This window comes from Zea mays, chromosome 10 (assembly GCF_902167145.1).
Source record: "Zea mays cultivar B73 chromosome 10, Zm-B73-REFERENCE-NAM-5.0, whole genome shotgun sequence".
In the NCBI taxonomy this organism is placed as follows: domain Eukaryota; kingdom Viridiplantae; phylum Streptophyta; class Magnoliopsida; order Poales; family Poaceae; genus Zea; species Zea mays.
Window position 1 is genome coordinate 57,670,498 of NC_050105.1, and position 288,358 is coordinate 57,958,855.

At 48.2% G+C, this 288,358-nt stretch overlaps 1 protein-coding gene and 1 long non-coding RNA gene across 2 annotated transcripts; both read right to left on the reverse strand.

The window, feature by feature from the left end:
- Positions 1-82,719: 82,719 nt before the first annotated feature.
- LOC100502402 (uncharacterized) lies at positions 82,720-85,405 on the reverse strand. Its single transcript, NM_001347344.1, has 6 exons — positions 84,766-85,405; positions 84,129-84,549; positions 83,842-83,970; positions 83,539-83,604; positions 83,289-83,354; positions 82,720-83,126 (listed from the first exon to the last, which is right to left on the reverse strand). Exons 1-6 carry the CDS (start codon positions 85,140-85,142, stop codon positions 82,905-82,907), a joined length of 1,281 nt encoding a protein of 426 aa, NP_001334273.1. The 5' UTR covers positions 85,143-85,405; the 3' UTR covers positions 82,720-82,904.
- A 33,818-nt stretch (positions 85,406-119,223) lies between these two features.
- LOC103641104 (uncharacterized) lies at positions 119,224-120,264 on the reverse strand. Its single transcript, XR_002265889.2, has 3 exons — positions 119,690-120,264; positions 119,423-119,620; positions 119,224-119,338 (listed from the first exon to the last, which is right to left on the reverse strand). It is a non-coding gene; the product is annotated as an uncharacterized lncRNA (long non-coding RNA).
- Positions 120,265-288,358: the final 168,094 nt, after the last annotated feature.

A 288,358-nucleotide genomic window follows, 5' to 3' on the forward strand; every position in this document is an offset into this window, starting at 1 on the left:
AGTCAAAGGTGAAGAAGCTCCAAAGTCATTCCTAAGGGGATGCAGAGCTTAGCTCCAAAGTCATTCCTAAGGGGATGCAAAGCTGAAATACCACCTAAGTAAAAGGTGAAGAGACTCCAAAGTAGTTTCCAAGGGGATGCAGAGTCTGGGTCGTATATTCGTGTGGTTTCCTACTTTCGGCACGAGTGACATTCTGCATCATACCATCATATCATATTGCATAGCATCGCATCATACATCATTTTGCATCACTAAAAAGACGTGGAGAAACAAAGGAAAGTTGTTCTCTCCAAAAAATCGACCGGATTATGAAAAGGAATATTACAGCACATGACATGTCTTCAGCAGATACATTATACTCCGTGAAGCTGATCTTTGTCAGTAGTGAAATAAGGACAATCTTTTTTCTTTGCGAAGCATGAAAAGAAGGGAAGGTGTTTTTTCACCAACAGCTGAAAAATGGTACGTACGAAAGTTTCATGCATCACAAAGAAATATATTACATTAATGTACATACAGAGGCCTAATGTTTGGTTCTTACAGAAAACTAAAGCTAAATACATCCTCAAATATACAAAGATTCTATGGAGGAACCGCCCAAATTTTTCCAACTTAAGTGCCTAAGTCCCGCCTTAGAGGCTAGACCACACTTAAATGGGAATAACACGTCAGTCTCTCGGATCAAGTCCGACGAGGCCACTAACATGATCAAGTACCACGTACTCACTCGATGGTGAGGCACAGAGCAAATACAATAAAGCATAAAACCATACATTAAGGAGTATTAAATTTATTACATCATCATCGGAGTTTTAGCAAAAGTAGTCATCATTGTTCGGAATGCAGCGGAAAATAAACTAACGATAAATAGACGGAGGGATGGGGAAGCCTGTCCCATCACTCCTCATGCTCCTCCTCAGCCGAGGTAGGGTCCCACTCGACTGTCCAACCCGGTGGCAAGATGGACGGCCAAGCCACTCCAGCAACCATGTCCTCCAGAGAACCTGTAAAATTTTGCCACAAGCAAGGCTGAGTATACTAATACTCAGCTAGACTTACCCGGTGTGAGGAGTCTACTCCTCTACCTCTAGACATGCAGCTGTTTGGCTAAGGGGTTTGGTTGCCAAAAGCACTAGCTGAGTTTAAAAATCAAGTTTTAGCTTTGTCAAGTTTTAGTGTGACTCTCTTAAGACTAAATGTATACTATCTACTCATTCATGGTATCAAGCAATTTAGCAATCAACATCTTTTGCCACATCATCACATTTCCACTTGTTACTCAATGCAGTACAATGGATCAAGCAGTCTCATTAGCTGCGAGAGGCAGACGATTCGAATCGAGTTTTTATCCTTGCAAGGTAAACCTAAACACACGACGTGGCGAGGCACTCCGTCCCCACACATATCAACCGTCCCCATCGATTCCCCGTCAGCAGATCAGGGCTCACCGCCTTGGCGTACAATGCCTCACTGACCCCGAGTGCCGTCGTGCAGTGACCACACTTGTACCCACCATAACCGGAATGGGAGACCACGTCTGAGGTCGCATGAGGAGTAAAGTCTGCTGCCAGGTTCAATCAGGTACTAGGCTTACCGATTTTCCATATTTCTCGGCATGTGCTTAGTACGTTCAAACGCTTGACACAGGTATCCGCACGTTAATCCTTATTCCAATTCCATCTCGTAGACTACACATCCCCATGGATCCGTGTCCACAGACCAACATCAGTATGATATGAAAGTGGATACAACCAATTTCCTGACCTCGCGCGAGTGCTAGAAAAATCACTCGACTTCTACCGAGTTCCCTAATTAGCAAAGCAGCTATTCGACCTAGCATACTAGTATCCATCTCAAAAGGTGTCCTGAGTCATGCAACTAAGGTTCCAAACAACTCCTACATGTAAGTGCACAATACAAGCCTACAAACATTAAGTGCAGTAAAATAGCATATAGAATAGGTTATGCATAAAACCGGGGCTTGCCTTCCAAAGCTGGGGCAGAAAGATCCTCTGGGGTAGGCTCTGGTGCTGGATCTGGGGCTACCTCCTGAGCAACTCCTTGCTCCGACACGAGGATGTATTCTCCGTCCGCGAGGTTACAATCTATAGAATGCAACGAATAAGATATATGCATGCTAGGATATGTAGAATTTATTAACAATTATGCCTAGTGAAGAAAAACCAAGTTAGTTAATAACTTAGGGTTTCCTTGTGATAAGAGGCTCTTAGGGGTTTATGCTTACCAAATTAGGTTTGAGATTTTGCCTAAGCATAATGGATTAAGACTTGGGTTTCCCTTTAAATGTTTTAGTAGGTGTCGGCGGTCCGGTTCCAACAATTGGTATCAAAGCCAGGTTGGCCCAGTTCATTCTCAGACAAATCTCGGCTCACAATGTGTGAGGGGGAGATTGTTGGGAATAGTCCCACATTGTCTGGTGAGAGTGGAAATGCATGGTTTATATGGTTGAGGGTGCAACCCTTATCAGGCTAGCTTTTTAGGGGAGTGTTGGCCCAAGAGACCTAAAACCCGCTGCTATACGTGCGGGCGCGTGTGTCGCGGCCCGACAACCTGGGTGGGCGCGCTGTATGTGCGGGCGGCCCCAACGGACACGCCATGTGTCGGCAGTCCGGTTCCAACAATAAGGGGTTTTGCTGATTTGGTTAGGGTAACATTAGTCTCCACTATTAATTCCCCTTTTCATTTTCTATTTATGATTTTAGGGTGGGTTTGAACTACAACAGTGATTTAAATTTTTTCCAAAAATTCTGTAAAAATTACAGTGGTTTACTATTGGTCACTGTAGTCTGTCCTATAAATTTGAGGTCCAGAATAATTAGAATATGCTCTGGACAAAAATAACAAAAGTTGGGGCAAAGGGTTCACTTTGCACTACAACTCTTATCTAGGGGTGGGTTCTGCACTAAGAGTCATTTATGCTGGTATCTATAGGTAATAACATGCTTCTGTGCCAAAAGTCACAGAGGGCTACTTAGTGGTTTATTAGTTATGATTTGCTAAAGTTTAATGCTAAAAAGACACTTACAACTAACTTGTTATTTGAAAAATGTCAAACAACAAAACTCATAATTTTTCTATGTTTATAATAACAAAACATTAGTTATCCCAAGGTTTGGGGTGTTTTCTCTTCAGGGTTATTTTTCTAGGGTTTTTCTAAGTTTTCCTTGTTTTTCTAAAATAAAAGGTATCTCATTTCTTTTGTGCTAAACAAAGGTCTAACAAAATTTTCTAATGAACTATACTGGATATGGGAGCTAACAAAAATGTGGATGCTCCCTGGTTTTTGTTCTAAACTACCTATTATATTTTCTTTAACTTTAAGCTGAAAATGGTTTAAATGGCAAACTTTACCTTAATTGGGTGTATAGAGGGGTTTATTATTTTTAAACAGGTTAGGAAGTGATTAATTACTTCTCTGAATTTTCTTAATCACAGTCTAATAGTGTAGCTATTTTTCCCTATTTCATTTAGCTTTTGACCAGTTAATCATTTAAATCAAAACTTTGAAGTTTTCTGCAACACTTAGGGGTTTTATATTTTTCCTAAGTAGTTTACATTATTTAGGATCTAGCAAAATTGGTTTGACTCAATTTGGGTGAACAAAACTGAAGTTATGAATTTTTCAAGTTCTGCTTGTATTTAAATCAGAAATATTAAAAAGGTTTTCTGGAAAACCCATTTGCATCGAAGACCCTAGGTTCTTTCTAAATCAATTCCATCATTTATACCCCTGCGCCACTATCCATTTGAGTCGCTGACACTGCAAAAATCCCCCCTAGCCTTTCCCTCTTCTCCCCCGAGGTCCCTCCCCTCTTTTAAATAGTACCCGCAGGAGTAAACAGGGCGGCGCGGCTTACCGGCGGCGAGGGAGGTCTGATGAAGGGCGGGGTTGGCTCCGGGAGGTCCTTGCGGTCACAGCAAGGTACGGCTCGACGGCGGTGGTGGCCGGAATCGGCCGGTCCACATGCGCAGGCGGGTGAACTCGTCGGTGGCGAGTGCTCCGGCCTAACCACGGCGATATAGGTCAATCCAAGGGCACGGGGAGCTTCACGGGGTGCTGATGAGTCGACTCGTGCAAGGAATCGAAGAACAACTCACCGTGGAGCTCGGTCTACGTTCACCGGCGGTCGGGTGAAGTCCGGCGACCTTGATCTGGCGTCTCCGGTGAAGCAGAGCTTGATTCCTCGCTCTCGGAGCTTCACCGAGGCACGTAGAGTCTATCTCAAGGCTTGGACAGGGTTGGGGATGGCTCTGCTGGCCGCTCTATGGTGGCGGGGGATCAGGTGGCCGTTGGCACGCCGTCTGCAGGGCAAACGCCGGTGATCTCTGGCTCTAGTGAGGTTGAGAGCACGCGGGGGAGTATGGTTGAAGCTTCGGTGGGCTTTATAGGCGCGAGTGCGCGCGGGAGACACAGGCACGGCTTGGCGCGGCGCGGGGCACGCGGGGTCGGGCGCTGGGCGTGCGCCGGCGCGTTCAGAGCACGTCGATCACGTGGAAGTGTTCTTCTGCCCTTGTTCAACAGCTCGCCGAGATCGCAAGCTTGCGTATCTTGGAAAAAATCCGGCGCAGGCCTCCTCCTAGCACCTAGGGCTGTCTCTTGTATGTGAGTTCCCATGGCAGATATGCCCTAGGTAGGGAGATTTGCGGACGCCAAATCTGGCTTGTCCCTCTGTCCACCTCACGACAAAAACCATGCCAAATATTGTCAAACTTCTTGGGCTCGGTTTCAAACTTTTCCAGTGGGTGCCTTAGGTGGTACGACACCTTTTTGGTATACAACCCAAGTGGTTTTGGTGCCATTTACTAAGTGAACACGGTGGATCTTTAAATTAGGTTCAAAATCTAACTTAGAAAGAATTAGAGAGCTCTAGTGTGCTCTCTCCTTAAGGGGGTGAAATTGGGGTCTTCAAGGGGTCTTTTTGCAATGCTCCCACCCTGCATTTGTTAGGTTACAATGTCACTAAAACTTGTTTAAGGACTAAGATCATGCTTTGGCAATTTGGTTAACTTATCCACTGATCCTTGGCTTGGAAGTCTAGTGCTCTTAGGTGTCCTTAGGGTTTAAGCACCTTGGGTCCTCATGACCATTGTTCCAATTGGGTGGTTAAAACCCTTGCCATTAGCTTCTCTTAGCTAACCCATGTTTCACAGGTTTTATGTTCTTCTTCTCTTCCACATGTGATCACAGTCATTAGTGCATAAATGTAACCACGGTCTTGGTAACACCTGGGGTGTTACAGCCCTCCCCCCTTAAAAGAATCTCGTCCCGAGATTTTAGGTAGAGTCCTTTAGAGGGGTGCCATGAAGGTGTGCTGGTGTGTTGTTCCTTCCTTTATCCAAGTTTCTTTAGTTAACTGTTCTCCGAATGTCATTCTCTTTGCAACTTCAGAAGGGAGCCCTTTTTAAGTTATTTTCAAAACTTAGTATACCTTAAGTATAATTAGTTTCAAAGGGCAGGTGGGGGTGGGGTTTTGGATTACGTACCGACTCCTTTGGGCAGAAAGTTGGGGAAGCGAGAACGTAGAAAATCCTCAATCTCCCAGGTAGCTTCTTCTACTGAATGGTGACTCCAGTGAACCTTATACATTCTGATCGACTTTGCCTGCGTTGATCTCTCCTTTTGATCCAATACCTTGACAGGGTGCTCTTGATAATACAAATCTGGTTCTATCTCAATTTCTGGTTCAGGTAGTACTTCAGTGGGTAAGCGGACACATTTCCATAGCTGAGATACATGGAACACATCATGAACTACTGACATGTGGGGTGGCAACTCCAATTGATATGCTACGGGTCCACAATTTGCTTTGATCTCATAGGGCCCAATGTAGCACGGAGCTAACTTGCCCTTGATTCCAAATCGCTGAACACATTTGGTGGGTGACACCTTAAGATAAACATGATCTCCCACTCCAAACTGTAGAGGCTTCCTTCTCTTGTCGTGATAGCTATTTTGCCTGGCCTGAGCAGCTTCTAGGTTCTTCTTAATAACTCTGACCTTCTCCTCTGCTTCAAGTACCAAGTCTGGTCCAAATATTTCCCTCTCTCCTGCTTGAGACCAATTTAGCGGTGTCCTACACCTTCTTCCATACAAGGCCTCAAAAGGTGCCATCTGCAGACTGGACTGGTAGCTGTTATTATAAAAAAATTCTGCCAAGGAAAGGCACTTGTCCCAATTTTTACCATAGTGTAGCACACAGGCTCGCAAAATGTCTTCGATGATTTGATTCACTCTTTCTGTCTAACCATCTGTCTGCGGATGGTATATTGAGCTTCTTATTGCACGGGTCCCAAGTGATTCTTGGAGCTGCTCCCAAAAGCGTGCCACAAACAGTGCTCCCCTGTCAAACACAATGGTCTTCGAAATTCCATGCAAACGCACTATTTGATCAATATAGATTTCTGCATACTTCTCTGTCTTGTGGGTGGTATGCACTGGCAAGAAATGCGCTGTTTTGGTCAACCTATCCACAATGACCTAGATGGAATCATTGTGTCGGGCGGTATTGGGCAATCCCACGATAAAATCCATGCAAATATCCTCCCATTTCCAAGATGGTATGGGAAGAGGCTGTAAAGTGCCCGCTACCTTCAAATGACTGGCCTTGACTCTCTGGCAGGTGTCACATTCAGATATATACTTAGCAATTTCCCTCTTCATTATGGTCCACCAGTACAAAGATCTAAGGTCATGATACACCTTGTTACTGCCGGGGTGCATGGAAAATTTTGAAAGGTGAGCTTTATCCAATATTTTCTTTCTGAGCTCGGGGTTTTTGGGAACAACCAATCGGTCTCCAAACCAGAGGATCCCTTTGCTGTCCTGACGGAAGCATTGGTATTTTTTAGCCTTCTGTTCGATCATTTCCTTGATAACTTGAACACCCTTGTCTCCAATCTGTGCCCTGACTATTTGCTCTTGTAGGGTGGGCTCCACTGAAATATAACTTAAGGCACCGGAGGAAACGACTTCTATTTTCAGCTTGCACAACTCATCACACAGGGTGGTGATCCTTGCATCCATATTCATACAATTGCACAGGGCCTTTCCTGCTTAAGGCATCTGCCACAACATTGGCTTTGCTAGGATGGTAATGCACCTCCAAATCATAGTCCTTGATTAGTTCTAACCATCTTCTCTGCCTCATATTAAGATTAGCCTAGGTGAAGATATATTTGAGACTCTTATGATCAGTGTAAATATTACAGTGAGCTCCCATCAAGTAATGTCTCCAAATCTTGAGAGCATGAACCACATCTGCTAACTCCAGATCATGTGTGGGGTAGTTCTGCTCATGGGGTCTGAGTGCTCGGGAGGCATAAGCAATGACTCTATGGTCTTGCATCACGACACATCCCAATCCAGTACTGGAAGCATCGCAATAAACCTCAAAGGGCTTGGTGCTGTCAGGTTGAGCTAGCACTTGTGCTGTTGTCAAATGCTGCCTCAGTGTATGAAAGGCATCCTCACACTTCTGACTCCATTCATACTTGACTCCTTTCTTCAACAATTCAGTCATTGGCTTGGCAATTCTGGAGAAATCCGGAATAAATCATCGATAATACCCTGCCAATCCTAGAAAACTACGGATCTACCGTACTGTGGTAGGAGGTTTCCAATCCATCACTTCTTGTACCTTCTCAGGATCAACTGATATCCCATACTGAGAAATTGTGTGACCCAAAAATTTAATTTACCTCAGCCAGAAATCACATTTAGACAACTTAGCATATAGACGATGATCGCGCAGTCGCTGAAGCACGATGTGTAGATGCTCAGTATGCTCGTCTTCATTCTTGGAATAGAGCAGAATATCATCAATGAAAACCACCACAAATTTGTCCAGCTCTGGCATGAATACTGAGTTCATCAGATACATGAAATAAGACGGGGCATTGGTCAACACAAAAGACATCACCAAAAACTCATAAAGCCCATATCTGGTAGAGAAAGCCGTCTTGGGAATATCGCTGGCACGGATCTTGATCTGATGGTAGCCCGAGCGAAGGTCTATCTTGGAGAACACTTTGGCTCCCACCAACTTGTTGGAACTTTCTCTCAGTTGCAAGGGGATCCAACAAGGGTGAACAGTGACGCTAACAGGGTTCTCGCGCAATATGGCAATAGCTCTGTTAATCTCGCCTCTCACGGGCACTGTGCGGGGGTATTTATAGGTATCTGAGCGCCCAGCGTCTTGTGTTAAGGACGCATGTGCCCTCAGACACCTAAGTTATCCCCAGAATATTCCCATAAAGCAGGGTTACAGACTGTAATTACAGGGATGCCTTTACAAATTAGGCCCGTAACACGCTACGGCCACGCAGGGCCCGTTACAATGGGCTGGATCACACGTGGGCCTCCGAGCTGGATGGGGCCGCACGGTGGGATGACCTCGTCGTAGGCCTTCGTCTGATGTCGTATGGGGCGAAGGGTGTCCCTGCCCGTTTTATCTCCGTTGGACCAACGACTGTAGCGAAGGCCTCGAGCGAAGGGTGGCGTCTTTGCCTTCGCCCCAACATTTGCCCTCCGAGGGACCAGTTCAACAAAGTCATCTGGTGCCGAAGACGTCGCTAGATGGCGGAGACGCTGCCCTCGCTCGAAGTGGTTCCGCGGGGGTTTTTGACATGACCGTTGATTGACACCGTACTGTTGGACTGCGGATTTCCCGAAGCGCCGCGCCCTTTGTATAAAAAGGGGCGGGGGTCGGCGCGTTTTGAACTCCACTTTCCACGCTCCGTGAAAACCCTAGCCGCCTTTTCCACTGTCTTGCTGCTCGTCTGCCCTCCTTGCTCTTGTTCGCCGGAGATCAGGCTCGAGTGAAGCAGACCGCCCGCCGCCGCCGATGGTACGTAGCGATGCCGACCTCTTCTTCTTCTGCTGCCGCTACGCCGTCGGCCGACGCCTCGTCTGAGGAGACGCCGAGTACTTTGGTGGCGGAGGAGTTGCGCGCCGGCGATACGGTGGATTTTGGTGTGTCGCGGATGTCGTCGGTCCGCGTGCAAGATATGCAGCGGCTGGGTTACATTGGCGGCGGAGTTGCTCGCGTCCCAGGGACGGAGGAAGTTCCCGAGCCGGAAGGAGAGTTGGTTGTGTTTGAGGCGTTCTTCGCCGCCGGTCTCCGCCTGCCTGCGCACCGATTTGTTAGAGAAGTGCTGCGCAGATTCAATGTTCAGATCCATCAGCTGACTCCGAATGCCGTGGTGGCTCTGTCGAAGTATGTTTGGGCGACGACTTCGTACGGCGGACAGCCATCAGTCGAAGTCTTTGCGAAGTACTATTGCCTGCACTGGCAGAAGAGGATGATTGGAGATGAAGTTGCCCAGTTTGGGTCCTGTACGTTTACGCCGAAGACCGGCAAGACCACGATGGAGGTAGTCGAGTTGGTTCCTTGCGCCCGCAACAAGTGGGGCAATTGGAATGAGTTTTGGTTTTACGCCGTGGAGGGTACCGTCGAAGACCATGAGGGGCTCCACGTGTCCGAGATGTGCTCGCATTTTTACTCAGCATACCCGCCCTTTGAGGTGGCGGAGGAGGATGCGGACGAAGGGGCCCTTCGGTGCGCCGCCGGCCTGAGCAGTGGGCGCGATTTGGTTGAAGAATTTGTGGCGTACGGGGTATGGCCCTTGGCTCATGGCTGGGCGTTGGGCGAAGTGTGCCCTCGCCAGATGCCTTCCCATGGTGGGAAGCTGGTGCGAAGTCCTGCCTTCGCGCTGGATCTGCAAAGCCGCGATCCGGCCGCCTTTGTGCGTGAGGCGGAGGATGGGGCGGTGCGGATCGTTGGTCGGTACATGCCGAGGACAGAGGGCCAGCGTAGCTGGGATATCCGCGGGTCGAATGACCATTTGAACAGGGTTTTTGAATTGAATCGACTGCCGTATAACGGCTATCCCGGCCAAGACGATGTGGACCGCCGTGGGAAGAAGTCGGTGGTAAAGTCTGGAGACGACCCTGCGCCGGCGGCCGCCCCATCCTCTAAGAAGAGGAAACTAGGTACTGCTATGGGAGGACTTGGGGTTTCCGATGGTTTTGCTAGAGAATTGATGAGGACATGCACGGCCCCGGGGGAAAGGATGTCTTCGCCCGAGCTCCGGGAGTCTTCGGCGCGGATGCTAAGGGTTACCGGGGGTTGGTGGCCTAGGAATGTTCCTATCCCCCGCGCGGCCGGCGAAGACTTTTTTACATCTCGCATGGTTCGTGAATGGAAAGTGTTTCCTTACGGGCGGAATATTGCTGCTGTTGTGTCGGCAGTGATGGACAAGGATCGCCAGGGAGCTGCACAGAAGCGCCAGGCGGTTGTCAGGCTTCATGAAGCCAGGCTGAAGAGGCAGCGAGGGGCTGCGAAGGCTGCTGCTCCCGGTGGAGGCAAGCCGCCGCTGGCGGCGAAGTCGGCCGTTCCTGCATCTAGCAAGGCGCCGGAGGCTGCGGCTGGCGCCGGTGGTTCCAGGCCTGCGAAGGCTGTGCCGGTGTCCAGCAGGGTGCCGGAGGTCACGAAGGCGGCCCGAGGGTTGCCGTCGCCGGGCAAGGGCGTCGCCGACTTCGCCACCGATATTAGTGTGGACGACTATCTTGGTGGTAAGCCGTTGGCTCGTTTTTTTTTCTAAGTTCGTTGATACGTCGCAGGGTCGGACGAAGGCCAACTTGTTATTGTTGCGCCTGCCGCGGCGACCACGGCGGCTGCCGTAGTGCCGAAGGCGAAGGGCGGTGCGCTTAGTGCCAGAGGCGAGATGCCGGCACTCGCTGCTGTCAGGGACGAGGCGGGCGCTGTGTCCCGCCGGCTGAAGGAGATGAAGGAGGCACTAAGTCAGGTACGTTGAGCTAGACTTCGGTTTTTTTTATCGGCTTTGTTGGGGCCACAGTCTTACGTGTGTTTTGCAGGCGGCTGACTTCGCAGACCGCGCGGCGTCAGGGGCCCTCACGACAGTTGTGTCTGCCGAAGTCGAGAGACTTCGGACGCAACATGCTGACGCCGTCCGGGAAAAATCGGCCACCGACAGTAAGTGCCGCAAGCTGGCGGACAAGGTGGCCGCACTGGAGGGGGAGAAGACTGACCTCCGGTGCCAACTAGCGGGGGAGAGGAGGGAGGCCAATGAGGCCCTCGCCAAGGCGCAGGCTGCGCTGGCGGAGGCCAATTTGGCGCGGGTGGAGGGCAATCTTGCCAGGGAGCGCGCCGAGCAGTTGGAGGAGCGGCTCAGCGCCCTGCAGAGCCATGTGGAGAGGGACGAGGCCGCGACGCGCACGGAGGCTGAGCGGACGCGCAAACAGCTTATGGATTCATACCATGAGCTGGGCGCGCGGACCGGTGACTTCGAAGTGTCGGACCGAGAGCCCGGACTTTGCTGCCTGGAGTGGGTACAGGAGGAGTTGCAGGCACTCCCCACTATCGTGGAGGGGTTTATGTCTTATGCTTCCCTGGTCACCTGCGAGGGGGCGATGAACGCGCTCTCTCGCGAAGGGTGCCGGCACTATGAGGTCTTCGACCAAGCTGATGAGGATTTCGAGCGAGATATCTACAAGGTTGAGGACCCTATAGTGAAGGAATCCGCCGGAGCCATCTACGACCGGATGTGGGGTCCGCACGGTCGAGAGGTGGTCAGGGAGCGGGCCGAGACGGCGAGGGCTCAGGTAACGTTTGGCTTTTGTTTGATGTTTGTTGGATGTGGGCTATGTATGGGTTTGCTGAATTTGTGTGCTGTGTCTCAGGCGGCGCGTGGCGAGAGGGTGGATGATTTTGGGCCGTTGAACAGCGTGCTGCCTGACCCGGAGTCGAACCCAACGGAGGCTGTGCCCGAGGCCGCCCTGGAGCCGCCCCCGGAAACTGCCGAAGGCGCTCCTGATGCCCCCGCAGCCGCTGCGGCCGGCGGAGGCCCGCCCCCAGAGACCGCCGAAGGCGCCCCTGTCGCCCCCACGGCCGCTGCTCCGAGGGCTGAGGATCCTGCGACGGTGGCGGCAGAGGCAACAGCGGAGGCGACAGCGGAGGCTCCCGCGACGGCTGGGTCTTCACAGGTGGCGTAGTGGGTGTGGGTAGTTAGGGAATTTTGGATATGTTGCTGAATTTTGGTTGCTGCGCAGGTTCAAGATTTTGGGCCTGCGCACGCAACCGCCACTACTAACTTTTTGGCGGCTTCGACCGTGGATGATGGTAATAAATATGATGGGTCTGCATCTGAGTTTTTTGATTTTGCTGACTCTGGGAGCTCGGTTGAGTGGACTGAGGAGTCGTCGGAGGAGGACTTGGACTACTTTGCGGCCTTGGATGTGGCAGCGGCGGAGGCTTCACCGCACGCTGCGGACACAGAAGATGCGCCTGGTCTGAGTACCGGGCGCCGGCGGCGAAGGGCGGTTGCGAAGCGTAGAGTGAGTGGGGCGGAGGGCGGTCGGCTTCGTGTGAGTAGGGCTGGCCGGCAGGCACTGTTGTCCTTGCCAGCTGCCGTGAGTATAGGTGAAGGGGAATTGCGAAGTCTTTTTGCGGGTGAGGAGCTTAGGATAATGTTATTTAATTATAGGGAGATGGGAATTATTCCAAAGGTTGAGCCGATGTAGAGTGTGGTGCCCTCACTTGTACATGTGTAAAGGCTTGTATGATGAAGTTGGGTGCCCCCGCACATTTGGCTATGCTTGCGAAGGCGTTACGTACTTGGTCAGGTGTATTTGTTATGCTGGACTGGTGCGTATATAGTCGGTCTTGGCGCGGACAGTTTGGTGTGGTCGTTTTTGCTTTTGTTACGCTTCGTCCGGCTGTGCCCTCAGGCAACTTCTGCGCGGATGGTCTTTGCAGTAGACTTCGGTTTTTCGCACTTGCTGTGCTAGTCCGGCTGCACCCTTAGGCGACTTCTGCACGGCTAGTCTTCGCGGTAGACTTCGGTTTTTCGCACTTGTTGTGCTAGTCCGGCTGCACCCTTAGGCGACTTCTGCACGGATAGTCTTCGCGGTAGACTTCGATTTTTCGCACTTGTTGTGCTAGTCCGGCTGCACCCTTAGGCGACTTCTGCATGGATAGTCTTCGTGGTAGACTTTGATTTTTTGCACTTGTTGTGCTAGTCCGGCTGCACCCTTAGGCGACTTCTGCACGGATAGTCTTCGCGGTAGACTTTGATTTTTTGCACTTGTTGTGCTAGTCCGGCTGCACCCTTAGGCGACTTCTGCACGGATAGTCTTCACGGTAGACTTTGATTTTTCGCACTTGTTGTGCTAGTCCGGCTGCACCCTTAGGCGACTTCTGCACGGTAAGTCCTCGCGGTGGACTTTGATTTTTCGCACTTGTTGTGCTGATCCGGCTGCACCCTTGGGCGACTTCTGCATGGAGTTGTCGCACGCGAGGGTGGCTAGCGCTGAGCCTCGCGGTGACTTCGTATTGGTCGAATGTCGAAGACCGTCGTCGCGGTCTTTTTTCGACGCATGTTTTTGCGGGGGATTTTTCACTTGTATATTACATGGCTCCGCCTCGTTAAAGACCTCACCCCCCAGGAGGAAAAGAGTGCGGGCCAGAATAAAATTGTTTTTGCGAATTACAAGGGCGAATCAGCCCTGATGAGTCAAACAAAAAATTTGCGGAGGTTGTCGATGTTCCAGGAGTGCTCCAGGTCTTCGCCGCTTGGCGTTGTGAGCCTGTAAGCGCTGGGGGAAGCTTTCGTCTTGACTATGAAGGGGCCCTCCAACCTGGGCTCCAGCTTGCCCCTGGACTCTGTCCGAGCTGTTCGGACGAGTACGAGGTCCCCTTCGTTGAATTCCCTTGGGATGACTGCATGGTCGCGCCATGCTTTTGTCTGGGCTTGGTATTTGTTTAGAGCTTGTAGGGCGAAGACTCGGTCTCCATCGATGAGATCCTTTGAAGTGGGTTCGTCCACGTCGGGGACGGCTGAAGGAACTGTTCGCGGGGACCCATGTTTTATTTCTTGTGGGGTCATGGCCTCCGATCCGTATAGAAGGCGGAAAGGAGTGAACCCGGTCGCCCTGCACTCAGTCGTGTTTAGTGCCCAGACCGCCTCGGGTAACAAATCGGCCCACTTGCCCTTTTTTCGTCGAGGAGCATCTTTTTGACAGCTGTGAAGATTTTTCTGTTGGCGTGTTCCACAACTCCGTTGGACTGCGGGTGATAGACTGAGGCAAAGGCAAGCTTGGTGCCGATGGAGAAGCAAAAATCCTTGAAGTCTTGGCTGACAAACTGCTTGCCGTTGTCGACTGTTAGTTCAGACGGTACTCCGAAGCGGCAAACAATGTTTTGCCAAAAGAATTTTTGGGCAGTCTTTGATGTTATTGTGGAGACAGCCCTTGCCTCGATCCATTTGGTGAAGTATTCGACAGCGACGAAGGTGAACTTAAGGTTCCCCTGAGCCGTGGGTAGGGTCCCGATGATGTCTAGGCCCCAGCGCTGGAGAGGCCATGTGTGGGCGATCAGCTTTGTAAATTGCGAAGGGCTGCCTGATCGAGGGGAAAACTTCTGGCAGGCTTCGCAGGACCTTGTGACCCGATTTGCGGCGCAGATCATTGCGGGCCAGTAGAAAACCTTAGCGGATCACCTTAGCAGCTAGGGCCCTTGGCCCTGCGTGAGAGCCGCAGGTACCACTGTGGACTTCGCGTAGGATCTGGACACCTTCGGTTTCGGTGACGCATTTGAGCATTGGCTGACTGACCCCCTTCTTGTAGAGTTGGCCCTCAATCAGTGCGAAGTCCTGGCTTCGATGTTTGAGGCGCTTGGCCTCGTTGATGTCGGTTGGGTGATAATACCCCTGTAGGAACAGAGTTATTGGTGCCCGCCAGTCTTCGGTCATGATAAGGTTGACTATGTGGTGGCCCTCGCTGTCGTTGGTTATTTGGAGCCCTTCAGGGCTCCGGACGGCTGGTGTGCCGATGACATGGTAGAACACGTCGGAGGGCAGGGACTCGCCTCTGGCGGCAGCCTTGGCCAATGCGTCGGCCTCTTCATTCTTGGCCCGGTCCACATGCTGCAAAGTGAATCCCTTGAATTGTCTCTCGAGACTTCGAATAGCCGCGAGGTATTGCATGAGTGCGGGGTCCTTTGCTGCATAGTCTTTCTCGACCTGGCCGGCAACTACCTTGGAGTCTGTTTTGATGATGCAGGTGGTGACCCCAAGGGCCCTCAACTTGCGGAGACCGAGGATGACTGCTTCGTATTCTGCTATGTTATTTGTGCATCTGTCGGATTCCAGAGCGAAGCTGAGGCGAGCCGCATATCTGTGGTTGACTCCGGTTGGCGAAGTGATGACTGCCGCGGCGCCTGCCCCCGCATGGCACCATGCGCCGTCGCAGTGGATCGTCCAAACCTTCTCTGTGGACGGGTCCGGCTGTGTTATTGGCCCAGTCCAGTCGATGACGAAGTCTGCCAGGACTTGTGACTTGATGGCTGTTCTGGGCTCGAAATTGATGTGGTAGCCGGAGAGTTCGGCCGCCCACTTGGCAATCCTCACCGATGCTTCCGGGTTTCTGAACAATTCGCCGAGTCCCCTATCTGAGGTGACCCAGACCTTGAATGCTTCAAAATAATGGCGCAATTTGCGCGAAGACATAACGACTGCGTAGGCAATCTTCTCCAGCTCTGCCATGTTGCATTTGGACGGCGTCAGCACTTCGAAGACGTAATAAATTGGGCACTGCCTGATCACGCCCTCAACTGTCTGCTCCTGCACCAGTGCCGCGCTGACCGCATGCGGCAAAGCCGCAACATAGAGCAACAGAGGTAGTGAAGAGTTGGGGCTTGTAAGGACTGCCAACTCCGACAGGTACTATTTTAATGAGGCGAAGGCCGCTGCCTGCTCTGGTCCCCAAGCAAAGTCTTTTGCGCCACGGAGTGTTTTGAGGAAAGGGAGACTTCGCTCAGCGGATCTGGAGATGAATCTGTTGAGGGCGGCCAATCTCCCCGTCAAGCGCTGGACGTCTCTGGCGGACTGCGGAGGCGTCATGTTTATGATGGCTTGAATTTTGGTTGGGTTGGCCTCGATGCCGCGGTGTGATACCAGGTAGCCCAATATTTTGCCTTGGCGAATGCCGAAGACGCACTTTTCCGGGTTTAGGCGGAGTCGTGCGTCTCGCATGTTCGCGAATGTCTCGGCGAGGTAAGTGAGATGGTCCGCCTTGCTCTTGCTGGCGTCGACGATGTCGTCCACATATGTGAATATATTTCTGCCAACTTGCCCGTCGAGCACTGTCTTGGTAAGCCTAGAGAAGGTGGACCCGGCGTTCTTGAGTCCCTCTGGCATTCTGATGAAGCAATATGTGCCGAAGGGTGTTATAAAGTTGGTGCTAGCTTTGTGTTCCTCCTTCATGTATATCTGGTGGTAACCGGAGAAGCAGTCGAGGAGTGACATGACTTCGCATCCGGCCGCGCTATCGACTATTTTGTCGATCCGCGGCAACGGGAAGTTGTCCTTTGGGCAGGCCTTATTGAGACTGGTGAAGTCGATGCACATTCGCCACTTCCCGTTCTTTTTTTGCACCATCACAACGTTGGAGAGCCACGTGGGGTAAGCCACCGGCTCGATGAATTTGGCTTCCAGGAGGCGGTGCACCTCTGCCTTGGCGGCCTCTGTCTTCTCGTCGAACATCTTGCGAAGCCGCTGTTTTTTCGGCCTCACCGAAGGGTCGATTCCCAAGCTGTGCTCAATTATGGATCGGCTGACCCCGACCAGGTCGAGGGCTGACCAGGCGAAGACATCTTTGTTCTTGGATAGGCAGCAGAGGAGCTTCTCCTCTTCATGCAAAGTGAGGCCTTCGCTGATAGTGACTGTCTGCTTGGGCGTGGCCTGGTCGAGGGGGACAGTCTTGGTCCCGTCGTTGCTCTGCAGCTGTGCCTTGTCATGCTGTTTATCGGTTGGGCTGGCGGGCGCGGGGACCTCGCGCTGGGCCGTGAGGCAGTGCACGTTTCTCTGACCGGGCACGAAGTCCCGCTCTATGTTGCGCGCAGTGTGTTGGTTGCCGTAGACCGTAATAACGCCTAACGGACCTGGTATCTTCATACATAGGTACAGTCCGTGAATGGCTGCTTCGAACTTATTGATGGAGCCCCGGCCCATGATGGCATTGTATGGATATACCATATCCATAATATCAAAGGTTACTTGCTCACTTCGGGCATTGGGTGCTACACCGAAGGAGAGAGGCAACTCTATTTTGCCGACAGGAAAGGTGCCCTTGCCGCCGAAGCCATACAACGGGTTGTCCGAAGGCTTGAGCAGGCTGTGGCTTATGCCCATGCGATCGAAGGCGTGGAGGAAGATGATGTCCGCCTGACTGCCATTGTCGACTAGGACTTTGTGCAGGTCCCAGCCTGCCACGCTGCAATTGATAACCATGGCGTCGATGTGGGGGGCGCTGCGCAGGTCGACGTCTCGTGCGTCGAAGGTTAGCGGTATGTGGGACCACTTTGTCTGCACGACTGGGCCAGTGACGGCGACGTGGTTGATGCTGCGGTAGTGGTCCCGCTTCTGCCGCTTTGTGTCGAAGTCAATGCTGGACCCCCAGTTATCATGTGAATGACTCCGCGATACGGCTGATCGGCGAAGTCTTCCTGCTTTGGGGCGTGGGGGATGTTTTGATGTTGCTGGTGTGGTGGTGGGGGTGGGGGAGGTACGATTTGTACTTCCTGATGGTGTTGGTAAGCGTGGTGCGGTGGATGCGGGGCGGGGGCGTGGATATATGGTGAGGGGGTTGCTGGTAAGTGTGTGCGACAACTCTGGGGTTGTCGGCTGGCTGCGCCCGTGCCATCCTGTCTCTGGTGGCCTTCGTTTCTGGGCAGTCTTTGGTTTGGTGGGCGCAGTCTTCGCCATGGAAGAGGTAGTAGAATCGGCGCGGCAGCTGCGCACGCCCCCGACCCCTACTGCGAGTTCCATTTCCGCGGCCCTGGGGGGATAGTCTTGGCGATGAGGGGCATCAGCAGCGGGGTGCTGGTTGGCAATGTTGTGCACTTGCTGTTGATTGCGGTCGTCTCGACCGGAGTCTGGCTGCGGAGTCCTCGTCCACGTGCGGCTGGACTGTGGAGCATCTTTGGGCTTCCTTTGGGACTCAACCTTGCGCTGGTGGAGCTCTTCGGATTTGGCGTATTTTTCAAACAGCTGATATAATTCCTGGAGGTTCTTGGGCGGATCTCTGATGCAGTGGCTATAGAGGACGCCGGCGCGAAGGCCACTGATAGCGTAGTGGATAGCGATCTGGTCATCGACTGAGGGCAGCTGTGACTTGAGTGTTAAAAATTTGTGGTAATACTCCCGCAGAGTCTCCTTTTCCAGCTGCTTGCAGAGCGAGAGCTCGGCCAAGGCGTCGGTGTCTGGGCGGTACCCTTGGAAGTTGAGCAGGAACTTGTCCCGGAGGCTTCTCCAGGAATCAATGGACAGCGGAGGCAACCTGGTGAACCAGGTGAGAGCTGGGCCTTCGAGGGCGATGATGAAAGACTTGGCCATTGTGGCGTCGTCCCCTCCGGAAGATGCAACGGCGACCTGATAACTCATTATGTATTGTGCTGGGTCAGTGTTGCCGTTGTACTTGGGATAGGTCCCTACCCGGAAGTTAGCGGGCCAAGGCATCACTTGCAGGTGTGGCGCCAGGGGACTTCGCTCGTCAAGGTAGTTGACCCCTTGGAATGGCGCGGCGTGCGGGAAGGTGTGGTCGCGCTGGGGGAAACGCGGGTCTTCCGGTTGTGCGCGCTGTTGCAGGGGTGGCCCATGCTGCAGGCCGAGGTGGCCTTCGCGCGTGTCTTCCAGTTGTGCGCGCTGCTGCAGGGGTGGCCCGTGCTGCAGGCCAAGGTGGCCTTCTCGCTGCATCAGCGCGATCTCCCGCTCGAGGTCCTGGGCCTTCTGCTCTTCGTCGCGTATCATTTGCCGCACTTTGGCTAGTGCGGACACGCGCTGGCGCTTGGCCTCCAGTATCTCTTTCTGCCTCTGGAGATTGCGGTTCTTGAGGCGCAGGGCGCTCAGCTGTAGCTGTTCTTCCGCTGAGACGCCGAGGACTTCACCGTCCTCGGTGAGGTCCGCGCCCTCCAGTGGGGCGAAGCCTGGGGGTGGCTGCGATTGTCCTTCAGGGCCGCAGGTGCGGAGAGTGTCGTCTTCGCAGGTGCGGAGAACGTCGTCTTCAGTGGCCTCTTGGTGGGTGGATTGGGTGAGGGCGAGGGCCTTGCCCTTTCTTGCAGCAAGTAGTGCTGCCTTCACAGCCTCGTCAGCCTTCGGGTTAGCTTTCTTGGGTGCCATCGCGGGTGGTTTTCTCGTAGCACGAACGGTGGGCGCCAAATGTTGGAACTTGCTCTCAGTTGCAAGGGGATCCAACAAGGGTGAACAGTGACGCTAACAGGGTTCTCGCGCAAGATGGCAATAGCTCAGTTAATCTCGCCTCTCACGGGCACTGTGCGGGGGTATTTATAGGTATCTGAGCGCCCAGCGTCTTGTGTTAAGGATGCATGTGCCCTCAGACACCTAAGTTATCCCCAGAATATTCCCATAAAGCAGGGTTACAGACTGTAATTACAGGGATGCCTTTACAAATTAGGCCCGTAACACGCTACGGCCACGCAGGGCCCGTTACAATGGGCCGGATCACACGTGGGCCTCCGAGCTGGACGGGGCCGCACGGTGGGATGACCTCGTCGCAGGCCTTCGTCTGATGTCGTATGGGGCGAAGGGTGTCCCTGTCCGTTTTATCTCCGTTGGACCAACGACTGTAGCGAAGGCCTCGAGCGAAGGGTGGCGTCTTTGCCTTCGCCCCAACACAACTGATCAAACAAAACATCAATGCGGGGCAATGGATACTTATTCTTGATGGTCACCGCATTGAGAGGGCGGTAATTGACACACATTCTCAAACTCTCATCTTTCTTCTTTACGAACAAGGCTGGACATCCCCATGGTGAAGTACTTGGGCGAATAAACCCCTTGTCCAACAACTCTTGCAGTTGCTTTTTCAATTCTGCCAGTTCCGCTGGAGGCATCCTATAGGGTCTCTTGGATATAGGAGCAGTCCCGGGTTGCAATTCAATTGCGAACTCTATGTCTCTATCGGGTGGCATCCCTGGCAATTCATCCAGAAAAACATCTGGGTAGTCACAGACCACTGGGATTCTCTCAACCGGGGACTCTACCATAACGAAGGCACAGGAACGGGTACAACCCTGATCGGGCAGATATAATGTGGTCTCACCACAAGTAGGCGAGTGCACCTCAATGGCCCTTGCTGCAATATCAATTACTGCCTGATGTCTTGTTAACCAGTCAGTTCCCAATATGATATCCATGCTATCAAAACCCAAAATGAGGAGGTTGGTTTTGATTATCAGACTACCAAACTTTATAGGCACATTCTTGTTGATTTGATAGGTGGCAACCCTGCCTCCTAGTGTTGAAATTGTAATACCCCCATTTGTGTGATGGAAAGGTAGCTGACATTTGGCACTAAATTTTGTACTGATAAAACTATGTGATGCACCAGAATCAAAAAGAATAATTGCAGGATATTTCAAAACTGAAAAGATACCAGTCATGACGGGTGCTCCCTCTGGAATGTCAGCCATGGTGGTGAAGTTCAGCCTGCCTTGCCTCACTTGCACCTTCTGCCTCTTGCCTTGGTTCTGGTTGGCATTCTGTCCCCGCCTCTGCTGGTTTCTGGGGCAATTCTTAGCATAATGTCCGGTGTTATCACAAGTGAAACACCTATTGTCATTGGCCTAACGGTACTGCTGCTGCTGCTGATTGTTCCTCTGCACTGGGGGCTGAGAGCGGTTGGGTGCCTGCTGCTGCTGTTGGGGTCGAATCACCCAACGTCCTTGTTGCTGCTGGGGTCCCCTATTCTGGGTGTCAGATACAATCCTGAAGCGTTGTGGCTGAGCTGAAGGTCCTGCCACAGGGGTCTTCCTCTTCTTTTCCGCCTGGCGGGCTGTAATGCAGTCCTCCTGTGAAATGGCCATGTTGACTAACTCATTGTAACTGTTGGCCCTGACGGTGTTGAGACGGTCGCGGAGCTTAGTGCTGAGCCCCCTCCTGAACCTGTCCCTCTTCTTCTCATCGGTGTCTGCATGATATCCAGCATACTGGCACAGGTCATTGAAGGCCTGAGCATACTGTAACACTGTCCGATTCCCCTGAGTGAGTGTCAGAAACTCATTGAGCTTGCGGTCCATAATGCCTGCTGGTATATGATGCCCCCTGAAAGCTGTCATGAACTCTCTCCATCCACCTCATGGTCAACTGGCTGCATAGCAAGAAAGTGGTCCCACCATGTCCGCGCGGGTCCGCGAAGCTGCTGGGTGGCAAACCTAACCTTAGTCACCTCTGAACAAACTCCATTGAGTAGTGGGAATTTGGATTCCACTACCCTCAGCCATACATCAGCATCAAGTGGGTCCTCTGCCCTGGTGAACAACGGTGGCTGGGTACTGAGGAACTCCTGATAAGTGGCTGCCGCCGGGTGACACTGATGATCGCCACCACCATAATGCTGAGATGGCGGCTGATGCTGCGCCAACTGTCGCAGAATCTCGTTCTGCTGAGCCATCAGCTCTTGCAGAGTAGGAGGCGGTGGCGGTGGTGGAGGAGTGCGCTCATTCTGCCCACGACGCGCTCTTCCTGCCATCTGAAAAATCAGGGATATTCTCAACATCACATTTCTGAGGTTCAATGTTCAATCGTGGTGAAAGAGTCAAAGGGGGGTAAAACCAATATATATTCTTGCATAATTTATAAAAGATTCCACATGGCATAAACTTTTCTTCTTAAATTTAAGCTGACATCATTCATCATCCATACTTCCAAAAGAGTTTGTCACGATTACATCAATATCTCAAAAGACTCAACTCTATCTAGCCTAGTACCCCAAGGGTCCAAAAGCTAAGCTAGCCTCGAGGAGTTCTACCGCCATAGACTTCTAACTCTATCTCTGCGACCTAGTGAGCAAACGAGGCAACGCTCGACTCGGGGGAAGGTGGTCTCCCTGAGCCAGCAGTGTCCAAGCTGGAGGCAGGCTCCTCTCCTCCCTCGATGTCGACATCCTCGTTGGCCTCCATGTCCTGGATCTCTTGGTGGTGCATATCCAGATGCTGGTTAGCCTCCGCGAGTTGCTGCTGAGTGTTGATAAGCTGATCCTCGAGAACCTTGATGGTGTTCTCCCTAGTTCCCACTAGCTCCTCAAGCTCTTGGATCTCATTTGACAATTGTTCCACTTGTAAGTCTTTTTCCACCATCTCCGTGGACAAGTCTACCACAAGTTCCTCCCTGTTATCCAAGGTGATCTTGGTAGCCTCCAACAATGCCATTAGATGAGACATTGCCTCTCCTCGCATCACTTGCAGATGATACAGGGCATTCATGCACCGCACCGTCAAGTGAGCAGTCTGACCTGGGTAGATAGCCCATATATCCTTGGCATGCTCCACTCGGTCCTTCCACATTGGGTCGTCCTCCTTCTCCACCGGGAACAAACCAATAGGGTGAGTGGACAGCTCCAAGGGGTGGAAACCACAGAACGTGGCCAGTCCGTGAAGAGCAATCCCCTCGATAGTATCCTCAGCCCTGTATCCAAAAGACTCAGAGTCCAGCGAACGCCAGCTTGGCTATAAGGGATGAGGCTCTAGGGTCATCCTCACCCTACAGCGGGGCACTCGGTGCTTCTCAAACAGCTGCACCGCGTACTGGGGAGATGTCGTGTAACCAGCTCCCTGAAGTACCTCCCACAAAATACGGGGGAAACCCTCTCGTGCAAGCCCGTCCGTGTGGGTCTGTGCATTCCCTTCATCCGCGGATCCGTGAGAAGTCATCTGTGTACGGTTAAGCGTATGTAAAAGAAGAAAAAGAACTATAAAATAAAAAGGGATCACAACTCAGCCTCTCTATAACTACGACAATGGCACTGGGTGCACTTAATCTGTCATTATTGTATATTAAAGTTCTTACCCAATTATTAAGTAGTTTAAATAAGGATGCATGCATGCTCGTCCTAAACATCCTCATTTCAATTTAGAGGGATTAGGGAAGAACTCCCATCCCTTATAGTAGCCTGTAGGGCTTACTCAAATAGCCACCTAGCTACCCCTCGATCATCCTAAGGTCTCACGTCCTAGGTCTATCCTGATCGTCCTACGATCTATCCAACATTTGTTTCTGTCAAGTTTTACTTAAAAAAAGGATGGTATTTATAGTTTATTGATTCCTCTGTGGTGGTACGAGCTCCAATACCAGCTGTGGCGGAACCGCCCGAATTATTCCAACTTAAGTGCCTAAGTCCCGCCTTAGAGGCTAGACCACACTTAAATGGGAATAACACGTCAGTCCCTCGGATCTAGTCCGACGAGGCCACTAACAGGATCAAGTACCACGTACTCACTCGATGGTGAGGCATAGAGCAAATACAATAAAGCATAAAACCATACATTAAGGAGTATTAAATTTATTACATCATCATCGGAGTTTTAGCAAAAGTAGTCATCATTGTTTGGAATGTAGCGGAAAATAAACTAACGATAAATAGACAGAGGGATGGGGAAGCCTGTCCCATCACTCCTCCTGCTCCTCCTCAGCCGAGGTAGGGTCCCACTCGACTTTCCAACCCGGTGGCAAGATGGACGGACAAGACACTCCAGCAACCATGTCCTCCAGAGAACCTGTAAAATTATGCCACAAGCATGGCTGAGTATACTAATACTCAGCTAGACTTACCCGGTGTGAGGAGTCTACTCCTCTACTTCTAGACATGCAGCTGTTTGGCTGAGGGGTTTGGTTGCCAAAAGCACTAGCTGAGTCTAAAAATCAAGTTTTAGCTTTGTCAAGTTTTAGTGTGACTCTCTTAAGACTAAATGTGTACTATCTACTCATTCATGGTATCAAGCAATTTAGCAATCAACATCTTTTGCCACATCATCACATTTCCACTTGTTACTCAATGCAGTACAATGGATCAAGCAATCTCATTAGCTGCGAGAAGCAGACGGTTCGAATCGAGTTTTTATCCTTGCAAGGTAAACCTAAACACACGACGTGGCAAGGCACTCCATCCCCACACATATCTACCGTCCCTATCGATTCCCCATCAGCAGATCAGGGCTCACCGCCTTGGCGTACAATGCCTCACTGAGCTCGACTGCCATCGTGCAGTGACCGCACTTGTACCCACCTTAACCGGAATGGGAGACCACGTCTTAGGTCGCGTGAGGAGTAAAGTCTGCTGCCAGGTTCAATCAGGTACTAGGCTTACCGATTTACCATATTTCTCAGCATGTGCTTAGTACGTTCAAACGCTTGACACAGGTATCCGCACGTTAATCCTTATTCCAATTCCATCTCGTAGACTACACATCCCCATGGATCTGTGTCCACAGACCAACATCAGTATGATATGAAAGTGGATACAACCAATTTCCTGACCTCGCGCGAGTGCTAGAAAAATCACTCGACTTCTACCGAGTTCCCTAATTAGCAAAGCAGCTATTCGACCTAGCATACTAGTATCCATCTCAAAAGGTGTCCTGAGTCATGCAACTAAGGTTCCAAACAACTCCTACACGTAAGTGCACAATACAAGCCTACAAACATTAAGTGCAGTAAAATAGCATATAGAATAGGTTATGCATAAAACCAGGGCTTGCCTTCCAAAGCTGGGGCAGGCAGATCCTCTGGGGTAGGCTCTGGTGCTGGATCTAGGGCTACCTCCTGAGCAACTCCTTGCTCCGGCACGAGGATGTATTCTCTGTCTGCGAGGTTACAATCTATCAAATGCAATGAATAAGATATATGCATGCTTGGATATGTAGAATTTATTAACAATTATGCCTAGTGAAGAAAAACCATGTTAGTTAATAACTTAGGGTTTCCTTGTGATAAGAGGCTCTTAGGGGTTTATGCTTACCAAATTAGGTTTGAGATTTTGCCTAAGCATAATGGATTAAGACTTGGGTTGCCCTTCAAGGGGTTTTGCTGATTTGGTTAGGGTAACATTAGTCTCCACTATTAATTCCCCTTTTCATTTTCTATTTATAATTTTAGGGTGGGTTTGAACTACAACAGTGATTTAAATTTTTTCCAAAAATTCTGTAAAAATTACAGTGGTTTACTATTGGTCATTGTAGTTTGTCCTATAAATTTGAGGTCCAGTATAATTAGAATATGCCCTAGACAAAAATAACAAAAGTTGGGGCAAAGGGTTCACTTTGCACTACAACTCTTATCTAGGTGTGGGTTCTGCACTATGAGTCCTTTTTGCTGGTATCTATAGGTAATAACATGCTTCTGTGCCAAAAATCACAGAGGGCTACTTAGTGGTTATTTAGTTATTATTTTCTAAAGTTTAATGCTAAAAGGACACTTACAACTAACTTGTTATTCGAAAAATGTCAAACAACAGAACTCATAATTTTTCTATGTTTATAATAACAAAATATTAGTTATCCCAAGGTTTGGGCTGTTTTATCCTCAGGGTTATTTTTCTAGGGTTTTTCTAAGTTTTCCTTGTTTTCCTAAAATAAAAGGTATCTCATTTCTTCTGTACTAAACAAAGGTCTAACAAAATTTTCTAATGAACTATACTAGATAAGGGAGCTAATAAAAATGTGGATGCTCCCTGGTTTTTGTTCTAAACTACCTATTATAGTTTCTTTAACTTTAAGCTAAAAATGGTTTAAATGGCAAACTCTACCTTAATTGGGTGTACAGAGGGGTTTATTATTTTTAAATAGGTTAGGAAGTGATTAAGTACTTCTCTGAATTTTCTTAATCCCAGTCTAATAGTGTAGCTATTTTTCCTTATTTCATTTAGCTTTTGACCAGTTAATCATTTAAATCAAAACTTTGAAGTTTTCTGCAACACATAGGGGTTTTATATTTTTCCTAAGTAGTTTACATTATTTAGGATCTCGCAAAATTCGTTTGACTCAATTTGGGTGAACAAAAATGAAGTTATGAATTTTTCAAGTTCTGCTTGTATTTAAATCAGAAATATTAAAAAGGTTTTCTGGAAAACCCATTTGCATCAAAGACCCTGGGTTCTTTCTAAATCAATTCCTTCATTTATACCCCTACGCCACTATTCATTTGAGTCGCTGACACTGCAAAAATCCCCCTCTCCTTTCCCTCTTCTCCCCCGAGGTCCCTCCCCTCTTTTAAATAGTACCCGCGGGAGTAAACAGGGCGGCGCGGCTTACCGGCAGCGAGGGAGGTCCGGTGAAGGGCGGGGTTGGCTCCGGGAGGTCCTTGCAGTCACAGCGAGGTACGGCTCGACGGCGGTGGTGGCCGAAATCGGCCGGTCCACGTGCGCAGGCGGATGAACTCGTCGGCGGCGAGTGCTCCGGCCTAACCACGGCGATACAGGTCAATCCAAGGGCACGAGGAGCTTCACGGGGTGCTGATGAGTCGACTCGTGCAAGGAATCGAAGAACAACTCAATGTGGAGCTTGGTCTACGTTCACCGGCAGTCGGGTGAAGTCCGGCGACCTTGATCCGGCGTCTCCGGTGAGGCAGAACTCGATTCCTCGCTCTGGGAGCTTCACCAAGGCACGTAGAGTCTATCTCAAGGGTTGGACAGGGTTGGGGATGGCTATGCTGGCCGGTCTATGGTGGCGGGGGATCGGGTGGCCACTGGCACGCCGTCTGCAGGGCAAACGCCGGTGATCTCTGGCTCTGGTGAGGTTGAGAGCACGCGGGGGAGTATGGTTGAAGCTTCGGTGCGCTTTATAGGCGCGGGCACGAGCGAGAGACACGGGCACGGCTTGGCGCGGCGTGGGGCGCGCGGGGTCGGGCGCTGGGCGTGCGCTGGCGCGTTCAGAGCACGTCGAACACGTGGAAGTGTTCTTCTGCCCTTGTTCAAGAGCTCGCCGAGATCGCAAGCGTGCGAATCTTGGCAAAAATCCGGCGCAGGCCTCCTCCTAGCACCTAGGACTATCTCTTGTATGTGAGTTCCCATGGCAGATATGCCCTAGGTAGGGAGATTTGCGGATGCCAAATCTGGCTTGTCCCTCTTTCCACCTCGCGACAAAAACCATGCCAAATCTTGTCAAACGTCTCGGGCTCGGTTTCAAACTTTTCCAGTGGGTGCCTTAGGTGGTATGACACCTTTTTGGTATACAACCCAAGTGGTTTTGGTGCCATTTACTAAGTGAACATGGTGGATCTTTAGATTAGGTTCAAAATCTAACTTAGAAAGAATTAGAGAGCTCTAGTGTGCTCTCTCCTTAAGGGGGTGAAATTGGGGTCTTCAAGGGGTCTTTTTGCAATGCTCCCACCCTGCATTTGTTAGGTTACAATGTCACTAAAACTTGTTTAAGGACTAAGATCATGCTTTGGCAATTTGGTTAACTTATCCACTAATCCCTGGCTTGGAAGTCTAGTGCTCTTAGGTGTCCTTAGGGTTTAAGCACGTTGGGTCCTCATGACCATTGTTCCAATTGGGTGGTTAAAACCCTTGCCATTAGCTTCTCTTAGCTAACCCATGTTTCCCAGGTTTTATGTTCTTCTTCTCTTCTACATGTGATCACGGTCATTAGTGCATAAATGTAACCATGGTCTTGGTAACACCTGGGGTGTTACAGATTCAGTCTTCCTTCAACACTTTTTCAGCAACTTCGTGTAATAGTCTGTCGACGACTTCGTCAACGACTTCGTTAGCAATTTTCATTATATCTAAAGCTTCTTTCAAGGCCGAGTCAGGGTCGAGATCATACGGCTCTAGTGGTGAAAGTTCAGTTGCAATAAAGAATATGCTGGTTAATTCCGAAGCTGAATCTTAGTAAAAGTACCTATAAGCCTAGCGCGCTCAGCAGCTTCTTCAGCCTGCTTAGTTTCTTCTTAGGCGTCGTGAGATACTTTTTCATTTTTCCTAATTGCTTCATCAGCCATTTTACGACCGCCCTTCATCCACACATCGGAGTAGAATCTACCGCCCAGCGTAGAGGCCTCAGCCGAAGGGTCCTTAATATCTTCCACCAAGAAAACAAATTCCAACTGAGTGGCAGCCTTAACGTGCTCACAACCGGCTTTTTCTAAGGTCGTTGCGACCCCCCGTGCGCTAGCAAATGCGCAAAAGTCTCCTCGGTCACTTAAGATTTCGTCGAAGGCTTCGACCTCTCCACTGATCCACTGGACGACACCATCGGTGTAACACCCCTGGTGTTACTAACACTAAAACTAGAGCATGACATCATGTGTATTGACATTTCATATTGTTTGTTACAGCTAGAATGCATTCACTAGGTAAAAATTTCAAAGAAATTGGGGTGATAGGGCTTGGTGTGCTATAAACCCTAGGGTGGGATACTTAACCCTGAATTAGGACTTATGAGTGAAAGTGAAGCTTAAATGAGTAAAAATCTCATGAGACATGAGAAATGATCACAAGGTATCTGAAAGGGAAATGTGCCCTTGGGCCATTTCTAGTATATTTTGGTGATTAAGTGCCCAACACATATTGAGTGAGTAATCATATGACAAATGATGGTTGAAGTGCAAATCGACAAGAAGGTATGGTTCTAGACTTAGTACATTGGTTTTTGTGTACTAATATATTTGTCTAAGTGCTAGAATCAGGAAAAGAAAAGGATTGGAAAAGAGTTGGCTGTGTACAGCCAACTGCTGCTCAGTCTGGGTGCACCGGACAGTGTCCGGTGCGCCAGGCTGGGCTCTGGCGAACTGGCCACTCTCGGGAATTCGTCGGCGGCGTACGACTATAATTCACCGGCATGTCCGGTGAGCCAACAGTCGCCAGCGCAACGGTCGGCCGCGCAATCCGCGCGCGACACGTGGCCCCAGCCAACGGTTGGCTGGGGGCACTAGACAGTGTCTGGTGCGCCAACCAGCAGGAAGATCCAACGGTCGGCTGCGCCAGGAATGGAAGGAGATCCGCACCGGACATGCTACAGTGGCTGTCCGGTGGTGCACCGTACTGTCCGATGCGCCACCCGACAGAAGGCAAGAATTGCCTTCCAAGAATGCTTCCAACGGCTCCTAGCTGCCTTGGGGCTATAAAAGGAACCCCTAGGCGCATGGAGGAGATATCCTAGCATACTTTGATCATTCTAAATCTTCCACACTCCGTCTCCGCGCACTTGATTGACTTTCTTAGTGATTTGAGCTCCGTTCTAGTGGTGAACTTGTTGCGATTCATTCGAGCTCAAGTCTTGGCTGTGTGTGTGCGTATTGCTGCGGATTTGTGTGTGTTGCTTCCCTCCCTTACTCTAGTGCTTTCACTTTGATCTTTATTGTAAGGGCGAGAGACTCCAAGTTGTGGAGATTCCTCGCAAACGGGAAAGAGTATAAGAAAGAAAACAACTGTGGTATTCAAGTGGATCATTGGGTCACTTGAAAGGGGTTGAGTGCAACCCTTGTCCATTGGGACGCCACAACGTGGAGGAGGCAAGTGTTATACTTGGCCGAACCACGGGATAAATCATCGTGTCTCTTGTGCTTGTTTTCTTTGTGACCATTGTGTTTCACAAGAGCTTGGTCCTTAGCCACTTAATTCTATTGTGCTAACACTTAACCAAGTTTTGTGGCTATAAGTTTAAGTTTTTACAGGATCACCTATTCACCCCCCTCTAGGTGCTCTCAATTGGTATCAGAGCCATTCTCTTCACGCAAGGGACTAATCGCCTGAAGAGATGGATCCTAAGGGAAAGGGGATGGTGGTCAACGACAAGACAAAGGAGTCCATCGTCAATGATCCAAGAGATGATAAACCATCTGACTCTGGCTCGAGTCATAAGAAAAGAGACGGGAAGAAGAAGAGGTGCATTAAGAAGATCGTCTACTACGACAGCGACGAGTCTTCTTCTTCCCCAAGAGACGACGACGACGAGAAAAAGAAACCGGTTAACTCAAACTTTTCATTTGACTATTCTCGTATTCCGGTTAACTCCAATGTTCATTTACTTTCAATTCCACTTGGAAAACCTCCGCACTTTGATGGAGAAGACTACTCATTTTGGAGTCACAAAATGCATAGTCACCTATTCTCTCTCCATCCAAGTATTTGGGAGATTGTTGAAAACAGAATGCTTTTTGATAGTACTGACAATCCCGTCTTCATCAATTTGCAAATCCATAAAAATGCACAAGCTACCACTGTTTTGCTAGCATCCTTGTGCAGGGACGAGTACCACAAGGTGAGCGGCTTGGATAACGCCAAGCAAATTTGAGATACCCTCAAGATTTCTCATGAGGGGAACGAAGCCACCATGATCACCAAGATGGAGTTAGTGGAAGGCGAACTAGGAAGGTTCGCAATGATCAGGGGAGAGGAGCCAACGCAAACGTACAACAGGCTCAAGACCATGGTCAACAAAATCAGGAGCTACAGAAGCACTAGATGGACGGACCACGACGTCGTCCGACTTATGCTCAGGTCCTTCACTATACTTGATCCTCATCTTGTGAACTCAATCCGTGAGAATCCTAGGTACACAAAGATGACGCCCGAGGAAATACGCGGAAAGTTTGTAAGCGGGCGTATGATGATCAAGGAAGCAAGATACATTAATGAGGCATTGAATGGCCCAATGCCCATCTACGAGCCTCAAACCGTTGCTCTCAAAGCAGCAAGCAGCAGGGAGGCGCTACCTAGCAAGGTAGCACAAGTTGAGGCGGCCGGGCTAAACGAGGATGAGATGGCCCTAATCATAAAGTGCTTCAAGACCGCATTGAAAGGACGCAAGGAGTACTCAAACAAGAACAAGGCAAAGGGAAAGCGCTCCTGCTTCAAGTGTGGTAAGACTGGTCATTTTCTAGCAAATTATCCCGATAACTCTAGTGATCAGAAACAAGGGAAGGGCAGGAAGAAAGAGAAGAAAAAGAGCTATAGGAAGGCAAAGGGCGAGGCACACATCGGAAAGGAATGGGACTCGGACTGCTCATCTTCTGATTCCAACGACGAAGGACTCGCTGCCTCAGCCTTCAACAAGTCCTTTCTCTTCCCCAACGAACGCCACACCTGCCTCATGGCCAAGGAAAAGAAGGTGAGTGTTCGAGATTCCCCCAAGTACTCTACTTCTAGTGATGAGGACTCTAGTGATGATGAAGTAGATTACACTAGCTTGTTCAAAGGATTAGATAGAGCTAAAGTAGAAAAGATTAATGAGTTGATTGATGCCTTGAATGAAAAAGATAGACTGCTAGAGAGACAAGAGGACATTTTGTATGAGGAACATGACAAATTTATTAGTGTCCAAAAGTCTCTTGCCTTAGAAATAAAGAGAAATGAATTACTATCTACTGAGTTATCTACGTGCAATGAAGCTGTGGCTAGCTTGAAGAGTATTAATGATGATTTAAATGCCAAGCTAGAAGTAGTTAACAAATCTAGTTCTTGTGTAGAGAATGTTGTATCGTGCAATAGATGCAAGGATTTTAATGTTAATGCTTGTGATGAACATTTAATTTCCATTTCCAAATTAAATGATGAAGTAGCAAGTCTTAATGCTCAACTTAAGACTTGCAAAAGTGATTTTGATAAATTAAAATTTGCTAGGGATGCCTACACTGTTGGTAGACACCCCTCAATTAAGGATGGGCTTGGCTTTAAGAAGGAAGCCAAGAACTTAACAAGCCAAAGGGCTCCCATTTTCAACAAGGAAAAAGGGAAGGCCCCTATGGCTAGTTGCATTCAAAAGAATCATGCGTTCATTTATGATAGAAAAGTTTCTATGAATACTCATTATAACAGGAGTTATTGTGCTTATGATCCACATGCTATGATTGCTTCAAGTTCTACTTTTGTGCATGATAGAAGTAGGCCTAGGAAGGGAAATGTTATTCATCATGTGCCTAAGAAAATGCATAATGAATCTGCTACTATTTTTCATGCCTGCAACACTGATTTTGTACTTTCATGTAAAAATAAGAAAGTGGTTGCTAGGAAGTTGGGGGCCAAGTGCAAGGGAGATAAGACTTGCATTTGGGTCCCAAAGGATATTGTAACTAACCTTGTAGGACCCAACAAGAGTTGGGTACCTAAGACCCAAGCCTAATTTGCCTTGCAGGTTTATGCATCCGGGGGCTCAAGCTGGATTATCGACAGCGGATGCACAAACCACATGACGGGGGAGAAGAAGATGTTCACTTCCTACGTCTAGAGCAAAGATTCCCAAGATTCGATCATCTTTGGAGATGGGAACCAAGGCAAGGTTAAAGGTCTAGGGAAGATAGCTATTTCTTCCGAGCATTCCATATCTAATGTGTTCTTAGTTGAATCGCTCGGGTATAACTTGTTGTCCGTTAGTCAACTATGTAATATGGGCTACAATTGCTTATTTGTCAATGTAGATGTGTCTGTCTTTAGAAGGATTGATGGTTCATTAGCTTTTAAGGGTGTACTAGACGGCAAACTCTATTTAGTTGATTTTTCGAAAGAGGAGGCCGATCTAGATGCATGCTTAATTGCTAAGACTAGCATGGGCTGGCTGTGGCATCGCCGTTTAGCACATGTTGGGATGAAGAACCTTCAACAACTTCTAAAGGGAGAACACGTGTTAGGTCTAACCAATGTAACTTTCGAAAAAGATAGACCTTGTGCAGCTTGTCAAGCAGGTAAACAGGTGGGAAGTTCTCATCATAGCAAGAATGTGATGACCACATCAAGACCTTTGGAGCTACTTCACATGGACCTCTTCGGACCCGTCGCCTACCTCAGCATCGGGGGAAGTAAGTATGGTCTTGTTATTGTTGATGATTTTTCCCGCTTCACTTGGGTATTCTTTTTGCAGGATAAAACAAAAACCCAAGGGACCCTAAAGCGCTTCCTAAGGAGAGCTCAAAACAAATTTGAGCTCAAGGTGAAAAAGATATGGAGCGACAACGGGTCTAAGTTCAAGAATCTTCAAGTGGAGAAGTACCTTGAGGAGGAAGGAATCAAGCACGAGTTCTCCGCTCCCTACACACCACAGCAAAACGGTGTGGTAGAGAGAAAGAACAGGACGCTTATAGACATGGCGAGGACGATGCTTGGTGAATTCAAGACGCCCGAACGATTTTGGTCGGAAGCTGTGAACACAGCTTGCCACACCATAAACCGGGTCTACCTCCTCAAGAAGACGTCGTACGAACTTCTACCCGGTAACAAACCCAACGTTTCATATTTTCGTGTATTTGGGAGCAAATGTTACATTCTTGTGAAGAAAGGTAGGAATTCCAAATTTGCTCCCAAAGTTGTAGAAGGGTTTTTGTTAGGTTATGACTCAAATACAAAGGCGTATAGAGTCTTCAACAAATCATCGGGTTTGGTTGAAGTCTCTAGCGACGTTGTATTTGATGAAACTAATGGCTCTCCAAGAGAGCAAGTTGATCTTGATGATGTAGATGAAGATGATGTTCCAATGGACGCAATTCGCACCATGGCGATTGAAAATGTGCGACCAGAGGAACACAAAGAGCAAGATCAACCTTCTTCCTCAACAACGGTGCACCCCCCAACTCAAGATGATGAACAGGTTCCTCAAGATGAGACGTGTGATCAAGGGGGAGCACACGAAGACCAAGTTGTCGAAGAAGAAGCACCACGAGCCCCTCCCACTCAAATCCAAGCGACGATTCAAAGGAATCATCCTGTCGACCAGATTTTGGGTGATATAAGCAAGGGAGTAACTACTCGCTCTAGATTAGCAAATTTTTGTGAGCATTACTCGTTTGTCTCTTCTATTGAGCCTTTCAGGGTAGAAGAGGCCTTACTAGATCCGGACTGGGTGTTGGCTATGCAGGAAGAGCTCAATAACTTCAAATGAAATGAAGTTTGGACCCTGGTGCCACGTCCAAAGCAAAACGTTGTGGAAACCAAGTGGATGTTCCACAACAAGCAAGACGAGCACGGAGTGGTGACAAGGAACAAGGCTCGACTTGTGGCAAAAGGTTATACCCAAGTCGCAGGTTTGGACTTCGAAGAGACTTTTGCTCCTGTGGCTAGGCTAGAGTCTATTCACATTCTATTAGCCTATGCCGCTCACCATTCCTTCAGGTTGTTCCAAATGGATGTGAAGAGCGCTTTCCTCAATGGGCCAATCAAGGAGGAGGTGTACGTGGAGCAACCCCCTGGCTTTGAGGATGAACGGTACCCCGACCACGTGTGTAAGCTCTCTAAGGCGCTCTATGGACTTAAGAAAGCCCCAAGAGCATGGTATGAATGCCTTAGAGATTTTCTAATTGCTAATGCTTTCAAAGTTGGGAAAGCCGATCCAACTCTTTTCACTAAGACTTGTGATGGTGATCTATTTGTATGCCAAATTTATGTCGATGACATAATATTTGGTTCTACTAACCAAAAGTCTTGTGAAGAGTTTAGCAGGGTGATGACACAGAAATTCGAGATGTCGATGATGGGCGAGTTAAACTACTTCCTTGGGTTCCAAGTGAAGCAACTCAAGGACGACACCTTCATCTCCCAAATGAAGTACACGCAAGACTTGATCAAGCGGTTTGGAATGAAGGACGCCAAGCCCGCGAAGACACCCATGGGAACCGACGGACATGTCGACCTCAACAAAGGAGGTAAGTCCGTTGATCAAAAGGCATACCGGTCTATGATAGGTTCCTTGCTTTACTTATGTGCCAGTAGACCGGATATTATGCTAAGCGTATGCATGTGTGCTAGATTTCAATCCGACCCAAGGGAGTGTCACCTTGTGGCCGTTAAGCGAATACTTAGATATTTAGTAGCTACGCCTTGCTTCGGGATATGGTATCCAAAGGGGTCAACCTTTGACTTGATTGGATATTCAGACTCCGATTATGCTGGATGCAAGGTTGATAGGAAGAGTACATCAGGGACGTGCCAATTCCTAGGAAGGTCCCTGGTGTCTTGGAGTTCTATGAAACAAACTTCTGTTGCCCTATCCACCGCTGAGGCCGAGTACGTTGCCGCAGGACAGTGTTGTGCGTAACTACTTTGGATGAGGCAAACCCTTCGGGACTTTGGCTACAATCTGAGCAAAGTCCCACTCCTATGTGATAATGAGAGTGCAATCCGCATGGCGGATAATCCTATTGAACACAGCCGCACTAAGCACATAGACATCCGGCATCACTTTTTGAGAGACCACCAGCAAAAGGGAGATATCGAAGTGTTTTATGTTAGCACCGAGAACCAGCTAGCCGATATCTTTGCAAAGCCTTTAGATGAGAAGACCTTTTGCAGGCTGCGTAGTGAGCTAAATGTCTTAGATTCGCATAACTTGGATTGATCTATAGCATACATGTGTTTTATGCCTTTGATCATGTACTTTATGCATTTCAATCTATTTGGTTCATTTGTGAGAAGACCTTTTGAAAGGAGTAAGTTGTACACATGATCCTCGGACCTCATAAGTCCATTTGCGAGTGATGCACTTATTTAGGGGGAGGCATGCTACAACTTGACACTTTGAGACTAACCTTGTGTATGAGTTTACTTGTTTGAGTCTCAAAAGTGGATTGAAAGGGAAAGGTGGACTTGGACCATGAAAGACTTCCACTGCACTCCGATGAGAGGGTAATTTACTCCAAGTTCATCTCCATACTCATATTGCCTTTTTGCTCTTAGTTGACAATTTTGGTGAGGCAATGGGGTTAAAGGGCCAAGATTGATCCCGTTTTGGTGCTTGATGCCAAAGGGGGAGAAAATAAGGCCAAAGCAAATGGATCAGCTACCACTTGTGAAATTTTTGAAAAAGAGTAGAGTAGAACTTTTGATTTGTCAAAATAACTCTTACTTTTCAAAATTTGGTCTCTTGTGGGGAGAATGTTTGATTATGGGAAAAAGGGGGAGTTTTTGGCTCTTAATCATTCTTACTCTTGGATTATCTCTCTTTATGTCTAAACATGTGTGTTTAACTTAGAGATAGGAAAATGAATTTGATTTGTAAAAACAAACCAAGTGGTGGCAAAGAACGATCCAAATATGTCAAATCTTGTCAAAGACTATTTTTGTTCTCAATTGCCTTGATGTTGCACTTCCATTTGTTGCTTTTTGATGTGTTGGCATAAATCACCAAAAAGGGGGAGATTGAAAGGGAAATGTGCCCTTGGGCCATTTCTAGTATATTTTGGTGATTAAGTGTCCAACACATATTGAGTGAGTAATCATATGCCAAATGATGGTTGAAGTGCAAATCGACAAGAAGGTATGGTTCCAGACTTAGTACATTGGTTTTTGTGTACTAATATATTTGTCTAAGTGCTAGAATCATGAAAAGAAAAGGATTGGAAAAGAGTTGGCTGTGTATAGCCAACTGCTGCTCAGTCTGGGTGCACCGGACAGTGTCCGGTGCGCCAGGCTGGGCTCTGGCAAACTGGCCACTCTCGGGAATTCGTCGGCGGCGTACGGCTATAATTCACCGGACTGTCCGGTGGTGCACCGGACTGTCCGGTGAGCCAACGGCCGCCAGCGCAACGGTCGGCCGCGCAATCCACGCGTGACGCGTGGCCCCAGCCAATGGTCGGCTGGGGGCATCGGACTGTCCGGTGTGCACCGGACAGTGTCCGGTGCGCCAACCAGCCCGAAGATCCAACGGTCGGTTGCGCCAGGAATGGAAGGACATCCGCACCGGACATGCTATAGTGGCTGTCCGGTGGTGCACCGGACTGTCCGGTGCGCCACCCGACAGAAGGCAAGAATTGCCTTCCAAGAATGCTTCCAACGGCTCCTAGCTGCCTTGGGGCTATAAAAGGGACCCCTAGGCGCATGGAGGAGATATCCTAGCATACTTTGATCATTCTAAATCTTCCACACTCCGTCTCCGCGCACTTGATTGACTTTCTTAGTGATTTGAGCTCCGTTCTAGTGGTGAACTTGTTGCGATTCATTCGAGCTCAAGTCTTGGCTGTGTGTGTGCGTATTGCTACGGATTTGTGTGTGTTGCTTCCCTCCCTTACTCTAGTGCTTTCACATTGATCTTTATTGTAAGGGCGAGAGACTCCAAGTTGTGGAGATTCAAGTGGATCATTGGATCACTTGAAAGGGGTTGAGTGCAACCCTCGTCCATTGGGACGCCACAACGTGGAGTAGGCAAGTGTTATACTTGGCCGAACCACGAGATAAATCATCGTGTCTCTTGTGCTTGTTTTCTTTGTGACCATTGTGTTTCACAAGAGCTTGGTCCTTAGACACTTAATTCCATTGTGCTAACACTTAACCATGTTTTGTGGATATAAGTTTACGTTTTTACAGGATCACCTATTCACCCCCCTATAGGTGCTCTCAGTATCACATTTGATGGACTTTAGTGACACCAAAACCCTAAAGTACTCAAAACCCTAAAAGAAACCCCAAGAAAAACCCTAATTGAAACCCTAGGGGGTTAAATGTAAATCCTTGGCACTTTTGTACTAAAGTGCAAATATCAAAGTAATAAAACATTACAAATCAAGTACTTTTCACTTTTGAGGATTTCCAAGTTGAATGATGAAGTTTGGACTTAATTGCAAAATACCCCATGAACACTATGTGGTTGAGTTCTGAAATATAGTGTTTTGAAGCCAACTTTGGAGCTCTAAATCTCTAATTCTACAAGGATTTTGCCCTAGGTCAACACATCAAATTTATAGAGCTATGATAGGAGTATAACTTTGCTTAAGTGATTGAGCCTTGGTGCTGTGAAAAAATTAGAGTTAAATAGACTCAAAGTATTGCTGTCAGTCACTCATACAGTCTGATACTGGTCTGAGAGTGAGTTCTGATGAACTTTGGACTCGATTCAAGCTCAAGGGAGTAAGTAAATGAGCAAGGTCTCTATAGTTGAATTGTAGTTGGTTTATAGGGCTACAACATTGATACAGATGGATTAAGTAGTTACTACATGAAAATCAAAGATCCAGGCTCCTGAAATTGCTCTGTCAGGCGCCCTGATAAGAAGTCTGATGGTACAATGTCTGCAGAAAGATCTTTAGATACACCCCCTCGCCGCTGGTGACCTTGCGCCCGGATTCGTGCCAGTCGCCGTGATTCGTGCTAGGCGCGCAGTGGATATCAATGAGGAAGTAAAAAGATCTCACGGGGGAGTGGATTTGGTCGCGGGGTGAAGCATATCACCTGCGCCTATAGCCGTGCAACGTGGCCGGACCGCCGGTGTCGCCGTGGTACTCTGGCGACCTCAATTATGACACGCCGTAGCTCTTTACCACGTAGGAGTAACCGTGGCACGCCTAGGCTTGCCATATCAGAACCATTGCACCAGCAGACGCCACGACTGAGCCGCCAGTGACCTCCCCTCTCTCCGGCCGCCAGCGCGCCTTTGCAAAATTGGATGCCACCACCGATGGAACCTATAAATTGCTGCCCCGGTGAACTCTGCTAGGTATTTATGCATCCAACACACCCACCCGTGTTTCGGATTGTCCACCAGAGAGCTCTAATTTAGAGTTTCTCCCAATTCAGTTCTCCGCGCCGCCGTGAGTGAGCTCGCCGTGGCCAGCCTTCTGCAGGTCCGTTCACGCCCTCCTCGCTCTCGTTTTAGCACCCTTGTGTGCTATGGATGCTCATCGACCTAGCCAATTGAACTAAACCACCTTAGATCGCAGGGAACGCCTCGGTTTGTCCTCAGTTCGCGCCATCACCGTGGACAGAGAGATTGGGAGCTAGAACTCCGAAATTGGTTGAGGGATTAAGGTCGTTATGGGTGGAAGTAGGTGTCAGCCGCACTTGAGTGTCGGTCATTGCGTTTTCCGGTCGGTACAGGCTCGCCGGAGCCACTGCTCCGCTGCCGTGGTCGGGGATCTCAACCTGCGAAGAAACAGAAAAGGGAGGGGCCTCGATGCAAATGTCAGTGACACATAGGAATAGTGCGCATGATTCTTTACGGGTTATTTAAAAGATCAAGGTCCTCTGCGCAAAGTGGACACCGCAGGCGCGTGCGGGGGCGCGTTACGCATGTCGTGGGCCGACTTGGGCTAGTTTCAGCTCGGTACTATTCATCATTTTCCCTTTTCCTTTTCTGCCAGACTTGGGAAATTCATAGAAAATTCTAGAAAATGCTAAAAATATGGGACCAATTTTGCTAGACTCCTAAATTCCTATAATATTTAATAAAAATAGTTCCAAGAATTTTAGTCCAAACCAGGAATTATTTAGTATTTAAGAAGGCCAAAACCTAGTCTTTTCAAATTTTAGAAATTATTTGATGACTCCAAAAATCATAAAACTTTTTGGATAAACTTAATTTGATAATTAGATCCCATGGGTGAAGTTTGACATGTGTTGGACATTGTTTAATTCCCAAACCCAAAACCCTAGCTCCTTAGGGTAAAATTGTCTAACCCTACTAGGGTGTTGACCTAGAAGACCCTAGTTTTCTTGGTAAACCGTGAAGGAAAGTTGTATTCAAGATACAACTTGATGTATCTCTACTATCATTGCATTTTCATACGCATCAGATGAGCATTCATGGTTATATATGGTTATGTATAGAAAACGAGGAAGAAATAACTGTTGAAGAAGAGGAGACTGCACCACCAGTGGAAAATCCACCTGCCGGGAATTATTTTTATTTTGATATCTGTGGAACAGAGCCCGACTCCCCTACAACACAAGGCAAGCCCCGGTGCATTTGCCACCTCCTTGCTGTTTTAAAATCTTTATCACCTTATATGATGCATTAGGCGATAGGAGTTGTGTGCTAAACCAATTGCTACATTTCCTTCCATGGAACTATTTACCATTCATTGATTACCTGTTTTATCAAAAGGTTTTCTGATGCTTAGTCCTGCTTTAGAACAACAAATGTTTTGTTTTAAAAACAAAAGGTGATGCTTCACAGTGGATGGGATGTTTTCAAAAATAAAACCTGATGGTGGATCCATCATGGCCATGATGGGTTCAACATCGGACAAGATGTACCTCTGCCAGGTACCAAACTTTGGGTTTTTAAATGATAAAGCTGAGACAGGGCGGGTGACTTGCACGAGAAGAGAGTCTCAGTGTATTGTCTTCGTCTGAGTCGATTAAGGAACGTACCGATGTGGGCCTGATGATCGAGGACCTTTTAACTAGTCACATGCCTCATCATGGGTAAGCTTTGCCTCAGGCAGACTAGTACCAGAAAGGCCAACACGCAATGGGAGTTGATAGATGGCGAGAGTAGCGTGTACCCTACGTGGCAAGAGGCTGGACGATGGTGTATCTGTGCTCTCGGTTGGCGTGAACCCGGTCTGGTCTTAAGAAACCTGGTGGCGAGTTGACATATGCAAGGGTTAAGTGCTACATATGTCGTGTGATTGGAGATCCCTAGCTGGGTACTAATTGATTCGGATCGCCGTTACTTCTCGGATATGAAGACTTGGTCACTGACTTACACGTAGCATTCCAGTGAACTAAAAGGGTTGATAAAATACGGCTAGTGCAGGTCAAGTGCTTGAACTAGGTAGAAAGAACTCTAGTTACAGGTAATAACTTAACATGCTAATAAAACTGGATTTTTAAGGATCCACTTTTAGTAAGCATTTCTGCAAAACAGAATCTTTGATACTTGATTAGCCTTACCTTGACTCCCTCAAACCATCTTAACCTTGAGAGTCTTTTCTTTTGACCGGTAAGACTTGCAAAAGTACACTCCGTACTCAGGGTTTTGAAACCCATGTTGTTGTAGGTGAGGAAACAACAGACTTTTGTTGTTTTTGTTCTAAGGTGGTGCCCAAAGAAGAACCTCAGCAGTGAAGCCGTGGGAGGATGTTGGCCTCCCACTTGGAAAACAATATACTTTTATGCGGGAGGGTTTTTGCCTCCCAAATCTGTAATAATAATACTTATGCACTCATATATCCTGGTTTTGTAATGATAACACTCTCTCAATATATATTTGAATGAATGTAAATTAAATTATTGTAATATGCTTCCGCTATTCTTTCCTCTGATGTGATGTAATATCTGCGTGACGGGTGAAACGCTCTTGGGCGAGAAAATGAGGATACAATACCGAATTTGTCGAGTGATTATGTGCATCTACAGGGATGTCCAAGGTCCTTAGGATAAGGACAACTGCAGGTGGGCCTAATATCTTGGGAGGTTCCGTCACAATCGGGGTCATCGCTGCGGATGAATTTTTGCTCGGAAGAATAGGCTCCCACCTTTGTAAAACTGTTCTTTAAAGTTTTGGCGCATTCCAAGGATATCTCGTAGCATCTTTCTTTGGCATCGCGGAATTCTTCGACATTCTTTTGCACCCTTAATCTTTCAATCTCACTTATTTCGTGCTTCGCATTTGCAACTTCAAATTTTTCATTCATTTCCGCAAGCTTCTTCTTCAAATCTTCAACTTCGGCCTTGTGAGCTTTGGCCTGTACACTAATTTTGGCTTCTCTAGTTTTCAGCATGTCCACTAAGGAAAACAATATCCTATCCTTCTCGAGAGCTTCATTCTTCAGTGAAATGACCTCTGTACGAAGATTCCCAAGAGCTATCTGACATCTCTCGTCTTCTGCTTCCTTTTGGGCCTTTAAAGCCTTACTTAGAATTAAGCCATATAAATAAAAATACATGAGAACATAACGATAGCAAGAAAAGCTACAAATATAGTTTATTTTACAATAAAAGTATATATACCTTCAAACTATTATAAGCAAGGTTGTCTACAAGGTCATCCTTCAACATCGCAGACAGGCCGAGCTCAAGCTTCGGGCATCCCATGTTCTTCATCATTTCCCGGCAGACAGAGATCTATTTATTATCTCGTAGGCAATAAAGAAAATCATCCTCATCAGTGCCACTGTACACCAAGGACCCTTGAGGGTACTTCAGATCCTTGGCATATTGTCTAGGTTCGACAATCTGCTCCTCTGACAACTGCTTCCCCGAAGCATGTCGCACAATGAACTCCAATTCTTCGGCAGGTGCTCCGGGGGCAGGAAACTTTGATTTTTCAGAAGCACCTTCTTTTTCCAAGACCAGTGGTGCGGTTTCCCAAGGTCTTGCCTTGGCAAAATCTGAAGGTCCAGCTTTAGAAACAGCTTGTGTTGTACCAGCTTCGTCAAATTTCTTTAAAATCTCGCCTTCTGTACTAGGCGCTTCAGTAGGAGCAGGAGTTGTTGCCTTTACCGATTCCATGACAGCGTCTAGCACGCTGGCCGTTATCCTCTTCCTTGGAGTTGTCGCAGGGATTCTTAATGCCTTCGACAATTCCTTCTCGCGCGGTGGACTCAGGGCCTTCGGCTATTCTGCCGCCTTCATCAGTTTCGACTCTTCAGTCGGCCCTGTTTTAGCTTCAACAGGCATAGATCGACTTGGCTCAGGAATAGAAGCAGATCTTTCAATTAGCTTCAGCACTTTGGTCATTTCAATGCGCTTGGGCCAGTGCGTCAAAATTTTAACCTTCTTTGACCTCGGTGCACTAGAAGTCGATGAGGTAGCAGTCTTTCTTTTCTTTCCCTGCTTTCGTGAAGGATAACAATAATCCGGATATACGAATCCAATGACATCAAACACCATGTTCAGCCATTTCTTGCCTCGAGCCTCGAAGGCCGTCGTCATGGCATCATCTTCAGCCTTCGAGTAGGCTCCAAGCAATTCATCGCTGGTTGCTTCTATGGCGTCTAGCCAGTCATCATTTGGCTCAACAAACTGACTCCTGAATTTGAAGGTGTACTTTAGGTAGATTAAACCACCTTGCCTAGAGCCAGCATCAGCCTCCTTTGACATCTCCCACCCATTTGCAAGTGGCCATACTCTATAAGCAATGTGCTCCTGGACCAAGTCCCTTGTGCCTATGTAAGTACATACTGTATTAAAAGCCGCCTAGAATGCTTGTATATCATTCCCAAGGGTAGTGGATGGTCTCCTAATGTCGAAGCAAGACCATATAGGACGTTGAATAATCCCCTTGATATCCTCCCTTTCACCCAGATCATTCTTCACGTAGAACCATTCTTGCATCCAGGCCCCCGCCCATCTCTTCCGGAATGTGGGAACCGGATAGCTTGCCTTAGAGCGAGGCACGAAGCTGTAACAACCGAAGTTGTTGTGATACTGCTCCTTTCCGGTACCCTTCATCTCGTAAGACAACTCATGGATGTTGCAGAAGCATTCGCATTTGGCTCCAGTCCCTAGCTCCTCATGGCCCATATAAAAATCTCCATCTTGATAATAGCTTCAGGAGTAAGTTGATGAAGGTAAATTTCAAAGGTTCTCAGTACTTCGACCAACAATTTATCCAGAGGGAACCGAATCCCTGCCTTCATGAAACTTCTCTAAACTACCACTTCATCAGCTTTGGGTAGAGGGACATTATTCTCCCCTCCAGCTCTCACAATTGAGATATCACGAAACTACCTCCCCCTCATCGCATCAATCTGCCCTTGCTTAATAGTCGATTTCCCAAAGACAACATGGCTTGGTCTCCAGGGCCAATTATCGGCATCTTCATTCCCACTTTCTACATCGAAACTTTCACTGTAGCTAGAGTGCTCAGATATCCCAGCCAGCATTTCGTTTGCAATCTTGTCCGTGTTAGTTTTTTCCATAGCTTCATAAAACCCGTACAGCACCGTATCAACAATTTTCTTTTCATCAGCCATTAAGTCGGTGGTTGTTGAAATGCCAAAGCTTGAAATCCAATTAAACTCGACAAAACAAGAAAGTTCAAAACGACAAGCGCAATGTGAGCAACTGAAATGGCACAAGAAATGCTATTAATGCAAGCTCCTACCTATATGTTCAGTGCCCCACAGTTCAGTGGGTCCCGCATGTCAGTGTCATCCGCTATTCTAGCGAAGGAAAGGTGTTTTTTGGACCTTCGACTAAAGGCCTTCGTTCACGTCGCAGTCTAAATTTGTTACAAAGAAACAAATCAATGATGTGAGGGGCTACTGTTGGGGGCCTTCCTCCTCCGAAGGTCCTCAAAAACGTAACTGTTGGGGTCCTTCCTCCTCCGAAGGTCCTCAAAAACGTAACTAACCATTTGTCTCAGTATGACATAAATTATTACAGGAGGTTTCAGCTTCGGAATAGAGATCTTCTTCTACGACAAGAGTAGAGGCATAACCTGAAGGTGACAAAAATGGGCGACGAAGCTATAGTCAAGGGACTTCGGCTCGGGTTGATGACGAAGACCAAATACAACAGTGACCAAAAAAGGATAAAGACTATTTAGTCCTTAATGTTCTGTATTATAATTGTAGATTGTTAACAAGGACATAAATGTACTTTTACTTGGGCTGCGTCCCATACCTTGATGAACAGTAGCATCGTACTGTGGAGGGCTAGATTGTATTTACTTTCTCGCATCCTCGCCTTCGAGCAAGCCGAAGGTATCAATGTAGTACTAACATTATTGATATTCATATATTGTTTATGGAATGTAAGAATAAATAAATCATTAAGATATGATTATCATATTTCCTCTCCCTTTGCATTTCCTTTCATATATTAATATGATGAAGGTATGTCCTTCTCGACCTTCGTCTGATGGGCATTATATCCTTGAGGAAATAATGCTTCGAAGAATGAAGGTTCTTAATGGTTGACAATTGTGTTGCCTTGTTCTCGATTCACAACATTTGAGAACAAGTGACCAATAGATTTCATACGTAAGAATCAGGATCGGTTAAGGGCAGACCTATACCAGGGTTTGGTGGATAGATGTTAGATGGAGATATTAGAGCAGAGAAGGTTGGGAAGCGAACTATGTTGTCGACGTCATTTATTGGCGGTCCACGTGACATGAGATGTTGGTATACGGATGCTATGGCTATGGTATTCATATAAAAAGCATAACTTAGAAAAAGCATAACATAGAAAAAGCATAACTTGAATGGTATTCAGCCAAATTTGGTCAAACCAATTTTGCTAGACTCTGCATAATATAAACTACCAAGCAAAAATAGTAGACCCCATGTTTCTTGTATTGCCTTTTAGAGTTTTGATTTAAATAATAAAACTGCTTAAATCTTGAAAATAGGGAAAATAGTAGTAAATCTTTTTGACTGAGGTTGAGAAAATTTATGAAGATACTTGACCAGCAGTTACACGGTTTAAAAATAATAAGCACCCCAGTACACAAGGTTAATAAAAGTTTATCCTCTAAAACTTGTTTTTGCTCAAACTTTTGGAAAATGAAAAAGGGTACTAAAAATAGGAACCAGAGAGCAATCCTATTTTTCCTAGCATGCCTAAGTGATGCAGTTCATGGGAAAAATATGTTGAACCATAGTCCAGTACTGTTCTAGAATTTATTATTTATTTTAGATATTAAGTATTTAAGTAAAGATAAGGGTAAAATAGTAGGACCTATGCAGTAAGGTTAAGAAAATTATGGTAGTCACTTAACCATTGTTGAACCATAAAAAAATAATAACCACCTCAGAAACACCAAGGTAAGTGGGTTAAAGAAATGAAGTTAGGTTTATGTAATTACCTTTAGGAAATAAAAAGAGAAACAAAAAATGGAAAATAGTGAGCAACCCTAATTTTTCCTGAACACCTAAGCCATGTACTATGGGAGAAAAATATAAAAATGAATTGAACAGTAGAGCATGCTCCACCCCCGCCCCATGAGAAACTTTATAAAACTTTAAGAAATCATACAGCCCATCCCCTATGAGTAAAAATGACCAAATTGGGAATGATTGCTCCGCGCAAAGAAGAAACTAGAAAAATTGGAAAATCTGTTGTTTGACATTTTTCAAAAGGGGTGTTAGTTGTAAGCACCCACTAAGCCCCAAAACTTTAAAAAATCACCATTAAATAACCACTAGGTTTCTTTGTATAAAATTTGGCACAGAAGTATAATATTACCCATAAACATCAGCAAAAATAAGCTTTAGGGCAGAAGTCACTTCTACACATGGGTTGTAGTTCAAAGTGCCCTCTCTGCCCTAAACCTTGTCATTTTTGTACAAGGTAGCCCCCTTCTGCTCTACTTTCCAAACATTTAGGAAAGCTTAATTAAGTCAGTAAGAATCCACTGTAATTTTTGTAGAATTTTTGGGAACATCTAGAGCAGAGGCGTAGTTCAACCTACCCCCCATAAAAGCATTTTAAAGTAAAGTATGAAAGAGACTTTAAATTTCGAGCATGCACAAGGGGTATATATGTTGCATACATTCTCATGCATTTGCATTCATTAGATTGTAATCTCACGAACAGAGAGTACGTGTTGATCCAAGAGCAAGAGGCTTAGCAGGAAGAAGCCCGGGAACCAGCTCTCGAGCCCGTCGCCGAGGAACCTTCCGCCGCACCCGCATTTGAATGCAAGCTCCAGTTTTATGCACAACCATTATATATGCTATTTTACTGCACTTAATATTTGTAGGCTTGTATTCTGCACTTAAGTGTAGGATTTGCTTGAAACCCTAGTTGCATGAATTCATGATTTCTTTGAGATGAATACTAGTATGCTAGGTCGAGTAGCTGCTATATGCTAATTCAGGATCTCGGTAGAAGTCGAGTGATTTTTCTAACACTCGCGTTAGGTCAGGAATTAATTGTATCCACTTTGATACCGGAAGTATGATTGTGGTAGACACGAATCCATGGGGATGCCCTATCTACAAGACGGAAAACGGAATAAGGGTTAATGTGTGGTACCGTGTGTCAAGCGTTTGAACGTACTAAACACATGTCAGAAAATATGGTAACCGATAAGCCTAGTACCTGATTGAACCCGCCCACAGACTTTCCTCCTCATTGGTCCTGAGACGGAGTCTCCCATGCTTGCTATGGTGGGTACAAGTGCGGCCATTGCACGGTGGCAGCCGGGGTCAATGGAGCATTGTATGCCAAGGACGTGAGCCCTGATTTGCTGCCGAGGAATCGATGGGGATGACTGATGTGTGTGGGGACGGAGTGCCCCTACATGTCATGCGTTTAGGTTTACCTTGCAAGGTTAAAACTCGATTCGAATCGTCTACTTCTCGCAGCTAATGAGACTGCTTGATACGTGCTGCTGCATCGAGTAAGAAGTGAAATGAGGTTTCTTGTGATAATATGTTGTTTGCACTAAATGATTGTTACAATGTATGCTTAGAAAGGAGCAAACATTGCGTTAAAGAGTACCATAGAACTTTGAAAATCTAAAACTTGGTTTTAGACTTAGCTAGTGCTTTGGCGAACCAAACCCCTCAGCCAAATAGCTTCATGGTCCAGAGGTAGAGGATATACTCCTCACACCGGGTAAGTCTAGCTGAGTATTAGTATACTCAGCCTTGCTTGTAGCATCATTTTTATAGGTTCACTACAAGACATGGTTGATGGTGTGACTTGGCCAGCCACCCTGTCACCGGGTTTGACGGTCGAGTGGGATGCCGCCTCGGCAGGAGAGGACCAGGAGGAGTAGTGGGCTAGGCCTTGCCCTATTCCTCATTATCGAAGTTATTTATCGTCCGCTGCAATATTAAGAACACTATTATCTTTTATCAAACTCTGATTTGTGTAATAACTCAAGTACTTTAATTTGTGGTTTCATGTTTTTCATTCTCTCTAAGTCTCACCATTGTGTGAGCTAATGGTACTCGATCCTTGTTAAGTGGCTTTATCGGACTAGATCCGAGGAAATTACAGGTTCTTCCGATTTAATTGTGTTGTTGCCTTCAAGGCGTGACTCGGGCACTTAAGCTAGAATAATCTAGGCGGTTCTGCCACAATCCACTTTTTCTTTGCTTTTTCCTGTCAATGTTAAAGAGAAGATCCTCTACCTGCAGAGGCACACCCATTAGATTAATCTTGTGGAACGTCCTCATTACCTTTCCGACGTGTCGGATTGTTTCTTCGTCTTCGGAGGATGATGTTGATGGTTGATTATCTTCATCATCATCACTTTCTTCTTTTTCCTCTTCTTCGCTTGAGGAATTTGGAGTGGGAGCCTTCTTTTTGCCTTTTCTTTCATCATATTCAAAAGCATATGGTCTTGAAGAAATTGTCTCCTCTTGTCGACCCATTTTTTGCGGCATCTCAAATGCCACAATTTTCCCAATCACAATGGTCGGGGTCATTGTACTCAAGTCCTCCATGTTGTGAAGAATAGTGATGATGCTCCCGTATCTTTGTTGTGGTAGTAGGGAGATAATCTTCCTCACAATGTCTGCATCACCTAGCTTATTAATGCCAATAGAATTGAGCTCATTGATGATTAGATTCAAACGAGAATACATATCTTTAACAAGCTCATTATCCTTCATAGCAAAAGAATTATACTCATTTAAGACTAGGCAGTGTTTTTGCTCATGGACATTGGATGTGCCATCATGGAGCTCATGCAATTTTAGCCAAATCTCATTAGCAGTTTTAAATGTAAAAACATGATTGAAAATATCCATGCTAAGAGATTCATACAAGCAATTTTTGGCTCTAGCATTTAAATGATTTTCTTTTTCCTCACTCGTGGTGGGTTTCTCGGGATTCTTGGGAGGTTTCATCCCGTCACGAGTGACTCTCCAAACACCTAGATCAACGACCTCTAGGTAACAAGCCATTCTAGCACTATAATATGGGAAGTTAGTGTCGTCGAAGTGTGGTGGCCTATGGGTATCCATCCCCTTTCTCTAAAAGGCATCGACGATTTTATCGGTGAAGCTAAAACATTTCAAATGAGCCAATCTAGGCTCTGATACCAATTGAAGGAAACATGTGACGCCTATGATCGGGGTGAATTAGGACTTCTAAAACTTTCTCTAAACTAGGCCACAAATAAATCCCTAGAGCAAAATCTATGCAAATAAACAATCTAGAATGTGCAAACTAGGTTTTGTCTAAGTTTTGCTATCTCTACCGCACGATCTAAGTTTCAATTCTAAACAATCTAATTATAAAGACAAGATTGAAACTTAAATGCTTAATATAAATGCAGAAGCTAAAGAGCAAGGTAGAAAGGATGATGCCGGTATTTTTACCGAGGTATCCAGAACCACGGAAGGTCCCCACTAATCCTTGTTGGTGCTCCTACGCAAAGGGAATCCCACATGAGGGCTAAGCACCATGGTCGAGTAACTCCGTAGAGAGCCGCATGCCTTCTCCACGCGCAAGTGGCGCTCCACTTCCGGCTCCTCTCGGACGCTCCCCATCGTATCCACTATCGAGCTTCTGCCAAAAACGTCTTGGGCCTCGTTCCCTCCGGTACACAGTGGCGACCGTGACACAAACTCGATTGTCATGGTCTCACAAGACTCTCGCCCCACTCGGTACATTTACAACGGCTCATGTAAGAGCCGACGGGTTGTGTGGTTCTTCTAAACTCACTCAACTAACTAGGATTCACCTAGAGCAAGCGCTAATGCAGACTAACTAACCTAAGCACTTCACAAAGCACCTACGCTAATCACCGAGTGATTCTATTAAGCACTTGGGTGTTTGAGCACTTGGAAATGTCTATACTATGCCTTGGTATGATGCTTGGGCTCCTACACTTTGAAATGGTCGGTTGGGTGGAGTGTATATAGGCTCCAACTCAATTGTAGCCGTTGGAGAAAAGTTGTTGCTCCGCGGCACACCGGACAATCTAGTGGAGGCACCGGAAATTCCGGTGCCCTTGTCCGGTGCACCTAGCCGTTGGATCTGACACACAAGTGACCGTTAGCGCTGCAGGCTTTACACAACGGACAGTTCGGATGCCACACCGGACAGTCCGGTGGCTTCTCTCCGCTAGTGCCATCAGGAACTAGTCGTTGGGCTACAATTCCCTGGTGCATCGGACAGTCCGGCGTGTGGCACCGGACAATCTGGCGTGTGGCACCGGATAGTCCGGTGTCCTCGACCAGACAGTCTGCCTGTGTCAACACTTTTCTTCATTTCTTAGACTTTGCTTGATACTTGTTGATCTTCACTTGTGATCTTCATAATGTATTCTTTTGAGGTGTTGCTTTGCTCAATGCCTTAGTCCAAGTAACTTTAGCATCATGTGAACTATTAACATAAACACTAGCAAATACATCAGTCCACAGGTTATGTTGATCATCAAACACCAAAACCTTATGAGTTCAAATGACCCGGGGTCCATTTTCCTTACATGTGGAACTTGATCTTGGCACACATATGAGATGCATCTGGATTTGTCCTTAAATCCATGTGTGACAGAAGTCAGATTATGATATCTTGGTCGAAGGTTTAATATGATTAATAGAATACTCATAATAACATGGTGTATCTTTTTTGGAAGCCTGTCTCGAAAGAACCTCTAGGGTAAGCTTGCTTGGTCTAGAGAAATTTTGGGATCGGTAACCGATCGAGAAGTTTTCTCGGGTGTGTACGAGTGAGGACAAAGTGCGCACAAAAGACTTATGTTGGTCTATGGGGATGGTCTATGTTCCTAGAGGGCTACCAGAAATAAGTACCACCGTTCTAGGAGTGGATGAGGTGGTACACTCGACATGAGAGGGAGTGTTGGAATATAATATAAGTGAATTGTCCATCTTCTCCTATTAACTTAATCTTTTGGGGTTGAATGGGTTGGTGCATGAAACTTAATAAATTCCAACATGATCTACATTCATCTTTTTCTCTATAAGTATGGTCCTTCTCATATTTGTTGTTCTCATTTCTTCCCTGCCAAATCATGTTGTGAGTTTGTTTTTTCTAGTAAAAAGATAACCTGTGGGATCCGCTTATTTATTTGTTTCTATGGTCCAAGTTAACTTGATTTAATTTCAATTTTTTATTCCATTGATTTAGTGATGTTTTGTTATTTATTGTGTTTGGTGTTGTTTTCTCAGCTATATTGATTATATTTTTCTTGTGTTTTTATATTTGGGTTTTTTAAGGTGATAACCTTAGTTTTGCCGGTGTCCTCATTTTTACTCTTAGACGTGTTTTTTTGTTCATTTTTACTCTTAGACGTGTTTTTTTGCTCAGTTTCTGTGTACGTTTTGATTGTAGAAGTACATATGTACAACGTATCCGTTTATTATTTTAATGTTTTATTTTGCTTTTATGCTAGTTTGAAAACTCAAATTCTCTCTAGGATTAGAGAAGATTAGGGAAGAAACAATTTCTTACCACTCCGAAAGATTTGTGTAGTTTGGGAGCCATAAAACCGGAGGAGATTGGAGGGGCCAAATTGCCCTTCTTATTCAATTTTGAATAAGAAGAAGAATTTAGCCCCTCCAATCCTCTCCGGTTTTCTCACTCCCAAACTAGTCCTTAACATGTCAATGTGTCCTTGGATAAAGGATATGCAGATAATGGGCACGAAAATCTTCTGAAAGACCGAAATAACTCCCTCACTACCGTAATCTAGCTCTTTACCGAGTGCTCGGCACTTTCACGAGTGTTTTTTTGTCGGGCACTCGGCAAAAAATTATTTGTCGAGTGCCACACTCGGCAACGAAACAATCTCAGCAATTACAACGTTTATCGAGAGTACGACACTAAGCATAGGTAGACACTCGGCAACGACCTTTTTGCTGAGTATCAAACACTCGGCGAACGGGGACGCTCGGCAAAGGGCCATAAATAGCTAGGTTTCTACACATAGTGTGTGATAATTTTCTCGAAACATTTTCAAATTTTTATCACAGCCTCTGCTTATGATATCATGACATGTGGACAAGTTTCATGATTTTCTGACTTTGTTTGTGTTTTATACAATTTTAAAACCACTGGATGGCAAGTTCATGGTCTTGTTTTGTGAGCATGGTGCTCGAAAATTCCGATTTGCTCCTAAAATAGGCTACAACTTGTGCTAAATAACATGAATATTATTTTTGCATTCATTGTTTTCCATTTTTCGAGTGACTTGCAGTTCAAATCTGAAAAAATTCAATTAAATGAACTAAATATAAAGGTATAGCAGACACTTTGATAATTGGGCAAAAAATGGAACATCATAGTCTATATACTGTAGGAACACACCACAAAAAATTTGATGGAAAAAAGAAAAATACTTTGCTGAGTGTCTACCAGAGGACACCTGACAAAGTATAATTAAAAAAATTAAAACAATCTTTGTCGAGTGCATGTCAGTGAGCACTCCGCAAAAAATACTTTACCGAGTGTCAGATCCGTGACACTCGGCAAAGTATATTTTAAAATTTTTTTAAAAAATCTTTGTCGAGTGCTAGATCGCGGGCACTCGGCAAAGATCATTTACTTATCCTTGCCATGTCCCCCACGTTGTCTTCACTCTTTACCGCTGTCACGCCCATATGCTCCGACACGCTGCTGTTGTTCTTCCCCAGCTCCGGCCATCCATGACCCCGCCATTCTTCTCTGGCTCCGGTCACCCCATCTCCGTCCTTTGGTTCGCATCCGGCCACCGAAGGTGATAATAGAATCAATTTAGTGTTTTTGTTATTGTTATATAATTGGTTTAGTGTTTTTGTTATTGTTATACAATCAGTTTAGTGTTATTGTTATTGTTATTGTTATAGATTTGGTTTAGTGTTATTTTTATTGTTATAGAATTGGTTTAGTGTTATTGTCATTGTTATAGAACCAGTTTAGCGTTGGTATATTATTATTGTTATTGTTATAGAATCGTTTAGTGTTATTGTTATAGAATTAGTTTAGTTTTATTGTTATAGAAGGTGTAGTGTTATTGTTATAGAATTGGTTTAGTGTATATGTGTGGATGTCAGCCATCGTGCTGCTACTTTTATTTGCAGGTTTTGGAAACCTCCCCGTGCAGGGGAGGTGCTGCCGAATATTTTTGTTGATATGCTTGTGTTATTTTTTTGCAGAGGTATTCCTTGCTGCTGCGCGAGAAGCTGCACACGTCGTGTCGCCACTGCACCGATCTGCCACATCCCCGCCAGCCTGACTCCACTGCCACCCTAGGTATTACCTCGATTTCCGTTTCATGATCGTAGATCACGTAACTGTCGGTGTTTAGCGTCCGACCGCACACCAAGAAATACCCTTGCGGTGCTTTTGGGTAGGACGGTGTTGTTGATTGTAGCTCAATGGTTCGTGCTTGGAGCACGAGAGAGAGACATATGATTTTCTGCAGGTTCGGGCCGCTTTGAGAGGCGTAATACCCTACTTCCTGGGGTGGGTTTGTATGTGTGGTGTGTTACAAGTGGTGTCTCCTGAATGGAGAAGGGCTAATGAGATAGATGAAAATGATGGGGTTCCCCCTAGGCCTTATATACACGACCGTGGGGCACTCCCTACATACACGGTGATGACTTTCTTCCAATATATCTCCTAACTAATAGCGAACCGATTTAACCAATCTTCAGAAAAACTCGCCGACTCTTCCCTGAACCATCCCGACATCTGTGGGTGCCAGGCGCAGGAAAGTCGGACAATTTCTTGGGGTAGTGCACGATCCGACGTACAATCTGGGCTCGAGTCCACTGTCTTCTCGGGTCAACCCATTCCACTCGTAGTCTTTGCCCGACCCACGACGACATGACCTTGCGGGGTAATTGTCTCGTTGCCTCGTGCAAGGATCTTTCGCCTTCTAGTGGACCTAGGGGATATCTGTCCCCCTCAAGCCCCTAATCTTTGAGTTGATTCTGAAATAATCTGCCTAAAGATTCTTGGTCCGGCCTATGGGTTTGTTGTGCGGCCTAATTTCTGTTCTACTGTTGGGTGTAGCCCCCGAGCTTTGAGTGGATTTTAGAAATAATTCATTCAAAGGTCTTCATTTTCATGCTTTTGAGATCTGCATTTCGACTTCAAGGTACTGTAGATCTGTTGGGTGCACCGAAGGTGCACCCAATGGGTGTAGCCCCCGAGCTTTGAGTGGATTTTAGAAATAATCCATTCAAAGGTCTTCATCTTATGCTTTTTGAAATCAGCATTTTGGCTTCAAGATACTGTAAATCTGTTGGGTGCACCAAAAGTGCATCCAATGGGTGTAGCACCCGAGCTTTGAGTGGATTTTAGAAATAATCCATTCAAAGGTCTTTATTTTATGCTTTTGAAATCAACATTTTCTGAATAACCAAGAGACGCCATCTATCCATGCCTTGTTAGGTCTGAAATCAATTTATCGGTGACAGGTTGGACATCTGGCTAGTTGAGACAGATGGCCTTCGGTTGGACATCACCCTGCTCTGTGCTTCAATGCTCCTAGTGACTGGACTTGCGCTTCAGTAATCACTATTGTGCTTCCTCCTGTCTCAGACGATCTCCTCCTTTCGTCGTGGTACATTCATTGTGTATATTTTGTAGATATTGTTCCTTCACGAAGTCCTGGAAATTCTGGGCGACACACCCGATGGGTGTCTTGGTACGTAGAGTGTTTATCGTGTTGTCCTAAAGTAGTAACTTGATGTGATGAAGAGGTGTAATCATTTTCCTGAGCAGTTGACTCAGGTCCAATCGGTGCCGTGTTACGTGAAGCGGCGCCAGTTGCCTGACTTCTTTTCAGGCGGCTTGAATTGCTTATTGAATTCTTGCGACTATTCGGCGAGCGAAGTAGGAAGTGAACGGTCACTCTTCAGCCCCTTTAAATAGTCCACTTGCCCTGGTTGTTTACTTCACTTGCTCTTGATCGTTCACTTTCTTATTTCTCTTCTTCTTCACTGCTCCACTCTCCACAAGACCATGGGTAGTGGTAAGAGAGGCAAGGGCTTGCCTCGCGTGCCGATGGCAAGCGCAAGCGTGCCCCAAGTCCTCTTTCGGAGGATTTTGGTGACTCGAAGTACTCAGAGGAGGCTTCCTCCGAGTATGATCGATTGCCCGCTCCCGCCTCCCCAGTGGCGTCGTCTAAGGACTCGGATGACTCCATGGGGATGTCCACCGCGGCCCAAGCGTATTGGCACTCCATCGAGCGTGCCGAGCTTGGTGGATCGGATGACTTAGAGGAGGTCTCCTCGGAAGAAGTGGACTCCTCTGACTCTTCCAAGGGCTGGAGCAGCGGCAAAGGTGACGATGGCGAGGACGACGGCAGCAGCGGCGATGACGATGGCAAGGATGGTGGCGGTGGCGACGGCGAGGGCGACGGTGACGGCAGTAAGGGCAATGGTGACGGCAGCAAGGGCGATGGCGACGGCATCAAAGGCGATGGCAATGGCGACGGCGACAAGGGCGACGGTGACGGCGGCAAGGCCAGTGGCATAATGCTGCTGGTTTAAATATTAGTATAGATAGCAGTTGTTGTAGCAATAAGTAATAGTAAGTAGTAGTGGATTAGAGTAGTATTAGTATAGCGTAGTGTAAGTAGTAGAGTAGTGTAATGTAATGTAATGACCAGGGGTGGAAGAGGCCGACTCATAATGAGTCGGTTTCAAGTTTGTGACGAACTCCCCTTTATGAATAAAGAATGCAGTTCTCTTGCTTATCCACTATTGCATGCTTTTTTTGTTTGTGCGTTTGAAGGATCGTTGGCATTTTAGAGGTAATGCCCGAGTGATGATTGTGATCCTTGCTTTTCCGAGTTATGATCTGGCACTCTTTGTGCTCGACTTATCGAGCCAATTCATATATATGCTGACGTGTCCTCTTGAGTTCCGAACCCTAACTCCTGCTTTTTTCCTCCACCGCTTCTCTATTTCCTGAACTCTTGAGCCCACCCACTTCACTTGAGAGATTGCGATGGCCCCCAAGAGGAAGAGACAGAGTCTTCTGCTCCAATCATTCGCCCATTGATCCCAATAGCCAGCTTCCGTTTGCCGGTAATCATATGTCCGTTATTTCTGAATCCGGTCTCTTGTACCTTGTGGAAACCGGGGTTCTTCCGCCGGACCTGTGTTCTTAGCGAATCTAGTGCGGGGTGACCGTTCCAAAAGAGGACACTCATGAAGCTGTCGTCTTCGTGCCTTTCCTCATCCGAGGGCTTGCTCTGCCAACTTCTCCATTTTTCCGCGACCTCCTTGACTTTTACGATATGAATCTCACACATCTAAACCCCAACTCTATTCTTCAAATTGCCATTTTCATGCACCTTTGCGAGGCGTTCCTTAGGATTCTTCCTCACTTTGGGCTTTGGAGAGATATCTTCACCACTGTCGGCCCGGTATGGCCGGAGGACAGCATCAACTTGTTGGTGGTGCCAGTTTAGAGCTTTGTCGGGGCAGGAAAATAGAGTACCTTGACATCCCTCTGAAGGACAGCATTAAAGGATGGTGCCTTGAGTGGTTTACCATGGAGAACCACAACAAGTCTCTCCCCCTCGGTCGGGGAGACAACCTGATGTCTGCATACCCAGCTGGATAGAGTCCCCCACTGGTTCAGAGTTAACCGAGTCCAAGGTGCTGCTTGCTGAGATATGCTCGCTGAAAGACAAGAGACTGACTGCTGAAGCTATGGTCACTGACTTTGTTTTCAAGAACATCTAGCCCCTGAAGGATAGAGCTTACCCAGCTTATCTGTACATCGAGGTCAACGACCCTACCCGAATTACCAATAGACAAATTCCTGATGAGGACCTGCTGAGTCGAATTGACTTGATGCTAAGGGTAGGGTTTCAAATGTTGGTGCCCCTTGCCTTATTCTGCTTGGAATCTGCCCCCACAGAGTCCCTTTTCTGATTTTGTTTCCAATCCTCATGTTCGAGTTGGCAGTCTGGGCCATAGAGTGCGGCCCTCCTTAGAGGACATTGAGGCTTTCATTGCTCCCTTCTAGAATCTTCCCGAGGCTAAGAGGCCGACTATGATATCCCAATTTTATGAAAATAAGTTAAATTTCCTTTTCTCTTTTCTTTCATGTTCTGTGGCATTGGGGTTTGGAGTTTCAGAAGGCATTCCTCAAGGAAACAGTAGATCTTTTGGCATTTTTTTTCCGCTGGGGCTGGGAGCTCAGATGGGAGAGTGTGTTCGGGCCTTTGATCTCGATCCGATGGATGGGGGCCCCTCCCCAACCCTAGCCGACCCCTCTCCTCCCAATTGTTGCAGCCCCCCCACCCTTTCGACCCCTTTGGCCGCTGCCCCCCTCCCTCTTCCTCTCCTCCCCTTGGGCAGCCGCTGTCTACCCTCTCCACGGCTTCCTCCTCCCTCTAGATCTCCCCACGCAGCAAGGATCGAGAAGAGGAGGAGCATGTTGAATTGAAGAGGAAGAGAGGATCAAGGAGATGTTCTTCCCCATCTCTTCTTGCAGAATTTCTTGGAGAAACCCTAGGTATGGATGGGATCCTTGTTCCTCCCTGTAATTATGTGCTTTTGGAGGTTGTGGATCATGGGGATTAAAGGATTAGAGGTTAGATTAGATGTGGGGTTTGGTTTTTATCTCGAATTTAGTTTTCTGCAGAATGGCAGATTCAATAATTTATTTTCATGCCAGTTTTCCTTGGTCTTAGTGGCCTCAAAAAAATAAAAAGTTTTTATATGAGTCATAGATAATTTGTAGATCTTTCTGTAGCCGCGAAGAACATCTCAATCAGACATCAGATCAGAATGTTATTGCAGTTTGATTATAGCAGTTTTTCAGTCTTATAATTCTATGCAGAATCTGTTCTCTTAAGATTTAGGCAATTTTATCAACAGAATTAAACTTTAAGTTGGTAAAATAAGTTGTAGATAATTTCATAAGCTTTCCAGATTGTTAAAGAGTGCATTCATATGAATTTTGAAACTCTAGTTATGTTTGTTTTACTGTGGTTGTTTCTGTTTGCCTGACAAAAAATGAGCGGGTCTGTTCACTGGTATGTTTCATCTAGTAAATAGCCGAACTGGCTCTTCCAACTATGGAGACTTTTGTAGAGGAATAAAAGTTCTTACTGCCAGCAGAAGTTCATGATTTTTGGTTGAGTAATTTGAGAGATATCGAATTTTGAAGTTAACTATGCTGCTGTCTGAAACAGATTCAGTCAGTTATCTTGTCAGATGTTTTAGAATTTATAGATTGCAGAATTTAATTATCCATTGAATACCGAAGTTGTAGAGTATTTTGTGTAGATACTCCTAGAGTATTTGTTTGATATCACCACTGTTATAATTTTAAAGATACAAAATTAACAAACAGCACTGCTGCTGTTTGGCATGTGGTTCAGGGTGAGAGTCATTCCACCGGATCTTGGTTTCAAGTGTAGGAGCGATTTGTTGATTGTTGGCAAATGTTTGTGAAACATTTGTACTAAGTTTTATGCCCCGCAGCAGGTGTCTACACACCGGATCATGCCTAGTACATTTTTCTTCTTCGATGAAGGCAAGTGAATGTAGCGGTGGTTGCTACCGTTTTGACTTGTTGTTTCATCTCCTACACTCTAATATTCAGAATCATCGAATTCTTTCATAATTGAAACCTATGGTGATGCTTTACTTGATTGTATTATATTGATGATTAATCATATATTGATGATGATGATGATTTGAGTATGACCCACGAGATTAATTCACACCCATGAGGGTAAATGAAGTATTATTTGAGGTTTGTATTGTATCTGAAGGTAAACGGAGTATTTTTTGAGGTTTGTATTGTATGTGAAGGAAGTGAAGTATATTGATAAATGCAGCATGCCATATACATTGCATGATTCACTTGCATCTAAAGTTTTGTCGTGACCTATGGTCTAACCGTACCGGTACAACTTAGCATCGTACGTTGCCCGAGGAGGGGTACGATGTGGCTTCATACCCTTAGAGATATGAAGGCAGAGGACATATGCATTGCATTCATATGCATTCATTGAAGTGATATTTGCAGATGGTGTGGTTTTACACTCTAAGAGGTATGAAGGCAGATGACTTACACATTGCATTCATATGCATACATTGAAGCGATATTTGCCGGTAATGTTGACGCAGGGAAGTGTTATACAACCTATTGTGGTTGTTCGAGGAAATGAGATGGCATTGGTTATTTTGGGACTGTTGAGTTCTATATCTACAAGTATTTCTGATTTCAATTGTGATCCCTTTAAAATGTCGATTAATCCAATTTTTTTTGGTTTAAATATCTCGTCAAAACAATTTACTTGCTGAGATGTTTCATCTCACTCTTGCATTACTCAATGCAGGTACTTGATTCATGTTGGGAATGAGGGAAGTAGCAGCACGTCCACCTTCACTCTCATAATAACGCTGCTCAGGAATAGCCATGATTTAATTAGAAACTTGTTGTCAAAGGATGTTTGTTTTTTAACTAGTCATGCACACTAGTTAATTCAGTTCATGTCGTTATGGTTATCTTCCCATTGCTAGCAGATTATTAATGTCTAGTATGTTTTCTTATCGTGATATCTGTTTATACTCTGTTGCTTCCATGTTTATGCAAATTTTCAAAGGAGACGTTGTCGAAATTTTATATATGAATGTTAGTTGTGTAGTTTAGTAGCATTTTGGGGTGTTTGTGGATCCCGGGGTGTTACACAGACCCACTTTGAGATGCCGACCAGTACTGACGATGCTGAGATGAACGTTGTTCTTAGCATGCTGGCTGGGGAATCATCTAACTCTTCCTGCACTGAGCCAATGGTGGTTGCGATTGGGCAGAACCGTGGTGAAGACGAAGAAATTCGGAAACCTGAAGGTGCTCGTCGCAAGCGATCACGCCAAGTGAACCATCCAGCTATGCCTGACGAGGAGAAAAAGAAGAAGAAACGACTCGGCGATAATCATGCTTGGAGCAAGATGCTGACCCCTCCACATTACTCCTCGGTGATGGCCTGAGGAGCACAATCCTCGAGGACAATGTCAGAGGTTGTGACGATGCTCGGGTTGGCGGTTGTGTGCTTGATGAGGATGAGGAGGAGGGAGAAGAGGAAGTCCCCTTAATTCGCAAGAACAACCGTCGCAGCAGGAGCAGTGATATTCCGATGCAGGCCTTATCAGCACTTGTCAGCCTTCAGGGGTTGTCGATATCTGATTTTGACCATGCATTGGAGGAGATCATTCCTGAGAACCTTTTATCGAAGCCTCCTGAGGTTGAAAATCCCATCATCCGTTCAGAGGTCCTAGATGATGTTCCTCTGTCGTGCGATCCTGCCGGGCAAGAGGTAACCCAGACAGTCTCTCGTGCTTCATCGACCTTGGAGGGTGGTCTAGCTCGCGAGGACATATTGGCCCTCAACGCCGCCGATCAGAGTCATCCGGCTCCTCTGGGCATGGCCGAGGGGGCTTTAGCTTTGGAAGTGGTCGCTAAGGGGGGGGCAACCCCCGAGGGTGTTGGGGCAGGCTCCTCTTCAGCTGCTTCTATGAACGTTCACGTCGGATCACCGCTGGTCCAATCTGAGGAACTCATGGTGACACACTTATCTGCTGCTCTCGCCGGTCTGGTCACTTTAGAGGCCAGTGACCCGGACGCTAGGAGTCTTCCGCCTGCTGGTGAAGCTGAGGTCTCTCCAAGTCGTGCCTTCACTATAGTTCCTGTTGACATCCCCTCAACAAGCAGTGCACCAATTCTTCCGGCTTTGGGTCTTCCCTTATTCCTCTCCAATCTTCAGGTGAATCAGCTTTCGTTTCTTATCGTTCATGCTAGCAAACTAGCTTTCTTGTTGATTTTTTTCGTAATCGCAGGATGTTCTTGATTCTGTATCTGCCCAACTGAGGTCCTGTGGAGCTCCTGTCCCCGACCAAGTTTTGTCTTTGATGCAGTGGAACCCTCTGCTGCTTCGAAAACAGATAGAAGATCTGAAGGCCTCAAACCTTAGGTAGTGAGCTCGTGGTTTCATTTTTTGTTTTCATTGCCCTACTTATCTTATATCTTGTGCTTTTTCTGCTACTTTGTTAGATTTGGCTCGGTGATGATCTGATACTGAGGAGAAGTATACCCAAAGCCAGGCTGACTTGAATGAAATCTCTGCTTTCTTGGACAGTGCTCGCGCCTTAAATTCTTCTCTAAATGCTCAGCTTTACTCCGAGAAGATGGCTTATGAGGTAAACTCTCTTGGCTGCTTTTGATTTGCTTTCCTGGCTTCGATGCTCAGTGTTGTTCTTGCTTGTAGGAGGAAAGGAGAGTGCTCGTTGCTTCTCGTGACAATCTGGACAGACTATACCGTGATGCTAGCACTTCCTTGACTATTCTGGAGAAGAGTCATCGCTTCACCATGTCGGACTTGGACCATCACCGTGACAAACTGAGGGCGTCCCAGGCTAAAGTGTCCCGACTTGGTAAGCTACTGTCTACCAAAGATTCTATCATCAAGGAGCTGTGTGCTTCCAAGAAGCTTGTTACTCAGGAGCTGGAGGCCGCCCGCCTCAATATCAAGGCCTTGGAGGATGACCGCGTCGTTATGAAGGCAATGTGCGACAAGGCCATGGATAAGGTTGTTCGTGCCGGGGGATCCTAATGAGGAGGCCTGGCATCGTGGTGCCTGAAGATATTGTCGCTGATGTTCTTGCCGCGCTTGCTGTCGCAGGCCGACCATCCTCTTCTGCTACTCCTGCAGCCCAGGCTTCCTGCAAAAATGCTCCAGCGTAGTGATTCTCTTGAACTGAAAACACTTTTTCATTGAGTTAGTCCGTTTTAGAGAAAAATGTAGCGTGAATTCTATGTGTATGTAATTGCTATGTTTGAACTGATTGTTCCGTCAGCAGGGTGCTGAAAACACCCATGACAATGCAAGCGAGTTATTTTTCTTTGAAGTGCTCCCGATTCGAGTTGGCTATTTTGTTACTAGGGTATAGTGATCACCCTAACTTGTGTACGTATGAGCATGTCACACCGACTTAAGGTGTTTCCGACTTAAGCTGATTGCTCTATTAGTAGGGTATAGTGATCACCCTAAGTCATGTAAGTGTGAGCATGTCGCACTGACTTAAGGCGTTTCCGACTTAAGCTGATTGCTCCGTTAGTAGGGCAAAGTGATCACCCTGTGTCGTGTTAGAGTGAGCATGTCGCACCGACTTAAGGCGTTTCCGACTTAAGCCGATTGCTCCGTTAGTAGGGCATAGTGATCACCCTGAGTCGTGTAAGCGTGAGCATGTCGCACCGACTTAAGGTGTTTCTGACATAAGTCGATTGCTCCATTAGTAGGTCATAGTGATCACCCTGAGTTGTGTTGTGCTGATTTCGGGTTGAGCCCAATCTAAGTCAGTTGTCAATCAGGAACTTGAATGCCTTGGAAGATGGAAGCTTTATTGATGATGAAACCTTCTACTTACAAAGTACAACTTGTCCTCAAGAGTTTTGAGGTACTGCTAGGGGTAGAATTTCTTGAGGTGCTCAATATTCCATGAGTTCCCCACTTCGGTGTCATCCATCTGAGTAAGCCGGTAGGATCCCGGTTGTGTGACCTCTGCAATGATGAACGGTCCTTCCCACGGTGGTGACAGTTTGTGCCGTCCCTCCCCCGTTAGAATTCGGCGGAGGACCAAGTCTCCCACTGCAAAGGATCGATGTCGCACCGCTTTATCGTGGTAGCGCCTCAAGGTCTGCTAGTATCTGGCCGACTGAATTACCACATCTAGTCGTTCCTCCTCCAGCACATCGTTGTCCTCAAGCCTGGTTGCTTCTGCTTCGACTATGCTTTCAAAGGTCAACCTGGGCGCCCCAAAGATCAGATCGGCAGGTAGCACTACCTCTGGCTCATACACCATGAAGAATGGTGTGTTTCCATGCAAAGCTTGACTTCGCTAGGTTCGCAGGCTCCAGACCATATATGGTAGTTACCTGATCCATTTTCCTGCAAGCTTCTCGCTTTTATCGAACACCTTCTTTCTGAGTGCATCAAGTATCATCCCGTTGGCTCTTTCCACCTGCCCATTAGCTGTTGGGTGTGCCACTAATGCGTACTTGATCTGAATGCTCCTCTGCTCGCAGAAGTCAAAGAAATCCGAGCTGGTGAAGTTAGACCCTAGGACAGTGATGATGCTATTAAGTATTCCAAACCTGAATATTATCTCCTGAATGAACTCCACTGCCTTTGTTGAGGTCAAGGAAGTGATTGGCTTGTATTCCATCCACATTGTAAATTTGTCGATGGAAACCAGTATGTGAGTATATCCTCCGTGAGATTTCTTGAAGGGCCCGATGATGTCTAGCCCCCATCATGCAAACGACCAGGTTACAGGAATAGTCTGCAACTGCTGCGCTGGTAGATGTTGTTGCTTTGACAAGAACTGGCATGCCTCGCACTTCTAGACTAGCTCAGCGGCATCATTCTTCACAGTCGGCCAGTAAAACCCGGATCCGAAAGCCTTTCCCACCAGAGTTCTTGATGCTGCATGTACGCCACACTGCCCGGCATGAATCTCATCTAATAGCTGTCTCCCGGTAGCCGAGTGGATGCATTTCATGAGGACTCCTCCTGCACCTCTTCTGTACAGCAGGCCCCCTATGATGGTATAGTGGGCCGACTGTCTTGCGATGCGCTCTGTTGAGGCCTTGTCATCCGGTTCCTCCTCATTTCTTATATATCTGATGATCGGCTCTCTCCAGTCATTGGGATCTGCCTCTGTCTGACTTAGAGTGTTGCATTCCTCCATCCGATCTGTGTCAATACTCGGTTGCTGTACTTCTTGGACGAAGACCCCATGTGGAACTTGGGCCCGACTGGATCCTAGTTTCGACAATGCATCAGCCGCTGCATTGCGATCCCTTTCCACGTGGTGGAATTCTAATCCTTCGAACTTGTCTTCCAATATCCGCACGGCTGCACAATATTTGCCCATTGAGTCGGTCGAGTAGTCCCAATGTTTGTTTATTTGACTTATAACTACCAGTGAGTCGCCGTACACCATTAGCTTCTTGATGCCGAGTGAAACCGCGATGCTCAGCCCATGGGTCAGTGCTTCGTACTCTACTGCGTTATTGGATGCCGGAAACAAAAGCTGGAGTGCATACTTTAGTTGTACACTTCCAGGAGCGATAAAGAGAATCCCTGACCCTGCTCCTTGCAGTCTCAGCGAGCCATCAAAGTACATTCTCCATATTTCAGCGACCTCTGGGCTTTTCGAGACTTGGTGCTCAGTTTATTCAGATATGAAGTCAACCGGTGCCTTAGTTTTTATCGTCGTGCGGGGTCGAAACTCTATGTCATGAGCTCCGAGCTCGCATGACCACTTGGCTATTCTTCCAATAGCTTCTTTGTTGTGAAGAATATCACCTATCAGAAATCTTGTGACTATTATGACTTTGTGGTCATCAAAGTAGTGCCGGAGCTTGCGAGCGGTTAGAAGTATCGCGTATGTCAGCTTTTGAACTTGAGGACACCTTATCTTTGAGGGCCCAAGGACTTCGCTGATGAAGTAAACTGGATGTTGTACCGGGTATGCGTGCCCCTCTTCCGCCCGCTTGACTACTAACACAGTGCTTACCACGTGATTTGTGCAGGAGATATATAGTAGCAGGTCTTCCGCTGGCTGATCGGGCGTAGCTCGGCGTGGTGGCATGAGTACTGGTGGAGTGGTCAGGAATTTCTTCAGCGCCTCTAGAGCCTCCTGTGCTTCTGTGGTCCACGAAAATTTGTCCACCTTCTTGAGCAATTTATAGAAAGGTATTCCTTTCTCCCCTAGCCTTGATGAGAATCTGCTTAGCACTGCCATGCACCCAGTGAGCCTTTGCACCTTTTTCTGTGACCATGGCACCTCCATTCTCATGATGGCCTCAACCTTCTCTAGATTTGCCTCTATTCCCCGATGACTGACAATGAAACCGAGTAGCTTTCTGGCTGGTACTTCGAATACACATTTTTCTGGGTTTAGCTTCCACCGGTAGCACCTCAGGCTATTGAAGACTAGCTGCAGATCCTCGATGAAGTTTTTTGAGTTCCCTGTCTTGATAACCACATCGTCGACGTAAGCCTCCACCCGCTTGCCCTAGTGATCGGCTAAGCATGTTTGGATGGCTCTATGGTAAGTTGCTCCAGCGTTCTTGAGGTCGAACGACATGTAGGTATAGCAGAAAGCTCCAAATGGTGTGATGAAAGCGGTCTTCTCCTCGTCTTCTTTTGCCAAGCTTATCTGATGATACTCGGAGTAGCAGTTTAGGAAGGAGAGCATAGAACAGCCAACAGTCAAGTCAACTACCTGATCTATCCTAGGGAGCCCGAAGGGATTCTTCGGGCAATGTTTGTTGAGATCAATATAGTCGACGCACATGCGCCAATCAACTTTATTATTTTTTAGTACAAGAATAGGGTTTGCTATCCACTCAGGGTGCAGTACTTCTCTAATGAATCTTGCTGGCACTAAGCGAGCTAACTCGGCACGAATAGCTTCCCTTTTATCAGGCATGAAACGAAACAACTTCTGTCGAATCGGCCTTGCCTGAGGATACACTTTAAGTTTATGCTCGGGCAGTTCTCTTGGGATTCATGGCATATCCACAGGTTGCCATGCGAATACATCCCAGTTATCTTGTAGGAACCAGACGAGCGTGCTTTCCTATTTGTCATCGAGGCTGGAGCTGATGATGGTAGTCTTGCGTTCATCAGAAAATCCCAGGTTGATCCTTTTAGTTTCTTCAGTCGGCCGTATTGAGGTCACGTCCTAAGCTTCATTTGAGGGGATCATGAGACTTTCCTCCCCCAGCCTGCTGTTCGCTTGTGCGGGAAGGGCTACCGGGGGCCAGACAATGAGAGCTGCTTGGATGGCGCCCCAAAAGCACTCTGCAACGCCTTGGAAGTCGGCGCGCACAGTGATAATCCCGTGAGGTCCCGGCATCTTCAGTATCATGTACGGGTAATGTGGAATAGCCATGAACTTCGCCAGTCTTGGTCTTCCAATGATGGCGTTGTACCCGCAGTCGAAGTGTGCCACCTCGAACCTCAGGAACTCGGTTCTGTAGTTCTCTAGGGTTCCAAAGGTGATAGATAGGTATATGTGTCCAAGTGGGTACTCCCCTTCAGTCGGCACGATGCCGAAGAAGGGAGTATCTGACTCAATGAGGTCTTCGACAACGACCCCCAGGGCCTGGAGTGTCCGGGGGAAGGTGACATTAATGCTGCTTCCTCTATCCACCAATACTTTCTTTACCCAGCTTTCTTGGATCCCTAGATCAACGAGTAGCGGGTACTTGCCGAGATGATCAAAGTTATGCCATTGATCAGCTCGGCTGAAGGTTATCTCATGCTCCGACCACCGGTAAGGAGTTGGGGCATTGGTGGTGGCCACTAGGACCTGTAAGTCGTTGAGCTTTTGCTGCCTCCTGTTTTCTTGTGCTCCATGACCTCCGAAGATGATGTTGACCTCCCTATCAATGCGCGGGAAAGCTTCGCCCCTCCCCCTTCCTGATGTTGAGGCTACCTAGGCTCGCCAGGCTCTCCTCGTGGCGGGGGAGGTGGTAGCGGCTGGAATGGTCGGCCGTGCCCGATGGAGTACTTGAAGTCTCTGTAGTTCCACAGGGTGTGGCGCATGTCCTTGTGGTACGAACACTAGGAGTCGATGATTTCATCCAGTGTTTGTACCCCTCCGCGGGGTGCGCCGCAGGCCCAAGCGGTAGGTGGCCCAGCGGTGTGCACCTTCTCACGGGGCCTCTTCTCCCAGCGCCTGTCCGGATGCTGGTTCGCATTCCGTCGTGGCACGGGTGGCACGGATTTCGTGCCCATGATGAGGTCCTAGGCCCGTTCATCCGCGGTGATGTAGATGTCTGCCTCCCAAAACAATTGTTCGGAGGTGGCTGGTGCTTTCTGGAGTATGGCTCGGACAAAGGCCGAGTCGTTGGACCCCCGGTAGAAGTTTTCAATTACGGCCGCCTCAGCGACTTCGGGGATGCGGTTCCTCATTGTCTGAAACCTCTTGAGGAACAACCGGACGGTCTCATCATTCTGGCGCCTGATGGATTTGAGGTCCCATGGCTGCGCCGGCTTATCGGAGAGGGACAGGAAATTGGCGATGAAGCGACGACTAAAGTCGCTCCAATCGTCGATGGTGCTGGGGTAGATGTCAGAGCCACTGCAGCGTGTCTTGCCCCAGGACATTGGGCAAATATGTCGTCATCACGTCCTTCATTGCCCCGGCGGCCCGGGCAGCAGTCGTGTAGACAGCCAACCAGTCACCTGGGTCCTGCTTAGGCTCGTACTTGTCGACGTTGGAGACCTTGAAGTTGGGAGGCTACTAGATGGCCTGGAGTCATGGAGTAAGCGCGGAAACTCCGCATGTGTCCTCCTGCCGATGCTCGTGTTGTCAGTCTTAGGGAGGGGAGTCGGTAGTAGGTCGTCTGGACCATCCCTAGAATGACCCACTAGTTGAGGCTACAGCCGACTCAACTCGGGTGGCACGACTCCGTGCTGGTACGCCGTGATCCCGGTCGTACTCCTCCCGGTGCCTTATCTCATTTTCATGTCACCGGTCTCGAGAAGCGGTGATGAAGCTCCGCGTGTCTCGCCGGCTATTGATAGCGTGACATAGGTCGTTCGCAGGATGAGCGAGGGGTAGAAGGTGATTAGCTGCCTGAGTAAGCAACCGCTGGTAGCCTTCCGCGTCTGGGGTTCGCGGGAGACCGTCAGCTATCTGATCCAGTACTCCTCCTGTTAGAAATATGCCCTAGAGATAATCATAGAGATGAGCATATTTCTTTGTATCCATGATACATATATTGCTTAATTGAATATCCATGGAAGACACCTTGTATTGATTAGCAATTATGTGAATTGTTTGTGAGATTCTTTACTTATATGGTTATTCTAAATGATGTCCCTAGTCAGAGTCGATGACTAGCACATGTATTAGTTGATGACTACATTTCACAAGTCATGAACATGGAGATGTTAAACTAATAATGTGGGCGCATGTATGACATGAGGCTGGACCGACCCAACGTGAGATATTGTAATATAGTTCTCTTCTTGCAACATGAATATTGTATCCTTAGACCTGAGATTGTCGCATGTTCTCAAGATGTGAATTGACTTACTTAGGGACTATCAAACGCTATCCCGTAACTCGGTAGTTATAAAGGTAGTTTTGGGTTTGTCAGGAAGCATGCTATGAGGCATGGTCAGTCAAGATGGAATTTGTCCCTCTCTTTGTGAGAGAGATATCTCTGGGCCCCTCGAGTGATTGGATCAAGAAATGCATGGCTGTGCTAGGGTTAAGAGTTAACCATTGAAAGGATTCCAATTCACAGTATCGAGAAAGAGAGGTCAGCTTAGAGCCAGACCAAATATCATGAGACAAAGGGAATAACATGTACGTAATGTCGCAATGGTTCGTCTGATATGATCTTTACGTACACATAGGAGTTGACATGTCTTGCTAGAGGCCGCTGTCAATTATTGGGCCAAGTAAGAGTACTCGGGCTATGTCTATTTGTACGTGAACCTATAGGGTCACACACTTAAGGGGAAGGAAGCCTAATTCGGATTAGATCCGAAATTAGACTGGGCTTTAGGGTTAATGATGGGCCTCGACGTCAGAAGCCCACCATAACGCCTATATAATGAGGGGCGGGGGCGCGGTTAAGAGATAACCTAATTCACCACCTGCAAACCAGCAGCCGCCGCTCGCCTCTCGTCCTCGCCAAGCCGCCGTCGCGAACCTAGTAGTTCGGTACGCGGCGCTTCCTCCCTGTACGTGTGGATACCTCGGAGGTGCTGCATCTGGAGCACTTGGACGAACCGTGCGAGGACGTGAAGGACGCCGGCGACTGCACGGCACTGCTCGACGCGTTCGTCTACATCGAGACGTCTTCCGCTGCTCCGCGCGTCTAGTGGTAATTCCATGACCTATAACCGCAGTAGTTCTTGGTATTATGGGGTTGAAAATTTTGTTTTGCGCTAGTGTAGCCTCCCCGTAATCCTACAGTGGTATCGGAGCCAGGTTCTGCGTAGTTTTAGGTCTGGATCTAGGTTCATGAGATGGATCTACTTGATGCACGGTTTGATTAGATCAATTGGTAATAAAGGGTTGAAGTAGATTACATTGGATATGACTGGAGAGATCAGTTCGTCCTTCTCTGTTGTATGCGCGACTTGCCCCTACCAGCTGGAATCACCATCGGGGCTAACTGCGTACACAACCAGCAGATTGACGTAACAGATCAACGTCATGAGTGTAATCTTCTTCGGGTCGAAAGTCTCGGATTTGGGTTGATTTGATCAACCGCATGAGATTTCCAGTGGAATTTCCATACATACGATGCATGGAATCCTGTGAGGACATCTTGTGATCGGTATGGCTATTGTGTATATGATGCATGTTAATAAATTATTCATGACCTGCGTGTCGTGACCAGGGCAATACGGCTGGAGCCACATGTATTGTCCAAATTTAATGTAATGACCTGCGTGTCAACATGTGATGATCCAAAGCGTATATGTAATTTGTTTACCAGCATATGTTAGATAGGTCTTGAAGGACTCATCACCTGGAGGATGGCATACCTATATCATGGAGATGGAGATCATCGTGATGGACAGATTATTGGAGATGGGGATCACCATGTGATAGCAAGCCATACCGAATCACAACTGTTGTGTGAATGCCATTCTTATTGTTCTACTTGTTTATATTGCATATATGTCCTTGCGTGCGATGTTATAAGTAGGACGATCCCTCATAAATGTTTAAGCTTTAATTCCTCTCCAAACCTTGCACTATCATAAGTCTTGTACAATTGGTGGTGGGTCTATGAAATTAGGGTGCCACCAGTTTTCCTTGACTAGATAGGTTTGTATCGGATACGAACTGCAGAAAGGGTTGGTTAACTTAAACAAAGTCAGCTTAATGGTTAAGGACTTTGAGGCATAAGGTTGGGAGCCGAGACATAGAGATGTCACCCAACAACAGGAGTCATATATATGATATGATTAGCAAGGAGTTGCTTACCGATCTACCTTGTCTTCTAGCGGTGATGCTAAAGCTCACTAGTAGACTTGTTAGTTGTGGGTTCTGAATCACTAAGTATCAATCGAGGGATATTGATTTTAGTGGGAGTAGACTATTAAATGTTTAATATGATTTACTCTGTCATGGATATTTTTGTCTTAGTATTTTGCATTATTTTGTTGTAGATAAATGGCACCTAGCACACCAACATTTACTTTGCGATCAATTCTTGAAAAGGATAAGTTAAATGGAACAAACTATACGGATTGGATCCGTAACCTGAGAATTGTTCTCAGGGCTGAAAAAAGGAAGACGTTCTAGACACCCCACTACCAGAGGATCCTGGTGAAAATGCAACTGCTGCAGCTAAAACCGCTTACAAGAAAGCAATGGATACTAATCTTGAAGTGAGTTGCCTAATGCTTGCTTGCATGGAGCCTGAGCTACAGATGCAGTTTGAGACAAACCATGAGGTACACGATATGATCGTGGCGCTCAAGGATATGTTCCAGACTCAGGCTAGGACTGAAAGGTTCAATGTGTCCAAAGCCTTTCTGGAATGCAAGCTAGCAGAAGGCGCAGCAGTTGGGCCACACGTAATCAAAATGGTTGGTTACAGTCAGAGGTTGGAGAAGCTAGGCTTCCCAATAAGCCAAGAGTTGGCCACTGACTTCATTTTAGCATCTCTTCCGCCCAGCTATGGAAACTTCATCACGAACTACCATATGCATGGGGCGGAGAGGGGCCTCAATGAACTATGTGGCATGCTGAAAACTGCAGAGGGGGACATAAAGAAAAGCGCTGGCAGCAGCGGCCATGTGATGGCGGTCCAAAACAAACCCAACTTTAAGAAGAAGGGTAAAACTCAAAAGAAGAAGGGCAAGGCAAAGGATACAGTATCCAAGCCAAATCAAAAGCCCAAGGCTGGACCAGCTGCAGATGCAGAGTGCTTTTATTGCAAAGAACTTGGTCACTAGAAAAGGAATTGCAAGCAGTACTTGGCCTCTATTAAGGATCGCGGCGGTAAGGGTACAGCCGCAGCAGGTACACTTGCTATTCACATTACAGAAATTTTTCTTGCTGATTCTTATATTAATTCTTGGGTATTTGATATCGGATCGGTTGCCCATATTTGCAATTCGATGCAGGGAATGATAAGAAGTAGAAGCGTGAAAAGAGGAGAAGTTGATTTCCGGGTAGGCAATAATGCAAGAGTTGCTGCGTTGACCGTCGGGACGATGCAACTCCACCTCCCATCAGGATTTATTTTGGAGTTAAATAATTGTTATCTAGTTCCTAGTATGAGTCGAAACATTATGTCTCCTTCATGTTTGATGAAGGATGGTTATTCATTTGCGAGTGAAAACAATGGTTGTGTGATCTCTAAGAATGGCATGTTTGTGGCTTTTGCATCCATTATGAATGGGTTATTCATTTTAAATCTTGATGATGCACCTATCTGTAATATTAGTGCTAAAAGGCCTCGGCCTAATGATTTAAGTCCTACCTACATGTGGCATTGTCGTTTGGGTCATATAAGTGAGAATCGCATGAAGAAGCTTCATTCTGATGGGCTTTTAACTTCATTTGATTTTGAATCATACGAGACATGTGAAGCTTGCTTACTTGGTAAGATGACCAAGGCGCCTTTCACGGGTTTACCGGAGAGGACATTAGATTTATTGGAACTCATACATACTGATGTGTGCGGACCAATGAGTACGACAGCTAGGGGAGGATTCCAATACTTCATAACCTTCACTGATGATTTTAGTAGATATGGGTATGTCTACTTAATGAAACACAAGTATGAATCCTTAGAAAAGTTCAAAGAGTTTCAGAATGAAGTAGAAAATCAGCGTGGCAAGAAAATTAAAGCACTGCGATCAGATCGTGGTGGTGAATATTTGAGTCATGAGTTTAGCAATCATCTAAAGAGTTGTGGAATTGTTCCACAGCTTACGCCGCCTGGAACGCCTCAAAGGAATGGCGTGTCTGAGCGACGTAATCGGACTTTATTGGATATGGTTCGATCAATGATGAGCCAGTCGGACCTACCTTTGTCGTTTTGGGGATACGCTCTAGAAACAGCAGCTTTCACACTAAATAGGGTATCGTCTAAGTCCGTAGTTAAGACACCATATGAGATGTGGACTGGGAAGACTCCCAGTTTGTCTTTTCTGAAGATTTGGGGTTGTGAGGTTTACGTCAAGCGACTACAGTCGGATAAACTCACTCCAAAATCGGACAAGTGCATGTTCGTGGGATATCCAAAGAAAACTTTAGGATATTACTTTTACCACCGGTCAGAGGGAAAACTGTTTGTCGCCCGGAACGGTGTGTTCTTAGAGAAAGAGTTTCTCAAAAGAGAGAAAAGTAAACAAAAGGTGTATCTTGAAGAAGTTCAGGATGAGCCAGTGGGACAAGATTCAACAAGTGATGCTAATGTAGCAGAACAAGTTGAGACGTCTATGGCAAGAGAAACACCACCACAACCACGAAGGTCAGCAAGGCTTCGCGAGGCACGAGGAGAAGTGCTATTGTTGGGCAATGGGGAAGTGTTGTTGTTAGACAACGACGAACCTGCAACATATTCAGAAGCGATGATGGACCCAGATTCCGAGAAATGGCATGTCGCCATGAGATCCGAGATAGATTCCATGGGAGAAAATCAAGTTTGGAACTTGGTTGACCCGCCTGATGGTGTTAGACCTATAGAATGCAAATGGATCTATAAGAAGAAGAAAGACATGGATGGAAATGTTCACATCTATAAGGCTCGACTTGTTGCAAAGGGTTTTCGACAAGTTCAAGGAGTTGACTATGACGAGACATTCTCGCCAATAGCGATGCTTAAATCTATTCGGATCATTCTAGCTATTGCCGCATATTTCGATTATGAGATTTGGCAGATGGATGTCAAAACAGCTTTCCTTAATGGAAACCTAGATGAGGACGTGTATATGATACAGCCCGAGGGTTTTGTCGATCCGATCAATGCTGGAAAGATATGCAAACTTCAGAAATCCATTTATGGGTTGAAGCAAGCATCTCGGAGTTGGAACATTCGTTTTGATGAAGTGATCAAAGGGCTTGGTTTTCATCAGAATGAAGAAGAAGCTTGTGTTTACAAGAAGGAAAGTGGGAGCGCTGTTGTATTTCTGATCTTGTATGTGGATGACATATTATTGATTGGGAATGACATTCCTATGCTGGAGTCCGTCAAGGCTTCACTGAAAAAGAGTTTTTCTATGAAGGACTTAGGGGAAGCAGCATATATTTTGGGCATAAGGATCTATAGAGATAGGTCGAAGAGGCTTATAGGATTAAGTCAAGATACGTACATTGACAAGGTTTTGAAACGGTTCAACATGGAACAGTCCAAGAAAGGGTTCATACCTATGTCACATGGTAAACACCTTAGCCAGATGCAATGTCCTGCAACGGCTAATGAGCGGGAGCGCATGAGTAAGGTACCATACGCCTCAGCAATTGGTTCAATCATGTATGCCATGATAAGTACACGCCCATATGTTTCATACGCTATAAGTGCTACGAGTAGATACCAGGCTGATCCAGGTGAGGATCACTGGACAGCGGTAAAAGGCATTCTTAAGTACTTAAGAAGGACTAAAGATATGTTCCTGGTATATGGGGGTAAGGAGGAGCTCGTTGTAACTGGTTACACCGATGCTAGCTTCCAAACTGACCCAGACGAGTTAAAATCGCAATCAGGTTTTGTGTTCACAATAAATGGTGGTGCTGTTAGTTGGAAGAGTTCCAAACAGGAGACTGTGACTGATTCTACAACAGAAGCCGAGTACATTGCAGCTTCTGAATCTGCGAAGGAAGGTGTTTGGATAAGAAAGTTCCTCATCGAGCTTGGTGTGTTTCCTAATGCATCTAGCCCATTGAACCTCTACTGTGACAACAATGGGGCTATTGCGCAAGCTAAGGAGCCAAGGAACCACCAGAAAAACAAACACGTAATGCGGAAGTTTCACCTCATACGGGAATTCATTAGGCAGGGTGAGATAAAGATATGCAAAATACATACGGATTTGAATGTTGCTGATCCTTTGACAAAACCTCTTCCACAACCTAAGCATGAGGCACACGTGAGATCTATGGGTATTAGATATCTTCTAGATTAACTCTAGTGCAAGTGGGAGACTGTTAGAAATATGCCCTAGAGATAATCATAGAGATGAGCATATTTCTTTGTATCCATGATATATATATTGCTTAATTGAATATCCATGGAAGGCACCTTGTATTGATTAGCAATTATGTGAATTGTTTGTGAGATTCATTACTTATATGGTTATTCTAAATGATGTCCCTAGTCAGAGTCGATGACTAGCACATGTATTAGTTGATGACTACATTTCACAAGTCATGAACATGGAGATGTTAAACTAATAATGTGGGCGCATGTATGACATGATGCTGGACCGACCCAACGTGAGATATTGTAATATAGTTCTCTTCTTGCAACATGAATATTGTATCCTTAGACCTGAGATTGTCACATGTTCTCAAGATGTGAATTGACTTACTTAGGGACTATCAAACGCTATCCCGTAACTGGGTAGTTATAAAGGTAGTTTTGGGTTTGTCAGGAAGCATGCTATGAGGCATGGTCAGTCAAGATGGAATTTGTCCCTCTCTTTGTGAGAGAGATATCTCTGGGCCCCTCGAGTGATTGGATCAAGAAATGCATGGCCGTGCTAGGGTTAAGAGTTAACCATTGAAAGGATTCCAATTCACAGTATCGAGAAAGAGAGGTCAGCTTAGAGCCAGACCAAATATCGTGAGACAAAGGGAACAACATGTACGTAATGTCGCAATGGTTCGTCTGATATGATCTTTACATACACATAGGAGTTGACATGTCTTGCTAGAGGCCGCTGTCAATTATTGGGCCAAGTAAGAGTACTCGGGCTATGTCTATTTGTACGTGAACCTATAGGGTCACACACTTAAGGGGAAGGAAGCCTAATTCGGATTAGATCCGAAATTAGACTGGGCTTTAGGGTTAATGATGGGCCTCGGCGTCAGAAGCCCACCATAACGCCTATATAATGAGGGGAGGGGGCGCGGTTAAGAGATAACCTAATTCACCACCTACAAACCAGCAGCCACCGCTCGCCTCTCGTCCTCGCCAAGCCGCCGTCACGAACCTAGTAGTTCGGTACGCGACGCTTCCTCCCTGTACGTGTGGATACCTCGGAGGTGCTGCATCTGGAGCACTTGGACGAACCGTGCGAGGACGTGAAGGACGCCGGCGACTGCACGGCACTGCTCGACGCGTTCGTCTACATCGAGACGTCTTCCGCTGCTCTGCGCGTCTAGTGGTAATTCCATGACCTATAACCGCAGTAGTTCTTGGTATTATGGGGTTGAAAATTTTGTTTTGCGCTAGTGTAGCCTCCCCGTAATCCTACACCTCCGACTTCACTCGGCGTGTTCATTGCTCAGGGAAAATCGGGGTACAGGTTACGAGCGAAGACATGGTTCTCTTGCCGTAGCCTAGCATCCTGCTCGGCTAGCTCTCGCTCCCGGTCTTGAGCTTGTCGGCGATCACGGCGGCGAGAGTTACGGCTTTCTCGGTGCACTCGCTCATCGGGAGTTTCTCCCATCTCTAAGGCTTTGTCTCGGGATACTGGCTGCGCCAGATCCTGCTCCCCGGCTTCATGATGTCGCTGCACGTTCAGGCGTCTGTTCCTCTGTCGCCGTGCTTCGCGCTGGGGAGGCTCCTCTTTGGCAGGGTAGGCTCATCATTGGAGACGGGTGCTGACTCCAATCTCCCCTGGATGAGGAGGATGTCGGGGTAGAAAGGAGACGGTGCAACGACGCTCTTCTTTCCGTCCTCCTTTGAGGGCGAATGTATCGAAAAGGTGGCTCGACGTGTTCTCATCCCCTGACTTTGGACGTTTGTTTCCTTCTTTCGAGTGATCCGCGTCCACTTCTTTTTAGGCGAGGTGGACAACAGAGTTCTTCGGGTAAGCGAGATCCCGACCGGTCTATCTTTCTTTTCCCAAGGGATCTCGACCCTTGGCCTGTGAGGGATTGGCCCTGTTTGTTTCTGCTTCTGACAGCTTCTGGCCACCAAAAGCTGCTGCGGACTGCCAAACACTCAACTTTTCAGCCAGCTTCTATAAAATTTGTTGGGGCAAAAACCATCCAAAATCAACATAAACACATAATCGGTTGAGTCGTTGTAATAGTAGGAATCCGTCACTTTTTAGATCCTGAGCCCTATGAACAACTTTATCTTACTCCACACGTAATCGTAATAATACTCAGATTCTCCCCAAAGCCAGATTCTCCCTACAGCTGGATTTTCAGAAAAGCTGGTCAGAAAAAAGCTGAACCAAACAGGCCCATTGTCTTCCCCCAAGCTATGGGCGATGGCGCCGCCCACTGTTTTGCTATGGCTTCCCTCGGGGTCCCCGAGGAAAGCTTTTTCTTAGGTGGATCCGCTACACGCTGCAGAGTTCCCTCTTCATCTGCTATGCACGAGATGGTTCCAAACAGAACATAGCTTCTGGGCAAAGAGTGATCTTGCTTTTGAAGGTGATGGCCATTGAGCTAGCTCTGATCAACGACACACCCCCTACCTGGCGCGCCAGCTGTCGGTGTTTAGTGTACGACCGCACACCCAAGGATACCCTTGTGGTGCTTTTAGATAGGACGATGTTGTTGATTGTAGCTCAATGGTTCGTGCTTGGAGCACAAGAGAGAGAGAGACAAGCGATTTTCTACAGGTTCGGGCCGCTTTGAGAGGCGTAATACCCTACTTCCTGGGGTGGGTCTGTATGTGTGGTGTGTTACAAGTGGTGTCTCTTGAATGGAGAAGGGCTAATGAGATAGATTAAAATGATGGGGTTCCCCCTGGGCCTTATATACACAACCGTAGGGCACTCCTACGTACACGGTGATGATGTTCTTCTAGTATATCTCCTAACTAATAGCGAACCGATTTAACCAATTTTCAGAAAAACTCACCGACTCTTCCCTGAACCATCCCGACATCAGAGGGTGTCAGGCACGGGAAAGTCAGATGGTTTCTTGGGGTAGTGCACGATCCGACGGACAATCTGGGCTCGAGTCCACTGTCTTCTCGGGTTGGCCCATTCCACTCGTAGTCTTTGCCTAGCCCACGATGAGATGGCCTTACGGGGTAACTAGCCCATTGCCCCATGCAAAGATCTTTCACCTTCTAGTGGACCCGGGGGTTATCTGTCCCCCACAGTAACCCAGTTAGGTGTCTCCCGTTCATAGAGATACGATGTAGATATGCAGATCTTGGAATATCTACAAATGTATGTATTTGGGATTGTCCATGTTTTTTGGACAGCCCACGGTTGTGTAAACAGTGTTAGTTTCCATGCTATACTCCAGTCCGAGATAGAGTTTCATCGTCACCTCCTTGTTATTCTCCGAACAGTACACTCTCCCTTCTAGGATGTGTATCCGGAGAACAAGGGGGATGTGCTGCCGAATCTCTGTCTTGGATCGGAGTAGAGCATGGACACTAAACCCGTCTACGCAACCACAGGTGGGATTAGGATCTATCCTCACCTATTAGAAGGTACGAATGTAGTATACATGCATTACATGTTTATATTAAACTATACTCGGTTATATATGTTAGACGATGGAAGACCGTGAGTGGATGTACACGGGCCGTGTAGGAAGGAATGATGTCACCCCTAAATGGATTAGAAAGACAGATGCTTTCGTGGAACGGGCATTTGGTGAAGCTGCTAAAGGAGCGAGTCTAGTCCCATGCCCGTACAACAAATGTGAAAACAGGAAAAGAAAATAAAGAAGGACATGGTAGAACATATTTGGAAAAATGGATTTATGCCAAACTATACTCGGTAGATCTTCCATGGTGAAGCGCATCATATGAGAGAGGAAGTGGTGAGACAACGCGTCAAGGATTATGATGATGATGTTGGGGTAGCAGATATGTTGAACGACTATCACCAGACATAGTTCACTAGAGGAAGTATGGAGGACAAGCCAGAGTCGACCGCAAAGGTGTTCTACGACATGTTTGATGTGGCACATAAGTCACTTCACGGCCGAACAAAGGTTTCTCAACTAGATGCCATTGGGCGTGTAATGGCGTTCAAGTCGCAGTACAACATGAGACGAGACACATTCGATGGTTTGTTGATAGTTATTGGTAGCCTGCTTCCGGAGAATCACGTTCTGCCAAAGAGCATATACGAGGCATAGAAACTCCTCCGTGCACTAAAGATGACGTATGAGCAGATACATGCTTGTCTGAAGGGCTGCATGCTATTTAGGAAAGAATACGCGAAGGCAAAGTACTGTCCAAAGTGTAAATCGTCTAAGTTCATGGAGGTAGACTTTAGTGATGGATAGAAGAGGCAGCTCGACATCCTCGTGAAAATCATATGCCACCTTTTGTTCATAACGAGGATCCAGCGTCTATACATGACCGAGGAATCCGTGAAACAGATGACATGGCACAAAAATGGCAAACGATACAATCCTGACAAGATGGTGCACACATCCAATGGTGAAGCATGGAAACACTTTGATGCCATTCACCGTGAGAAACTCGAAGAGGCCTGTAATGTACGTGTTGCGCTAGCCACAGATGGGTTCAATCCCTATGGAATGACCACTGCCCCATACACGTGTTGAACTTATCTACTACGCGAGTCTTAGGGATGAAGAGTCATGACTTCCACATATGGATTGAACAGATTCTTCCTGTGATGGTTTGAGGTTATGTCTGTAACCATGTCTAGCTAGAGCTTGCTGAGTTGAGCTATTTATTCCGCCAACTTTGTGCAAAAGAGTTATCTTGGACCGTGATTGCGGACATGGAAAGATTGACACCTATGTTACTATGTAAGCTTGAGAAGATATTTCCACCTAGCTTCTTCAATCTGATGCAGCATTTGATTCTTCATCTCTCGTATGAGGCAAGAATGGGGGCGTGCAGGGACATTGGTGCTATCTAATCGAGAGATGTCTAAAGACTATTCGAAAGAAATGTAGAAATAAATGCAAAATCGAGGCTTCCATTGCAGAGGCATACATTCTAGAGGAGGTGTCAAACTTCACAACAACTTAATGTGGTGACAAACTGTTGAGCGTGCATAATCCACCCCCTCATTACAATGATGGCGACAATGAATTGAACCTCAGCATATTTCGAGGGCAACTCAGAAGCGCAAGTGGTTTGACCACCAAGAACCTGATACATGAAGAGTGGCGCCATATCATGCTATATGTATTGACCAACCTTGAAGAGGTGATGCCATACATGGAACAATTTCTTCATGAATTCTGGCGACGATCAAGGGACCGAACTCCATAGGAATATGATACTCTTCTTAGAAAGGATGTGGGAAATGGATTGCCTGATTTCATTTCCTGGTTCAAACATAAGGTATGTGCTTAGTTTTTCATTTGAAGTTGCTCTTACGTGTGAATACTATAACAATCTAGCGTGTTTGAACTTGCAGGGCCAAAGAGATCCGTCTATGAGTGCCAAGTTGAGATAAGTAGCCAATGGCTTTACCTATAGGGTCAAGAAATATTCTCGGTATGACGTTAATGGATACCGTTTTCGCACAACAAGCTATGACCAAATTCGGCCCCATCGAAAAACCACGTGTTCTAGAGTCTTTACGCACGGGCTTGACGAGGTCGAGTATTTTGGACGAATCCAATAAATATATGAACTCAATTTTCATGGTTCCAATCCTGTTACTCCAGTGATATTCAAATATCATTGGTTTGACACTAAAGTGACGAGACGGACACATTCTAATCTTGGGCTAGTCAAAATTCGACAAGATTCCACCTTACCAGGAGACGATGTCTATATCGTGGTCCAATAGGCCACATAAGTGTATTATCTCACATATGCGTGCCAAACGAAAGAACATCTTAAGGGTTAGGATGTTGTGTATAAGGTATCACCACATGGTAAATTACCTGTTCCAAACGATGAAGATTATAACTTAGACCCGGAGACATATGACAGAGAGTTCTTCCAAGAAGATGGGCTAGAAGGGCGATTTGAGAAAGACTTAACCGAAGCTATCAGAATGGAAGTAGACATTGAAATGGTTGTTGATGAGGAGGATGATGAGGTGCAAATTCAGAATGACTTAGAAATACTTGAAGGCAATGACATTAATGACAAACTTGCGTCTTGAGATAGTGTTGACTATGAAATGGTTAATAGTGATGATGAGACTTATGATCCGGCTAACCCGGACACACATCAAGATTATTTTTAATCAATGTAATACATATTTTATTTATTTCGCATCTGTTTTTAAATACATCTTTATTATATGTGCTTATTTGCTTACTCTTAATTGAGGTTGTTGGACAAAGATGGTGGATGATGTGATAAGGACGAGGAGGGGGAGGAGGAGCACCAGTAGAACAGTGGAGGAGGCATAGCAGGACGACGACGCTCAGTAGCAGGTGGAGCAGCAGATCGCTGTAGATGCACCACAACAGGACGACGATGACGCTTAGCAAGACGCCTCAAGTTCAGGCGCCTCAGGTTCGAGGAACGTCTACTTGCATGGTCCCGCGAGTCTCCCTCAGCGACCTATACTTCGAGACAGGCGGTCGCTGATTCGACCCGATGGGGAGAGACATGTAACTTTAGATGTTCTTGCTGCTTGTTCATATTATGTATTCCAATTCATAATAGAAACTAATACTATTTCTTTATCATTTGGACATGTCTTGGAAGGTTGTGGAGAATGCAGGGGAACACGACCGCAACCCTAATGGCATTCTCAGCCATCTGTGCAGGGAACACTTCCCTGGTCTGATTGAGTATGCTGGAGTGATGGGCCCAGCCTACACCTTCGACCACTACGCTGTCACCCCCAATGAAGTAGATCGGGATGACAGGGACATCAACAACAAGGCGAAGCGGGTGAAGCAAGAGCTATGGGTAAGTCTTCCTATATTGTAAAATATGTCGCATTCGTTGCACATTCTTGAAATAATATATAGATACATCGTCTTTGTATGTAGGATTTCTTCAGATGTGAGGCTAGATACGAGGCCAGGGCGGATGTGGTGGCTACCACGAGCTGTAATAGGTTCGTCATGGACATGCACTGCGCGGTGTGAATCCAGGCCATCGTCAGTTACCACGGCTCCGTCCTTGGGGAGAAGGTGACCAAGCAGGACACCCGAACCATGTCATTGACTCGGGACCAGTATTTGTAGGTAAATACATAACTTTAATATTCTTGATAAAATTTGCTTAATTTTGTCTTCTGATGTGTTGTGTACTTGTTTTACTTTATAGATGATTCCTTATTGGTGCACCATGCATCCTGAGTGCTGGGAGCAGATGGTGGATAGGTGGTGCTCGCCTGAGTGGGATGAGGCGCACAATGCTAGCCAGGAACGACGTCTAATGATGCAAGGTCCCTCCCACCACCAAGGCAACTGCAGGCTCGACAAATATGCAGAAGAATGGGTATGCCCTCTTTTTTATTTAGGTATATAACATTCGATTAGGCATGTGCTTTTCTTGCAGTCGGCGTCACATGGTGGCTAGCCTTGCTCCATCTTCTCGGCGTATGCTATGGCCCACAAGGGCTAGGCGATGTCCGACGTCCCCTACAACCCGGAGGACAGGCCCGAGGCGTATAGCAACCCTGTCGTCTACAGTTGCCTAAGTGAGTACACTGCCATGACACAAGAGGTCCATGGGTCAGATTACGATCTAAGGACTGAAGACATCGACAGAGATGTCCTCATGAGGGTCGGAGGACGAAAGAGGTATGGGAGGTACTGGATTGCCTATGGGGCAATCCACTCGTCGTCCACTCCCACTCTGTCTCAGGGGCGAGCAAGGAGCACGAGCGTAAGCTCGGCCAAACGACCTCGGCAGGACAGCTCGCATCATCGAATACAGTAACTCTAGGTTAGTGCTCCCGTATCTTGTCATTCCTTGAGTTATATACCTTCTCTTTGATTTATTATAACATTGTGATGAAATATTACAGGCCCAACTAGAAGAAGAGAGGAGGGAATCACAGGAGATGGAGGCGAGGATGATGGCGGAGCAGGAGGCAGAGCGGATGGCTCGCTTGGCAGATGAGCAGAGGATGGTGGATAATGTTCCAGTACATGCAGAGCCATGGCGGCGCACAAGGTTTTGCTCCACCACCTCCCGTGTTCCCTCCAGCTGACACTGCTTAGTTCCATACTCCTGTGAGTATCGAAATTCTAGTCATGCATTATATATATTCATCTGGTATAACACATGCAATCTCTTCTCTGTGGAGGGACAATCTGCTGCATCCAACAACCCTCATGATCGCCCAGCCCATCGCCGCACCAGTCCAGCCGCCCACCTCGCTGAGTTTCTTTGTGCACATGATCTTATCTTTGTTGGTGTTGTTAATACTTTGTGAGATAACTTGGTCTGAACTTATTGATGTTGGTAATGCTTTGTGAGATACTTGAGACTTATGTTTGTGAGTGTTGGAGACTTATGTTTGTGTTCGAACTTGTTTGATGTGGTGATAATTTATGGTCTTTGTGAGATATGTGATGTATATGTGATATCTATGATGATTATGTGATATTTGTGATGTATATGTGATGATTATGTGACATATATTTTGTTTGTTTGGATGGAATAATAAAAACAAATAAAAAAGGGGTATTCTGGTCACTTTGCCGATTGTGACACTCGGCAAATAGGTACTTTGCCGAGTGTCAAGGCTATAGCACTCGGCAAAGAAGGCACACCCGGGAACCGGTAAAGTTTCTTTGCCGAGTATTGTAGCCTTGACACTCGGCAAAGAAGCAACCTTTGCCGAGTGCCTCCTAGTCCACTCAGCAAAGCAACTGACAAAGAGGCTCATGGTGCTCCCTTTGCCAAGTGCTAGTTGGGCGGGCACTCAGCAAAGAGGAAGCCTTTGCCAAGTGGTATCTAAAACCCTCAGCAAAGTAACTGGTGAAGGGCCCACGGGGTGCTTATTTGCCGAGTGTCTGTACAGTAGGCACTTGGCAAAGAGTGAGCCTTTGCCGAGTGTCACCGTGACACTCGGCACAGTCTCCATCACCGTCACCTGGCACCGTGATGGCGACTTGTCTTTGCCGAGTACCTAGTGGCACTCGGTAAAGTCTTTGCCGAGTGCCTGACAAAAAATATTCGGCAAAAAAGGCGTTGCCGATGTAAAGTTCACCGAGACTTTTTTGCCGAGTGACACTCGGCAAATGCTTCACCGAGTGCTTCAGTCACTTGGCAAAGTAGCTGTTTTCGGTAGTGCCTCTGCCAAAGTTTATTTTGTTGTATATACTCCATAACGTCAGCCATATATAGATTGCTATATATATGATCACTAGTAACTGCATTATACGATGTGAGTTAGGACTTGATCTATTGTGACTACAGCTAGATCAACTGTCAAATTATTGTAATTAGTAAAAGCCAGCTCCCGGATGATACTACACGTCTGCTACCGGAAGGCAGGGCCTCCAAACGGTGTCCAGAAGTCGAGCGGCGGCGTCGTCGTCGTCTCGCTGGCCACCGCAAAGGTGCTCGATATCGGAACCAGGCACAGCCCTCGGCCAGTGAGTTCTCCATTTGCTCCCGCTGCCTCACCACCTCCGTCCCACAATACCTTGTGAGGGGGCACTTCTTGCTGCCTATTCTTCTTTAGGTAAGGAACACTGAGTGACTGCAAAATAACACAAAAGAGCCGATTTCAAGACTAGTGAGCAAAATGCAAGCAGCTGATGGTAGAACAAAATCTCTACATGTTCATGATTAAAGCCACACACGAAGGACCAGATAGAGAGCTGATGAAAGGCAGCTAGCTAGCTAGATCAATCGCACTTACACCAACTTGGTCGTGCAGGAATTTGATGTACTCGATGGTCTCGTGGAGCACCGATGCCGTATCCGTCTGTGCAGCGCAGCACGTACGCATGCGCGCACGCCGCGAGGTTGATGGATCATTCATTTTTATTTTTTTGCAAAGAGAAATTATAGTTTGTTAAAAAGGTGCGGGTCTTTGCAACCCAGCAGAGACTTGGGTGCGTGTAAGTGCAGGACCATTAATTAACCAAATTAAGACCTGGGTCACATACCTTTCCAAAAGGGGAGACTAGTTGCTGAAGCGCTGTGATTCTGTCACCAAGCTTCTCTTTCCTCACCTGAAGCATATATATATACAAAACCCAAGTGGATCGAGCATACATGCATGAATGAGTGTGCAGTACAAAAACTTTATGAAAGGGAAATTTGTATTCACTCCCATACAATTGGTACGGTCTTGGAGCTCAAGTTTAAGGAAAACAACTCATAATTCCAGCAGAACAAATTAATTAATATATCGGTGTTTGACCTGTTGAAATAGGATCTAAATAAACTAATTGTTGGCACCTATATACCTTGAAGGTAGCAGGCAATGGTGACGGTGTCCCTGTCCTCGATTTTTTTAGCCGCGGCGTTGGATCGGTGCTCGTCTTATTCGCAGTGATGCTGCTGGAGTCTCCGCGGGCACCTTCTAATAATGCGCTCTATGTACATGCATAGAAGAACAAACTCAAGGTCGCGTTACACGCTCAATAATCAGGACTGATCGCTAGCCAAAAGCCCACAACCGCACATGCATGCAGAGGTTACAAGAAGTTCAGGTAACTGAAAAAAAAAATTAGCAAGAGACTGTGTATTCGACCTTGACTGCAAAATTCGCCGGCATAGACTGCGCGGACGGTGGTCCGGCGGCACTCGCTGGTAAGCGGCTTGTAGCCCCCTCCGCCGCGGAAGCAAACACGGCAGAGGCGCTCCAAAACGGCGTGCTATTAACGAACTGCAGAGCGTCGTCCCTGATGCTTTCAGGCGGCGCTTGGTTCACCGCCTGCTGCTGGTACTGCTGGAAGCCCGTGGCAACTGCCGATGGCTCCGTGAGGCTTCTGAGCAGTGAGGAGGAGGTCCGGAACCCGCCGGAGGACGAAGTCGGCGACGACGAGAGCAGCTCCAGCCCAAGGTTGGACAGGAACTGGTGGTTTGGATCGTCGTGGTGGGAGTCCGGTACCATCGTGCTGGTGTTATTCGATGAGGGGCTCCTCAGACTGAGGTGATGAGCCTGCTGGTCGCTTCTCATGTATTTAGCCATGGAAAAAAACAGATCCATCCCTAAGATGGTCAGTCAGACATACATACATACATATGATCATGAATAAACTTTCAAGAGAATAGCACAGTATACATACATACGTATATAATTCCTGGAGTAGTAATAAATTATACAAACAGAAAATCAGATAGAAAAAAGCAAATTAAAGTTTATGAGACCTGTTTATGAGACTTACAAGTAGTAAGAAGGCTGGTTCCAGCTGCTGCCGGCGTGACCAGACGCCACTGGGTGCGGCGGCATGGCGACCACGCCTTGATCGCCGACGGCGGCGCCGACTGCAGACTCCTGGAAGGTTATGGAGCTGCCGGCGGTGGGGAGCGAGTGGATGGAGCCGGGAGACTCCGAGGAGGCTGCCGCGTTGCCGGACCTGGACCTGTTGCCTTCAGCTGCAGTAGTAGCTGCAGCAGACGACCAGCCGGCGCCGCCGAATCCATCAGGTAGCTGGTCCGGCGAGCACGACACCGTCGTGGTCCACCAATCGCCGGCATGTCCGTGAGTCTTGCTGCCCGTGGTGGCAGCAGCTGGTGGGTGGATCATCTGGTGATCTGCCATATCGATCTATATCTATCTATCTACAGATACATGGGCGGGGTCCGATCGATGTGTTATATGGGATTGAGATCTTGCTTTGGCCAAATTCTTGGCAGTTTAGTTAGGTATGTAGCTAAGCTAGAAAGGTATAGTAGATAGCTGTGGTGGAGCGAGAGAGAGAGAGAGAGGGGGGGAGGGAGAGAGAAAGAGTGAGTGAGGGGCGGCCGGGCATGCGATGCAAGAGTATGTAGTGGCGAGTAATGGGTGTGGCATGTGGTAGTGCGCGACTAGCTAAGTTAGCTCTCTACGTGTGGTGTGGGTTATATGGTGGACGACTACTATCGTAGCCATGTACGAATTCGAAGTTGAGTGCAATGAAATGTTGGTTTTTTTGTAAAATGCCGTCGAGCCGTTTAATTAAAGCAGAAGACAAAGATGAGGACGAGGAGGAAGAGAATTTAGGTTTTTTGACCAAGCCAGCAAAAAGAGAATGAAAAGGTTATTATATTTTAGGTAGCCAGGTATGAGACGGCGACACCATTATCGTATGCTATCTCTCGCGCAGCTGTTTAAGTCTGTCTCCGGCGGCGGGTAGTGTAAAATAGAGGACGCGAAATTATAAATATGATACTATTTGACGCTATTTACAGTGTGAAGTTTGAAATTTAAGGTGGGATAGAGGATCTGCTGGAGACAGCCCAATGATTACGTGTTGAACCCTCTCTCGTTACTACCGGACACAGCTGTTTTCTCGAGTGCTTGTCACACCCGAATTTAAGGGATAAACCCGGGTGCGTCTCATATGTGCGTCAAATAAGATCGACACATAAATGACTCAATGTATAGAGATAAATGTCATAAACTTTATTACATAACAAAAATTTCTTACAAAATAACTGATAATAAATAAAACAAACTAATATTATTTCCTTGACGCCATCAAGTCGACTGGGAGACGACACATAGACCACGTCAAACTCCTCGTAGTAATCTTCCTCTGGGCCACCTGCTCTTCACCTGTGTAGGGGGTTTATCGCAAGAGTGAGCTCACAAAAGTTCATTGCTCAATAAGTGTGGAAACAGCTTAAACAACTTCTTTGCCAAGTGTCTGAAGCACTCGGCAAAGCCTGGAAAACACTCGGCAAAGGCTTTCTCGAGTGTGACACTCGACAAAGAAAGCTCGGCGAACTATACATCGGCAACAACTTCTTTGTCGAGTACTTTTTATCGGACACTTGGGTCAACAGGTACTCGGCAAAAAAGTCGTCGTCACGGCGACTTGTAACGGTGTCGGAGCCTTTGCCGAGTGTCCACTGTATGGACACTCGGCAAAAAGTATCCCTTTGCCGAGCGTATTAGGTGACATTCGGCAAAGAGTTTCCATATTTACCGAGTGTCCACCAGACTTGCACTCGGCAAAGAGATCGCCAGCGGGCCCCTTTGTCAGTATCTTTGCCGAGTGCCAAGGCAAAGAAGCTTTATCGGTGCCTAGGTCTTCCTTCTTTTTCGAGTGCTATGATATGGACACTCGGCAAACTACTTCTTTGTCGAGTGTTACACTCGGCAAAATGACCAGTATACCCCCTTTTTATTTGTTTTTGTTATTCCATCCAAACAAACAAAAGATATGACATAATCATCACATATATCACATATACATCACATATCTCACAAAGACCATAAATCAAACAAGTTCTCACAAAGCATTACCAACATGTTCGAACACAAACAAACATAAGTATCCAACACTCAAGAACATAAGTCTCAAGTATCTAACAAAGCATTACCAACATCAAACAAGTTCATATCGGGTTATCTCACAAAGTATTAACAAAACTAACAAAGATAATATCATATGCACAAAAGTATCTCATTAAGGTGGGTGGCTGGACTGGTGCGGCGATGGGCTGGGCGATCTATGAGGGTTGTTGGATGTCGCCCCAGATTGTCCCTACACAAAGAAGATATTGCATGTGTTATACCAGATGAATATATATCATGAAGAACTAGAATTTTGATACTCAGGAGTATGGAACTGAGCAGGGTCAACTGGAGGGAACAACGAAGGTGGTGGAGCAAAACCATATGCGGCGCCAAGGCTCTACATGTACTGGAACATCTTCGCCATCCTTTTGTGATCTGCCAAGCGGGCCTCCCACTTTGCTATCATCCTCGCCTCCATCTCCTGTCGTTCCCTCCTCTCTTCTTCTAGCTGGGCCTGTAATATTCCAAGCCAATGTTATAATAACTCAAAGAGAAGGTATATAACTCTAGGAATGACGAGTTACAGAAGCACTAACCTGGAGTTGTTGTATGCGATGATGTGAGCTGTCCTGCTGAGGTCGTATGGCTGGGCTCGAGCTCGTGCTCCTTGCTCGCACCTGAGACAGAGTGGGAGTGGACGACGAGTCGATTGCCCTTTTGGCAATCCATTACCGCCCATGCCTCTTGCCTCCTCCGACCCTCATGAGGACATCTCTGTCGATGTCCTCGGTCCTTGGATCGTAATCTGACCCATGGACCTCCTGTGCCATGTGTAACACCCTAAATTTGGGGGTATAAAATTTCTTTTCTAATACCTACCAAATTTAGGTGTTACCTATTGTTTCTCTCTCTAGTTTTCCTCTCTCTTCCTTTTTTATTAGGATTATGTCTATTAGGTGGGAGATTAACTATTTGTTTACTATATCAAAACCTATGTGAGTCATGAAATGTTGCATCATGCTGAGCCTAAATTATTCTTTTGTTTGATGCACATGTTTGAATTATTTGAATTTGAATTGTGGTTGAATTTGATTTGAATTCCATGGAGAAAATAAACAGAAAATCATTTGGAAATTCTCGAAAATAGAAAAAACGATTTCAGCCCAGCCAGCCTAATCCGACCTAGCTAGGCCGCGCGTGCGCCCGCTACGCCTGACAAGTGGGCTCCACCTGTCAAAGCCAGCCTTCGCCCGCGCACTCTCTCCCTCTGCTCGGTGGGGCCAGCTTGTCGGCGCCAGTTCCTTCGCTCACTCGCTCGCTCCCTCTCGCTGTCTGGTGGGTCCGCCCTGTCAGTGTTGATCGCCTGTTCGCGAGCCCTCTCTCACTGGCCTGCGGACCCCACCCGTCAGCTATCTCCCCTTCCCTAACCTCCTACCCACGCACCCCTCCGTGGACGTGCCCAAGTCGCTCGTTTCCCGGCCACCTCCCCACGTGCCCCGACCTCCTTTTGAGCACACACCCCACTCACTCACTCCCCTCGCCCAGTAGTGCCCCTCCGTAGACCTCTCACACCTTGCCCTCTCATAGCGCATTCCCGTGGAGCACGGTCGCCGTCCCGTCGTGACCTCGGATCCGTTTTGCGGCCACTATCAAACTCCTGTCGTAACTGTTGCTCCGGTGAGCTCTGCCTCCTCTCCAGCAACTCAAGACACCCTTTGGTTTTCCCCCATCCCCTCTATTTCCTCTTGCTCACACTCACCAGACTCTCGCCATGCAGCCGTGTCCCTGTCACCGTCGACCAGGGCCCCCGCGGTGCTCTCGTCGTCGCTCAAGTCCGCTGTCGATCGAGTCCGCTGGGTCACCCGAACCCGCCTGAGCCCTTTCCCAGCGCCCTAGACCCTCGTCGTGCCCTCACCTCCGGCGAAACTCCGCTGCGGGGTCGGGTGGCACCGCCGCTAGCAGCCAGGGAGACCCTACCTAGGCTTGTCGTGGGATCCCAGTCATCCATCTGAGATCAGGTGGCCCAGATTCAATTACCGCAGATCTAATCCTACCCGTCCGATTCGGATTCGGCCGCTCGAATCCACTCCCTCACCCGCGCCCTGCAACTGGTCACGACCGGTTAGTCCGCCTCGCCCCTAGGCCACTGACAACCCTGGCCCACCTGTCGGCGCTCGCTCGCGCGTCCGCACGCTCGTGCTCAGATCTGATCTTGGTCGTCCGTCTGCGATCGAATGGATGAGATTACCTAGTACCCCTTCGAGTGGTAGTTTTGTTAAAGAGACCATCGGCTTTTTAGGAATCAACCTGTCGTCCCTAGTTTTCGCGCGCAGGCCCCTGAGTTTTTGCAGAAAAGCCCCTGACCTTTTATTTTATCGCAGAAGTAGACCTAATTTTGTATTTTGAATTCTAAAACTTGTTTATTTCATATCTTTTGCATATGAACTCCAAATTGAGTGATTCAAATTGCAAAATGTTCATAAGATTATTCTCCATCTGTTTAAATTATAACCTTTCACTGTATGCATGTATTAATTTTATGTCTAGACTATAGGTTAGTTTAAGTGATGGTTTATTTATTAATAGGAAAATAAAAAGGAAAACCCTAATGGTAATTAGGTGATTAACTTTATGAGGTTAACATCATGTAATGTATAAACCCATCCCTGGCATAATTTTTGTAATTCATTAAGATAAGTGAGCTAAGCTATGTGATCCCTGAGATAATCAGTACTAAGAGAACCACGAACCTCTAGGTGTATTAGTCCAACCTAGAACCTAGGTTTCCCTCTTGTGTTTATACTATTCTTTCGAGCTTATGTTCACTTGATTGTACATGTTTGGTGTACTGTTTCTTTGTTGTTGTCCAAATGTGTTGAATGCATGATAACTTTGCGTAGACAACGAGCAGTCCGTGGTTCCTTAGTGTTTTGCTGGAAACTTCCCTGAGCAACAACCTGGTGAAGGCAAGTGTCCTTTGACCCATTATGTCCTACTTATTTATAATTCACTATCTCGCATTACTTAATTAATACCTAAGGATTGACTAGCTTTGTATTTACCTTGTCCTTGATTACCTTTTGGGTTATTATGGTTAGCTTCATGCTATTGCTTTACTTTAATCAATGAACATGATGTGAATGTTGATGATACGATGATGTTATCTTAATTATGATGATGAACTGTGATACTTTAGGAGACTCAGGCTGTTTCCTGAGTACCTCTCCGTAAGGACCTATTCGTTGAGAGACCACCTGGGATAACAGTACAACCATGAGGGTGGAATGGGATGCCCTTAGCTGATTAATTAGAGGAACTTGAGGTATAGTCGGCTTCGTTGTAGGGCCGTCAATGGGGTCCGGGCACAGTACTTGCTCTGCCGAGGCTAGATGCTGAGGTTCTTTTGATTTGGTTTTTGTTAGTCACCCTTCCTATGGGGAGAAGTACTGTGTTATATCAAACTAGAGAAACCTAATGGGTGGCTATGACCTCTGGGGAATCTTTGTAAAGGCTACGTAGTGTATCCCTAGCCATTCACCTTGGTAGTGAAGATCGGGTCTGGCAAACCTAGGCTACATGCGAACACAAGGTTGACTTGTCCCTTGTGGTTTGGGTTGATGATGAGTGATTGTCAACGGGTAGCACTCTGGGTAGTCAGTGGGCTGACCAGAGTGTGAGATTATGCTTGTGCAACCATGTCGGTCGACTTGTGGTGTGCAGGTGTGAAGCATAGGAACGGTGGTCGGCGTCTAAGGTGAAGGTCATGCGGGCTCGTGCTGATGGACCGGTAGCGGTGAAGGGCGAGTGTTGGGTCTTGACTAACGAATCAGAGCCGCCAGGTGACCAACCGCGGTGGCTGATGCCTGGGACACACACTTGCGTGAGGACATGGTGGAGTAGATCGCATTGCCGGCATGGTCGAGGACTGGTAGGACACATGTCTGATTATGGAGGATGTATACGAGGTGCGGTGCTCATGGCAGGTTTGGTGGTTTGGGCCTCAAAACCACCCAGTGCTATGGATGGCGGGTTTTCCTGAGTTTGGGCCTAAAAACTCGGCGGTGGCGGTTCCGGAGGGAATCGGTGGCGGCACGCGACGTGATCGTGGAGGGTGCGTCAAGGCGAAGCAACTCTATGTGAAGGACATGGTCGTTGGATCGAAAACCTAGGAGTTGGTCAATTTTGTAACACCTCAGGTGTTACCATGGCTAGTGCACACCTTGGTACTAAGGACTGTGATCACATGTGGTAGAAACCTAAGGAGAACATAAGAACCTTGGAGACCATGTGTTAATCAAGATTGTTAATGACCTAAGAGCATCACTCAAGCTTTTGTGCACTTACTACCTTGGGCAAGAGGAGGGAAGACCCTAGACCTCTCTTGAACCCTATCTTCGAAAACCATGGTTGAGAGGGGGAGAGAATAGGCAATTGTGCAAACCATGAGTTAATCTTTAACCAAACTTTAAGTAACTTTATAACCAGCAATTGTGGGAAGAAAATGTTGCAAAAAGACCCCTGGAGAAACCCCAAATCCATTCCTTAAGTGGAGAGAGAGCTAGAGCTCTCTAATTCTCTCTAAGTCAAAAACTACACCTACACTAAAGATCAACCGTGATCACCTTGAAGATGGCACCAAAACTACCTATGTTCTATACCAAAAATGTGGCATACCACCTAGGGCACCCACTAGAAAAGTTGAGCCCGAGACCTTGACGTTTGACATGCCTTGGCATGGTTTTTGTCGCGAGGTGGGCAGAGAGACATACCTGATTTGGCGACCAAAGATCTCCCTACCTAGGCCATATCTGCCATGGCGACTCACGGATGAGAGACAGCCCTAGGTGCCAGGAAAAGACTCGCGTCGGATTTTTGCCAAGATTCGCACGTTTGCGACTTGGGCGAGCTGTGGAACACGGGCAGAAGAAAAGCTCCACGTGTTCGACGCGCTCTGTGCACGCCAAAGCACGCCCGCGCGCGCCCCGCGTCGCACCAAAGGCCAGCCGACGCCATGACCCGCGCCCGCGCCTATAAAGCCCACTCAGGCGTCGACCACACCCTTCCACGCACGCTCAAACCTCACCGGAGCTCAACTCACCGTCGATTGCCCGTGCACGGCGTGTCCGTGGCCACCCGAGCCCCTACCGCTGTAGACCGGCCAGCCCAGCCTTTCCCAACCCCGTCCAACCATCGAAGACGAGTGAGCACACCTCGGTGAAGCTCCCCGAGCGAGGAATCGAAGTCTGCTTCGCCGGAGAGGCCAGCGCACGGTCGCCGGAGTTCACAACCCCGCCGGAGTGTGTGGACCGGGTAATCCAATGAACCATTTTCTGATTCCTTGTGCACACAGTCTCTACATCACCCCGTGAAGCTCACTGTGCCCATGGATTGAACTAGATCGTCGTATTTTGGCCGGCACACCCGCCGCCGACGAGGATACCCGCCTGCGCACGTGGACCGAGCGATTCCGGCCATCCCCGCCGTCGAGCCGTACATCGCTGTGACCGCCAGAGCCTCCCCTAGCCAACCCTACCCCTCGCCGGATCTCTCTCGCTGCCGGTAAGCCGTGCCACCCTTTTCTTTCTTGCGGGTACTGTTTAAACCTAGGGAAGGACCGCGGGGGAGAAGGAAAGAAGTCTGGGGGGTTTTGTGAAATGTCAGAGACTCAAATGAATAGTAGCGCGGGGGTATAACTGAGAAAGTTAGTTTGGAAATAACCCAGTGTCCTCGGTGTAAACTGCTTTTCCAGAAAACCTGTATTAAATCTGTTTTAAATTTGAATAGAACTTTAATAATTCATAACTTCTGTTTTATTCATTCAAATTTGGTCAAACCAATTTTGTTAGACTTTAAATAATGTAAACTGCTTAGGAAAAATATAAAACCCTTAAGTACTACAGAAAACTATAAGGTTCTGATTTAATTATTGTTTTGACCAAAAGCTAAATAATAGGGATAAAAATAGTTGCACTATTTGACTAGGGTTAGAAAAATTTGGAGAAGTTTATATCCACCTACTGACCTGTTTAAAAATGCTAAACTTCTCTGTCCAACCCATTAAGTTAGTTTTTGCCATTTAATTTACAATATGCTTAAGGTTAAGAAAAATAGAAAAGATGATTTAAAGAAGGAACCAGAGGGCACCCCTATTTTTGTTAGAGTACATATTTAATGTAGTTTACTAGAAAAATCCATTATACCCTGGTTTAGTATAAAATAAGTAGGATCCCTCTTATTTTAGGAAAATAAGGAAAACTTAGAAAAACCCTACAAAAATGACCCCAAGGTGAAAACACCCCAACCCTTGGGATAACTAATGTTTGGTTATTAAGAACCTAGGAAAAATCTAAAATCTGTTGTTTGACATTTTTCAAATAACAATGTAGTAGAAAGTGCCTTTTTGGCATTTAACTTTAGAAAATCATAACTAAATGATCATCCCTTAGCTTCCTGTGATTTTTGGCACAGAAGCCTATTATTACTGTTAAATGCCAACAAAAATAACCCTTAGGACAGAACTCACCCCTAATTAAGAGATGTAGTGCAAAGTGACCCATTTTACACAACTTTTCCTATTTTTGTCTGAAGCATAGCCTTTTATTTTAAACCTCAAATTCCTAGAACAGGCTATAATGACCAATGGCAACCCACTGTAATTTTTACAGAATTTTTGGAAAATATTAAACCACTGTCGTAGTTCAAATCTACACTAGAAACCATAAATAGAAAATAAAGAAAGGGAAAATGACTAATAAGAATTAGTGTCATCCTCAAACCCCTTATAACTTGTCCACTGAAATATATAAAGGCAATACCACTTCACTATGCCTAGCCCTAACAAAACCTAAACCTGGAGTGATAAGTGTAAACCACTAAAAGCCACGTATGACCCAGAAACCCTAAGTTACTCATTAACTTAGTTTCTCTTCTCTTAACATAATGTTATTAAATTCTGCATAATCATGACATACATGTTCATTGCATTTCGATAGACTATAACCTTGCTGACGGAGAGTACGTCCTCGTGCCGGAGCAAGGAGCTGCTCAGGAGGTAGCCCCGGATCCAGCACCCGAGTCTGCACCAGAGGATCTGCCTGCCACAGCCTTGGAAGGCAAGCCCCGGTTCTATGCATAACCATTTATATATGCTATTTTACTACACTTAATGTTTGTAGGCTTGTACTGTGCACTTAAGTGTAGGAGTTGTTTGAAAACCCTAGTTGCATGATCTCAGGAATCCTTTTGAGATGGATACTAGTATGCTAGGTCGAGTAGTTGCTTTATTTAATTAGGATCTCGGTAGAAGACGAGTGATTTTTCTAGCACTCGCATGAGATCAGGAATTGGTTGTACCCACTTTTCATATCATATTGATAGTTGGTTGTGGACACGGATCCATGGGGATGCGTGGTCTACGAGGTGAAATTGGAATAAGGATTAACGTGCGGATACCTGTGTCAAGCGATTGAACGTACTAAACACATGCCGAGAAATATGGTAAATCGGTAATCCTAGTACCTGAGTGAACCTGGCAGTGGACATATCCCCTCACGCGACCTGAGACGTGGTCTCCCATTCCGGTTATGGTGGGTACAAGTGCGGTCACTACACGACGGCAGTCGGGGTCAGTGAGGTATTGTACGCCAAGGCGGTGAGCCCTGATCTGCTGACGGGGAATAGATGGGGACGGTTGATGTGTGTGGGGACGGAGTGCCCCTACATGTCGTGTGTTTAGGTTTACCTTGCAAGGATAAAAACTCGATTCGAATCGTCTGCTTCTCGCAGCTAATGAGACTGCTTGATCCATTGTACTGCATTGAGTAACAAGTGGAAATATGATGAGTTGATATAAGATGTTGATTGCTAAGAATGTTTGCTACTATGTATGAGTAGATAGTACACATTTAGCCTTAAGAGAGTCACACTTAAATTGACAAAGTTAAAACTTGACTTAGAAACTCAGCTAGTGCTTTTGGCAACCAAACCCCACAGCCAAACAGCTGCATGTCTAGAGGTAGAGGAGTAGACTCCTCACACCGGGTAAGTCTAGCTGAGTATTAGTATACTCAGCCTTGCTTGTGGCATAATTTTACAGGTTCTCTGGAGGACATGGTTGCTGGAGTGACTTGGCCGTCCATCTTGCCACCGGGTTGGACTGTCGAGTGGGACCCTACCTCGGCTGAGGAGGAGCATGAGGAGTGATGGGACAGGCTTCCCCATCTCTCTGTTTATTTACCATTAGTTTTATTCCGCTGCACTTCAAACAATGATGATTACTTTTGCAAAAACTCTGATGATGATGTAATAATTTAATACTCTTTAATGCATGGCTTTATGCTTTATTGTATTTGCTCTGTGACTCACCATCGAGTGAGATTGTGGTACTTGATCCTGTCAGTGGCCTTGTCGGACTAGATCCGAGGGATTGATGGGTTATCCCCATTTAAGTGCGGTCTAGCCTCTAAGGCAAGGGCTTAGGCACTTAAGTTGGAATAATTCGGGCAGTTCCGCCACAGCTGGTATCGGAGCTTGTACCACCACAAAGGAATCAATAAAATATAAATACCATCCTTTTCCGAAGTAAAACTTGATAGAAACAATGTTGGATAGATCGTAGGACGAGCAGGATAGACCTAGGACGTGAAGTCTTAGGATGATAGAAGGGTAGCTAGGTGGCTAAGTGATTAGGCCCTACAGGCCACTTTAAAGGATGGGAGTTCTTCCCTATTCCCTTTTCATTGATGTGAGATCGTTTGGGACGAGCATGCATGCATTCTTAATTAAGCGAATGGATAATTGAGTAAAGACTTAAAAACAAAATGATGACCAACTAAGTATCCTAATACCATTTTTATAGTTGGAGAGAAGCTGAGTTTTATTTTTCTTGTTCTTTTTATAATTCTTTTTCTTTTACTTACGCTTAACCGTACACAGATGACTTCCCACGGATCCTCAGATGACGGAAATGCACTGTCCCACGCTGACGGGCTTGGACGAGAGGGCTTTCCCCGCATTTTATGGGAGGTACTTCAGGGGGCCGGATACACGACGCCTCCTCAGTACGCGGTGCAGCAGTTCGAGAAGCATCGAGTGCCCCGCTGTAGGGTGAGGATGACCCTGGAGCCTCATCCCCTACAGCCAGGCTGGCGTTCCCTAGACTCTGAGTCTTTTGGATACCGGGCTGAGGACACGATCGAGGCGATTGCTCTGCACGGGTTGACCACTTTCTGCGGATTCCATCCCTTGGAGCTGTCTACCCACCCCATTGGCTTGTTCTCCGCAGAAAGGGAGGACGACCCAATGTGGAAGGATCGGGTGGAGCATGCCAAGGACATCTGGGCTATCTACCCAGGTCAGACTGCACACTTGACCGTACGGTGTATGAATGCTCTGTACCATCTGCAAGTGATGCGCGGAGAGGCGATGTCCCATCTGATGGCACTATTGGAGGCGACAAAGATCACTTTGGACAACAGAGAGGAGCTTGTGGTTGATTTGTCCACTGAGATGGTGGAGAAGGATTTGCAGGTGGAGCGGCTATCCAATGAGATCCAAGAGTTGGAGGAATTAGTGGGGACCAGGGAGAACACCATCGAGGTTCTCGAGGATCAGCTCCTTATCGCTCAGCAGCAGCTGGCTGAGGCTAATGAGCACCTGGATATGCATCACCAGGAGATCCAGGACATGGAGGTCAACGAGGACGTCGACATTGAGGGAGGGGAGGAGCCTGCCTCCAGCGTGGACACTGCTGGCTCCGGGAGGCCACCTTCCCCCGAGTCGAGTGTTGCCTCGTTCGCTCACTAGGTGTCAGGGATAGAGTTAGAAGTCGGTGATGGTAGGACTCCTCGCAGCTAGCTTAGATTTTGCACCCATAGGGTACTAGGCTAGGTAAAGTTGAGTCTTTTTGGGACCATTGATGTAACCATGATAAAACTCTTTTGGAAGCATGGTTGATGAATGATGTCAGTTTTAAATTTGGAAGGAAAGTTTATGCCTTTTGAAATCCTTTTTGTTTATGTCGGAATCTATCAATTTTCCTCTGACTCCTTAACCGCGATTAAACCTTGAACTTGGAGATATGGTATTAAGTATATATGTGATTTTTCAGATGGCCGAGAGACAGCGTTGTGGCCAAAATGAGCGCGTTCCTCCACCGCCGCCACCGCCTCCCACTCTGCAGGAGCTAATGGCTCAGCAGAATGAGATCTTGAGGCAGCTAACTCAGCGTCAGCCACCACCTCAGCACTATGGTGGTGGGGACCATCAGCGTCACCCCGCAGCAGCTACCTACCAGGAGTTCCTCAGTACCCAACCTCCATTGTTCACAAGGGCAGAGGACCCACTTGATGCAGATGTGTGGTTGAGAGTAGTGGAATCCAAATTCCCGCTACTCCATGGAGCTTGTTCAGAGGTCACTAAAGTCAGGTTCGCCACCCAGCAGCTTCGCGGACCCGCAAGGACTTGGTGGGACCATTTCCTTGCCATGCAGCCAGAGGATCGAGAGGTGGAATGGAGAGAGTTCAAGGCAGCTTTTAGGGGACACCACATACCAGCCGGGATTATGGACCGAAAGCTCAACGAGTTTCTGGCACTCACTCAGGGCAACAGGACAGTGTTGCAGTATGCTCAGGCTTTTAATGACCTGTGCCAGTATGCTGGGTATCATGCAGATACGGACGAGAAGAAGAGAGACAGGTTCAAGAGGGGGCTCAGCACTAAGCTCCGTGACCGTCTCAACACCGTCAGGGCCAACAGCTACAATGAGTTGGTCAACATGGCTATCTCCTAGGAGGACTGCATCACAGCCCGACAGGCAGGAAAGAAGAGGAAGACCCCTATGGCAGGACCCTCAGCTCAGCCACAGCGCTTCAGGATTGTGTCTGACACTCAGAGCAGGGGACCTCAACAGCAGCAAGGGAGATGGGTGATCCGATCGCAGGAGCAGCAGCAGGCACCCAACCGCACCTAGTTTCCAGCTCAGAGGAACAATCAGCAGCAGCAGCAGTATCGCCAGACAAATGACAACAGGTGTTTCACTTGCGGCAACACCGGACATTATGCCAAGAATTGCCCCCGGAACCAGCAGAGGCGGGGCAGAATGTTAATCAAAACCAAGGCAAGAGGCAGAAGGTGCAAGTGAAGCAAGGCAGGCTAAACTTCACCACCATGGTTGATATTCCAGAGGGAGCACCCGTCATGACCGGTATCTTTACAGTTTTGAATTATCCTGCCATTATTCTTTTTGATTCTGGTGCATCGCATAGTTTTATCAGTGCCAAATTTAGTGCCAAGTGCCAATTACCTTTTCACCACACCAATGGGGGTATCACAATTTCAACACCAGGAGGCAGGGTTGCCACCTACCAAATCAACAAGAATGTGCCTTTAAAGTTTGGTAGTCTGATAATCAAACCTAACCTCCTCATTTTGGGCTTGGATAGTGTGGATATCATATTGGGAACTGACTGGTTGACCAGAAATCAGGCTGTGATGGATATTGCAGCTAGGGCCATTGAGGTGCACTCACCAACTTGTGGTGAAACCACACTATATTTGCCTGACCAAGGTTGTACCCGTTTCTATGCCTTCGTCATGCTAGAATCCCCGGTAGAAAAGATCCCAGTGGTCTGTGACTACCCAGATGTTTTCCCAGATGAACTGCCAGGGATGCCACCTGACCGCGACATTGAGTTTGCAATCGAATTGCAACCCGGGACTGCTCCTATCTCCAAGAGACCCTATAGGATGCCTCCCGCGGAATTGGCAGAACTGAAAAAGCAATTGCAAGAGTTGTTGGACAAGGGGTTTATTCGCCCGAGTACTTCACCATGGGGATGTCCAACCTTATTCATGAAGAAAAAGGATGAAAGTTTGAGAATGTGTGTTGACTACCGCCCTCTCAATGCAGTGACTATCAAGAACAAATACCCACTGCCCCGCATTGATGTTCTGTTCGATCAGTTGGTAGGAGCCAAGGTATTCTCCAAGATAGATCTTTGCTCAGGTTACCATCAGATCAAGATCTGTGCCAGCGATATTCCCAAGACGGCCTTCTCAACCAGATATGGGCTTTATGAGTTTTTGGTGATGTCTTTTGGGCTGACCAATGCCCCGGCTTATTTTATGTACCTAATGAACTCAGTATTCATGCCAGAGTTGGACAGGTTCGTGGTCGTTTTCATTGATGATATTCTGGTCTATTCCAAGAATGAAGACGAACATACTGAGCACCTGCACATCGTGCTTCGGCGACTGTGCGATCATCGTCTTTATGCTAAGTTGTCTAAATGTGAATTCTGGCTGAAGGAGATCAAATTCTTGGGTCACACGATTTCTCAGGATGGGATATCAGTTGATCCTGAGAAGGTACAAGAGGTAATGGATTGGAAACCCCCGACTACAGTGAGGCAGATTCGGAGTTTTCTGGGATTGGCAGGGTATTATCGACGATTTATTCTGGATTTCTCCAGAATTGCCAAACCAATGACTGAACTGTTAAAGAAGGGAGCCAAATATGATTGGAGCCAGAAGTGCGAAGATGCTTTTCATACACTAAGGCAGCACTTGACAACAGCCCCAGTGCTGGCTCAACCTGATAACACCAAGCCATTTGAAGTTTATTGTGATGCTTCCGGTACTGGATTGGGATGTGTGATGCAAGATAACAGAGTAATTGCTTATGCTTCCCGAGCACACAGACCCCATGAGCAGAACTACCCTACACATGATCTGGAGTTGGCAGCTGTGGTTCATGCTCTTAAGATATGGAGACACTACTTGATGGGAGCTCACTGTAACATCTACACTGATCACAAGAGTCTCAAATACATCTTCACTCAGGCAGATCTGAACATGAGGCAGAGGAGATGGTTGGAGTTAATCAAGGACTATGATTTGGAAGTGCATTACCATCCGGGCAAGGCCAATGTTGTGGCAGATGCCTTGAGCAGAAAGGCCCAGTGCAATTGTATGAGCATGGATGCAAGGGTTACCACCCTGTGTGATGAGTTGTGCAAGCTGAACCTGGAAGTTGTTCCTTTAGGTGATTTAAACTATATATCGGTAGAGCCCACATTACAAGAGCAAATAGTCAGGGCCCAGGTTGAAGACAAGGGTGTTCAGGTTATCAAAGAAATGATCAAGCGAAAGGCGGAGAAATACAAGTGCTTCCGTCAGGACTGCAAGGGAATTCTATGGTTTGGAGATCGATTGGTTGTTCCCAAGGACCCTGCTCAGAAAGAAGATATTGGATGAAGCTCACCTTTCCAAATTCTCCATGCACCCTGGTAGCAACAAAATGTATCATGATCTCAGATCTTTATATTGGTGGACCAGAATGAAGAGGGAAATTGCCAAGTACATATCCGAGTGTGACACCTGCCAGAGGATTAAAGCTAGTCATTTGAAGGCAGCAGGCCCTTTGCAACCACTTCCCATACCATCTTGGAAATGGGAGGACATTTGCATGGACTTTATCGTAGGATTGCCCAATACCTCCAGGCACCATGATTCCATTTGGGTTATTGTGGACAGATTGACCAAGACTGCTCATTTCTTACCAGTGCATACCACCCACAAGACAGAGAAGTATGCAAAAATTTATGTTGATCAAATAGTGCGATTGCATGGTATTCCAAAGACCATTGTATCTGACAGAGGAGCACTGTTTGTGGCACGCTTTTGGGAGCAGCTGCAAGAATCACTTGGGACCCAGGTAATGCGAAGCTCAGCATACCATCCCCAAACAGATGGCCAGATCGAAAGGGTAAACCAGATTTTGGAAGATATGTTAAGGGCATGTGTACTGCACTACGGAAAAGATTGGGACAAGTGTCTTTCCTTGGCAGAGTTTTCTTATAATAACAGCTATTAGTCCAGTCTAAAGATGGCACCTTTTGAAGCCTTATATGGGAGAAGGTGTAGGACCCCGCTGAATTGGTCTCAAGCAGGAGAAAGGGAAATATTTGGGCCAGACTTGGTACTTGAAGCAGAGGAAAAGTTCAGAGTCATTACAAAGAACTTAGAAGCTGCTCAGGCCAGACAAAAGAGCTATCATGACAAGAGACGGAAGCCTCTATAGTTTGAAGTGGGAGATCATGTTTATCTTAAGGTATCACCCACCAAGGGTGTCCAGAGATTCGGGATTAAGGGCAAGTTAGCTCCTCGCTACATTGGACCCTATGAGATAAAAGCAAGTTGTGGACCCGTAGCCTATCAATTGGAATTGCCACCTCACATGTTAGCAGTTCACAATGTGTTCCATGTATCTCAGTTGCGGAAATGTGTCCGCCTACCTACCGAAGTGCTACCTGAACCAGGCCTTGAGATAGAACCAGACTTATCCTATCAAGAATACCCCGTCAAGGTATTGGATCAGAAGGAGAGATCAACACGGGCAAGGTCAATCAGAATGTATAAGGTTCAGTGGAGTCACCATTCAGCAGAAGAAGCTACATGGGAGACTGAGGATTTTCTACGCTCTCGCTTCCCTGACTTTCTGCCCAAAGGAGTCGGTATGTAGCCCAAAACCCCACCCCCACCTGCCCTTTGAATATAATTATAAGAAGAACTTAGATAAAAAGGGTAGTCTAAGTTGTGGATTTAACTTAAAAAGGACTTCCTTCTGAAGTTGCAAAGAGAATGACATTCGAAGAGCAATTAACAAGAGAAACTTGAGTATAAGAAAGAGTAGCCCACCAACGTGCCTTCATAGCACCCCTCTAGAGGACTCTGCCTAAAATCTCGGGACGAGATTCCTTTAAGGGGGGAGGGCTGTAACACCTCAGGTGCTACCATGGCTAGTGCACACCTTGGTACTAAGGACTGTGATCACATGTGGTAGAAACCTAAGGAGAACATAAGAACCTTGGAGACCATGTGTTAATCAAGATTGTTAATGACCTAAGAGCATCACTCAAGCTTTTGTGCACTTACTACCTTGGGCAAGAGGAGGGAAGACCCTAGACCTCTCTTGAACCCTATCTTCCAAAACCATGGTTGAGAGGGGGAGAGAATAAGCAATTGTGCAAACCATGAGTTAATCTTTAACCAAACTTTAAGTAACTTTATAACCAGCAATTGTGGGAAGAAAATGTTGCAAAAAGAACCTTGGAGAAACCCCAAATCCATTCCTTAAGTGGAGAGAGAGCTAGATCTCTCTAATTCTATCTAAGTCAAAAACTACACCTACACTAAAGATCAACCGTGATCACCTTGAAGATGGCACCAAAACCACCTAAGTTCTATACCAAAAATGTGGCATACCACCTACGGCACCCACTGGAAAAAGTTGAGCCCGAGACCTTGACGTTTGACATGCCTTGGCATGGTTTTTGTCGCGAGGTGGGCAGAGAGACATACCTGATTTGGCGACCAAAGATCTCCCTACCTAGGCCATATCTGCCATGGTGACTTACGGATGAGAGACAACCCTAGGTGCCAGGAAAAGACTCACGCTGGATTTTTGCCAAGATTCGCACGTTTGCGACTTGGGCGAGCTGTGGAACACGGGCAGAAGAAAAGCTCCACGTGTTTGACGCGCTCTGTGCATGCCAGAGCACGCCCGCGCGCGCCCCGCGTCGCGCCAAAGGCCAGCCGACGCCATGACCCGCGCCCGCGCCAATAAAGCCCACTCAGGCGTCGACCACACCCTTCCGCGCACGCTCAAACCTCACCGGAGCTCAACTCACCGTCGTTTGCCCGTGCACGGCGTGTCCGCGGCCACCCGAGCCCCTGCCGCCGTAGACTGGCCAGCCCAGCCTTTCCCAATCCCGTCCAACCCTCGAAGACGAGTGAGCACACCTCAGTGAAGCTCCCCGAGCGAGGAATCGAAGTCTGCTTCGCCGGAGAGGCTAGCCCACGGTCACCGGAGTTCACAACCCCGCCGGAGTGCGTGGACCGGGTAATCCACTGAACCATTTTCTGATTCCTTGTGCACACAGTCTCTACATCACCCCGTGAAGCTCACTATGCCCATGGATTGAACTAGATCACCGTATTTTGGCCGGCACACCCGCCGCCGACGAGGATACCCGCCTGCGCACGTGGACCGAGCGATTCCGGCCATCCCCGCCGTCGAGCCATACATCGCTGTGATCGCCAGAGCCTCCCTGAGCCAACCCTGCCCCTCGCCGGATCTCTCTCGCTGCCAGTAAGCCGCGCCACCCTTTTCTTTCTTGCGGGTACTATTTAAACCTAGGGAAGGACCGCGGGGGAGAAGGAAAGAAATCTGGGGGTTTTTGTGAAATGTCAGAGACTCAAATGAATAGTAGCGCGTGGGTATAACTGAGAAAGTTAGTTTGGAAATAACCCAGGGTCCTCGGTGTAAACTGCTTTTCCAGAAAACCTGTATTAAATCTGATTTTAAATTTGAACAGAACTTTAATAATTCATAACTTCTGTTTTATTCATCCAAATTTGGTCAAACCAATTTTGTCAGACTTTAAATAATGTAAACTGCTTAGGAAAAATATAAAACCCTTAAGTACTACAGAAAACTATAAGGTTCTGATTTAATTATTGTTTTGACCAAAAGCTAAATAATAGGGATAAAAATAGTTGCACTATTTGACTAGGGTTAGAAAAATTTGGAGAAGTTTATATCCACCTACTGACCTGTTTAAAAATGCTAAACTTCTCTGTCCAACCCATTAAGTTAGTTTTTGCCATTTAATTTACAATATGCTTAAGGTTAAGAAAAATAGAAAAGGTGATTTAAAGAAGGAACCAGAGGGCACCCTTATTTTTGTTAGAGTACTTATTCAATGTAGTTTACTAGAAAAATCCATTATACCCTGGTTTAGTATAAAATAAGTAGGATCCCTCTTATTTTAGGAAAATAAGGAAAACTTAAAAAAACCCTACAAAAATGACCCCAAGGTGAAAACACCCCAACCCTTGGGATAACTAATGTTTGGTTATTAAGAACCTAGGAAAAATCTGAAATCTGCTGTTTGACATTTTTCAAATAACAATGTAGTAGAAAGTGCCTTTTTGGCATTTAACTTTAGAAAATCATAACTAAATGACCATCCCTTAGCTTCCTGTGATTTTTGGCACAGAAGCCTATTATTACTGTTAGATGCCAACAAAAATAACCCTTAGGACAGAACTCACCTCTAATTAAGAGATGTAGTGCAAAGTGGCCCATTTTACACAACTTTTGTTATTTTTGTCTGAAGCATAGCCTTTTATTTTAAACCTCAAATTCCAAGAACAGGCTATAATGACCAATGACAACCCACTGTAATTTTTACAGAATTTTTGGAAAATATTAAACCACTGTCGTAGTTCAAATCTACACTAGAACCCATAAATAGAAAATAAAGAAAGGGAAAATGAATAATAAGAATTAGTGTCATCCTCAAACCCCTTATAACTTGTCCACTGAAATATATAAAGGCAATACCACTTCACTATGCCTAGCCCTAACAAAACCTAAACCTGGAGTGATAAGTGTAAACCACTAAAAGCCACGTATGACCCAGAAACCCTAAGTTACTCGTTAACTTAGTTTCTCTTCTCTTAACATAATGTTATTAAATTCTGCATAATCATGACATACATGTTCATTGCATTTCGATAGACTGTAACCTTGCTGACGGAGAGTACGTCCTCATGCCGGAGCAAGGAGCTGCTCAGGAGGTAGCCCCGGATCCAGCACCCGAGTCTGCACCAGAGGATCTGCCTGCCACAGCCTTGGAAGGCAAGCCCCGGTTCTATGCATAACCGTTTATATATGTTATTTTACTACACTTAATGTTTGTAGGCTTGTACTGTGCACTTAAGTGTAGGAGTTGTTTGAAAACCCTAGTTGCATGATCTCAGGAATCCTTTTGAGATGGATACTAGTATGCTAGGTCGAGTAGTTGCTTTATTTAATTAGGATCTCGGTAGAAGACGAGTGATTTTTCTAGCACTCGCGCGAGATCAGGAATTAGTTGTACCCACTTTTCATATCATATTGATAGTTGGTTGTGGACACAGATCCATGGGGATGCGTGGTCTACGAGGTGAAATTGGAATAAGGATTAATGTGCGGATACCTGTGTCAAGCGATTGAACGTACTAAACACAAGCCGAGAAATATGGTAAATCGGTAAGCCTAGTACCTGAGTGAACCTGGCAGTGGACATATCCCCTCACGCGACCTGAGACGTGGTCTCCCATTCCGGTTATGGTGGGTACAAGTGCGGTCACTGCACGACGGCAGTCAGGGTCAGTGAGGTATTGTACGCCAAGGCGGTGAGCCCTGATCTACTGACGGGGAATAGATGGGGACGGTTGATGTGTGTGGGGACGGAGTGCCCCTACATGTCGTGTGTTTAGGTTTACCTTGCAAGGATAAAAACTCGATTCGAATCGTCTGCTTCTCGCAGCTAATGAGACTGCTTGATCCATTGTACTGCATTGAGTAACAAGTGGAAATATGATGAGTTGATATAAGATTTTGATTGCTAATAATGTTTGCTACTATGTATGAGTAGATAGTACACATTTAGCCTTAAGAGAGTCACACTTAAATTGACAAAGTTAAAACTTGACTTAGAAACTCAGCTAGTGCTTTTGGCAACCAAACCCCACAACCAAACAGCTGCATGTCTAGAGGTAGAGGAGTAGACTCCTCACACCGGGTAAGTCTAGCTGAGTATTAGTATACTGAGCCTTGCTTGTGGCATAATTTTACAGGTTCTCTGGAGGACATGGTTGCTGGAGTGACTTGGCCGTCCATCTTGCCACCGGGTTGGACTGTCGAGTGGGACCCTACCTCGGCTGAGGAGGAGCATGAGGAGTGATGGGACATGCTTCCACATCTCTCTGTTTATTTACCGTTAGTTTTATTCCGCTGCACTTCGAACAATGATGATTACTTTTGCAAAAACTCCGATGATGATGTAATAATTTAACACTCTTTAATGCATGGCTTTATGCTTTATTGTATTTGCTCTGTGACTCACCATCGAGTGAGATTGTGGTACTTGATCCTGTCAGTGGCCTTGTCGGACTAGATCCGAGGGATTGACGGGTTATCCCCATTTAAGTGCGGTCTAGCCTCTAAGGCAGGGCTTAGGCACTTAAGTTGGAATAATTCGGGCAGTTCCGCCACAAATTTCGCCCCCGGTGGAGTGAATATGCTCTATGTAAATAGGTGTAGTTTAGGAAGTGAGAATAACCCTCGATAAATAGAGGGGAGGGCTGGTTAGTTCAGCATCTCTTGGCTACCATTTGTTTAGAGCACTCATTCTAGAGCTCCTAGTTTTCTCTCTAGGTACACACTAGTTGAGCCGAGGGTTCTACAGCGATTTTGTACTTCGACTATGTTCTTTATTTTCAAGTTTAATCAGAGGAGGGGTCGCCGGTCTGGCCCACAGGGCCCTTTGGCTTTAAATCTCAGTTTGTACCCTTGTTGGAATTTCTGAAGTTTTATAGTCTTGGTTTCTCCTTTTCTCCGATCTTGTGTTGTTGGTGAAAAACCTTTGATTCCTTTGAGAGGATTTGATTTGGGGATTGATTGGTGGTGAGTTGCACTCTTCAGACCATTGCATACACCTAGTTGTTGCAAATTTTAGTCGCGATTTGAGAAAAACTCAATTTGAACTCGTTCTAGAAAACCCCAACAAATCCCCAATTTTTGGCTGTATTTTTAAATATGTGGGTGATTCACAAGTTCGATTGAGCTCAAAATTTGAGGAGATCTTGGAAACATAAATGCTCAAGTGTGCGTAAAATTTCATCTCCATCGAATTTCATTGATTCTGTTTTGAATTCAAGAACTGAATTAAATTTTGTAGTGCTGAAAACAACACTTGTTAACGATATTATATTGGACCATTTTGAACTTTTTGGTGTCCGATTTGCGATCTGTTTGTTTTGCTGGTCTCATGTGAGTATTAGGAACGTTTTGTAATCATGAGATCACTCGTTTGCTGATGTGTTCATGGTTTGAGCAGTTGCTTCATCTCAATTGAAGTGAAGTGTTAATTTTTAGTGTTTGGAAGCAAAATCTGATTAGCTCACATTCACACCCCCCTCTGGTTGCCTTACCGGTCCTACAATTGGTATTGGAGCCGGTAAAGGATTTCCCTTCCCTAATCGGTTCGAAATCCATGTAGGCGACATGGAACGAGGTGTTGGCAAACCTTCGTTCTTCGATGGGACCAATTACCCGTACTGGAAGATTCGCATGTCTACGTATCTTCAGAGCATCAGTTACTGGGTTTGGGAAATTTGCCTCGATGTGAATTTCGACGCTACAAGTGACCGGATCATTCCAATTCAAATGGAGTTCCATGATTCGAACAACAAAGCTTGAAACGCTTTGTTCTCGTGTCTCTCGCTTGGTGAGTTTTGTAACACCCGGTTTTAAAGGGACAAAACCGGGTGCATCTCATACATGCGCCAAGAAGACAACATATATAATAACAGAGTGTATAGAGATAAATGTCATAAAACATCAGAGTACTTATTACATAGCGGAAGTCTTATTACAAAATAAAATAATAAAGATAAAGCGAACTAAGGATCGCCGGCGCCAATGTCAACTGAGAAACGCCACCTAGATCAGATCATACTCCTCGCCTTGTGGCTCCTCCTGAACCACCTGCTCTTCTCCTGTGGGGGGGGTGTGAGACAGCAAGGGTGAGCTCACACATGATCATCGCTCAACAAGTTGTGGGGAATAATGTGACATGAACTCACCAAAGGTGGGAGTTCATGGAGTGTAAGGCTGATCAATGAAATAAAGGCTGAAGCTAAGCATTGCTTTTATAAGTTGGTCACACTTTTATTAGCATTTACTAGATGTAAGTAAATACCAAACCTTAATAAATAATAGAACAAAATTAATAATAAACCCATGCAATGCAAATGACAAAATTGAATTTAAGTTCCATAATTTAAACATCAGAGAGTCCTGAGCTGCTCATGACCGTGAGCTCGGCTAGTATACCAGTTTTACACTCTGCAGAGGTTGTACCCTTTACCCACAAGTCATGTTACCCATCTGCCAAGGGGTCATGAATCCCATACACCTCTACCTAGGAAGCGCGGCAGGGCAACACTACGAGGCCTTTACAAAGTTCCACTAGCTTCCGAAAACCCGCTACAGTTTATGGGAAGATCCAGTACAGGGTTCCTGGCTGACCGCCATCGCAGCAAAATCAACCAGGGACCTCCCCGCACTGACCTCTCCCCTACTGCCCTTGCCCCTTTCGGGTAAGGTAGTCTTCCACTAGCTTTCCTAGTTAATCAGCCAAGGGCGTCCCATTAAACCCTTGTGGTGGCACGTGGTTCTCAAGTTAAGCTCTATGTTCCAATTAACATTAATGATAACAACATGAACATAAACAGAATAACAACAAGAATTGGAACATAGAGGTGATAAATGATTATCCCAAAACCATATAAAGCAATAGCAAACTACCCAAGTGATTCAGGGGTAAACAAGGTAATGAGATAAACAATCTAGGGTGACCTATTGGGTCCCATCAAAATTAACCTATGCATGGATAAGTGATATTAAAGAACATTATTGGGTAAAAAGTGGTCAAGGGCACAACTTGCCTTCAATGAGCTCCTGCTCAGCTACTTCAATCTGCTGCTCACCAGGATCCTCAGCAACGGGCTCTTCTACTCGCCACAATACAAACAAGCATAGGATATATAGAGAAATTAACATTACACCAAACATATAAATAAAGTACACAGTAATAATCTACATATTAAGATAAAATCCTAGGAACAGGAATCATAATTTTTGGAGTTATAGAATTTAAGTTATGGATTTTCAAAGGTTTTATGTGCTTTAAGTAAGATTAAGTGTGAGATTAATTTTCTTACTGTTGTCATGATAAAACAGAGGCTCTAGGTGCTAAAGAATAAAATTACAAAATTTTAGGAACTGGAATGGATTAATTTGGAGTTAGTATGAATTTTCTATGAATTATTGAAGTTCTAGCAATTATTTTTCTATTAAATATTCAATTTCTAATTCATTTGTACAGTTTAAATAAGCTCTGGACTGGGCCTCAATTAATGGGAAACTCAGGGGCCCTGGTGCAATTCTACCAAGACTCATATTACAGCCGCCAGGACGGCGGGTTGATTTACACTTTGCTCAGGGACTTTTTAACAAAACCGCCATCACGAAAGGGTATCGTGAACCCCCAGCCGTCCGATCACCAGAATGCGGTTCGGATTAGATTGTGAACCGGCACGAACCCGTAGCGACCCGATTTCTATCCAACGGCCAAGATTTGATGTCGCAAAGGGTTACTCTCTCATTTAATCGAAGCCGTCGATTAAGGCATCAACGGTGTAAGGTGTTTACCCCAGATCTAATCCTAGCCGTATACTCAACATCCCACGGCTACCGGCGCATCTTCGATTAACGGTCCGATACAATCTTCTTCCCTGGGCACAGCACGGCGGTGCCGCAACGAATGCAGTGGTGGGCTCGCCGGAGCCACACCCGATTGCGCATCAGAGCACCGTTTTCCTATCCAAGAGGCGCAACACAGGGCGGAGCTCATGGTGAGTAAGGTTAGCGGCATCTTACCGGCTATGGAGTCGACGACGTGGTTGACCATGCCGCATGGAGGATCCGTGGCCGCAGCATCCGACCGACGAGCAATTTGGACGAGTCCGTCCATCTCCTTGCTCCAGGGAGTTATCTCCAGGTTCGCTGCACACCGGTAGCCCTTCGCCCTCCCTCCGAGGCCGGACCGACGACCAGGATAGAATCTAACCGCAGCGGCACTCACACAAATCTCTCTGCGCTCGTTAATGGTGGACACGACGGAAGCGATAGGGACGGCTCGGTAGGGGTCGTGGTCGCAGAGGCCAGCGAAGAAGGACGGGGTAGCAGAGCGTGGCGGCACACCTTTTATGCCCAGGGCGAAGAAAAGTCAGCAGGCCGCAGAGGTAGTTGCGCCCGCCCGTGATTTCCGTTGAGCTAACCCCAGTTGAGAAGGAAACGGGGAAGAGGAACAGTGGGTCTGCGCCCCACCAGTCAGCCGAATAACGCGCGCGGCGTGGAGAGAAGAGATGCGGCCCACACGACGGTGAGAGAACCTCCGTCACACGCGCAGTGCAAGACTGGGCAGTGGGCCCCGCACGCCAGTGGAAAGGAGAGAGGAGCGAGCGTGGCGTGAGACTGGACCCTGGGCCCGTGTGGTCAGCGCCTGGAACAGACAGTGTGAGTCGGGCCACGCGGAGGAGTTTTCCTGATGGGCCGAATTGATGAAAGTTGGCCCGCGGATGAAGTTCTCCTTTATCCTTTTTCTGGTTTAACTTTCCCCTTTTATTTTAAATTTCCAATTTAAACTCCAAATATACATGTGAATTTTGTACTCACTTAAAGGCAGATTTTGATCTTACCCCTATGGATAAAGTTTGTATTTATACCCTTTTTTGTATTATATAGTATTTCTTTTCTTCCTTTCTCAATTCTAGAGTGCAAATTGGGTTAGAACTAATTCTCTTCTTTTATGCATTCTTGTTATCATTACCACTGTAGACAAATGCACAAACCAATAAAACACCAGCATGATGTATGTATTATTTGAGTGTCTTTTGTTAATTATTTATTTGTTTAAATGTGATTTTCACATTAAATGATGAATATAGGTAACACACATATATGTAAGGGAAAACTCTTTCTCCTTTTTACACTTTCTTACAATTTGAGTATTACAAGTTTGAGCGAGTTTGATATCTGACCACGGCTCATTAGATCTGGTCTACCCTCGAGAGATTCCATGAGGGCAACGATCATGTGAAGACCAGACTATTTGAGACGTACAAGCGAGAGTACGAGAACTTCACACAATTGGCTGGAGAGACCATTGATTCTATGTTCTCTAGGTTCCAGTCAATTATGAACAAGATGTGTGCCAACGCGGCACAGCTACCCTATAGTGATCATGAGAGAGCGCTGAAATTACTACATGCTCTAGATCGGAGGGTTTGGGAGGTGAAGGCCTTACTGATCATCGAGTCACCCAACTACGAGACTCTCACCGTGGACGAGCTCTTCAGCAAGCTCAAGTCCATAGAGATTGACCACCAGACTCGGGCCAAGATTAAGAACCCTAGTGCACCCACCATGGCCTTGGTCTCTAGAGGTGGTTCTGCTTCTAACTCCTCACCTGCTATGTTTGCTCTATCTTCTCTATTGTCTATTACAGAGGAGCATGTGGAGAGCCTTGGGGATGAGGAGCTACCACTTGTGGCTAGCCGATTCACGCGGTTTCACAACAACCGTATGAGCCGGCAGCGTGGCGGGTCCTAGGACGGATGCTACAACTGTGGCAATCCCGACCACTTCGTTGCTAGCTGCTCCAAGAAGGGAAAATCGGAGTCTGGCCCGCATGACCATCACTCTAGTCAGTGCAAGGGCAAGCACTCCTTCGGCAAGTACACTTTGTGAGGGTTTGCAGTCTGCCCTTGAGTCCTACAGACAGGAATCGAGGAAGAAAACATATACCTTCGATCTGTCTTGAGTTGGGTGTCGTGCAGAGTGAGCCCCAGTTGGGCATGATGGTCAGTCAGTTCAAGAGGGGAACTGGCGAACCGGGGTTAGGCTTTGCTACTAAGGATGGGAGTGTCACTCGCTTTGGGAAGGTTGGTGAGTGCAGTGGTTTGACACCTTCAGAGAAACCTTCACTCACTCCCAAGCTTATCAAAATCACCCCTGCTAAGCATATCACCCCTATGAGAGATGGTGTGATTGATGAACCTGTGAGAGCTCCTCCTCATAAACAAGCGTGGCTTCCAAAACCTAACCATCTCAGGAACACACTTGACATCTTTCCCGACATCTCTAGCGCCCCTCAGCCATCCAAAAAGAAAGCCGCCTCCCACAAACAAAATCCACCCTAGAAAGAGGTGATGTACCATTGTGAGTATTGTGAGAGGGATGGGCATCTAGCTTCTTTTTGTTTTAGGAGGAAGAGATATGAGCGGCGGGTTTCTGAGTCGAGCAGGAAGGACATGAACCGCCCCTCTCATGGTGTTCATGCTCAGCCTGTTCAGAGACGTCCTGCGAGGCCTAGAGGTGTTTTGCCTCTTGCCGCTAGACCTCAAACAGCGAGACCATGTGGTGGTCATGCCCGACGGAATGCTGGTCGTGTGCCATATGGCCAAGGACCACATGACAGAGGCTTTGGTTCATACTTCTCCAGCGGACTATAGTTTCCTTCTTGTGGTGATCGCTTTCCTTTAGAACCGGGGATGTTTGGTGTTTTCCCTAACACTTTTCAGGGGCAACTGCCACAACACTGGTATTCTTCACAGTTTACTTACCCCAGTGTTGTGCCATTTACTCACCCCGTGTCTTACTATTTATGCAGGACGGAGGCTTGGAGAACACGTGGCTCATGGATTTCGGTTGTTCGCACCACATGACTGAAAGCTCCAAATGGTTCTCTAGCCTCGACCCCATGATTGGAAAGGAATACATCACATTTGGAGATAACTCAAGACGTAAGGTTGTTTCTCGTGGCACCATTCGGGTGAAGGAGAGCTTTATTCTCAAGGATGTTGCTTTGGTTTCGAATCTACATTTCAATCTGCTTTTAGTTTCGCAACTCCTTGAGGATGACTATGAAGTGCGTTTTAAAAAGGGCTTGTCTCGGGTTTTGGATGCCCATGGGGATCTTATTTGCCAGTTTTCCCCTTTTGGTCGAGTTTTCAGTGCTAATTTTTCACATTCTTCTGGCCCTTCTCGATGTTTGCTGGTAGGATCGTCCTCTTCTCTTTGGAAGTGGCATAGGAGGCTAGGTCACTTGAGCTTTGATCTTTTGTGTCGTTTGAGCTCACTTGACCTCATCCAAGGATTACCCAAATTAAAATTTGAGAAAGATCTTGTCTGTCAGCCTTGTCGTCATGGCAAAATGACTGTCGCTTCCCATTCCTCGGTCACCAAGGTGATGACCTCGCATCCTTGTGAATTGCTTCATATGGACATTGTTGGTCCAGTCAGGGTTTTCTCTTTTGGAGGGAAGTGGTTTGTGCTTGTGGTTGTCGACGACTTCTCTCGCTACTCTTGGGTGTTCTTTATGGTAGCGAAGGATGAGGCTTTTACTCATGCTCGAGATTTGATTCTTCGGTTGCAAAATGAGTTGCCTAAAAATGCCATGAGAGCTATACGCGGTGACAATGGCACAGAATTCAAAAATACTCAATTTGCAACCTTTTGTGCTTCTTTGGGACTCGAGCATCAGTTTTCCTCTCCGTATGTGCCCCAGCAGGATGGTATTGTTGAACGCAAAAATCGGACCCTTGTTGAGATGGCCAAAACGATTCTTGATGAGCATAGGACTCCTAGGCATTTTTGGTCGCTGCTTGCCATGTGTCCAATCGCATCTTTCTTCGGGCTTTTCTGAAAAAAAACTTCTTATGCGCTGCGATTTGGATGGCCACCCAAGGTCAGCCATTTCAGGGTGTTTGGCTCCAGATGCTTTGTTCTGAAACAGGGTAATCTGGACAAGTTTGAGTCCCGGTCTTCTGATGGGGTTTTCTGGGTTATGCATTACATTCTCATGCTTATCGTGTGCTTAACCTAGAGACTGACCACATTTGGAGACTTGTGAGGTTATATTCGATGAGACTACACCTTGTCCATCCCTTGTCTTTGAGCCTATAGGTCCAGATCAGATGGGACAAACCATCTTTGTTGAGGAGGAGCACGACGACACTGATTGGGTTGCTCTCGAGCCAACTCCACCAGCCGCCCATGTTGAGCCTTCTTCCACTACTACGGCTGACGGACCCGACCCCACTCCTTCCACCACTTGGGGTCCACTTGAGCCAGCTCCTGCTGAGACTGGAGGAGTTGAAGCTGTTGTTGAGGGGGAGGCCACTTCCTCAAGGGAGGCTCCACAGCATATTCAGCACCGTCACCCACCTCAGCAGATGATCAGGGAGCTTCACGAGCGAGTCACTCGCTCTAGATCACAACAGAGTTCTCATTTTTCTCACTCAGCTTTTGTTGCTACTTTTGAGCCCAGAGATGTTTGACATGCTTTATCTAATCCTAACTAGGTTAATACTATGCATGAGGAGCTTGAAAATTTTGAAAGAAATTAGGTTTGGGTTTTGGTGCCACCTCCTTCTAACTGCCATCTCATCGGTACAAAATGGTTTTCAAAAACAAACAGAGTGAGAATGGTTTGGTAGTGAGAAACAAGGCGAGGTTGATTGCCCAAGGGTATTGCCAAAAAGAAGGAATTGATTATGAGGAGACCTTTGCCCCTGTTGCTCATTTAGAGGCCATTAGGATCCTTTTAGCCTTTGCTGCTTCAAAGGGTTTTAAGCTTTTTTAAATGGATGTCAAAAGTTCCTTTTTTAATGGGTATATAGAGGAAGAGGTATATGTTAGGCAGCCCCCTTGTTTTGAGAGTTCCAAGTTTCCAAACCACAGTTTTAAACTCCAAAAAACTTTGTATGGTTTGAAACAAGCCCCTAGAGCCTAGTATGAGCGTTTGAAATCTTTTCTGCTTTCTAAGGGTTTTAAAATGGGCTCTGTGGACAAAACTCTTTTTCTCCATAAGCATAATAAGGACACCCTTTTAGTCTAGATTTACGTGGATGATATCATCTTTGGTGGTTCTTCTAATGCTCTTGTGTCTAGATTTTTAGATCTTATGAGCAAGGAATTTGAGATGAGCATGATGGGCGAGTTGAACTTCTTTCTTGGGTTGCAAATCAAGTAGACTCATGACGGGACCTTTGTACATCAAGGCAAGTATACAAAGGACGTCCTGAAGAAGTTCAACATGGGCGAGGGCAAGCCTCTTTTGATGCCCATGTCCACCTCGACGACACTTGACATTGATGAGGATGGCGAACCCGTGGACTAGAAGGAGTACAAGAGCATGATTGGCTCTCTCCTGTATTTGATTGCGATGAGGCTAGACATAAACTTTGCAGTGTGTTTGTGTGCTCGTTTCTAGGCTTCCCCACGCACATCTCATAGAAAGGCTGTGAAACGGATTATGACGTAGCTACGTTTCACTCCTGAGTTTGGTTTGTGGTACTCCTCATCGTTCGTTCTGTCTTTATGAGGTTATTCTGATGCTGATTTTGCGGGTTGCCTTTTGGAGGGCAAGTCTACTTCTGGGACTTGTCAGTTTTTGGGTACTTCGTCGGTTTCATGGTCTTCTCAAAAACAGTCTAGTGTTGCCTTGTCTACCATAGATGCTGAGTAGGTTGCTGCCGCTAGCTGTTGTTCGCAATTACTATGGATGATGGCTACCTTACGGGATTTTGGCTTGGATTTTCATCATGTGCCTCTGCTTTGTGATAGCACGAGTGCCATAAGTGTTGCCAAGAATCCTGGGCTGCATTCGAGGACCAAGCACATTGATGTTCGCTTTCACTTTCTTCATGATCATTATGAGAAAGGCGACATCGAATTGCGCTATATTGATACCACTCACCAGCTTGCTGACATTTTGACCAAACCCCTTGATCAAAAAACTTTTGTTCATTTGCGAGGGGAATTAGGTGTATGTTTCCCTTGTTGATTAGAGGGCTCCCTTTTGGTCTTTTCTTCTTATTTTTCTGCTTTCACTTTCTTTTGTATTATACCTGCATGTCATATTGAGTTTCACTTGTATAACTGCTAGAATGTGATTCTACTCCTAGTAGTATGTTCTTTGTGTACATGATATATAATACTATGGCATACTTAGGCTATTTTTTCTCATATTTATACAATATTGTCGAGCTAAGTTGTTTTCATAATTGTGAACTTGACTAGCATATGTAGGATGTGTTGAAATCCTTTTTGCTATTACTAGTATGCTAGGCGGCTATGTCTCATGCTTTGAGTCATTCACTTGTCTTGATTCATTCATACCGTGCTAAAAATTCAAAATCAAGATAAGTGATTATCAGAAAGATTGATATGGGTATGTATTTGTCACCACATCACTGTATCGAGACTGCTTCCATTTGCACTTTTGGATGAACTTGAGCAGTGTAGTGGATGATAAGTAGTTCACCTTGTTCACCTGTGATTGGCACTTAGTTGATTTCCTGCTCACTATATGCTTAGTGTTGTCTTTGTGGTGAACACCTCTTTGAAATTCTTAAAACTGAATCAAAATACTTACACTTCACATATCTTGTGCATACGACTAGGTTGAGCAGATGCTAGCATGTGCATTTATTGCTGCACACTTAGAACAGCATGACTTAGAGCATTTTTTACACTCTGACTAATATACTCTTGAAGCTCATGCATTTTCGCTATTTCATACTCGCTGTTGCATTTCTGCTTTTTCTCAGGGAGGGTTCTCTTATCAAGGGGGAGTTTTTTTCTTTCTACCTCTATCTGTGCTTGATAAGTTCACTTGTCAACAAGGGGGAGAGATTTTGAGATTTCCCGTTTCCACTATCTAGGGGGAGAATTATGTCTTTTGGGCTTCCTCTCATTCAAGAGACCGAGATTTGCTAGTTGTGTTGAGCCATTTGCCTCTTTCTGGAGGAACTAGCTTTGATTTTAACTTTTGTGTTGATATTATGCTTTGAATTGGGTTTTTATGCTCTAATAAAGTTATTTGTTCTCCGATGAGATTTTGGCTTCTCGCTAGTGGGGTTGAACCCTGCTTTTGCCTCTTATTGAGGGCTAGCCTTTTCTTGCTTGGTCGTGTTGAGCCGTTGCCCATTTCTTTGGGGACCAAATTTTGCTTACTCTAAATGACTTGTCTGGCTTTTATTTGGCTTATGGTCAATTGAGTTAGTTTCTCTTCTTCCTCCTCTTTTTGTATACATATGCTCATATGGTGGTGTTGACAATGCACTCATCAAGGGGGAGATTGCGGACACAAGGTTGACTTGTCCCTTGTGGTTCGAGTTGATGATGAGTGGTTGTCAATGGGTAGCACTCTAGGGTAGTCAGTGGACTGACCAGAGTGTGAGATTATGCTTGTGCAACCATGTCGATCGACTTGTGGTGTGTAGGTGTGGAGCACAGGAACGGTGGTCGATGGCTGAGCTGAAGGTCATGCGGGCTCGTGCTGTTGGACTGGTAGCGGTGAAGGACGAGTGCTGGGTCTTGACTGACAGATCAGAGTAGCCAGGTGACCAACCACGGTGGCTGACAACTGGGACACGCACTTGGGCGAGGACATGGTGGAGTGGACCGTGTTGCCGACGTGGTCGAGGACTGGCAGGACACATGTCTGATCGTGGAGGACGTGCACGAGGTGCGGTGCTCACGACAGGTTTGGTGGTTTGGGCCTCAAAACCACCCAGCGTTACGGATGGTAGGTTTTGCTGAGTTTGGGCCTCAAAATTTAGCGGTGGTAGTTCTAGAGGGAATTAGTGGCGGCATGTGGCGTGATCACGAAGGGTGCGTTAAGGCGAAGCAACTCCGTGTGAAGAACGTGGTCGTTGGATCCAAAACCTAGGAGTTGGTCCATTTCGCCCCCGGTGGAGTGGATATGCTCTATGTAAATAGAGGTAGTTTAGGAAGTGAGAATAACCCTCTATAAATAGAGGGGAGGGATGGTTAGTTCAGCATCTCTTGGCTACCATTTGTTTAGAGCACTCATTCTAGAGCTCCTAGTTTTCTCTCTAGGTAGACACCAGTTGAGCCGAGGGTTCCATAGTGATTTTGTACTTCGACTGTGTTCTTGATTTTCAAGTTTAATCAGAGGAAGGGTCGCCGGTCCAGCCCATAGGGCTCTTTGGCTTTAAATCTCAGTTTGTACCCTTGCTGGAATTTCTGAAGTTTTATAGTCTTGGTTTCTCCTTTTCCCCGATCTTGTGTTGTTGGTGAAAATCCTTTGATTCCTTTGAGAGGATTTGGTTTGGGGATTGATTGGTGGTGAGTTGCACTCTTCGGACCACTGCATACACCTAGTTGTTGCAGATTTTGGTCACGATTTGAGAAAAACTCAGTTTGAACTCGTTCTAGAAAACCCCAACAAAAGCCAATTTCTGGCTGTATTTTTAAATCTGCGGGTGATTCACAAGTTCGATTGAGCTTAAAATTTGGGGAGATCTTGGAAACATATTTTCTAAGATGTGTGTAAAATTGCATCTCAATCGGAGTTTTTTTGGTTCAGTTTTGAATTCAAGAACAGAATTGCGTACTGCTGAAAACAACACTTGTTAACGATACTATATTAGACCGTTTTGAACTTTTTGGTGTCTAATTTGTGATCCGTTTGTTTTGCTGGTCTCATGTGAGTATTAGGAACATTTTGTAATCATGAGATCACTCGTTCACTGATGTGTTCATGGTTTGAGCACTTGCTTCATCTCAATTGATGTTTAGTGTTCATTTTCAGTGTTTGTAAGCAAAATCTGATTGGCTCCCATTCAACCCTCCCCTCTGGTTGCCTTACCGGTCCTACACTAGAAAGGGATCACAACTCGTGGGTAAAGTGTGCAACCTCTGTAGAGTGTTAGAAACTGGTATATCAGTCTTGCTCACAGTTAAGAGCAACCTTGGGATTCTCTATGATTAGAAAATTTTGGATACTTCTATGATGATGGTAACTGATGATAAATATAACTGTGGTTTCGGGTATTTCCTCTTGGAGGGAGTACTTTTGGGTAATAACTTGGGTTTATTACTAAAACTTGGCTTTTATGCTAGTAATAAATACCTAACCAACTAAAGCAACTGCTTTAAGCTTAACCCCATATACAGCTTGTCCACTTTAGCCAAACATGACATTTGCTGAGTTCGTTAATGTGTACTCACCCTTGCTTTAAACCCCCCAACCCCTAGGTTGTCCCCATTGCAATCAGTGCTCAGGAGGAGATGAAGGCAACATGGAGAACTTTGAAGAGTTTCAGGACTACGATGAGTTCTAGTCATGTTTAGTGGCAAACCCCTAGTCAACTGCCTGTGAAGGCCTTATCCTCTACGTTTCTTATTCTGCACTTTGATTATGTTGATGACTATGTTAAGTTAATGACTCTGTGGATGTCTTGGACATCTTGATGTAATAATGTACTATTTCCGCTATTTATTTTGAGCAATGTGCGATGATGTCCAACTATGTAATCGATGTGTACGTGAATTTCTGATCTCGGCACATACATGGTTCGCATTCGGTTTGCCTTCCAAAACCGGGAGTGACACCATGGCAGTGTATTCACTTAGGCGGCTATAGACGGCGGGGTTGCTATACGCCTCGGGCCCATCATCCGGGTTGTAGGTGACGTCGGACGTCGCCTTGCCCTTGTGGGCCATACCATAAGCTGAGAAGATGGAGCAAGGCTAGCCACCATGTGACGCCAACTGCAAGAAAACCAACGAGATACTTAGAAATCATATCTAATCCAGTGTTATATACCTAAACAAAAATAGGGTATACCCATGCTTCAACATATTTGCCGAGGTTGCGGCTGCCTTGGTGGTGGGAGAGATCTTGCATCATCAGACGTCGTTCCCGGCTAGCGTTGTGCGCCTTGTCCCACTCAGGCGAGCACCACTTATCCACCATCTGCTCTCGGCACTGAGGATGTGTGGTGCACCAATAAGGAATCATCTACAAAGTAAAACAAGTACACTGCATATGAGAAGATAAAATTAAGGAAAATTTTTGTCACAGATATTAGAGTGATGTATTTACCTGCAAGTATTGGTCCCCAGTCAATGAAATGGTTCATGCGTGCTGCTTGGTCACCTTTTCCCCAAGGACGGAGCCATGGTAGCTGACGATGGCCTAGATTTGCGCCTTGTAGTGCATATCCACGATGAGCATCTTACAGCTCGTGGTAGCCACCACATCTGCCCTAGCCTCGTATCTAGCCTCGCATCTGAAGAAATCCTGCATACAAAGACTTATTTCAAGGCTGTGCAACGAATGCGACATATTTTACAATGTAGGAAGACTTACCCACATCTCTTGCTTCACCCGCTCCGCCTTCTTGTTGAATTCCCTATCGTCTTGGTGTACTGCATTGGAAGCGACGACATAGTGGTTGAAGGTGTAGGCTAGGCCCGTTACTCCAACGTACTCAACCAGTCCAGGGAAGTGTTCCCTGCACAGAAGGCCGAGGATGCCATTGGAGTTGCGACCGTGACCCCTTGCATTCTCCACAACCTTCCAAGACCTGCCCAAGTGATAAGTAAAAAGTATTAGTTTATATTATGAATTTGAACACATAATATGAGCAAACAGCAAGAATATCTAAAGTTATGTGCCTCTTCCCATCGGGTGGAATCAGTGGCCGCCTATCACTATGTATGGGATGCTGAGGGAAACTCGCGGGACCTCGCAGTTAGATGTTCCTCGAACCTAAGGCGTCAGAACCTGAGCCTTCCTGTTGAGCATCATTGTCGTCCTACTGCGCCGCATCGACATCGGCCTACTGCTCCACCGCTACTGGATGTCGTCATCCTGCTGTGTCTCCTCCACCGTCCTGCGGGTGCTCCTCCTCCCCCTCCTCGTCCTCATCCCAACACCCACCATCTTTGTCCAACAACCTTCAATTAAGATTAAGCAAATAAGCACATATAAAAAAAGATGTATTTAGAAACAGGTGCGAAATAAAAAATATAGCATTACATCGATTAAAAATAATCTTCATATATGTCAGGGTTAGCCAGATCATAAGTCTCATCATCACTATCAACCATTTCACAGTCAACACCATCTGAAGGCGCAAGTTCATCATTCATGTCATTGCCTTCAAGTATTTCTAAGTCATTCTCATTTTGCACCTCATCATCCTCCTCATCAACAACCATTTCAATATCTACTTCTGTTCCAATAGCTTCGGTGAAGTCTATCCCAAATTGCCCTTCTAGCCCATCTCCTAGTAAGGTGGAATCTTGTCGAATTTCGACTATCCCAAGATTAGAATGTGTCTGTCTCATCACTTGAGGGTCAAACCAATGATATTTGAATATCATTAGAGTAAGAGGTTTGGAACCATGAAAATTAAGTTCATATATTTGTTCGATTTGTCCAAAATAACCGACCTCGTCAAGGCCGGGCGTAAAGACTCCAGAACACGTTGTTTTTTGATTGGCCGACTTTGGTCGTAGCTTGTTGTGCGAAAACTGTATCCATTGGCGTCATACCCAGAATATTTAGCAAAGCCATTGGCTACTTGTCTCAACTCGGCACTCATAGATGGATATCTTTGGTCCTGCAAGTATTCACAAGTTAAAAGATGCTAAATTGAGTTCATTGACGAATCCCTTTGACAAACTAAGCATGTACCTTATGTTTGAACCAGGAAATGAAATCAGGCAATCCATTTTCCGCACCCTTTCTAAGAAGGGTATCATATTCCTGTGGAGTTGGGTCCCCTGATCGATGCCAGAGTTCATGAAGAAATTGTTCAATGTATGGCTTCACCTCTTCAAGGTTGGTCAATACATATAGCATGATATGGTGCCACTCTTCATGTCTCAGGGTCTTGGTGGTCGAACCACTTGCGCTTCCGAGTTGGCCTCGTTGTCGTCATCATTGTAACGAGGGGGTGGATTATTCACGCTCGACAGTTTGTCACCATAGTAAGTTGTTGTGAAGTTTGACACCTCCTATAGAATGTATGCCTCTATAATGGAAGCCTCAATTTTGCATTTATTTCTACATTTCTTTCAAATAGTCTTTATACATCTCTTGATTTGATAGCACCAACGTCCCTGCATGGCCCCCCCATTCGTGCCTCATACGGGAGATGAAGAATCAAATGCTGCATTAGATTGAAGAAGCCGGGTGTAAATATCTTCTCAAGCTTACACAATAACACGAGTGTCAATCTTACCATGTCTGCAATCATGGTTCGAGATAACTCTTTTGCACAAAGCTAGCGGAAGAAATAGCTCAACTCTGTAAGCGCTAGCCAGACATGCTCAGGGACATAGCCTCGAACAATCGCAGGAAGAATCCATTTAATCCATATGTGGAAGTCATGACTCTTCATCCCTAAGACTCTCAGATTAGATAAGTTCACCCCCCTACTTAGGTTAGCTGCATACCCATCAGGAACCATCAACATCTTGATCCACTGAAGTATTTCCTTCCTCTAGGCCTTGCTTAGGACGAAATTGGCCTTAGGCCTTCTCCATGCCTTTCCACCACTAGGCAGCTTCATTGCCGAGTGTTAGCCTGGAGACACTCGGCAAAGAAGCTTCTTTGCTGAGTGCCAAAGGTCGACGCTCGACAAAGTTAAGAGTCGTCAGCTATAGACGGCTGCTAACGACCATTTGTCGAGCGTCTTCGTTCGCCGAGCGTTTGGCACTCAGCAAACTGGTCTTTGCCGAGTGTTTCCTTGGGTCAAGAGTCCTACTCTCGGTAAACGTGGTCATTACCGAGAGTAGGACTTTGTCGAGTGTAGCTCTCGACAAAGACTTCTTTGTCGAGTGTCCGATAAAAAGTACTCGGCAAAGCGCCGAGCACTTGGCAAAGAGCCGGATTTCGGTAGTGAATGTGCATGAGCTCACTTACGGTGGGGGGCTCATGAATAGTGTCAGGCTGATCAACAAATAATGGTTATATCTGAGCATTGCTTTTACTAAGTAGGTCAAATTTTATTAGCAGATACTAGGTACAAGTGAATACCAATCTAAATAAAATGAGAGATCATAATTAACAATAAAATCCACAATGCGCTACATATGACAAATTAAGTTTAATTCCATAAGTTACTCATGTGAGGGTCCGAGTCGCTCATGATCGTGAGCACAGATGATATATCAGTTTTACACTCTATAGAGGTTGCACATCTTTACCCACAAGTCGTGTTACCCATTTGCCAAGGGATAGCGACTTCCCATTCATCTCTACTGAGGAGACAAGGCAGGGTAGCACTACAAAGCCTTTACAAAGTTCCACTAGCTTCAGAAAATGCACTACAATGAGGAGATCGATGTAGGAATCCCCCGTCTGAAAATCCATCACAACATAGTCAACCCGAAAACCTCCATATACCGACAACTCCCCTACCACCCTTGCCCCTTTCGGGTAAGGTAGTCCTCCGCTAGCTTTCCTAATTAGTCAGCCAAGGGCGTCCCATACCACCCTTATGGTGTCACTGTTTTACCGGTGATCGCTCTATGTTCCAATTAACATAATGATCTTATCATGAATAGTAATAACTCATTGACAACAAACAACATGATCATGAATAATGTGAATCTTAACACCCAAAACCACACAGAGCAATAACATATACTACCCAAATTTTAGTGTTAAACAAGGTATAAAGAAGACCAAACTATGATGACCTATTGGGTCCCATCAAAATTCACCTAAGAAGACCATACTGATTAACAGGAACATTATTAGGTAAAGAAGAGTTATCAAGGACACAACTTGCCTTCAGCGAGCTCCTGCTTAGAGGTTTCCACCTGTTGACTTCTGGGTTCCTCGATCACTACTCATCTACTCGCCACAATCCAAACAAGCATGTGCATAGGAGAAATTAACATCATACCAATCATGAGAACAAACATCATAATAATGATTTATGCGCTGCTACAAGATTGTAGGTTCGAGAATGGCAAAAATTAGAGTTATAGTTAAGGGGACATGATTTTTCGAAGCTTTAGGTGATTAAATCGTAAATTATATTCTATGATGATTAATTTAACTCATGCGATAAAATATCACATTTAGGTAATTAATCCAACTTTTAATCTATGTTATATCTATGTTAGAATCATATCTATAGTCATGGCTAGATTCATAATGTCACATTAACCTTGATTAGCAAAGTCATTCTAATATAAAGGTATCTAATTATTTCTGAGAACAATAAAACAATTGTTCTTATAATGTAGACAATACTAATATGAAGCCAACACAATTTGAACGGGTCAAATCGGAGCTACAATGAATTAATTTTGAATTTTTGAAATTTATTTCTCTTTTAGGGCCCTATCTATAATTTTAAAATCAATTTGAGGGCTTATGTATGTAACATAGTACGACGGGTTCTAATATAAAAACTTTCAAGGTTCTTTTAGCAAAGGCGCTTGGTGAATGGGTACGGAGAGTTTTGGGTCGTTGGATTTAAATTCGGGGGTTCGGATTAGGTCCCACCCCCGCGACCTAGTGCAGAACCGAGAGCCCTCCAATGGAAAACTAACGCCCTAGATTTAAAATCCTTAGATTGATTCCCACATGCACGATCTGTATCGGACGACCGAGATCCCCAATCGAATCGGTACGAGACAACTACCACTGGATCGAGATCCGATGGCTCAGATCTTAAGCTGCGAAGGGGTACGTGGCTTCTAATCTCATCCACTCGAGCCGCATCGGACAACGATGGGTTCGTCTTCACGCGCCGAACTAGAGTGCGGTGGCACTGCCAGTCCCCACAACGGAGAGATGGCCGGAGTTCAGCTACACCATGCAAAAGGGCCCTAGATTTTAATCTAAATTGTGCAATATGTAGTGAAGGACATGGCGAACGCAGGGTAACGGTTCCTCACCGGCAGGGACGATGTACAGAGGCCTGACCATGGAGAATCGTGGTCTACGGTAGATTCAATCTCCAACGAGAAATATACCGAGCTCTGACCGTCCACGGCCCCTGAACTCCACATGGAGGTGCCCGCAGACCCTTGACGAAATGACGAGACACCTCGAGCACAGATTCGCCCTGACGACAGCGGCTTTATCTCTCCTTCTCGGCAGTGCTCTCTCTCACGACAAAATTGGGATTTTCTGGGTCTGGCGATGCGAGGCGAGTGAGGTGCTGGGTTTTGATGGGAAACGGGGTGCGGTCCAACGCCTCATGCCACGCGGATCGGACGGTAGTTCACCAGCTGGTGCCAGGAAGTTTGGCTTCTGTTGCAACGCCTAGCTCGGGTTATGATGACGGGGATGAGAGATGACGGCTAGGCCCCACCAGCAGAGATGATGTGCAATCAGGTGACTGGCTCAAGAGTCAAGAGCCCCACATGCCAGGTAACACGGGCGCGCAGGTGCGACCACTGTGGGCCAAGATCAGGGGCGCAAGCAGGCCGTAGGCGTGGTCTTGGTGGGCCGAAATGGCCACTTGGCCCAAACCAAGGCCTATCCTTCCTTCCCCACATTTTCTTTTCTTTTTTTTATTCTGTTTTGAATTTCTTTCTTTACTATAATACTTATACTCCCACAATTTCTAGACTTCAAATTAGAATTCAAGGATAACTTTGTTTTATATTTAAGCTTGAGTTTAATGCTCATCCAAAACTCCAACATGATGCATACTTTCATATGTTCATTTAGTATTCATGAGAAGAAAAGAAACATGCACTAATAGTCAATCACATACTAATGACTTCAATTATTATTCCTTGAATGACCCAAGTTTTAAGACCCCATGCTAGGGTTTACATTGCTTCAGGCACTCAGCAAATCTGGAAAACACTCGGCGAAGTATTTGTTGAGTATCTGTTGGCATAGAAGTCTCAGCGAACTGTACATCGACAATGGCTTCTTTGCCGAGTACTTTTTGTCGAGCACTCGACAAAGGCTTTGCTGAGTGCCACCTGGTACATGGTAAAGAAAAGTCACCGTCATGGTGCCAAGTGACGGTGACGGAGCCTTCGTCGAGTGTCCTCCGTGATACTCGGCAAAGGCTCCCTCTTTGCCGAGTATCTGTTGGACTAGCACTCGGCAAAGAAGCCCCCAGTGGGCCCCTTTTCTAGTTCCTTTGCCGAGTGCATTAGGAGGCACTCGACAAAGGTTGCTTCTTTGCCAAATACCTCATACAAAGCACTCAGCAAAGAAGCTTTACCAGTTCCCAGGTGTGCCTTCTTTACCGAGTGCTATGATCATGGCACTCGGCAAAGTACCTCTTTGCCGATTGTTACACCCAGCAAAAGTGACCAGAAAATACATCTTTTTTATTTGTTTTTATTATTCCATCCAAACAAACAAAAGATATATCACATAATCATCACATATACATAACATATATTACTGAATCATCACATACATCATACACACCACATATCTCACAAAGATTATAACTCTCACAAATATCACCACAACAAACAAGTTTGAACACAAAGATAAGTCTCCAACGCTCACAAACATAAATCTCAGGTATCTCACAAAGCATTACCAACATCAATTAGTTCAGACCAAGTTATCTCACAAAGTATTAACAACACCAACAAACATAAGATCATGTGCAGAAAGTATCTCAGCGAGGTGGGTAGCTAGACTAGTTCGGCGATCCCTGAGGGTTGTTTGATGTCGTAGATTGTCCCTGCACAGAGAAGAGATTGCATGTGTGAGACCACGTGAATATATGGCATGCAGTACTAGAATTTTGATACTCACAGGAGTATGGAACTGAGCAGGGTCAGTTGCAGGGAACAATGGAGATGGAGGAGCAAAATCGGATGCGGTGCCAAGGCTCTACATGTACTAAAACATCTCCACCATCCTCTTCACCATCTTCTCATGTTACCTCCTTTCATCATCTAGCTGAGTCTGTAATATTTTTCCCTAATGTTACGATAATGAAAAGAGAAGACATATAGTAAGCAATGAACGACAAATAGGTAAGTAATAACCTGGAGTTGATGTATCCGATGATGTGAGCTGTCCTGCTGAGGTCGTATGGCTGGGCTCTCGCTCATGCTCATTGCTCGCACCTGAGACAGAGTGGGAGTGGAGGACGAGTTGATTGCCCCGTTGACAATCCTATACCGCCCATGCCTCTTGCCTCCTCCGACCCTCATGAGGACATCTCCATCGATGTCCTCGGTCCTTGGATCGTAATCTAGCCCATAGACCTCCTGTTCCATGGTAGTGTACTCACTAAGGCGGCTGTAGATGGCAGGGATGCTATACGCCTCAGGCTCGTCCTCCGGGTTGTAGGTGACGTCGTGTCACACCTGGTTTTGGAAGGTAAACCGAATGTAAACCATGTACGTGCCAGGATCAAAATTCACATACATAGCGATTACATAATTGGACATCATCACACAATGCTCAAATAATAGCAGAAAGAAATATTACTTAATTACATCATGATATCCAAAACATCCACATAGTCATTAACTTAGACATAAATCAAAGTGCTGAACGAAACGTAGTAAGATGAGGCCTTCACATGCAGCCGATTGGGGGTTTGTCGCTAATCTTGTTTAGAACTCCTCAAGTCCTGAAACTCCTGAAAGTCCTCCGTGTTGCCTTCATTTTCTCCTGAGCAATGGTTGCAATAGGGACAACCTGGTGTTTGGTGTTTAAGCAAGGGTGAGTACACATCATCGTACTAAACAAATGTCTTGTTTGGTTGAAGTGGACTAGCTGTATGTGGGGTTAAGCTCAAAGCAGTTGCTTTTAGTTGGTCAGGTATTTATCATTAGTAGAAGCCAAATTTATCATAGAACCCAAGTTGATACTCCCAAAAGAAAGAACCTCATGAGAGAGGAAAGTACCAAATATCATAAGTATAACCATCATCGTTAAACAATCAACATAAATGAATCCGGAGTATCTCTAATCAAAGAGGATCCCAAGGCTGCTCTTAACCGTGAGCATAGCTGATATACCAGTTTTTAACCCTCTGCAGAGGTTGCACACTTTACCCACGAGTTGTGATTCTCGTTCTGCCCGGGGATCATGACTCCCCATTGATCACTTCCTAGGTGGTCCGATAGGGTATCACTACTTAGCCTTTGCAAAGATTCTATTGATTTGTAACCTCTCGTTAGGTTTTGCTAGTCGTACAAACACAGTACCCCTCCCTAAGGTGGGTGACAAACAAAACCAAATTGAATGAACCTTGGTACCAACCCTTAGCAGAGCAAGCACTATGCCCTAGACCTCATTGATGGCACAACGGCGAAGCAAACTACACCCCCAGGTTCCTCCAATTAATTAGCTAAGGGCGTCCCATACCACCCTCATGGTTGTACTGTTGTCACAGGTGGTCTCTCAATGAACAGGTTTTTACGGAGAGGTACTCGAGAAACAGCCCGAGCCCCTTAATATGCCACAAGTTCATAATCATAATCAGAATGAATGATCATATCATAAAGTAATTCTCGTCATGTTCGTTGATTAGGGTGAAGCACTAGCATGTAGCTGAACATAATAGCCCAACCCAAAAATGTAATCCAGGACAGGAATAATAGAAAGCTAGTCAATCCTTAGGTTAATCATAATATGCGGGACAATGAATTATAAAGTAAATATGACATAATAGGTTAGAGGACATTTGCCTTCACCAAACAGCTGCTGCTCAGGGGTTTCTCCTGCAACTTCCTTGGACTCCACGGATGGAAGTCAAACACCCACCTATTAGAAAATCATCTTTAACTTTAAAAGACCACTCAGAAATAGGAGTCACCTAGCCAATGTTGCACACTTGTGTTAGAGTTTTGTTAGACAAATATTTATTTATTTATTTCTTAGAAACCATTGTTATATCCATTTTTATTGGAGAGCCTAAACAACCATTTACTCAGGAGGCACCTATTTTGAATGTCTATTTTTGTATGTGTAGTCCACCAAAATCCTTAGATTTATTTAGCGAGATAATATTTCTTTTTATGCTCATCATATTGACCAAAAAAGTGATCGATAGTGATCAAGTTTCTGAAAGGTTCCTCTAGGGACCTCGAAAAAAGATAGCGTGAAGCTAGCTAAATTAGTTAGTTTCTAAAGAACTTGTCTTTAATGTGGATCCAATCTTTGTTTCATACTTTTTTTATGATTCATAGATACACCTGGATACCTAAAAGGAAGGTTGCCTACCTTGCAACCAAACAGTTATGTGTACACTTATCTTGTCCACAATCCTTGGCTGTTCCATAACAAAATACCTCCTCTTATGAAAATTAATTGTCTTCCCTTATAATTGCCCAAAGGTGTTAAACACTAGATTAAGATCTTTGGCCTTGTTCATGTAATGGTCTAAAAATACGAGTGTAATCCACATACTAGAGGATAGACAACCATCAAATCGCCTAAATTTTGCATTAGGCTTAGCTTTGAAAATCAAGATTACTGGCATATTTGTAACTAGATTAAATAAGATAGGAGATGTCGGGACCATAATTAGGGGTACCCCCAAGACTCCTAATCTCAGCTGGTAACCCCCATCAGCACAAAGCTGCAAAGGCCTGATGGGCGCGATTCAGGTCAAGGCTCCGTCCACTCAAGGGACACGATCCCGCCTCGCCCGAGCCCAGCCTCGGGCAAAGGCAGCCGACCCAGGAGGATTCACGTCTCGCCCGAGGGTCCCCTCAAGCAACGGACGCACCTTCGACTCGCCCGGGGCCCAGTCTTCGCGGAGAAGCAACCTTGGCCAGATCGCCACGCCAACCGACCGTATCGCAGGAGCATTTAATGCAAGGATCGCCTGCCACCTTATCCTGACGCGTGCTCTTCGGTCGACAGAGTCGAAGTGACCGTAGTCACTTCGCCGCTCCACTGACCGACCTGACATGAAAACAGCACTGCCTGCCCCGCTCTGACTGCTGTGCCACTCGACAGAGTGAGGCTGACAGCAGCTACGTCCAGCCTCGGGCGCCATAGGAAGCTCCGCCTCGCCTGACCCCAGGGCTCGGACTCAACCTCGACGCCGGACGACGGACTCCGCCTCGCATGACCCTAGGGCTCGGACTCAACCTTGACGCCGGACGATGGACTCCGCCTCGCTCGACCCCAGGGCTCGGACTCAGCCTCGACGCCGGACGACGGACTCCGCCTCGACCGACCCCAGGGCTCGGACTCTACCTCGACCGTGGACGACGGTCTTCGCCTCGCCCGACCCAGGGCTCGGACTAAGCCTCGACCTCGGAGGAGTCACCGCCTCGCCCGACCCCGGGCTCGGACCGACCACGTCACAGGGGGACCATCATTAGCCTACCCCTAGCTAGCTCAGGCTACGGGGAACAAGACCGGCATCCCATCTGGCGCGCCTCGGTAAACAAGTAATGATGGCACCCCGCGTGCTCCATGACGACGGCGGCTCTCAGCCCCTTACGGAAGCAAGGAGACATCAGCAAGGATCCGACAGCCCCGACAGCTGTACTTCCACAGGGCTCAAGCACTCCTCTGACGGCCACGACATCACATGAACAGGGCGCCAAAACCTCTCCGACTGCCACGACGGCATTTACTTAGGGCCCTAGCTCCTTTCTGCTAGACACGTTAGCACGCTGCTACACCCCCCATTGTACACCTGGGCCCTCTCCTTACGCCTATAAAAGGAAGGTCCAGGGCTCTCGTACGAGAAGGTTGGCCGCGCGGGAGAACGGGCTGGCGGACAGTCTCTCTCTCACTCTCCCTCGTGGACGCTTGTAACCCCCTACTACAAGCGCACCCGACCTGGGCGCAGGACAACACGGAGGCCGCGGGTTTCCCCTTTTGCCGTTCTTCCCCCCTTCGTGCTCTGTCTCGCGCCGACCCATCTGGGCTGGGACACGCGGCGACTATTTACTCGTCGGTCCAGGGACCCCCCCGGGGTCGAAACACCGACAGTTGGCGCGCCAGGTAGGGGCCTGCTGCGTGTTGACGAGCAGCTTCCCGTCAAGCTCCAGATGGGTAGTCTCCAGCAACCTCTCCAACCCGGGACGATGCTTCGTTTTGGGAGTCTTGAGTTCATGTCCCTCGACGGTAGCTACGACATGATACTCCTTCCTCCGCCGCGCGACAACGACAATGGCGGCCGTCAGCCCGCCCGCCGGCGGCGGAATCGACGACGTCTTCCCCACGTGACGGAAGAGCAACATCCGGGTCTGTCCCGTCACCTTCCACGCCTACGGAGGAGGAGGCAGGGCAGGCATGGCCAAGCAGGAGGCGGCACCTCGTCGGCTGTTGAGCGAGTCGACGGCACCGGTGCCCCAACGGGGGACACGTCGGGCGTTGACCTCGCGTCTGAGACGAAGACGAGCGTCGTTTCCCCGCAACACGCCAACCCTAAGCAGACGGACGACGCCAGCACGCTCGCGAAGGACTTGCTGGGCGTTAGCCTCGTACTTGAGACAACGGCGCAGTCCGTCCCTGACGCGACTTCGTCACCACCCGTCGATCAAGAGGTACCGTTCGTTTCCCGTTCCATGCCTTTTAGATTCAGCTACGACCCGCCAAGCGACCTCGCTTCGGTGGACGCTTTCATAAAGGCATGTCCAAACCCTCCGGGGTATCATATGCGGTCACCCTGGGACCGACTGACGGCCGTCTCGACCTATGGACCTCTGGGTTCCGAGGAAGATGACGAGCCCGACTCTGGTTGGGATTTCTCCGGGCTCGATAACCCTAGTGCCATGCGGGACTTCATGACCGCATGTGACTACTGCCTCTCCGATTGCTCCGATAGCGGCCACAGCCTCGGCGACGAGGACTGTGGCCCAAGTCATGAATGCTTCCACGTCGATCTAGGGGGTCTCGACGAAGGCAACCATTTTGGTATGCTGAAGGACGGTGATCCCCCTAGGCCTGCGCCTCGCTTTGACATCCTTCGGGAGCTAGCTGTGGTCCCAGTCCCTGCGGGGGCTCAGGACGCACAGCTCGAGCAAATCCGCGAGGTACAGGCCAGGCTCGACGAGGAAGCAGGACAACTTGTGCAGCTTCGGCAAAATATCGGGCAGGAGTGGGCAGGCCGAGCACCGGCCGGAGAAGCGCGTCGTCTGGCCCAGGACGTCCAGCACCGCATCACCGACGATGCCAGGGCAAGCTACCCCCCGGCTTCCAGTGGGGTCGGCCAGAACCTGGCTGCAGCAGCGATACTACTCCGGGCGATGCCGGAACCATCCACCACCGAGGGGCGGCGTATCCAGGGAGAGCTCAAGAATCTCCTGGAAGATGCCGCGGTCCGACGGGCCGAGAGCTCTGCCTCCCGAAGGTAGGGGTACCCCCTGGAGCATCGCGCCGCGACTTCCCGATTCATGCGGGAAGCCTCGGTCCACACCGGGTGCACGCAGAACACACCGCATGCGGCCCCAGGTCTCCTCGGCAACGAGCACCACCGCGACCGTCAAGCCCACCTCGACGAGAAGGTGCGCCAAGGCTACCACCCCAGGCGTGGGGGACGCTACGACAGCGGGGAGGATCGGAGCCCCTCGCCCGAACCACCCGGTCCACAAGCTTTCAGTCGGGCCATACGACGGGCGCCGTTCCCAACCCGGTTCCGAACCCCGACTACTATCATCAAGTACTCGGGGGAGTCGAAGCCGGAACTGTGGCTCGCGGACTACCGGCTGACCTGCCAGCTGGGTGGGACGGATGATGACAACCTCATCATCCGCAACCTTCCCCTGTTCCTCTCCGACGCCGCCCGAGCCTGGCTGGAGCATCTGCCTCCTGCGCAGATCTCCAACTGGGACGACCTGGTCAAAGCTTTCGCCGGCAACTTCCAGGGCACATATGTGCGCCCTAGGAACTCCTGGGATCTCCGAAGCTGCCGCTAGCAGCCGGGAGAATCCCTCCGGGACTACATCCAGCGAATTTCAAAGTAGCGCACCGAGCTGCCCAACATCACCGACTCGGATGTCATCGGCGCGTTCCTCGCTGGCACCACTTGCCGCGACCTGGTGAGCAAGCTGGGTCGCAAGACTCCCACCAGGGCGAGCGAGCTGATGGACATCGCCACCAAGTTCACCTCCGGCCAGGAGGCGGTCGAGGCCATCTTCCAGAAGGACAAGCAGCCTCAGGGGCGCCAGCCGGAAGACGTCCCCGAGGCGTCCGCTCAGCGCGGTGCGAGCAAGAAGGGCAAAAAGAAGTCGCAAGCGAAACGCGCCGCCGCCGACGCGGACCTCGTCGCCGCTGCCGAGCACAGGAACCCTCGGAAGCCTCCCGGAGGCGCCAACCTGTTTGACAAGATGCTCAAGGAGTCGTGCCCCTATCATCAGGGTCCCATCAAGCACACCCTTGAGGAATGCGTCATGCTTCGGCGCTACTTCCACAAGGGCGGGCCACCGGCGGAAGGTGGTAGAGCCCACAACAACAACGAGAAGGAGGATCACAAGGCAGAGGAGTTCCCCGAGGTCCACGACTGCTTCATGATCTACGGTGGGCATGTGGCGAACGCCTCGGCTCGGCACCGCAAGCAAGAGCACCGGGAGGTCTGCTCGGTAAAGGTGGCGACGCCAGTCTACCTAGACTGGTCCGACAAGCCCATCACCTTCGACTAGGGCGACCACCCCGACCGCGTGCCGAGCCCAGGAAAGTACCCGCTCGTTGTCGATCCCGTCATTGGCAACATCAGGCTCACCAAGGTCCTCATGGACGGAGGCAGCAACCTCAACATCATCTACGCCGAGGTCCTCGGGCTCCTGCAGATCGATCTGTCCTCAATCCGGGCCGGCGTGGCGCCCTTCCACGGGATCATCCCCGGGAAACGTGTCCAACCCCTCGGACAACTCGATCTGCCCGTCTGCTTTAGGACTCCCTCCAACTTTCGAAAGGAAACCCTCACGTTCGAGGTGGTCGGGTTCCGAGGAACCTACCACGCAGTGCTGGGGAGACCATGCTACGCCAAGTTCATGGCCGTCCCCAACTACACCTACCTCAAGCTCAAGATGCCGGGCCCCAACGGGGTCATCACTGTCGGCTCCACGTACCGACATGCGTACGAATGCGATGTGGAGTGCGTGGAGTACGCTGAGGCCCTCGCCGAATCCGAGGCCCTCATCGCCGACCTGGAGAGCCTCTCTAAGGAGGCGCCAGATGCGAAGCGCCACACTAGCAACTTCGAGCCAGCTGAGACGGTTAAGTCCGTCCCTCTTGACCCCAGCAATGACGCTTCCAAGCAGATCCAGATCTACTCCGAGCTCGACCCCAAACAGGAAGCAGTGCTCGTCGACTTTCTCCGCGCGAACGCCGAAGTTTTTGCGTGGAGTCCCTTGGACATGCCGGGCATACCAAGGGATGTCGCCGAGCACTCGCTGGATATCCGAGCTGGAGCCCGACCCGTGAAGCAGCCTCTGCGCGGATTCGACGAAGAAAAGCGCAGAGCCATAGGCGAGGAGATCCACAAGTTGATGGCTGCAGGGTTCATCAAAGAGGTATTCCATCCCAAATGGCTTGCCAACCCTGTGCTTGTGAGAAAGAAAGGAGGGAAATGGCGGATGTGTGTAGACTACACTGGTCTAAACAAAGCATGTCCAAAGGTTCCCTACCCTCTGCCTCGCATCGATCAAATCATGGATTCCACTGCTGGGTGCGAAACCCTGTCTTTCCTCGATGCCTACTCAGGGTATCACCAAATCAGGATGAAAGAGTCCGACCAGCTCGTGACTTCTTTCATCACACCCTTTGGCATGTACTGCTACGTTACTATGCCATTCGGTTTGAGGAATGCGGGTGCGACATACCAAAGGTGCATGAACCACGTGTTCGGAGAACACATTGGTCGAACGGTCGAGGCTTACGTCGATGACATCGTAGTCAAGACGAGGAAGGCCTCTGACCTCCTCTCCGACCTTGAAACGACATTCCGGTGTCTCAAGGCGAAAGGCGTAAAACTCAATCCTGAGAAGTGTGTCTTCGGAGTCCCCCAAGCATGCTCCTGGGGTTCATCGTCTCCGAGCGGAGCATCGAGGCCAACCCGGAGAAAATCGCGGCCATCACCAACATGGGCCCCATCAAGGACTTAAAAGGGGTACAGAGGGTCATGGGATGCCTTGCGGCTCTGAGCCGTTTCATCTCGCGCCTCGGCGAAAAAGGCCTACCTCTGTACTGCCTCTTAAGGAAGACCGAGCGCTTCACTTGGACCTCCGAGGCCGAGGAAGCCCTCGATAACCTAAAGGTGCTCCTCACAAGCGCGCCCATCTTGGTGCCCCCCGCTGCCGGAGAAGCCCTCTTAATCTACGTCGCCGCTACCGCTCAGGTGGTCAGCGCCGCGATCGTGGTCGAGAGACGAGAAGAGGGGCACGCACTGCCCATCCAGAGGCCGGTCTACTTCATCAGTGAAGTACTGTTCGAGACCAAAATCCGCTACCCGCAGATTCAGAAGCTACTGTACGCGGTAATTCTGACACGGCGAAAGTTGCGACACTACTTCGAGTGTCATCCGGTGACTGTGGTGTCATCCTTCCCCCTGGGGGAGATCATCCAGTGCCGAGAGGCCTCGGGTAGGATCGCAAAGTGGGCGATGGAGATCATGGGCGAGACAATCCCGTTCGCCCCTCGGAAGGCCATCAAGTCCCAAGTATTGGCGGACTTTGTGGCTGAATGGATCGACACCCAGCTTCCAGCAGCTCCGATTCAACCGAAACTCTGGACCATGTTTTTTGACAGGTCGGTGATGAAAACAGGAGCGGGCGCGGGCCTGCTCTTCATCTCACCCCTCGGGAAGCACCTCCGCTACGTGTTGCGCCTCCATTTCCCGGCGTCCAACAACGTGGCCGAGTACGAGGCTCTGGTTAACGGGTTGCACATCGCCATCGAGCTAGGGGTCCGACACCTCGACACTCGTAGCGACTCGCAGCTTGTCATCGACCAAGTCATGAAGAACTCCCACTGCCGCGACCCGAAGATGGAAGCCTACTGCGATGAGGTTCGGCGCCTGGAAGACAAGTTCTACGGGCTCGAGCTCAACCACATCGCCCGACGATACAACGAGACTGCGGATGAGCTGGCTAAGATAGCCTCGGGGCGGACAACGGTCCCCCCGGACGTCTTCTCCCAAGACCTGCATCAACCCTCAGTCAAGACCGACGACACGCCCGAGCCCGAGAAGGTCTCAGCCCTGCCCGAGGCACCCTCGGCCCCCGAGGGTGAGGCACTGCACATCGAGGAAGAGCGGAATGGGGTCACGCCTAATCAAAACTGGCAGACCCCGTACCTGCAATATCTCCACCGAGGGGAGCTACCCCTCGACAGAGCCAAAGCTCGGCGACTGGCGCAGCGCGCCAAGTCGTTCGTCTTGCTGGGTGACGGGAAGGAGCTCTACCACCGCAGCCCCTCAGGCATCCTCCAGCGATGCATATCCATCGCCGAAGGTCAGGAGTTATTACAAGAAATACACTCAGGGGCTTGCAGTCACCACGCAGCACCTCGGGCCCTCGTTGGAAACGCCTTCCGACAGGGTTTCTACTGGCCGACCGCGGTGGCCGACACCACTAGGATTGTACGCACCTGCCAAGGGTGTCAATTCTATGCAAAGCAGACCCACCTGCCCGCTTAGGCTCTACAAACAATACCCATAACCTAGTCATTTTCTGTGTGGGGTCTAGACCTCGTCGGTCCCTTGCAGAAGGCACCCGGGGGGCTACACGCACCTGTTGGTCGCCATCGACAAATTCTCCAAGTGGATCGAGGTCCGACCCCTAAATAGCATCAGGTCCGAACAGGCGGTGGCGTTCTTCACCAATATCATCCATCGCTTCGGGGTCCCAAACTCCATCATCACCGACAACGGCACCCAGTTCACCGGCAAAAAGTTCCTGGACTTCTGCGAGGATCACCACATCCGAGTGGACTGGGCCGCCGTAGCTCACCCCATGATGAATGGGCAAGTAGAGCGTGCCAACGGCATGATTTTGCAAGGACTCAAGCCACGGATCTACAACGACCTCAACAAGTTTGGTAGGCGATGGATGAAGGAACTCCCCTCAGTGGTCTGGAGTTTGAGGATAACGCCAAGCCGAGCCATGGGCTTCACGCCGTTCTTTCTAGTCTATGGGGCCGAGGCTATCTTGCCCACAGACTTAGAATACGGTTCCCCGAGGACGAGGGCGTACGACGGCCGAAGCAACCGAACCAACCGAGAAGACTCACTAGACCAGCTGGAAGAGGCTCGGGACATGGCCTTACTACACTCGGCGTGGTATCAGCAGTCTCTATGACGCTACCACGCCCGAGGGGTTCGGTCCCGAGACCTCCAGGTGGGCGACTTGGTGCTTCGGCTATGACAAGACGCCCGAGGGTGCCACAAGCTCACGCCTCCCTGGGAAGGGCCATTCATCATCGCCAAGATTTTGAAGCCCAGAACATACAAGCTGGCCAACAGTCAAGGCGAGGTCTACAGCAACGCTTGGAACATCCGACAGCTACGTCGCTTCTACCCTTAAGATGTTTTCAAGTCGTTCATACGCCTCATTTACATACGCAAATAAAGTCTAACCATCAAGGAAGGGTCAGCCTTGCCTCGGCAAAGCCTGACCCTCCCTCGGGGGCTAGAAGGGGGGAACCCCCTCTGCGTCAAAATTTTCCTCGGAAAAAATCTTTCTGCCAGAACGTCTTTCGTGCTTTTCGACTACTTTGAAAGTGGGATCCTGAAAACGACGGAGTACACGTAAGCAGCCAAGGCCGACCGAGTCGAGGGATTCCTACGCCTCCGGGATACGGATACCTCACTCATCACCTTCTGCGATAAGTAACTCACGCTCGGATAAGCGATTCCTCTGACCGAACAAGTCTTAACGCTCGAAAACTTTTCTGCCGAAACGATTTTTCGTGCCTTCTCGACTATATCGATAGCAGAATCCTACGGACGAGTAAGAGTACACGTAAGCGGCAAGGCCGACCGAGCCGAGGGACTCCTACGCCTCCGAGATACGGATACCTCACTCATCACCTTCCGTGAAAAGTAACTCTCGCTCGAACAAACAATTCTGTTACCGACAAATAAGTCCTAATACTCGAAACAAGGGGAAAAGAAACGCAGCTTTACAACACGACGACGGTATGTTTGGGTCCCGGCGGCCGCGAAAAACATACGCACACTACAGATAAACTGTTCCTGCAGGATCAGACATCAGTGGGGGAGCAGCAGCACCCTCGGCGTCGACTCCACCTTTGGCGGAATCCGACCCAGCCTCGGACGGTAACACGGTCGGAGAATCTCCACCTCGAAGGAACATGTCGGCACCACGCCTGGGCCATCGCCGCTGGGGTCTCCTCCAGGAACCCGGCCCGAGCAGACGGCTCGACCGGCCGCTCCGTAGCCTCAGCCAGCTGTCCCCCGAGGACATCAGCCCGGCTCATGGCCTCGACAACCCGACTCCGGCGTTGGTCCCACCAGTGGACGGCCCGGCCAGGCTCCGGCCAACGAAACTTCTTTTCGAGCCAACTCCGCCTCTGTCCATGCTGACACCGCTGCCACCGGCTCCGGCTCATTGCAGAGCGGCCAAGGGTTTCTTTAACTAAGCAAGAGAAGCCTCGGGCGGCAAGGCCGACCGAGCCGAGGGAATCCTACGCCTCCGGGATACGGATACCTCACTCGTCACCTTCGCACGAGGCAACTCACACTTGGTTAAGCGGTTCAGTTAGCCGACAGGCGAGTCCTAGTGCTCGAACTAAGGAAAAAACATTGTATTACACCCAAAAATACCTAGATGTTCAGGCCCCGACAACCACAATGAACAAACACCGGCACTCAAGGTGCCATTACAAACAGAACTCTGGTTCCACCCCCGTAGGTACGAACAACCCCCCACATTGGAGGGCCTGCGGGGCGACGAAACTCCAGGCGACTCACCCCACTTGCGTCCTAAGCCGTCGCGGACTGAGTCTTCACCAACACGCTCCAAGGTCCTCCCCCTACGACACGAGGGCTGGGTCCCACGCGTCATGCAAGCTAGCCCAGGACAGAAGGAGCCAAACCGCCGTGCGCGGAGCGCACAACTGCCCAGCGGTTACAAGCACTCCTCCACTTTCGCCCAGACCAGCAGGTGAAAGGGCGGACCGCCATGCAGGCGGCATGCAACCGCACCAAGGGGGCGCACCCTTTTGACTTCGACGCGTCCATCATGGAGGCCCAGGCCCACACGTCATGTAACCGGCGCGCCGGTTACTACGTGCGAGAAACTGCACCGCCACTCGCGCCAGTACCGCGCCTTCTCGACTGCGGAACCGGTGCCGCGACTCGAGGCGACCCTGCGCATGACCCAACAGTGCCAACCGAGCACATCGGTCATGGGTCAGTCAGCCGCGGGAGAAGGGGCGACGGTCGATACGGCCAGAAATGGGCCGGCAGTAATGGCGGCGGCAGGCGGGCGGAAGCAGCAGTCAAGTCGTCTACAAGCTCATGTCCCCTCCTGGGACAGCGGGAGAACCCTCTCTCACGGCGCGAAGACGGCGCGCCCGTGTTCCGTTCCTCGAAAGGGTGCCACGTCGGGCAACGCTTCACCTTCACCATAATGACCGCGTCAAAAAAGGTGTGCCACGTCGTTCGATTTCGTATCCTTTTCCTCTTCCTCTTTCTCTCTCTTACTACAGGGACCGGGAAAGGGATACTCCAAAAGGGATCCTTCTCCGCGAAGGAAGAGGACCCCGAGCCCCCCTACTGATCAGAGGTTCGAAGGCTGGCCCCTCGGAAGGGTTCGACAGCCGCCTCAGAGCACTCGGGCTTCGAACCCTCCTACTGATCAGAGGTTCGAAGGCTGGCCCCTCGGAAGGGTTCGACAGCCGCCTCAGAGCACTCAGGCTCCGCGCCCACCACTGGTTAGAGGTTCGAAGGCTGGCCCCTCGGATGGGTTCGACAGCCGCCTCAGGCCACTCGGGCTCCGCGCCCACTACTGATCAGGGGTTCGTAGGCTGGCCCCCGAATGGTTCGACAGCCGCCTCAGAGCACGCAGAGCGAGGGATGACTCTAGGTACGTTCGATACATGGCCGAGGCTCGGGCTACGCTCCCGAGGTACCCTAGGACATTTCCGAGACCAGCAGGAGCGATTCTGTAACGGAATCCCATCAGAGGTTGGCATCGAGCCCTCGGGCCCTATCAAATGGGACCAGGTCCGGCAAATCACCTGCAGGTACTTTTGGAGCGCGCCTCTGGGCCACTAGCCGACCCTTATCGAACAGGGCACGGGCGTCCACTCGGATCACCCGTTAGCAACTCACTGGAGACACCATGTTCGGCGCCCTCCGAGGGCAACATGGCGCTTTCCCCCCTCCTCCTTGCAGAAAGGTGACGCAGGGGCGTATGAAAAAAGTCGAGTTTGTCCTCGACCGTCCTCTCGCTCTGTGCGGAGGCTCGGGGGCTGCTCTCGCAGACCCGGCTCTGGCCAAACCGTTGACAGCGTCCATACCAGCCCGAGAACTTGGAACCTGACTATGCACCAGGGCTACGACTAGTTCGCATGAGGGAACAACCAGACCGGCCGAAGCATCACGAAACACGCTAAGACCTCGAAGGAGTCAAACCACTCCTCCGAGGCCTCGGGGGCTACACCCACCGGAACGAAACACAACCGAGAAAGGTCGGTCCCCTTGCAAAAAAGTGCGACAAAAGCCTCCAAGCGAGTACTAACACTCCCTTCAAGGCTCGGGGGCTACTGTCAGGGACCATATTAGGGGTACCCCCAAGACTCCTAATCTCAGCTAGTAACCCCCATCAGCACAAAGCTGCAAAGGCCTGATGGGCGCGATTCAGGTCAAGGCTCCGTCCACTCAAGGGACACGATCCCGCCTCGCCCGAGCCTAGCCTCGGGCAAAGATAGCCGACCCAGGAGGATTCACGTCTCGCCCGAGGGTCCCCTCAAGCAACGGACGCACCTTCGGCTCGCCCGAGGCCCAGTCTTCGCGGAGAAGCAACCTTGGCCAGATCGCCACGCCAACCGACCGTATCGCAGGAGCATTTAATGCAAGGATCGCCTGACACCTTATCCTGACGCGCGCTCTTCGGTCGATAGAGCCGAAGTGACCGCAGTCACTTCGACGCTCCACTGACCGACCTGACAGGAAAACAGCGCCGCATGCCCCGCTCCGACTGCTGTGCCACTCGACAGAGTGAGGCTGACAGCAGCTAAGTCCAGCCTCGGGCGCCATAGGAAGCTCCGCCTCACCCGACCCCAGGGCTCGGACTCAACCTCGACGCCGGACGACGGACTCCACCTCGCCCGACCCCAGGGCTCGGACTCAACCTTGACGCCGGACGACGGACTCCGCCTCGCCCGACCCTAGGGCTCGGACTCAGCCTCGACGCTGGACGACGGACTCCGCCTGGCCCGACCCCAGGGCTCAGACTCTACCTCGACCATGGACGACGGTCTCCGCCTCGCCCGACCCAGGGCTCGGACTAAGCCTCAACCTCGGAGGAGTCACCGCCTCGCCCGACCCCGGGCTCGGACCGACCACGTCACAGGGGGACCATCATTACCCTACCCCTAGCTAGCTCAGGCTATGGGGAACAAGACCGGCGTCCCATCTGGCGCGCCTCGGTAAACAAGTAATGATGGCACCCCGCGTGCTCCATGACGACGGCGGCTCTCAGCCCCTTACGGAAGCAAGGAGACGTCAGCAAGGATCCGACAGCCCCGACAGCTGTACATCCACAGGGCTCAAGCACTCCTCCGACGGCCACGACATCACATGAACAGGGCGCCAAAACCTCTCCGACTACCACGACGGCATGTACTTAGGGCCCTAGCTCCTCTCTGCTAGACACGTTAGCACGCTGCTACACCCCCCATTGTACACCTGGGCCCTCTCCTTACGCCTATAAAAGGAAGGTCCAGGGCTCTCGTACAAGAAGGTTGGCCGCGCGAGAGAACGGGCTGGCGGATAGTCTCTCTCTCACTCACCCTCACGGACGCTTGTAACCCCCTACTGCAAGCGCACCCGACCTGGGCGCAGGACAACACGGAGGCCGCGAGTTTCCCCTTTTGCCGTTCTTCCTCCCTTCGTGCTCCGTCTCGCGCCGATCCATCTGGGCTGGACACGCGGCGACAATTTACTCGTCGGTTCAGGGACCCCCGGGGTCGAAACGCCGGCAGGAGATGTCATACCCGGTTTCAAGAAAGACAAACAAATACAAGCCATGTATATACAAGGATCAATTTCATATATACACAATGACATCATTAGTGAAAGCATCATCACACATTACTTAAATGAATCGTATAATAATATTATTATAGAACAAAGTCATAACAAAACAAAATAGTCTTAGGCCCGTTTGTTTCGTTGGAATTCAATTCCATTTTAATAATTATAATTTAGATAAAACTAATTAAGTTTATATATTTATATATGTAGTATATTTGTATATTATCCTAAATCATATGAGAGAGATAATTATATACTACATTTATGTTATGGCGAAATAAGTAGAAAAGTGTGCTATAAGTTGTACATCGAAAATGTAAATCTATATAATTAATTTCTATCTCTCACCCTATTAATTTAAGATAGACTTATATGATAACTTTGAAAAGTGGTGGAATGACACATTCTAAAAAATAGCCTATTTCATTAGTAAAATTTCAATTCCTCAAAATGAAAGTAAACAAACGGTACCCTAATGTTTATTACGTGTAAATCGGGTTACTCCACATACGCGCCGCGGAGACAATCTTTAGGCACGAGTTGACGTCACGCTGACGATTAGTCTACTTGTCAAGGGCCAGGACCAGGAGGTGGGAGATGCGTCGCGTCGTGCCCGTGGGCCCCCGCCCAGGAGGTCGTCGCACGCGTGGCCGCGGAAAGCAGCCGGCGCACTCACGCGCGCCGATACGTGCACGCCTGCTACACGTACCGACGTACGCACGGCAGGGCCGGGTGGTCGATCCATCATCGCACACTTGCCGCAGCGTCTCCGTGCGTACTCCAAATGGATGCTCTGCGGTCGGTCTCCATAGACCCCACGCCGTCTCCCTTATTTCGCGATCTATATATACTCCGTAGACCCCTCTGGCCGGTCTCCATAATTTGCTCATGCGAAGGTACCGTAGATATTTGTTAACGATGAGTTAGATGAGTTAGTTAGACATAATAAATTACTAGGTACGTGCTCGTGTGATGCCACGAAACACAAATTGTTAGTCTCCAATAGCTCAGGACCCTGACAGCGAGGAAAGTGAGTACAATGGTAACAATAAAATTCGTGATTAAACATAGATATAGAACGATATAAATACGTAATATTATTATAAATTGAACTGATGTTGAACAAACATTATCAATATCACTTAAATTATTTATAAAGAGTAAATATAGAATGTTTAATCATAAACAAATATCGAAACCTTGTATATTAATCTAATTTTTTGAGATATCGATAAGTCTCTGTTGTATTAAACTTGTATGTTAGATGTCACTGAGATATCTTGTTATCAATGAAATACAAGAACAACAAAACCTTTGCCCTCAACCAAGTTTGGTTAGGGTAGACATGATGTGTAAGAGAACACTAATGATATTACATTCATGTCATGTTTCACAAAAAATAGGTTATTATGATGACTTAACACACAAAAACATATCGCACCAGAAATAGGTCATCTCCTAAAAAAAGTTGTACTCTCACCTTCAACTATTACAACTGTAATAAGCGATCCTCCATGAGTCGAATCAAAAGCAACTTAAGTGACCCCAAACCCCCAGGTGGTAGTAGTAGCTGATTGTGCAGCTGCTTCTGAACTAACATAAGATGAAAAAATAGAAATAAAATGGTTCCCCTTACTTTAACATACTGGGACGGAGTAGTGATTTAGTGCCCATACGATTTTTTGGTAGCTCTATTTCTCAAATGCTCCAACTCAGTACTGCCTTGCAATAGTTCTTCGATAGCTTCTGAAAACAAGAAATCGTGATGTCATATTAAAATCAAATGATAACAGTGAAAGGTGGAAGTGGTTTAAGGATTTAACCTTTCAAATACTTGGACACATGTCACTGCATACCGAACAACACCATATGAAATTTGGTAATGGATGATGAACCTAATACTACATGACACATGGTTTCAGTCAGACTATGAATATGATTGCAAACTGCTTGAAGTAATAGGTTGATTCTGCTAATTGAACATAGGGTTTCAGTAAGACAATGTTATGCGGTCTAGCTTGTTACTGGAGACTGGTGGCAATGTTGCACAAACAACCAAAAACGATGTTAAGAATAAAGGATCAAGTAGAATAGTCAGCATGTTATTGAATAAAAAATTACCTAGTAAGTGAATAGGACGTCACCTTTTTGAATTGGCTAGATTGCAAGCACATTGTGTTGTTTCAAGAGTTGACACAGTTTGTTAAGTGATATTCTTGTATCCATGATATCAAATACCTTCCAAAGAGTTGAAATGTGCATATAAGACCATTATTACATCTAACAGTTAGAAAGTAAGATCATCCATGAACACAAGAGAACAGTATTTCACTGCACATCTAACTGCAGTTATCTCAATGAGCAAATAAAAAATGTAGCCTGAAACTCAAATGTCTTGAACAATTAAATTTCAACGAACGTACTTGTAGGTAGATCCAACATAACAAATTTACTGTCATACATCAATTTCTAGATCAGTAGTATAGGTCACACACTGTCGGTGTTTTGGGTCCGACCGCACACCCGGGTTTGCCCCTCAAGGTGTTTTTAGGAGTAGGACGATGTTGCCGACTGTAGCTCGATGGTTCGTGCTGGGCGCACGAGAAACTATGAACAATGATGTACAGGTTCGGGCCGCTTAGAGATGCGTAACACCCTACGTCCTGGCGGGAATGCTTTATGTGGTGGGTTACAAGGGAACTCTCTAGTATGGGGAACGTAGAGAGTTGAGGTGGGTGGCTGAGTAGTGAGATCTATCGTTCTGAAGGGGTGCCCCCTAGGCCTTATATATTCGACCGTGAGGCAATACATGCGGATATGATAACAATGCGCACCTAAGAAATAGTGAACTGATTGAGTCTATCTTCCTATAGTTCTGCCGACTCATCCTCGCTTGGTTCCGTTGTACGGGGCTTCAGCGCGGGAAAGTCGGGTCTCTGTTGTGGTTACTTGCTCGACGTTGGTAGACCGTCTGGGCTCGCACCGATCCGGCCTTGTGTCGATCTGCTTCACTGGTCATTCTTCCCTAGGCCCACGAAGGGATGACCTTACGATTTATTGGGCCCTCGGGCCTTTCGTGAGGTCTTTTATCCTTCCAGTGGACCCGGGGGATATCTGTCCCCCACAAGCCCACGATCTTTGGGTTGATTTTGAAATAGTCGGCCCAAAGATCCTAGGTCCAGCTTGCGGTCTTTGTTTATGATAGGAAATGCTTTCTGGGTAGTCTGGTAAAAACGATTTCTTACTGTCTCCTTCTGCTTTTGTCACTCGAAAACTGGTGTTTTGTCTCAAACTCGCGCTTTGGAGGTCAGCATTTCGTACCGTAGGACCTTGAACTTCATTGGGTGCACCGGAGGTGCACCCAATGGGTTTAGCCCCCGAGCTTCGAGTGGATTCTTGAAAATAATCCACTCGAAGGTCTTCACTTCGAGTATTATCAGAAATCATTTTTATTTTCCGCTTGCACTTTGTTGGAGGTCAGCCTTGCTTTTGATCTTGCCATATGCTTTAGAAGTTAGCATTATCTTGACTTGGAATGACGATTCATTGGGTGCACCGAAGGTGTAGCCCCCGAGCTTCGAGTGGATTTTTGAAAGTAATCCACTCGAAGGTCTTTATTTCGTGCCCTTTTGCTGAGAATCATCCTCTCTTTTTCCGAATGCCTTAGAGGTCAGCATTATGTCATTGATATTATGCTTTAGAGGTCAGCATGTATTTTGTCTTTGAGGCCGAGTTCATGATCTGCCCATATCTTGCTAGGTGGTGCAATTTATTTGATCTGCGACTGATTGGACGTTCGATGGACGTCCCCTGGCTAGTCTTCATGTCGCTTCTGTCGGTCAGACTTGTACTTCACCGGCTATATTTGGCTTTCCTTTGATCCTTACTGATATCTCATTTTTGTCTTGAGGTATTCATTGCATGCCCTGCACGGATGTGACAGTTTTGAAAAATATACTGATAATTCCTGGGCGTCCCCCCCAATGGGTGTGGGCAAGGGACGACTTGGTACGCTGAGTGTTTTAGCAGACTACTTCTGAGTAGTAATTTGATGTGACCGCGGGTGTAATCATATTGTCCGCGCAGCTGACTGGAGTCCCAATGGGTGTTGCGTTGCGTGAAGCGGCGTCAGCCGCCTGACGTATCTTCAGATGGTTTGAAGTGCATATTGAATTTTTGCGACTGTTCAGTGACCGTGGTAGGAGGTGAGCGGTTGCCTTCTTCTTCTATAAATAGTGCCTTGCCTCTCCAGTTTTTTCACATCTCTTGCTGCTTGTTTACTCTCCTCTTCTTCTCCCCTCTGCCACCATGGGTAAAAGTAAGAAGCGTAGCAGTTCTTCTCCTCGCTCTGGCGACAAACGCAAACGTGAGCCGACTCCTCCTTCGGAGGACTTCGGCGACTCGAGGTACTCGGAGGAGGAGTTCTCCTCCGAGTCCGAGGGATCCCCGGCTCCCGTCTCTCCCCCGGCGTCGTCTGATGATTCAGACGACTCCCAGGGGATTGCCGCGGAGGTCTGAACCTACATCCGGGCCGTCGAGCGCTCCGAGCTCGAAGGCTCAGATGAGTCGGAGTACTCCTCGGATGAGGAGGACTCCTCGGACTCGCTCGAGGAGGACAGCGGCGGCGACGATGGTGATGGCGGCGACGACGGGGGCGACGGTGATGGCGGCGGCGACAGTGGCAAGGGCGGCGGCGGCGGCAGCAAGGGCGACCATGGCGGCGGCAGCAAGGGCAGCAGCAAGGGCAGCAACAAGAGACTGGCTAGATGCCACTGGTTTTTTAGATGTTAGTATAGATTAGAAGTAGTATAATGAAATAATGTAGTAGTAGTTAGTAGTATAGAGTAGTGTAGTGTAATGTAGTAGTAGGGAGGTCATCAACTCATAATGAGTTGGTTTGTAAGTTTGGTAGCTTCCTTTTATAATGAAAAGTGATTTCGCTCCATTTCTGCATGTGTCATGCTGCTTTCTCGTTGTACGCCAGTCAATGCGCGAGGAGTATCTATGATCATCAAATCGCCTTTCTGACTGCCTTATTTGTAATGATGGAGCTTCGGTGGTCGCGGCCGAGTCATCCGAAATTCCCTCGTTGCTTTAGGAATGACGACCGAGTTACGGTGGGTCATGTCGGTGTTTTAGATGTAATCAGCCGAGTGATTTATGGCAACATCGGTGTTTTTAGAGGTAACAGCCGAGTGACTGACGGTGGCATCGGCATTTTAGAGGTAACAGTCGAGTGATTAGTGGCAACATCGGCGTTTTAGAAGTAACAGCCGAGTGACTGATGGTGACGTCGGCGTTTTAGAGGTAACAGACGAGTTAGAACGGGCCGCGTCGGCCGTTTTGGAAATAACGGCCGAGCGATGACATGGCACGACAGCGTTTTAGAAATAACCGCTGGGTGATGACTGGACGCTTTTTGGAAACGGTATCTGGCTGGGAAAAACCCCATATGTACTGCATCGTTGCGAGCTTCCGCTTTCCGTGCCCTAATTTTTGCTTTTCTGCATCCAAGCTTTCCTTGCGCTCGTGCGATACTGCCTCCGTCCTGCTCGCCAGCGAGATTGAGATGGCGCCCAAGCGGAAAGCATCAGGTTCATCCGCTGCTGTCATTCCTCCCATCGATCCCAACAGCCAGTTGCCTTTCGCAGGTAGCCATATGTCAGTTGTTTTTGAGTCTGATTTTCTCCACCTTACGTCCATCGGGGTTCTTCCCCCGAAGGAGCTCTATTCTTGGCGGGTTTGCCATGGGGTCACTATTCCAACAGAGGACACCCACGAATCTGTCGTATATGTTCCTTTTCTTCTCCGCGGTCTTGCCCTTCCTGTTTCTCCTTTTTTCCGCGGCCTCCTTGATTTCTATCACTTGAATCTGACCCATCTGAACCCTAATTCCATTATGCAAGTCTCCATCTTTGTTCATTTATGTGAGGTCTTTCTTGGCATCCTGCCACACTTTGGGCTATGGAAATACTTGTATCACTGTCGGCCTAGGATGGCCAGAGGACAGCATCAGTTGGTGGGGGGCGCGAGCTTAGAAATGCGCCGCGGAAGAAAAACTGATTATCTCGATATCCCCCCTCAAAGATAGCATTAAAGGATGGCGCTTGGAGTGGTTTATTGTTGAGAATCACGGAAATTCTCTCCCCCCTCGGTCAGGGAGACAGCCGTACGTTCGCACTCCGAGCTGGACTGAATCCCCCACAGACCAAGATGTGGCTGAGGCAGGAGTTCTGCTAGCTGAAGTTGGATTGTTGAAGGAGAGGGTTCTGACTGCAGAAGCTGTGGTTGCTGACTTTGTCTTCAAGAACATTCAGCCATTGAAGGACAGGGCATACCCGGCCTACCTGTACCGAGGTCTAGCTGACTCTACCTGGGTCACCAATAGAAGAATTCCTGTTGTGGACTTGGTGAGCCGACTTGAAATGATACTTAGGGGCAAGGTGTCAAATGTTGGTGCCCCTGTTGCCTACTCGGCTTGGAACTTGCCTCCTTCCAAGGCCTTTACCCATTTCGTGTCAAGTCCTCCTGGTGGCGATGGCGGTTTGGGCCTTAGAGTGCGACCCTCTGCCGAAGAAGTTAGTGCGTTGGTTGCTTCGCTTGAAGAAATTCCTGATGATGAACGGCAGGTTCATTTTGAGGTGCCTTTGGATCCTAGTGATGCAGAGATAAGTGCCATGCTTGATATGTTAGCCGAAGATTCTTCTGATGCCGCTCCTGCTGGGACATCGGTGGTGGCGCCTCTCCTGGAAGCTGGTAAAACCTTGGATATTCAGAGGCCTGTCAGTGTTCGCCTGAAGCGCCCATGCCGAGCCAATCAACTTGATTCTCCTGCTGATGAGCAGAAAAAGAAAAAGAGACGTCTTCGGCGAGTATCTAGCTTGGATCAGGATGCTGGTCCTTCGGTTCCTGCTGTTGAGGAAGTGCCTGTGCCTGAGTTTACCAACGCTGACCCCAATGGGTGTGATCCATCCGTCGCTGATCCCAATGGGTGTGCTCCATCTGTCGCTGATGAAAATGAGGAGGAGGAAGAAGATGAGATCCCTCTGACTCGGAAGAACAGTCGGCGATAGGTAGCCAGTGGGGAAAGTAGTGGAGTTCCTTCTCCTGCTCTGTCTGCCCTCATTGGTCTACAAGAATTGTCTCTGGCGAACTTTGATCAGACTCTTGAAGATATGGTTCAAGAGGATCTGTTATTAGAGCCAGCGGATCGTGACGCGATGGATGTTTGTGCTGATGTGTTTGACGCCGGATTGGGGTCATCCCGGGCAGCGTCCCGCGCCTCATCGACCTTGGAGCGCGGTCTTGAGGGTCAGGAAACTGACTTGGACTGTCCTGCTCCCATGGAAGTGACTGAGGGACCTTCAGCCTTAGAGGCGGCTGCTGCAGAGAACTTGGCCCTCAAGGATGGTGTTGACACTTACCCAGCCCCGAGGGTGTTGCCGGGGATGATTCGGCTCGTGTGGGAAGCGTAAGCCGCGACCCAACCCCCGAGGGTATTGCCGGAGACGATCCGGCTCAAATGGGTAGCGCAAACTATGACCCAGCCCCCGAGGGTGTCCGAGCGGGGTCTCCCTCTTGTACTTCCATGGATGTTCACGCAGGATCTCCTCCACACTCTGGTTGCATGGTGGTAGCCCAAGCTTTTGGTCAAGGAGTCGCTTTAGAGGCTAGCATTCCTGACGACAAAGTTTTGGGCTCTGCTGATGACACTGAATTGGTTCCCACTGGTTCATTGCAAGTTGCTCCGGATGGTGATCCTACGCCAAGCCATCAATTGATTTCTCACGATTTGGGAGTCCCCTCATTCTTCTCCAACCTCCAGGTACTATGGTCTATTCTAGTCTGACTTTTACACCGGATGAACTGCTGTCATTACACTCATCTGCTCTCAATATCAGGCATTGGTGGATGGGATGGCTAGTCAGCTGAAGTTGCAAGGTGCTTCTGTTCTAGAAAGAGCTTCGTCTCTGGCACGTTGGAATCTGGTGCTGCTTCAACAGCGCGTTTCTGACTTAGAGGCGGAGAATGCTGGTTAGTGCTTTTCTGCTTCCTTTCGTCTATCTTATTAAACTGCTTCTTAATCTAAACTTTTTGCTTGACCGTTTCTCGCTAGATATGGCTCGGCAGTTTTCTGTTCTTGAAGAGAAACATTCTCAAAATCAGGCTGAATTGGTCCGGCGGTGCTCTGATTTTGAAGAAAACTATTCCCAAAGTCAGACTGAGCTGGCCCAAGTTTCTGCTGCTCTGAACGATGCCAACGTGTTGAACTCTACTCTCCGCGCTCAGCTTGATTCTGAAAAGGTGACCTGAAAACCCGAGCTTTGTTTTGCCATGTTCTTATTGCTTGCTCGACGTTTGAAGAAGTTAATTCTTGTTTGCTGGAAGAAAAACGTGCCCTTGTTGCTTCTCGTGACAATCTTGACAAGCTATATCATGACTCCAGCAACTCGTTGACCATCTTGGTGAGGAGTCATCGCTTCACCATGGAGGAGTTAGACAATCATCGCTGTAAGCTGCAGGAGTCTTCGGATGACGTGATTCGTCTCAGGCAGTCGATATCGGCTAAGGATGATGTCATCAAGGAACCACGTGCTTCCAAGAAGTCCATCACCCAGGAGCTAGAAACCGCTCAGTTGGCTGTCTAGGTTGCTGAAGAGACTTCCGTTACTCTGAGGGCCTAGCGCGATAGAGCCATGGATAAAGCCATTCGCGTAGGGCGGATCTTGATGAGGAGACCCAGTGTGATTGTTCCCGACGACATAAGGGCTGATGTGAACGCTGCTCCTGATTCCTCAAGTCGCCCTTCTTCGTCGGTTGCTCCTGAGAAGAATGTTGCAAAATAGAAAAACATTGCGTGCTTTGAGCGCGAGGTTATCATGCTCGGATATTTTGTTAGAGGACACCTGCTTGACATTTGAATGCTACTGTTATTCTCCTATCGTTTTAGAATTCAGTAGTATCTAAATTTGCAGAAGTAAAATGTTGTATGATGATTTTGAAACTTCTTCACGGGACATAGAGGTCGCCCCTATATGAGTAATCGTAAGCATGTGGAACCGTCTTAAATCGTTGCTGACTTAAACCGATTGCTTTTGTTAATAGGGCATAGTAGTAATCCCGAGTTAAGTAAGCGCGAGCATGCTGCACCGTCTTAAGTCATTGCCGACTTAAGCCGATTGCTCCGTTAGCAGGGCATAGTGGTCACCCCGAGTTAAGTAAGCGTGAGCATGTTGCACCGTCTTAAGTCGTTGCCGACTTAAGCCGATTGCTCCGTTAGCAGGGCATAGTGGTCACCCCGAGTTAAGTAAGCGTGAGCATGTTGCACCGTCTTAAGTCGTTGCCGACTTAAGCCGATTGCTCCGTTAGCAGGGCATAGTGGTCACCCCGAGTTAAGTAAGCGTGAGCATGTTGCACCGTCTTAAGTCGTTGCCGACTTAAGCCGATTGCTCCGTTAGCCGGGCATAGTGGTCACCCTGAGTTAAGTAAGCGCGAGCATGTTGCACCGTCTTAAGTCATTGCCGACTTAAGCTGATTGCTCCGTTAGCAGGGCATAGTGGTCACCCCGAGTTAAGTAAGCATGAGCATGTTGCACCGTCTTAAGTCGTTACCGACTTAAGCCGATTGCTCCGTTAGCAGGGCATAGTGGTCACCCCGAGTTAAGTAAGAATGCAGGTCGACCATGAACAATATGGGTATTCTTGAGGTCTCTTTATTGATGATATATTTCCAGTTTACAGAGTACATTGTCATCCCGATAGCTTTTGAAATACAGCTAGGGATAAAATTTCCTGAGGTGTTCTATGTTCCATGAGTTTCCAATTTCCGTGCCATCTATCTGAGTGAGACGATATGATCTCGGCCGAGTGACTTCTGCTACTATGAATGGTCCTTCCCATAGAGGTGACAACTTATGTCGTCCCTCCCCCGTTAGAATTCGGCGGAGGACGAGATCTCCCACTGCAAAGGATCGACGTCGCATGGCCTTATCGTGGTAACGCCTCAAAGTTTGCTGGTACCGCGCTGATTGAATTACTGTGTTTAGCCGTTCTTCTTCGAGTATATCAATATCCTCCAGCCTAGTAGCCTCGGCTTCTGCTATGCTTTCAAAGACCAACTTTGGCACCCCAAACTTGAGGTCAGCAGGTAGTACTGCCTCTGACCCATAGACCATGAAGAAAGGAATATTTCCATGCAGAGCTCGACTAGGTTGAGTTCTTAGGCTCCAAACGACGTAGGGCAACTCTCTTATCCACTTTCCTGCAAACTTTTCATTTTGATCGAAGACTTTTTCCTGAGTGCCTCCAATATCATCCCGTTAGCCCGTTCAACCTGCTCGTTGGCTCTTGGGTGTGCCACCAAAGCATATTTGATCTGAATGCTTTTTTGCTCGCAGAAATCAAAGAACTCTGAACTTGTGAAGTTGGATCCTAGGTCAGTTATGATACTATTTGGTATTCCAAATCTGAATATTATGTCTTGTATGAATTCCACGGCCTTAGCTGAGGTTAAAGAAGCAATGGGTTTGAATTCTATCCATTTAGTGAATTTGTCAATTGCTAACAGTATATGAGTGTATCCTCCTTAAGCTTTCTTGAAAGGTCCAATCATATCCAATCCCCAGCATGCGAACGACCAAGTTACTGGTATGGTCTGCAGTTGCTGTGTTGGTAGATGTTGTTGCTTTGACAAGTACTGGCAGGCTTCGCACCTCTGAACTAACTCGGCTGCATCACTTTTTGCTGTTGGCCAATAGAATCCCGACCTGAAGGCCTTCCCAACTAGTGTCTTGGATGCTGCGTGTATTCCACATTGCCCAGCATGGACCTCATCTAGAAGTTGCTTCCCGGTAGATGAGAGAATGCACTTCATGAGGATGCCCGATGCACCCCTTCTGTATAGTGTTTCCCCAATGATTGTGTAGTGAGCTGACTGTCTAGCGATGCGCTCGGCTGCATTTTTGTCATCTGGTTCCTCTTCATTCTTTATATATCTGATGATCGGCCTTCTTCAGTCATCAGAATCTGACTCTGATTGGCTCACGGTATTACATTCTTCTGCTTGATCCAGTGAGATGCTTGGGTGTGGTATTTCTTGTACAAAGACTCCAGGTGGGACCTGAGTTCGACTGGATCCTAGCTTGGACAATACATCAACTGCCGTGTTTCGATCTCTCTCTACATGGTGAAATTCCAGACCTTCGAATTTATCTTCTAGTTTCTGGACGGTGGTGCAGTACTTTCCCATTGAATCGCTCGAACAGTCCCATTCTTTGTTTATCTGGCTTATGACTACTAGAGAATCTCCGTATACCATCAGTCTCTTGATGCCCAGTGATATAGCAATGTTCAGTCCATGAATCAGAGCTTCATACTCGGCTGCATTATTAGAGGCCGGAAATAACAGCTGGAGGGCATATCTGAAGTGCTCGCCTCCAGGTGCGGTAAAGAGGATCCCCGCGCCTGCTCCCTGCAGTTTTAACGAGCCATCAAAATACATTCGCCATACTTCTACAGTTTCTGGGTTATCTGGTATTTGTTGTTCAGTCCATTCTGATACGAAATCAACCAATGCTTGAGTTTTGATGACAGTGCGAGGTCGAAATTCAATGTCATGAGATCCCAGCTCGCAGACCCACTTGGTTATTCGGCCAATGGCTTCCTTGTTATGAAGAATATCCCCTATCGGAAAACCAGTGACTACTATGACTTTGTGGACGTCAAAGTAGTGACGCAGCTTGTGCGCAGTTAGAAGTACTGCATATAATAGCTTCTGAACCTGAGGGTATTTTTTCTTTGAGGGACCCAGAACTTCACTAATGAAAGAAACGGGATGTTGCACTGGGTAAGCATGTCCTTCTTCCACTCGCTCGACTACTAACGCGGTGCTCACCACGTGAGTCGTGCAAGAGATATATAGCAGCAAATCTTCAGCTGGTTGAGTTGACGTGGCTCGCCGTGGTGGCTTCAGCACTGGTGGTGTCGTCAGGAATTTTTCAATGCGTCTAGGGCTTCCTGTGCTTCTGAAGTCCACTGAAATTTATCCACCTTCTTGAGTAGCTTATAAAATGGTAAGCCTTTTTCTCCCAGCCTGGATATGAATCTGCTCAGGGCTGCCATACACCCGGTAAGTCTCTGAACTTTCTTTTGTGATCGCGGCGCCTCCATTTTCATGATAGCTTCGATCTTATCCAGATTAGCTTCAATTCCCCGGTGGCTGACAATAAATCTGAGTAGCTTTCCTGCTGGTACCCCAAAGACACATTTTTCGGGATTAAGCTTCCATTGATATCGCCGTAGACTGTTGAAAACCAGCTGTAAGTCTTCGATGAAATTTCTGAGTTCTCCGTTTTGATCACCACATCATCTACATAGGCTTCCACCCGCTTGCCCCAGTGATCGGCTAAGCATGTTTGAATGGCTCTCTGATAAGTCGCTCCAGCGTTTTTGAGGCCGAACGACATGGAGGTATAGCAGAAAGCACCGAACGGAGTGATGAACGCTGTTTTTTCCTCGTCTTCTTTTGCCAAGCTAATCTGATGATATCCGGAGTAGCAATCCAGGAAAGACAGCACAGAACATCCAGCGGTGGAATCTACCACCTGATCTATCCTAGGAAGCCCGAAGGGATCCTTTGGACAGTGTTTGTTGAGATCCGTATAGTCGACGCACATGCACCAATCCACTTTATTCTTTTTGAGTACAAGAACAGGGTTGGCTAACCACTCGTGATGTAACACCTCTCTAATAAATCCAGCCGCGACCAAGCGGGCCAGCTCAGTGCGAATGGCCTCTCTCTTGTCGGGCGTGAAACGACGTAGTTTTTGCCGAATCGGCCTCGCCTGGGGATAGACCTTCAGTTTGTGCTCGGCCAGTTCTCTCGGGACTCCCGGCATATCCGTAGGTTGCCATGCGAATACGTCTTGGTTATCTTGCAGGAACTGGATGAGCGCGCTTTCCTATTTGTCATCCAGGCTGGAACTGATGATGGCGGTTTTGCGTTCATCAGCGAACCCGAGGTTGATCCTCTTGGTTTCTTCAGTCGGTCGCATAGAGGTTGCGGCTTGAGCTTCATTTGCAGGTGCTGCAAGGTCTTCCTCAGGCTTAGAGTTTGCCTGTACCGAAGAGGTTGTCGACGGTTTGGTGGAGAGGGCCGCCTGGATGTCCACTCGGAAACATTCTGCGACGCCTTGGAAGTCAGCGCGCACAGTTATGATTCCTTGTGGTCCTGGCATCTTCAATATCATGTCTGTGTAATGTGGAATGGCCATGAATTCTGCCAATCCCGGCCTCCCGATGATGGCGTTGTACCCGCAGTCGAAGTTCGCCACTTCGAACCTTAGGAATTCGGTTCTGTAGTTCTCCGGAGTTCCGAAGGTGACTGGCATGTAGATGTAGCCCAGCGGGTATTCTCCTTCAGTAGGCACAATGCCGAAGAAGGGAGTATCTGACTCGTGGAGCTCTTTGAGGTGAACTCCCAAGCCTTGGAGTGTCCGGGGGAAGGTGACATTGATGCTGCTCCCCCCGTCCACTAATACCTTCTTCACCCTGCTCTCTCGGATCACCGGATCGACGAGGAGCGGGTATTTGCCTGGGTGGTCGAAGTTGAGCCATTGATCCGCCCGAGTGAAGGTGATCGGGTGCTCCGACCATCGGTACGGAGCGGGAGGACCGGTGGTCGCCACCAGTATTTGGCGATCGTTGAGCTTTTGCTGTCTCCTGTTCTCCTGCGATCTGTGCCCGCCGAAGATGACGTTGACCTCTCCGTCGATGCGCGGAAAGGCTCCACCTCCTCCCTCCTCCTGTTGCTAGGGTTGTCGTGGTTCTCCTGGTCCTCCCCGCGGCGGAGGAGGAGGTAGAGGTTGGAAGGGTCGGCCGTGCCCGACGGAGTGCTTGAAGTCTCTGCAGTTCCGAAGGGTGTGGCGCATGTCCTTGTGGTACGGGCACTGGGCGTCGAGGATATCGTCCAGCGTGCGTTCGCCTCCACGAGGTCCTCCTCGGGCGCGAGAGGCGGGTGGTCCGGCGGCGTGAACTTCTTCGCGAGGCCTCTTCTCCCATCGTTTGTCGGGTTGCTGGTTCGTATCGCGTCGTGGTGCTGCCGGCGCAGGTTTCGCTCCTCCGATGAGGTCCTGAGCTCACTCGTCGGCGGTGATGTAGAGGTCGGCTTCCCGGAACAGTTGCTTGGAGGTAGTCGGCGCTTTCTGTAATATGGCTCGGACGAAGGCCGAGTCGTTGGATCCTCTGTAGAAATCCTCGATCACGGCCGCCTCCGTGACCTCGGGGATACGATTTCTCATGGTCTGGAACCTTTTGAGGTATGACCGGAGAGTTTCGTCCCCCCGGCGCTTGATGGATTTGAGGTCCCATGATTGCGCTGGTTTGTCGGAGAGGGACTGAAAGTTGGCGGTGAAGCGTCGACTGAAGTCGCTCCAGTCGTCGATGCAGTGTCGAGGTAGATGTTGCAGCCATTGCAGCGCGTCTTGCCCGAGGACAATGGGCAAGTATGCGGTCATTACGTCTTCGGACGCCCCAGTAGCTCGAGCGGCGGTGGTGTAGACGGCCAGCCAGCCTCCTGGATCCTGCTTAGGTTCATATTTGTCGACATTGGACACCTTGAAGTTAGGGGGCCATTGAATGGCCCTAAGGCGTGGAGTAAGTGCAGACACTCCACACGTGTCTTCTTGTCGTCGAGGATGATGTCTGTCCCGGGGAGGGGAGTAGTTGTGGTGGTTCCTCGACCGTCCCCGGGGGGTACCGCCAGTTGAGGCCGTTGCCGACTCAGTTCTGGTGGCCTGACTCCGAGCTGGGATGTCGTGGTCCCTATCGTACTCTTCCCGGCAGCGGATCTCGTTCTCATGTCGTCGTTCACGTGAGGCGTTGATGGAGCTTCGCGCGTCCCGGCGGCTGTTGATGGTGTGTCGTAGGTCGTTTGGCGGGTGAGCGAGAGGTAGAAGATGGTTGGCTGCTTGAGTCAACAGTCATCGATAGCCCTCGGCGTCGGGAGTCCGAGGGAGTCCATCAGCTATCCGAGCCTGTACCCCTCCGACTTCACTCGGCGTGTTCATGGCTCGGGCGAAGTCGGGGTTCAGGTTGCGCCCGAAGAGTGGATTTTCCCGACGCTGCCTTGCCTCCGGCTCGGCTTGTTCCTGAGCCCGTCGGCGATCACGCCGTTGGGAATTTCTCCGTTCTCTGAAGACACGTTCCTCCGGAGTTTCTCCTATCTCTGAGACCTCGTCTCGCGAGACAGGTTGCTCCGGGTCCCGCTCTCTGGCCTCGTGATGTCGCCGGATATTTCGGCGTCGGTTCCTTCGTCGGCGGGATTCCCGCTGAGGAGGTTCCTCTCTGGGTGCGGTCGGTTCGTCGTCGGAGACGGGGGGCGACTCCACTCTCCCGATGAAGAGAACGTCGGGGTAGAATGGTGCGGCTGTCAGGGCGATCTTCTTTCCATTCTCTTTTGAGGGCAGAGGCACGGAAAGAACGACTTGCTTCCTCCCAGTTTTATTTGTTTCTTTCTTCCCTGCGATTTGTGTCCATTCTTTCGTCGGGGAGGTAGACAGTGGAGTTCTCTGGGTCAGTGGGCCCTCGGCCCCTGGCTTGCTGAAGGCGATCTTTTTTCGGAGCGCTGGAGGTTGCGTTTTTCCCTGTCTTACTCTGACATTTTCAGAGGTTGTCGGAGGAGACTCCTTCCTGGGTGGGTCTGCGATGCGATGTAGAGTTCCTTCTTCATCTGCTACGGATGAGATAGTTCCGAAGCAGAACACGGATCCGGGGCGGAGGGTGATCTTGCGGTGGAAGGTGATGGCCATTGAGCTAGCTTAGATCGGCGACACACCCCCTACCTGGCGCGCCAGCTGTCGGTGTTTTGGGTCCGACCGCACACCCGGGGTTGCCCCTCAAGGTGTTTTTAGGAGTAGGACGATGTTGCCGACTGTAGCTCGATGGTTCGTGCTGGGCGCACGAGAAACTATGCACAATGATGTACAGGTTCGGGCCGCTTAGAGATGCGTAACACCCTACGTCCTGGCGGGAATGCTTTATGTGGTGGGTTACAAGGGAACTCTTTAGTATGGGGAACGTAGAGAGTTGAGGTGGGTGGCTAAGTAGTGAGATCTATCGTTCTGAAGGGGTGCCCCCTAGGCCTTATATATTCGATCGTGAGGCAATACATGCGGATATGATAACAATGCGCACCTAAGAAATAGTGAACTGATTGAGTCTATCTTCCTATAGTTCTGCCGACTCATCCTCGCTTGGTTCCGTTGTACGGGGCTTCAGCGCGGGAAAGTCGGGTATCTGTTGTGGTTACTTGCTCGACGTTGTTGGACCGTCTGGGCTCGCACCGATCCGGCCTTGTGTCGATCTGCTTCACTGGTCATTCTTCCCCAGGCCCACGAAGGGATGACCTTACGATTTATTGGGCCCTTGGGCCTTTCGTGAGGTCTTTTATCCTTCCAGTGGACCCGGGGGATATCTGTCCCCCACACACACTAACTGTGAGAGAAATAACATGGAAAACTGCTATATACTTAGTAAACAGTATATAGCAATACACCGCAAGATATTTATCTGAAAAGCTATTATGCTAAGTTTGGTCAACGAAACTGAAAGAACCTTTTGTAGACCAGATGTTTTTTACATCCTTCACACATGTGATAGTATGAGTGCGTGACTCGATGAAGCGGAGAACTCACTATCGGCGTCGCGATTGAAGAGAAAGGCGATCTTCACGAGCAGGGGACAGTGCACGAGCGCTGAGTATAATAGTATGGATGGGGTGTCGACCTCGATTTGTCTCTGTTATTTAAAAATGAGCTGCTTTACAATCTGAAAAAGAACAAGAACAAGTATTAAAACCAAAAAGAGCTATACTCATGAAGCTATTACAAACAGAGGTACTACTGTACCAAAACATCAACCCACCTTATTATTCACAACAAAGGGGTTTCTCAACCAAAACAACATCACTTCTCATTTTTCATGCAACAGAGGCACCATGTGTGTAACACCCGGTTTTAAAGGACAAAGCCGGGTGCATCTCATACATGCGCCAAGAAGACAACATATATAATAACAGAGTGTATAGAGATCAATGTCATAAAACATCAGAGTAATTATTACATAGCGGAAGACTTATTACAAAAATAGAAGTGTAAACATAAAACGAACTAAGGATCGTCGGCGCCAATGTCGACTGAGAAAACGCCACCTAGATCAGATCATACTCCTCGCCTTGTGGCTCCTCCTGAACCATCTGCTCTTCTCCTGTGTGGGGGGGTGTGAGACAGCAAGAGTGAGCTCACATACGTTCATAGCTCAACAAGTCGTGGGGAATAATGTGGCATGAACTCACCAAAGGTGGGAGTTCATGTAGTGTAAGGCTGAACAATGAAATAGAGGTTGAGGCTGAGCATTGCTTTTATAAGTTGGTCAAAATTTTATTAGCAATTACTAAGTGTAAGTAAATACCAAACCTTAATAATAATAAAGAACAATAATAGTAAAATAATCCCAAATGCGATGCAAATGTCAAATTGAATTTAAGTTCCATAATTAATCATGTGAGGGTCCGAGCCGCTCTTGACCGTGAGCACGGCTAGTATACTAGTTTTACACTCTGCAGAGGTTGCGCATCTTTACCCACAAGTCGTGTATCCCATGTCGCCTGGGTTTGCAAGGCCCTTAGACACTACTGAGGTGAATGGCTAGGGATCCACTACGAGGCCTTTACAAAGTTCCACTAGCTTCCGAAAACCCGCTACAGTTTATAGGAAGATCCAGTACAGGGTTCCTGGCTGACAGCCATCGCAGCAAAATCAACCAGGGACCTCCCCGCACTGACCTCTCCCCTACTGCCCTTGCCCCTTTCGGGTAAGGTAGTCTTCCACTAGCTTTCCTAATTAGTCAGCCAAGGGCGTCCCATTATACCCTTGTGGTAGCACTGTTTTCCCGGGTGGTCGCTCCATGTTCCCATTAATTTAATGATCTTAACATGAACAATAATAATAACAAGTTAATAACGGAATAATCATGAATAGTGTATCTCCATACCCAATCCACATAAAGCAATAGCAAGTACTACCCAAAAATATTTCAGGGGTGAACAAGGTATAGAGGTAATCAAAACTGGGGTAACATAAAGGCTCCCATCAAAATTATCCTATGCAGATCATTAAAATTAATAAGAACATGGCTGGGAAAGTAAGTGATCAAGGGCACAACTTGCCTTCAATGAGCTCCTGCTCAGCTACCTCTACTTGTTGAACCTCAGTTTCCACAGTGGCTTGCTCGTCTACTCGCATCAACACAATACATACATGGTATAGCATAAATTAACATCACATCAAACATGTAAATGAAATATACAGTAAAAATCTACACATTAAAATGAGATCATAGGAACTGGAATCACTAAATTTGGATTTATAGAATTCAAGTTATGAATTTTCTAAGATTTAATGTGATTATAATAGGATTAGATGATAAATTAATTTTCTAACAGAGTTCATGTCGAAACAGTGATTCTAAATGATAGAGAATATTATTACCAAATTTTAGGAATTGGAATGACTCAATTTGGAGCTAAAATGAATTTTCTATGAATTAACTAAGTTCTAGGAATTATTTTTGTATTAATAATACCTTTACTAATTCATTTATATGTTTTAAACGTGCTCTGGACTGGGCGCCAATTTCTGGAAAGTCCAGGGGCGACCTTGCAAACTTCCCGAGACACAGCCAACAGTGCACGGGACGGCGGGTTCTATTTTGTAATAACCTAGGGTCTCTTACGCAATTTTACAGGGCCGAAGGGGTATGGTTCTTTCTGAGCCGCTAGATTTCAATCCGATGGTACATATTAGATTAGGCGCTTAATGAACCGGTACGCTTCGCGGACGGTCCGATCCAGATCAGACGGTCCTCGTTACTCCTATCCGAAACGCTACGCAGTCACCAAATCCGGCCATCAAAAGGAGATCCAACGGTCGGGCGATCATCTCCCCCAACTCAACTCAACCACGGCATCCCCCATCTTCACGGCGGCGCCCCTGGCCGGAGCGGCCCCAATTCGGCGCTCCCTCAACCAAAGCCCGCTACGATTACTCCTACGCGATGTCCGAAGAGTGGTGAATGCATTAGGGAAATCCTTACCTACGGTGGCAGCGCCAAATCGCGTGACCATGCGGCAGTGCAGCATTGCGGTAGTTTGGGTGACGGTGAAGAAATCAGACCATCCCGATGTCCAATGCGTGCCAAATCTCTACCCTGCCCGCTCCAATCGCACGGTCGGGAACCCTTTTACTGCACCGCTTCCATCGAACGGCGAGGTCGGCAAGGGACGGCGGCACGAGCTGGAGGCGACACGCGGTGACCTGCTCGCCCTGTTGAGCGATTTTGGCCCCCAGCCGGTTGATCTCAAGTCTTCGCGATGTAGCACCCGTACACCACACATGCTGGTGAACTCCTCCTCCTTCCGATTGCTGGGTGCCCGCGAAGGTGAGAAGCGCCATTGGCGGTATTGAAGGTCCATGACGGATTGATGACGCGCCCAGAGCAGTGGACGGGTACGGCAGGGACGCCCAAGGGCAGAGGGGGCGCGATGCATAGATCATGGCGGCGGCACACGGTTTCCTACGGCGGCGGTGGTCGAAAGGGTTGGAGCGTGGGACAAATTAGAGTGCGCTACGATTCCAGGGAAGGCGAATGTAGTTATGCGCCCCGTGACCCCGAAATCCCCGGCTCGATCGCGAGCTTGCGCGGTCAAAGCGGAGCTTCTGGTGCGCACGAGATCTTCGGAGGAGAAACCTCTGACGAAGCGGGGCCCGCGCGACAGTGACTAATTCGCCCGACGCGTGAAATGGTAACAGGGCCGCGCGGTTGAGGTTCAGGCTGCGCAGAGGGAAATGGTTATTGGGCCAGATTGGTGCTCCGCGGCCCAGGTAGCTTTTTATTCTTTTTCTTTTTCTGATTTCCCTTTTCTTTCTTATTTTCAAGTTCAATTTGAATTCGAATTTAGTTTCAAACCTTGTGCAAATTTGTTATCAAATCATATTATGAAATGAAAAATACAAATTTTAGAAATATATTTATATTATTTATATTTTTATATCATTTCTCTTCTTACGTTCAAACCCTAATTTTCAATTTAGGATTCAAATTCCTCTCATTATTATATTTCTTTTATTATTATTATTTTTATATTGTCACAAATAATGCACTCCAAAAATAAGTCCCAGCATGATGCATATTTTAGTGGCGTGTATCTTATTAATTATGTTTTTTTAGCAAGGTTTTCACATGTGATGATACATAAAGGTCAAACTCATATATAGATAAAGAGAATTTGTTTCTCCATTTATATTATCTCTAACAAATTACAAATTGGGTATTACAAATCCTACCCCCCTTAACAAGAATCTCGTCCTCGAGATTTAGAAAGATCTAGGGAAAAGGTGAGGAAAATCTATACGAAGCTCTTCTCCTCTTTCCCAAGTTGCTTCGTCTTCACCGTGGTGACTCCATTGCACTTTGCACATCTTTATCACTTTATTCCTTGTAATTCGAGTCAAGGTGTCAAGAATCTTGATTGGGTACTCCGTGTAAGTCAAATCACTCCGAACACTGAGCTCTTCCATTGGTAACTGTTCCTTAGGGACACGGAGACACTTCTTAAGTTGAGACACATGGAATACATTATGCACATCAGATAGATTATCAGGTAACTTGAGTTGGTATGCTATCTCTCCAACTCTTCTAAAGATCAAGAATGGTCCAATGTAGCGAGAGGACAATTTGCCCTTGACTTTAAATCTCCTCATTCCACTAAGTGGTGACACCTTGAGATACACATAGTCTCCTTCCTCAAATTCCAGTGGTCTTCTTCTATTATCAGTGTAGCTCTTTTGCCTGGTTTGAGCCACCCTCAAATTCTCTCGAATTATATGGACTTGTTCCTCTGCTTCTTGAATCAATTCAGGCCCAAAGAATTGTCTTTCTCCAGTCTGATCCCAATATAGAGGAGTCCTGCACTTCCTACCATATAGAGCCTCGAACAGTGACATCTTCAGACTGGCCTGGTAACTATTATTATAGGAGAACTCAGCATATGGTAGACTCTTGTCCCAACTACTACCATGCTGAAGGGCACAAGCTCTCAACATGTCTCCCAATACTTGATTAGTCCTTTCAGTTTGTCCATCAGTCTGAGGTTGGTAGGCCGAACTAAAATTCAACTTTGTATCCATATTCTCACGAAAACTTTTCCAAAATCTAGAGGTAGACTGTGATCCTCTATCCGAAACGATCTTCTTCGATGCTCCATGTAAATACACAATCTGAGTCATATATAACTCTACCAATTGAGATCCCTTATAAGTAGTCTTGACCGGAATGAAATGAGCCATTTGGTCAATCTATCCATAATAACCCATATCAAATCATATCCTTTCGGGGGTGAGGCAATCCAGTAATAAAATCTATACCAATCTCTTCCCACTTCCACTCGGGTATCTTCAGTGGGTGCAGTAGTCCGGCTGGCCTCTGGTGTTCAGCCTTAACTCTTCGACACACATCGCACATAGCCACATGTGCAGCCACATCTCTCTTTAGTCCATACCACCAATACTTTTGCTTTAAATCCTGATACATCTTAGTGCTCCCAGGGTGGATAGAATAAACTGAATCATGTGCCTCCTTCAATATGGTTTCCCGAAGACTATCGATATCGGGAACACAGATCCGATTCTTGAACCATATCGTGCCTTGCTCATCCTCTGTGAACTCTGGGCCTCTACCCTCTGTTATCAGATCCTTGATCTCCTGGATTTTGGCATCACCAACCTGACCTTTACGAATTTCTTGCTCCAAGGTAGGTTCCAATTCAATAGTAACTCCTTCCGTATGTGTAACAATTCCCAGGTTGAGTCTCTCAAAATCTTTTGCTAATTCATCAGGTAGCTGGACAACGAAAGCGGAGTGAACATGCTCCTTCCGACTCAAGGCATCTGCAACCAAATTTGCCTTGCCTGGGTGATAGTGAATCTCCAAATCATAATCCTTAATAAGCTCCAACCAACGGCGTTGCCTAAGGTTGAGATCCTTCTGAGTGAAAATATACTTCAAACTCTTATGATCCGTATATACTTGACACTTGGTTCCCATAATATAATGCCTCCAAATCTTAAGTGCATGCACAACGGCTGCAAGTTCCAAGTCATGAGTAGGGTAGTTCAGTTCATGTTTCCGCAACTGACGAGATGCATAGGCGATCACATGTCCTTCTTGCATGAGTACACATCCTAAGCCTTGGCCACATGCATCACAATAGATATCAAACCCTTTCTGTAGGTCTGGCATAACCAATACTGGTGGCGACATCAATCTCTCCTTCAATTGATCAAAACTCTCTTGGCATTTCTCATCCCACTTAAATTCTCTTCCTTTCTCCAAAAGCGATGTCATGGGCTTAGCAATCTTAGAAAATCCTTCAATAAATCTCCGATAATATCCTGCGAGTCCCAAGAAACTCCGAATCTCCGTAACTGTAGTGGGCACTCTCCACTCCATTATCTCCTTCACTTTAGCAGGATCCACTGCTATTCCTCCATTAGAAATAATATGACCAAGGAATGGCACCTTGTCAATCCAAAACTCGCACTTGCTGAACTTAGCGTAGAGTTGATTATCTCGTAACTTCTGTAGCACCAACCTTAGATGTTGTTCATGATCACTTTCATTCGTAGAATAGATAAGAATATCGTCGATGAATACCACGACGAATCTGTCCAAATACTCCATAAACACCTTATTCATCAAATTCATGAAGTAAGCTGGTGCATTGGTTAGTCCAAATGACATAACAGTAAACTCATATAATCCATATCGAGTCGAGAAATCCGTCTTGGGAATATCTGATGGCCTAATCTTCATTTGATGGTAACCCGATCGGAGATCAATCTTCGAGAATACACTTGCACTTCTCATCCGATTAAATAAATCCTCAATGCGGGGTAGTGGACATTTGTTCTTTACAGTGACATCGTTAAGGGTCCTATAATCCACACACATCGCTTGTGATCCTTCTTTCTTCTGTACAAATATAACTGGTGCTCCACAAGGTGAAGAACTCGGACGAATGTACCCATCCTCTTGTAATTCCGTTAATTGCTTCTTAAGTTCCTTTTAGTTCTTCTACGGACATCTTGTATGGCCGTTTGGGAGTAGGGGCAGCCCAGGTAAGGGATCAATGATAAACTCAATTTCCCTATATGGTGGCATCCCTGGAAACTCTTCTGGGAAGACATTCGAAAAATCTCTAACCACACGGATGTTGACACCAACAAACTTCCCATCTACTAAGAATGCCGCTAGTCTGGTGGCAGTAGTTACTGCAATTCCAACTTCAAATCTTTCTCCTTTGGAACTGGTGAGTTATGTGGTTCCCTTAGCAACTATCTTTGACTTTCTTAACCATGACATACCAAGGATCAAGTCTATACTGCTCTCTTCTAACAGTATAGGGGTAAGAAAGGAAGAATTGTAGACAAGACGAGTATTTACGAGGAATGTTACTGCGGGGGATTTATTAGCTAAGTAGATTAGTGTGTTATCCACTAAAGCTAATACTTTACCTTATGGTGGTACATGCTAAGATGTCCATCTATAACATTTCACTCAATCAAAGAAGCAAATCAGGCATTGATCATCAGAACAATCAACCAACATTTTTAATAGAGAAAATAATTTAAATTTCGTCTTAGGTTCCCTACCTCTGAAAAGGTTCATAGTTGTAGGATTCCAAGGTGTGAAATCCATCTTGTCTTAGAGTAGTAAAGGTAAGAATAATCAGAGTAGAATAGCAAAAGGTGAGACAGGATCAAGATAAGGTAAGTATGGAATGAATCAGAGTAAGATAAGTAGGTAAGGGATGTCCATTTCTATCTAGGTTTCGTCCTACAGTCAACATTTCCTCTGATACCACTTCTGTAACACCCGGTTTTAAAGGACAAAGCCGGGTGCATCTCATACATGCGCCAAGAAGACAACATATATAATAACAGAGTGTATAGAGATCAATGTCATAAAACATCAGAGTAATTATTACATAGCGGAAGACTTATTACAAAAATAGAAGTGTAAACATAAAACGAACTAAGGATCGTCGGCGCCAATGTCGACTGAGAAAACGCCACCTAGATCAGATCATACTCCTCGCCTTGTGGCTCCTCCTGAACCATCTGCTCTTCTCCTGTGTGGGGGGGTGTGAGACAGCAAGAGTGAGCTCACATACGTTCATAGCTCAACAAGTCGTGGGGAATAATGTGGCATGAACTCACCAAAGGTGGGAGTTCATGTAGTGTAAGGCTGAACAATGAAATAGAGGTTGAGGCTGAGCATTGCTTTTATAAGTTGGTCAAAATTTTATTAGCAATTACTAAGTGTAAGTAAATACCAAACCTTAATAATAATAAAGAACAATAATAGTAAAATAATCCCAAATGCGATGCAAATGTCAAATTGAATTTAAGTTCCATAATTAATCATGTGAGGGTCCGAGCCGCTCTTGACCGTGAGCACGGCTAGTATACTAGTTTTACACTCTGCAGAGGTTGCGCATCTTTACCCACAAGTCGTGTATCCCATGTCGCCTGGGTTTGCAAGGCCCTTAGACACTACTGAGGTGAATGGCTAGGGATCCACTACGAGGCCTTTACAAAGTTCCACTAGCTTCCGAAAACCCGCTACAGTTTATAGGAAGATCCAGTACAGGGTTCCTGGCTGACAGCCATCGCAGCAAAATCAACCAGGGACCTCCCCGCACTGACCTCTCCCCTACTGCCCTTGCCCCTTTCGGGTAAGGTAGTCTTCCACTAGCTTTCCTAATTAGTCAGCCAAGGGCGTCCCATTATACCCTTGTGGTAGCACTGTTTTCCCGGGTGGTCGCTCCATGTTCCCATTAATTTAATGATCTTAACATGAACAATAATAATAACAAGTTAATAACGGAATAATCATGAATAGTGTATCTCCATACCCAATCCACATAAAGCAATAGCAAGTACTACCCAAAAATATTTCAGGGGTGAACAAGGTATAGAGGTAATCAAAACTGGGGTAACATAAAGGCTCCCATCAAAATTATCCTATGCAGATCATTAAAATTAATAAGAACATGGCTGGGAAAGTAAGTGATCAAGGGCACAACTTGCCTTCAATGAGCTCCTGCTCAGCTACCTCTACTTGTTGAACCTCAGTTTCCACAGTGGCTTGCTCGTCTACTCGCATCAACACAATACATACATGGTATAGCATAAATTAACATCACATCAAACATGTAAATGAAATATACAGTAAAAATCTACACATTAAAATGAGATCATAGGAACTGGAATCACTAAATTTGGATTTATAGAATTCAAGTTATGAATTTTCTAAGATTTAATGTGATTATAATAGGATTAGATGATAAATTAATTTTCTAACAGAGTTCATGTCGAAACAGTGATTCTAAATGATAGAGAATATTATTACCAAATTTTAGGAATTGGAATGACTCAATTTGGAGCTAAAATGAATTTTCTATGAATTAACTAAGTTCTAGGAATTATTTTTGTATTAATAATACCTTTACTAATTCATTTATATGTTTTAAACGTGCTCTGGACTGGGCGCCAATTTCTGGAAAGTCCAGGGGCGACCTTGCAAACTTCCCGAGACACAGCCAACAGTGCACGGGACGGCGGGTTCTATTTTGTAATAACCTAGGGTCTCTTACGCAATTTTACAGGGCCGAAGGGGTATGGTTCTTTCTGAGCCGCTAGATTTCAATCCGATGGTACATATTAGATTAGGCGCTTAATGAACCGGTACGCTTCGCGGACGGTCCGATCCAGATCAGACGGTCCTCGTTACTCCTATCCGAAACGCTACGCAGTCACCAAATCCGGCCATCAAAAGGAGATCCAACGGTCGGGCGATCATCTCCCCCAACTCAACTCAACCACGGCATCCCCCATCTTCACGGCGGCGCCCCTGGCCGGAGCGGCCCCAATTCGGCGCTCCCTCAACCAAAGCCCGCTACGATTACTCCTACGCGATGTCCGAAGAGTGGTGAATGCATTAGGGAAATCCTTACCTACGGTGGCAGCGCCAAATCGCGTGACCATGCGGCAGTGCAGCATTGCGGTAGTTTGGGTGACGGTGAAGAAATCAGACCATCCCGATGTCCAATGCGCGCCAAATCTCTACCCTGCCCGCTCCAATCGCACGGTCGGGAACCCTCTTACTGCACCGCTTCCATCGAACGGCGAGGTCGGCAAGGGACGGCGGCACGAGCTGGAGGCGACACGCGGTGACCTGCTCGCCCTGTTGAGCGATTTTGGCCCCCAGTCGGTTGATCTCAAGTCTTCGCGATGTAGCACCCGTACACCACACATGCTGGTGAACTCCTCCTCCTTCCGATTGCTGGGTGCCCGCGAAGGTGAGAAGCGCCATTGGCGGTATTGAAGGTCCATGACGGATTGATGACGCGCCCAGAGCAGTGGACGGGTACGGCAGGGACGCCCAAGGGCAGAGGGGGCGCGATGCATAGATCATGGCGGCGGCACACGGTTTCCTACGGCGGCGGTGGTCGAAAGGGTTGGAGCGTGGGACAAATTAGAGTGCGCTACGATTCCAGGGAAGGCGAATGTAGTTATGCGCCCCGTGACCCCGAAATCCCCGGCTCGATCGCGAGCTTGCGCGGTCAAAGCGGAGCTTCTGGTGCGCACGAGATCTTCGGAGGAGAAACCTCTGACGAAGCGGGGCCCGCGCGACAGTGACTAATTCGCCCGACGCGTGAAATGGTAACAGGGCCGCGCGGTTGAGGTTCAGGCTGCGCAGAGGGAAATGGTTATTGGGCCAGATTGGTGCTCCGCGGCCCAGGTAGCTTTTTATTCTTTTTCTTTTTCTGATTTCCCTTTTCTTTCTTATTTTCAAGTTCAATTTGAATTCGAATTTAGTTTCAAACCTTGTGCAAATTTGTTATCAAATCATATTATGAAATGAAAAATACAAATTTTAGAAATATATTTATATTATTTATATTTTTATATCATTTCTCTTCTTACGTTCAAACCCTAATTTTCAATTTAGGATTCAAATTCCTCTCATTATTATATTTCTTTTATTATTATTATTTTTATATTGTCACAAATAATGCACTCCAAAAATAAGTCCCAGCATGATGCATATTTTAGTGGCGTGTATCTTATTAATTATGTTTTTTTAGCAAGGTTTTCACATGTGATGATACATAAAGGTCAAACTCATATATAGATAAAGAGAATTTGTTTCTCCATTTATATTATCTCTAACAAATTACAAATTGGGTATTACAATGTGTGTTCACAACATAGGTATTTCTCCACCAAAACAACAATGCATATAATCAAGGAAAAACAGAAAAGAGTTATTTATCTAAAATCTATTATGCTAAGTTTGGTATACAAAACCCTCACCATGCCAGTCAGGTAATACACATTTTTTCTTTACAACAAAGTTTATTCTCAACCAAAACAAAATCGTGTATCAGGAACAGCATCAAGAACTTGTGTTTAGCAGACATGTGCATTCCTATCAGAAACTTCAGACTTGATTATAACTGCCTACAAATGTCTTGAACAATTAAATTTCAAGGAACATACATGTAGGCAGTTCCAATATAACAAATTTGCTGTCATACATCAATTTCTAGATCAGTAGTATAGGACACACACTAACTGTGAGAGAAATAATAGGGGAAAATGCTATATCCTTAGTAAACAGTACGATTTATCTTCAAGCAATCATCTTATCTAAAATAAATCTAATTGTTCAACATAGGTAGTCCATGTAACATATTATTCACAAAAGAGGTACTTAAAATACAAAATTGCTTCGCTTCATATGAGTTCACGCACCTTACAGGGGGAGAGTAGTAGGGATTCAGTGGTCCAAGGATCCAAACTGTATAATAAGGTGAACATATGCAGTTATGAAAATATGAACATGAAACTGAACATGAACACAAGAGAACAGAGGATTGGGAAACTTGACTGGGCGAATCTGAAACGGGGAAGATGCGAGGAGGATGGGTGTCGGGTGGCGACGTCGCAGTGTCATCCCTTTGGATTTCTTTAATAGTCATAGGTGGGGAGAGGGCGTCGAGAAAGTGCAGTGTCGTCGATTGAAGGTGAGCACCAATGATGGAAGGGGATTGCAGGGACAGGGGCGTTGATGGCGGGGGCGTCCGTGGCCCATCACTGCATCGACCACCTTCCATCGACAGAGCGGGGCATCGGTAGTATCAGCGATGGTGGTGGGGAGCAGATGATGAGCATGGGCGCGACCGAGATACTGTTGAGAGGGGAGCATAGGAATGAGGACGGGATCTAGGAGGGGGAGGAGGGCATTGATGGCGGGTGTTGTGGACCAAAAATTATGGCGACGAAGGAGCGCCTAAGATCCTGGGAGGGTAGCTGAGCGAAGGGGGACATGGGCGTTGATGGTCGCCTCGCAGCAGGTCACTGCAGCGGATCGAAGGCACGAGGGGGAGCTGAGCGAAGGGGGAGGAGGGCGTTGATGGTGGCTTCACAACAGATCACGGGATCTGGGAGGGGAGGAGGGCGTTGATGGCAGCAACGTCCACATGGCGGTGACGAAAGCGCGAGGGGGAGCTGAGCAGAGGGGGAGGAGAGCGTTGATGGTGGCTTCACAGCAGATCACGACTTCGGGGAGTAGAGCGGAGGGGGAGGCTGTTGGGGGGCAGAACCGTGCACCATGTGAACGCCTACGCTGTATTCTTAAGAGTAGTAGAGATTCCCGCCATTTAGTCTACATTTCTTTAATTAGTTTCATAGTTAGACTATATTTAATACATATAATTGATATTCAAACGTTAGATGTAACATGTGTTGGGGGCCTTCGTCTTTCGAATGTCCTCAAAAACACAGTTAACCATTTTTTCAGTACATCCCTAATTATTGCAGGTGCTTCGGTGCTAGATACCTTCAAACCAGACCAAGGAAAAAGACGAAGATACTAGCGTTGTCATAACTATACAGGGGATGAAGGCAGAAGTAAAACAAGGCCGGAAGAAGGTGTTCACAAGATTCTGTGGCCAAGACAATAAAGACATAAGACAATACTATCCTTGCGTCATTTGTAAATCACATATACAAGTTTTGTGGACATACCTGTAATTTCATACGAAGTTGTACCTCTGCACTATAAATAGATGAACAGTGCCCTGCATAAAGTACTTTTAGCCAAGTACAACATCTTCGCATGGTCCAATCTCTGAAGCACCTTCGTGTTATCTTGCATCAAGAAGCTGAATGTACTGTTGTAAACTTATTACGTACAAAGAAAGAAATAAAACACTAAGACATTCGAGATGAGTTATTATATTTAACTGTATTACAATCTTATGTGTAATCATTATTATATTCTTATGTAATCCATTAGATTATATAATAACCTTCGTCCTTGTGGGGGTTGCCCCGAAGGAATAACACTCCAAGGACGAAGGATACTGCTTTTTAACATTGTGTTGCCTTGTTTTTATTGTATACAACAATTGAAAACAAGTGGCCAACAACACGTATTAAACTTTAGTCAGGGGAACCAAACACCCCCATAGGTGGATTATGTTTACATGGAAGAAGATGAGAGGAGAGAGAAGTGAAATAACATGTATTTATGAGAGAAATAAGTAGGTAGTTTGTGGATGACCTGTATTTACAACTAATGTATACCACTATATAATCCACCAGTTTAAACATTGTAAAACTCATCCAACCAAATCACTCACTGTTGGTCACTTGTTTTTAATTGCTACATGGCATCAAGAACAAGGCAACAAAGATTAAGAAGTCTATTAAGAAGTCTGAACCTTTGTCCTCGAGTTGACACTTCTTCGAAGTATTAACTCAAGGACGAAGGTCTTGAAAGGAGGCAAGGATGAAATGGTATTGAGTGAAAATGACAATGGGCAATATAATATATAACTCATCTCGTATGCCTTAGTATTTTTATTCCATCTCTCTTCATATTAAACAAATTTACAAACATACCTTCGACTTCTTGGCACAAGGTAGCACGAAGATACTTCGAAGGCTAAACAAAATGAATCTAAAGTCCCTCCAATAGATGAATTTATGAAGGGCACTGTTCATCTATTTATAGGGAAGTTGAATAGCTCTGTAGAAAATTACAAACATGTCCATAAGGTTTACACACATGATTTACAAATGATGTAGGGATATTGTTGTATTTTCTCTTTCTTTCTTGCTGCACAAGTCTTGGATTTCTTCTCCTTCGTCATTCGGCGTCCAAAGATTTCCTCTGTACCGAAGCCAACGACTTCAGCTCGTGTCTTCACTATTTTGTGCATATGGTAATAGCTTCTCCATACATTACCCTACCCGAAGGCCAGCTTCATCCACCCTTCAACATTTACCTGAAACACATTTTCTTATATTGAAGAAAGGGTGTTTTGAGAACCTTCGCCAAGGTAGGCCCCCATCAGTATCCCCTTGCGGAATGAGTTTGGTTCTTTATAATTAGCTTAGATGACAAAAATCAAAATTGGGAAGCCTTATGCCAAAGGTATGAAAAACACCTTCCCGAAGCTCGTTATGGAGAAGGTAAAATAATTTGGTAAAACGAGTTGAGTTGGTGACCCATCAGAAAGGGAGAAGGTGAGGGCATTATTGTTTTTATGTGGTAAACTTTTACCGCATCTCGCGTCTTTTTGCTCCGCTTCGCGCCCGATATCCAGTATAAAAGCGATAGAGCGGGGTAAGAGCAGGTTAGTTTTACTACCATTAGCCACTTGGTACCAAAAATTTCTGTGCCTCTAAAGCTTTCCATCCACTGTCACTTTAGATAGTACCTTCGGCAAGAGCATCCTCATGAAATTCTCGCAGATGGTTAGAATCCGCTCAACTGCTAAGATGATCACACCAACATATTCGGAGGTGCGCCAAGACATAGTGCCAACCTTCGAAGCCATGATTGCTTTGTCGTCATCGAGGATTGCTCAAGAGATACCCAAGGATAGGTCGTTGAAGCCAAGATATATTGAGATATGTCATTCTACTTTGAAGGAAAAAAGACTTGCAAACGATGAAGAAGCTTGGTTACTTTGGCAGCAACACCGAAGTGCGACTTCCTAGCGAAGAAACAATTCCTAATCCAAAGAAGAATGAAATTGTTGTTTACAGAAGTTTTTTCAAAGCTGGGTTTCGTCTACTGATGTACCAACTTATTGCGAAAATTTTGGAAAGGTAACCAACCGACACCAAATGTTATTGTTTGCCTTTGTGCCTTTATTTGGGTTGTGCAAAGACAGGGAGGACACACCAATGTTAATGCATTTTGCAGAATCCTTGAGTTGCATTATCAGATGAAGGCCAGGGCGGATAACTTGCACAACAACTTTGAATGCTACAACTTTGCATACCGTAAAGATGCAGCTAGCCTAGTTTTGGCATATCACACAAAGTGGCATGGGGATTGAACCAAAGAATGGTTTTATGCTGAAGTACATTCCAAAGCTCGAAAAGAATTTAAGAACATGTTGATGAGCCCTTTAATTATCAACTTTGGCGTGAAGAGACCAAATTATGATATGAACCAAGATGTCAAAGCATGCTACAACACTTTCAAGAATGCTGTTGAGAAGGTTGGGACCTAGGACTTGATTCAAGAGGTGCTTGCCTACAATATTGTCTCAGCCCGCACTGGGTGGAAACTGCTGAAGCAGGTGAAGCACAAAGATGGTGAACTTGTCACCCTAGCCTTCGAGTTTAGAGAGCAATCACCGTACAAGGCTCCTTCCGAAGGGTGGTTGAAGCTGATTGAGATGAAGTGTAATGAAATTTGTGGGAACTACTTGACTAGAGAACATGAAGATATGTCAACCACCTTCGGGGGCTGAGGAAAAACTTCGGCTGAACAGAGTTATAGATGCTATAAGATTTGAGTACCCAGATTACATAGATCCTGCAGCTATTGCCGAAACTAGAGAGAAAAGGAAATGAGGTGGTAAAGGTACCAGCAAAACTTCAAAGAAAATTGCTAACGTCGAACAGAAGATGACGAAGGGTCTGATGATGATGAAGAGCCACCTTCGGGCCCAGAAAAGAAGAAGGCCAAGTTTGTGAAGAAAAGTACAACTACGAAGAAGGCTCCAGCTGTAAAGAAAGTTTTAGCTGCTCAAGAGCAAGGAAAGGAGAGAACCATGACTACTTTGTCATTCGGTTGCACCCGGATTCTCGAGGTAATGGCCCGACCATTACCATTTTCTACTCTAAGTCCCTTGGGACCAACACTAACTCGGCCATTGACAACTACAAAGGGCTCTGATGAAGGCCAGACTTAGGCGTCTTCGAAGGGTAAGATATTTTGTCCAAAGAGGAAGTGGAGAGCCCATATATTCAGGGTGTTGGGGGTGCTGCTTTTGGTGATCCATCATCTTCCAAAGAAGATGGAAAGAAAGTTGTCGAAGTTGGTGGATCTTCGGGTCAAGGAAAAATAGAGGAAGAAACAAAAGAGCCTAGCCTTCACTACAGGAAACGCCTAAATTTTCGTGGGCCGAGATATTTTCGTCGGCCGGCCCACGAAAATAATGACGTTATTTTCGTCGGTCACTAGGCCGACGAAAATAATGCGTATTTTCGTAGGCCCACCAATATTTTCGTCGGCAGGCCCACGAAAATACAGAAACTTATTTTCGTGGGCCGAGGCCACACCGACGAAAATACGTCATTAACATCCTGTATTTTCGTCGGCCTCACTGAGGCCGACAAAAATAGAGGCCCTACATCGTCGTCCTCGGCCTTCTCTCGCTCGTTTCAATCGCGCGTTTCAAACCGCTCATTTCAATCCCTCGTCGCCGCGCCGCCGCCCCACGCCCGCCCTCGCCTCGCGGCGCCGCTGCACGCCGCCCGCCGCCCCACGCCGCTGCCCGCTTAGCCCGCGCCGACGCGCCACGCCGCCGCCCCGCGCGCTAAGGGAGCCCATGCGCCCTCACAGCAGTGCCGCCGCGGGCCCGCGCCGCCGCACGCCCGCGCCGCCGCCGAGCCCCACGCCGCCCCGCCCCTGCACGCCGCCACGCAGCTGAGCCCCACGCTGCCACGCCGCCGAGGCCCACGCCCCACGCCCACCCCTGCACGCCGTGCCACTAGCCCCTTCATGCCGCGCCCCTCCCCCATGCAGGCCTGCCGAGCTCCACGCCCGCCCCGCCGAGCCCCACGCCGCCCCACGCCGCTGCCCGCACGCCCGTCGTCCGAGGCACCCCGCCCGCCCCTCGCCGCGCCGTCGTCCCGCCCGAGGCGCGTTGCACCGCATTGCGACGGCCTCCCTGCGCCGTGCCGCCGCCCACATGCCCGCCCGCTTCGTCGCGAAGGTCTCCCAGCTGCGCCGTCGCCCGCCTCGCCTCGCCCGCATTTTCGCCATCAGGCAAGTATAATTGCCGAGGCTCCAAGGTCATTAATTTATATTAGTCATCTTGTCGTGTTGTGATTAGTTTAACTGTTGATTGCTTTAATTCAAATTCATATTTGTCTCCGAGTTATGTTTTAATGTTTAGAGTTTATTTTTAATCGTTAACCGTATGCGTCACCCGTTCGGGAACGGCGAACATCACATTGGCTTGTGAGGTTCGCCGCTCCGGAATTGTCCACGTATTTTGGACAGCCTGAGAGTGTAGACCGATGCTTGTGATTTGTGATATGTGCCTTACGATTTACGTGGAATTTCGGTTGTGTAACTCAGTTGTTCTCCAACACACCATGTTCAGGCGTGTGCTTGGAGAGCAGCAGGGTTATGCTGCCGAAATTTCGCGGCAATCGTAGGCTACACGTCACAAATCACAAGCATCGGTCTACACTCTTGGGTGGGTTTAGGGCCTTTACCTAATAGGGAGTTCACCTAAGCCACAGACGATCGTTGATGTTCTTTGTCTTTCGTTTAGCCTTTAAAATGAACGGTGATCGGAGGGTGATGTATGACTTGTGGAGAAAGGATGGGGCACATTCGAATGAATGGATGGTTGTAACAAAGGCTTTTCTTGGGCACGCTTTCAAAGATGCAACTGGTCGTCTAGTGAAGTGTCCTTGCAATCGCTGCGAGAACAAGTGGCCTCAGAAGAAGGAAGAAATGGAGAAACACCTTTGCAAAAGTGGGTTTATGCCGAACTACCTTGTATGGTACCGGCATGGAGAGTCTATTAGACACGTTGACGCGGAGGTGGAACTTGATGATGATCATGATAGGATGGACGACATGTTGCATGATCTTGGTAGGGATGTTGAAATGAACGCTGAGGAGCCGGGGCAGCTTCCACGCGATGCTCAGGAATTCTTCTGGCTACTCGCCGCGGGAGAAGAGAGACTGCACGAGCACACTCAAATGTCAGTTCTTGGGACTCTCACAAGACTAATGGCGATAAAGTCGAAGCACAACATTTCAAACAGTGCTTACAACGACATCGTCCAACTGATGGGTGAGGTTCTCCCGGAGAATCATAAGTTGCCAAAGAATATGTACTTCACAAAGAAGATGTTGGCTGGTCTTGGGATGACATATGAGAAGATCGACGTGTGTCCCAACAGTTGCATGCTATTCTTTGAGGAGGATGACAAGCTGGACCGTTGTAAGCATTGAGAAGCTTCTAGATATGTCGAGGTGACAAATGATGAGGGTGAATTGGTAGTTACGAAGGTCGCAGCTAAGCAACTTCGTCGGTTGCCCATCATTCCTCGGCTTTCAAGGTTGTTCCTCAACAAGGAAATAGCTCTGCATATGACGTGGCCAAAGAATGGTGTACGTCTCGTCACTGATCCAGACATAATGGTCCATCCGTCGGACGGTGATGCGTGGAAGGCATTTGACGAGTTTGATCCCGAATTTGCAAACGACCCTAGGAGTGTACGGCTTGGTCTATCGACGGACGGATTCACACCTTTCAATACCAGTGCAAGCCCTTACTCGTGTTGGCCTGTCTTCATTGTGCCATATAATCTTCCTCCTGAGTTGGTCAATAAAGAAGAGTTCATGTTCCTTGCACTAGTCATCCCAGGCCCCGAGCATCCAGGGCCAAAGCTGAATATGTTTGTTCGCCCTTTAATTGAAGAGCTGAAACAATTGTGGAGAGGTGTGAAGGCTTATGACAGCCATACTGAAAAGGAGTTTACCATGCGTGCTGCTTATTTGTGGTCAGTGCATGATCTGCTGGCGTATGGAGATTGGTCTGGATGGTGTGTTCATGGTCGGTTGTGCTGTCCCATATGTATGAATGATACGGATGCATTCAGATTGAAGCATGGTGGGAAAGTGTCATTCTTTGATGCTCATCGACGTTGGACTCCATTCAAGCATGATTTCAGGAATTCGCTTACTGCATTCAGAAGTGGAGCCAAAATCAGAAATGGGCCACCAAAGAGGCAAACTGCACCGCAGATAATGGCATGGCATGCTTGTCTGAAGCAAGGAGAAAATGATAGGTTCCAAGGCTACGGGGAGGACCACAACTGGACCCATATTTCATCAATATGGGAGCTTCCGTATGCAAAAGCCTTGATCATGCCGCACAACATAGACTTGATGCACCAAGAGCGTAACGTTGCTGAAAGCATCATAAGCACATGTTTCGATGTGACTGATAAAACGAAAGATAATATGAAGGCAAGAAAAGACATGGCTGAAATTTGTAAGAGACCGATGCTCGAGTTGAAAGTAAGCGATAAAGGGCATGAGAGTAGGCCGCGAGCTGATTACTGCCTCAAGCCAGATGAAAGGAAAGAAATATTTAAGTGGTTGAAGAATCTGAAATTTCCAGATCGATATGCGGCAAATCTGAAACGGACAGTCAATCTGAAGACCGGTAAATTGATCGGTTTGAAAAGCCATGACTACCATATTATTATGGAGAGGCTGATGCCCATGATGTTTCGAGGCTATTTTAAGGATGAGCTTTGGAGCATATTTGCAGAGCTGAGTTACTTCTATAGGGAAGTATGCGCAAAGACGGTATCGAAGAGGTTGATGCAGAAATTTGAGAAAGAAATTCCAATTCTTATTTGTAAATTTGAAAAGGTTTTCCCGCCAGGATTCTTCAATGTGATGCAACATCTAATTGTGCATTTGCCTTGGGAAGCTTTGGTAGGCGGACCAGTGTAATTCAGGTGGATGTATCCTATAGAAAGGGCGTTGAAAAAGCTCAGGGCGTCTGTTCGCAACAAGGCTAGAGTCGAAGGGTGTATTGCGGAGGCTTTTGCCCTTAAGGAGATATCTCAATTCTCAACCAGGTATTTCGCTCGAGCGAACAATGTGTTTGCGCTTTCAGTGCGACTTCATGTCGAAAATGAATCACCCCAAAGCACCCTTCAAATTTTTGCGAATCCGGGTAAAGCAGTTGGAAAAGGGAGTGTACGTCACATTGAAGCATTAGATTTGAACACGCTAATGCTATATATGTATAGCAATATTGACAGCACATAGGAGGCGTTCGAGTAAGTTTTCCTCATAGTTACGTCCATTTTCTCATCTCATAATTTCTATAGTGTGTAATCTCCATGTTTCTAATATGTCCAGCATGTTTGATGAAGAATGTTGGAAATCTACTAGTAAACCTACGACCATCCAATTAGAAAATCTTCGACGTGATGGATTGAAAGGTGGACCAAACTTCGTGCAGTGGTTTCGTAATTATGTTAGTAATTGTCGTTCTCTCATTGTTCATACTTAATCTTTGAATTTTGGACTTGGAAGATATAATGCATATACTAATTCCTTGTATAGGTTTCCAAAAACTCTGTGCACCCGGACTTGCAGCAAATGGCACATACCTCTGTGTCCGTCCGGAACTATACTCGCTATGATGTAAATGGATATCGCTTCCGAACCGCGAAATTGGAGAAGAGTCGACCATTGGCAGCCAGCACCAATAGTGGTGTGTTGGCAAGTTCATATGTTGACGATGACAAAGTAGTGGACTATTACGGTGTTCTTCAAAACATTGTACAGTTGATTTTCGATGGCCCCAAGGAACTTAAAGTCGTGTTTTTCGAGTGCGACTGGTTTGATGCTCATAGTGGGACTCGCGTCGACAAGTATGGTAATGTCGAGGTGAAGCATAGCTCTAGGATTCCGAGCAGTATGTGCGATGTTGTCCTTGCAAATCAGGCAAAACAGGTGTACTACCTGCCATATCCTCACCCAAGCCTTAGGGCTTGGTGGGTTGCAATCAAAGTCAACCCACAAGTCATCGCTCCAGAGAGTGCTGACTACGTGAGTACGAGCAGGGACAACGATGATGCTGTTTTTCAACCAGAAGCGGCGTCAAATCAAGACATAGCTCACTGATTCCATGTGACCAATGGAGAAGGCCTAGAAAATCTCTGTTGCAATTCAAGCGACTTAATTGAAGAACCTAGGTCAAAGCGCAAACGACCTGTCGTCGTTAGAAGATCAGTAAGGATCCAACGAAATCAAGAGCGTATGAATAAACAACGAGCCGAAGAAGCATCATCAGATGCGGATGACTTTTGATTAGTATGTTTCTTTTAGTTAATCAATTAAGCTATGTATTACAATTTTCACATTATTAATTTTCATATTATTTGTTTCATATACTGTGGTTTGACATTAATTTATCTATAGTTGAACATGTTCAAGCATAGGAGATCGAGGAGGAGTGGGGGCAGCGCGGCCAGCGAGGACAGCTCGGGCAGTGGGCTTTTTCAGGGCACCTCACAGAGCCGACAGAGGCAGCAGCAACTTCTCTACTGTCTAGACGAAGTGCATGGTGAGGAGGGTGAGCAGGAGGCTCCTCAGCAGGATGCTCATGTGTTGGGTGAGGAGGGTGAGCAAGATGAGGAGGGTGAGCAGGATGAGGAGGTTGACCCTATGGGGGCAGGCAGCGCGGGCGACGCGTCAGATGGTTCTACATCCTTTAGGTATTATTATGCATATTAGTTTAATTGATATTAGTTTTAAATCATTTCATCATATTTAATTTACTTGTATACTTAGGTATAAGAAGAGCAATGCGCTTGGTCCGAGGCCTGCTGAGAGGAGGCTCATCCGGCCACATGGAGAATGGTGGGGCTTATTTCTATTGTGTTAATTTTTTAATATGAACGTGATTGCACTGGTTTACTTGTTTTATTAATGTTTGTAGGTCATGGGAAGACTTGACTTGGGACAGTACAGGCAGACGTCCCAAGGTGAACGCGGTGTTGGGTAGCCTCTGTCGCTTCTACTACCCTGGTATGGTGGAGCTCAATGGCGAGAGGTTCACGACTATGTAGTGGGCCGACTGGGGTCTGAAGGACTATGTCCAGCCAGGGGAAAGAAGTAGCAGCGGGGGAAGTTCAGAACAAAAACCAAGGACTTGTCAGGTGGCTGTGTGGGACGAGTTCTGGGTGAGTTTACTTTCGTATATAAGCAATTCACTGCATTATTGCTTCTCCTAATCTTACTTTAACTTAACTTCTCCATTGATATGTAGGGGAGGTTCCAATTGCCGGATGACATCGAGGTGGATCAGGCTCAGTGGGCACGTGTGAAGAGACACTTTCGGAAGTGCGCTGATAAGGTCATCAAGGATGCCATGTACAATGCTCGCATCGCGGCCGTCAACTACTACTACAAGAAGATAAAGGGGCAGAAAATGAGCAAAGCATTAGGGGCCAATGAGATCTACCTCACAGAGGAGCAGTACTTGGAGAGCGTTGTGGATTGGCTGGCGAAGGACATGGAAGCCTGAAGGTGGTTGGCTAAGAGATGGGCGTCGCCTGAGTGGATTGCAGAGTCCAACAAGCACCGTGCCAACCATGGCACTGAAGGACCAGGGCACAGGTACGGCGCCGATGGACACCTTGGTATCGCACGCCGCATGGTAAGTGTATAAATCAAACTTGTATGTTACATCTATTACAATTCTATGGTTTAACTCTTCTTTTTCATGCAGGAAGCTGAAAGTGGAGTTGCTCCAAGTTTTATGGAGGTTTACGTCCGTGGTCACCGTGGCCCTGATCCAGCGAACCCTGATGAGCTATGCAGCGAGGCGGCAAGGGAGAAAATGGTAAACAAGTTTGTATTTACGAATTAAATTGCATGTTTTGTGTCTAACTCCAACTCTAACTTTCTTTGCAGAATGCATATGGGGAGGAAATGACTCAACGCCATGGGCCTGATTTCGACTGGATGCATTCAGACTTAGATGCCTCGGCGTTGTACTACAGTGGTGGGGGTAGAAAGCATGGCAGGTGAGGTGGTTGTCTTTGATTCGACAATTTCATTAACAAGAATGTGTCCACTTAATGGCTCAACTATGTGTATCATGCAGGTTTGCCTTTGGCACCGGCATTGTGGAGTACAACAGGACCATAGGTCAAGGGAAGGCATCGTCTTCGGCAGAGAGTTCTCGCTCCTCCAAGTCTGCTCGAGAGGCTCAGCTGGAGGAGGAGACTCGGGCAGCACAGGAGCAGGCTCGAGCAGCACAGGAGCAGGCTCGAGCAGCGCAGGAGCAGGTCGGACAGCTGACGCAGTATATGACTTCTTATTTTCAGGTAATTCGTCTATCTCATCACGTGTCATTGAATTCAAAGTATAGTGTTGCGATTCTAATGTTTCATCCATTTGCAGGAAATGACTACTCGACTCGGCCCTGATATGAACTTGCCCGCTTTTCGCCCTCCCCAGGTAACACTATCTGAACACTTCAATTCCATAGCAACTCTTTTTTTATTATCAAAAATGGCTCGCAGGCACAAGGATGGGGACAGTGGCCAGGACAAGCTCCAGCGTCGCAGCCACAGTGGACCGGTGTTGGGTGGACGCAGGCACCTCCAGGCACTTGGACGCCTCCACCACCCTAAGGATCACAACCATTTCAAGCGTGGATGGCACCGCCACCGACGGGGTGGGTGCCACCACCTCAGGGGTGGCCAGCACAACAGTACCCGTGGATGCATGCACAGCCTCCTTATCACCATGGATCACAGGTGACGTTCCATGTTTAGTTTTATGCAAATAGTGACCAAACATAGCCAGTATAGGTATAGGGATAGCAAAACACAGCCTTATTTGAATGATTGATGAATTGCAGGGTTCAGCGTCACATGCTCAGGAGGGTGCTGTCAACGTCCACGACTTCCTTGTCCATGGTTCTGGAGGGAGTGGCCACCTTCCTGGTGGTGGAGGAGGGAGTGGCCAAAACTCCCACAGCCCGCATGAGTGATTAGTGAGTAGTGAGTTTGTTTGAAACTATGGACTTATGGTATTGAAACTATGTATGGACTATAGACTTATGGACTATGGACTATGGACTATTTATGTATATGTGAATGTGTTTTGTGATATGTATATGTCAATGTGTTTTGTGATATGTATATGTGAATGTGTTTTGTGAATTATGTATTTTGCTTGTGAATCTGTATATATGTGAATTGTGATATTGTGTATTTTGCTGTGAATTATTAATAGGTGCAGAAAAATCTGTTTTGGGGGGGGGGAACCATCAATTTTCGTCGGCCTCGGTGGTGGCCGACGAAAATATCCTGAGAACATATTTTCGTCGGCCATCAGCGGGCCAACGAAAATATCGGGCATGTATTTTCGTCAGCCCCACCTGGCCGACGAAAATAGCCTGGGCACGTATATTCGTCGGCCAGCACCGGGCCGACGAATATAGTCAGTCGACCAACTATTTTCGTCGGCCTTGGGAAAGCCGACGAAAATAGGTATTTTTCGTCGGTACCGACGGAAATAGGTGCCTATTTTCGTCGAACTTATTTTCGGCGGCTATTTTCGTTGGTTTAGGCTTATTTTCGTGGGCTTTTGGCCCACGAAAATTTAGGTGTTTCCTGTAGTGCTTGCACTTAAAAAAGATGCCACTAAACCCACTCAATCTACCAGCTAAGAAACAAATGAGCTTTAGTTCTTCTTGAGACATATTGGTGGGGGAAACTGAGTGATGAAGAAGCTTCGGGACTAGAAGACAAGGCCGAAGCCATGGGCTATGGTCCCGGAGCCATGCTTTTTGGTGGGGAGAATCAGATGTTAATGTGCGTTCCTGACTACGATGAGTCGAAGATTGTATGGAATATCACCCGAAGCGTCGGGTTCCTAGAAATTGAAGAACGACTTAGCCAGGTGAAGAAGAGAAAACTTTCACACAGCTTGACTTATACTAGTATCAAGGTACAAAATGCTTTTTGCCTTGATTTGGCTTCAGGGGGTATTTTGTATTTAGCTAAGCTGCTTGCCTTCGTGAATGTAGGGACTGATGCTAAGCAAAGCTTTGAGAATACAACAGGAGAAAAACGATAACAAGTTCTCAAAGCTACAAGACGAAGCTGCAACGTTCCAAAGTTCTTTATAGGAGGAGACTGAAATATAAACTTTAAAAGAGAAATTAGCCAAAGCTGACAATGTGAAAACAAGCGGAAAAGCTTCATAAGGATGATGTGATGAAGATGGAGGAACAAGAGAACTCCATCAAAGAACTTTGCACTAGCCTTGAGGTAGTAGAAAAGAATATTGTTGGCAGAGTCTTGGAAAATAAAAAAATTGGAAAGTTTGAACCAACTTCAGGATAACTTTTTCCATCTTGCCTCCCGATGCTTTGCCACTTTGAAGAAAATCATTTCTTCGGTTGGCGCAACTTCAAGGGGCTAGCTCGTTCACTAGTAGTGACACCTAAGGGGCGTTTGGTTGGATAGAAAAAATAATTGGGTGAAGTTGAGGCTACAATCAACGCCCGAAGTGATTATTGTGCAATGATTGGGTCACGAGGCATAGCATCAGTGCTTGAAAAAGCTGGATGTGAACATGTAAAAGCCATAAGGGAAACCGACTTTGACATGACCGTCGAAGACATAAAAGGTCCTTCAAAGAGCATGATTGGCACCACAAAAACATTTTTCTTCGAGTTGTGGGATAACGACGGCCGACAACTAGCTGCTTTGGAGGTCGAAGCATACATGTGAAAGGTTTGTCTTTAAACTTGTATTGTCTAAGCTGTATTCAAAAACTTTCTTTAATACTTACTTCTTCTCTCTCTTGGTAGAGCAAATAAGCGAAGAAGAAGATAAATAAGATGAAGAATTAAGAAAGTGTCCAAGCATTAGCTGAACTATTAGGTTGAAGGGACTTCTGTACATTTGAAACGAAGATTTATGTAGTTGAACAATTGTTTATTGTAACATAATGTTTTTCTTTTCATCATGTTTTTTTATTTTACTCTAGATGCTTTGTTGCTTGTGAAACCAGATCTAACTAGTCTTTTGAGCTAAAGACGAAAAATACCTTCCCTTCTTTTCACTCAAAACAAAGCCTATGAAGCTTACCCTTCGTAGCTACGGTAGCGTTTTCGAAGCTGTTTTTACATTTTCTTGGTGAGGACACTAACTCTGCATTCCCTTAGGAACGACTTTGGGGCTTTTTCACCTTTACTTGGTGAATACATTTTAGCTCTGCATCCCCTTAGAAATGACTTCAGATCTTTTTCATCGTTACTTGGTGAATACATTTTAGCTCTACATCCCGTTAGGAACGACTTCGAAGCTTTTTCACCGTTACTTGGTGAATACATTTTAGCTCTGCATCCCCTTAGGAACAACTTTGGAGCTTTTTCACCACTACTTGGTGAATACACTTTAGCTCTGCATTCCCTTAGAAATGACTTCAGAGATTTTTCACCTTGGCTTGGTGACTTTAACTTACCTTCGTACCAGGGGCTTGGAAATCGGACCCTTCATTGCTTTTATGCTTTCACATCCGAAGATACTGCTTTAGTGTAGTCGCCTTTTAGGGGAATGTGCTTTATTGACTTTTGGGTACCCTTTACAGAAATATTACATCATCGGCCCTGTTAAAAAACCTTATCCTCTTTACAAGGAAAAAGGGTGTCGATGCTTGTCGTTATATTTAATATAGTTGAAGTTCATCAGCATTCCATGGTCTTGGAATGTCGTTTCCTTCCATGTCTTTCAACCTGTATGAGCCTGGTCTGTTCAAAGTTGAGACCAGGTAGGGGCCTTCCCATTTCAATTGCAATTCTACCGTTGTATCCGGGTTAGCTACCCTTTGTAGCACAAGATGACCCGATGCTATGTTCTTGAGTTTCACTTTCATGCCTGCCATCTTATAGTTTCTGCTTGATACTTTCTTATATGTTCTATTGCTCTGGCCTTGATTCCTCTAATGCATCCTTCAAAAAAAATCATTGCCCTGATCTTGAGCCGAAGCTATAACTCTTGTTGAGCCCAATTTAACTTCTTCGGGGGTAACTGCTTAGTCCCCGAAGAGGAGCTTAAATGGTGTAAAACATGTGGATCTTGATATAGAAGTGTTGTGGTTCCACACAACCTTTATAAGCTCTTCTTTCCGCTTTCCCTTTGGTAGTCCAACCAAAGATTTTGTAATTCCCACCAAATTATGTCATTTATTCTTTCAACCAGTCCATTGGACTCTGGATGCCTGACTGAAGCAAAATGAATGTTTGTCCCTACTTGACTGCAAAATGTTCTAAATTCTTCGAAATCAGACTCAGTGCCATTGTCTACAGTAATAGACTTCGGCACTCCGAAGCTGTAACACCCTTGTCCACTCTTGGATCGGTGGTACTTACTCCTAGAAGCTCTCTAGGATCATATATTGTCCCCACAGACCAACACGAGTCTTTTGTGCACACTTTGTCCTCACTAATGTGCACCCAAGAAAACTTTCTAGTCGGTTACCCATCCCAAATTGCTCCAAGCCAAGCACGCTTAACTTGGAGGTTCTTTTGAGTTAGGCTTCCGAAAAGAAGATGCACCTTATTGATATGAGTAGTCTATTAATTCTATTAAGCCTTGGGCTAGGATATCACCATCCACCGGGGTCAGGATATCACAATCCACCACCTTTAGAAGACTAATGTCCTCATTGGTCAAACCCAATCTAGGAACCTCCCCACTTAGCCACATCTTTGTGTCTAGTGTCGTCATATGCCATGCCATGTGACAACTCCGGGCCCACATGCGCCATGCGCCATGTTGGGGGTATGCTTCGTCACCGAAGATCTTGTAAGAAGAAACACCTTTGGCAGATCCTCTCAAAAGCAGTGCCGAAGCTATCATCCATAAAGCTTCGGCATAGTGGCATGTCTCAAGACGAAGGACTGCACCGACTTAAAGATGAAATGACCGATTGATCCATGATAGTCTGTGTCATAATTGTAATCTTTTGTAAAGGGCATGAATGTAATATCTCATAGGTTGTGCCCTGTGCCTATTAATAGATGAACAGTACCCCCATACTGTTCACGCTGGCTTGTATTCACTCGCACGTCACACTCGGATTCTCACCTTCTGTCAAGCCGGAGGTATAAATGTAATTCAATATTATCTATGTTTATTCATGATTATATAATAAAAATGTCTGAATGATATCATATGATTATTCATGTTTTTTATGTGTCATATGATCCTGCTTTCCATTGTATATTGAGATGATGAAGGTACGTCCTTCATGACCTTCGTCTGAAGATCATTATATCCTAAGGGAAATAATGCTTCGAAGGACGAAAGGTCTTTAATCATTAACTTTTGTGTTGTCTTGTTCTTAATTCATAGCATTTGAGAACAAGTCCCCAACATTGGCGCCCACCTCCGGTGAACTCACTTCCACTTTTTGAGCTGATGGCTTCATTCAACAATCAAGCTGAAGTTGCTTCGGCTACGAAGCTGGTGCTCTCGATAACAGGCGGTTCATGCTCAGAGCCGGCCAACAAGAAGCAGAAGAAGGAGGCCCAGAGAAGGGTACAACATGTTGGGGTGCAGGGACCCTTCATCAAGTCAAAATGGTCTCACATCCCAATTACCTTCTCCCAAGAGGACCTTCAGCTCAAGGATTACCCTCACAATGATGCTATGGTCATATCACATAATTGTTCCTTCATCACAGCCCCTGAAGGATATCATGAGGAATAGAGAAGCTACTGGAAGGGTTGGAAAGTGGGCCACGGAGCTTAATGAATTCACTATTGACTACGTGCACAGATCTTCAATTCAATCCCAAGCGCTAGCAGATTTTATCGCTGATTGGACGCCAGGGCTCACGAAGAGGGGACAAGCAAAGATGCCGGAGCTTGGACAGTGTTTTGCGATGGTTCTTGGGGAGCCTTCGGTGCAGGAGCAGCTGTGGTCCTAGTGGCACCTTCAAAAGTTAAAACATGTTATGCAGTCAAACTGGATTTCAGTTATACAAATAATATTGCTGAGTACGAAGCACTTCTATTGAGGCTTCGAAAACTAAGGGCAATGGGAATAAGAAGGGCCATCCTAAAGACTGATTCTCAAGTTATTGCTGGCCACGTGGACAAAAGTAGCAAGGCACGAGATCTGAAGCTTGAAAGATATATGGATACAGTTCGAAGGTTGGAAGCTTCCTTCGAAGGTTTTTCTGTCAAGAATATTCCAAGAGGTGAAAATGAGCATGCAGATTTGCTAGCCAAATCAGCGGCTCAAGGGCTCCCCCTACCCTCGGAAGTATTTTTGAAACAATAAAAGCACCTTCGGTTGAGCTCATGGAAAGAGCAATGCTTACTATTTCTCCAGTACACAGTGAGGACTGGAGAACTGAAATAATATCTTTCCTCCAAGGCAATTGTCTTTCATGCGACGAAGCTTATAACAAGAGAATGGAGGCAAGAACAAGACCATATGTGATAATAGAAGGGGAATTGTATAAACATGGAGTTTGTTCACCACTCCTCAAGTGTTTATCAAGAACTGAAGGTATGGAATTAATGAAAGAGATACATGCAGGTCTGTGTGGATCTCACATTGGATCTAGGCCCTTGTTGGGAAAAGTTTTTCGACAAGGATTTTACTGGCCGAAGGCAGCTTCGGATGCAGCAGAATTAGTCCAAAAATGTGAAGGCTGTCAAAAATGTGCAAGAGACAAGAAGCAACCTTCATCTCTCACTCAGTTAATATAACCCACTTGGTCGTTGCAAAGGTGGGGCCTCGATTTACTAGGCCCACTTCCACCAGCACAAGGAAATCTAAAATATGTTGTGGTGGCGGTAGAGTATTTTTCCAAGTGGATTGAGGCGAAGCCTTTAGCCACAATAACTTCGGTCACCGTCCAGAAATTCTTCTGGCAAAACATTGTTTGTCGCTTCGGAGTGCCGAAGGCTATTACTGTAGACAACGGAACACAGTTCGATGCTGAAGCTTTCAAGGAATTTTGTGAACAAACTGGCATGAAGATTCATTTTGCATCGGTCAGACATCCGAAATCAAATGGACTTGTTGAAAGAGCTAATGGCATTATAATGACGAGAATAATGAAGTTAATCTTCAATCATCCTAGAGGAAAGTGGCCAGATGAATTGATCAAAGTGGTGTGTAGCCACAACACAACAATATCAACAGGTTTTACACCATTCAAACTATTGTTTGGTGACGAAGCAATAACCCAGAAGAAGCTAAGGCAGGATCAATAAGAACAGTGGCTTCGGCAGAGGACGAAGCTGATTATTCTGTGACAAAACATGCTATAGAAGGGATCATGCTTCAGGCTGTGGAGAATATCAATAAATATCAAGCCGAAACAATAAAATGGCGTGACAGAAAAGTTCGGCTAAAGAACATTAAGCCAGGGCATTTGGTACTTCGGAGAGTGGCCAACCCAGATACAGTAGGCAAGCTACAGCTGAAGTGGGAAGGGCCTTTTCTGGTAGTATCTTTGTCAAGACCCGGTTCTTACAGATTGAAGGATATGGGCGGCAACGACACTCCTAGATCTTGGAATGCGGATGAGCTTTGGCGATATTATGTCTAGCTTGATGTAATCTTTTTATTTTTCCTATGGCACCCTTTTCCTTTCCAAAGGGGGAGAAAGGTTTTTAATGGGGCCATAGCATGTAATTTCTCTTTTTTCTTATTCAGCTCTACGAGAGCAAAGTCCCCCAAATATGTAAATGTAAAAACTGAGCATGCACCATCGAGTGCAGGGAAAAAACAAAAAAACAGGGAGAAGCTCGAAAGTCGTCCCTAAGGGGATGCAAAGCACGACGAAGCTACAAAAAGCCGTTCCTAAGGGAGCACAGCGTAAGTTTTCTGCTCAAAAGTCGTTCCCAAGGGAATGCAGAGCTTATAGCGAAAAGTCAACGTTGATACCGTCAAAATATAAGGCGAAGCGCGAATAGTCAACGCGAATACCGCCGAAATAGAAGGCGAAGAAGTTCAAAAGACATTCCTTAGGGAATGCAGAACTTACACCGAAAAATAAACAGTGCAGCCGAAAAATAAACGGCAAAGAGATTTCAGTCATTCCTTAGGCAATGAAGGTTGTGGATGAAGCTTCGGATGTGTGTGTTTGGGCATTCATTTACACGACACATTACATCATACATTTGCATTCATAAACATTTATTTAGACATACATAGGATCATCATCATCATAACATATAGACACAGGCAGATGCTTCGGCTATAAAGATAAGGCTTTGGCAAAAAGAAAAAGAAGCAGTTTCATGCTTCGTTGTGTACAAAAAGAAGGGAAGGTGTTTTTCGCCTTCGGCTCAAAAAATACTAGTTTCGTCCACATCAAAGCAGTTTATACATGGACGAAAAGGTAAAAATATATTACAAGGTATGTACAAATTTATAGAATTAGTATTTGATTCTTGAATTACAAATATTTTTACAACGATATTACAACATTTTCTCTAGAACTTTTTCAGCAAGGTCTTCAGCTTTGACATCATTGAGCTTCGGTTCATCTGAGCTTCGGATCACCTGTCAAGCTTCGGCTCATTGTTCCTCAGTATCGTCATCCTGTACATATTAAAACGGTATGAGAGAAGCGCAGAGTTCAAGAAGAAGGTAAAGTAACAAGCACAAATTTTTTATCGGCTTAAGGTGGCTTCGAGCTTCATCGCCAGCCATTTTTCGCCCGACTTTTACCCATATTTGAGTTATGAATCTATTTCCTATACTCCGAGCTAGGCTGGGGATATTAATTAAATCTGCAGGTGATAAGCTAAAATTTGGTCTGTTGACAATGTTTCCATGTGTACAGCCAGATTTTATGAAGGCAGCAGCTGTGCCCCAAGAAGCTAGCAGAGCGCAGAAATTGGCGTGTCCAGCTATAACTTCGTCGAGTGCATCAACTTCACCCTCAATGTGTTCGTAGGTTTTCGGCAGGTTTTCAACCGAAGGACTGAATTTCTCAGCGCTGGCTCCAATCGAGTTGAAAACCTGCTTTAGCCGCTGTAGGCACTGGTTGCCGAAGTCTACGCATTTTTCTTGAAGTTCTTTCAGTGATTTCCGCAAATTTGAATTTTTCTCAGTTTCAGCTTCGAGTTTGGCTTCAAAATTTTTCTTCTCCATGGAGAGTTCACTATTCAATCTAACAATTTCGGCCTGGGCCTCCGCCAGCGAACCTTCCATGGTTTGAAGTGCGAAGTTTTTTTTCTCCAGGATAGCCTCATGGTCTTTAATCTTCTTCTCCAGGCCCTCAATTATAATTTTGTTCTTTTTGTCCTCGAGGTCTTGTTGCATCCTCGGGACTTTGCTCAGCAGTAAGCTCTGATAAAATAAGGTTCATCAGCAAACAATCTTCATATCAAAGCAATAAAAAGTTAAGAATTTTACCTTAAAGTTAGAATAAAATAGGCTACCGGCGATATGCTGCCGCCTGTACCTGCTGAGGTCTGCCTCAACCTTCGGGAGGCCAACACTCTTCGATAGAGTGCCGACAACCTTCTCCCTAGTGTGGTCCCGAAGGCATCCTAAGCTTTCTTCGTTGACTCCCCCGAAGAGTAACGCACCTAGTCTGTACCCGCAAGATATAGCATACTCTTTCAGTTCTTCTTTTTCAGTCTTTGACAATTCTTGCCCAAGTATATCTTGGAAATTGAAGTCCTCTTCTTCTGAAGTATCCTCGGCTTTCTCCTTTCCTTTTCCAGCCACTGTGCCTGGGATCTCTTCAGCGGCTGCAGCAGCTTCTTCCGCGGCCGCATCCAGAAGCATGGTATCAATTTCAGAGAGTGTGGCCTCTAGATTTACATCTTCAGCGGTTTTAGCTTCGGCACTTTCGGCTTTGGTGGGTGCAGCTTCGGCAGCAACACCGCTCTCAATAGCTGGAGTCTTTGACGCCGATGCCAGTGGTGGTGTCTGCTCAATAACTTCAACTACATGAATAATTCTTCGTTTTTCGGCTCATCTGGCTTCTTCACTACCGAAGGCTCCTTTTCCTTCTGAAAAGCTTCGTCAGATGTGGCCCTAGTGGACTTAGCTTGACAGGCAAAGATTCAGTCATTACCTTTAAATTTTCTTCCACATCGGCAGTAGGAGGTGTTGAAGGAGCTTCATCCTCAATATCAGTCGTTTTTTGCTTCAAAGTCGCAGCTTTCCTTTTCTTCGAAGCAGCTATCTTCGGCTCAGGGCTTAATTTTCTTTTCTTCAAAGTTTCTTCATCCTTTTTCACCAATTTAGCAGCTTCTTTATCCTGGACGCTAGCAACTCTTTTTCTTTTTTGTTCTTTGGCACCTCTGTCCAATCGCTCATAGTCACGATACTCAAAATTCAGGGCATCCATCACCCGGTTCAACCTTCATTTCGGTCGAGTGCCGAAGGCTGCAGTCATTAATTGATCTTATTTTTTAGAATAGTTGCCAAGGATCTCGTTGCACATAACTTCAATCGTGTCTAACCATTCTTGGCAAGGTTCTTTGAAGTGTTTCTTGAATTTATAGTAATAGGGCAACCGAACAAGTTCCTTCTCTTTCTTTTCCCCTTTGAGCTTTGGCATGTCCCATTCTTTCAATGTTGGGAATACTCTAAAAGCTAAGAATTCTTGCACCAGATCCCTAGTACCAATGTGCTCCGCAATAACTCGAAATTCGCCCAGTGCAACGTGGCATGGACTCTTCGGTTTCATGTCGCACCGGGGCCTAGTCTCTCCGAAGATTAATTCTAATGGGCATTGAACCAGTTTCTCCTTTTTCTCATCAACTTTGACATAAAACCATTCAGTCTTCTAGCCAGCTGGCCATTTGGTACGATAACTGATAACTGGAGACTTCGCATCTTTGCGATAAGCAAAATTGTAGCAGCCAAAGTTCTCGTGCAGCCCATCTTCTCTAGCTTTTGTCTGATAATGAAGCTCATGTGCCCGGCAGAAGCCTTCGGCAAGCGGTTCTGCCCCCTGGCTTCGGAGACCCTAGATGTAGACGCTAAGCCTAACGATGGCGTTAGGAGTTAGCTAATGAAGATAAATCCCAAACTTATCCAAAACATCCGCAATCATCTCATTCAAAGGAAATCTTAATCTTGCTTTAAAGAAGCTTTTAAAGACTACCACCTCATCCTTTTCTGGCTTCGGAGTAATTTCATCTCCACCATAGCGAATCAGCTTCTTTTTGGCTTCACTGAAATAGCCTAACTTTATCAACTTAGGCATATCATCTTCGGTAATAGTGGACCTCCCAAACTCCAGGTGGCTGGGTTTAGATGGCAGGGCACTGTAATCATCTTCAGATTCACCTTCCTCAGCATCAACCTGCTCAGCTTCAGCAGCAGGTGCACCTTCATTAGAAACATCCTCCGGCACTACCAGCCCCGACCGTTTCATCACTTCGGAAATCGGAGCGGTTTCAGCAGCTTTGGCTTCTTCTCCGTCACGTGTAACCCTGGCAGTGGAACGTACCCTTGCCATTTGATGATGAATTCCTCACAATTTTTGATGAAGTTGTTGACTTTTTTTAATTTTCTCGAAGCTCTTCCTGTTGTGACGAAGCAAAACCAACAGTGGTGCTTCGGTTGAGTGCGGTGAACAAGCTTCGGCTATGGTCAAATTTTTGGCAGCAAAACAGTGCAATAGCAATGAATGCTGTGGTAACTTCACACCTACCCGTCTGTTTATATAGTGCTGCAGGTGGGAAGGTCAATCGCCAAGTCTTCCGCACCGGACGAACAGTCGCCCGCACCCACTGAATGGTGGGCCACAGAACCCGAGAAGGTGAATCTGTGGCAGAACCACCCGAATTGTTCCAGCTTAAGTGCCTAAGTCGCACCCTTAAGGCAGCAACACACTTAAATCGGAATAACCCGTCAGTCCCTCAGATCTAGTCTAATAGAGCCACTTAACCAGGATCAAATTCCACAATCCCACTCGAAGGTGAGTCACAGAGGAAGTTCAATAAAACAGGAAACCTCAAATTAAGTACTGAGTTATTACATAAATCGGAGTTTTTGAGTAGCAAATAAAGTTCACGAAATAAAGTGCAGCGGATAATCGATGTCGTCGGTAATGAGGAAATGGGCAAGGCCTGGCCCACTACTCCTCCTGCTCCTCTCCTGCCGGAGCAACATCCCACTCGACCGTCCAACCCGGTGGCAGGGTGGTAGGCCAAGTCACACCATCAACCAAATCCTGCATGGTACCTGCAAAAATGGTGCCACAAGCAAGGCTGAGTATACTAATACTCAGCTAGACTTAACCGGTGTGAGGAGTCTACTCCTCTACCTCTAGACTATGCAGCTGTTTGGCTGAGGGGTTTGGTTTGCCAAAAGCACTAGCTGTTTCTAAAATCAATTTTTAGCTTTTCAAATTCTACCATCGTTAACTTAGCTAGATTTGCTCCTTCTAAGCATTCATGGTAACAATCAATTAGTTCAATCAACAAGTTATCTCATATAACCACATTTCACTTCTTACTCGATGCAGTACAAGGAATCAAGCAGTCTCATTAGCTGTGAGAAGCAGACGATTCGAATCGAGTTTTAACCTTGCAAGGTAAACCTAAACACACGTCATGTCAGGGTACTCCGACCCCACAAGACAACCGTCCCCATCGATTCCCCGTTCGCGTCCAGGCCTCACTGCCTTGGCATACAATGCTCCACTGACCCCGACTGCCACCGTGCAGTGACCGCACTTGTACCCACCATAGCTAGCATGGGAGACCCAGTCTCAGGTCGCATGAGGGATAAAGTCCGCGCCCGGCTTCACTCAGGTACTAGGTTTACCGGTTACCATTTTTCCCGGCATGTGCTTAGTACGTTCAAAAGCTTGACTCAGGTATCCACACATTAATCCTTAATTCATTTTTCCCGTCTCATGGACAAGGCATCCTCCCTGGATCCAAGTCCATAGACCAACATATATCCCGTTATCAAGATGAATACAATCAATTCCTGACCTCGCGCGAGTGCTAGAAAAATCACTCGACTTCTACCGAGATCCTGATTAGCAAGCAGCTACTCGACCTAGCATACTAGTATTCATCTCAAAAAGGAATCCTAAGTTCATGCAACTAGAGGTTTCAAGCAACTCCTACACTTAAGTGCACATTGCAATCCTACAAGCATTAAGTGTAGTAAAGTAGCATATAATAACATGGTTATGCATAAAACCGGGGCTTGCCTTCAATTGCTGGGGCTGCGGGGAGATCCTCAATAGCAGCCTCTGAAGCTTGCTCCTGGTCCTCCTCTTGGACAGGTCCTTGCTCGGGGATGAGCACGTACTCTCCGTCGGCAAGATTACAATCTAATGAATGCAATGCGTAAGATATATGCATGATATGATAGGTGCTTTTAGAAATTTCAACTTTAAAGGCGTATGATCTTCTTGAGTTAAACAAGGTTAACTTGCTTATGTAAAACCCTTTAGCGGTATACTTGGTAAGTTGGGTTAGACTTAGCTAAGGTAAGTGGTAGGTTAAATTTTGGGGTTCCACTGAATTCCTTTTGAGTCTTAGGGAGAATTGATTAAGTTCTCAAGTTAGACTTATTGGGGTGGGGTTTATTTCTTCTTTCCTTTTCTTTTGTTCTCTTAAGGGTTTTGGAGTAGGTTTGAACTACAAGTTGCTTTTATAAAATTCTAAAAATTCTGCAAAAATTACAGTGGCTTGTTACTGGTGTGTGTCTCTCTGTCTCAAAATTTGGGATCAGAAAGTGAATAGTTTTCTTTGGACAAAATTATTAAATTCTAGAGCAGAAGGGGTGCTTTGAACTACAACTATTATTTAACAGTGGGTAATTTTCTAAAACTTATTTTTTATGACTTTTAGGTGTCATAACATGACTTGATACAAATTTCTAGCTATTAATACCTTTTAATTATTTTCCTATGGTTTTCTCAAGTTTCTAGCAAAATGGGTGCTTTCTACTACCACTATATTTGAAAAACATCAAACAACAAAGTTCTTATTTTTCTTGGGTATCATTTTGTGCAAGAGCAATCATTTTGAAGTTTGGCCTCTTTTTGCTTAAGGGAAGGGGTGGTTTGCATTATTTGAAGTAAGTGGTCTTTCTCTTAAATTATTAGCAATTGGTATGAGTCTACTTTCTTTTTCATGGGTTTGCATTTTTCTCTGGTAGTTTATCTCATCATGGACTTAGAAAATTTTTGGTTGCCCATTATCACATTAATAGGGGTTGTTCATGATTTATTTGGAAAATGCCTTATTCTCACTTTGCATTTATTTTCCTTACTTAACAAGTTGGGCTGGGGTGCTCTGTATTTTTGTAGTGGGGCTCTGGTGGTTGTAAGTCCACTGGATTTTTATTAATCATTTTGGTTATAGTTTTGCCTCTTTAATAATTGATTTTCAGTCTATATAAGGCTAAATAAACCATCTTAATTTTAAAACTGGTCCAACTAATGGTCTCTGTATTTTTCCTAGGTTCTCTATTACATAAGTAAACTAGGAAAAATAATCTTAATCATTGTTCATTAATTTCTAATGCCTTTCTGATTTTCTCTAAGTTTTGGACAAAATAGCTTTAAATGAATAACTACATCATGATTTCTAATGCTGGGGTTCCTACTATTTTTAAACAGTGTCTAAATAAGGTTTGAATATCTACAAATTTTCTTAAGCTCAGCACAAAAGAAAAACTAATTTTCCTTAATTAAACAAGGTTTAGTGGGTTTCTGTTTTTAATTTTAAACTTTAAAATTTAGAACAGAAAGCATGGGGTTCACTATTTTTAAATGATAGGTCATAATATTCCAGAGCAAGCAAAATTGGTTTGACAACTTTTTATTAAGATTTCATCAAGTTATGGATTTTCTAAGTTCTCTGGTCATTTTAAAAAGAATAACAGAATTGATTAAATGGAAATCCACTTTGCACTGGGGTCCCTGGCGGGTTTTCTAAGTCTTCTTCGCGAATCAGTCCTTAGGTTACTATTTACATGAGTCACTGACATTACAGAAAAACCCCTCGGGTTCTACAGATCCTAACCCGAGGTCCTTCTTCTACCTTAAACAGTAGCCGCGGCGAAGAAAAGGGCGGAGGGGCTTACCGGCGGCGAGATTGCTCCGGTGAAGCGGTCGAGGACGAAGGGGAGGTCTCGGGGATCACAACGGTGTGCGGAACGCCGTCGGAGATGGCCGGAGTCGGTCGGTCCATGCGCGCAGGCGGGGATGCTCGTCGGCGGCGAGGAGACCGGCCTGGTCACGGCGAGATAGTTCAATCAAATGGGTCAGGGAGGTCCACGGGATGCCAGAGAAGCTATGAGCGCAAGGAATTGGTCGGAGACTCACTGGACAGCTCGGTCCACGCGCGGCGGCGGAAGACCGAAGTCCGGTGAGGTCGATCTCGGGCCTCCGGTGAAGTCCGGCCGGGTCCGAGGGCTTGGCAAGCTTCACGGGCTACTGGCGGAGCTAGCCGAAGCACTGGCTTGCCCAGAGGATGGCTGGAGGGGCCTGGCCATGGTGGCCGAAGCTCTGGCGGCAATGGCGGGCAGAATTGAGCTCGCCGGAGCTAAGGGAAAGTGGCTGGCCAGTGAGGGTGAGTGCGGGACGAAGTGGGGCGCGCCTGGGAAGGCTTTATAGGCGCCGCGCGGTGCACGGGCGGTCGTGGACCGGCGAGTGCGCGCGGGCGTGCACTGGAAGGCGCGGTGCGCGAACGGGCGTGAACCAGGGGTGTCAGCCGCGGTCGAACACGTGTTCCCGTTGCCTCTGCCCCTGTTCAAGCGCCAATTGGGAGCAAATCTTCGCGAATTTGGGCAAGATCACTGCAAGGGATTTGTTCACCAGACCAAGCTTTGTCTTTTGTGTATGGACGACGTGTGGTTTTAGGCTAGGGACAGGGAGTTGTAGCGTCACCAAGGTGCCAGTGTCAGAATGCCTGGTCCCGAGGTTAAGCTGCGCCAAAACCGTGCCAAATGAATTTGGTTTGAGTTCAAACTTTCCCAGAATGTGTTCAAGGTAATTTGGCACAATTTTGATATTTGGATCTTCTGGCTTTGAGTTTTGAAAAACAGAGAACACAGATGATCATTGAGAAGAGGTCTGAAATTCAGAAATTCAGAAATCTGAATTTCTCTAAGGGTTCATAGATCGAGGGCTGATTTGGGAATTTATTTGAGTTATTTTGGCTACGCCTTCTCAATCTTTCTTGTTGCTTAATAAATATACTTTAACTTATATAATTGGCTCAACTCAAAATTTTAAACTTTTCATCCCCTTTTTCATATTTTCTTGAATTTTGTTCATGGGGCTTACTTAGGGTTTTTAATTAGGGTTGCACATTCTACCCTTTTCAAGGACTCAATTGTTTTGATCATGACACTTTTAAGTATATACTTGGTGAATTCTTTCTTACTTAAGTTATTTTGATGCTCATGCTTACTTTGGTTCACATAAAATGATGGCTCTTAGGTTTGGCATTTGAGAGAAACCCTAGGTGACACTGGGGTGTCACAGCCTTCCCCCCTTAAAGGAATCTCGTCCCGAGATTCGGGCCAGAGTCCTCCCGGGGTGAAGCGAAGGGTGAGACTGACAGGAAAAAGGGTGATGATTGTTATTATTAGGGCAAAACTGCTCTTCGAATGTCATTCTCTTTGCAACTTCAGAAGGAAGTCCTTCTCAGTTTTACTTTATAGTTACTTCATTCTGAATTAAGATCATATTTTTGGAAATTAGATTCGAAAGGCAGGAGGAGGGGTTGGGGGTGATTATGTACCAACTTCCTTAGGTAGGCAATCGGGGAAGTTGGATCTCAGGAATTCCTCGGTTTCCCAAGTAGCTTCCTCCTCAGAGTGATTACTCCACTGGACCTTGTACATCTTGATCGATTTAGCCCGAGTTGATCTTTCTTTACAATCCAGAATCTTGGAAGGGTACTCTTGGTATGATAGATCTGGCTCTATCTCCAATTCTGGCTCTGCTATGATCTCAGTCGGCAATCGAACACACTTTTTCAGCTGAGATACATGGAATACACTGTGAATGGCAGACATCCTTGAAGGTAACTTCAGCTTGTATGCCACGGGTCCACATGCTTCTATGATCTCATAAGGTCCAAGGTAACGAGGGGCTAGCTTGCCTTTGACCCCAAACCTCTGCACTCCTTTGGTGGGTGATACCTTGAGGTACACAAAACTTCCCACCTCGAACTGGAGAGGTTTCCTTCTTTTATCATGATAGCTCTTCTGCCTGGCCTGAGCAGCTTCTAGATTCTTCCTGATTAGTTTGACCTTCCTTTCGGCTTCAGTCACTAGATCAGGTCCAAAAACTTCTCTTTCACCAGGTTGAGACCAATTGAGTGGTGTCCTGCACCTTCTTCCATAGAGAGCTTCAAAAGGTGCCATCTTTAGGCTGGATTGATAACTATTGTTATAAGCAAACTCTGCCAAGGGGAGGTGCTTATCCCAGTTCTTGCCACAATCGATCGCACAAGCTCTCAGCATATCTTCCAGAATCTGGTTTACCCTTTCCGTCTGACCATCAGTCTGTGGGTGGTAAGCTGAACTCCTGATTAGCTTGGTTCCCAAAGACTCTTGCAATTGTTCCCAAAATCTGGCAACAAATTGGGCTCCTCGGTCAGAAACAATGGTCCGCGGTAATCCGTGCAAACACACGATCCGGTCAATATACAATTCTGCATATTTCTGAGCCTTATCAGTGGTGTGCACAGGAAAAAAATGTGCCACTTTCGTCAATCGGTCTACAATAACCCAAATTGAATCATGATGACGAGAGGTGTTGGGCAGACCCACAATGAAATCCATGCTGATGTCGTCCCACTTCCACGAAGGTACGGACAGTGGTTGCAAAGCTCCAGCAGACTTCAAGTGGCTTGCCTTTATCCTCTGACAGGTGTCACACTCGGATACATACTGGGCTATCTCCCTCTTCATTCTGGTCCACCAGTACAAAAGCTTCAGGTCATGGTACATCTTGGTGCTTCCCGGATGCATAGAGAATTTGGAGAGATGGGCCTCATCCAAAATTTTCCTCTTGAGATCCCGGTCCTTAGGAATCACCAATCTGCTTTTGAACCATAGCACACCTTTTTCATCCTGGCGGAAACAATTATACTTCTCAACCTTCTGATGGAGATTCCTTTTGATAATCTGCACTCCCTTGTCACTGAGCTGGGCCTTGATGATCTGGTCTTGCAAAGCTGGCTCAACAGAAATGTGAGACAAAGATCCAGAAGGAATCATTTCAATTTGCATTTGCTCAACTCATCACACAAGGTGTTAATGCGAGAATCCCTCAGAATACAGTTGCATTGCAACTTCCGACTCAAGGCATCTGCTACCACATTAGCTTTCCCTGGGTGATAATGTACCTCCAGGTCATAATCCTTGATCAGCTCTAGCCATCTTCTCTGCCTCATGTTGAGATTAGCCTGAGTAAAAATGTACTTAAGGCTCTTATGATCAGTGAAGATGTTGCAGTGGGTTCCCATTAGATAGTGCCTCCACATCTTCAATGCATGAACCACTGCTGCTAACTCAAGGTCATGAGTGGGATAATTTTGCTCATGAGGCCTGAGTGCTCTTGAGGCATAAGCAATGACTCGGTTGTCTTGCATCAAGACACAACCTAGCCCGGTGCCAGAGGCATCACAATATACATCAAAAGGCTTGCTGCTGTCGGGTTGCGCCAATACTGGTGCTGTGGTCAGATGCTGCCTTAATGCATGGAAGGCATCTTCGCACTTCTGACTCCACACAAATTTGACTTCTTTCTTCAGCAACTCAGTAATAGGCTTCGCAATTCGAGAGAAGTCTGGAATAAATCTTCGGTAATAACCAGCTAATCCCAGAAAACTCCGAATCTGGCGAACAGTCGTTGGTGGCCTCCACTTCATCACCTCTTGCACTTTATCAGGATCAACAACTATTCCAGCCTGAGAGATAGTGTGACCCAAGAATTTGATTTCCTTTAGCCAAAAATCACACATGGATAGCTTGGCATAAAGGTGGTGCTCTCGAAGACGTTGAAGCACTACATGCAAATGCCCAGCATGTTCTTCTTCGTTCTTTGAGTACACCAGAATGTCATCGATGAAAACCACCACGAACTTGTCCAATTCCGGCATGAAAACAGAATTCATCAGATACATGAAATATGCTGGTGCATTTGTCAGCCCGAATGACATCACCAAGAATTCATATAGCCCATATCTGGTTGAGAATGCCGTCTTCGGAATATCACTTGCTCGTATTTTGATCTGATGGTAGCCAGAGCGAAGGTCTATCTTGGAAAACACCTTGGCCCCGACCAACTGGTCAAAAATAACATCAATACGAGGCAAAGGATACTTGTTCTTGATAGTTACCGCATTAAGAGGGCGGTAATCTATACACAGCCTCAAGCTTTCATCCTTCTTCTTCACAAATAGCGCTGGACATCCCCAAGGCGAAGTGCTGGGGCGAATGAATCCCTTATCCAGCAACTCTTGCAACTGCTTCTTCAACTCTGCCAACTCAGCGGGTGGCATTCGGTAGGGCCTCTTAGAAATTGGGGCCGTTCCCGGTTGCAACTCGATGGCGAAGTCAATATCCCGGTCTGGTGGCATTCCCGGCAATTCATCAGGAAAGACATCTGCATACTCACAGACCACTGGGATCTTCTTCAGGGGTAATTCCGTCATAGAGAAGGTACATGACTGAGAAGAACCCTGACTAGGCAGAATCAAAGTGAAATTCCCGCAGAAAGGAGAATTAACTTCCACGGTACGACTGGCTACATCAAGCACAACTTGGTGCAAGGTCATCCAATTTGCCCCTAGAATAATGTCCACATTTTCCAATCCCAACACAAGAAGAGTGGTTTTGATAATGTGGCTTCCCAGTTGAATAGGCACACTTTGGTTTAATTGATTAGTTGCAATTTTACCCCCAGGTGTGACTATCATGAACGACCCTTTTGAGTGAGAGGATGGCAGTTTGCATTTAGCACTGAACTTTTGGCTAATGAAACTATGAGATGCACCAGAATCAAACAGAATTAAAGCAGGTTGATTAAAAACTGAAAAGGTACCGGTCATGATAGGAGCTCCTTCTGGTACTTCCTCTAGAGCAGTGAAGTTGAGCTTCCCTTGCCTGACTTGCACCTTCTGCTTTCTTCCCTTGTCTTGATTCGGTGCTGGCATCTGCCTCTGCTGGTTCCTGGGACAATTCTTGGCATAGTGGCCCACATTGCCACAAGTGAAACACTTGTTCCCATTGCCCTGGCGGAACTGCTGCTGCTGCGGAGGCTGATTGTTCCTCGGGGCGGGAGCTGGGTAGCGGTTGGGTGCCGGCTGCTGCTGCTGCTGAGGTGGCCTGATCACCCATCTGCCTGCCTGCTGCTGAAAACCCCTGCTCTGATTGTGAGAAACAATCCGGAACCTCTGAGCCTGAGCGGAGGGTGCTGCCATTGGTGCCTTTCTCTTCTTCTCTGCCCGGTGAGCAACAATGCAATCCTCCTGGGAGATGGCCATATTGACCAACTCATTGAAGCTATCAGCCCGGACAGTGTTGAGTCGTTCCCGCAGCTTGGTATTGAGACCCCTACGGAAGCGATCCCTCTTCTTCTCATCAGAATCAGCATGATACCCTGCATACTGGCATAAGTCGTTGAAGGCTTGTGCATACTGCAGTACCGTGCGGGTTCCTTGATTAAGGGCCAGAAATTCATTCAACTTCCGATCAAGAATGCCAGCTAGAATGTGGTGTCCTCTGAAGGTAGTCTTGAATTCCTCCCAAGATACCTCACGATCAGCGGGGAGCATAGCACGGAAGTGATCCCACCAAGTCCGAGCAGGGCCGCGAAGCTGCTGTGCGGCAAAGCGAGCCTTGGCCTCATCAGGACAGTCTCTTGTGAGGAGGGGAAACTTGGACTCGACGACGCGAAGCCATACGTCGGCGTCAAACGGATCCTCTGCCTTGGTGAACAAGGGCGGCTGCGTGCTCAGAAACTCCTGGTATGTTGCCATAGCCGGAGGTCGCTGATGCTGGCCTCCACCATGATGCTGTTGGTGGGGCTGGCGCTGCAAGAGCTGTCGTAGAATCTCATTCTGCTGGGCCATCAGCTCCTGCACTGTGGGAGCTGGGGGAGGTGGCGGGGGAACTTGCTCGTTCTGCCCACGACGCTGCCTAGCTGTCATCTGAAAACAGAGATTGTCGCCATTGTTATCCCAACTCACAGTTTCGAACGACAAGATATCATCTCATATGGAAGGAAAAATGCCATAATCATAACATTGGGTTCGAAATGAAGATAACACGGTAACAAAGATCCCACAGATATCAAAAGTTTACAGGGTTACATTAATCAGGGGAAAGTACCCATAAGCCTAGTCCAAAATGTGATACTACTAAGCTCGCATAGGTTTCTATCCGCCTAAAAATGTCAAAGCGACTGCTTAACCCTGAGCGGTGGAAGCGACACTGGATACGGGTGAAGGAGGCATCGCAGAGGTAGTCCCATTGGCACCAGGGGCTGGTACTAGCTCCTCGGGAGCCTCTTCTCCCTCGCTTCCTGCTTCATTGGCCTCCATCTCCAGGTGGTGCATGTCCAAGTGGTCATTTGCTTCCTCGAGTTCCCTCGGCACATCGTGAAGCTGGTTCTCCAAGACATCAATAGTGTTGTCTCGGATCTCCACTTGCTGCTCCAAGGTAGCGATACGCTGGCTCAGCCTCTCCACCTGCAGATCCTTCTCCACCAACTCTGTGGATAGGTCGACCATAAAATCTTCCCGACTGTCGAGAGTGAGCTTGGCAGTCTGAGCGGTGTTAGCAAGAAGTGCCATAGCATCGCTCTGAAGGGCCTGAAGGCAGTACAGCGCACTCATGCACTGAACAGTGACCCTCCCAACCAAGTCAGGATACATTGCCCACACATCCTTCACATGGCTCACGCGGTTACACCACATGGGATCATCCTTCTTCTCAGCAGGGAAGAGTCCCAAGCGGTGCATCACCATCTCCAGGGGATGGTAGCCACAGAAAGTCGTCAGAGTCTTCATGGCTGCTGCCTCAACGGTGTCGTCCGTCCTGAGTCCAATCGTCTCAGAGTCAAGAGAACGCCAACCCGGCTGAAGGGGATGAGCCTCCAAAGTTAGCCAGACCCGACAACGAGGTACCCGATGCTCCTCATACAACTGCACCGTGTACAAAGGGGGCGTAGGGTAACCGGCGGAGTTAAGCACTTCCCACAAGATGGAGGGAAAGCCATCACGAGAAAGGAAGTCAGAACTGAAACGAGAGTCTCCTCCACTGGCGGGGGTGGGTGAATTCATCTGCGGAAGGGAATCAAAGATAAAGATTATGGTGGAAGGAAAAAGAAAAAGAGAGCCCGGATGATTTTAAAGAAAAGGGGTTAGCTCAAATTTTTAATTCCTCTTTGGGGTTTATAATGCATGCATGCTGTAAGAAACGTTGCCTCTCACAAGAAAATAGGGTGCCTTTTTAGGGCATCCTTCAAAATATAAGTACTGGCCCACAGGGCCTAATTAATTAGCCACCTATTTCTCCCTCTATGCCTAAGGCCTTTCGTCCTAGGTCTAGCGGTCTAGTCCTGACGATCCGTAGTAGTTTCTAGGCAAGTTTTAGATTTTGAAAATTGGTATTCATGGTTTATTGTCCTCATCTGTGGTGGAATTTGCTCCGATACCAGCTGTGGCAGAACCACCCGAATTATTCCAGCTTAAGTGCCTAAGTCGCACCCTTAAGGCAGTAACACACTTAAATCGGAATAACCCGTCAGTCCCTCAGATCTAGTCTGATAGAGCCACTTAACCAGGATCAAATTCCACAATCCCACTCGAAGGTGAGTCACAGAGGAAGTTCAATAAAACAGGAAACCTCAAATTAAGTACTGAGTTATTACATAAATCGGAGTTTTTGAGTAGCAAATAAAGTTCACGAAATAAAGTGCAGCGGATAATCGATGTCGTCGGTAATGAGGAAATGGGCAAGGCCTGGCCCACTACTCCTCCTGCTCCTCTCTTGCCGGAGCAACATCCCACTCGACCGTCCAACCCGGTGGCAGGGTGGTAGGCCAAGTCACACCATCAACCAAATCCTGCATGGTACCTGCAAAAATGGTGCCACAAGCAAGGCTGAGTATACTAATACTCAGCTAGACTTAACCGGTGTGAGGAGTCTACTCCTCTACCTCTAGACTATGCAGCTGTTTGGCTGAGGGGTTTGGTTTGCCAAAAGCACTAACTGTTTCTAAAATCAATTTTTAGCTTTTCAAATTCTACCATCGTTAACTTAGCTAGATTTGCTCCTTCTAAGCATTCATGGTAACAATCAATTAGTTCAATCAACAAGTTATCTCATATAACCACATTTCACTTCTTACTCGATGCAGTACAAGAAATCAAGCAGTCTCATTAGCTGCGAGAAGCAGACGATTCGAATCGAGTTTTAACCTTGCAAGGTAAACCTAAACACACGTCATGTCAGGGTACTCCGACCCCACAAGACAACCGTCCCCATCGATTCCCCGTTCCCGTCCAGGCCTCACCGCCTTGGCATACAATGCTCCACTGACCCCGGCTGCCACCGTGCAGTGACCGCACTTGTACCCACCATAGCTAGCATGGGAGACCCAGTCTCAGGTCGCATGAGGGATAAAGTCCGCGCCCGGCTTCACTCAGGTACTAGGTTTACCGGTTACCATTTTTCCCGGCATGTGCTTAGTACGTTCAAAAGCTTGACTCAGGTATCCACACATTAATCCTTAATTCATTTTTCCCGTCTCATGGACAAGGCATCCTCCCTGGATCCAAGTCCATAGACCAACATATATCCCATTATCAAGATGAATACAATCAATTCCTGACCTCGCGCGAGTGCTAGAAAAATCACTCGACTTCTACCGAGATCCTGATTAGCAAGCAGCTACTCGACCTAGCATACTAGTATTCATCTCAAAAAGGAATCCTAGGTTCATGCAACTAGAGGTTTCAAGCAACTCCTACACTTAAGTGCACATTGCAATCCTACAAGCATTAAGTGTAGTAAAGTAGCATATAATAACATGGTTATGCATAAAACCGGGGCTTGCCTTCAATTGCTGGGGCTGCGGGGAGATCCTCAATAGCAGCCTCTGAAGCCTGCTCCTGGTCCTCCTCTTGGACAGGTCCTTGCTCGGGGATGAGCACGTACTCTCCGTCGGCAAGATTACAATCTAATGAATGCAATGCGTAAGATATATGCATGATATGATAGGTGCTTTTAGAAATTTCAACTTTAAAGGCGTATGATCTTCTTGAGTTAAACAAGGTTAACTTGCTTATGTAAAACCCTTTAGCGGTATACTTGGTAAGTTGGGTTAGACTTAGCTAAGGTAAGTGGTAGGTTAAATTTTGGGGTTCCACTGAATTCCTTTTGAGTCTTAGGGAGAATTGATTAAGTTCTCAAGTTAGACTTATTGGGGTGGGGTTTATTTCTTCTTTCCTTTTCTTTTGTTCTCTTAAGGGTTTTGGAGTGGGTTTGAACTACAAGTTGCTTTTATAAAATTCTAAAAATTCTGCAAAAATTACAGTGGCTTGTTACTGGTGTGTGTCTCTCTGTCTCAAAATTTGGGGATCAGAAAGTGAATAGTTTTCTTTGGACAAAATTATTAAATTCTAGGGCAGAAGGGGTGCTTCGAACTACAACTATTATTTAACAGTGGGTAATTTTCTAAAACTTATTTTTCTGACTTTTAGGTGTCATAACATGACTTGATACAAATTTCTAGCTATTAATACCTTTTAATTATTTTCCTATGGTTTTCTCAAGTTTCTAGCAAAATGGGTGCTTTCTACTACCACTATATTTCAAAAACATCAAACAACAGAGTTCTTATTTTTCTTGGGTATCATTTTGTGCAAGAGCAATCATTCTGTAGTTTGGCCTCTTTTTGCTTAAGGGAAGGGGTGGTTTGCATTATTTGAAGTAAGTGGTCTTTCTCTTAAATTATTAGCAATTGGTATGGGTCTACTTTCTTTTTCATGGGTTTGCATTTTTCTCTGGTAGTTTATCTCATCATGGACTTAGCAAATTTTTGGTTGCCCATTATCACATTAATAGGGGTTGTTCATGATTTATTTGGAAAATGCCTTATTCTCACTTTGCATTTATTTTCCTTACTTAACAAGTTGGGCTGGGGTGCTCTGTATTTTTGTAGTGGGGCTCTGGTGGTTGTAAGTCCACTGGATTTTTATTAATCATTTTGGTTATAGTTTTGCCTCTTTAATAATTGATTTTCAGTCTATATAAGGCTAAATAAATCATCTTAATTTTAAAACTGGTCCAACTAATGGTCTCTGTATTTTTCCTAGGTTCTCTGTTACATAAGTAAACTAGGAAAAATAATCTTAATCATTGTTCATTAATTTCTAATGCCTTTCTGATTTTCTCTAAGTTTTGGACAAAATAGCTTTAAATGAATAACTACATCATGATTTCTAATGCTGGGGTTCCTACTATTTTTAAACAGTGTCTAAATAAGGTTTGAATATCTACAAATTTTCTTAAGCTCAGCACAAAAGAAAAACTAATTTTCCTTAATTAAACAAGGTTTAGTGGGTTTCTATTTTTAATTTTAAACTTTCAAATTTAGAACAGAAAGCATGGGGTTCACTATTTTTAAATGATAGGTCATAATATTCCAGAGCTAGCAAAATTGGTTTGACAACTTTTTATTAAGATTTCATCAAGTTATGGATTTTCTAAGTTCTCTGGTCATTTTAAAAAGAATAACAGAATTGATTAAATCGAAATCCACTTTGCACTGGGGTCCCTGGCAGGTTTTCTAAGTCTTCTTCGCGAATCAGTCCTTAGGTTACTATTTACATGAGTCACTGACATTACAGAAAAACCCCTCGGGTTCTACAGATCCTAACCCGAGGTCCTTCTTCTACCTTAAACAGTAGCCGCGACGAAGAAAAGGGCGAAGGGGCTTACCGGCGGCGAGATTGCTCCGGTGAAGCGGTCGAGGACGAAGGGGAGGTCTCGGGGATCACAACGGTGTGCGGAACGCCGTCGGAGATGGTCGGAGTCGGTCGGTCCACGCGCGCAGGCGGGGATGCTCTTCGGCGGCGAGGAGACCGGCCTGGTCACGGCGAGATAGTTCAATCAAATGGGTCAGGGAGGTCCACGGGATGCCAGAGAAGCTATGAGCGCAAGGAATTGGTCGGAGACTCACTGGACAGCTCGGTCCACGCGCGGCGGCGGAAGACCAAAGTCCGGTGAGGTCGATCTCGGTCCTCCGGTGAAGTCCGGCCGGGTCCGAGGGCTTGGCAAGCTTCACGGGCTACTGGCGGAGCTAGCCGAAGCACTGGCTTGCCCAGAGGATGGCTGGAGGGGGCTGGCCATGGTGGCCGAAGCTCTGGCGGCAATGGCGGGCGGAATTGAGCTCGCCGGAGCTAAGGGAAAGTGGCTGGCCGGTGAGGGTGAGTGCGGGGCGAAGTGGGGCGCGCCTGGGAAGGCTTTATAGGCGCCGCGCAGTGCACGGGTGGTCGTGGACCGGCGAGTGCGCGCGGGCGTGCACTGGAAGGCGCGGTGCGCGAACGGGCGTGAACCAGGGGTGTCAGCCGCGGTCGAACACGTGTTCCCGTTGCCTCTTCCCCTGTTCAAGCGCCGATTGGGAGCAAATCTTCACGAATTTGGGCAAGATCACTGCAAGGGATTTGTTCACCAGACCAAGCTTTGTCTTTTGTGTATGGACGACGTGCGGTTTTAGGCTAGGGACAGGGAGTTGTAGCATCACCAAGGTGCCAGTGTCAGAATGCCTGGTCCCGAGGTTAAGCTGCGCCAAAACCGTGCCAAATGAATTTGGTTTGAGTTCAAACTTTCCCAGAATGTGTTCAAGGTAATTTGGCACAATTTTGATATTTGGATCTTCTGGCTTTGAGTTTTGAAAAACAGAGAACACAGATGATCATTGAGAAGAGGTCTGAAATTCAGAAATTCAGAAATCTGAATTTCTCTAAGCGTTCATAGATCGAGGGCTGATTTGGGAATTTATTTGAGTTATTTTGGCTAAGCCTTCTCAATCTTTCTTGTTGCTTAATAAATATACTTTAACTTATATAATTGGCTCAACTCAAAATTTTAAACTTTTCATCCCCTTTTTCATATTTTCTTGAATTTTGTTCATGGGGCTTACTTAGGGTTTTTAATTAGGGATGCACATTCTACCCTGTTCAAGGACTCAATTGTTTTGATCATGACACTTTTAAGTATATACTTGGTGAATTCTTTCTTACTTAAGTTATTTTGATGCTCATGCTTACTTTGGTTCACATAAAATGATGGCTCTTAGGTTTGGCATTTGAGAGAAACCCTAGGTGACACTGGGGTGTCACAGAATCGCTAGGACGCGCGTACCCGTTGCATGGTGGGACCATTTCACGCTCGGAATATTGTGATCGTTTCTCGGCAATGAGCTCAGGGAAGGTGTTTTTCGGACCTTCGGCTCTCCGAAGCCTAGGATACTTTTTCACGGATCAAGCTCGTTACAAAAACGATCTAGCACCACGAAGGGGCTACTGTTGGGGGTATGCTTCGTCACCGAAGATCCTTTAAGAAGAAACACCTTCGGCAGAACCTCTCAAAAGCAGTGCCGAAGCTATCATCCATAAAGCTTTGGCATAGTGGCATGTCTCAAGACGAAGGACTGCACCGACTTAAAGATGAAATGACCGATTGATCCATGAGAGTCTGTGTCATAATTGTAATCTTTTGTAAAGGGCATGAATGTAATATCTCACAAGCTGTGCCCTATGCCTATAAATAGATGAACAGTACCCCTGTCACACCCGGTTTTAGAAGGCAAACCGAATGCGAACCATGCACGTGCCAAGATCAGCAATTCACGTACACAACAATTACATAACAAGGACATCATCACATAGTGCTCGAATACTATTAAAAAGGGGAAGATAGTCGATTACATCATATGTCTGAGACATCCACATAGTCTTTACAATAATCAAAGTGCGAAAACGAAACGTAGATAAACGCGGCCTTCACAGGTAGCCGACTGGGGGTTGCCGCTAACCCATGCCTAGAACTCGTCGTAGTCTTGGAACTCCTGGAAGTCTCCTCCTACGGCTTCATCTTCTCCTGAGCAGTGGTTGCAATGCTGACAACCTGGGGATGGGGGGGGTTTGGTGTGTAGAGCAAGGGTGAGTACACATCAACATACTCATCAAGTATCCTGTTTAGCTGTAGTGGACTAGCTTTATGTGGGGGTAAGTCAAGCAGTTGCTTTTAGTTGGTCAGATTATTATTACTAGTAGAGAACGCCAAGTTTTAGAGTTAACCCATGTTATTAACCCAAACGTACTCCTTTCCAAACGGAAAGAGTACCACTTACCATGACCAGAGGCAATACCAAGAACCATCAATCTCATTGCCACCTGCAATCCGAACATCTCTGATCAAGTACCACTAATCACTTGAGCTCCCTTGGCCGCTAATAACCGCGAGCACGGCTGATATATCAGTTTTCAAACACTCTGCAGAGGTTGTGCACTTTACCCACAAGCCATGATTCCCTTTTTGCCCAGAGATCATGACTCTCCATTGATCACTACCAAGGTGACCCAGCAGGGCATCACTACATAGCCTTTACAAAGATTCCCCGGGGTTGTAGCCGCCCGTTAGGTTTCCTAATTGTACCGCACTCCTCCCCAAGGGGCGAACCAAACTTGGCAGAGCGAGCCGCATACACCGAGCCCCATTGACGGCACGACGGCTAAGCAAACTACACCCCGGTTCCTCTAATTATTCAGCTAAGGGCATCCCATTCCACCCTCATAGTTGCACTGTTTTCCCGGGCGGTCATCCAACGAACAGGTCCTTAAGGAGAGGCACTCGAGAAACCGCTCGAGCCCCCTTAAATGCCACAAGAATAACATCATAATAAAGGAGGGGAAAACAGCGTATCATCGATAAATCTCATCATGTTCATTGATTAGAGTTGAGCAATAGCATAAAGCTAAACAATAATAATCCAACCCAAATAGGTAAACAAGGACATGGATAACAAAAGCTAGTCAATCCTTAGGTATAAATGTGAAATGTGGGAGGTGAATTAAGAATGTATAGGACAAAGGTAGGTCAAGGGACACTTGCCTCCGCCAACCGACTGCTGCTCAGGGGCTTCTCCTGCGAGTTCTTCAGGCTCCTCAACCAGATCATTCTTTATGCGAGCGCAAACATACATACATCCATCCATTTGAATTAGGAAATAAACAGTACACCATACAAGAGAACAGATAGATTGAATATGCATAGAGTATGACATACGATATTGCATTTGTCATGGCTAGAAAGAGAAGAAAGAAGGTATCGCAGTGGTTAAAGCTATACTCGAAGCGTATTATGGGTAGATGCATAACTAATCATTACGTGATCTAGTTCCACCTAGTTACACTAACGAGTATTAGTCACATGCACTAATAGAATTATGATCAACATTAAACAAGGTCAATGATTAACTACATGAAATAACTAACGTAACCAATTTCTAAATTGAGTTTCCATTTATTGATATCAATAACGTGCTTAGCACGCATAAAATACACGGGGGGGGGGGGGGTAGACGGGCACGTCTAGGGGTAGACGAGCGCGCCGGGGGCATGGTGAGCCGTGCCAAAGCACCGCGCGCACCACGCGAGCATGCGCGCGCAAGGCCGCGCTGACGCATCGCGAACGGGTCGCGCACACGCCGAGGCCGAGCTGCGCACGCGCCGCGCTACACAGGGGCACCGCGGCCACGCGAGCCGAAGCCGGGGCCGCGCGGCGCAGGGGCCATGTCGTGCAAGGGAAGGGGCCGAGCCACCGCGAGCGCGCCGGGGAGGACAGGTGGGCGCGAGCGAGCGCGCCGCGCCGAGGCCGGATCGCGCCATGGCCGGGGCAGGCCGCGCAAGGGCGAGGCGAGACGCCGGGGCAGGGCGAGCGCGCCGTGGGGGCCGCCGAAGCCAGGGCACCGGGGTCACGGGGGGAGGCCGCGCCGGGCCGCCGCGGGAAGGCCACGCGAGCAGGCCGCGCCGGCGAGCCGCACGTCGGGCGGGGAGGGGGAGGGCGAGCGCGCCGCGGCGGGGATCGCCGCGCCGAGCAGGGGACCGCACCACGGCCGGGGCACGGGGCCGAGCCGTGCGCAGGAGACGGGGCAGGGGAGCTCGTCGGGTGGGGCGGGGACGGCGCGCCGCGGGGAGGGCGCCGCGCCGGGCGGGGTCGAGGCCGGGTCGAGCGCCACGGCGGGCCGCCATGGCCGGGCGAACGCGGGGAAGAGGGAGGGGGTCGGGGTGGGCGCGCCAGGGCACCGCGACCGCGCGCAGGGGAAGGCCGCGATGGGGAGAACGCGCGGGGCCGAGCGGACGCGCCGGGGGGGCTCCATGGCCGTGCGTCGACGTGCCGAGCCGCACGTCGCGCCGGGCTGCGCCATGGCCGCGACATGGGCCGCGCCGGGCCGCGCGAGCAGGGGAAGGGGGAGAATTGGTGGGGGAGGAAGAAGGGGAGCCGGGGCTCACCACGGAAGAGGCGATGGCGGCGCGGGCGGACGGCGTCGGGGCGGGTCCGATCGGCAACGAGGCGGAGGGGGAGAGGGAGTTGTGCGCTAGGGGTAGAGGGGAGGGGAGAGAGAAAGGGGGAGGCGGTTTTCTGGGAGGGCGCGGCTGACGGGTGGGGTCCACCCGGGATGGCAGCGGCAGCGGTTGCGCCCACGCGCGCGGCGCGCGTGTAGGACGCGGGGTGGGGCGGTTGGGCCGTCGCGCGCGCTGATTCGGCCCAAGGCGGGGGAAGGCGGGGCGGGCCACGGCTGGGAGCCGGCCCAAGGGAGAGGGGGGGCTCGGCTGGGCTGAGGGGGAGGGAGGGGGCGCGGCCGAGCTGGGCCACGGGACGCGGGCCCAAGAGGGGGGGAAGGGGAATTCCCTTTCTATTTATTCCCTATTTTCCCTCTAACCTTATACTAAGCGCATTCTTTATGGAAACCAAGCAAGTATCACAAGGAAGAGATGCATGGTTCGGCATGATGCACAACCAAAGAAAATATTTCTAGGGTTTACTTACACCAGTTGTCGAGCTAATCCTCGCTATAACTTTGGAAAAGATCAAGGTTTAGCGAGGAGAAAAGGAAAAAGGAAAGGGTAACGCCCGAATTTGGCGAGTGAAGAAAAGAAAAAAATTCAACTCCAAAATTCGGGGCGCTACAAACCTATCCCCCTTAAAAGAATCTCGCCCTCGAGATTCAGGGTTGGCTAGCAAAGAGCTTAGGGTATTTAGCCATCAGATCATCTTCACGCTCCCAGGTTGCCTCTTTCTCAGAGTGATAATTCCATCTGACTTTGCACATTCTGATGGTCTTCCTTCGGGTGACTCTGTCTGTAGTCTCAAGGATTTGCGTTGGCTTCTCAATGTAGGTTAAGTCCTCCTGGACTTCAAGGCCTTCCACTGGCAACTGCTCTTCTGGCACTCGCAGACACTTCTTCAACTGAGACACATGGAAGACATCATGCACTGCAGACAAGTTTTCTGGCAGACTGAGCTGATAGGCCACTTCTCCACGCCTTGCGAGAATCTGATACAGACCAATGTAGCGGGGTGCTAGTTTGCCTTTGACTCCAAATCTTCTGACTCTTCTGATTGATGACACTTTCAGATAGACAAAATCTCCAACCTCGAAACTCAGATCTCTTCTTCTTGTGTCTACATAGCTTCGTTGCCTTGATTGCGCTATCTTCAGATTCTCTCGAACCATCTTGATGTTTTCTTCAGCTTCAAGCAGAATGTCTGGCCCGAACACTTGCTTTTCTCTAGGCTGATCCCATTGCAATGGAGTTCTACAACTCCTCTCATAAAGCGCCTGAAATGGTGACATCTTCAAGCTGGCCTGGTAACTGTTGTTATAGGAGAACTCTGCATAAGGCAACCTCTTGTCCCATCCGGACTGATCTTGCAACACACAAGCTCTCAACATGTCTTCGAGGATTTGATTAGTTCTTTCAGTCTGACCATCTGTCTGCGGATGATAGGTTGAACTGAAATTCAGATGTGTGCCCAAAGCTTCATGCAACTGCTGCCAGAAATGAGAGGTGAACTGTGTTCCTCTGTCTGACACTATCTTCTTTGGCACACCATGAAGACAAACGATCCGAGACATGTACAACTCTGCCAACACTGCACTGCTGTAGTTGGTCTTGACTGGTATGAAGTGGGCTGACTTGGTTAAGCGGTCCACCACTACCCAAATGGAGTCGTAGCCGGCTCGAATGCGAGGCAATCCGACTATGAAATCCATACTGATTTCATCCCATTTCCAGTGAGGAATTTGCAACGGTTGCAACAAACCAGCTGGTCTCTGGTGCTCTGCCTTGATCCGCCGACAACTATCACACCTAGCCACATGCTCTGCGATTTCTCTCTTCATTCCGTACCACCAGAATTTCTTCTTCAGATCCTGATACATCTTCTCACTACCAAGGTGGATCGAATAAGCTGTCTCATGAGCTTCCTTTAGAATCAATTCCCAAATAGATTGGACATTGGGAACACACAAGCGGTCTTTGAACCATATCACACCTTCTGCGTCTTCCCGAAAATCTTTGCCTCTGCCGTCTAGAATCAGTCGCCGGATTTCACTGATCTTCTCATCATTCTTCTGTGCTTCTTTGATTTCCCGCTCTAGGGTAGGTTCCAACTCAATTGTGACACCTCGCGTGTTGTTCAGAAATCCGAGACTCAACCCGTCAAACTCTTTGGCCAACTCATAAGGCATCGGACGAGCGACCATCAGATTGACTTGACTCTTCCTGCTCAAAGCGTCTGCCACTACGTTCACTTTGCCTGGATGGTAATGAATCTTCAATTCATAGTCCTTGATCAACTCTAACCATCTTTGTTGCCTCATATTCAGCTCTGACTGAGTGAATATGTACTTTAGACTCTTGTGGTCTATGTAAACATCACATTTCTGCCCATACAGATATTGCCTCCAGGTCTTCAATGTGTGAACCACTGCTGCCAATTCTAGGTCATGGATTGGGTAATTCTTCTCATGGTCCTTCAGCTGTCGGGACGAGTAAGCCACAATGTTTTCCTCTTGCATCAACACACATCCCAAACCTGTGTAACAAGCATCGCAATACACCGAGAAGGGCTTGTGCACATCAGGCAAGACTAAGACAGGCGTTGTAGTCAACTTCTCTTTCAGCGCTTCAAAGGCCTCTTGACATTTCTGGGTCCACTTGAACTCAACCTTGTTGCCTAGCAGAGCTGTCATTGGTTTCGCAATCTTCGAGAACCCTTCGATGAATCGCCGATAGTATCCAGCCATTCCAATGAAGCTCTTGATTCCTCGACCATCCGTTGGCGCTTTCCAGTTCAGAATGTCTGCCACTTTCTTCGGATCCATAGCCAATCCTTCTTTGTTGATTATGTGACCCAAGAACATGACTTCACTGATCTAGAACTCGCACTTGCTCAACTTTGCATACAGCTGGTGCTCTCGCAATCTCTGCAATACCATCCTCAAATGATCTGCATGCTCTGCTTCGCTTTGAGAATATATCAGAATGTCATCAATAAATACCACCACAAACTTATCAAGATAGTCCATGAATACACTGTTCATCAGATTCATGAAGAAGGCCGGTGCATTTGTTAGACCGAAAGACATCATAGTGAACTCATACAACCCATACTTGGTAATGAATGTCGTCTTTGAAATGTCTGAAGGTCGAATCCTGAGCTGATGATAAACTGACCTCAGATCTATCTTGGAGAACACGCTAGCTCCTCTCAACTGGTCAAACAGATCTTCTATTCTGGGCAAGGGGTACTTGTTCTTGATGGTAACCTCATTCAGAGCTCGATAATCGATACACATCCTTTTGGTGCCATCTTTCTTCTCCACAAATAGGACAGGGGCGGCCCAAGGCAAGGTGCATGGCCGGATGTATCCTTTCTCTGACAGCTCATCGATCTGCTTCTTAAGCTCAACCAACTCCAGTCCAGATACTCTGTAAGCTCTTTTAAAGATGGGGGCGGTGCTAGGAAGAAGCTCTATGGCAAACTCAACTTTTCGCTCTGGTGGCATACCTGGTAAGTCCTTTGGAAACACATCTGGGAACTCAGACACAACCTTGATAACCTCAATTGGGTCTGCTTCACTGCTATCCATAGCCATCTGATAACAACTTCCTTTCTTCAGCTCAGGCGGGACTAACTCGGTCACTACTTCCTCTCCTAGCGGGGACATCAACTTGATTGTCCTCTTATCACAACTGATAACTGCCTGATATTTATCTAGCCAATTCATCCCTAGGATGACATCTATTCCCTGAGTACTCATTACTATGAGATTAGCGGGAAACGCTATCCCCCTTATTTCCACACTTACATTCAAGCAAATGCTATCGGCTTGAATTCTACCACCGGCTGAGTCAATTTGAATGGGGGTTGACATGGTAGTTATTGGAAGATTATGTGCTTCTACCCATGATGCAGTAATGAATGAATGTGTTGCTCCAGTATCAAATAACACTTCTGCAATATGGGAGTCGACTGGAAACATACCTACTATCATGTTGGGGGTCTCCTGAACTGCTTCAGCCTCCAAATGATTCAGTCTCCCATGATTATAGCGTGGCTGAGGGCGGTTGCCTGCTCCAGGCTGAGACACATTCTGCTTTGCTGGGGCATTGGGGCCTGACTGCTGTTGGGCTGCCTTCTTTGGACATTGCATCACCCAATGGCCTTGCTCTCCACAGTGGAAACATGCTCTGTTTCCAACTTGAGCTGGTGCTGCCTGTTGGGGGCCTTCGGCTTACGAAGGTCCTCAAAAAACAGGTTTTAACAGTATTTTTGGAGTTTAATGTGTGAACAGGCATCTTCGGACTCAAGGCGGTATCACAGCAGACCAAAATATTACGAAGGTTGATACAGCGCCGAAGGTGTGAGCAGGAAAGCTTCGGCATGATAGCAACAAAATGAAACCGACTTAGAGATGAAAAGGCTATTCAGACCTCGACAGATTACAATAGAATTATTATCAAATGTAAAGGGCATGAATGTAATTTTGCATAGGTTGTGTCCTGTGCCTATAAATAGGTGAACAGTACCCCCGTACTGTTCACGCTGATCTGGCATTCGCTTTTGCGTCACGCTTGTACTTTCATCTCCTTCAAGTTGAAGGTACATTTGTAATTCAACGTTATTTCTGTTCATACATGGCAATAATATATAATTGTTTATGTTGTCTTTTATATTTCTTACAATTCATCCTTCGTCACTGTGTAGTGTATCTATGAAGGTACGCATTTTATAACCTTCGTCCGAAAAGTATTATATCCTAAGGGGAATAATGCTCCGAAGGACGAAGGACTTAATTGACTAACATTTTTTATGTTGCCTTGTTCTAAACTCATAGCATTTAAGAACAAGTCCCCAACATTGGCGCCCACTGTCTAAATTTATTATTTTAAAATAAATTAATATTGCGAGGGGCTACTGTTGGGGGCCTTCGGCTTACGAAGGTCCTCAAAAAACAGGTTTTAACAGTATTTCTGGAGTTTAATGTGTGAACAGGCATCTTCGGACTCAAGGCGGTATCACAGCAGACCAGAATATTACGAAGGTTGATACAGCGCCGAAGGTGTGAGCAGGAAAGCTTCGGCATGATAGCAACAAAATGAAACCGACTTAGAGATGAAAAGGCTATTCAGACCTCGACAGATTACAATAGAATTATTATCAAATGTAAAGGGCATGAATGTAATTTTGCATAGGTTGTGTCCTGTGCCTATAAATAGGTGAACAGTACCCCCGTACTGTTCACGCTGATCTGGCATTCGCTTTTGCGTCACGCTTGTACTTTCATCTCCTTCAAGTTGAAGGTACATTTGTAATTCAACGTTATTTCTGTTCATACATGGCAATAATATATAATTGTTTATGTTGTCTTTTATATTTCTTACAATTCATCCTTCGTCAATGTGTAGTGTATCTATGAAGGTACGCATTTTATAACCTTCGTCCGAAAAGTATTATATCCTAAGGGGAATAATGCTCCGAAGGACGAAGGACTTAATTGACTAACATTTTTTATGTTGCCTTGTTCTAAACTCATAGCATTTAAGAACAAGTCCCCAACACTGCCTGACTGTTCTGCTGGTTTGCTGGGGCAGGAAGACGAGGTGCCTGCTGATTCTGCCTCTGGAACTGACCTCCTCCTGATTGATTGTTCTAGCGATTCTGATACTGGTGCTGAGGATACTGCCTTTGGAACTGCTGCTGCTGAGGTGGACGCTGGTTCTGCCTGAACTGCTGAGGTTGATTGCCTGCGAAACAAGGACGATTGCTGCTTCCAGGCTGGGGTCCACTTATCTTGCGCTTGTGATCCTCCATCTCCTTACGCTTCCTCTCTGTCATGATTGCCCTGTCAATCAGGTGCTGAAATGTCAGGAAGGTATGATTCATCAGCTGATACTGCAGAGGGTCAACCAAGCCTCTCAGGAAACGATACTGTCGCTTGGTGTCGGTGCTGACATCTTCAGGAGCATAGCGAGACAACTGCAGAAACCTGTCCCGGTACTCACTAACAGACAATAACCCTTGCTTGAGGGCCAGAAACTCCTCCTTCTTCACTGTCATCAGACCTGCAGGAACATGGTACTGACAAAAGCTACCTATGAATTCTTCCCAGGTGATGGTGTCGGGGTTGGCATGGGTGGCGAGATAAAACTCCCACCAAGACTGAGCTGCTCCTCTCAACAGACGGGGACCATACAGGACTTTCTCTCTCTGTCATCGCACTGAGCAGTATGCAACTCCCGCTCCACTGTGCGCAGCCAGTCTTTAGCATCAATGGGGTCAGAAAAGTGAGCAAACGTTGGGGGATGAACTCTCATAAATTCAGCACGCTTGTCCCTGGGCATCTGAGGCATCTGAGGCTGAGGTGGTGGTTGTTGCTGTTGCTGCTGCTGAATGGCGGCCAGATTCTGACCGATGGCTTGAACTGCCTGGGTCTACATCACGATCATCTTCTCGATGGACATCGGGGGCGAGGGTGGCAGCTGCTGCTGCTGGGGTACCTCATCCTGCTGAGCTGCCTGCTCCTGCTGAGCACGCCTTCCTCCTCTGCGCCTGTTTTCTGACATCTGCAGAATGCAACCACACATCATAACTGATCTTGCAAATCTTGCAACATAAGAAAAGAGTATAGAATTCTCCACGACACTGAACATATGAGCATCTTCACTGATCTCCAACACAGACCAACACAGCTTCTCATATAAAAAGGAAAGTGGAATAAAAGGCTTCCCAACTAGATAGCTAACTTCATTATCATTAACAGGTAAACCAAAATGTAGGGGATACCCACACTCTGGTGATAGTCATTACAAAGATCCAAATCAAACATAGTTCATCATGACAAACATAAATGCACAGGATAAGCAAACTACCTGTGGGGGATAGATATCCCCCGGGTCCACTAAAAGAGTAAAAGACCTCACGAAAGGCCCAAGGGCCCAATAAATCGTGAGGTCATTCTTTCGTGGGCCTGGGGAGAAACAACCAGCAAAGCAGAACGACATGAGGCCGGATTGGTGCAAACCCGGACGGCCCACAGCGTCGAGCGAATGACCGCAACAGAGATCCGACTTTCCCACGCTGGAGCCTCCATGCAACGAAGCCATGCGAGGATAAGTCGGCGAAGGTTACGTAAGGATAATCTCAAGAGGTTCACTATCTTTTAGCTATTTGTTGTTATCTTATCCATGTGTACTGCCCCACGGTCGAGTATATAAGGCCTAGGGGGCACCCCTTCAGAACGATCGACCCTTTACTTAGCCACCTACGTCAACTCTCTGTATTCTCAATCCAGAGAGCTCTCTTGTAACCACATCCACCAAGCATACTCACCAGGACGTAGGGTGTTACGCATCTCTAAGCGGCCTGAACCTGTAAACCTTGTCCACTGTCCCTCGTGCGATCAGCACGAACCATTTTGCTACAGTTGTCGACACCGTCCTACTCCTAAAACACCTTGAGGGGCAACCCCGGGTGTGCGGTCGGACCCAAAACACCGACAGCTGGCGCGCCAGGTAGGGGGTGTGTCGACGATCCAAGCTAGCTCAATGGCCGTCACCTTCTACAGCAAGATCACCCAGCGTCCCGGATCCGTATTCTGCTTCGGAACAATCTCATCTGTAGCGGATGAAGAAGGAATTCTGCACCGTATCGCGGATCCGCCGGAAAAGAAGTCTCCCCCAACGAACTCCGAAAATACCGGAGAAGCACAACCTCCAGCTTTCCGGACGAAGATCGTCTCCGGAAAGTCGGGGGCCGAGGGCTCGCTGACCCGGAGAACTCCACTGCCTACCTCTCCGACAAAAGAGTGGACACAGATCGCAAGGAAGAAGGTAACCAGGGAGAAGCAAGTTGCTCTTTCTGTTCCTCATGCCTCAAAGGGGAACGGGAAGAAGGTCACCACGACAGCAGCACCATTCTACCCCGACGTCCTCTTCATCGGGAGAGTGGAGTCGCCTGTCGTCTCCGACGACGAGCCGACCATACCCGGGGAAGAACCGCCTCAACGAGAGTCCCGACGACGGAGGAACCGACGCAGGAACGTTCGACGACATCACGCGGCCGGAGAGCGAAATCCGGAGCAGCCTGTCTCGCGAGACGAGGTCTCAGAGATAGGAGAAACTCCGGAAGAACGCGCCTTCAGAGAACGAAGGAACTCCCGACGACGTGATCGCCGACGAGCTCAGGAACAGGCTGAGCTAGATGCAAGGCAGCGCCGGGAGAATCCATTCTTCGGGCGCAACCTGAATCCCGACTTCGCCCGAGCTATGAACACGCCGAGCGAAGTCGGAGGGGTATTGGCTCGGATAGCTGATGGACTTCCTCGGATTCCTGACGCCGAGGGCTACCGACGACTGTTCACCCAGGCGGTCAACCATCTTCTACCGCTTGCTCACCCGCCGAACGATCTACGACACGCCATCAACAGTCGCCGAGACGAGTGAAGCTCCATCAATGCTTCGCGCGAGCGGCGGCATGAGAACGAGATTCGACGTCGGGAGGAGTACGACAGGGATCATGGCATCCCGACTCAGAGCCAAGCCACTAGAACTGAGTCGGCGACGGCCTCAACTGGCGGAACCACCCGGGGATGGTCGAGGAACCGCAATCACAACTCCCCTCCCCGGGACAGACATCGTCCCCGACGACAGGAGGACACGTGCGGAGTGTCCGCTCTTACTCCGCGCCTTAGGGCCATCCAATGGCCTCCCAACTTCAAGGTATCCAATGTCGACAAATATGAACCTAAGCAGGATCCAGGGGGTTGGCTAGCCGTCTACACCACCGCTGCTCGAGCTGCCGGGGCGTCCGAAGACGTGATGACCGCGTACTTACCCATTGTCCTTGGGCAAGACGCGCTGCAATGGCTACGACATCTACCCCGACACTGCATCGACGTCTGGGGCGACTTCAGTCGACGCTTCACCGCCAACTTCCAGTCCCTCTCCGACAAACCGGCGCAACCATGGGACCTCAAATCCATCAAGCGCCGGGGGGACGAGACTCTCTGGTCGTACCTCAAAAGGTTTCAGACCATGAGAAATCGTATCCCCGAGGTCACGGAGGCGGCCGTGATCGAGGACTTCTACAGAGGATCCAATGACTCGGCTTTCGTCCGAGCCATACTACAGAAGGCACCGACTACTTCCGAGGAGCTGTTCCAGGAAGCCGACCTCTACATCACCGCCGACGAGCGGGCCCAGGACCTCATTGGAGGAGCAAAGCCCGCACCGGCAGCACCACGACGCGACACGAACCAGCAACCCGACAAACGATGGGAGAAGAGGCCTCGCGAAGAAGTGCACGCCGCCGGACCACCTGCGTCTCGCGCCCGAGGAGGACCTCGTGGAGGCGAACGCATGTTGGACGACATCCTCGACGCCCAGTGCCCTTACCACAAGGACATGCGCCACACTCTTCGTAACTGCCGAGGGGAGGACCAGATGAACCACGACAACCCCATCGGCAGGAGGAGGGAGGAGGAGGAGCTTTCCCACGCGTTGACAGGGAGGTCAACGTCATCTTTGGCGGACACGGATCGCAGGAGAACAGAAGACAGCAAAAGCTCAACGATCGCCAGATACTGGTGGCGACCACCGGACCTCCCGCCCATACCGGTGGTTGGAGCACCCGATCACCTTCACTCAGGCAGATCAATGGCTCAACTTCGACCATCCAGGCAAATACCCGCTTCTCGTCGATCCGGTGATCCGAGAGAGCCAGGTGAAGAAGGTGTTAGTGGACGGGGGGAGCAACATCAACGTCACCTTCCCCCGGACACTCCAAGGCTTGGGAGTTCACCTCAAAGAGCTCCACGAGTCGGACACTCCTTTCTTTGGCATCGTGCCGACAGAAGGGGAATACCCGCTGGGCCACATCTACATGCCAGTCACCTTCGGAACTCCGGAGAACTACAGAACCGAGTTCCTGAGGTTTGAAGTGGCGAACTTCGACTGCGGGTACAACGCCATCATCGGGAGGCCTGGATTGGCTAAGTTCATGGCCATTCCGCATTACACATACATGATACTGAAGATGCCAGGACCGCAAGGGATCATAACTGTGCGCGCCGACTTCCAAGGCGCCGCAGAGTGTTTCCGAGTGGCTATTCAAGCAGCCCTCACCGCCAAGCCATCGACGGTTCCTTCCACACTGGCGAACTCTAAGCCTGAGGAGGACCTCACAGTACCGGCAAGCGAAGCCCAGACCACGACCTCTATGCGGCCGACTGAAGAAACCAAGAGAATCAACCTGGGGTTCGCTGACGAGCGCAAGACGGCTATCATCAGCTCCAGCTTGGATGACAAATAGGAAAGCGCGCTCGTCCGGTTCCTGCAAGATAACCGAGATGTATTCGCATGGCAACCTGCGGATATGCCAGGAGTCCCAAGAGAACTGGCCGAGCACAAACTGAAGGTCTATCCCCAGGCAAGGCCGATTCGGCAAAAACTACGTCGTTTCACGCCCGACAAGAGAGAGGCCATTCGCACCGAGTTAGCTCGCTTGGTCGCGGCTGGATTCATTAGAGAAGTGTTACATCCCGAGTGGTTAGCCAACCCTGTTCTTGTACTCAAAAAGAATAAAGTGGATTGGCGCATGTGTGTTGATTATACTGATCTCAACAAACACTGTCCGAAGGATCCTTTCGGGCTCCCGAGGATAGATCAGGTGGTGGACTCCACCGCTGGATGTTCTATGCTGTCTTTCCTGGATTGCTATTCTGGATACCATCAGATTAGTCTGGCAAAGGAAGATGAAGAAAAAACGGCATTCATTACTCCGTTTGGTGCTTTCAGTTATACCTCCATGTCGTTTGGCCTCAAAAACGCTGGAGCAACTTACCAGAGAGCCATTCAAACATGCTTAGCCGATCACTGGGGCAAGCGTGTGGAGGCCTACGTGGATGACGTGGTAATCAAAACACAGGACTCAAAAAACTTCATCGAAGACTTACAACTGGTTTTCAACAGTCTGAGGCGGTATAGATGGAAGCTTAATCCCGAGAAATGTGTTTTCGGGGTACCAGCAGGAAAGTTGCTCGGGTTTATCGTCAGCCACCGGGGAATTGAGGCTAATCTAGATAAGATTGAAGCTATCATGAAGATGGAAGCACCTCGATCGCAAAAGAAGGTTCAACGACTTACTGGATGTATGGCAGCTCTGAGCAGATTTATATCCAGGCTAGGAGAAAAAGGTTTGCCATTTTACAAGTTACTCAAGAAGGTGAGTAAGTTTCAATGGACCTCAGAAGCACAAGAAGCTCTAGATGCTCTGAAAAAATTCTTGACAACGCCACCAGTACTGAAACCACCCCGGCGAGCTACATCAACTCAATCAGCTGAAGATTTGCTACTGTATATCTCTTGCACGACTCACGTGGTAAGCACCGCGTTGGTAGTCGAGCGAGTAGAAGAAGGACACGCCTATCCAGTACAACATCCTGTTTACTTCATTAGTGAAGTTCTAGGCCCCTCAAAGAAAAAGTACCCTCAAGTTCAGAAGCTATTATACGCAGTACTTATAACTGCCCGCAAGCTGTGTCACTACTTTGACGACCACAAAGTCATAGTAGTTACAAGTTTTCCAATAGGGGATATTCTTCACAACAAGGAAGCCATCGGTCGAATAGCCAAGTGGGCTTGTGAGCTGGGATCTCATAACATCGAGTTCCGACCTCGCACTGCCATCAAAACTCAAGCACTGGTTTATTTCGTATCAGAGTGGACCGAACAACAAGTACCAGACAACCCGGAGACTGCAGAAGTATGGCGAATGTATTTTGATGGCTCACTGAAGCTGCAGGGAGCAGGAGCAGGGATTCTCTTCACCGCGCCTGGAGGCGAACACCTCAAGTACGCCCTCCAGTTGCTATTCCCGGCCTCCAACAATGCAGCCGAGTATGAAGCTTTGATCCATGGATTGAACATTGCCATATCGTTGGGCGTCAAAAGATTAATGGTATACGGAGACTCTCTGGTAGTCATCAGCCAGATAAACAAGGAGTGGGATTGCTCAAGCGATTCAATGGGAAAATACTGCACTGCCGTCCGAAAGCTGGAAGATAAATTTGAAGGTCTGGAATTTCATCATGTAGAAAGAGATCGGAACACAGCAGCCGATGTACTGTCCAAGCTAGGGTCCAGTCGAACTCAGGTCCCACCCGGAGTTTTCGTGCAAGAAATTCTGCAGCCGAGTATCTCAATGGATCAAACAGAAGAGTGCAACATCATAGATCAACCCGAGTCAGATCTTGATGACTGGAGAAGGCCGATCATTAAGTATATAAAGAATGAAGAAGAACCAGACGACAAGAATTTGGCAGAGCGCATTGCAAGACAGTCGGCTCACTATACACTTATTGGGGAGACATTATACAGAAGGGGTGCATCAGGCGTCCTCATGAGGTGCATTCTCCCGTCCACTGGGAAGCAACTTCTGGAGGAGGTCCATGCTGGGCAATGTGGAATACATGCAGCCTCCAGAACACTAGTCGGGAAGGTCTTCAGGTCAGGATTCTATTGGCCAACAGCAAAGAACGATGCAGCCGAGTTAGTTCAGAGGTGCGAAGCCTGCCAATACTTGTCAAAGCAACAACACATGCCAGCACAGCAACTGCAGACCATACCAGTAACTTGGCCTTTCGCATGCTGGGGACTGGATATGATTGGGCCTTTCAAGAAAGCTCAAGGGGGATACACTCATGTATTGGTAGCAATTGACAAATTCACTAAATGGATAGAGTTCAAGCCCATTGCCTCTTTAACCTCTGCTAAGGCCGTGGAATTCATACAAGACATAATATTCAGATTCGGGATACCAAACAACATCATAACTGATTTAGGATCCAACTTCACAAGTTCAGAATTCTTTGACTTCTGCGAGCAAAAGAGCATTCAGATCAAGTATGCATCTGTAGCCCATCCAAGAGCCAACGGGCAGGTTGAGCGAGCCAACGGGATGATATTGGAGGCACTCAGGAAAAAGGTCTTCGATAAGAATGAAAAATTCGCAGGAAAGTGGATAAGGGAATTGCCCTATGTCGTTTGGAGCCTAAGAACCCAACCAAGCCGAGCCTTGCATGGAAACACTCCTTTCTTCATGGTCTATGGGTCGGAGGTAGTGCTACCTGCTGATCTCAAGTTTGGGGCGCCAAAGTTGATCTTCGAAAGCATAGCAGAAGCTGAGGCCACCAGGCTGGAGGACATAGATGTACTTGAGGAAGAACGGCTAAACGCAGTAATCCAATCAGCAAGGTACCAGCAGACTCTAAGGCGCTATCATGACAAGGCTGTGCGACAACGATTCTTCTCAGTAGGAGATCTCGTCCTCCGCCGAATTCTAACGGGGGAGGGACGACACAAGTTATCACCCTTATGGGAAGGACCCTTCGTGGTAGCAGAAGTCACTCGGCCCGGATCATATCGCCTCACTCAGATGGATGGCACAGAAGTTGGGAACTCCTGGAACATAGAACACCTCAGAAAGTTTTATCCCTAGCTGTATCTCAAAACTACTAGGATGATGATGTACTCTGTAAAGTGGAAATATGTCATCAATAAAAAAAGAGGTTTCAAGGATACTCAGTTCATTTACGATTGACTGGCATTCTTACTTAACTCGGGGTGACCACTATGCCCTACTAACGGAGCAATCGACTTAAGTCGGCGACGACTTAAGGTGGTGCAACATGCTCACGCTTACTTAACTCGGGGTGACCACTATGCCCTACAAACGGAGCAATCGACTTAAGTCGGCAACGACTTAAGGTGGTGCAACATGCTCACGCTTACTTAACTCGGGGTGACCACTATGCCCTACAAACGGAGCAATCGACTTAAGTCGGCAACGACTTAAGGCGGTGCAACATGCTCACGCTTACTTAACTCGGGGTGACCACTATGCCCTACAAACGGAGCAATCGACTTAAGTCGACAACGACTTAAGGTGGTGCAACATGCTCACGCTTACTTAACTCGGGGTGACCACTATGCCCTACAAACGGAGCAATCGACTTAAGTCGGCAACGACTTAAGGCGGTGCAACATGCTCACGCTTACTTAACTCAGGGTGACCACTATGCCCTACTAACGGATCAATCGACTTAAGTTGGCAACGACTTAAGCCAGTGCAACATGCTCGCGCCTACGTAATTCAGGGGATGACTTCTACATCCCGCAAACAAATTTCATAATCGTCATGCGTCATTTCATTACCGCAAACTCACGAACTAATAAATTCTGATACAATGAGAGAGTAATTATGTCATTCGAATGATAAACTGATGTCCTCTAACAAATACTCGATCATGCTAACCGCGCGCTCGGAGCACGCAAAATGTCTCTCTACTTTGCAATGTCTTTCTCAGGAGCGACCGACGAAGAAGGGCGACTCGAGGAATCAGGGGTAGCATTCACGTCAGCCCTTATGTCTTCAGGAACAACCACGCCGGGTCTCCTCATCAAGATTCGTCCCGCCCGAATAGCCTTGTCCAGGGCTTTGTCGCGCTGAGCTTTGAGAGTAACAGAAGTTTCTTCGGCAACTTTAGCAGCCAGCCGAGCAGCCTCTAACTCCTGTTGGCAATGGATTTTTTGGAAGCTCGGAGTTCTTTGATAGTAGCATCCTTTGCTGATATCAACTGCTTGAGCCGGGTTACCTCATCCATGGATTCCTGCAGCTTACAACGTTGAAGATCTAATTCTTCCATGGTGAAGCGATGACTTCTCTCCAAGATAGTCAGCGAATTGCTAGAATCACGATACAACCTGTCAAGATTGTCACGAGAAGCAGCAAGGATACGCTTTTCTTCCTGCAAGCAAAAATCAGCTCCTTCAAAAACCAAGCAAGTAATAGGAGCACAGCAAGGCAAGGCACAGTTTTGTATATTACCTTTTCAGAATCAAGCTGAGCATGAAGGGAAGAATTCAGGGCATTGGCGTCATCCAAGGCAGCAGAAACTTGACCTAGTTCAATTTGGCCCTGAGAGTACTTCTCCTCAAAGTTAGTGCACCGCTGAGCCAATTCAGCCAGATCTCGGGAGTGTCTTTCCTCAAGAATTGAAATCTGCCGAGTCAATCCTGACGAGAGATAATCAAACAAAATGGGGTCAGAAGGTAAGGCAGTCCACAGCAAAGGCAGAGAGAAGCAAAAAAGCACTAACCAGCGTTGGTTGCCTCCAATTCAGAAACGCGACGTTGAAGTGACACTGGATTCCAACATGCAAGAGATGAAGCTACCTCTGGGGTAGAAGCACCCTGAAGCCTTAGCTGGCTAGCCATCCCATCCACCAAAGCCTGACGAGGAAAACAGACGAGTGTGACGACAGCAGTTTAGGCAATGTAAAAGTCAAGTTAAAATACATCACAGTACCTGGAGGTTGGAGAAGAACGAAGGGATCCCCAAATCAGGAGAGATCAGTTGATAAGCAGATGTAAAGCCACCACCCGGAGCAGTTTGCAACGAATCAGCAGAGATCAACTCAGTACCTTCAACAGAGCCCAACACTCGGTCAGCAGGGGCGCTGCCCTCTAAAGCGACTCCCTGATCCAAATTCTGGGCTACCACCATACAGCCAGAGTGTGGAGGAGATCCTGCGTGAACGTCCATGGAGGTACAGGAAGGAGACCCTGCTCGGGCATCCTCGGGGGCTGGGTCATAGTTGGCACTGCCCATTTGAGCTGGATCATCCCCGGCAGCACCCTCGGGGGCTGGGCAGTGGCTTACACTCTCCACCCGAGCTAAGTCATCCCCGGCGACACCCTCGGGGGCTGGGCATGTAACAGCACCACTCTTGAGGTCCAAGCTCTCTGCAGTAACAACTTCTAAGGTTGATGGGCCCTCATTTACCTCCATAAGACCAGGACGATTCAAGTCAGTCTCCCGGCCCTCAAGATCGCGCTCTAAGGTCGACGAGGCACGGGATGACCTCAACCCAGCATTGGGCACGTCAGCACAAGCCTCCATTGCACCATCATCCACTGGCTCCGATAACAAGTCCTCTGGGACCATATCCTCAAGAGTTTGATCAAAGTTGGCCAGAGACAGTTCTTGTAGACCAATGAGGGCAGACAAAGCAGGAGAGGGAACTCCACTACTCTCACCACTGGCGATGAACTGCCGACTGTTCTTTCGAGTCAAAGGAACCTCATTCTCTTCCCCCTCGTCATCCACACCGACAACACAAGCAGCACCCCCATTGGGATCAGCAACAGGTGGAGCACCCCCATTAGGATCAGTAGCAGTTTGAGTACACCCATTGGGGTCAGCGTCAGTAAGTCCAGTCGCAGGCACTTCTTCAGCAGCAGGAACTGAGGTACCAGCATCCTCATCAAAACTAGATACTCGCCGGAGGCGTCTTCTTTTCTTCTTTTGCTCATCAGCAGAAGGCTCAGGCTGATTGGTTCGGCTAGGGCGCCTCGGGCGAGTACTGACAGGTTTCTGAACACCCAAAATTGTATCAACCTCTGGGTGGGGCACCACTGCCAATGAACCAGCAGGAGCAGCGTCAGAAGAATCCTCAGCTAGCAGATCAAGCATGGCATTTATATCTGCATCACTAGGGTTCAGGGGCACCTCAAAATAGACTTGCCGTTCGTCATCAGGAATCTCCCCAAGCGAAGCAACCAAAGCACTGACTTCTTCAGCAGAGGGTCGCACTCTAAGGCCCAAATTGCCATTAGTTACAGGTGGATTTGACACGAAAAGGGTGAAGGCTTTGGGAGGAGGCAATTTCCAGGCCGAGTATGCCACTGGAGCACCAACATTGGACACCTTGCCCCTGAGAATCATTTCAAGTCGGCTCACCAAGTCTGCAGAAGGGATTCTCCTGTTGGTAACCCGAGTTGAGTCGGCTAGCCCTCGATACAGATAAGCTGGGTAGGCCCTATCTTTCAGTGGCTGAATATTCTTGAAAACAAAGTCAGTGACCACAGCTTCAGCAGTTAGACCTCTCTCTTTCAGCAGTCCAACTTCAGCTAGCAACACACCCGCCTCAGCTACCTCCTCATCTGTGGGAGACTCGGTCCAGCTTGGGGTGCGAACGTCTGGCTGTCTTCCCGACCGGGAGGGGAGAGAATTTCCATAATTATCAACTATGAACCACTCTAGACGCCACCCCTTAATACTGTCTTTAAGGGGAATCTCAAGATACTCAGTCTTTCGCCCGCGGCGCATCTCCAAACTGGCACCTCCGACCAACTGATGTTGTCCCCCGGCCATTCCAGGGCGACAATGATACAGGTATTTCCATAAGCCGAAATGCGGTAGCACGCCAAGAAAGGCTTCGCATAAGTGAACGAAGATGGAGATTTGCAGAATTGAGTTAGGGTTCAGATGGGTTAGGTTAATGTGATAGAAATCAAGGAGACCGCGGAAGAAGGGAGAGATGGGAAGGCCAAGGCCGCGGAGAAGAAAAGGGGCGTAAACTACAGACTCGTGGGTATCCTCTGTCGGGACAGTAGTCCCGTGGCAAATCCGCCAAGAACAAAGTTCCCGCGGAGGAAGAACCCCGATGGACACGAGGTGGAGGAGTTCAGCTTCGGAAATGATGGACATGTGGTTACCTGCAAAAGGCAACTGGCTATTGGGATCAATTGGAGGAATCACCACAGCAGATGAGCTCGCGGTCTTCCTCTTGGGCGCCATCTCGATTCTACCAGCGAGCAGAGTGGAGGCAAGCGGCAGAGAGGATTCGGAAGCAGGAATGCAAGAACTAGGGCACGGAAAGCAAAGGCGGCTAAAAGCGCAGCTCTTATAGGATATTCTCGAGCCAGATACCGTTTCAAAAAGTGCCCAGTCATCACCCGGCGGTTATTTCCAAAACCAGCGTGCCACGTGGTCACCCGACAGTTATCCCCAGAATACCAATGCGCCACCTCATCACTCGGCCACCATCCTCAAAGTGGCTCGGGCGACCTCCAGTCACTCGGCGTTGCTTCTAAAACGCTGATTTCGTATTCAGTTGCTCGGCATTACTTCTAAAATGCCGACGTCTACCTCCAGTCACTCGGCGTTGCTTCTAAAATGCTGATCTCGTATTCAGTTGCTCGGCATTACTTCTAAAATGCCGACGTCGACCTCCAGTCACTCGGCGTTGCCTCTAAAACGCTGATTTCGTATTCAGTCGCTCGGCATTACTTCTAAAATGACGACGTCGACCTCCAGTCACTCGATGTTACTTCTAAAACGTTGATATCATATTCAGTCACTCGGCGTTGCCTCTAAAACGCTGATACAATGATCAGTTGCTCGGCGTTGCTTCTAAAAACGCTGACACAATCTTCAGTTACTCGGCGGTTACTTCTACAAGTGCCGACACCACCTACGAAGTTACTCGGAAACCATTTCAGAAAGCATCAGTTCAATGCCCGAGTATTTCACTTACTTTTTCAAAGGGATTAGACTCACAAATAAGCGGGACAGTCATCAAAAGAGAAGCCAAACATCATTCTTTCATTCAAAGGGAAGTTAATAAACTTACAAATCAACTCTTCGCGAGTTGATACTCCCCTACTATTACTACATTACATTACTACTACTACACTACGCTATACTACTCTACATTACTACTACATTATTCTAACTATACTATACTATGCTAATATCTAAGAAGACCAGTGGCGTCTAGCCACTGGCCCTGCCCCTGCTGCCACCGCCGCCCTTGGTGTTGCCTTTGCTGCTGCCGCCCTTGGTGCTGCCCCTGCTGCCGCCGCCGTCACCGTCCCTGCCGCCGTCGCCGCTGCCCCTGCCGCTGCCGTCGCCACCGTCGTCGTCGTCGTCGTCATCCTCGTCCTCGCCGCCGCCGTCCGAGTCCTCCTCATCCGAGGAGTACTCCGACTCATCCGAGCCCTCGAGCCCGGAGCGCTCGACAGCCCGGATGTATGTCCAGACTTCCGCGGCTATCCCCTGGGAGTCGTCCGAGTCATCGGACTACGCCGGGGGAGAGGCAGGAGCTGGAGATCCCTCGGACTCGGAGGAGAACTCCTCCTCCGAGTATTCCGAGTCACCGAAATCCTCCGATGGAGGAGTCGGTTCGCGCTTGCGCTTGTTACTCTTGCCCATGGCGGAAGCAGACGGGAGAGAAGAGAAGGAAGTAGTAAAGAACAGCGAGGAGATGTGAAAAAACCAGAAAGGCAACGGCGTTATTTATAAAGGGAGAAGGCAACCGCTCACCTCCAACCGCGGTCACTGAACAGTCGCAAAGCATTCAATAAGCACTTCCACCCGTCTGAAGACACGTCAGGCGGCTGACGCCGTTTCATGCAACTCTACACCCATTGGGACTCCAGTCAACAACGCAAAGGATATGATTACACTCGCCGTCACATCACATTACTACTCAGAAGCAGCCGGCTAAAACACTCAGCGTACCAAGCCGTCCCTTGCCCACACCCATTGGGGGGGACGCCCAGGAATTATCAGTATATTTTTCAAAATGGTCACATCTGTGCAGGGCACGCAGTGAATGCCTCAAGACAAAAATGAGATATCAGTGAGAGTTAGAGGGAAGCCAAATATAGCCAGTGGAGTACAAAATATGGTCGACAGAAACGACTTGAAGACTAGACAGAGAACGTCCATCAAATGTCCAATCAGTCATAGAGCAAATAAATTGCACTGCCTAGCAAGATATGGATGGATTGCGAACTCGGCTGCAAAAGACAAAATACATGCTGACCTCTGAAGCATAATATTGATGACATAGTGCGGATGACATCATGCCAATTTTTTACAAGCAGAAAGGATAATCTTCAGCAAAAGGACACAAAAGGAAGACCTTCGAGTGGATTATCCTCAAAAATCCACTTGAAGGTCGGGGGCTACACCCATTGGGTGCACCTCTGGTGCACCCCATGGATTATCATTCCAAGCCGAGATAGTGCCGATTTCTAAAGTGTGGGACAAGATTAAAAAAGACAACCCTCAACCAAAATGAATGAACACAAATGGAAATAATCTCTACTGAAGACCTTCGAGTAGATTATTTTCTAAAATCTACTCGAAGCTCGGGGGCTACACCCATTGGGTGCACCTCCGGTGCACCCAATGAAGTTCAGAATCCTACAAATTGGAATGCCGACCTCTAAGGCACATGCACGAAACTAGGTTTTGGTCAACGAGTGATCGGAGCAGGAGAAGACAACAGGAAGCCATCTTTCTTCGAATTACCTGCAAGCTGGACCTGGGATCTTCGGGTTGATTACCTCTAAATTAACCCAAAGATCGGGGGCTTGTGGGGGATAGATATCCCCCGGGTCCACTAAAAGAGTAAAAGACCTCACGAAAGGCCCAAGGGCCCAATAAATCGTGAGGTCATTCTTTCGTGGGCCTGGGGAGAAACAACCAGCAAAGCAGAACGACATGAGGCCGGATTGGTGCAAACCCGGATGGCCCACAGCGTCGAGCGAATGACCGCAACAGAGATCCGACTTTCCCGCGCTGGAGCCTCCATGCAACGAAGCCATGCGAGGATAAGTCGGCGAAGGTTACGTAAGGATAATCTCAAGAGGTTCACTATCTTTTAGCTATTTGTTGTTATCTTATCCACGTGTACTGCCCCACGGTCGAGTATATAAGGCCTAGGGGGCACCCCTTCAGAACGATCGACCCTTTACTTAGCCACCTACGTCAACTCTCTGTATTCTCAATCCAGAGAGCTCTCTTGTAACCACATCCACCAAGCATACTCACCAGGACGTAGGGTGTTACGCATCTCTAAGTGGCCCGAACCTGTAAACCTTGTCCACTGTCCCTCGTGCGATCGGCACGAACCATTTTGCTACAGTTGTCGACACCGTCCTACTCCTAAAACACCTTGAGGGGCAACCCCGGGTGTGCGGTCGGACCCAAAACACCGACACTACCCTGTCTAACTAAGACTGACTAAGAGCGAGAGACTAACGCTAAGACTGAGACTAAGACTAAAACTTCTATATTAAGCATTTATTACAAGACTCAACACTGACGATCTATGGTTCTAAGTCTATCTTGGTCTTGCAGTCGGGGTTGCCATAAGACTGGTGTCCACGCCGAGGTGAGCGGTACGGGTGCTGAGTCCCGACGGGAGCGGGGGAACCATCATCCAGGTGACGACACTCCACACGCTCAGCCCGCAGCTGGGCGATCTCAGCACAAGCCCTACTCAGCTCGTTTAATTCATGGTCCAGCTCCGTGTTTAGCACGGCGGCTAGGTTGACTGTGCTGCTCAACCTAGGATTGTCCTCACCAACGGGTGAGACAATCACACCTCCTGTGCTGCCAGATGGACGGCAGGGGTAATACTTCAGGTTGAGGCCGTCAGCTACCCCGCCGAGAACCGAGTAGTAGTGCGAAAGCGCACGCCGTGCGGCATCTTGCATGGCCGCCTCAGTTGAGTCCCGCTTAGAGATAGAATAGTGCTCTGAGCACACCTCAGCACCCCAGAGACTGTTCTCCGGACGGCGCACCAAGCAAGTCGCCTCCCAGCGGTCCGGGTAGACCCCGCGACTGTGCTGGAAGACCACACAGCGATACTCGATAGAACAAGTACCGGTCAAGTGCTCGACGTAGCAGGGTGTCGAGCGCATCGTGGAAGTGACACCCGCGAGCAGCGTCGCGAGTGATGGGTCGAGCAACCCATCCTTCTGGTTCCTGGTCAGCAGAAAAGTCGGTGTCGTGGCGCGAGCTGCTGTCGCCACTTCCGTCGTCTGGGTCTCCTCCAGCAGCTACTCCAGGGGCTGGGGCGCTCAGTGGTGGTGCAGGGGCGCCTCCAGGGGAAGCACAGGGGAGCAGCTCCTCACAGACTCTATCTCCTGCTGGAGCGAGAAAGAAGAGCCCTGCTGCTCCTGTCGTCGACGCTCCTGCTGCACATGCAGGCGGTGGTGCAGTCTCTCCAAGTGGCTGGACTGACCGGTCACTGGACGGTGAAGCGGACGCTCCGCGAGACGAGAGGGTAAGAAGGGGATGACAGACTTTCGTGCGGTGTGTCTAAGACGAGCAATCTACAAAAGACACCGCAAGCATAAGAGTGAGAACATAACTAATATGACCAGGAAGTAATAAACCATAAATAAATGAAGGATTACAATAAAACACAATTTTTAGCAAGGTATAATATATAGTAGAACATAGGTTTGGTTGATATGACCAACTTTTGAAAGGATACCAAAGTCAAGGCAGGGACAGAGGCCTATAATCCTTAGAACGACCATTCTACTCTAGGTTAGCGGTCCTACAGTCAGCACGGCTTTGATACCACTTATGTCACACCCGGTTTTAGAAGGCAAACCGAATGCGAACCATGTACGTGCCAGGATCAGCAATTCACGTACACAGCAGTTACATAACATGGACATCATCACATAGTGCTCGAATAGTATTAAAAAGGGGAAAATAGTCGATTACATCATATGTCTGAGACATCAACATAGTCTTTACAATAATCAAAGTGCGAAAACGAAACGTAGATAAACGCGGCCTTCACAGGCAGCCGACTGGGGGTTGCCGCTAACCCACGCCTAGAACTCGTCGTAGTCTTGGAACTCCTGGAAGTCTCCTCCCACGGCTTCATCTTCTCCTGAGCAGTGGTTGCAATGCTGACAACCTGGGGATGGGGGGGTTGGTGTGTAGAGCAAGGGTGAGTACACATCAACATACTCAGCAAGTATCCTATTTGGCTGTAGTGGACTAGCTTTATGTGGGGGTAAGTCAAGCAGTTGCTTTTAGTTGGTCAGATAATTATTACTAGTAGAGAACGCCAAGTTTTAGAGTTAACCCATGTTATTAACCCAAACGTAACCAAACGGAAAGAGTACCACTTACCATTACCAGAGTCAATACCAAGAACCATCAATCTCATTGCCACCTGCAATCTGAACATCTCTGATCAAGTACCACTAATCACTTGAGCTCCCTTGGCCGCTCATAACCGCGAGCACGGCTGATATATCAGTTTTCAAACACTCTACAGAGGTTGTGCACTTTACCCACAAGTCGTGATTCCCTTTCTGCCCAGAGATCATGATTCTCCATTGATCACTACCAAGGTGACCCAGCAGGGCATCACTACGTAGCCTTTACAAAGATTCCCCGAGGATGTAGCCGCCCGTTAGGTTTCCTAAATGTACCGGACTCCTCCCCAAGGGGCGAACCAAACTTGGCAGAGCGAGCCGCATACATGAGAGCACCTAGAGGGGGGGTGAATAGGTGATCCTGTAAAAACTTGAAAATTAATCCCACAAAACTTGATTAGGCGTTAGCACAATACAGCCAAGTGGCTAGAGATGAGTTCTTGCAAAACACAATAACCACAAGAGATCAACACAGAGATGGCACAATGGTTTATCCCGTGGTTCGGCCATGTCCAACACTTGCCTACTCCAAGTTGTAGCGTCCCAACGGACGAGGGTTGCACTCAACCCCTCTCAAGCGGTCCAAAGACCCACTTGAATACCACGGTGTTTTGCTTTGTTTACTATATCTCGCTTGCGAGGAATCTCCACAACTTGGAGCCTCTCGCCCTTACAATTTGATGTTCACAAAGAAGCACGGAGTAAGGATGGGATGAGCAACACACACAAGACACAAAATCAGAACAACAACACGCACACAAGTCACAACACGAGCTCTCAACACAACTCAACGAGTTCTCTACTCAAATGAGCTAGTTGCTATCACAAAGAATCGAATGCGCGAAATTGGAGTCTTGGTGCTTAGGAATGCTTAGAGAATGCTTGGTGTACTCCTCCATGCGCCTAGGGGTCCCTTTTATAGCCCCAAGGCAGCTAGGAGCCGTTGAGAGCATTCCAGGAAGGCAATTCTTGCCTTCTGTCGCCTGGCGCACCGGACAGTCCGGTGCACCACCGGACATTGTCCGGTGCGGATTTCTTTCCTTCTTTGGCGAAGCCGACCGTTGGAGTTTCAGAGCCGTTGGCGCACCGGACACTGTCCGGTGCACACCGCACAGTCCGGTGCCGCCTTCTGACCGTTGGTTCTGCCACGCGTCGCGCGCGGATTACGCGGCCGACCGTTGGCCGGGTCGACTGTTGGCTCACCGGACAGTCCGGTGCACCACCGGACAGTCCGGTGATTTATAGCCGTACACCGCCGTCGAAGTTCCGAGAGCAGCCAGTTGACAGACGCCAGCCTGGCGCACCGGACACTGTTCGGTGCACCACCGGACAGTCTGGTGCACCCAGACCGAGCAGCCTTTTGGCTGTACACAGCCAACTTCTCCAAAATTGTTTCTCCTGTTTCTAGCACTTATACACAATACATTAGTCTTCAAAACAATGTACTAAGTCTAGAAACATACCTTTAATCTTGATTTGCACTTCTTGAGTCCTTGGCACAATTTAACACTTAGGCACTTGTGTTGGACACTTAATCACCAAAATACTTTGAAATGGCCCAAGGGCACATTTCCCTTTCAATCTCCCCCTTTTTGGTGATTTATGCCAACACAATAAAAAGCAACTAAAAGAAGTGCAACATTAATGCAATTGAAAACTCAAATTTGTTTTGATTCAAATTTGGCATATTTGGATCATTCTTTGCCACCACTTGGTTTGTTTTTGCAAATCAACCTCAATTTCCTATCTCTAAGTCAAACACGCTTGTTGAGACATAAAGAGAGATATTCCAAGAGAAATTGATCAAATATTTCAAAAACTCCCCCTTTTCCCATAATCAACCTTTCTCCCCACAATAGGCCAACTTTTGACAAAAGAGACAATAAGAGATTTTTGACAAACCAAAAACTCTATTCTACTATTTTCAAAATTCTCAAGTGGTAGCTGATCCATTTGTTGCATTGGCCTTATTTTCTCCCCCTTTGGCATCAAGCACCAAAACGGGATCAATCTTGGCCCTTAAACCCCATTGCCTTACCAAAATCTTCAAATAAGAGTACAAAGGCAATAAGGATATTGAGATGAACTTGGAGTAAGTTACCCTCTCATCGGAGTGCAGTGGAAGTATTGCATGGTCCAAGTCCACCTTTTCCCTTTCAATCCACCTTTGAGACTAAATCAAGCAAACTCAAGCACACTATTAGTCTCAAAGGGTCAAATTGTAGCACATCTCCCCCTAAATATGTGCATCACTCACACATGGACTTTTGAGGTCCGGGGAGTGTTTGTACAACTTGAGCACCATTAATAAACAACAAAATGCATAAGGAACATGATCAAAGGCATGAACACATGTATGCTATAAATCAATCCAAGTTCCGCGAATCTAAGACATTTAGCTCACTATGCAGCCTGCAAAAGGTCGACTCATCTAGAGGCTTGGTAAAGATATCGGCTAGCTCGTTCTCGGTGCTAACATAAAACACTTCGATATCTCCCTTTTGCTGGTGGTCTCTCAAAAAGTGATGCTGGATGTCAATGTGCTTTGTGCGGCTATGCTCAACGGGGTTGTCCACCATGCGGATAGCACTCTCATTATCACATAGGAGTGGGACTTTGCTCAGATTGTAGCCAAAGTCCCGGAGGGTTTGCCTCATCCAAAGTAGTTGCGCACATGTGATACCCCAATTTTCTGAAAAGAAGTTAAACTTCTTTTTCTCTTTTCTTTTATGTTCTGTGGCATTGGGGGTTTGGAGTTTCAGGAGGCATTCCTCAGGAAACAGTATATCTTTTGGCATTTTTTCCGCTGGGGTCAGGAGCTCAAATGGGAGAGCGAGTTTGGGCCATTGATCTTGATCCGGTGGATGGGAGCCCCCCTCTTCCCAACCCTAGCCGCCCCCTCTCCTTCTCCCCAATTTGTTGCAGCCGCCCCCCTCCCTATCTTCCTCTCCCTACCCTCTCCATGGCTTCCTCCTCCCTCTAGATCTCCCCCACGTAGCAAGGATCGAGAAGAGGAGGAGCACGTTGAATTGAAGAGGAAGAGAGGATCAAAGAGATGTTCTACCCCATCTCTTCTTGCAGATTTTCTTGGGGAAACCCTAGGTAAGGATGGGATCCTTGTTCCTCCCTGAAATTATGTGCTTTTGGAGGTTGTGGATCATGGGGATTAAAGGATTAGAGGTTGGATTAAATGTGGGTTAGGTTTTGATCTCGAATTTAGTTTCTGCAGAATGGCATATTCAACAATTTCTGTTCATGGCAGTTTTCCGTGGTCTTAGTTGCCTCAAAAAAATAAAAAGTTTATCTATGAGTTGTAGAAAATTTGTGGATCTTTCCGTGGCCGCGAAGAACACCTCAATCGGACATCAGATCAGAAAGTTATTGTAGTTTGATTATAGCAGCTTTTCAGTCTCATAATTATATGCAGAATCTGTTCTCTTAAGTTTTAGGCAATTTTATCAACAGAATTAAACTTTAGATTGGTAAAAGAAATAGTAGATAATTTCATAATCTTTCCAGATTGTTAAAGAGTGCATTCATATGAATTATGAAACTTCAGTTATGTTTGTTTTACTGTGGTTGTTCCTGTTTGCCTGACAAAAATGAGCGGGTCTATTCACTGGTGGGTTTAATCTAGTAAATCGCCGAATTGGGTCTTCAAACTATGGAGACTTTTGTAGAGGGATAAAAGTTCTTACTGCCAGCAGAATTTCATTATTTTTGGTTCAGTAGTTTGGGAGATATCGAATTTTGAAGTTAACTATGCTGCTGTGTGAAACAGATTCAGTCAGTTATATTGTCAGATGTTTTAGAACTTATAGATGACAGAATTTAATTATCCATTGAATACTGAAGTTGTAGAGTACTTTGTGTAGATACTCCTAGAGTATTTCTTTGATATCATCACTGTTATAATTTTAAATATACAAAATTAACAAACAACGCTGTTGTTGTTTAGCATGTGGTTCAGGGTGGGAGATTTTCCACCGGGTCTTGGTTTCAAGTGTAGGAGCGATTTGTTGATTGTTGGCAAATGTTTGTGAAATATTTGTACTAAGTTTTATGTCTGCATAGCAGGTGGCTACACTCTGGATCATTCCTAGTACACTTTTCTTCTTCGATGAAGGCAAGTGAATGTAGCGGTGGTTGCTACCGTTGTGACTTGTTGTTTTTTATCGCCTACACTCTAATATTCAGGATTATGGAATTTTCTCATAATTGAACTCTATGGTGATGCTTTACTTGCTTGTATTATACTGATGCTCAACCATATATTGATGATGATTATGATTCGAGTATGACCCATGAGATTAATTCATACCCCTGAAGGTAAACGAAGTATTATTTGAGGTTTGTATTGTATCTGAAGGTAAACGAAGTATTATTTGAGGTTTGTATTGTATCTGAAGGTAAACGAAGTATTATTTGAGATTTATATTGTATGTGAAGGAAGTGAAGTATATTGATAAATGCAGCATGCCATATACATTGCATGATTCACTTCATCTGAAGTTTTGTCGTGACCTATGGTCCGACCGTACCGGTACAACTTAGCATCGTACGTTGCCCGAGGAGGGGTACGATGCGGCTTCATACCCTTAGAGGTATGAAGGCAGAGGACATATGCATTGCATTCATATGCATTCATTGAAGTGATATTTGCAGATGATGTGGTTTTATACCCTCAGAGGTATGAAGACAGAGGACCTACACATTGCATTCCTATGCATACATTGAAGTGATATTTGTAGGTATTGTTGACGCAGGGAAGTCTTATACAACCTATTGTGGTTGTTCGAGGAAATGAGATGGTATTGGTTATATTGGGACTACTGAGTTCTATATCTACAAGTATTTCTGATCTTAATTGTGGTTCTTTTAAAAATGTTGATTAATTCAGTTTGTGGTTTAAATATCTCGTCAAAACAATTTGCTTGCTGAGATGTTTCATCTCACTCTTGCATTACCCAATGCAGGTGCTTGTTACTCATCAAGGGGAGTGGGAAGTAGCAGCACATCCACCTTCACTCATAATAACGCTGCCTAGGCGCAGTCATGATTTAAGTAGAAACTTCTTGTCAAAGGACGTTTGTTTTTAACTAGTTGTGTGCACTGGTTAATTCAGTTCATGTCGTTATGGTTGTTTTCCCATTGCTAGCAGATTATTAATCTCTATTATGTTTTCTTATCATGATATCTATTTATACTTTGTTGCTTCCCCGTTTATGCAATTTTTAAAGGAGATGCTGTCGAAATTTTATATATGAATGTTAGATGTGTAGTTTAGTAGCATTCTAGGGTGTTTGTGGATCTCGGGGTATTACAGTTGGTATCAAAGCATAGGCTTTAGATTCTTGGCAATTTGAAGATAAATTTGACACACTTGCACATATAGGAAGGGTATGGGTTCAAATATCTTTGATATATGTTAATGTCTTTGAAGTGCAGATGAAATAATTTCACCCTCCCTATTCTTTTACGGTGATGTGGTAAGTTGTTTATGACATAATGCCTGATATAATTCATTTCTAAATTTTGATATTGTTTTATTAATGCGATTGATATCGCTGGTCTTTCGTGAGATTGAAGTTGCTATTATGCTTGTGATATACATGTATGCCTATGTTGTTTTAAACATGTTTTTCATGGTTGAGTTTTATTATAATAACATTGTTATATATGCTTGATTGAGGATGTTTCTAAGAGGAATGTGAATTGTGTGTTTTGGGTTACAAGGTAACCATTAATTTGAATTTAAGTTGTTGGGCGGTTGGTGGATAGCTCCAACTATCTTTGCAAAGAATGATTGTTTATGTCGAGAAACCAGTTCTGAAAGAAATGAATATTGGTACTTTTATATGGATTTTGGGGGAAGTCTTTACATAGCTAGCCATAGTGGCTTACATGTCTTTCTTCTATCTTGTGTTTTAGTAGCCACAAAGCCTAGATGTGGTTTAAAGTGGTTGCATGTTAGTCATGCTAATTGTAGAATAAATCTTTGATTTTCTTGATCCATTGATTATGTATTAATACGTTGAGGATCTGATGGTTCTCTCCCCGACGCATGCTTGTGGAGCCATTGTAGGACCACTTATATATTGGTTTGAATAAAGTCATTGTGTAGCCTAGAGTTGGTTGTGTGTGGTTAGTCACCTATTTCTAAATGATGTGGTTTTTACATCAGCTTGAGATGTTTATCAAATGTGTGAAGGATTACGGGGTTATTATTGACCCTGTATGTCTAGTACTTTGAGTGCATCGTATGATAGAATGAAATGTAAGTTTCTGAACTAAAGTAGATGAAGACTTATATTATGTGTAGGTTAACCTTATTAGTTTGGATATTTTTCTTAGTTGAGTTGTTGGATGAAGTATAATGACATTGGTTAAGCAAGTATTGTGTTGTTGTTGTGCTGTCAGTGCTCTTTGTCAAGTTTTGGCATTTCTTTGATGAACTGTGCCGTGCAGAATGTTATTGGCTTCTTGTTGGCTTTATTGCTCCATTAGTTCTGTAGGCTTTCTCCCTTTTGTGGGGTGCAAAGAATGTGAGATTACATGATTGTCTTTTCATGATGGCAAGAACAAGGTTTAGGAAGATTAGGAGTTTTGTTTCAATAGAACTACTTGTTTTGTGGTGCTTTGAGGTGAGGTGTTTGATCTTCTTATACATTCATCTGGTGTGGATGTTTCCCCATTGAATTAAAATGAATTATTGAAGCTGGTAAGGGTTGTGCTTAGTGCATATTACCCCTTCATAAAAGAGTGTTGTTTTACGATATTGATGTTGATGTATAGCTGCATCCAAATTCGATGGTGTGAAATTGTAGTGTTGATTGCATCAATGACTTGCTTTGAGCTTCATTGCATGTTGTTTCTTGCTGGATATCAAGTTGTGTAGTTTCCTTAGACAATTAGTCCGAGGTAGAAGTTCTTGTGTTAATTAAGACCAATAATGGACCCATGTTTTGAATGGTGGTGCTATATGGGGTACCATGGATGCTTTGCTTGGAGTGGTCGAATTCGAGAACGAATTCTTTTTAAGGGGGGTAGAGTGTGATACCCCAATTTTCTGAAAAGAAGTTAAACTTCTTTTTCTCTTTTCTTTTATGTTCTGTGGCATTGGGGGTTTGGAGTTTCAGGAGGCATTCCTCAGGAAACAGTATATCTTTTGGCATTTTTTCCGCTGGGGTCAGGAGCTCAAATGGGAGAGCGAGTTTGGGCCATTGATCTTGATCCGGTGGATGGGAGCCCCCTCTTCCCAACCCTAGCCGCCCCCTCTCCTTCTCCCCAATTTGTTGCAGCCGCCCCCCTCCCTGTCTTCCTCTCCCTACCCTCTCCATGGCTTCCTCCTCCCTCTAGATCTCCCCCACGTAGCAAGGATCGAGAAGAGGAGGAGCACGTTGAATTGAAGAGGAAGAGAGGATCAAAGAGATGTTCTACCCCATCTCTTCTTGCAGATTTTCTTGGGGAAACCCTAGGTAATGATGGGATCCTTGTTCCTCCCTGAAATTATGTGCTTTTGGAGGTTGTGGATCATGGGGATTAAAGGATTAGAGGTTGGATTAGATGTGGGGTTAGGTTTTGATCTCGAATTTAGTTTCTGCAGAATGGCAGATTCGACAATTTCTATTCATGGCAGTTTTCCGTGGTCTTAGTGGCCTCAAAAAAATAAAAAGTTTATCTATGAGTTGTAGAAAATTTGTGGATCTTTCCGTGGCCGCGAAGAACACCTCAATCGGACATCAGATCAGAAAGTTATTGTAGTTTGATTATAGCAGCTTTTCAGTCTCATAATTATATGCAGAATCTGTTCTCTTAAGTTTTAGGCAATTTTATCAACAGAATTAAACTTTAGATTGGTAAAAGAAATAGTAGATAATTTCATAATCTTTCTAGATTGTTAAAGAGTGCATTCATATGAATTATGAAACTTCAGTTATGTTTGTTTTACTGTGGTTGTTCCTGTTTGCTTGACAAAAATGAGCGGGTCTATTCACTGGTGGGTTTAATTTAGTAAATCGCCGAATTGGCTCTTCCAACTATGGAGACTTTTGTAGAGGGATAAAAGTTCTTACTGCCAGCAGAATTTCATTATTTTTGGTTCAGTAGTTTGGGAGATATCGAATTTTGAAGTTAACTATGCTGCTGTGTGAAATAGATTCAGTCAATTATATTGTCAGATGTTTTAGAACTTATAGATGACAGAATTTAATTATCCATTGAATACCGAAGTTGTAGAGTACTTTGTGTAGATACTCCTAGAGTATTTGTTTGATATCGTCACTGTTATAATTCTAAAGATACAAAAATTAACAAACAACGCTGCTGCTGTTTGGCATGTGGTTCAGGGTGGGAGATTTTCCACCGGGTCTTGGTTTCAAGTGTAGGAGCGATTTGTTGATTGTTGGCAAATGTTTGTGAAATATTTGTACTAAGTTTTATGTCCGCTAGCAGGTGGCTACACTCCGGATCATTCCTAGTACACTTTTCTTCTTCGATGAAGGCAAGTGAATGTAGCGGTGGTTGCTACCGTTGTGACTTGTTGTTTTTTATCGCCTACACTCTAATATTCAGGATTATGGAATTCTCTCATAATTGAACTCTATGGTGATGCTTTACTTGCTTGTATTATACTGATGCTCAACCATATATTGGTGATGATTATGATTCGAGTATGACCCATGAGATTAATTCATACCCCTGAAGGTAAACGAAGTATTATTTGAGGTTTGTATTGTATCTGAAGGTAAACGAAGTATTATTTGAGGTTTGTATTGTATCTGAAGGTAAACAAAGTATTATTTGAGATTTATATTGTATGTGAAGGAAGTGAAGTATATTGATAAATGCAGCATGCCATATACATTGCATGATTCACTTCATCTGAAGTTTTGTCGTGACCTATGGTCCGACCGTACCGGTACAACTTAGCATCGTACGTTGCCCGAGGAGGGGTACGATGCGGCTTCATACCCTTAGAGGTATGAAGGCAGAGGACATATGCATTGCATTCATATGCATTCATTGAAGTGATATTTGCAGATGATGTGGTTTTATACCCTCAGAGGTATGAAGACAGAGGACCTACACATTGCATTCCTATGCATACATTGAAGTGATATTTGTAGGTATTGTTGACGCAGGGAAGTGTTATTGTTGGAACTTGCTCTCAGTTACAAGGGGATCCAACAAGGGTGAACAGTGATGTTAACAGGGTTCTCGCGCAAGATGGCAAAAGCTCTGTTAATCTAGCCTCTCAAGGGCACTGTGCGGGGGTATTTATAGGTATCTGAGTGCCCAGCGTCTCGTGTTAAGGACGCATGTGCCCTCAGACACCTTGGTTATCCCCAGAATATTCCCATAAAGTGGGGTTACAGACTGTAATTATAGAGGCGCCTTTACAAATTAGGCCCATAACACACAGCGGCCACGTAGGTCCTGTTACAATGGGCCGGATCACACGCGGGCCTCCCTGCTGGACGAGGCCGCACGGAGAGATGACCTCGTCACAGGTCTTCATCCGATGTCGTATGGAGCGAAGGGTGTCCCTGCCAGTTGTCTTGTCTCCGTTGGGCCAACGACCACGGCGAAGGCCTCGAGCGAAGGGTGGTGTCTTCGCCTTCGCCCCAACATTTGCCCTCCGAGGGACCAGTTCGACTAAGTCATCTGGTGCTGAAGACGTCGCTAGATGGTGGAGACGCTGCCCTCGCACGAAGTGGTTCTGCGGGGGTTTTTGACATGACCGTTGATTGACACCGTACTGTTGGACTGCGGGTTTCCCGAAGCGCCGCGCCCTGTGTATAAAAGGGGGCGGGGGGCGGCGCGTTTTGAACTTCACTTTCCGTGCTCAGTGAAAACCCTAGCCGCCTTTTCCACCGTCTTGCTGCTCGTCTGCCCTCCTTGCTCTTGTTCGCCGGAGATCTGGCTCGAGTGAAGCAGACCGCCCGCCGCCGCCGACGGTACGTAGCGATGCCGACCTCTTCTTCTTCCGCTGCCGCTACGCTGTCGGCCGACGCGTCGTCTGAGGAAACGCTGAGTACTTTGGCGGCGGAGGAGTTGCGCACCGGCGATACGGTGGATTTTGGTGTGTCGCGGATGTCGTCGGTCCGCGTGCAAGATATGCAGCGGCTGGGTTACTTTGGCGGCGGAGTCGCTCGTGTCCCGAGGACGGAGGAAGTCCCCGAGCCGGAAGGCGAGTTGGTTGTGTTCGAGGCGATCTTCGCCGCCGGTCTCCGCCTGCCTGCGCACCGATTTGTTGGAGAAGTCCTGCGCAGATTTAACGTTCAGATCCATCAGTTGACTCCGAATGTCGTGGTGGCTCTATCGAAGTATGTCTGGGCGACGACTTCGTACGGCGGACAGCCATCAGTCGAAGTCTTCGCGAAGTACTATTGACTGCACTGGCAGAAGAGGATGATTGGGGATGAAGTTGCCCAGTTTGGGTCCTGTACATTTACGCCGAAAACCGGCAAGACCACGATGGAGGTAGTGGAGTTGGTTCCCTGCGCCCGCAACAAGTGGGGCAATTGGCAAGATTTTTGGTTCTACGTCACGGAGGGTACCGTCGAAGACCATCCGAGGCTCCCCGTGTCCAAGATGTGCTCGCATTTCTACTCAGCATACCCGCCTTTTGAAGTGGCGGAGGAGGATGCGGACAAAGGGGCCCTCCGGTGCGCCGCCGGCCTGAGCAGTGGGCGCGATTTGGTTGAGGAATTTATTGCGTACGGGGTATGGCCTTTGGCGCATGACTGGGCGTTGGGCGAAGTGTGCCCTCGCCGGATGCCTTCCCATGGTGGGAAGCTGGTGCGAAGTCCTGTCTTCGCGCTGGATCTGCATAGCCGCGATCCGGCCGCCTTTGTGCGTGAGGCGGAGGATGGGGCGGTGCGGATCGTTGGTCGGTACGTGCCGAGGACAGAGGGCCAGCGTAGCTGGGATATCCGCGGGTCGAATGTCCGTTTGAACAGGGTTTTTGAATTGAATCGACTGCCGTATGGCGGTTATCCCGGCCAGGACGATGTGGATCGTCGCGGGAAGAAACCGGTGGTAGAGTCTGGAGACGACCCCGCGCCGGCGGCCGCCCCGCCCTCTAAGAAGAGGAAACTAGGTACTGCTATGGGAGGACTTGGGGTTTCCGATGGTTTTGCTAGAGAATTGATGAGGACATGCGCGGCCCCGGGGGGAAGGATGTCTTCGCCCGAGCTCCGGGAGTCTTCGGCGCGGATGCTGAGGGTTACCGGGGGTTGGTGGCCTAGGAATGTTCCTATCCCCCGCGCGGCTGGCGAAGACTTTTTTACATCTCGCATGGTTCGTGAGTGGAAAGTGTTTCCTTACGGGTGGAATATTGCTGCTGTTGTGTCGGCAGTGATGGACAAGGATCTCCAGGGAGCTACACAGAAGCGCCAGGCGGTCGTCAGGCTTCATGAAGCCAGGTCGAAGAGGCAGCGGGGGGCTGCGAAGGCTACTGCCCCCGGCGAAGGCCAGCCGCCGCTGGCAGCGAAGTCGACCGTCCCTGCATCCAGCAGGGCGCCGGAGGCTGTGGCTGCCGCCGGTGGTTCCAAGTCTGCGAAGGCTGCATCGGCATCCGGCAGGGTGCCGGAGGCCGTGAAGGTGGCTCGGGGGTTGCCGCCGCCGGTCAAGCGCGTCGCCGACTTCGCCACCGACATTAGTGTGGAAGACTATCTTGTTGGTAAGTCGCTGGCTCGTCGTTTTTTTTTTGATTTGTTGATACGTCGCAGGGTCGGACGAAGGCCAACTTGTCGTTGTTCCGCCTACCACGGCGACCACGGCGGCTGCCATAGTGCCAAAGGCGAAGGGTGGTGCTCTTAGTGGTGGCGGCGAGATGCCGGCACTTGCTGCTGTCAGGGACGAGGCGGGCGCTGTGTCCCACCGGCTGAAGGAGATGAAGGAGGCACTAAGTCAGGTACATTGAGCTAGACTTCTGTTCGGTTTTTTTTATCGGCTTCGTTGGGGCTGTGGTCTTACGTGTGTTTTGCAGGCGGCTGACTTCGCAGACCGCACGGCGTCTGGGCCCTCACGGCAGTTGTGTCTGCCGAAGTTGAGAGACTTCGGACGCAACATGCCGATGCCGTCCGGGAAAAATCGGTCACCGACAGTAAGTGCCGCAAGCTGGCGGACAAGGTGGCCGCGTTGGAGGGGGAGAAGACTAACCTCCGGCGCCAACTGGCGAAGGAGAGGAGGGAGGCCAATGAGGCCCTCGCCAAGGCGCAGGCTGCACTGGCGGAGGCCAATTTGACGCGGGTGGAGGGCAGTCTTGCCAGGGAGCGCGCCGAGCAGTTGGAGGAGCGGCTCAGCGCCCTGCAGAGCCGTGTGGAGAGGGCTGAGGCCGCGACGCGCGCGGAGGCTGAGCGGACACGCAAACAGCTCATGGATTCATACCATGAGCTGGGCGCGCGGACCGCTGACTTCGAAGTGCCGGACCGAGAGCCCGTACTTCGCTGCCTGGAGTGGGTACAGGAGGAGTTGTAGGCGCTCCCCACTATCGTGGAGGGGTTCATGTCTTATGCCTCCCTGGTCACCTGCGAGGGGGCGATGAACGCGCTCTCTCGCGAAGGGTGCCAGCACTATGAGGTCTTCGACCAAGCTGATGAGGATTTCGAGCGTGACATCTTCAAGGTTGAGGACCCTATAGTGAAGGAATCCGCCGGAGCCATCTACGACCGGATGTGGGGCCCGCACGGTTGAGAGGTGGTCAGGGAGCGGGCCAAGACGGCGAGGGGTCAGATAACATTTGGCTTTTGTTTAATGTTTGTTGGATGTGGGCTATGTATGGGTTTGCTGAATTTGTGTGTTGTGTCTCAGGCGGCGCGTGGCGAGAGGGTGGATGACTTCGGGGCTTTGAACAGCGCGCTGCCTGACCCGGAGTCGAACCCGACGGAGGCTGTGTCCGAGGCCGCCCTGGAGCCGCCCCCGGAAACCGCTGAAGGCGCTCCTGATGCCCCTGCAGCCGCTGCGGCCGGCGGAGGCCCGCCCCTGGAGACCGCCGAAGGCGCTCCTGATGCCCCCGCAGCCGCTGCGCCGATGGCTGAGGATCCTGTGACGGTGGCGGCGGAGGCGACAGCGGAGGCTCCCGCGACGGCTGGGTCTTCGCAGGTGGCGTAGTGGGTGTGGGTAGTTAGGGAATTTTGGATATGTTGCTGAATTTTGGTTGCTGCGCAGGTTCAAGATTTTGGGCCTGCGCACGCAACCGCCACTACTAATTTTTTGGTGGCTTCGACCGTGGGTGATGGTAATAAATCAGATGGGTCTGCATCTAAGTTTTCTGATTTTGATGACTCTGGGAGCTCGGTTGAGTGGACTGAGGAGTCGTCGGATGAGGACTTGGACTACTTTGCGGCCTTGGATGTGGCAGCGGCGAAGGCTTCGCCGCATGCTGCGGATGCTGAAGCTGTGTCTGGTCCGAGTACTGGGCGTAGGCGGCGAAGGGCGGTTGCGAAGCGTAGAGTGAGTGGGGCGGACGGCGGTCGGCTTCGTGTGAGCAGGGCTAGCCGGCAGGAACTGTTGACCTTGCCGGTCGCCGTGAGTGCAGGTGAGGGGGAATTGCGAAGTCTTTTTGCGGGTGAGGAGCTTAGGACAATGTTATTTAACTATAGGGAGATGGGAATTATTCCGAAGGTTGAACCGATGTAGAGTGTGATGCCCTCGCTTGTACATGTGTAATGTCTTGTGTGAGGAAGTTGTGTGCCCTCGCACATTCGGCTATGCTCGCGAAGGCGTTACGTACTTGGTCAGGTGTATTTGTTATGCTGGACTGGTGCGCATGTGGTCGGTCTTTGCGCGGACTGTTGCACGGATACTCTTCGCGAAGGAATTCGATTCTTCGCACTCAGTGCGCTAGCCCGGCTGCGCCCGTAGGCGACTTCTGCACGGATAGTCTCCGCGGTAGACTTCGGTTTTTCGCACTTGTTGTGCTAGTCCGGCTGCACCCTTAGGCGACTTCTGCACGGTGAGTCTTTGCGGTAGACTTTGATTTTTCGCACTTATTGTGCTAGTCCGGCTGCACTCTTAGGCGACTTCTGCACGGTAAGTTGTCGCGTTAGACTTCGATTTTTTGCACTTATTGGCTAGTCCGGCTGCACCCTTAGGCGACTTCTGCACGGTAAGTCTTCGCGTTAGACTTCGATTTTTCGCACTTATTGTGCTAGTCCGGCTGCACCCTTAGGTGACTTCTGCACGGTGAGTCTTCGCGGTAGACTTCGATTTTTCGCACTTATTGTGCTAGTCCAGCTGCACCCTTAGGCGACTTCTGCACGGTAAGTCTTCGCATTAGACTTCGATTTTTCGCACTTATTGTGCTAGTCCGGCTGCACCCTTAGGCGACTTCTACACGGAGTTGTCGCACGCGAGGGTGGCCAGCGCTGAGCCTCGCGGTGATTTTGTATTGGTCGAATGTCGAAGACCGTTGTCGCGGTCTTTTTTCGACGCATGTTTTTGCAGGGGATTTTTCACTTGTATATTACATGGCTCCGCCTCGTTAAAAACCTCAGCCCCCGGGAGGAAAAGAGTGCGGGCCAGAATAAAATTGTATTTGCGAAGTACAAGGGCGAACCGGCCCTGATGAGTCAAACAAAAAATTTGCGGAGATTGTCAATGTTCCAGGAGTGCTCCAGGTCTTCGCCGTTTGGCGTTGTGAGCCTGTAAGCGCTGGGGGAAGCCTTCGTCTTGACAATGAAAGGGCCCTCCCACCTAGGCTCCAGCTTGCCCCTGGACTCTGTCCGAGCTGTACGGACGAGTACGAGGTCCCCTTCGCTGATTTCTCTTGGGATGACTGCGTGGTCGCGCCATGCTTTTGTCTGGGCTTGGTATTTGTTCAGGGCCTGTAGAGCGATGACTCGGTCTCCATCGATGAGATCCTTCGAAGTGGCCTCGTCCACGTCGGGGATGGCTGACGGAACTGTTCGCGGGGAGCCATGTTTTATTTCTTGTGGGGTCATGGCCTCCGATCCATATAGAAGGCGGAAAGGGGTGAACCCGGTCGCCCTGCACTCAGTCGTGTTTAGCGCCCAGACCGCCCCAGGTAGCAAATCGGCCCACTTGCCCTTTTTTCGTCGAGAAGCATCTTTTTGACGGCTGTGAAAATTTTTCCATTGGCGCGTTCCACAACTCCGTTGGACTGCGGGTGATAGACTGAGGCGAAGGAAAGCTTGGTGCCGATGGAGAAGCAAAAATCCTTGAAGTCTTGGCTATCGAACTGCTTGCCGTTGTCAAATGTTAGTTCGGACGGTACTCCGAAGCGGCAAACAATGTTTTGCCAAAAGAATTTTTGGGCAGTCTTTGATGTTATTGTGGAGACAGCCCTTGCCTCGATCCATTTGGTGAAGTATTCGATAGCAACGAAGGCGAACTTAAGGTTCCCCTAAGCCGTGGGCAGGGGCCCGACTATGTCCAGGCCCCAGCGCTGGAGAGGCCATGTGTGGGTGATCAGCTTTGTATATTGCGAAGGGCTGCCTGAACGAGGAGAAAACTTCTGGCAGGCTTTGCAGGACCTTGTGACCCGATTTGCGGCGCAGATCATTGTGGGCCAGTAGAAACCTTGGCGGATCACCTTAGCAGCTAGGGCCCTTGGCCCTGCGTGAGAGCCGCAGGTACCACTGTGGACTTCGCGTAGGATCTGGACACCTTCGGTTTCGGTGACACAATTAAGCATTGGCTGACTGACCCCCTTGTTGTAGAGTTGGCCCTCAATCAGTGCGAAGTCCCGGCTTCGATGTTTGAGGCGCTTGGCCTCGTTGATGTCGGTTGGGTGATAGTACCCCTGTAGGAACAGAGTTATTGGTGCCCGCCAGTCTTCGGTCATGATAAGGTTGACTATGCGGTGGCCCTCGCTGTCATTGGTTATTTGGAGCCCTTCGGGGCTCCGGACGGCTGGTGTGTCGATGACATGGTAGAACACGTCGGAGGGCAGGGACTCGCCTCTGGCGGCAGCCTTGGCCAATGCGTCGGCCTCTTCATTCTTGGTCCGGTCTACATGCTGCAAGGTGAATCCCTTGAATTGTCTCTCGAGACTTCGGATGGCCGCGAGGTATTGCATGAGTGCGGGGTCCTTTGCTGCGTAGTCTTTCTCGACCTGGCCGTCAACTACCTTGGAGTCTGTTCTGATGATGCAGGTGGTGACCCCAAGGGCCCTCAGCTTGCGGAGGCCGAGGATGACTGCTTCGTATTCTGCTATGTTATTTGTGCATCTGTCAGATTCCAGAGCGAAGCTGAGGCGCGCTGCATATCTGTGCTTGACCCCGGCAGCTGAGGTGATGACTGCGGCGGCGCCTGCCCCCGCATGGCACCATGCGCCGTCGCAGTGGATCGTCCAATCTTTCTCTGCGGACGGGTCCGCCTGTGTTATTGGCCCAGTCCAGTCGACGACGAAGTCTGCCAGGACTTGTGACTTGATGGCTGTCCTGGGTTCAAAATTGATGTGGTAGCCGGAGAGTTCGGCCGCCCACTTGGCAATCCTCACTGATGCTTCTGGGTTTCTGAACAATTCGCCGAGTCCCCTGTCTGAGGTGACTCGAACCTTGAATGCTTCAAAATAATGGCGCAATTTGCGCGAAGACATAACAACTGCGTAGGCAATCTTCTCCAGTTCTGTCATGTTACATTTGGACGGTGTCAGGACTTCGGAGACGTAATAAACTGGGCACTGCCTGATCCCGCCCTCAACTGACTGCTCCTGCACCAGTGCCGCGCTGACCGCATGCGGCGAAGCTGCAACATAGAGCAACAGGGGTAGCGAAGAGTCGGGGCTAGTAAGGACTGCCAACTCCGACAGGTACTGTTTTAAAGAGGCGAAGGCCGCTGCCTGCTCTGGTCCCCAAGCGAAGTCTTTTGCGCCACGGAGAGTTTTGAGGAAAGGAAGACTTCGCTCAGCAGATCTGGAGATGAATCTGTTGAGGGCGGCCAATCTGCCCGTCAGGCGCTGGACGTCTCTGGCGGACTATGGAGGCGTCATGTTTATGATGGCCTGAATTTTGGTTGGGTTGGCCTCGATGCCGCGGTGTGATACCAGGTAGCCCAATATTTTGCCTTGGCGAACACCGAAGACGCACTTTTCCGGGTTTAGGCGGAGTCGTGCGTCTCGCATGTTCGCGAATGTCTCGGCAAGGTCGGCGAGATGGTCCTCCTTGCTCTTGCTGGCGACGACGATGTCGTCCACATATGTGAATATATTTCTGCCAACTTGCCCTTCGAGCACTGTTTTGGTAAGCCTGGAGAAGGTGGACCCGGCGTTCTTGAGTCCCTCCGGCATTCTGATGAAGCAATATGTGCCGAAGGGTGTTATAAAGCTGGTGCTAGCCTTGTCTTCCTCCTTCATGTATATCTGGTGGTTCCCGGAGAAGCAGTCGAGGAGTGACATGACTTCGCATCCGGCCGCGCTATCGACTATTTTGTCGATCCGCGGCAACAGGAAGTTGTTCTTTGGGCAGGCCTTATTGAGACTGGTGAAGTCGATGCACATTCGCCATTTCCCGCTCTTTTTCTGCACCATCACGACGTTGGAGAGCCACGTGGGGTAAGCCACCGGCTCGATGAATTTGGCTTCCAGGAGTCGGTGCACCTCTGCCTTAGCGGCCTCTGCCTTCTCGTCGGACATCTTGCGAAGCCGCTGTTTTTTCGGTCTCACCGAAGGGTCAATTCCCAAGCTATGCTCAATTATGGATCGGCTGACCCCGACCAGGTCGAGGGCTGACCAGGCGAAGACATCTTTGTTCTTGGACAGGCAACAGAGGAGTTTCTCCTCTTCATGCGAAGTGAGGTGTTCGCTGATAGTGACTGTCTGCTTGGGCGTGGCCTGGTCGAGGGGGACAGTCTTTGTCCCGTCGTTGCTCTGCAGCTATGCCTTGTCGTGCTCCCTGTCGGTTGGGCTGACGGACGCAGGGACCTCGCGCTGGGCCGTGAGGCAGTGCACGTTTCTTTGTCCGGGGACGAAGTCCCGCTCTATGTTGCGCGCGGTCTGTTGATTGCAGTAGACCGCAATGGCGCCTAACGGACCTGGTATCTTCATGCACAGGTACAGTCCGTGAATAGCTGCCTCAAACTTGTTGATGGAGCCCCGGCCCATGATGGCGTTGTACGGATATACCATATCCACAATATCAAAAGTCACTTGCTCACTTCGGGCATTGGGTGCTACACCGAAGGAGAGAGGCAGCTCTATTTTGCCGACTGGAAAAGTGCCCTTGCCGCCGAAGCCATACAACGGGTTGTCCGAAGGCTTGAGCAGGTTGTGGCTTATGCCCATGCGGTCGAAGGCATGGAGGAAAATGATGTCTGCCTGACTGATATTGTCGACTAGGACTTTGTGCAGATCCCAGCCTGCCACGCTGCAGTTGATAACCATGGCGTCGATGTGGGGGGCGCTACGCAAGTCGACGTCTCGTGCGTCGAAGGTTAGCGGTACGTGGGACCACTTCGTCTGCACGACTGGGCCGGTGATGGCGACGTGGTTGATGCTGCGGTAGTGGTCCCGCTTCTGCCGCTTTGTGTCGAAGTCGGTGCTGGACCCCCCAGTGATCATATGGTTGACTCCGCGATACGGCTGATCGGCGAAGTCTTCTTGTTTTGGGGCGTGGGGGTGGGGGATGTTCTGATGTTGCTGGTGTGGAGGTGGTGGTGGAGGAGGTACGATTTGTACTTCCTTGTGATGTTGGTATGCGTGGTGCGGTGGATGCGGGGCGGGGGCGTGGATGTAGGGTGGAGGTGGTTGCTGATAAGTGTGTGCGACAACTGTGGGTTGTCGGCTGGCTGCGCCCGTGCCATCCTGTCTTTGGTGGCCTTCGTTTCTGGGCAGTCTTTGGTTTGGTGGGCACAGTCTTCGCCATGGAAGAGACAGTAGAATCGGCGCGGCGGCTGCGCACGCCCCCGACCCCTACCGCGAGTTCCGTTTCCGCGGCCCTGGGGGGGATATTCCTAGCGGTGAGGGGCGTCAGCAGCGGGGTGCTGGTTGGCGATGTTGTGCACTTGCTGTTGACTGCGGCCGTCTCGACTGGAGTCTTGCTGCGGAGTCCTCGTCCACGTGCGGCTGGACTGTGGAGCATCTTTGGGCTTCCTTTGAGACTCGACCTTGCGCTGGTGGAGCTCTTCGGATTTGGCGTATTTTTCAAATAGCTGATATAATTCCTGGAGGTTCTTGGGCGGATCTCTGATGCAGTGGCTATAGAGGATGCCGGCGCGAAGGCCACTGATGGCGTAGTGGATGGCGATCTGGTCATCGACTGAGGGCAGCTGTGACTTGAGTGTTAGAAATTTGCGGTAATACTCCCGCAGGGTCTCCTTTTCCAGCTGCTTGCAGAGCGAGAGTTCGGCCAAGGCGTCGGTGTCTGGGCGGTACCCTTGGAAGTTGAGCAGGAACTTGTCCCGGAGGCTTCTCCAGGAATCAATGGACAGCAAAGGTAATCTGGTGAACCAGGTGAGAGCTGGGCCTTCGAGGGCGATGATGAAAGACTTGGCCATTGTGGCGTCGTCCCCTCCGGAAGATGCAACAGCGACCTGATAACTCATTATGTATTGTGCTGGGTCGGTGCTGCCGTTGTACTTGGGATAGGTCCCTGCCCGGAAGTTGGCGGGCCAAGGCATCACTTGCAGATGTGGCGCCAGGGGACTTCGCTCGTCGAGGTAGTTGACCCCTTGGAATGGCGCGGCGTGCGGGAAGGTGTGGTCGCGCTGGGGGAAACGTGGGTCTTCCGGTTGTGTGTGCTGTTGCAGAGGTGGCCCATGCTGCAGGCCGAGGTGGCCTTCGCGCGTGTCTTCCATTTGTGCGCGCTGTTGGAGGGGTGGCCTGTGCTGCAGGCCGAGGTGGCCTTCGCGCTGCATCAGCGCGATCTCCTGCTCGAGGTCCTGGGCCTTCTGCTCTTCGTCGCGTATCATTTGCCGCACCTTGGCTAGTGCGGACACGTGCTGGCGCTTGGCCTCCAGTATCTCCTTTTGCCTCTGTAGATTGCGGTTCTTGAGGCGCAGGGCGCGCAGCTGTAGCTGTTCTTCCGCTGAGACGCCGAGGACTTCACCGTCCTCGGCGAGGTCCGCGCCCTCCGGTGGGGCGAAGCCTGGGGGAGGCTGCGATTGTCCTTCAGGGCCGCAGGTGCGGAGAGTGTCGTCTTCGCAGGTGCGGAGAACGTCGTCTTCAGTGGCCTCTTCGTGGGTGGATTGGGTGAGGGCGAGGGCCTTCCCCTTTCTTGCGGCAAGTAGCGCTGCCTTCGCAGCCTCGTCAGCCTTCGAGTTAGCTTTCTTGGGTGCCATCGCGGGTGGTTTTTCGTAGCACGAACGGTGGGCGCCAAATGTTGGAACTTGCTCTCAGTTACAAGGGGATCCAACAAGGGTGAACAGTGACGTTAACAGGGTTCTCGCGCAAGATGGCAAAAGCTCTGTTAATCTAGCCTCTCAAGGGCACTGTGCGGGGGTATTTATAGGTATCTGAGTGCCCAGCGTCTCGTGTTAAGGACGCATGTGCCCTTAGACACCTAGGTTATCCCCAGAATATTCCCATAAAGTGGGGTTACAGACTGTAATTACAGAGGCGCCTTTACAAATTAGGCCCGTAACACACAGCGGCCACGCAGGGCCTGTTACAATGGGCCGGATCACACGCGGGCCTCCCTGCTGCACGAGGCCGCACGGAGAGATGACCTCGTCACAGGTCTTCGTCCGATGTCGTATGGAGCGAAGGGTGTCCCAGCCCGTTGTCTTGTCTTCGTTGGGCCAACGACCACGGCGAAGGCCTCGAGCGAAGGGTGGCGTCTTCGCCTTCGCCCCAACAGTTATACAACCTATTGTGGTTGTTCGAGGAAATGAGATGGTATTGGTTATATTGGGACTACTGAGTTCTATATCTACAAGTATTTCTGATCTTAATTGTGGTTCTTTTAAAAATGTTGATTAATTCAATTTGTGGTTTAAATATCTCGTCAAAACAATTTGCTTGCTCAGATGTTTCATCTCACTCTTGCATTACCCAATGCAGGTGCTTGTTACTCATCAAAGGGAGTGGGAAGTAGCAGCACATCCACCTTCACTCATAATAACGCTGCCTAGGCGCAGTCATGATTTAAGTAGAAACTTCTTGTCAAAGGACGTTTGTTTTTAACTAGTTGTGTGCACTGGTTAATTCAGTTCATGTCGTTATGGTTGTTTTCCCATTGCTAGCAGATTATTAATCTCTATTATGTTTTCTTATTATGATATCTATTTATACTTTGTTGCTTCCCCGTTTATGCAATTTTTAAAGGAGATGCTGTTGAAATTTTATATATGAATGTTAGATGTGTAGTTTAGTAGCATTCTAGGGTTTTTGTGGATCTCGGGGTGTTACAGCACAACACTGTCCTGCGGCAACGTACTCGGCCTCAGCGGTGGATAGGGCAATGGAAGTTTGTTTCTTAGAACTCCATGACACCAGGGACCTTCCTAAGAATTGGCACGTCCCAGATGTACTCTTCCTATCGACCTTACATCCAGCATAATCGGAGTCTGAATATCCAATTAAGTCAAAGGTAGACCCCTTTGGATACCAGATCCCGAAGCAAGGCGTAGCGACTAAATATCTAAGAATTCACTTCACGGCCACTAAGTGACACTCCCTTGGATCGGATTGAAATCTAGCACACATGCAAACACTAAGCATAATATTCGGTCTACTAGCGCACAAATAAAGCAAAGAACCTATCATGGACCGGTATGCTTTTTGATCAACGGACTTACCTCTTTTGTTGAGGTCGACGTGTCCGTCAATTCCCATCGGAGTCTTTGCGGGCTTGGCGTCCTTCATCCCAAACCGCTTTAGCAAGTCTTGCGTGTACTTCGTTTGGGAGATGAAGGTGTCGTCCTTGAGTTGCTTCACTTGGAACCCAAGGAAGTAGTTCAACTCGCCCATCATCGACATCTCGAATTTCTGAGTCATCACCCTGCTAAACTCTTCACAAGACTTTTGGTTAGTAGAACCAAATATTATGTCATCAACATAAATTTGGCATACAAAAAGATCACCATCACAAGTCTTAGTGAATAACGTTGGATCGGCTTTCCCAACCTTGAAAGCATTAGCAATTAAAAAGTCTCTAAGGCATTCATACCATGCTCTTGGGGCTTGCTTAAGTCCATAGAGCGCCTTAGAGAGCTTACATACGTGGTCGGGGTACTGTTCATCCTCGAAGCCAGGGGGTTGCTCCACGTATACCTCCTCCTTGATTGGCCCGTTGAGGAAAGCGCTCTTCACATCCATTTGGAACAACCTGAAAGAATGGTGAGCGGCATATGCTAGCAAAATATGAATGGACTCTAGCCTAGCCACAGGAGCAAAAGTCTCCTCGAAATCCAAACCTGCGACTTGGGCATAACCTTTTGCCACAAGTCGAGCCTTGTTCCTTGTCACCACCCTGTGCTCGTCTTGTTTGTTGCGGAACACCCACTTGGTTCCCACAACATTTTGCTTGGGACGAGGCACCAGTGTCCAAACTTCATTTCTTTTGAAGTTATTGAGCTCTTCCTGCATGGCCAACACCCAGTCCGGATCTAGCAAGGCCTCTTCTACCCTGAAAGGCTCAATAGAAGAGACAAAAGAGTAATGCTCACAAAAATTAACTAATCTAGAGCGAGTAGTTACTCCCTTGCTAATATCACCCAATATTTGGTCGACATGATGATTCCTTTGAATCATCGCTCACACTTGGGTTGGAGGTGCCGGTTGTGCTTCTTCCTCCATTACATGATCATCTTGTGCTCCCCCTTGATCACACGCCTCCTCTCGATGAACCTGTTCATCGTCTTGAGTTGGGGGATGCACCATTGTTGAGGAAGAAGGTTGATCTTGCTCCTTTTGTTCCTATGGCCTCACTTCTCCAATCGCCATGGTGCGTATTGCGGCCGTTGGAACGTCTTCTTCATCTACATCATCAAGATCAACAACTTGCTCTCTTGGAGAGCCATTAGTCTCATCAAATACAACGTCGCTAGAGACTTCAACCAAACCCGATGATTTGTTGAAGACTCTATACGCCTTTGTATTTGAGTCATAACCTAACAAAAACCCTTCTATCGCTTTGGGAGCAAATTTTGAATTCCTACCCTTCTTCACTAGAATGTAGCATTTACTCCCAAAAACTCGGAAATACGAAACATTGGGTTTGTTACCGGTTAGGAGCTCATATGAAGTCTTCTTGAGGAGGCGATGAAGGTAGACCCAGTTTATGGCGTGGCAAGCCGTGTTCACGGCTTCCAACCAAAATCGCTCGGGGGTCTTGAACTCTCCAAGCATCGTCCTCGCCATGTCAATGAGAGTCCTGTTCTTCCTCTCTACTACACCATTTTGCTGTGGTGTATAGGGTGCGGAGAACTCGTGCTTGATTCCTTCCTCCTCAAGGTACTCCTCCACTTGAAGATTCTTGAACTCGGACCCGTTGTCGCTCCTTATCTTCTTCACCTTGAGCTCAAACTCATTTTGAGCTCTTCTTAGGAAGCGATTGAGGGTCCCTTGGGTTTCAGACTTATCCTGCAAAAGGAATACCCAAGTGAAGCGGGAAAAATCATCAACTATAACAAGACCATACTTACTTCCTCCTAAGCTTAGGTAGGCGACGGGTCTAAAGAGGTCCATATGAAGTAACTCCAAGGGTCTTGAAGTAGTCATCACATTTTTGGTATGATGAGAGCTCCCCACCTGTTTACCTGCTTGACAAGCTGCACAAGGTCTATCTTTTTCGAAAGTTACATTAGTTAGACCTATCACGTGTTCTCCCTTTAGAAGCTTGTGAAGGTTCTTCATCCCCACATGTGCTAAACGGCGATGCCACAGCCAGCCCATGCTAGTCTTAGCAATTAAGCATGCATCTAGACCGGCCTTCTCTTTTGCAAAATCAACTAAATAAAGTTTGTCGTCTAGTACACCCTTAAAAGCTAATGAACCATCACTTCTTCTAAAGACAGACACATCTACATTTGTGAATAAACAGTTATATCCCATATTACAAAGTTGACTCACAGACAACAAGTTATATCCAAGCGACTCAACTAAGAACACATTAGAAATAGAGTGCTCGGATGAAATAGCAATTTTTCCTAACCCTTTCACCTTGCCTTGGTTCCCATCACCGAATATGATTGAATCTTGGGGATCCTTGTTCTTGACGTAGGAAGAGAACATCCTCTTTTCCCCCGTCATGTGGTTTGTGCATCCGCTGTCGATAATCTAGCTTGAGCCCCCGGATGCATAAACCTACAAGGCAAATTTAGGCTTGGGTCTTAGGTACCCAACTCATGTTTGGTCCTACAAGGTTAGTTACAATAGTATTAGGGACCCAAATGCAAGTCTTGTCTCCCTTACATTTGGCCCCTAATTTCCTAGCAATTACCTTCTTATCCTTTCTACAAATAGCAAATGAAGCATTGCAAGCATAATAAATTGTAGAAGGTTCATTCATTACTTTCTTAGGAACATAAACAATATTCCTTCTAGGCATATGATGAACAACATTTTTCCTAGCCAAATTTCTATCATGCATAATAGAAGAACTAGAAGCAATCATGGCATGAGAATTAAAAGCATCACAACTTCTATAAAAATTCCTAGAATGTCTCCTATCATGATACATGAAAGCATGGTTCTTTTGAGCACTACTAACCATAGGGGCCTTCCCTTTCTCCCTGGCGGGGATGGAAGCCTTATGGCTTGTTAAGTTCTTGACTCCCCTCTTGAAGCCAAGACCATCCTTAATTGAGGGGTGTCTACCAATCGTATAGGCATCCCTTGCAAATTTTAGTTTGTCAAATTCACTCTTGCTAGTCTTAAGTTGGGCATTAAGACTAGCCACTTCATTAGTCAAATTAGAAATTGAAACTAGATGTTCACTACAAGCATCAACATTAAAATCTTTACACCTATTGCAAATTGCAACACGTTCTACACAAGATGTTGATTTATTAGCTATTTCTAACTTAGCATTCAAATCATCATTTATGCTCCTTAAGCTAGAAATAGAGTCATGGCATGAAGACAATTCACAAGACAGCATTTCATTCCTTTTAAATTTCTAAAGCCAGGGATTTTTGTGCCTCTACAAACTTATCATGTTCTTCATACAAAAGATCCTCTTGCTTTTCTAATAACCTGTTCTTATCATTCAATGCATCAATTAATTCATTAATCTTATCAACGTTAGTTCTATCTAGGCCCTTGAATAAACATGAATAGTCTATTTCATCATCGCTAGATTCTTCATCACTTGAGGAAGCGTAAGTACTAGTATTATGAGTGCTTACCTTCTTTTCCCTTGCCATGAGGCAGGTGTGACGCTCGTTGGGGAAGAGGGCCGACTTGTTGAAGGCGGTGGCGGCGAGTCCTTCGTTGTCGGAGTCGGACGACGAACAATCCGAGTCCCACTCCTTTCCAAGGTGTGCCTCGCCTTTAGCCTTCTTGTAAGCCTTCTTCTTTTCCCTCTTGTTCCCTTGTTCCTGGTCACTATCATTATCGGGACAATTAGCGATAAAATGACCAATCTTACCACATTTTAAGCATGAGCGCTTCCCCTTCGTCTTGGTCTTGTTGGGATGCTCCTTGCGACCCCTTAGCGCTGTCTTGAAACGCTTGATGATGAGGGCCATTTCTTCATCATTAAGTCCGGCCGCCTCAACTTGCGCCACCTTGCTAGGTAGCGCCTCCTTGCTCCTCGTTGCCTTGAGAGCAATAGTTTGAGGCTCTTGGATTGGGCCATTCAACGCATCATCAACGTATCTAGCCTCCTTGATCATCATCCGCCCGCTTACGAACTTTCCAAGTATCTCCTCGGGCGTCATCTTGGTGTACCTGGGATTCTCACGAATATTGTTCACAAGATGTGGATCAAGGACAGTAAAAGACCTTAGCATTAGGCGGACGACGTCGTGGTCCGTCCATCGCGTGCTTCCATAGCTCCTTATTTTGTTGACGAGGGTCTTTAGCCGGTTGTACGTTTGGGTTGGCTTCTCGCCCCTGATCATTGCGAATCTCCCAAGTTCACCTTCCACCAACTCCATCTTGGTGAGCATGGTGACGTTGTTCCCCTCATGTGAGATTTTGAGGGTGTCCCAAATCTGCTTGGCGTTATCCAAGCCGCTCACCTTATGGTATTCATCCCTGCACAATGAAGCTAGAAGAACAGTAGTAGCTTGTGCATTTTTGTGAATTTGTCATTAATGAACATGGGACTATCCATACTATCAAAGTGCATTCCATTTTCTACTATCTCCCATATACTTGGATGGAGAGAGAACAAGTGGCTACGCATTTTGTGACTCCAAAATCCGTAGTCCTCTCCATCAAAGTGGGGGGTTTACCTAGGGGAATGGAAAGCAAATGAGCATTGGAACTTTGCGGAATGCGAGAATCATCAAAGGAAAAGTTTGAATTAACCGTCTTCTTTTTCTCGTAGTCGTTGTCGTCGTCCTTTTGGGAAGAGGAAGATTCGTCGCTGTCGTAGTAGACTATCTCCTTGATACGCCTTGTTTTCTTCTTCCTCCTGTCTTTTCTTTTGTGGCCCGAGCCTGAGTCAGTAGGGTTGTCATCCTTTGGATCATTGACGAAGGACTCCTTCTCCTTATCATTGACCACCATCCCCTTGCCCTTAGGATCCATCTCTTCGGGCGATTAGTCCCTTATGTGAAGAGAACGGCTCCGATACCAATTGAGAGCACCTAGAGGGGGGTGAATAGGTGATCCTGTAAAAACGTGAAACTTAATCCCACAAAACTTGATTAGGCGTTAGCACAATATAGCCAAGTGGCTAGAGATGAGTTCTTGCAAAACACAATAACCACAAGAGATCAACACAGAGATGGCACAGTGGTTTATCTCGTGGTTCGGCCAAGTCCAACACTTGCCTACTCCACGTTGTGGCGTCCCAACGGACGAGGGTTGCACTCAACCCCTCTCAAGCGGTCTAAAGACCCACTTGAATACCACGGTGTTTTGCTTTGTTTACTATATCCCACTTGCGAGGAATCTCCACAACTTGGAGCCTCTCGCCCTTACAATTTGATGTTCACAAAGAAGCATGGAGTAAGGATGGGATGAGCAACGCACACAAGACACAAAATCAGAACAACAACACGCACACAAGTCACAACACGAGCTCTCAACACAACTCAACGAGTTCTCTACTCAAATGAGCTCTAGTTGCTATCACAAAGAATCGAATGCGCGGAATTCGAGTCTTGGTGCTTAGGAATGCTTAGAGAATGCTTGGTGTACTCCTCCATGCGCCTAGGGGTCCCTTTTATAGCCCCAAGGCAGCTAGGAGCCGTTGAGAGCATTCCAGGAAGGCAATTCTTGCCTTCTGTCGCCTGGCGCACCGGACAGTCCGGTGCACCACCGGACACTGTCCGGTGTGGATTTCTTTCCTTCTTTGGCGAAGCCGACCGTTGGAGTTTCAGAGCCGTTGGCGCACCGGACAGTCCGGTGCCCCCTTCTGACCGTTGGCTCTGCCACGCGTCGCGCGCGGATTACGCGGCCGACTGTTGGCTCACTGGACAGTCCGGTGATTTATAGCCGTACACCGCCGTCGAAGTCCCGAGAGCAGCCAGTTGACAGACGCCAGCCAGGCGCACCAGACACTGTCCGGTGCACCACCGGAAAGTCCGGTGCACCACCGGAAAGTCCGGTGCACCCAGACCGAGCAGCCTTTTGGCTGTACACAGCCAGCTTCTCCAAAATTGTTTCTCCTGTTTCTAGCACTTATACACAATACAATAGTCTTCAAAATAATGTAATAAGTCTAGAAACATACCTTTAATCTTGATTTGCACTTCTTGAGTCCTTGGCACAATTTAACACTTAGGCACTTGTGTTGGACACTTAATCACCAAAATACTTAGAAATGGCCCAAGGGCACATTTCCCTTTCAATACACCGAGCCCCATTGACGGCACGACGGCTAAGCAAACTACCCCCTGGTTCCTCTAATTATTCAGCTAAGGGCATCCCATTCCACCCTCATGGTTGCACTGTTTTCCCAGGCGGTCATCTAACGAACAGGTCCTTACTGAGAGGCACTCCAGAAACCACTTGAGCCCCCTTAAATGCCACAAGAATAACATCATAATAAAGGAGGGGAAAACAGCGTATCATCGATAAATCTCATCATGTCCATTGATTAGAGTTGAGCAATAGCATAAAGCTAAACAATAATAATCCAACCCAAATAGGTAAACAAGGACATGGATAACAAAAGCTAGTCAATCCTTAGGTATAAATGTGAAATACGGGAGGTGAATTAAGAATGTATAGGACAAAGGTAGGTCAAGGGACACTTGCCTCCACCAACCGACTGCTGCTCAAGGGCTTCTCCAGCGAGTTCTTCGGGTTCCTCAACCAGATCGTTCTCTATACAAGCGCAAACATACATACATCCATCCATTTGAATTAGGAAATAAACAGTACACCATACAAGAGAACAGATAGATTGAATATGCATAGAGTATGACATACGATATTGCATTTGCCATGGCTAGAAAGAGAAGAAAGAAGGTATCGCAGTGGTTAAAGCTATACTCGAAGCGTATTACGGGTAGATGCATAACTAATCATTACGTGATCTAGTTCCACCTGGTTACACTAATGAGTATTAGTCACATGCACTAATAGAATTATAACCAATTTCAATTGATCAACATTAAACAAGGTCAATGATTAACTACATGAAATAACTAACGTAACCAACTTCTAAATTGAGTTTCCATTTATTGATATCAATAACGTGCTTAGCGCGCATAAAATAAACGGGGGGGGGGGTAGACGGGCACGTCTAGGGGTAGACGAGCGCGCCGGGGGCACCGCGAGCCGTGCCAAAGCACCACGCGAGCATGCGCGCGCAAGGCCGCGCTGACGCGTCGCGAACGGGTCGCGCACACGCCGGGGCCAAGCTGCACACGCTCGACGCTACGCAGGGGCACCGCGGCTGCGCGAGCCAAAGCCGTGCCGGGCCGGGGCCGCGCTGTGCAGGGGCCATGTCGTGCAAGGGCAGGGGCCGAGCCACCGTGAGCGCGCCGGGGAGGACGGGTGGGTGCGGGCGAGCGCGTCGCGCCGAGGCCGGATCACGCCATGGGCGGGGCAGGCCGCGCAAGGGCGGGGCGAGACGCCGGGGTAGGGCCGCGCAGTCCGGTGATTTATAGTCGTACACCGCCGTCGAAGTCCCGAGAGCAGCCAGTTGACAGACGCCAGCCAGGCGCACCAGACACTGTCCGGTGCACCACCGGAAAGTCCGGTGCACCCAGACCGAGCAGCCTTTTGGCTGTACACAGCCAACTTCTCCAAAATTGTTTCTCCTGTTTCTAGCACTTATACACAATACAATAGTCTTCAAAATAATGTAATAAGTCTAGAAACATACCTTTAATCTTGATTTGCACTTCTTGAGTCCTTGGCACAATTTAACACTTAGGCACTTGTGTTGGACACTTAATCACCAAAATACTTAGAAATGGCCCAAGGGCACATTTCCCTTTCAATACACCGAGCCCCATTGACGGCACGACGGCTAAGCAAACTACCCCCCGGTTCCTCTAATTATTCAGCTAAGGGCATCCCATTCCACCCTCATGGTTGTACTGTTTTCCCGGGCGGTCATCTAACGAACAGGTCCTTACGGAGAGGCACTCGAGAAACCGCTTGAGCCCCCTTAAATGCCACAAGAATAACATCATAATAAAGGAGGGGAAAACAGAGTATCATCGATAAATCTCATCATGTCCATTGATTAGAGTTGAGCAATAGCATAAAGCTAAACAATAATAATCCAACCCAAATAGGTAAACAAGGACATGGATAACAAAAGCTAGTCAATCCTTAGGTATAAATGTGAAATACGGAAGGTGAATTAAGAATGTATAGGACAAAGGTAGGTCAAGGGACACTTGCCTCCACCAACCGACTGCTGCTCAAGGGCTTCTCCAGCGAGTTCTTCGGGTTCCTCAACCAGATCGTTCTCTATGCAAGCGCAAACATACATACATCCATCCATTTGAATTAGGAAATAAACAGTACACCATACAAGAGAACAGATAGATTGAATATGCATAGAGTATGACATACGATATTGCATTTGCCATGGCTAGAAAGAGAAGAAAGAAGGTATCGCAGTGGTTAAAGCTATACTCGAAGCGTATTACGTGTAGATGCATAACTAATCATTACGTGATCTAGTTCCACCTGGTTACACTAATGAGTATTAGTCACATGCACTAATAGAATTATAACCAATTTCAATTGATCAACATTAAACAAGGTCAATGATTAACTACATGAAATTACTAACGTAACCAACTTCTAAATTGAGTTTCCATTTATTGATATCAATAACGTGCTTAGCGCGCATAAAATACACCGGGGGAGGGGGGGTAGACGGGCACGTCTAGGGGTAGACGAGCGCGCCGGGGGCACCGCGAGCCGTGCCAAAGCACCACGCGAGCATGCGCGCGCAAGGCCGCGCTGACGCGTCGCGAACGGGTCGCGCACACGCCGGGGCCAAGCTGCACACGCTCGACGCTACGCAGGGGCACCGCGGCTGCGCGAGCCAAAGCCGCGCCGGGCCGGGGCCGCGCTGTGCAGGGGCCATGTCGTGCAAGGGCAGAGGCCGAGCCACCGCGAGCGCGCCGGGGAGGACGAATGGGCGCGGGCGAGCGCGTCGCGCCGAGGCCGGATCACGCCATGGTCAGGGCAGGCCGCGCAAGGGCGGGGCGAGACGCCGGGGTAGGGCGAGCGCGCCGTGGGGGCGGCCGAGGCCGAGGCGCCGGGGTCGCGGGGGGAGCCCGCGCCGAGTCGCCGCGGGCAGGCCACGCGAGCAGGCCGCACCGGCGAGCCGCGGGCGAGCCTCGCGCCGGGCGGGGAGGGGCGAGGGTGAGCGCGCCGTGGTGGGGATCGCTGTGCCGAGCAGGGGACCGCGCCACGGCCGGGCACGGGGCCGAGCCGCGCGCAGGGGACGGGGCAGGGGAGCACGCCGGCCGGGGCGGGGACGCCGCGCCGCGGGGAGGGCGCCGCGCCGGGCGGGGTCGAGGCCGGGCCGCCATGGCCGGGCGAACACGGGGAAGAGGGAGGGGTCGGGGTGGGCGCGCCAGGGCGCCGCGACTGCGCGCAGGGGAAGGGCCCGAGGGGAGAATGCGCGGGGCCGAGCGGACGCGCCGGGGGGGCGCCATGGCCGCGCATCGGCGTGCCGAGCCACGCACCGCGCCGGGCCGCGCCATGGCCGCGACGCGGGCCGCGCCGGGCCGCGCGAGCAGGGGAAGGGGGAGAAGGGGCGGGGGAGGAAGAAGGGGAGCCGGGGCTCACCACGGAAGGGGCGATGGCGGCGTGGGCGGACGGCGTCGGGGCGGGTCCGATCGGCGACGAGGCGGAGGGTGAGAGGGAGTCGTGCGCTAGTGGGTAGAGAGGAAAGGAGAGAGAAAGGGGGAGGCGGTTTTGGGGGATGGCGCGGCTGACGGGCGGGGCCCACCCGAGATGGCGGTGGCGGCGGTTGTGCCCACGCGCGTGGCGCACACGCTGGACGCGGGGCGGGGCGGTTGGGCCGCCGCGCGCGCCGATTTGGCCCAAGGCGGGGGAAGGCGGGGCGGGCCGCGGCTGGGAGCCGGCCCAAGGGAGAGGGGGGGCTCGGCTGGGCTGAGGGGGAGGGAGGGGGGCGCGGCCGAGCTGGGCCGCGAGACGCCGGCCTAAGAGGGGGGAGGGGAATTCCCTTTCTATTTATTCCCTATTTTCCCTCTAACCTTATACTAAGCGCATTCTTTATGGAAACCAAGCAAGTATCACAAGTAAGAGATGCGTGGTTCGGCATGATGCACAACCAAAGAAAATATTTCTAGGGTTTACTTACACCAGTTGTCGAGCTAATCCTCGCTATAACTTTGGAAAAGATCAAGGTTTAGCGAGGAGAAAAGGAAAAAGGAAAGGTTAACGCCCGAATTTGGCGAGTGAAGAAAAGAAAAAAAATTCAACTCCAAAATTCAAGGCGTTACAACCCCCGTACTGTTCACACTGGCTTGTATTCACTCGCACGTCACACTCAGATTCTCACCTTCTGTCAAGCCGGAGGTATAAATGTAATTCAATATTATCTATGTTTACTCATGATTATATAATAAAAATGTATGAATGATATCATATGATTATTCATGTTTTTTATGTGTCATATGATCCTGCTTTCCATTGTATATTGAGATGATGAAGGTACGTCCTTCAAGACCTTTGTCTGAAGATCATTATATCCTAAGGGAAATAATGCTTCGAAGGACGAAAGGTCTTTAATCATTAACTTTTGTGTTGTCTTGTTCTTAATTCATAGCATTTGAGAATAAGTCCCCAACACGCCATATACCTGAACCCCTAACCCACACACGCTCGTGAAACCACGAGATTTGGCTTTGATACCACTTGTAACACCCCATCCACTCCTGGACCGGTGGTACTTACTCCTAGCAACTCTCTATGATCATATATTGTCCCCACAGACCAACACAAGTCTTTTGTGCGCACTTTGTCCTCACTCATGCGTACCCGAGAAAACTTCCCGGTCAATCACTCATCCCAAATTGCTCCAAGCCAAGCACACTTAACTTGGAGGTTCTTTCGAGATAGGCTTCCGAAAAAGAAGATGCACATTATTGATATGAGTAGTCTATTAATTTTATTAAGCCTTGGGCCATGATATCACCGTCCACCGGGACCAATATCACAGAAGCGACAAATGATGTTTTACAAGAATAATTTTTGAATGGTTGCGGAAGTTGCCGTTGCTAAGGCTTTTTCTTCGATCCATTTGGAAAGATATTCCACTGCCACCATTGTGTGCTTCAAATTTCCTTGTGCTACTGGCATTGGGCCTATTATGTCCATTCCCCATCTTTGCAAGGGCCATATGGGTTGTATCAATTGGATCAAATACCTTTTGATCTCTTGCACATCTCTATCAGTTATTACATTTCTTTACAAATTTTGTTGTGTTCGAAGCTGCCTTCGACTAGTAGAAACCTTGATGAAAGATTTTTCCTAGCAGACCTCTAGGTCAATATGTGATCCACATATACCAAAATGAATTTCTCTTAGGGCCTGTTTGTTTCGTTGGGATTGAATTCCATTTTAATAATTATAATTTAGATAAAACTAATTAAGTTTATATATTTATATATGTAATATATTGTATATTATACTAAATCATATGAGAGAGATAGTTATATACTACATTTATGTTATAGAGGCGCAAGTAGATGAATGTGCTATAAGTTGTACATCGGAAAAATAGCATGCAAATCTATAGAATCAATTTCCATCTCTCACCTCATGAATTTGAGGTAGGCTTATATGATAACTTTGGAAAGTGGTGGAATGTCATATTCTAAAAAATAGCCTATTCCATTAGTAAGATTCCAATTCCTCGAAATGAAAGGAAACAAACGGGGCCTTATTAGTTCTTGACCTTCGTCTCTAGAAATACATTTTAACAAAGGTGAGTAGGAACCTAACTTGTATAATTCCCTTCTATGATCTTATACGGTCTAATCCTTGACTGCATCCTTTTAATGTATGCTTCATCATTAATTAGATAATTTCATCGAAGAAAGGTTGTGTGTAGGAGATACTGCCAAAATGTCCCTTTCCATCAATTCCACAGAAGGTGCCTTTAATATTTCAAAGTACTTCGGGGGGGTAAGGGGAGCCCCTGGGCGCCAGACTTGTCCAACATGTTAGCATGCTCATTGTCCAACCTTGGGATATTTTTTACTGAGAACCCCTCGAAGGAGGACTCCATCCTTCGGACCATATTGAGGTACTTTTCCATATATGTGTTTTTTTGTTTTACTTGATTTTTCTACCTAGCCTTTGATGACCTGGTTGTCTGATTTGAGGACTGCTCTTCTTACACCCATTATCTTTAGCTTCCTCAAACCCAGCAAGAGAGCTTCGTATTCTGTTATGTTGTTTGTGCATTGAAACTGTAGCTTAGCAGCATAAGATGTCTTTACTTTGGATGGTGAAACTATTATAGCCCCGAAGGATCCCCATGAACCATCACAGAAGACTATCCAGACAACTTCGTCTCACAAATTAGCTTTGTCCTGTGGGCTAGGAGTCCAATCAGCAATGAAGTCTGCTAGAACTTGGAATTGAATAGATGACCTATGAACGAAATCAATGACAAACTCATTAAGCTATGCTGCCCATTTCCTAATTCTACATGAAGCTTCTCTGTTTCTTATGATATCTTTCAGTGGCTGGGATGAAGGTACAATGATATTGCGGGACTGGAAATAATGCCAAATCTTTCTTGAAGCCATCAAAACTACATATAGGACTTTCTCCATTTTTGTATAGTTTCTCTTAGATGGGCCCAATACTTTAGATACAAAGTAAATTGGCATTTGTTTTTTGACACCTTCTTCTACTACCTCTTGAACTAAAGCAACACTAACAGTAGACTACGAAGGTGATACATAAAGCAACAGAGGAGCCCCCTGGCAAAGGTGGGGAAAGTGTTGTCAACTTTATTAGGTAGTTTTCAGCTCTTCAAAGGCTTGATGTTGTGAAGGTCACCACTGAAACACTTCTGCTGATTTCAAGACTTTGAAGAATGATAGGTTTCATTCTGCAGATCTTGAAATAAACCTGTTCAGAGAAGCAAGTCTTCCTTCTAGCTTCTGAGCTCCTTTTCTTGACTTCGGCGGTTCCGTCCGAAGTATAGCTTCCATTTTATGCAGGTTTTCTTTGATTTTTTGGTTGATACGAGGCATCCCTAACACTTTCATTTTTTACTCCAAACACACACTTTTCAGGATTCAACTTTAAACCTTCCCTTCGAAAGTTAGCGAAGGTCTCTTGAAAATTTGAGATGTGATTTTGTTACTTCGTGCTTATCACAATGATATCATCAACATAAGTTAGGACATTTTTGCCTAGTTGTGATCTTAACACTTTGGTTGTCATTCTACTAAAGCTTTCACCAGCATTCTTGAGCCCCTTAGGCATCTGAAGGTAGCAATAAGTGTTGATGGGTGTTATGAAGCTAGTCTTCGACTCATCCTCCTTCATTCAGATCTGATGGTATCCTGAGTAGCAATTCACCAAACTCATAAGCTCCAAAGTGCCAGCTGCATCCACTAGAGAGAAACAATTCTTAGGAGTGGGAATGCATTCTTCGCGCATGCTTTATTGAGGTCTATAAAATCAATACACATCCTCCATTAACCATTGGACTTATTGACCATAACTGTGTTAGCTAGCCACTTCGGATATGCAACTTCCATTATAACTTCTGCACTAAGCAAGCATTTGACTTCTGCACTAAACTTCTACTTTATTGGTCTAGTACTTGGGTCGACATTTAGAGCATGCTCTATTATGCTTCTATCGACTCCGCATAAGTCGTTTGCTGACCAAGAAAAGACATCCTTGATGTGGAACAAAAACCTTTTGAGATCGAACTCTTGCTCTGAAGTTAACTGATTGCGAAGAAAACCATCTGATCTACAACATCTTCACAGAGGAGAACTTGCTTTGGCTGATCTACCGAAGATGCCTTCTCTTTTACTTGCTTCTCATATTCCTCATCATGTGTTTCAGCTTCGTCAATGTTATAGACAATCTTAGGTTCTTGTTGGGTCCCTTATGCCCTTCTTGCTGCTTCTTGGCTACCATAAACTGATATGACCCCTTGATTGCTAGGTATCTTCATGTAGATGTAAGTTGAATGCAAGATTGCTTCGAATATGTTGAGAGTTCCCCTTTCAATGATTCCATAGTATGGTAAATCCATATCAACTATTTCAAACACAACCTCCTTTGTTCTTGTATTGTTAACATAGCCAAAGGTGATGGGCATAGCCAGTTTTCCTAGTGCCATCACCTGCTGCCCTCCGAAGTCACAAAGAGGAAAAGCTGAATCCTGGATCTTATCTTTCGGCTCCTGCATTTGCTTGAGGGCCTTGGAAAATATGATATCTGGTGCGCTGCTTGTATCAACCAGAACGTTATGCACCACGAAGCCTTTTATGACACTTGAGATAACGATAGCATTTCATTGTGGATAATCCTTGAGACGAAGGTCCTCTTGAAAAAAGGTGATAGGAATATGGGACCATTTGGTCCTAATGTAGGGTCCTTGGACACCTACATGTTGCACCCTTCTTTGGGCTTCTTTATTTTGTTTCTTGTTGTTGGGTTCGAAGTTTGAGCCCTCAATGATGGGGAGCACAAGCTTCTCCAAACCCAATGACGAAGCTTGGGAGTTTGTCATACTCCTTATCATGGTCGTGGAATCATCGGAGGTTGGTGCTAATGCTGGTCACTTGTTTTTAATTTCTACATGGCATCAAAAACAAGGCAACACATATTAAGAAGTCTGAACCTTCATGCTCGGGTTGACACTTCTTCGAAGTATTAACTCAAGGACGAAGGTCTTGAAAGGAGGCAAAGATGAAATGGTATTGAATGAAAACGACAATGGGCAATACAATATATAACTCATCTCGTATGCCTTAGCATTTTTATTCGATCTCTGTTTGTATTAAACAAATTTACAAACATACCTTCTGCTTCTTGGCACAAGGTAGCATGAAGATGCTTCGAAGGCTAAGATAAAGGCCCACCAAAAGGTGAATTTATGTATTGCACTGTTTATCTATTTATAGGAAAGTTGAACAGTGTCGGCGTTTCGAGACCGGGGGGTCCCTAAGCCGACGAGTGAGTGTGCTGCGTGCCCCAGCCCAGATGGGTCGAGCGCGTGGGCGAGCGCGAAGGGGGGAGAGGCGAGGTGGCCGCAGACGGGCGTGAGAGAGGTGGAAGTCCCGCGGCCTTCGTGTTCGTCCCGCGCCCAGGTCGGGTGCGCTTGCAGTAGGGGGGTTACAAGCGTCCACGCGGGTGAGGGAAGCGAGCGGCCCCAAGAGAGCGCCTGTCCCGTCCTCGGTCCCGCGCGGCCAACCCTCTCTAAGAAGGCCCTGGTCCTTCCTTTTATAGTCGTAAGGAGAGGATCCAGGTGTACAATGGGGGTGTAGCAGAGTGCTACGTGTCTAGCGGAGGGAGAGCTAGTGCCCTAAGTACATGCCAATGTGGCAGCCGGAGAGATCTTGGCACCCTGCTGGTGTGATGTCGTGGCTGTCGGAGGAGCAACGGAGCTTGGCGGAAGGACAGCTGTCGGAGCGGTCGAGTCCTTGCTGACGTCCACCTGCTTCCGTAAGAGAGCTGAGAACCGCCGTCGTCAGAGAGCTTGGGAGGCGCCATCATTGCCTATCTGGCGGAGCTGGCCAGATGGGACACCGGTCTTGTTCTCTGCGGCACGAGGCGGCTCGGGGTAGAGTGGTGATGGCGCTCCCTGTTGACGTGGCGGGCCCGCGCCCGAGGCCGGGCGACGTGGGGGCTCCTCCGAAGCTGGGGTCGAATCTGTCTTCCGTTACCGAGGCCGAGTCCGAGCCCCTGGGTCGGGCGAGGCGGAAGTCGTTCGGCAGAGGCCAGGGCGGAGTCCGAGCCCTGGGGTCAGGCGAGGCGGAGTTCGTCGTCTTCCGGGGCCGAGCCCGAGTCCGAGCCCTGGGGTCGGGCGGAGCGGAGTTCGCCGTCTTCCGGGTCTTAGCCCGAGTCCGAGCCCTGGGGTCGGGCGGAGCGGAGTTCGTCGTCTTCCGGGTCTTAGCCCGAGTCCGAGCCCTAGGGTCGGGCGGAGCGGAGTTCGCCGTCTTCCGGGTCTTAGCCCGAGTCCGAGCCCTGGGGTCGGGCGGAGCGGAGTTCGCCGTCTTCCGGGTCTTAGCCCGAGTCCGAGCCCTGGGGTCGGGCGGAGCGGAGTTCCCTATGGCGCCCCTGGCGAGGCCTGACTGCCTGTCAGACTCACTCTGTCGAGTGGCACCACAGTCGGAGTGGCGCAGGCGGCGCTGTCCTTCTGTCAGACCGGTCAGTGGAGCAGCGGAGTGACGGCGGTCACTTCGGCTCTGCCGGGGGGCGTGCGTCAGGATAGAGGTGTCAGGCCACCTTTGCGTTAAATGCCCCTGCAACTCGGTCAGTCGGTGCGGCGATTTAGTCAGGGTTGCTTCTTAGCGAAGCCAAGGCCTCGGGCGAGCCGAAGATGTGTCTGCTGTTAAAAGGGGGGCCTCGGGCGAGACAGAAGTCCCTCGAGGTCGGCTGCCCGAGTCCGAGGCTAGGCTCGGGTGAAGCGTGATCGAGTCACTCGTATGGACTGATCCCTGACTTAATCGCACCCATCAGGCCTCTGCAGCTTTATGCTGATGGGGGTTACCAGCTGAGAATTAGGCGTCTTGAGGGTACCCCTAATTATGGTCCCCGACAGTAGCCCCCGAGCCTCGAAGGGAGTGTTAGCACTCGCTTGGAGGCTTTCGTCGCACTTTTTTGCAAGGGGACCAGCCTTCCTCGGTTGCATTTCATTCCGGTGGGTGCGCGCGAGTGCACCCGCCGGGTGTAGCCCCCGAGGCCTCGGAGGAGTGGTTTCACTCCTTCGAGGTCTTAATGCCTTGTGTAACGCTTCGGCTGGTCTGGTTGTTCCCTCATGCGAACTGGCTGTAGCCCGGGTGCACGGTCGGGGCCCAAGTTCTCGGGCTGGTATGTTGACGCTGTCAATGGTTCGGCCGGAGCCGGGTTTGCGAGAGCAGCCCCCGAGCCCCCGCACAGGGCGAGAGGACGATCAGGGACAGACTCGACTTTTTGCATACGCCCCTATGTCGCCTTTCCGCAAGGAGGAGGGGGGGAGTGCGCCATGTTACCCTCGATGGGCACCGAACATGGTGTCTCCGGTGAGCTGCAAGCGGGTAATCCGAGTGGACGTCCATGCCCCGTTCGTTGGGGGTCGGCTAGGGGCCCAGAGGCACGCCCAAAAGTACCTGCGGGTGATCTGCCGGACCCAGTCCCCTGGCGACGGGGTCCGAGGGCTCGATGCCTCCCTCCGATGGGATTCCGTTACAAGATCGCTCCCGCTGGTCTCGGAAATGTCCTAGGGTACCTCGGGAGCGCAGCCCGAGCCTCGGTTATGTATCGAACGTACCCCTGGTCATCCCTCGCTCGGCGTCTGAGGCGACTGTGAACCCTTCGGGGGCCAGCCTTCGAACCTCTGATCAGTAATGGGCGCGGAGCCTGAGTAGCCTGAGGCGGCCATGGAGCCCTTCGGGGGGCCGGCCTTCGAACCCCTGACCAGTAGTGGGTGTCGGGCCCACGTGATCTGAGGCGACTGTTGAACCCTTCGGAGGGCCAATCTTCGAACCTCTGATCAGTAGGGGGGGCTCGGAGCCCGGTTCCTTCACAGGGAAGGATCCTTTTCGGGGTATCCCCCTTTCCCGGTCCCTGTTGCAAGAGATAGAGAAAGAGGAAAAAGGGAAAAGGATACGAAATCGAACGACGTGGCGTACCTTTTTTGGCGCGGTTATTACGGCGAAGGCGAAGCGTCGTCCGCTTCTCCTGCTCCGTTTGTAATGGCATTTCGATTGCTAGGGTTTTTTGTTCATTGTGGCTGTCGAGGCCTGAACATGTATGTAATTTCGGCACAGAGCCGTGTTTTTTCCTCATTTTCGAGCACTAAGTCTCGACTGTTTATTATCTGTACCGCTTCACCAAGCATGAGTCGCCCCGTGTCAAGGTGACGAGTGAGGTATCCGTATCCCGGAGGCGTAGGAATCCCTCGGCTCGATCGGCCTTGTTGTCTGAGGCTCCTCTAGCTTAGTTAAAGAGACCCCTCGGCCGCTCTTCGACGAGCCGAGGCCAGGGGTAGCGATATCAGTACGAACAGAGGCGGAGTTGGCTCGAAAATGGGAACCTGGTTGGCCGGAGCCTAGCCGGGTTGTCCATCAGCGGATCCGACGCCGGAGTCGATCACCCGAGGCCTCGGGTCGGGCTAGCGCCCTTGGAAGATGGTTGGCCGAGGCCCCGGGGGTAGCCGGCCGAGCCGCCTGCTCGGGCCGGATTCCCGGACAAGTCCCTAGACCGCGCCGCCGTCCGAGGCTGGGTCGGACCTTGCTGAAGACGTCGTCGATGCCGAAGGTGCTACGGCCCCCTTCAGCGTGAAGACCCGAGCCTGCAGGATCAGATCGTCTTGTAGCGCGTGCCTTCTGCGGCCGTTGAGGCCAGAAAACACACCCTCGCTGCGCTTGTAAAGCTGCGTCTCTTTTCCCCTTATTCCGAGCATCTGGACTTTCCGTCGGTAACAGGGATGTTTGTGCGGGCGAGATTTGCTTCTCGCGGAAGGTGATGAGTGAGGTATCCGTATCCCGGAGGCGTAGGAGTCCCTCGGCTCGGTCGGCCTTGCCGCTTACGCGTACCTTCACCCGTCCATGAGGCCCTGTCTCCGACTTGGTCGAGGAAGCTTGAAGGACCACTTTGGCAGAAGAGCTTCCGAACGTGAAGACTTGTCCGGTCCACAGAGTCGCTTTATCCGAACGCGAGTTACTTATCGCAGAAGGTGATGAGTGAGGTATCCGTATCCCGGAGGCGTAGGAGTCCCTCGGCTCGGTCAGCCTTGGCTGCTTACGTGTACTCCGTCGTTTCCAGGATCCGCTTTTCGAAGTAGTCAAAAAACACGAAAGAAATTCTGCTAAAAAGAGATCTTTTTTCGAGGGGAAAATTTGACGCAGAGGGGGTCTCCCCCCTTTTAGCCCCCGAGGGAGGGTCGGGCTTTGCCGAGGCGAGGCCGACCCTTCCTTGATGACTAAACTTTTGCGTGGGTGCGAGGTATATGAACAACTTGAAAACATCTTAAGGGTAGAAGCGACGTAGCTGTTTGATGTTCCAAGCGTTGCCGTAGACCTCGCCTTGATTGTTGGCCAGCTTGTATGTTCCGGGCTTCAGGACTTTGGCGATGACGAATGGCCCCTCCCAGGGGGGCGTGAGCTTGTGCCTCCCTCGGGCGTCCTGCCGCAGCCGAAGCACCAGATCGCCCACCTGGAGGTCTCGGGACCGGACCCCTCGGGCGTGGTAGCGTCGCAGGGACTGCTGGTACCGCGCCGAGTGTAGTAAGGCCTTGTCCCGAGCCTCCTCCAGCTGGTCCAGCGAGTCTTCTCGGCTAGCTTGGTTGCTTTGTTCGTTGTAGGCCTTCGCCCTCGGGGAGCCGTATTCCAGGTCAGTGGGCAAGATGGCCTCGGCCCCATAGACCAGGAAGAACGGCGTGAAACCCGTGGCTCGGCTTGGCGTTGTCCTCAGGCTCCAGACCACCGAGGGGAGTTCCTTCATCCATCGCTTGCCGAACTTGTTGAGGCCGTTGTAGATCCGGGGCTTGAGCCCTTGTAGAATCATGCCGTTGGCACGCTCCACTTGCCCATTCGACATGGGATGAGCCACGGCGGCCCAGTCCACCCGGATGTGGTGATCTTCGCAAAAATCCAAGAATTTTTTGCCGGTGAACTGGGTGCCGTTGTCGGTGATGATGGAGTTTGGGACCCCAAAGCGATGGATGATGTTGGTGAAGAACGCCACCGCCTGCTCGGACCTGATGCTGTTCAGGGGTCGGACCTCGATCCACTTGGAGAATTTGTCGATGGCGACCAGCAGGTGCGTGTAGCCCCCGGGCGCCTTCTGCAAGGGACCGACGAGGTCCAGACCCCATACAGCAAAGGGCCAGGTGATGGGTATCGTCTGCAGAGCCTGAGCGGGCAGGCGGGTCTGCTTCGCATAGAATTGGCACCCTTCGCAGGTGCGGACAATTCTAGTGGCGTCAGCCACCGCCGTTGGCCAGTAGAAGCCTTGCCGGAAAGCATTCCCGACAAGGGCTCGGGGTGCTGCATGATGGCCGCAAGCCCCCGAGTGTATTTCTTGCAGGAGTTCCTGACCTTCGGCGATGGAGATGCATCGCTGGAGGACGCCCGAGGGGCTGCGGTGGTAGAGCTCCCCCTCATCGCCCAGCAAGACGAACGACTTGGCGCGTCGAGCTACCCGCCGAGCCTCGGCTTGGTCGAGGGGTAGCTCTCCCTGGCGGAGATATCGCAGGTACGGGGCCTGCCAATTTCGATCAGGCGTGGCCCCGCTCTGCTCTTCCTCGACGTGCAGCGCCTCACCCTCGGGGGCCGAGGGTACCTCGGGCTGTGCCGAGGGTGCCTCGGGCTGTGCCGAGGGTACCTCGGGCTCGGGAGCGTCGTCGATCTTGACGGAGGGTTGATGCAGATCCCGGGAGAAGACGTCCGGGGGGACCGTCGTTCGCCCCGAGGCTATTTTAGCCAGCTCGTCTGCAGTCTCGTTGTAGCGCCGAGCGATGTGGTTGAGCTCGAGCCCGAAGAACTTGTCTTCCAGGCGCCGAACCTCATCGCAGTAGGCCTCCATCTTCGGGTCGCGGCAGTGGGAGTTCTTCATGACTTGGTCGATGACGAGCTGCGAGTCACCGCGGGCGTCGAGGCGTCTGACCCCTAGCTCGATGGCGATCCGCAACCCGTTGACCAGAGCTCGTACTCGGCCACATTGTTGGACACCGGGAAATGGAGGCGAAGCACGTAGCGTAGGTGCTTCCCGAGGGGCGAGATGAAGAGCAGGCCCGCGCCGGCTCCCGTCTTCATCAGCGACCCGTCGAAAAACATGGTCCAGAGCTCCGGTTGGATCGGAGCTGTCGGCAGCTGGGTGTCGACCCATTCATCCACGAAGTCCGCCAACACCTGGGACTTGATGGCCTTCCGAGGGGCGAACGAGATTGTTTCGCCCATGATTTCCACCGCCCACTTTGCGATCCTGCCCGAGGCTTCTCGGCACTGGATGATCTCCCCCAGGGGGAAGGATGACACCACAGTTACCGGATGAGACTCGAAGTAGTGTCGTAACTTCCGCCTTGTCAGGATCACAGCATACAGCAGCTTCTGAACTTGTGGGTAGCGGATCTTGGTCTCGGACAGTACTTCGCTGACGAAGTAGACTGGCCTCTGAACGGGCAATGCATGCCCTTCTTCTTGCCTCTCGACTACAATCGCGGCGCTAACCACCTGAGTGGTAGCGGCGATGTAGACCAAGAGGGCTTCTCCATCAGCTGGGGGCACCAAGACAGGCGCCTTTGTAAGGAGCGCCTTCAGGTTCCCGAGGGCTTCCTCGGCCTCAGGGGTCCAAGCGAAACACTCGGCCTTCCTTAAGAGGCGGTACAGAGGCAGACCTCTTTCGCCGAGGCGTGAGATGAAGCGGCTCAGGGCCGCAAGACATCCCATGACCCTCTGTACGCCTTTTAAGTCCTTGATGGGTCTCATCTGGTGATGGCTGCAATCTTCTCCGGGTTGGCTTCGATGCCTCGCTCGGAGACGATGAACCCCAGGAGCATGCCTCGGGGCACCCCGAAGACACACTTCTCAGGATTGAGCTTGACTCCTTTCGCCTTGAGACATCGGAATGTCACTTCAAGGTCGGAGAGGAGGTCGGAAGCCTTCCTCGTCTTGACTACGATGTCATCGACGTAGGCCTCGACTGTGCGACCGATGTGTTCGCCGAACACATGGTTCATGCACCGCTGGTACGTCGCACCCGCATTCCTCAAACCGAACGGCATGGTGACATAGCAGTACATGCCGAACGGCGTGATGAAAGAAGTCGCGAGCTGGTCGGACTCTTTCATCCGGATTTGGTGATACCCTGAGTAGGCATCGAGGAAGGACAGGGTTTCGCACCCAGCAGTGGAATCCACGATTTGATCGATGCGAGGCAGAGGGTAGGGGACCTTCGGACATGCTTTGTTGAGACCAGTGTAGTCTACGCACATCCGCCATCTCCCCCCTTTCTTCCTCACAAGCACAGGGTTGGCAAGCCATTCGGGATGGAATACCTCTTTGATGAACCCTGCTGCCATTAGCTTGTGGATCTCCTCGCCTATCGCTCTACGCTTCTCCTCGTCGAATCGGCGCAGAGGCTGTCTGACGGGTCGAGCTCCGGCCCGAATATCCAGCGAGTGCTCGGCGACATCCCTCGGTATGCCAGGCATGTCCGAGGGACTCCACGCAAAGACGTCGGCGTTTGCGCGGAGAAAGTCGACGAGCACTGCTTCCTATTTGGGGTCGAGCCCGGAACCAATCCGGATCTGCTTGGAGGTGTCGCCACGGGGGTCGAGAGGGACGGCCTTAACCGTCTCCGCTGGCTCGAAGTTGTCGGCATGACGTTTCACATCTGGCACCTCTTTGGAGAGGTTCTCCAGGTCGGCGATGAGGGCCTCGGACTCAGCGAGGGCCTCGGCGTACTCCACGCACTCCACGTCGCATTCGAATGCGTGTTTGTACATGGGGCCGACGGTGATGACCCCGTTGGGGCCCGGCATCTTCAGCTTCAGGTAGGTGTAGTTGGGGACGGCCATGAACTTCGCGTAGCATGGCCTTCCCAGTACCGTGTGGTAGGTTCCTCGGAACCCGACCACCTCGAACGTCAAGGTCTCCCTTCGGAAGTTGGAGGGTGTTCCGAAGCAAACGGGGAGGTCGAGTCGTCCGAGGGGCTGGACGCGCTTCCCAGGGATGATCCCGTGGAAGGGCGCAGCGCCTGCTCGGACGGAGGACAGATCGACGCGCAGGAGCTTGAGGGTCTCGGCGTAGATGATGTTGAGGCAGCTGCCCCCATCCATCAGGACCTTGGTGAGCCTGACGTCGCCGATGACGGGGTCGACGACGAGCGGGTATTTCCCCGGGCTCGGCACGTGGTCGGGGTGGTCGGCCTGGTCGAAGGTGATGGACTTGTCGGACCAGTCTAGGTAGACTGGCGCCGCCACCTTCACCGAGCAGACCTCCCGGCGCTCTTGCTTGCGATGCCGAGCCGAGGCATTCGCCGCATGCCCACCGTAGATCATGAAGCAGTCGCGGATCTCGGGGTATTCTCCTGCTTGGTGATCTTCCTTCTTGTCGTCGTCGTGGGCCCTGCCACCCTCCACGGGTGGCCCGACCCTGTGGAAGTGGCGCCGAAGCATGGCGCACTCCTCGAGAGTGTGCTTGACGGGCCCCTGATGATAGGGGCATGGCTCCTTGAGCATCTTGTCGAAGAGGTTTGCACCTCCGGGGGGCTTCCGAGGGTTCTTGTACTCGGCGGCGGCGACAAGGTCCGCGTCGGCGGCGTCGCGTTTCGATTGCGACTTCTTCTTGCCCTTCTTCTTGGCGCCGCGCGGAGTAGATGCCTCGGGAGCCTCCTCCGATGGGTGGCCCTGGGGCTGCTTGTCCTTTCGGAAGATAGCCTCGACCGCCTCCTGGCCAGAGGCGAACTTGGTGGCGATGTCCATCAGCTCGCTCGCCCTGGTGGGGGTCTTGCGACCCAACTTACTCACCAGGTCGCGGCAGGTGGTGCCGGCGAGGAACGCGCCGATGACATCCGAGTCGGTGATGTTGGGCAGCTCGGTGCGCTGCTTCGAGAATCGCCGGATGTAGTCCCGGAGCGACTCTCCCGGCTGTTGCCGGCAGCTTCGAAGGTCCCAGGAATCCTGGGGCGCACGTATGTGCCCTGGAAATTGCCGGCGAAGGCTTGGACCAAGTCGTCCCAGCTGGAGATCTGCCCCGGAGGCAGGCGCTCCAACCAGGCGCGAGCAGTGTCGGAGAGGAACAGGGGGAGGTTTCGGATGATGAGGTTGTCGTCGTCCGTTCCACCCAGTTGGCAGGCCAGACGGTAGTCCGCGAGCCAAAGTTCCGGTCTCGTTTCCCCCGAGTACTTTGTGATGGTAGTCGGGGGTCGGAACCGGGTCGGGAACGGCGCCCGTCGGATGGCCCGACTGAAGGCCTGCGGACCGGGTGGTTCGGGCGAGGGACTCCGATCCTCCCCGCTGTCGTAGCGCCCCCCACGCCTGGGGTGGTAGCCTCGGCGCACCCTTTCGTCGAGGTGGGCCCGACGATCACGTCGATGGTGCTCGTTGCCGAGGTGGCCCGGGGCCGCAGGCGCGGTGTTGCGCGTGCGCCCGGTGTAGACCGAGGCTTCCCGCATGAATCGGGAAGTCGCGGCATGAGGTTCTGAGGGGTATCCCTGCCTTCGGGAGGCAGTGCTCTCGGCCCGTCGGGCCGCAGCGCCTTCCAGGAGATTTTTGAGCTCTCCCTGGATCCGTCGACCCTCGGTAGTTGATGGCTCCGGCATCGCGCGGAGGAGCATCGCTGCGGCTGCCAGGTTCTGACCAACCCCGCTGGATGCGGGCGGCGGCCTGACCCTGACATCGTTGGCGACGCAGTGCTGGAGACCTTGGGGCAGGTGACGTATTTCTCCGGCCGGGGGTTGGCCCGCCCATACCTATCCGACGTCCCGACGGATCGGCTCAAGCGCTCCTGTTCCCTCGTTGAGCCTGGCCTGCCCCCCGCGGACTTGCTCGAGTTGTGGGTCGTGACCCCTCGCCGGAACGGGGACCACAACTAGCTCCTGCGGGATGTCGGCGCGAGGCACCGGCCTAGGAAGATCACCGTCCTCTGGCATGCCGAGATGGTTGCCTTCGGAGGGATCCCCTAGCTCGATGTGGAAACATTCGCGGCTTGGGCCGCAGCCCTCGTTGTCAAGGCTGCGGCTTCCGTCGGAACAGTCGGAGAGGCAGTAGTTACATGCGGTCATGAAGTCCCGCATGGCACTGGGGTTGCCAAGTCCAGAGAAATCCCAACAGATGCTGGGATCGTCATCTTCCTCGGACCTAGAGGGCCCGTAGGTCGAGACGTCCGTCAACCGGTCCCAAGGCGACCGCATATGAAACCCCAGTGGGGTTGCACTCGCCTCAATGAGGGCGCCCGCCAGAGCAAGGTTGCTAGGCGGGTTGAGGCCGAGTCGAAATGACGTAAGATGGGGATTAGTCAGTACCTTTTGGTCGACGCGGAGCGACGTAGTCACATCGGGGACTGGTTGCGCCGTCATCTCAGGTACAAGGGCGACGTCCTGCAAGCTTTCCGCGAGCGCGCTGGCGTCGTCTTCTTGCTCGAGATCAGCGTGTCGCGGGGGGACGGCGCTTGCCTTCGTCTCGAACGCGAGGTCGACGCCCGGCGTGCCTTCCGTCTGGGCGTCGGGGGCGTCGATTCGCTCGACGGCCGACGAAGCGCGGCCTCCCGCTTGGCCTTGGTTGCCCCGCCTCCTCCTCCATTGGCGGGGGAGAGGACGGAGCGAGCTCGAATGTTGTTCTTCCACCACGCGAGGGAGATGTCGTCGATTCCGCCGCCGGCGGGCGGGTTGTCGGCCGCCATTGTCGTTGTCGCACGGCGGTGGAAGGAGTATCATGTCGTAGCTGCCGTCGAAGGACATGAACTCAAGACTCCCGAAACGGAGCACCGTCCCGGGCCGGAGAGGTTGCTGGAGACCGCCCATCTGGAGCTTGACGGGAAGCTGTTCGTCAACACACAGCAGGCCCCTACCTGGCGCGCCAACTGTCGGCGTTTCGAGACCGGGGGGTCCCTAAGCCGACGAGTGAGTGTGCTGCGTGCCCCAGCCCAGATGGGTCGAGCGCGTGGGCGAGCGCGAAGGGGGGAGAGGCGAGGTGGCCGGAGACGGGCGTGAGAGAGGTGGAAGTCCCGCGGCCTTCGTGTTCGTCCCGCGCCCAGGTCGGGTGCGCTTGCAGTAGGGGGGTTACAAGCGTCCACGCGGGTGAGGGAAGCGAGCGGCCCCAAGAGAGCGCCTGTCCCGTCCTCGGTCCCGCGCGGCCAACCCTCTCTAAGAAGGCCCTGATCCTTCCTTTTATAGTCGTAATGAGAGGATCCAGGTGTACAATGGGGGTGTAGCAGAGTGCTACGTGTCTAGCGGAGGGAGAGCTAGTGCCCTAAGTACATGCCAATGTGGCAGCCGGAGAGATCTTGGCACCCTGCTGGTGTGATGTCGTGGCTGTCGGAGGAGCAACGGAGCTTGGCGGAAGGACAGCTGTTGGAGCGGTCGAGTCCTTGCTGACGTCCACCTGCTTCCGTAAGAGAGCTGAGAGCCGCCGCCGTCAGAGAGCTTGGGAGGCGCCATCATTGCCTATCTGGCGGAGCTGGCCAGATGGGACACCGGTCTTGTTCTCTGCGGCCTGAGGCGGCTCGGGGTAGAGTGGTGATGGCGCTCCCTGTTGACGTGGCGGGCCCGCGCCCGAAGCCGGGCGACGTGGGGGCTCCTCCGAAGCTAGGGTCGAATCTGTCTTCTGTTGCCGAGGCCGAGTCCGAGCCCCTAGGTCGGGCGAGGCGGAAGTCGTTCGGCAGAGGCCAGGGCGGAGTCCGAGCCCTGGGGTCAGGCGAGGCGGAGTTCGTCGTCTTCCGGGGCCGAGCCCGAGTCCGAGCCCTAGGGTCGGGCGGAGCGGAGTTCGCCGTCTTCCGGGTCTTAGCCCGAGTCCGAGCCCTGAGGTCGGGCGGAGCGGAGTTCGCCGTCTTCCGGGTCTTAGCCCGAGTCCGAGCCCTGGGGTCGGGCGGAGCGGAGTTCGCCGTCTTCCGGGTCTTAGCCCGAGTCCGAGCCCTGGGGTCGGGCGGAGCGGAGTTCGCCATCTTCCGGGTCTTAGCCCGAGTCCGAGCCCTGGGGTCGGGCGGAGCGGAGTTCCCTATGGCGCCCCTGGCGAGGCCTGACTGCCTGTCAGACTCACTCTGTCGAGTGGCACCGCAGTCGGAGTGGCGCAGGCGGCGCTGTCCTTCTGTCAGACCGGTCAGTGGAGCAGCGGAGTGACGGCGGTCACTTCGGCTCTGCCGGGGGGCGTGCGTCAGGATAGAGGTGTCAGGCCACCTTTGCGTTAAATGCCCCTGCAACTCGGTCAGTCGGTGCGGCGATTTAGTCAGGGTTGCTTCTTAGCGAAGCCAAGGCCTCGGGCGAGCCGGAGATGTGTCCGCCGTTAAAAGGGGGGCCTCGGGCGAGAAGGAAGTCCCTCGAGGTCGGCTGCCCGAGTCCGAGGCTAGGCTCGGGTGAAGCGTGATCGAGTCACTCGTATGGACTGATCCCTGACTTAATCGCACCCATCAGGCCTCTGCAGCTTTATGCTGATGGGGGTTACCAGCTGAGAATTAGGCGTCTTGAGGGTACCCCTAATTATGGTCCCCGACAAACAGCTTCGTAGAAAATCACAAACACACCCATAAGGTTTACACACATGATTTACAAATGATGTAGGGACATTGTTGTCTTTTCTCTTTCTTTCTTGCTGCACAAGTCTTGGATTTCTTCTCCTTCGTTATTCGGTGTCCAAAGTTTTCCTCCGTACCGAAGCCAACGACTTCGGCTCATGTCTTCGCTGTTTTGTACATATGGACGAAGCTTCTCTATACATCATCCTTGCCGAAGGTCAACTTCATCTGCCCTTCAATATTTACCTGAAACACATTTTCTTGTGTCGAAGTAAGGGTGTTTTGAGAACCTTCGGCAATTGCCCATACCCCTTCAGTCACTTGCGCAGCCGACCCCTCCTTAGGGTCACAGCATTGCACCGCCCATATGCTAGTGCATAGTAACTATTGACGCCTTTTCGAAGCGCCAAACACTCAACAAGAACCGTGGTGGTGCTCTCTGGTCAGGGGCGGACGGTCCACGTGCAGGGGCCGGACGGTCCGCGGCCTGGCGTAGGGCTAGGGTCCTCTGCCTGACGGCCGGACGGTCCGCGCCCTGGGAGCCGGATGATCCGCGCTGTAGGAAACGGGTGATGCCTAAGAGGGGGGGGGGGTGAATTAGGACTTCTAAAACTTTTACTAAACTAGGCCACAAATAAATCCCTAGAGCAAAACCTATGCAAATAATCAAACTAAAAAGTGCAATCTAGGTTTTGTCTAAGTATTGCTATCTCTACCGCAAAGGCTAAGTTTCAATCTATACTAAATAAATATGAATACAAGATTGAAACTTAAATGCTTAATATAAATGCGGAAACTTAAGGAGCAAAGTAGAGAAGCAAACTCTTGTGGATGACGCCGGTATTTTTACCGAGGTATCCGGAACCGCGCAAGGTCCCGACTAATCCTCGTTGGTGCCCCTACGCAAAGGGAAGCCCACGTGAGGGCCAAGCACCACGGTCGAGTAACTCCGTAGAGAGCCGCGGGCCTTCTCCACGCGCAAGTGGTGCTCCGCTTCCGGCTCCTCTCGGACGCTCCCCGCCGTCTCCACTATCGAGCTTCCGGCCGAAACGCAGCGGGCCTCGTTCCCTCCGGTACACGGTGGCGGCCGTGACACAAACGCGGTTGTCACGGTCTCGCAAGACTCTCGCCCCACTCGGTACAATTACAACGAGTCACACAAGAGCCGAGGGGTTGTGTGGTTTTACAAAACTCACTCAACTAACTAGGGTTCACCTAGAGCAAGCACTAAAGCGGTCTAACTAACCTAAGCACTTCGCAAAGCACCTACTCTAATCACCGAGTGATTCTATTAAGCACTTGGGTGTTTGAGCTCTTGGAAATATGCACTATGTGTCTTGGTATGTTGCTTGGGCTCCCACACCTTCAAATGGCTGATTGGGTGAAGTATATATAGGCCCCAACTCAACTAGCCATTGGAAAGCAGACTGTTGTAAGGGTGGCACACCGGACAGTCCTGTCAGCCAACGGTGCGCCAACTGTGTGCCAACGGTGCGCCAACGGTGAGCCAACAGTGCGCCAACAGTGTGCCAACGCTGTGCAGCCAACGGCTAGTTCTGACACACCGGACAGTCCTGTCAGCCAACGGTGCGCCAACTGTGTGCCAACAGTGCGCCAACAGTGAGCCAACGGTGCGCCAACAGTGCGCCAACGCTGTGCAGCCAACGGCTAGTTCTGACAAACCGGACAGTCTGGTGCACCAACTGTGTGCCAACGGTGAGCCAACTGTGTGCCACCGGTGAGCCAACTGTGTGCCACCGGTGTGCAGCCAACGGCTAGTTCTGAGCTAGCCGTTAGGTGCACCGGACAGCGAATAGTGACTGTCCGGTGCACACCGGACAGTCCGGTGCCTTCTCTCAGAAAACTCTTTTGGCTGTCCTGTGCGCCAACTGTGCGCCACCGGTGAGCCAACTGTGTGCCACCGGTGCGCCAACTGTGTGCCACCGGTGAGCCAACTGTGTGCCATCGGTGCGCCAACTGTGTGCCACCGATGAGCCAACTGTGTGCCATCGGTGCGCCAACTGTGCGCCACCGGTGAGCCAACTGTGTGCCACCGGTGCGCCAGCTGACAGCCCATCTTCTAGGTCTTCTGTATTTTATTCTTGGGCTCCTTTGGTCTTGAGTCTTGGACTTCTAAGCTCTTTTTATGTCTTCATTTGAGGTGTTGCATCCTCAGTGTCTTAGTCCAATCCTCTTCGCATCCTGTGAACTATAAACATAAACACTAGCAAACACATTAGTTCACAGGTTGTGTTAATCATCAAACACCAAAACTCATTTAGCCAAATGGCCCAGGGTCCATTTTTCCTTACACTCGCGTACGCAGGGGCGACGGAAGTCGCCGGCGGCGGCCTGGATCTCGCTCCCGAGAGAGACCCCGTCGGGGAGGAGAGATCCTAGGTGATGTCTAGGCTCGGCAGGCCGACCTAGACTCTTCTAATCGGCGTAGAGTCGAAGAGAAGCGAGAATTTAGAGATCGAGAGGCTAAACCTAAACTAGACTAGAACTACTCCTAGGATAAAATGCGAAATAGAAGTGTTGTTGATTCGATTGATTATTACAAATCGGTCGTATACCTCTCTATTTATAGAGGAGGGGGGCTGGACCCTTTACAAACAAATTTCCCGAGCTAATTCCGAGAATCTAGCCAACAAACACAGCAAAAAACTCGGAACCCTAATCTGTTCTGCGCACGCGCGGACCGTTCGGCCCACAGGCGCGGACCGTCCGGACCGCGGACCGTCCGGCCTCAGGGCCGGACCGTCCGCCCTCTCTTTTTGGTGTCGAACATATGCCCCCTGCCTTTTGGTGGAGCTGGGCGAACCAAAAGCAACTAACTCGATGTGATCACATTAGTTTTCTTAGGCATCTTGACACTTACTAGAATGATACGCAGTGGCCTTAGTCCCGATGGTTGACTCAACGGACGTGACCCCTTTAGCTTTGATCGAACTGTTAGTCCCAATACCGCCGAGCGCCATACTGGTCCTGACCAATTCGTCACCTTGCTTTCCTAATTTTCTAAGTATTCTGGTGTAGCTTCGTAGTCGACCAGGTCTTCTCCTTGCAGGTCGGTCTTCCTCCATGGGTGTTGGTACGTCGTTGCAGGTGTCATGGTGTATTGCAGATGAGTCGGCCTTAGGGGTCGGACGGTCCACGCCCTGTACGGTTGGTCCGGTCTCTATAGCCGGACTGTCTGCCATACCTGCAAAGAGCTGCACAGTTGTTTTTTTATTTTCTGTCTTTGTGGCCGTTTGATTTTCCTCAACGGCCTTTGGTCTCCATCTCTTTTGTGGTGGCGGATACTGCGGATGTGTGTCATTGAATATTTTTTCCGCCTCCTTCTCCTGATTCTCCTTTGCTCTAAGGCGCTGTAATTTTCGCTTTTGCGATCGTGTCAATCCCGATGGGCACCATCGGGGCATGGAGTATTTTGGATCGGCTATTTTGTTGACAGTCGTACCTTCTTTTTTGTTTGTGTTGGCCGATTCACCAAAAATCATCGGCCCTTCGTTATTTTGTTGTACGACGACATCTGTCGTTCCTATTTTAATGACGTCTCCTTTTTTGTACTGTTGGAGGTTGTAGCTGTATGACCCCCTGCCGGATTAGTCAGCCTTTGGGGCCGAGTTGCTCGGCAATCTTGCTGGGCCTGTGCTCGTGGACCAGATTGAGGGGCTCTCAATCGGTCTTGTACTGGAGGTGTCAATCTATTGAATACAGATGTTTGGGGTGCCCCCCAAGCGGGGTACTATGGCATCCCAAATGGGTATGGTGGCATGCCCCACATTTGATTTGGGACATATGGTGGAGGTATGTATGTGTATGGATATGGCATAGGTGGATATGGTGGTGGAGGTGTCCATGCAGGTACGTTAGGTCTTAATTGAACATTATGACCTCCCGTCCTTTCCGATTGGTGTGGTGGTCCAATCGGCCTAACCTGCCGTCGCACCTGGGTGGGTAAGCAAGGTCGCTTTGGTGGCCGATCGCTGGGGCCAGCCTTCTTTTTCACATATTTAGACAATAATTGATCAAAGGTCGGGCTAGATTTTACCAACCGACCAGTTGCCTTGAACGTGTTAGTTTTCCACGTACCTATTTCTGGTCGTCGTGGTTTGAAGGTACATGGTCGCCTTGGTTCTTCGGCGTTGCCGGACCATCCGCTGGAACGCTCCGGACCGTCTGGCGATGTCACGAACCGTCTGCGCCTGGGCACCGGACCGTCCGCGATGTGTAGTATGGGTTCTTGCGCATGTCCCCTTGTCTGCACTTGCCCTCCAGTGCCGGAGTTTGTGATGGTCACCTTCAGTGTCTCCCCTCCATTAGGAGTCTTCTCGGCCACTACTTTCCTGCAAGCAATTTTGTTGTTTCCATCGGCCTCCCGTGCGTTGTCGATGATGACTTCATTGTATTTGCCCTTATCGGCTATGCTGGGCCGAATTAGGACTTTTTTGCCATTGAAGTCAATCATATTCATTGGAAAGGGCTCCGTGTCCTCCTGAAATTTCAATCGTCCCTCATTAATGGCCGATTGGATTTGTCGTCGGAACACATTACAATCATTAGTGGCATGGGAAAATGAGTTGTGCCACTTGCAATATGCGTGACGCTTTAGTTCGTAGGCAGGTGGAACGATATAATCAATCTTAATGTTACCATTTTTTAGTAATTCATCGAATATCTTATCACATCTGCCAACATTAAATGTAAACTTAATCTCCTCCTGCTGTTTATTTTGAACTGGCTGCAAGGAGGAACAAGCCGAAGATTTGGCCTGCTCAGGCCAAACTATTTCGGCAGTGTAAATTTCCTTTGGTTCACCGTCCGAACTACTTTGACTATGTTCTACTATATGGACATTATGATGAACCGTTTTGACTAGTTCTTTGCTTCGGCTTTCACAAGCCGAAGCTCTCTGATGTAATTGTGCTAGCGTAAAGAATTGGATGCCTTCTAATTTCTCTTTTAAATAATAGCGCAATCCATCAAAGGCTATTCCCGCCAGTTGTTTATCTGTTAAATGAATTTGAAAGCATCGGTTTCTCGTATCCCGAAATCTCCGGATGTAATCACTAACTGATTCATCTATTTCTTGTCGTAGGGCTACTAAGTCTACTAAATCTAGCTCATAATCGCCAGAGAAGAAATGTTCATGAAATTTTTGTTCTAAATCTTCCCACGACAAAATGGAGTTAGGAGGGAGCGTGGGATACCATGTGAATGCAGTTCCTATTAAAGATAATGAAAATAAACGTACACGGAATGCTTCGGTGTCGGCCAATTCTCCTAACTATGCTAAGAACTGGTCT

Excerpts from the sequence above, each read along its gene's own strand:
- LOC100502402 (NM_001347344.1), bottom strand. The coding sequence starts at position 85,142 with ATGGCAGATCACCAGATGATCCACCCACCAGCTGCTGCCACCACGGGC. Across the intron at positions 84,550-84,765 it reads AACCAGCCTTCTTACTACTT|CGACCAGCAGGCTCATCACC; the intron begins GTAAGTCTCATA and ends ATACATGAGAAG. Across the intron at positions 83,605-83,841 it reads CATTGCCTGCTACCTTCAAG|GTGAGGAAAGAGAAGCTTGG; the intron begins GTATATAGGTGC and ends TATATGCTTCAG.